At 45.0% G+C, this 213,595-nt stretch overlaps 2 protein-coding genes across 2 annotated transcripts; one reads left to right on the forward strand and one right to left on the reverse strand.

The window, feature by feature from the left end:
• Positions 1 to 10,907: 10,907 nt before the first annotated feature.
• On the forward strand, positions 10,908 to 142,103 carry LOC148522996 (cadherin-related family member 3-like). Its single transcript, XM_088473436.1, has 20 exons — positions 10,908 to 10,937; positions 19,052 to 19,250; positions 44,254 to 44,450; positions 55,956 to 56,121; positions 57,797 to 57,885; positions 67,216 to 67,316; positions 74,728 to 74,832; positions 76,258 to 76,448; positions 80,453 to 80,630; positions 81,516 to 81,678; positions 95,412 to 95,502; positions 113,116 to 113,214; positions 115,792 to 116,021; positions 121,286 to 121,457; positions 129,589 to 129,833; positions 131,418 to 131,611; positions 131,726 to 131,745; positions 131,841 to 131,872; positions 133,720 to 133,768; positions 140,359 to 142,103. The coding sequence occupies exons 1-20, from the start codon at positions 10,908 to 10,910 to the stop codon at positions 140,505 to 140,507; spliced, it is 2,700 nt and encodes an 899-aa protein (XP_088329562.1). The 3' UTR covers positions 140,508 to 142,103.
• A 17,565-nt stretch (positions 142,104 to 159,668) lies between these two features.
• On the reverse strand, positions 159,669 to 210,136 carry LOC148522997 (uncharacterized). Its single transcript, XM_088473453.1, has 4 exons — positions 209,999 to 210,136; positions 205,332 to 205,462; positions 167,102 to 167,258; positions 159,669 to 159,929 (listed from the first exon to the last, which is right to left on the reverse strand). The coding sequence occupies exons 1-4, from the start codon at positions 210,134 to 210,136 to the stop codon at positions 159,771 to 159,773; spliced, it is 585 nt and encodes a 194-aa protein (XP_088329579.1). The 3' UTR covers positions 159,669 to 159,770.
• Positions 210,137 to 213,595: the final 3,459 nt, after the last annotated feature.

Raw genomic sequence — 213,595 nt, forward strand, 5'->3', positions numbered from 1 at the left:
CTGACAGCACGCTGCACTATACTCTGATGGTGGCTATGTATAGGGGCACTGACAGCACGCTGCGCTATACTCTGCTGATGGCTATGTATAGGGGCACTGACAGCACGCTGCGGTATACTCTGCTGATGGTGGCTATGTATAGGGGCACTGACAGCATGCTGCTCTATACTATGCTGATGGTGGCTATGTATAGGGGCACTGACAGCACGCTGCGCTGTACTCTACTGATGGTGGCTATGTATAGGGGCACTGACAGCACGCTGTGCTGTACTCTGCTGATGGTGGCTATGTATAGGGGCACTGACAGCACGCTGCGCTATACTCTGCTGAAGGTGGCTATGTATAGGGGCACTGACAGCACGCTGCGCTATACTCTGCTGATGGTGGCTATGTATAGGGGCACTGACAGCACGCTGCGCTATACTCTGATGATGGCTATGTATAGGGGCACTGACAGCATGCTGCGCTATACTCTGATGATGATGGCTATGTATAGGGGCACTGACAGCATGCTGTACTATACTCTGCTGATGGTGGCTATGTATAGGGGCACTGACAGCACGCTGCGCTATACTCTGCTGATGGTGGCTATGTATAGGGGCACTGAGAGCACACTGCGCTATACTCTGCTGATGGTGGCTATGTATAGAGGCACTGACAGCACGCTGCGCTATACTATACTGATGGCTATGTATAGGGGCACTGACAGCACGCTGCGCTATACTCTGCTGATGGTGGCTATGTATAGGGGCACTGACAGCACGCTGCACTATACTCTGCTGATGGTGGCTATGTATAGGGGCACTGACAGGACGCTGCTCTATACTCTGCTGATGGTGGCTATGTATAGGGGCACTAACAGCACGCTGCGCTATAATCTGCTGATGGTGACTATGTATAGGGGCACTGACAGCACGCTGGGCTATACTCTGCTGATGGTGACTATGTATAGGGGCACTGACAGCATGCTGCACTATACTCTGCTGATGGTGACTATGTATAGGGGCACTGACAGCATGCTGCGCTATACTCTGATGATGGTGGCTATGTATAGGGGCACTGAGAGCATGCTGCGCTATACTCTGCTGATGGTGGCTATGTATAGGGGCACTGACAGCACGCTGCACTATACTCTGCTGATGGTGACTATGTATAGGGGCACTGACAGCACGCTGCGCTATACTCTGCTGATGGTGACTATGTATAGGGGCACTAACAGCACACTGCACTATACTCTGCTGATGGTGACTATGTATAGGGGCACTGACAGCACACTGCACTATACTCTGCTGATGGTGGCTATGTATAGGGGTACTGACAGCACGCTGCGCTATACTCTGCTGATGGTGACTATGTATAGGGGCACTAACAGCACACTGCGCTATACTCTGATGATGGTGGCTATGTATAGGGGCACTGACAGCATGCTGCGCTATACTCTGCTGATGGTGGCTATGTATGGGGGCACTGACAGTACGCTGCACTATAATCTGCTGATGGTGGGTATGTATAGGGGCACTAACAGCACACTGCGCTATACTCTGCTGATGGTGGCTATGTATAGGGGCACTGACAGCATGCTGCACTATACTCTGCTGATGGTGGCTATGTATAGGGGCACTGTGACAGCATGCTGCACTATACTCTGCTGATGGTGGCTATGTATAGGGGCACTGACAGCACGCTGCACTATACTCTGCTGATGGTGGCTATGTATAGGGGCACTGACAGCATGCTGCACTATACTCTGCTGATGGTGGCTATGTATAGGGGCACTGACAGCACGCTGAGCTATGCTCTGCTGATGGCTATGTATAGGGGCACTGACAGCACGCTGCACTATACTCTGCTGATGGTGGCTATGTATAGGGGCACTGACAGCATGCTGCTCTATACTATGCTGATGGTGGCTATGTATAGGGGCACTGACAGCACGCTGCGCTGTACTCTACTGATGGTGGCTATGTATAGGGGCACTGACAGCACGCTGCGCTATTCTCTGCTGATGGCTATGTATAGGGGCACTGACAGCATGCTGCGCTATACTCTGCTGATGGTGGCTATGTATGGGGGCACTGACAGTACGCTGCACTATACTCTGCTGATGGTGGGTATGTATAGGGGCACTAACAGCACACTGCGCTATACTCTGCTGATGGTGGCTATGTATAGGGGCACTGACAGCATACTGCACTATACTCTGCTGATGGTGGCTATGTATAGGGGCACTGTGACAGCATGCTGCACTATACTCTGCTGATGGTGGCTATGTATAGGGGCACTGACAGCACGCTGCACTATACTCTGCTGATGGTGGCTATGTATAGGGGCACTGACAGCATGCTGCACTATACTCTGCTGATGGTGGCTATGTATAGGGGCACTGACAGCACGTTGAGCTATGCTCTGCTGATGGCTATGTATAGGGGAACTGACAGCACGCTGCACTATACTCTGCTGATGGTGGCTATGTATAGGGGCACTGACAGCATGCTGCACTATACTCTGCTGATGGTGGCTATGTATAGGGGCACTGACAGCACGCTGCGCTATTCTCTGCTGATGGCTATGTATAGGGGCACTGACAGCACGCTGCACTATACTCTGATGGTGGCTATGTATAGGGGCACTGACAGCACGCTGCGCTATACTCTGCTGATGGCTATGTATAGGGGCACTGACAGCACGCTGCGCTATACTCTGCTGATGGTGGCTATGTATAGGGGCACTGACAGCATGCTGCTCTATACTATGCTGATGGTGGCTATGTATAGGGGCACTGACAGCACGCTGCGCTGTACTCTACTGATGGTGGCTATGTATAGGGGCACTGACAGCACGCTGCGCTGTACTCTGCTGATGGTGGCTATGTATAGGGGCACTGACAGCACGCTGCGCTATACTCTGCTGATGGTGGCTATGTATAGGGGCACTGACAGCACGCTGCGCTATAATCTGATGATGGCTATGTATAGGGGCACTGACAGCATGCTGCGCTATACTCTGATGATGATGGCTATGTATAGGGGCACTGACAGCATGCTGTACTATACTCTGCTGATGGTGGCTATGTATAGGGTCACTGACAGCACACTGCGCTATACTCTGCTGATGGTGGCTATGTATAGAGGCACTGACAGCACGCTGCGCTATACTATACTGATGGCTATGTATAGGGGCACTGACAGCACGCTGCGCTATACTCTGCTGATGGTGGCTATGTATAGGGGCACTGACAGCACACTGCGCTATACTCTGCTGATGGTGGCTATGTATAGGGGCACTGAGAGCACGCTGCGCTATACTCTGCTGATGGCTATGTATAGGGGCACTGACAGCACGCTGCGCTATACTCTGCTGATGGTGGCTATGTATAGGGGCACTGACAGCACGCTGCACTATACTCTGCTGATGGTGGCTATGTATAGGGGCACTGACAGCACTCTGCGCTATACTCTGCTGATGGTGGCTATGTATAGGGGTACTGACAGCACACTGCGCTATACTCTGATGATGGTGGCTATGTATAGGGGTACTGACAGCACGCTGCGCTATACTCTGATGATGGTGGCTATGTATAGGGGCACTGAGAGCATGCTGCACTATACTCTGATGATGGTGGCTATGTATAGGGGCACTGACAGCACGCTGCACTATACTCTGCTGATGGTGACCATGTATAGGGGCACTGACAGCATGCTGGGCTATACTCTGCTGATGGTGACTATGTATAGGGGCACTGACAGCACGCTGCGCTATACTCTGATGATGGTGGCTATGTATAGGGGCACTGAGAGCATGCTGCGCTATACTCTGCTGATGGTGGCTATGTATAGGGGCACTGACAGCACGCTGCACTATGCTCTGCTGATGGTGACTATGTATAGGGGCACTGACAGCACGCTGCGCTATACTCTGCTGATGGTGACTATGTATAGGGGCACTAACAGCACACTGCACTATACTCTGCTGATGGTGACTATGTATAGGGGCACTGACAGCACACTGCACTATACTCTGCTGATGGTGGCTATGTATAGGGGTACTGACAGCACGCTGCGCTATACTCTGATGATGGTGGCTATGTATAGGGGCACTGACAGCATGCTGCGCTATACTCTGCTGATGGTGGCTATGTATGGGGGCACTGACAGTACGCTGCACTATACTCTGCTGATGGTGGGTATGTATAGGGGCACTAACAGCACACTGCGCTATACTCTGCTGATGGTGGCTATGTATAGGGGCACTGACAGCATGCTGCACTATACTCTGCTGATGGTGGCTATGTATAGGGGCACTGTGACAGCATGCTGCACTATACTCTGCTGATGGTGGCTATGTATAGGGGCACTGACAGCACGCTGCACTATACTCTGCTGATGGTGGCTATGTATAGGGGCACTGACAGCATGCTGCACTATACTCTGCTGATGGTGGCTATGTATAGGGGCACTGACAGCCCGCTGCGCTATGCTCTGCTGATGGCTATGTATAGGGGCACTGACAGCACGCTGCACTATACTCTGCTGATGGTGGCTATGTATAGGGGCACTGACAGCATGCTGCACTATACTCTGCTGATGGTGGCTATGTATAGGGACACTGACAGCACGCTGCGCTATTCTCTGCTGATGGCTATGTATAGGGGCACTGACAGCACGCTGCACTATACTCTGATGGTGGCTATGTATAGGGGCACTGACAGCACGCTGCGCTATACTCTGCTGATGGCTATGTATAGGGGCACTGACAGCACGCTGCACTATACTCTGCTGATGGTGACTATGTATAGGGGCACTGACAGCATGCTGGGCTATACTCTGCTGATGGTGACTATGTATAGGGGCACTGACAGCACGCTGCGCTATACTCTGATGATGGTGGCTATGTATAGGGGCACTGAGAGCATGCTGCGCTATACTCTGCTGATGGTGGCTATGTATAGGGGCACTGACAGCACGCTGCACTATACTCTGCTGATGGTGACTATGTATAGGGGCACTGACAGCACGCTGCGCTATACTCTGCTGATTGTGACTATGTATAGGGGCACTAACAGCACACTGCACTATACTCTGCTGATGGTGACTATGTATAGGGGCACTGACAGCACACTGCACTATACTCTGCTGATGGTGGCTATGTATAGGGGTACTGACAGCACGCTGCGCTATACTCTGATGATGGTGGCTATGTATAGGGGCACTGACAGCATGCTGCGCTATACTCTGCTGATGGTGGCTATGTATGGGGGCACTGACAGTACGCTGCACTATACTCTGCTGATGGTGGGTATGTATAGGGGCACTAACAGCACACTGCGCTATACTCTGCTGATGGTGGCTATGTATAGGGGCACTGACAGCATGCTGCACTATACTCTGCTGATGTTGGCTATGTATAGGGGCACTGTGACAGCATGCTGCACTATACTCTGCTGATGGTGGCTATGTATAGGGGCACTGACAGCACGCTGCACTATACTCTGCTGATGGTGGCTATGTATAGGGGCACTGACAGCATGCTGCACTATACTCTGCTGATGGTGGCTATGTATAGGGGCACTGACAGCCCGCTGCGCTATGCTCTGCTGATGGCTATGTATAGGGGCACTGACAGCACGCTGCACTATACTCTGCTGATGGTGGCTATGTATAGGGGCACTGACAGCATGCTGCACTATACTCTGCTGATGGTGGCTATGTATAGGGGCACTGACAGCACGCTGCGCTATTCTCTGCTGATGGCTATGTATAGGGGCACTGACAGCACGCTGCACTATACTCTGATGGTGGCTATGTATAGGGGCACTGACAGCACGCTGCGCTATACTCTGCTGATGGCTATGTATAGGGGCACTGACAGCACGCTGCGGTATACTCTGCTGATGGTGGCTATGTATAGGGGCACTGACAGCATGCTGCTCTATACTATGCTGATGGTGGCTATGTATAGGGGCACTGACAGCACGCTGCGCTGTACTCTACTGATGGTGGCTATGTATAGGGGCACTGACAGCACGCTGCGCTGTACTCTGCTGATGGTGGCTATGTATAGGGGCACTGACAGCACGCTGCGCTATACTCTGCTGATGGTGGCTATATATAGGGGCACTGACAGCACGCTGCGCTATACTCTGCTGATGGTGGCTATGTATAGGGGCACTGACAGCATGCTGCGCTATAATCTGATGATGGCTATGTATAGGGGCACTGACAGCATGCTGCGCTATACTCTGATGATGATGGCTATGTATAGGGGCACTGACAGCATGCTGTACTATACTCTGCTGATGGTGGCTATGTATAGGGGCACTGACAGCACGCTGCGCAATACGTTGCTGATGGTGGCTATGTATAGGGTCACTGACAGCACACTGCGCTATACTCTGCTGATGGTGGCTATGTATAGAGGCACTGACAGCACGCTGCGCTATACTATACTGATGGCTATGTATAGGGGCACTGACAGCACGCTGCGCTATACTCTGCTGATGGTGGCTATGTATAGGGGCACTGACAGCACACTGCGCTATACTCTGCTGATGGTGGCTATGTATAGGGGCACTGAGAGCACGCTGCGCTATTCTCTGCTGATGGCTATGTATAGGGGCACTGACAGCACGCTGCGCTATACTCTGCTGATGGTGGCTATGTATAGGGGCACTGACAGCACGCTGCACTATACTCTGCTGATGGTGGCTATGTATAGGGGCACTGACAGCACGCTGCGCTATACTCTGCTGATGGTGGCTATGTATAGGGGCACTGACAGCATGCTGCACTATACTCTGCTGATGGTGGCTATGTATAGGGGCACTGACAGCACTCTGCGCTATACTCTGCTGATGGTGGCTATGTATAGGGGTACTGACAGCACACTGCGCTATACTCTGATGATGGTGGCTATGTATAGGGGTACTGACAGCACGCTGCGCTATACTCTGATGATGGTGGCTATGTATAGGGGCACTGAGAGCATGCTGCACTATACTCTGATGATGGTGGCTATGTATAGGGGCACTGACAGCACGCTGCGCTATACTCTGCTGATGGTGGCTATGTATAGGGGCACTGACAGCACGCTGCTCTATACTATGCTGATGGTGGCTATGTATAGGGGCTCTGATAGCACGCTGCACTATACTCTGCTGATGGTGGTTATGTATAGGGGCACTGACAGCACGCTGCGCTATACTCTGATGATGATGGCTATGTATAGGGACACTGACAGCACGCTGCGCTATACTCTGCTGATGGTGGCTATGTATAGGGGCACTGACAGCACACTGCGCTATACTCTGCTGATGGTGGCTATGTATAGGGGCACTGACAGCAAGCTGCGCTATACTCTGCTGATGGCTATGTATAGGGGCACTGACAGCACGCTGCGCTATACTCTGCTGATGGTGGCTATGTATAGGGGCACTGACAGCACGCTGCGCTATACTCTGCTGATGGTGGCTATGTATAAGGGCACTGTGACAGCACGCTGCACTATACTCTGCTGATGGTGGCTATGTATAGGGGCACTGACAGCACGCTGCACTATACTCTGCTGATGGTGGCTATGTATAGGGGCACTGACAGCATGCTGCACTATACTCTGCTGATGGTGGCTATGTATAGGGGCACTGACAGCACGCTGCGCTATACTCTGCTGATGGCTATGTATAGGGGCACTGACAGCACGCTGCGGTATACTCTGCTGATGGTGGCTATGTATAGGGGCACTGACAGCATGCTGCTCTATACTATGCTGATGGTGGCTATGTATAGGGGCACTGACAGCACGCTGCGCTGTACTCTACTGATGGTGGCTATGTATAGAGGCACTGACAGCACGCTGCGCTATACTCTGCTGATGGCTATGTATAGGGGCACTGACCGCACGCTGCACTATACTCTGCTGATGGTGGCTATGTATAGGGGCACTGACAGCACACTGCGCTATACTCTGCTGATGGTGGCTATGTATAGGGGCACTGACAGCATGCTGCGCTATACTCTGCTGATGGCTATGTATAGGGGCACTGACAGCACGCTGCGCTATACTCTGCTGATGGTGGCTATGTATAGGGGCACTGACAGCATGCTGCACTATACTCTGCTGATGGTGGCTATGTATAGGGGCACTGACAGCAAGCTGAGCTATACTCTGCTGATGGTGGCTATGTATAGGGGTACTGACAGCACGCTGCGCTATACTCTGATGATGGTGGCTATGTATAGGGGTACTGACAGCACGCTGCGCTATACTCTGATGATGGTGGCTATGTATAGGGGCACTGACAGCATGCTGCACTATACTCTGATGATGGTGGCTATGTATAGGGGCACTGACAGCACGCTGCGCTATACTCTGCTGATGGTGGCTATGTATAGGGGCACTGACAGCATGCTGCTCTATACTATGCTGATGGTGGCTATGTATAGGGGCACTGATAGCACGCTGCACTATACTCTGCTGATGGTGGCTATGTATAGGGGCACTGACAGCACGCTGCGCTATACTCTGATGATGATGGCTATGTATAGGTGCACTGACAGCACGCTGCGCTATACTCTGCTGATGGTGGCTATGTATAGGGGCACTGACAGCATGCTGCTCTATACTATGCTGATGGTGGCTATGTATAGGGGCACTGATAGCACGCTGCACTATACTCTGCTGATGGTGGCTATGTATAGGGGCACTGACAGCACGCTGCGCTTTACTCTGATGATGATGGCTATGTATAGGGACACTGACAGCACGCTGCGCTATACTCTGCTGATGGTGGCTATGTATAGGGGCACTGACAGCACGCTGCGCTATACTCTGCTGATGGCTATGTATAGGGGCACTGACAGCACGCTGCGCTATACTCTGCTGATGGTGGCTATGTATAGGGGCACTGACAGCACGCTGCACTATACTCTGCTGATGGTGGCTATGTATAGGGGCTCTGACAGCACGCTGCGCTATACTTTGCTGATGGTGGCTATGTATAGGGGCACTGACAGCATGCTGCGCTATACTCTGATGATGGTGGCTATGTATAGGGGCACTGACAGCAAGCTGCGCTATACTCTGCTAATTAAGTGGCTTAGTATAGGGGCACTGACAGCACGCTGCACTATACTCTGCTGATGGTGGCTATGTATAGGGGCACTGACAGCAAGCTGCGCTATACTCTGCTAATTAAGTGGCTATGTAAGGGGGCACTGACCGCACGCTGATGTACGCTGCGCTAAGCTATGCTGATTAAAGTGGTTGTGTCCAAAGACTCCAGACTTACAAATGGCTGTGTGTACAAAAAAAATGTTTAACTAAAAAGTAAAAACATTTTAAACAAAACCTTCAAGAAAGTTAAAAGTTTAAAAAAAAAAAACTTTTTTTTTTGGTGCTGTACCCCATGTGTATACCTTACATGCACTGTGACTCCTTGGGCCATACCCCCCTGTGTATACAAGCACTGTGACTGCTTGGGCATAAGCCCACTGTGTATACAAGCACCGTAACCATCTTGCGCTACCTTTCTGCCACTGCTGTGCGGTAATGTGTCATAGATGTGCTTTAAAAAACTGCCGTGTCTGTGCCGCTGCTCTGTCGCTTAATAACCAGCCAGCTCACTGCAACCTTTCGCCAATAATGGTGAAAACAATATTATAAGCTGTGAGGTGGTCTAAAACAACTGGAAATGACTGGAAATTAATGTTATTAAGGTTAATAATACTCTAGAAACAAAAAAAGCCCAATTTATGTGATTTTAGCTTTTTTTGTAATTTTTTGTAAAATATCCAAATCCAAATCCAAAGCCAGTCACCGCAGTTTGGCAAATCCAAATCCAAAGCTGGACGACTAATTAGAACCAAATCCAAATGGTCCAGCGCACACCCCTAATTGCAGGGTGTCCATCTGGATCGTCTAAAGGTCACCCTGCTAGCCAGAAGCTAGGGTCGTTGGGAGTTGATGGTGCCACCCACAGAGCCTTGCTCTCTGTGCGGCGGCACCGGTTGCACACTCCTAGTTTCAGCTCTGCATAAAGATATACAGGTTGTGGATGGTATCGCCAAAATGTTGTGCACCCCCGCCATGACTACCGCGAATTACCATAATCTATCTGTACATTGTACATCTGCCCCACCTGCAGTGCAACATGGTTTTGCCCAGGTACACAGTTACAGTACTTGTTTTTTTTGCTTTTCTCCTAACTCAGACCCATAATATCTCATATGCTATGAAAATATTTTTAGAGGTTAAAGCTAAAAAGGCTAATATAAACAGTGTTAAACAAAATATTTTATAATATAGCAGTGGCACACACAGGGGAGGTTTCTGAGTACCCAGAACCCTCCTGATGGACAGATTTTTTGTCTGTGATGGAGACTTTTCTCTGTTTCTATGATGGATAGCTCTGCAATGGTTAGTACAGTGGTGGAACTCCCGTAGACAATGGAGTCCATTGCCATCGGGCGCCAGCCCTGAAGGGGGCACCTGGCTCCATTGTCACACGGCCGTTCCATGTCCACCTGTTGCAGTGCTGAGGTGCCGCATGGAGGAGGAGCGCCGATGCTGATGGACACTCCACCTTCATGACCTGCTGCTGCCGGAGTGCTCTATGGTCGCGGACGTCACGTAGCATGTGACCGCCGTGACCAACCTGAGCACCATACGTGCACGCAGGGGGGGTACCTGAGTAAACAGAACCCCCCCCGGCCCGCCAATCAGTAACAAACATGGCGCTGGCGTGTGTTTGTTTTAGCAGCTAACGAGAGCCAGACAGACTCTCAGCTGCTGTATCCACTGAGGGAGCAGGGCGGAGCTCACTCATGAGCTCCACCTTCCGGCTCCAGCAAGGGTGATGGGAGAGACATCATGACATTTCTCCCATAGTGCCGAGCGGGAGGACAGTGGAGCGGATGGTGGCAGGTGCAGTAAAGGGGATTCAGGTAAGTAATGTGTGTGTTATATCTGTAAGGGGCACTGCATAGGGGGATCCACTACTGGGGGCACTACATAACGGGGCACTGTATAAGGGGCACTACTGGGGGCACTGCATAGGAAGGGCCCCTACTGAGGGCACTGTATAAAGGGCACTGCATAGGGGGACAACTACTGGGGGCACTGTATAAGGGGAACTACTGGAGGCAATGCATAGGGGGACCATTACTGGGGGGGCACTACATAGGCATGCACTGTATAAGGGGCACTGCATAAGGGGCACTATTGAGGGCACGCTATAAACGGCACTGCATAGGGGGACCACTACTGGGGGCACTGTATATGGGGCACTACTGGGGGAACTGCATGAGGGGCACTACTGGGGGCACTGTATATGAGGCACTGCATAGGGGGCCCACTACTGGGGGCTCTGTATAAGAGGCACTACTGGGGACACTGGATAGGGGGAACACTACTGGGGGCACTGCATAGGAGGACCACTACTGGGGGCACTGTATATGGGGCACTGCTGGTGGCACTGTATAAGAGTAACTGCATAGGGGGGCGGTGGCAGCTGGGGCTGGCATAGGTGCTGGGGGGTGGTAAATTTTAATTGGGGGGGGCACCAACATTTATCTTGCCTCCGGGCACCTGGGATGAAGTTATGCCACTGGGTGAGGATCTAATGTTTTCACACCATTGCACATTGTTTCCCTCCAAAATTATACTGATGTATTGGTGGGCGCAGGCAGGCAGGTATGCAGGTAAGCTCATTTGATTTGATTGGGAAAATGTCTGCTGGCATTCCCTGTAAATAATTTATTATTGTCAATTAATATAAGTAGGATTAGAAACTGTCCTTATCACAGGTATATAGGTGAGTATTACAGTGATTTTGAGATTATTTTTAATGTCAACTGAGCACATGATTTTAAATCACTTAGGGCCTGATTCACTACCGATCGCAACTGCGATTACGCATGCAATCAGGTGACTTTTGCGTTCTGTGCATGCATATGAATCTACGCAGACCAATTGCAGAGTGATTGACATAAAGTACCGCTTGGGGTGGTGATGGGGGTGGGTTGGCAGGTGCTCCAGCGCATTTGAACGCCGTTACAGGGGCGTGCATAAATTAGCCACTGAGATGCAGTGGCGTAACTTCATCCCAGGTGCCCGGAGGTAAGATAAATGTTGGTGCCCCCCCACCCCCCAAATTAAAATATACCCCCCCCCCAGCACCTATGCCAGCCCCAGCTGCCGCCGCCCCCCTATGCAGTTCCTTTTATACAATGCCCCCAGTAGTGGTCTCCCTATGCAGTGCCCTCAGTCGAGGTCCCCCTATGCAGTGCCTGCCTATGTAGTGCCCCCCAGTAGTGGTCCCCCTATGCAGTGCCTTCAGTAGTGGTCCCCCTATGCAGTGCCCCCAGTAGTAAGGCCCCTGTATTGCCCCCAATAGTAAGGCCCCTGTAGTGCCCCCAATAGTAAGGCCCCTGTAGTGCCCCATATGATGTCCCCAGTAGTAATGCTGCTGTAGTGCCCCCATATGATGCTCCCATTAGAAAGGCCCCTGTAATGCCCCCTATAGTGCCCCCAGTAGTAAGGCCCCTGTAATACCCCATGTAGTGCCCCCCAGTAGTAAGCCCCCTGTAATGCCCCCAGTAGTAAGCCCCCTGTAATGGCCCCTGTAATGCCCCCTGTAGTGCCCCCAGTAGTATGCCCCCTGTAATAAGCCCCCTGTAGTGCCCCTAGTAGTAAGCCCCCAGTAGTTAGCTCCCTGTAATAAGCCCCCTGTAGGGCCCCCAGTAGTAAGCCCCCAGTAGTTAGCCCCCTGTAATTAGCCCCTTGTAGGACCCCCAGTAGTAAGCTCCCAGTAGTAAGCCCCCAGTAGTTTACCCCCTGTAATAATCCCCCTGTAGGGCCCCTAGTAGTAAGCCCCCTGTAACGCCCCCTGTAATAAGCCGCCTGTAGTGCCCCCAGTAGTAATCCCCCTGTAATGCCCCCTGTAATAAGTCCCCAGTAGTAATCCCCCTGTAATGCCCCCTGTAATAAGTCCTCAGTAGTAATCCCCCTGTAATGCCCCCTGTAATAAGTGCCCAGTAGTAAGCCCCCTGTAATGCCCCCAGTAGAAAGCCCCCTGTAATAAGTCCCCTGTAGGGCCCCCAGTAGTAAGCCCCCAGTAGATAGCCCCCTGTAATAAGTCCCCAGTAGTAATCCCCCTGTAATGCCCCCTGTAATAAGTCCCCAGTAGTAATCCCCCTGTAATGCCCCCTGTAATAAGTCCCCAGTAGTAAGCCCCCTGTAATGCCCCAGTAGAAAGCCCCCTGTAATAAGTCCCCTCTAGGGCCCCCAGTAGTAAGCCCCCAGTAGTTAGCCCCCTGTAATAAGCCCCCTGTAGGGCCCCCAGTAGTAAGCCCCCAGTAGTTAGCCCCCTGTAATAAGCCCCCTGTAGGGCCCCCAGTAGTAAGCCCCCAGTAACGCCCCCTGTAATAAGCCACCTGTAGTGCCCCCAGTAATAATCCCCCTGTAATGCCCCCTGTAATAAGTCCCCAGTAGTAATCCCCCTGTAATGCCCCCTGTAATAAGTCCCCAGTAGTAATCCCCCTGTAATGCCCCCTGTAATAAGTCCCCAGTAGAAAGCCCCCTGTAGTGCCCCCAGTAGTGCCCCCCCCGCGCACGCACACACACATACAAAAAAAATAAAAATACTTACCTTAAACCCCGCTCCAGTCCTGCTGTTGTACGTCCCCGGCGCCCGCTCCTCGCAACTATGGGAGTGACGTCATGACATCACTCCCATAGTGCACTGCGGGACCCGGAAGCTGGAGCTCAGGAGCGAGCTCCATCCTCCGGCTACCGCCGGGGGGAGAGAAGGAGCCGGGCGCCTGCTGGTAACACACTTAGTGGGCCCCCGGCAAATGGAGGGTGCAGGGGGTATGACCGCGCCCCCTGTAGTTACGCCACTGGAGGTGGAGGGCCGATCAGCGGCGCTCCTTCTCCGTGCAGCTCCGAGTGACAATGGAACCAGGTGCACCCTTCAGGGCTGGCGCCCGGCGGCAAATGACTCCATTGTCTCTGGGAGTTCTGCCACTGCGGAGATGCCACCTGCAGCTTGGGCTTTTACTACGTGTGATAAGGTCAGACCTTGTGCAAATGTGCGTGAGGCTGCGATTGTACTCGATGTTACTGATGGTTTCAGTCTTGCTACTATTACAGATGTGCAGTGGCATAACTAGGGTATATGGAGCCCAGGGCAAATATAAAAATGGAGCCCCCCCATGTGCCCCCGCCCCAAAAAATGGGCGTGACCACTTAAAAATGGGACTTGTCAACATGACACACACCCCTATCTCGTCACTCTGAACATTCCTTTCAATATGCACCTTGATGCAGTGCCCCTTATACAGTCCCCCCTATGCAGTGCCCCCAGTAGTGCCCCTTATACAGTGCTTCCAGTAGTGGTCTCCCTTATGCAGGCCCCCAGTAGTGATCCCCCTTATGCAGTGCCCCATTTAGTGGTCCCCCTATGCAGTGCCCCTTATACAGTGCCCCCAGTATTGGTCCCCCTTATACAGTGCCCCCAGTAGTGATCCCCCCTATCCAGTGCCCCTTATACAGTACCCCCTGTAGTGGTCCTCCCAATTCAGTGCCCCCAGTAGTCCCCCCCCATGCAATGCCCCCAGTAGTGGCCCCCCGATGCAAGGCCCCAGTAGTAGCCCCCTCCCCAGTGCCCCCAGTAGTGGTCCCCCCTGATGCAGTGCCCCCAGTAGCAGTACCCCCAGGAGTAGTCCCCAGTAGTGGTCCCCCCCATTGCAGTGCCCCCAGTAGTAGTCCCCCCCCAGTAATAGTCCCCAGTAGAGGGTCCTGTCCCTCCGATGCAGTGCCCCCAATAGACAAACACGAGTAAAAGAAAAAAAAATACCACTTACCTGAATCCCCGCTCTGGCTCCGGCTCTTGTTCCCACCGCCGTCCGCACCACCGCAGTCCTCCCGGGCTGGCGTTCTCTGCATTATGGGAGACACGTCATGTCGTCTCTCCCATTACCCACTGCAGGAGTCAGAAGACGGAGCTCATGAGTGAGCTCCAGCCCGGCTCTTGTAGTGGGCGCAGCAGCAGCAGCCAATGAGAGTCTGTCTGACTCTCATTGGCTGCTGATTAACACACACATCGCCGCCTGAGCCCACCTCCCACCCTCTGCCTGGTGCTAATGGTTAAGCATTCAGGGGGAGGGAAGGGGCTCGGCTGTGCAGCACAGGATCGGCGCTGGGCACAGGGAAGCCTAGCGCCTGTCCTGAGTAAATGTGTAGTGCTGACCGCACTCACTGCGGTCGGCAGTACACTGGCTAACTAGGATGGGCCGGTACAATGGCCAGCGGCGCCCCCCCCACACACACCGCCAGTCCCACGGCGCCCAGGGCACTAGCCCTGCCCTAGTTACGCCACTGCAGATGTGTGTACGGTAAAGGGGGTGTTCTTGTGTTAGGCTGCGACAGCTTTGCGATTGCAATCATTAGTATATTTCTTTGCAGTGAGACTGCGTGCGTAATCGCATATGCACTCGCAAAAGCGATCCTTGCTGAATCAAGCCCTTATTCATTTATTATAGTATTCACACTTATTTCCTTTATTCACTTTTTTTGGGTCAAGGTTGTTGTTTTTGTTTCTATTTCGCTTTGATTACTTATATTATCTATTGTATTTGTCAGTAACAGAGGGCCTGATTCAGAGCCGGACGCTCTGAAAGAGCGCTCGCTCTGAATCAGGGCCGTCCCTCTGAATTTTAGAGCTGTCTCCTGGCCGCTCGCATAGCTGTGGGTGACCCACAGCTATAGCGAGCGGCCAAAAAGATGGTCACGATGGTCAAGACCATCGCGACCATCGGGTTTGCGATGAGAGCCTTGTGGTAGGGTCTCGTCTGCCGCAAACCCTGGAGTGCTTTTGGCTCTATCAGAGCCAAAAGAACTCCCACTGACACCACTTGTGATGTCAGTGGGGCCGGCCCCAGACGGTAGGCGTTCCCGTGGGAATGCCTCCATCTGGCCAGCCATGCCCCTGGCACGCCCACCAAAGGAGGCGTGCTGTCACTCACCATTGACAGCATGCCCCCTTTGTAGTGAGACCCATAGCGACGGCTTGCCCGTCGCTATCTGGGTCTTGCGCATGCGCACGACGGAGCCGGGTTCGTCGTGCGTATACGCACTGGCCCAACATCGACCTGCTTGCGAGCGCTCAGCGCTCGGGAGCGGATCTGAATCAGGCCCAGAGTACATAATAAAATATGTATGTTTTAAGATGCATACACACACACCACGATTTAGTAAATGAACGATTTTCATTCATTTTTTCAAGGGAAAAATGAACGAAAATTGTTTACTAAAATCATTCATTTACTAAATGTAATGAACGATTTTTTTGAACTACAAACTATTTTTGCATATTCCCTTACTGAAAATCATTGAGTTGGTCAGTCTGACTGAACTACAAACTGCAAACTACAAACGTGAACGCGCATGAACGATAATCGTTCATTGTTTTAACTCAGAAAGTGAACGATTTTTCAACGATTGAACGATAAACGATATCGTTATCGATAATCGTTCAAAAAATCGTTGTGTGTGTGTATGCACCTTCAGTGATACTTAATTTCCAAGATTTGTCCATGAGTGCCCTATAGGGAATTTTCCTTATGGTTAGGATTTTTATTCCATTCCAGTTATATATTGCCTGTATACTAATCGAGGAGCACCTCCTGACTACTGTGTTTTATTATACCAGGGTTCTATATATCTCATATTATTGACTACATTTACAGTAGGTCAGGATTCAGGAATATATGGCCAATATACTCGGTGTGGTTATAATTCCTCTTTTTGAATGATCACTTTTAGATGAAATTCCTCTTTGTAACAAGTTCTCATATCACTTGAATCCTATTCATCTTCCTTTACAAATGTATTTAATTGTATGTTGTTATACTTGTTGTATGTTGTTATACTTGTTGTATGTTGTTATATTCTGTAAATGTATTTGCTATAAACATTAAATAAACCTAAAGCTTAAAAGCAAACAAAACAACAAACAAAGATGTACAAACAGCCGGGTAATTAATCCACGGCTCTGCAAGAGACACTTGTACCAACAAATGTAGTTGCGCTTGGCTGGCTTCTCATTGTGTCGCTGCAGATTTATATTATTCACTTGTAGCCAACAGTAGGTTACAAACTATCAGTAACAAGACAGGACAGTAAAATAAGGTGCCCGCTTGCTATTTTGCTTGCTACTTGCCCATAAATTGCAGTATGTATGGATTCAGATCTGCACGCAAATGGCATTGCAGCTGCGATATCTCACGTATCGCAATTTGCAAAAATTTGGTAATGACTCCCCGTCCAGTGTTTAGCGACGCCCACTGACAGCTTCTCACATCCGACGTTCACACATTAAACCAGAAACATCAGATATAGATCAGACGGCCATCAGCCTCCTTTGTAATCCTCAGCTGTCGCAGACACAGCGGTCTACAGACACGCAGAGAGCTCTCCTGCTGTGAGCCCAGGCACAGTGGCTAATTTATGCATGCCCTGAAAACAGTGTTTAAATGTTACCGACACGACTGCGTTTTTCTAACCACCCCCCGTTACCTCCCCCAAACGCTGACTACCTGTCACTCACTTTGCAAGTGAATCGCAAGTGTGCGAGCGTAATCGCAAAACAAGCGCTGCGCGTGCACACTGCAGCTTACACTCATGCGCAATAGCTAACAATCGTTAAAACTGCGTAAATATCGGCATTGCATGCATATCTGAATCAGGCCCTTAGTCTGTAATCATCGTTTGACTGCGTTTAATCTGGCATTCTCCTTTTATGCTGGTATTTTGGCTGCTGGAACATTATCTGGATCTATTCAACGCAGGTGACATTACAAAGGATAGGGTGTCATTATAACAGCCAGGGTGTCATTATAAGGGCCAGGGTATTTTTTCTTTTTGAACCACTGTGCACAAGTGCAGTCTCAGGTCCTCATTCAGAAGCGCTCGCAAGAAGCGAGCGCTCGTTCTGAATGAGGGCGGCCGCTTCTATTTTTAAGTGCGGCCTCCTGGTCGCTAGCTAAGCTGTGGGTTACCACCCACAGCTTAGCGACCAACCGACGAGGGTGATTGTCGCGATGGTCAAGACCATTGCGACCACCGGGGCTTGCGACGAGACCCTCTGTTTGTAAAACCACCCCCCCACCCCGCCTACAAAATGGGCCGAGCTGTCGATCAACATCGACAGCCGTCCCTTTTGTAGTGAGCTCCGGAGCAAGAGAGTTTTTCTCTCACTCCAGGGCTTGCGCTCGCGCAGTGCGGCCGCTGCGCATGCGCAGGGCCTAACCATCGACCCAGTTGCGAGCACTCAGTGCTTGCGACCGGGTCTGAATGAGACCCTCAGTTTCTCAGGAGGAGTCATTCAAACATGTGAAATACTCCTCCAATGTGGCCGGGATGTAACTCGCAGGGATAGCCGTATTCGTTATTGATGTCCCTGTGAGTTACATTTATTCCATTCATGTAAATAATAGTTATTTCCGCTGCGATGTACATAAAAAAAAATGGCCACTTCAGCAATTATTAATACATATGCCCCTTAACCCTCATTGTTTCCTAATCAATGGGTAAATTGTAAGCTGCATTTTTGCTTTGTTGACTCTAGAAGGCAGCCTGACACAAATGTGTTATTTTTTTTAAACCACTTAACTTTTATACATCATATCAACAATATATATATATATATATATATATATATATACATACATACATACGTACACACACTATAAATGTATCAGTACACTAAATAAAAGTAAATATGCAAAAGAAAAATGGGCAGGGCATTATCACCTAACTATGGCCTCCAGGTATTCCTCCATACACATGTTAATAGAAATAATGACACTAGATTTATATCATCTATGCAATTGCCAAGAAACTCACTAGAGCTTCACAGTTTACTGTAAAATCTGTGGAATGAGTTTTGTGGTAGCACAAGTGTAAATCAGTCACAAAACTAGAACATACAGGTGCCTTCACAAAGACTCGTGGGTTGAAAACGTTCCGCAGCAGCTGATTAAGTCAGATTTTTAAGAGACCGCACTATCAGCCTTTGTATAGAAACCAGCGGGCGGCGTGCACGCCGAGGGGAGCCAATAGAGCCGGATCGTCAGACCTAGCAGACGAACTGCAGCGTTCAGCTTTAATATCATCTCAGGGACATGATGTTCTAGCTGCAGCACTTATCTGGTGTGTAATCAGAGGAAAGTCTGTATTTGAAGGGGTCCGCACAGGTCCGGTGAGCTCCTTGTTTTTTCATATGATATGCTGGCTGTTTTAGTGAATGGTGAAGAATCAATATTTTTAGCCATATATATTTTTTAGTAAAGAAATTGTGTTTTTTAAATTACATTCCCACATCTGTGAATGTTATTGGACACTGGGGAGAAATATTGTTTTTCTTGGAATAGATTTTTTTTTTGTGGTATACAAAGTATATAGTTTAGTCCTTTACTGGAGTCGGTTATACATAAATTTGGACTCTGATTGCTGTTGCAACGTGTGTTGCAAAACTTCCTTTTTTTAATTTTAAGGAACACTCTCCTACGTTGATAATAAGTTTCAAGTCTGCAAATACATTGTAACATCAGTCTGACATAAGTTGCAGCGCTGCTAAAATCACATCTATATCTGACTGAGAACATACAGCTATCTACAGTATGTATCATTAAAACGACATATTCACGTTATACCTTCATGCAGTGGTTCCCAAACTCTTTTGAATCACGGCACCCTAGAATATCAGCTTTGTTTTCACGGCATTCCTAAGTTTAAGTTTGTTATTGAAAAATTCAAAATAAAATGTAATAAAAGTAGTAAAGTGAAGTAAATTGTGCTGACCTGTCATCCTTAGGGTCAGTTATGTGGTGGTGGACAGGTTTTCACTTCTGTTTGTCCACACATTACATTGACCATAAATAATTTGATTTGGTGCTGGACCACCAACCTGGAACCATAACTGACCATCAAAGGAACCATAACTGATATAATGAGCCATTCGCAGTTTCACTGTACCGGCCGTGTGTACTTACACGTGCATGTCTTAATCTTTGAGACAAGCATATGCAAGTGTCCCGAGGCACCTCAGGGTGACACGGCGCACAGGTTGGGGACCACTGCCTTAATGCATACTTGCTGAGACACAGCCGGGCACTTCGGGGGGAGTGGTCGGGTTCCTACATCATTAGGCCCCCGTTAAGCAAACTGCCGTGAATCGAGGGACCACGAGGAGGGGGCGGGGCTAAATGACACATTTAGACATAATTTAGGCTTGCCCCTCCCATACGGAGCCGTGATTCCCAGGAATTATCTCCCCATCCTGCCCACTTTACTAGAAAGTGGGTGGAATGCGTGCGATCCGTATACTCATCTGGAGGTGTGGGGGGATACCTGAAAATTTGGGAGCCTCCCGCAACTTCTGGGAGTGTATGCCTTAATGGAAGCTATGTGAGAAGTTTCTACATCACAAAAATGAATGTGCCACCTGCCCAGAGAGGAAGCAGCCATTTTGTGACCAGAAACATTATTCAACCTTTCAATCACTAGGAGCTAGCTGCGACATGCACTGAATATTGGTTCGCCCCATGAGTTGGTTGCTTCCCTTTTGTGTATAGGTGACAGCTCCACTGAAAGTACAGGAAGTTGTGAAAATTTCACTTTGAGATGGCTGCAGAATGAACATGCGGGAGGAAGAACCAATCAGAGGTCACAATAACCTTGGCTGCAGCTTCTTATTGGTCCTCCTACCACCCCTCTGAAAATCATCACACAGCCCTAGTTCTAATAGGGGGTGTAGTAGGCATGGCCGGCAGTTCAAATCCTGACAGCGGCAGCCCGGCAAGGGTGAAGATCCCGATCGTTCCTAAGGTAAGTATCGCTAACCTAATTCTACCCCCTATCCCTAACCCTCCCTTAGGGGTGCCTAATCCTAACCTCCTCCCCAAGTGCCAAACCCTAATCCCCCCTCTAAGTGCCTAAACCTAACCCCCCCTTCCCCGCTGCCTGTACCTAAGTCCCCCAGGGGGGTGCCTAACCCTAACCTCCCCCCGGGGGTGAATAACCCCCCCCTTCCCCTAGCTTAAATCTAACCCTCTCAGGGGGGCACCTAGCCCTAAGTCCCCCTGGGAGCCATAATCCTCCCCCCACGGCTGTCCTCGCCCGGCGCCCGGCTTACCTTCGTTCGGTATGCCGGGCATCGGTCTTCCGGCATATGGTTAATGACAGGTGTCGAGTTTAATGACGCCTGTCATTAGTACCACGCCGGGATTAGAGAGTCTGGAAGCTGGCGGTCGGCATTTAGACCATCGGCTTCCAGACTACATCTCCTAATAGGGATAGCCATTGGTGGGTCAACCATTGATGGTCACTATCAATGGTTCCATTAGTGGCTAACCTCGATGGCATGAAACCATTGACAGGGGAACCATCCAATACTCACTGGGGCAATCAGAGGTGCTTTGTGGGTCACATCAAGGGCGGAGCTAGGCTCCGTGTCCTGGCGCCAAGTAGAAAAAAAAACTTTGGGGGACTCTGTATCATCAATTGGATTGATGGTTGATAGGCTTCCCTAGGCTGTGAGACAAAACATAGAGCCCGGAACAGCTTCACGGAGTAGCCCCCTTGGGCTACGAGGAGCGGGCAGAGCAATAATAATCTGGTAGCTAATCAAATTTCGTCTTTCTCAGTGTTGTGCATGAAATTTGTTGGTGGCGAGAATAGATGTAAAAGGAACCCTGAGTGCCTGTGATTTGTGTGATTGCACTTCTGAAGACAGAGCAGTTGATGACGGATTAGTATGGGAGTATAATGTGTCAGTAAGGAATTCTGAGGGAAGATATCAAGTTCCATCCTATAGGTTATGAATTCTGTATTAGGCTATTAAATGTGTGTGCTATAAAAATATGTTATGTGTTTTTGCTGCAGAATGGGCCTTATCCTTGTGAAAAGCTTGGTCCTGACATTTGTACTGTTCATAAAACACTTGTGTAAAACATTTATAGCAACCAGTTTCTACTATTTCCCTTAATCTTAAGTAAGCTATGAGTAAAGGAGGGCCGAGTGGCTAAGGACAGCAACATAGAGGTTGTTAACATTTCATATCGGAGTTTTTACCTGCGTTAAAGTCTGGTGCGCGTGCCCGCTTATCCCCCGTATTCAATATAAAATTAACGAAAACGGGAAACTCCGAAGTTGGATTTGCGTAAAGTTATGAATTTTTCCTTAAAATAATTGTAAGACCCCCCCTAAAGTTGTACAAAAATGGGGGAACACCATGGGTACCCCCGTTTTAGCCTTTAATTGAAAGTCGGGGATTTAAATAGCCGCAGCAGGTGTTTTTTTCCCGACATTGAAGAAGTGTTGCAGAAGAGCACTTAGGTTATTTTTTTCGTTTTTTTAAGTGGTCCCATCAAATTTGGGGTACATGAAAATGGGTACTAGCATATTTTTAAGTCCCTAAAGTAAGTTTTAAAAAATTCTGCATTTGTGCACCTGCCGCTATAATTCTATTCTAGAAAACACCTGCCACATACTTGCAGAATAGCCCTGAACCTATTTCCCTATTGTTAAATAATTTTCTACCATTTTTTTTTTTTCACCCCAATTTTAAATTATTTTTTTGGGGTGTCCCTATTTTTTTTTTTACTTTTTTTGACACAGTTCTTTTTTAAATGTAATTCTCAGGGGTGCAGGCTATTTTTTTTTAAGCCTGCACCCCTAAACCCCAATTCTGCACTTTTTTTCGACACCTATTCAATGGTGAAAAGTTATCACCGTTTTTTATCAAAGACTTGTCAAAACTGCGATAAGTCTTTGAAATTGAATAGGGTGTAAAAGTAAAACCTGCGATAATGACGTCATAATTGCGATATTAACGCAAAAACGATGTTATCGCACCCATATTGAATACCCCTGATAGAGTTATACCCCTTTTCCACTGCTGCAATAACCTGGGCTATTGCCAGGTCTACTCAGGTTGTGGCTCAGTGGAAAAGGGTCCCAAAAATATAACACGGGTCCAGTGACCAAGGAATCTAACCGAGGTAGCGACCAGGTTTGGACACAAGAGGGACCCGGGTTAAGGGACAGTGTAAACGGGTAACCTGGGTTGGACGACCGGGGTCTCATTTACAGAATGGGGAGATCCGGATTTCCTGATGTTATCTCCTTGTGTCGGCAGAAGAGTTCCACATGCAGTGTGAACAGCGCCAACCCAGTAATAGTCCAGGTCAGCGCCGCGGTTATGAAATTGGCCTGCCTTGGGTCTGACCCGGTTTGGAAGCATGTTCCAAATTCTAGGTCGGACCCGGGTTTTTGGTGTAAAAGTGGTATAAGTGAGGCTGGAGAGGCGTTTGGCCCTGGAGTAGTTTCCATGTTACTCATACTTGCCTACTTTTAAAAAAACATGTCAGGGAGATTGTGAAAGCAGCACCTATGAGCGCGGGGTAAAGTGGGCGTAAAGTACAGCTATATCTGAGAGGCGTGTACAGCTATATCTGAGAGGCGTGCACAGCTATATCTGAGAGGCGTGTACCGCTATATCTGAGAGGCGTGTACCGCTATATCTGAGAGGCGTGTACTGCTATATCTGAGAGGCATGTACTGCTATATATGGGAGGCGTGTACTGCTATATCTGAGAGGCATGTACCGCTATATCTGAGAGGCGTGTACAGCTACATCTGAGAGGCGTATGCAGCTATATCTGAGAGGCGTGTACCGCTATATCTGAGAGGCGTGTACCGCTATATCTGAGAGGTGTGTACAGCTATATCTGAGAGGCGTGTACCGCTATATCTGAGAGGCATGTACAACTATATCTGAGAGGCATGTACCGCTATATCTGAGAGGCGTGTACAGCTATATCTGAGAGGCGTGTACCGCTATATCTGAGAGGCGTGTACCGCTATATCTGAGAGGCGTGTACCGCTATATCTGAGTGGTGTGTACAGCTATATCTGAGAGGCGTGTACCGCTAGATCTGAGAGGCATGTACCGCTATATCTGAGAGGCGTGTACAACTATATCTGAGAGGCATGTACCGCTATATCTGAGAGGCGTGTACAGCTACATCTGAGAGGCGTGTACCGCTATATCTGAGAGGCGTGTACTGCTATATCTGGGAGGCGTGTACAGCTATATCTGAGAGGCGTGTACAGATATATCTGAGAGGCGTGTACAGATATATCTGTGAGGCGTGTACCGCTATATCTGAGAGGCGTGCACAGCTATATCTGAGAGGCGTGTACAGCTATATCTGAGAGGCGTATGCAACTATATCTGAGAGGCGTGTACAACTATATCTGAGAGGCGTGTACCGCTATATCTGAGAGGCGTGTACAGCTATATCTGAGAGGTGTGTATCGCTATATCTGAGAGGCGTGTACCGATACATCTGAGAGGCGTGTACCGATACATCTGAGAGGCGTGTACCCCTACATCTGAGAGGCATGTACCGCTATATCTGAGAGGCGTGTACCGCTATATCTGAGAGGCGTGTACCGCTATATCTGAGAGGCGTGTACCGCTATATCTGAGAGGCGTGTACTGCTATATTGGGGAGGCGTGTACAGCTATATCTGAGAGGCGTGTACAGATATATCTGAGAGGCGTGCACCGCAATATCTGAGAGGCGTGCACAGCTATATCTGAGAGACGTGTACAGCTATATCTGAGAGGCGTATGCAACTATATCTGAGAGGCGTGTACCGCTATATCTGAGAGGCGTGTACCGCTATATCTGAGAGGCGTGTACCGCTATATCTGAGAGGCGTGTACGGCTATATCTGGGAGGCGTGTACGGCTATATCTGAGAGGCGTGTACAGATATATCTGAGAGGCGTGTACCGCTATATCTGAGAGGCGTGTACCGCTATATCTGAGAGGCGTGTACTGCTATATCTGGGAGGCGTGTACAGCTATATCTGAGAGGCGTGTACAGATATATCTGAGAGGCGTGTACCGCTATATCTGAGAGGCGTGCACAGCTATATCTGAGAGGTGTGTACAGCTATATCTGAGAGGCGTATGCAACTATATCTGAGAGGCGTGTACCGCTATATCTGAGAGGCGTGTACCACTATATCTGAGAGGCATGTACTGCTATATCTGGGAGGCGTGTACAGCTATATCTGAGAGGCGTGTACAGATATATCTGAGAGGCGTGTACCGCTATATCTGAGAGGCGTGCACAGCTATATCTGAGAGGCGTGTACAGCTATATCTGAGAGGCGTGTACCGCTATATCTGAGAGGCGTGTATCGCTATATCTGAGGCGTGTACCGCTACATCTGAGAGGCGTGTACCGCTACATCTGAGAGGCGTGTACCGCTATATCTGAGAGGCGTGTACCGCTATATCTGAGAGGCGTGTACTGCTACATCTGAGAGGCGTGTACTGCTACATCTGAGAGGCGTGTACAGCTACATCTGAGAGGCGTGTACCGCTATATTTCAGAGGCGTGTACCGCTATATCTGAGAGGCGTGTACAGCTATATCTGAGAGGCGTGTACAGCTACATCTGAGAGGCGTGTACTGCTACATCTGAGAGGCGTGTACCGCTACATCTGAGAGGCGTGTACCGCTACATCTGAGAGGCGTGTACCGCTATATCTGAGAGGCGTGTACCGCTATATCTGAGAGGCGTGTACTGCTACATCTGAGAGGCGTGTACTGCTACATCTGAGAGGCGTGTACAGCTATATCTGAGAGGCGTGTACAGCTATATCTGAGAGGCGTGTACCGCTATATTTCAGAGGCGTGTACCGCTATATCTGAGAGGCGTGTACAGCTATATCTGAGAGGCGTGTACAGCTACATCTGAGAGGCTTGTACCGCTACATCTGAGAGGCGTGTACCGCTACATCTGAGAGGCGTGTGCCGCTATATCTGAGAGGCGTGTGCCGCTATATCTGAGAGGCGTGTACAGCTATATCTGAGAGGCGTGTACAGCTATATCTGAGAGGCGTGTACCGCTATATCTGAGAGGCGTGTACAGCTATATCTGAGTGGTGTGTACAGCTATATCTGAGAGGCGTGTACCGCTAGATCTATCTGAGAGGCGTATGCAACTATATCTGAGAGGCGTGTACCGCTATATCTGAGTGGCGTGTACCGCTATATCTGGGAGGCGTGTACAGCTATATCTGAGAGGCGTGTACAGATATATATGAGAGGCGTGTACCGATATATCTGAGAGGCGTGTACCGCTATATCTGAGAGGCGTGTACCGCTATATCTGGGAGGCGTGTACAGCTATATCTGAGAGGCGTGTACAGATATATCTGAGAGGCGTGTACCGCTATATCTGAGAGGCGTGCACAGCTATATCTGAGAGGCGTGTACAGCTATATCTGAGAGGCGTATGCAACTATATCTGAGAGGCGTGTACCGCTATATCTGAGAGGCGTGTACCACTATATCTGAGAGGCGTGTACTGCTATATCTGGGAGGCGTGTACAGCTATATCTGAGAGGCGTGTACAGATATATCTGAGAGGCGTGTACCGCTATATCTGAGAGGCGTGCACAGCTATATCTGAGAGGCGTGTACAGCTATATCTGAGAGGCGTGTACCGCTATATCTGAGAGGTGTGTATCGCTATATCTGTGAGGCGTGTACCGATACATCTGAGAGGCGTGTACCGCTACATCTGAGAGGCGTGTACCGCTACATCTGAGAGGCGTGTACCGCTACATCTGAGAGGCATGTACCGCTATATCTGAGAGGCATGTACCGCTATATCTGAGAGGCGTGTACTGCTACATCTGAGAGGCGTGTACTGCTACATCTGAGAGGTTTGTATAGCTATATCTGAAAGGCGTGTACAGCTATATCTGAAAGGCGTGTACCGCTATATTTCAGAGGCATGTACCGCTATATCTGAGAGGCGTGTACAGCTATATCTGAGAAGCGTGTACAGCTATATCTGAGAGGCGTGTACTGCTATATCTGAGAGGCATGTACCGCTACATCTGAGAGGTGTGTACCGCTATATCTGAGAGGCGTGTACAGCTATATCTGAGAGGCGTGTACCACTATATCTAAGAGGCATGTACCGCTATATTTCAGAGGCGTGTACCGCTATATCTGAGAGGCGTGTACCGCTATATCTGAGAGGCGTGTACCACTATATCTGAGAGTCATGTACCGCTATATCTGAGAGGCGTGTGCCGCTATATCTGAGAGGCGTGTACAGCTATATCTGAGAGGCGTGTACAGCTATATCTGAGAGGCGTGTGCCGCTATATCTGAGAGGCGTGTACAGCTATATCTGAGAGGCGTGTACAGCTATATCTGAGAGGCGTGTCATAACACTGACTTACATCCAACTGTAAACGAGCCCCAAAGCAGTTAGTAAGATATACTTGTTAATGAAAACACACTGATACTTTTCAGGTCCTGCCCATGCATTGTGTATTACAAGGTGTTCCATATAAGCAGCCAATACAACCCTTATATGAAAATACATGTAGCCATAGCGATAATTGTGCATTATAGCCAATGCAGGTAAATTACACTGATCATCCCATTTGAATGTATATAGCCCTGATTTCTTTTTTTCCGAAGTATATAACAGCTACATAATTGGGTAGGGTGCAATCAGGGAGATTGCTAGATTCTTCAGGGAGTCCCCCTGACAATGAGGGTGAGTAGACAAGTGTGATTTTTCTTAAGCGTTTACATATGAAACCCTCTCATCCACAATACAGAGAATTCTATTGGTCTGGGATGTATGTGATTACTCATTTGACAATGGTCCATTGTTCTAGGGCCCAGTCAGCATGTTATTGGTCTTGGACTCTAATGCTGGGTACACACTGACAGATATATTGGCCGATCAATTGATAGGTCAATATATTGGGTGCCCGTCAGCCAGTGTGTACCAGCGATATGTCTGTAAACTACGTAGTTCACAGACATATCGCATCGGCTCTACTGCACAGCCGATGGACAGATATATCTGCAGATATATCTGTCCATCAGCCAGTGTGTATGGGGGCGGTCTGCCAGCCACCGGTGCACATGCAGCATAGGCCGCGGGGACGGGGAGGACACGCCCCCAACCTACCCCCGGTCAGCGGACCGCGGCGAAAGAGACAGATGATGGTCGTTCAGTGTGTATGATCAACCATCATCTGCAGATCACTCGATCTGCAGATATATCATCCCAGTGTGTACCCACCTTAAGGGGCCCATTTATCAATAATCACATACTGCAGTCTGATCTGGACCCAATATTAGTGCCCATGATCGCATTGCAGTATGCGATGATAGCACCGGGATGTATTAAATAACAGAAGCCTCCATGGTACATTTTACTTAATATTTAAGGGTATCCCCCAAAAAACAGGAGAATTTACTGATGAAGACACCAATTATGATGTCGCCTTGTGGCACAACAAGTGACAGCATGCACGTAGCAAAGAATGAATGCATGAAATAAATATATAAATAACATAGCCACAATAAACATACAGATATTATTATCCCTGTTATTTAAGAAAATATAATAAATAATACATCTTTACTTTGTGAATTTCCCATTGTCCTTTTAATAGAATAATTGGTTTGTGTCAGCAAGGTGATCCTCCTCTGGTGAATGTCCAGTTTTGGAAAAGAGAGCCGGGGCCTCGGAACTGGGCAATGTCTTGTCACATTTCTTGAAAAACTGAACTGATTGTTAGCATGCTGCTACTTCATCTACTGCTTCATTTGTTTCACTTGATCTGATCTCCCTTCTATTACTGTGATGGCCTCTTTCATAGGGGTAGGTGTATTAAGCCTTGGAAAGAGAGAGAGTGGAGAAGGATAAAGGCCCTCATTCAGACCCACTCGCAAGCGGGCGCACGTACGTTAGGCGTACGTACAAAATTATTTAAATTCAATGGCTCGCTCGTATTTTCGTTCGCATCTAAAATTCCTCCCTAAACTCAGGCGACCCCTCCTCTAACTAACGAGCGTGCGAAATAGCGAGCGTACATCCCCGAAATGGCTTGAAGGGAACGCACGCACAAGTGAAACCGGAAGTGGCCTTGTCAGATGTCGATTACCTGCTCCTTTATTCTGCCTACCTCCCTCAATCGTATCATGCCAATCAATGTATCAATTAGCTTAATTGTTTTTTTTTTTCAACACAATGCAAGAAACTTTACTCTTGTCCGTGTTTGTGTTTACCCGCAGAATACGTACGGATGGAACATTCGCTTTTATTGTTCAAAAAACATGTGAACCACAATTAAACAATTGTTCTATTGCTGTGGATCCCCGCATATTTTCCGGGGTTCATTTCTTTATTTAAATTTGCAAACGCATGTCACTGCATCAAGCCTATCATAACTCTCCAGAGATTTCTGGCCCTGTTGAACACATGACTCATACACTAACCAATAAAATTGCTCCTGTTAATTTCCAAAATACATTAGCCAATCAGAAATTTTTTGCACACTTTAGCAAAAATGTTTTGTATGAAAAACTCCATTGCCATCATGAGAGCCTCCGCATTCACCAGGCGCGAGCTGCTGGTGCTTACGGAGGTGATGGATCGCCGTATCACCAGCCAGCCTCCACCCATCACCAACCGGCAGAAGCGCTCCACGTATGCGGAGGCACGGTCCCGCCTGCGGTCCTTGGGTTCACGCCGCAACATCGGGCAGCTGGAGCGCAGGTGGTCAGACCTGCAACGGCGAACGCCCCGCTTGCTGGCATGCTTTCGCATGCAGATCCTTGAAAGTAAGGGTTATGTATTGTGGTTTTCATGTTTGTGTTTGTGGGGCAAACTGCGTGTGCATGTTTTCCTGTCTGTCCTATTAATTATTTGTCCTCATATCTGCGTGTGCATGTTTTCCTGTCTGTCCTATTAATTATTTGTCCTCATATCTGCGTGTGCATGTTTTCCTGTCTGTCCTATTAATTATTTGTCCTCATATCTGCGTGTGCATGTTTTCCTGTCTGTCCTATTAATTATTTGTCCTCATATCTGCGTGTGCATGTTTTCCTGTCTGTCCTATTAATTATTTGTCCTCATATCTGCGTGTGCATGTTTTCCTGTCTGTCCTATTAATTATTTGTCCTCATATCTGCGTGTGCATGTTTTCCTGTCTGTCCTATTAATTATTTGTCCTCATATCTGCGTGTGCATGTTTTCCTGTCTGTCCTATTAATTATTTGTCCTCATATCTGCGTGTGCATGTTTTCCTGTCTGTCCTATTAATTATTTGTCCTCATATCAGCGTGTGCTTGTTTTCCCTCTATTTCTGTTTTTTTCATTCTACTCCTATTTGCATGGTTTTTTTTGGTGGTTTTTTTTTTTTTATTTGGGCCCCGGATTTGCCCAGAAACTAACCTCAATTTGTTTGACATATTTTAGGAGGACAGCCAAGACTACGCCGTCACCGTCCGGCCAGACGGCGTTCCCGGCCACTATCCCCAACCCCCAGCCAACACTCCACCCCAAATATTTCCCCTATACCCCACTCCTCCCCAGCCTTCCAAGACCCTCTCCCGGAACTGTCGGGCCTCCTTCCCCTCCGTCCCACTTCCCCCTCTCCTCCACCCACCCCTCTTCCAATTACCCCCTCCCCGGAGTCCATCATTACCCCTCCCCGTTCTTTGGGGAATGAAGGCTCCTCCGAGGAGGAACATGGAGGGACTTCCGGAGCTCCCGTTTTGGCTCCCAGTATGTTTTTCTTTCTCATTTTTTTTAACCACAAACTGTTTGTATGTAATCATGTGTCGTGCCTTTATTCGTGCTTGTTTGGTTTACTTTTGGTGATTTAGCAGTTTGCCTTTACCTCTTCCTGCTGATTTCAACATACACATATCACACCTGTGTGAATTTGTACATAGGCCTTGTATTTTTGGCAGCACCCCCTTTTGGTTTTTTTTTTTTTTTTTTCGGTTTAGGAGTGATTTCGTTGTGTTTTTGTTTTTTTAATGTGGATTCCCTATTGTTTTATTAATCCACACACTTTTCTCACCCACAGAGGAACAGAGGCGTCGACAAGAGGTGGACGATTGTGTTGGCCAGATGCGCCAACATGTCATTGGCATTCTTGTGGGCCTTGACCGGCTGTCTGGCATCCTTCGCCAGTAGTTTTTTTTGTTTATTTTCGTTTTGTAAATAAATTTTGTAGTTCTAATATACGTTCTGGCTCATTCTTTTTTTCAAAAACAAAAATAGTTTTCCCTGACATAAGTAGACTGTTCCTGCAAGGATTTCCCTTTTTTAAAAGTTAGATTGTATTTTGTATTTGTATGTTAAACAGCCACAAGAAACACATAACAGTAACAATGTCATTTCCCTTTTTGGGTGTAGTGTCAATTAGATATTTCGACATTTTACAGGTTCCTAGTTGGTGTGCAAGCTGCTTAGGCCAATCTTCAAAATCCAAAGGTTTGGACAGGCTTCCTTTTGGTGTGGGTTGGGAACCTGCAAACATATTTCAGTTTACATCAACTGGTGTCAGTACTGGATTACCCCTTAGTCAAATGTAAGGTGTGTTAACCTGGTTACACTTGCTGTTAACGTCCAAAAAAAGGAAGACCATTTCACTCTCCAAACATTTATTCACAACATAAATGAGAAATCAAAGTGGTCAGTCCCCCCCAAAAAAACAGTGATAATCTCAAATACAACACATACAAATAAAATATTTAATTAAAAAAAACAATCAAGAACTGGTTGACGAAGGACCATGCCAACATGATTCCACAAACATGGCGTTGCGATATGGGTTCCAGAATATATGGCCAAAATCACCAGATCCAGGTTTGGTAAGGGTAGCAGGAAGTAGTGAGCGTTGGAGTGGCAAAGATTATGTGAACAAACAGAAGATGGTGAAAAAAAAAAAAATAAATTAGATGTTCGCAAACAAACACAAACACATTAGGTATAAACACTGTAGTTTGGGTCAAACTTACCTAAAAAATCTGGCCACCACATCATCGCGTATGGCCCCCCCACATACTGACCTCCGACCAACCTCGGGGGGGCCATCCTCAGGTAAGGCATCCTCTGGCTGCATTGGGACACCACTCCTTATGGCGATGTTGTGAAATATCCCACACAGGACCACAATTTTCGACACCATATCCGGCAAATACATGAGCTCGCCACCAGAGCGGTGGAGGCATCTGAATCGGCCTTTTAAAAGGCCGATACAGCGCTCCACCACTTGCCTGGTGGCTGTAAGTGCGGAATTATACTCACTTTGTGGGCCTGGTGTGGGAGCCAAATAAGGAGTGAGCAGCCAGGACATGCAAGGGTATCCACTGTCTCCTGTGAAAAATAAGAGACAACATCAGGAACACTGTGTATCAAGCTTAACATTGTTATGTACTAAAGGTCTCCACTTACCCAGAAGCCATGCATCACCAGCTTGTAGGTTGGTTAATTTCTGCCATATCCCTGATTGCCGGATGACGAAGGAGTCATGTGCACTTCCTGGTAACTTAGCATTCAGGGACAGGATCTGGAGGGAGGCATCACATACCACCATTACATTCAGGGAGTGATAGTGTTTCCTGTTTCTAAATATTGCCTCCAGCCGTGCTGGAGGCTGAAGTGGTATGTGAGTACCATCCACAACCCCTATGATGTGTGGGAAGCCAGCTATTTGGTAAAAATTGGCCTTGGCCACACTAAGGGCACCCATATCCAAAGGCATTTGAATAAAATGATGGAGGTGCTTGAAAAGTGCCTCCATCACTGCCCTCAGGATCCGGGAAAAGGAGGATTGGGAGATGCCCACCACTATTCCCACCGTTGTTTGAAACGATCCTGAGGCACAGAAATGTAACACCGCCATAAATTGCGTCAGTGGTGGTATTGCTGTTGGACTGTCAATTTGCCGCTCAAGATCACTTTCTATTAATGAGAGAGTGTCTATGATGATTTTGGGAGGTAGACGGTAGCGTCTTAAAACCTCATCATCGGGCATTCCAAAAAGGGTGACACGTGTTCGAAATATCTGGGGCCTTGCATGCCTACGATGCCTACGCCTGGGATGAGATTGAGGTTGGTCGGCTTCCGGGAGCATGGCCAGAACAATCCGCCCCAGATCAACCTGAAATTCAAAGATTTCAAAGTAAGGCTTTTGACCCACCCCAAAACTATATTAAAACAACTTAGCTTGATGATACCATCCATTGCTGCTTACATGCCGGGGTATTGTCATGATACGTCCAAACTGAAAATAAACAACAAAATTACTTGACACATTTCACTCTGTGCATTTTTGTTTATACATTTTGTGCTAGACCAAAGTTCAAATATGCCAAACACCCATTTAGCAAAACCTCAAAGCGACATTTAACACAGTACATCAAAACGGGTCGAAATGTTGGCTCAAAAAGCGAAAGCTAAACCACCAAAAAGTTAGAATGATTATTAAGCTGTTTAAAATGCGCTAATTAGTTCGCTAATACAAGTCACAAGAGTAACTACTAAAAATGCGCTAATTAGTTCGCTAATACAAGTCACAAGAGTAACTACTAAAAATGCGCTAATTAGTTCGCTAATACAAGTCACAAGAGTAACTACTAAAAATGCGCTAATTAGTTCGCTAATACAAGTCACAAGAGTAACTACTAAAAATGCGCTAATTAGTTCGCTAATACAAGATAAAAAATGGACTTACCAAGAGCAAATATCTAAGATGCAAAATCAAAAGGTCTTTGGGGTCGAAAATAAACAAAATCTAAAATAGAAGAAATTAGGGATCCAAAAATTACAAAATATACGAAACACAATGAAACAACAATTGAACAAAAGTTAGACTTCACAAAACTTACCAAATCAACAAACGAGGTCCCAAAAATATAAACCAACAAAGATAACGGAAAAAAAAACGCAAATCTAACCAACAAACGAATCTCCAACCTCCAACTCCTTTCTACGCAATCAATAAACTCCAGCCAAGATAACCTCCAACAATCCAAAAACGCCACCTCGACTTGAGACACACCAAGCCATAAATAGTGTTTCGTTTCCCGCACAAATTAAGGAGGGATCATAGGGCCGCACAATCAATGATGCGGCCGCAAAATAAGGACGCATGTATAAATACGTCACGAAAACACATTCAAATTCTGGTGTATTTCTTGTTTGGACCTCAGACATGGCGACAGACCAGGGAAAAAATGCACAAGAGTCAGGCGGTAAGTCTTTCATGCATTTTCTATCAACGATTAATTTGAAACATAAGATTAGGCAAGTTGTGATTTTGTGAATTCTGTAAATTTACACAAATAGGTGAGGAGGATGACATGGAAGAGGCTGCTGGGCCCAGTATTCTGGCCAAAGCAGCCAAAAAAAAAAGGCAGCCACATTTCACAAGAAAGGAGATGGAGGTTTTGATCCAGAAGTGTGTGGACATCCTGCCACAGGCAGACAGGAATATGAGTCTAAGCCAGAAGTGGAGAATGTGGGAAGAGGTAGCCGTTGCTGTCAATAGAGTGGGTGATTATGTCCGTCTAGCCCGGGATGTCAAACGGCGGTAAGTAAACCCTTGCCCCCCCTAAAAACAAACCCCATTTTAAACCAAAGGATAATGGCTTCCATTTTTCCCCACAGATGGGGCGACTTCAAATATCGCCTAAAGCAAAAACTCGCGGACAGGGCTAGGCATGCAAGGGGGACAGGTGGGGGTCCCACCCCTGTGTCATTGGAGTTGACGGATTTAGAAGAGCTGGCACAGGGGTGTGTGCAGCCTGTGGAGGTGTTTGGCGTGTCCAACATGGATACGGACATGCCAGACTTTGCGGCTCCTCATGTTGGCCCAGGTAAGTATTGTGATGTCACCAACTCTGAAATGCTATTGTGCCAATATGTAGATTCTAATGTGACTCTTTTCTCATTTTTCAAACAGAGACACAGGCGGATGAGTCTGCTCCAGAGGGAAGCCTTGGCCGCAGAATTTCTGCTGGCTCTGCAGGGGAGGAACCAGTACATCCGGCTGAGGACCCTGCAGAAGCCAGTCCAGGGCGTGCCCCCTCGCAGGCAGTGGGCCTCCTCACAGAACTCAATTTCAAATCGGATTTCCATACAGAGATTCTGCAGAGGATGGACGCCAGTCTGATACGGGTGGCTGAGGCCCTGGAGCAAAATGCTGCGGCCAACGTGACCATTGGTCAGGCCCTGGCGGAAAATACCAGGGCCAACATCCGCATCGCCGATGCCCTGGAGCAGCTCGTTCGCCAGCACATGGTGGAGCCGACCTCCCTTCCTGCCGGAACATCAGGATCCTCCACCTCTGGCACAACATCAGCCAATCCTCCAAATGTGCCTAGCCCTGTGCCTAGTCCAGAGGCCACAACATCTGCCTCTGGACAGGCCAGCCCGATGGCATCCCGGACCCGGTCTGGCGCCCACCCTCCCCCATCCAAACGGGCGAAAAAACGGTGACAGCAATGGCGACTTTTCCCACACTCCTTCTGTGCTTGGCTCATATTCCTTTCTGGTCAAAACTTCCCTCTCCTTTCTTGTGAAATGTTTTTAAGTTATTTTTGTACGTTTATGTTATCAGTTATTGATTATTTATTTTTGATAAAAAGTATCTTTGGCAGAAAAAAAAAAAAAAATATTATGCCAATTGGTTTGTGTTTAAACAATAAATTTATGATAAAAATCTGACATTGTATTGTGACATTATTGTACAAATGGGTTACATTTAATCCTGGCCCTAAAGGCAAAAAAGGACACAAAAAACCATTTCATTTGTATAAAAAAAAGGCCTCTTGAAGGAACGTTTAAAAAATGACATAACGATGCAAATTCCACATTAAAAAAAAAAAGGGGAGCTAATTAAAACATGATGACATTATTGTCACAATAGGCCATAAACAACAAATTGAGGCCAAAAAAAAACCCAAAAAATGTACGCCAATTGATTGTGTAATCCTGACATTAGCAGGTATGATTTCCACCTGCGTACGGTTTTGTGCTATCCCAATAAACTGCTTTCCAAACACATACCAAGCCGGTTTTCAATACAACACTAATTGCTTTTGTGACCACCCGTGATTAATCGCTGCAACATCATGGAGTCCCGGGACGGAGGAGAAGGCCATCGCCAATGTGGTCGAGTAATCCAGACCCTAAACTGTGCGAGCATTTTGAAGGGAAAGAGGATGTTCCAGTGACGTATGTGACGGTCCGAACACATTTGACGTTCGCATCTGCTAATGTATGTACGCCCCAAAAACGCATCGCCACGCCTGCGTTTTTCCATCTCCACCCCCGTCAACACCCAAAAACGCCCTGTTCTGTCAATCACATTTGACATGTCACTTCCTGTACGCTATTTTAGGAACGAGAGAAAAAAAGCTGGCAATCTGCCGTACGCACATGCGCAGTGTAACACCGACGCATGCGCGGTTAGTCAACATCGGAACGCAACGAGCGTACTGCTGTTTGCGAGTGGCTCTGAATGAGGGCCAAAGTTCCAACCAATCAGCTCCCAACTGTCATTAAACGCAGTATCTAAAATGACACTTCGGAGCTGATTGATTGGCACTTTATCTACATGCACTTTACCCTTTCTCCAAGGCTTAGTACATGAGTGTAAAACTTTCTGGACTTCAGCTTGTACAGATTTCTTCATGTCTTTCATCCCTTTAGGAAGGTATTGGAAATTCCTATGTGTTATAACGGTTAGGTGATCATCTTCTCAATCTGTCTGACAGCTCCTCTACTGGCTTTGTCCTCAGTAGGTGCTTTCTTTTTGGATAAGTACTGTGGCCCTGTTCAGAGCCGGACGCTCTGACAAAGCGCTCGTTCTGAATCAGGGCCGTCCCTCCTACCTTTTGGAGCTGCCTCCAGGCCGCTCGCATAGCTGTGGGTGACCACCCACAGCTACAGCGAGCGGCCAAAATGATGGTCGCGATGGTCAAGACAATCGTGACCTTCGGGCTTGCAACGAGCCCCTTTGCGGTAGGGTCTCGCTGACGCAAGCCCTGGAGTGCTTTTGGCTCTATCAGAGCCAAAAGCACTCCCACTGACATCACTAGTGATGTCAGTGGGGCCGGCCCCAGACGGTAAGCGTTCCCATGGGAACGCCTCCGTCTGGGCAGCCACGCCCCAGGTACGCCCACCAAAGGGGGCGTGCTGTTAATCACCATCAACAGCACGCCCCCTTTGGTGCGAGACCCATAACGACGGCTTGGCCGTCGTTATTCGGGTCTCGCACATGTGCACGACAGAGCCGGCTCCCTCGTGCGCATGCACTTTGGCAACATCGACCCGCTTGCGAGCGCTCAGCGCTCGCGAGCGGGTCTGAATTAGGCCCTGAACGAGTTAGGCATTCTGTAGGAAAGTTGCTTGGTTCGAGTGGGATATTTCATGAAAGGTTCTGTAGATTACGGCACATCTTGAGGCCAAGAGGGTAGATAGGGGCTTTTAGATCATAATCAATATGCTTGGTGGTTCATAACTTTATAAAGAATCAATCCTTCTGTAGTTTCAAATGCTGCCACAAGAGGGTGGAAAATCTATTTCCAATAATGTGTTGATAGTTGTTATTTGTTGAATATCCAGAAGATGGCAGCAGAGCAATGAATATAAGTCCAATATGAAGTATCTTCAGTAACTGCATGCTTGGAATGAAAGTAACAAAAGATGTGTAAGGCAAGATACTATGATAAGATAGAGGTCTGTGTAGCTTTTAAACGGCTGTTAGTTTTTGACTCAAGAAATCCCTCATGGTTGCTAATGGTTACTACTTGACTGACTTGACTATGACTCAGGAAACCACTGCAGGTGGGTTTCCTCAAAGATATGACAAAACCACCCGACAGAGGTGGTGGAACATGGGATAGACTTGAATCAGGTTAAGTGAGTCCTGTCGCTCACTGAAGGTGATGTTGTCATTATTTTATTTTATTTTTTAAATTTTTTTATTTATTAACAGTCATTAAATAAATAATGACAGTTTTTAGGGCCTGATTCAGCAAGGATCGCAGTTGCATAGACGCACGCAATCGGTCGATTAATTTGCATTGTGCATGCGTATGCATCGCAGTGCGCGTGCGTGAACTAGCAATTGCGATGGGAACTGCGTTTGCAGAGGCTGCGCAGACCCCGAGCGCAGTGATTGACAGGAAGTGCCGTTTGTGGGTGGTGACGGGGGGGTTAGTCGGGCGAACGCAGGCGTGCCAGTGCATTGGGATGGCGTTGCAGGGGCGTGCATAAATTATCCATTGCAATTCCATACACAGCATGAGGCCTCATAGCGTGACCTGAAGTTAGCATTCCTGAGTGAGGTCTGACCTGCCTTAACTGTGCATATGGGTCCGATGTTACCGATTATTTTGCTATGTTGCCCAAGTATACGGAAGTATGTAAGGGGAAGTGATCGCAATGCGATTGCAAACATTTGCATTTCACCACTAATAATAGCAACTGCGTTGTGTGCGTTCTAGCAGAATAGCGATCCTTGCCGAATCAAGCCCATAGTCTGCGGCGCTTTACTGAGAATATTTGGCCATTCACATCAGTCTTTGCCCCAGTGTAGCTTACAATTTATATTTCCTACCACATTTACACACACATACACTAGGGTTAATTTTTGTCAGAAGCCAATTAACCTATCAGTATATTTCTGAATTGTGGGAGAGAACCGGAGCACCCGAAGGAAATGCATGTAAGCAGGAGGAGAACATAGAAGCTCCACTCAGTTAGGGCCTTGGTGGGAATCGAACACCTCAGTGCTGTGAGGTAGTCATGCTAATCATTACACCATCCATGCTGCCCTTCCGGTCTGTGCTGTCCAACAAGCGGGAATCTCAGCTCAATAATCAGGTTGGTGCATTGCTGAGTTCAGGGGTGGACCTGATGGCTGGACCATCTTGGCCTGAAAGCTTAGTTGATAAACTGAACACAGAAACTTAGTGCTCACTGATGAGGTGTTACTTTGATTCTGGAGCCATTGAGGCCTAGGCAAACCTACACAGCCTGGTTGTGATGCTGTTTCTCTTCTACCTGAACTTAAAATACATTTTTGTATCCATGATGTTAGGAGGAGGCAAAAATCAACAGCTGGGCACTTTTTTTTTGAAGAGGGAGTCAACAATGGTGAGAGATTTTAAGATAGAGGAGGAGATTTATCAAACCTTCTAAAGAGGACAAGTGGATGTGTTTCCAATATCAACCAATCAGATTCTAGCTATCATTTTATAGAATATACCAGATAAATAATAGCTAGAATCCGAATGGTTGCTTCCTTGTCCTCCTTAAAAAGTTTGATAAATCTGCCCCGGAAACCCGAAGCTTAGCGAGAATGTGTCTACTCAATAGAGCTCCTTATTCACATCCCCTGTGATAGTATTTTTAACTATAATTTTTTTTTTAAAGTATGATTGACTAGGATCAGATCACCTATTGCATTCATAGTCATACCAAACCTGGGGGTCTATTTACTAAGCTTTGGATAGAGATAAAGTGAACAGAGATAAAGTCCCATCCAATCAGCTCCTAACTGCCATGTCACAGGCTGTGTTCGAAAACTGACAGTTAGGAGCTGGTTGGTTGGTACTTTATCTCCGTCCACTTTATCTCCATTCAAGGCTTAGTAAATCGACCCCCTGGTTACCAACAGATATACAGGAGATGAAGACTAGAACAACTTGTAGCCAATCAGAGATGTAGAATTTGCAGGGACACTGTGGTATGTAACACACACCTATATTGTAACAAACCTGGGCTTCTGTAAATACTTTATACTACAGAGGGAGACGTTTGTTGTGTCAGGGATGAGTTACTTTGAAAGCTGCTGTGATCAGGAAACACATTGGCAAATAAGTATATTTAGCAATATTTTCCAAAGTGTTTTGCTGTTCATTGTTATGTGTGAATCCAAAACAAACTGCATAGTGTATAGAGTTTCACTGGAAAAGGAGTGTCTCACTTTATATACCAAACCATTGGTATAATTACTGCATGTAACTGAGAATTGTAGACCCAAGGTCTGCTCTACAATACGTGAAGAATGCACCTACTACTGGCATCATTACTTTTCAGCATTTTTCAAGGTTAGTTCATATAATTTATAGGGAAAATCTTTCTAACCTCTGTCCTGGAGTTTTTTTGGCAATGTATCACTCTTGCCGAACAGGGGCAGGGGTTAATATGAGAGCAATTATTGGCGATTTGTTGGGGACATGAATTATCATGACATATATAGAATAATTCTGCACTTGTCACATTTAATGCACCCACTAATGATGCTGCTAATTACTTTGATGTCAATCTCTGACTGTTTGAGAAGATTAATACCTGCCAAAATATGTGGGTTGGAACCCATGCTTGTTTATTTCTGGAATGTTAGCTCATGTGACCAGGGTTCTATACCCAGTTTTTATCAGTTAGTATATGTATGTAAGTCTTTCATATTGGCCTCCCCCACAAAGCAGTGTGCCACACACTGGTATTATACGGTATCATAGACTGCCCAGGGGCAGAATGTTTTTCTAAACTCAAAGGTTTTGGGTTATTTTCTTAATAATTAACTGATTGCGAATGTTGCACGAAATCTATGTGTTAGCACTCGTTAACCCATGGTTTTACTGCATGGGATTAATTGAATATCTACGGGCGTGAAACCCCCCACGCGGCAATCCGTGCTGAATTGAATTATTTAACAGTCTGTGCTTGAAAAATGACAATTAGGAGCTGATTGGTTGGTACTTTTTCTCCCTCCACTTTATCTCTCTCCAAGGCTTGATACATCTCACCCTGTGTGTGAATGCGGGTTAAGGGCCACATACATCAGGCAGACATTTCCTCGATTCCCCAAACCGACTAGGTGCACCGATGGGAAATGGTGATCGGCGCCCATCAATGTTAGGGAAATTTCCTCATGTTAAAAATCCCAGATTTGACAATCCTGATCATATTTTGGTCGAGATTGGCGAATCAGGGAAATTCACATGTTGGATTTCCCCGGTCCCGATGCCCCGAGATCGGAGAATTGCGGCAATTCATCACTTATGTATGGGGGGCATTAGTGTAGATTTTGTGCTGCCTGCAGTGACCAGACTGGAAATAGTGAAGGTACTTACTGTACCTGACAGTCACTACACGTATAAGTCATTAGATCGCAGTTATTTATATAGCATCCATATATTATGCAGCACTTTAAAGAGAATATTTCAGTCATTGACATCAGTCCCTGCCGCAGTGGAGATTACAATCTATATTTTCTACCACATGTATACAGTATACACTATGATTTTTTATTTTTTTTTGTATCAGAAAGCAATTACCCTTCCAGTATATTTTTGGATTGATGCATGAAATCAATGCTAACACTAGGGGTAGCATACAAACTCCACACAGATTGGTTGTTGGTTGCAATGAAACCCATTACCTCAGAACATAATTACAGTAACTCTAAACTAAGTAAAATCCTTTTCACCCGCTTAGAAAACATTGGCATGGCAGCAAAGTGATATTCAGCTCCCCAAAGATACGGGCTGGCATTGGAAAGAGTCATCTTACTGTTTCGCAATCCAGTCCTGGAAGCCTTTGCAAGTGCATGACCTGTTAAAAAAAAATGTATAGAAGAATATATATTTTTGTATACACTTACTGTATCTTAGAAAAAAAACATTAGGAGGACAGCAGTGGTACTTGCATGGTGTGTTTGGCTACAGTCAAAATTAAATAGGCTTTTGCCAGAGAGACACAGTGATAGTGGTCACCCTGCCTGGGGTCTTTAATTAGAAAAAAGGAAAAATCCTACTGAAGCTGTGGTGAAACCAGGACCGACAATACACATTTGTTAGGGGCCCCCCATCCCCGCTTCCCTGCAGCCAGCCCCCTGTGAGTCCTTCCGGTGGCTAGCCCCCTGCGAGTGCCCCTCCGGTGGCCAGCCCCCTGTGAGTGTCTCTCCGGTGGCCAGCCCACTGCGAGTGCCCCTCCGGTGGCCAGCCCCCTGTGAGTGTCTCTCCGGTGGCCAGCCCCCTGCGAGTGTCCCTCCGGTGGCCAGCCCCCTGCGAGTGTCCCTCCGGTGGCCATCCCCCTGTGAGTGTCTCACCGGTGGCCAGCCCCCTGTGAGTGTCTCTCCGGTGGCCAGCTCCCTGTGAGTGTCTCTCCGGTGGCCAGCCCCCTGTGAGTGTCCCTCCGGTGGCCAGCCCCCTGTGAGTGTCTCTCCGGTGGCCAGTCCCCTGTGAGTGTCTCTCCGGTGGCCAGCCCCCTGTGAGTGTCCCTCCGGTGCCCAGCCCCCTGTGAGTGTCCCTCCGGTGCCCAGCCCCCAGTGAGTGTCCCTCCCGTGGCCAGCTCCGTCAGTGTCCCTTCGGTAACCAACCAGCTCCCCACAGTGCAGCACCAACACTTACCATGCCGCGGCTCCTCTGTCTGCTAGCAGTGCCATTACGATGTCACGACGTCACGCGCTGCACCACGATAAACAAAAATAAAAACTTTATTACACTGGCCACCGCCGGGGCAATAAAGCTACATTACTTCACAGACTGCCCATACGGACCCGGCCGCTACCTGCCTGCTGTGCCCCCCTGATCATGCAGCAGTACAGGCAGCGATCAAGAGAAGTATTATGTGTGGGCCCTTCCTGGGCCCCCTACAACCTCGGGGCCCGTCACAGCTGTGCCCCTTGTCCCCCCCCTGTCGCCGGGCCTGGGTGAAACCACCCACTATTGCCAGAAAAAAATAGTTTTTCTCCCTTATAAAAGAGATTAATTAACCTATATATAAAATGTGTACATAAGGGACAAAAAATATTTTTTTCTCTTTTGACCCAGGACAAAATCATTCCTTCCCTCCCTTTATTTTTATTTTTTTCCATCCATATTTTTATATTTAATTTCTGATATTTAAATGTAATATAAAATAGCTGTGACAGATGAAGTCATTCACCAAACTTACAATGCATATTGATGCAATACAAAGAGCATCCTGAAGCTGTAACTAACTGCAAGTTTTTGTCATCTATTATTTATTATTGGTGTCCTCAAAAGGTTCTCTTAAAGGGCTTTCCCACATTCTGGTGACTTTGTTTTGTCTATTATCAATGTAACTTTCATTCATATTTGTGTATTTATTTTCTGATATTTGAATGCTTATTTGTAAATGCAAATAAAAATGTAACTATAAAAAAAAAAAATGTGTACAAAAGTATTCTATGAATGACTCCCAGACTAGCAAAGCATGCAAACTACATTGTTGATAAAAAAAAAAACAACAAAAAATAAAAACATAATTTGCTAAATAGGTGCATATAAATTTTTTTTTTAGATTATACAGATGAAGAGCAGCGCTAACTTCCAATTTAAATGAAAGATGAGCGAATTAAAGAATAATATTATCTACAGTATTACAGAATAAATAATAAACTAGTAATATTAATTTCATATGTGTTTTAATTTGTGTTAATATCTATTTAATGTATTAATCACAATATGATAAATGTACTGTTACGCAAAATTGATAATTTTTGTGATAGATAATTTTTTATTTATTTATTCATAATCTACTAATTGCAATTTGGCACTGTTTTTTTATCTCTCTCTAACCTTCCCTGTGAGCTTGGTTTAGTATTACACGCTATAGCTTTTGTGAGACGTAAAGATGCACCTTGGAGCAAAAGTGAAGCACTTCTCATGTACAGCTTGTGCATGTATTTTAGTGTATTTAGGGCCTGATTCAGACCCGCTCGCAAGCGAGTCGATAGTCGGGCTCTGGGGCTCGCTACAAATGGGGCGGCTGTCGATGTTGATCGACCATCCCGACCATCACCTGGCCGCTCGCAAAAGCTGTGGATAGTCACCCACGGCTTAGCGAGCGGCCAGGAGGCCGGCTTTTTAAAAAAAAAAGCGGCCGCCCTCATTCAGAGCGAGCGCTCGCTTTTTGCAAGCGGCTCTGAATGAGGTCCTTAGTGTTACGTGTATCCTGCATATATGGTTCCTGTCATTCATTCGCTGCCACCATCGGTAAGTGTGTACGCACTTGACGATGCCAGCACCCCTGCCGAGACCCAACATCGTGCTGGGTACACATTGCTAAGTGTGTACCCAGCTTAAGGTATATTAAACTTCTCCAATGTTTGCCTGTGAACTACGAATTTACTGTAATATCTCATAAGTTAAATAGTTCAGTTATTCATCTGCGGAAAGTAAGCTAGAAGAATAAGGCACCTTTATTTTGCCAGGAATCAATCACCAATATTATGTCCCATATATAAAAGTTACGCTTGCCTCTCTAATTTGTTTATTTTTCTCCTCACTAGTGGTCTTCGCTGCACCAAGATTGTTTCTGCCCAACAACGTGACTCTCCCTGAAAATGCCCCTCAGAGCACATTGGTAGCCCGGATGTCTGCCACAACTGGTCCGTTTGATGACATTGCCGGAGCACCTTATATAGTGAATTCGAATCCTGTGGTGCATCCGTTCATCATTATTCCAAAAGCTGAAAAAAATTGGGAGGTATGGAGAATATAAAAATACAAACCAAGATTTCTAATTTAAATAACCCAAAACTATAAACATTTTCCCGAAAGCACACGACCGCATTTCACCAGCATGACAATAACCTGGGTAGCATCACACCATGTTTGCTTATTTTGTTGGAAGTTGCAGGAGACAACTCCATATTTCAGGGGGTTCTCCTGGTTCCCAGATGAGTAGGTAGCCCTCCCCTATCCGGCCACTTCTCTGGTGAACGTGTGATGACACAGTGCAGTGCAATATTATGCTGCAAATTGCATTGGCATTCATAGCACCGATCTTCCACCCTTTCTACCTGGACCTCCCTCTTCCCTAATCTCCCGGAAGGCACACTGTAAAAGTAGGTAAGTATGGAACTGCTCCTCCTCCGATGCCTACAATATAGGTCACAGATCCTCTACTTCTTACACTAGGTCCATGTGGTCGTGGAGGCTGAGCTAGCCAGTAGAGGCTGATTCTTACTCTAACAGGGAAATTACAATTGTGGACCCTCAGTCATAGTGAAAACTAGCACCCAGGCTAGTCAGTGCAGGGTGCCACTATAACATGGAAAATGGGGCAAAAAAAAATCTGCAAACCCTGTGGGTATCTTCTAGACCCTCCTCTCATTGTTAAGAGGACACATTGTTTCCCTGATGCCTATGATTTTAATGTTTTCTTGCTATAATGCTCTTGAAAAGGGATGTATTTCACTAAGGCCCTCATTCAGAGCTGATCGCAATTAGCGCTCGCTAGTTCAGAAAAAGGGGGTGGCTATTCAAATGAACCATTCGCTCCTTGCGGTCTGTTGCCACCTCCATGTCTGAACGAGCGAACAAAACATGCGGACGTTTATTTGATAAAAACACCCCCTGGCCGCTCGCATCATACGTCATGTCCGCTATTTATTAGATTAATCGAGTACATCGAACAGCGTATGAACTGCTCGCTATTCTTGTGGTTGGTTTTTCCTACCACTATATTGCGAGCAGTTCTGACTATAAAACAACCAAGTCACGTGGTCAATGACGCTGCTGTATTAATTATGCACACCCATAAAACGCCCGCTTTGACCTTTAAGCACGCCTGCGTTCTGATCTACACTCCCCGTTTTCAAGCACCTTCCCCTGTTACCACCCACATACGCCTCATTCTGTCACTCAAAATAGCAGGCACTCGCTATATAGCGAACAAACGATTTTCGGCCGCACTGACTGGTTCGCGCATGCGTATTAAAAACCATACGCATGCGCAGATGTGCAAACATCGTTCCGAACGAGCGAGCGGCCGCTTACGAGCGGCTCTGAATCAGGCCCTAAGTTAGTTATGATGTCATTTATTAGTTCTAATCTGTTGTATATTCAGTTCCTCAGCATTTAGGAGCAACTAAAGGCTGGTGGCTTAGAAAATCATCCTTAAATTAAACTGGGGGAGGAAACTCTGCATGAGAGGATATTGGGCCTGATTCAGACCCACTCGCAAGTGGCTGTCCGCTCGCAAGTGGGTCGATGTTGTGCACTGCGCATGCGCACAACACGGCGGGAGCTCCGTCGTGCGCATGCGCCAGACGCGACGAGCGAAGGACTTTCCTTCGCTCGTTGTGTCTGATCAAAGGGGGCGTGCTGTCGATGTTGATTGACAGCACGCCCCCTTTGGTGGGCGTGCCAGGGGCGTGCCTCCCTGACGGGGGCGTTCCCAAGGGAACGCCTACCGTCAGAAGCCGGTCCACTGACATCACTAGTGATGTCAGTGGGAGTGATTTTGGCTCTGATAGAGCCAAAATCACTCCGGGCCTTGCGGTTGAAAAACTCAACCGCAGGCTCCGGCTCGCAGTGGCGATGGTTGCGATGGTCAAGACCATTGCGGCCATCAAACTGCACGCTCGTATAGGCTGTGGGTGGTGACCCACAGCTATACGAGCATCCAGGAGGACGCTCCATAATTATGGAGGGCGGCCCTCATTCAGAGCGTGCGCTCTGCTCAGAGCGTACGGCTCTGAATGAGGGCCATTGTCTCCTTTGTGTACTCATACTCAACAAGACTAAAGTGCCAGGCCATACTCTTACCCCACCAGGAGTCCATAATGTAGAAACCTAGGAAAAGTTTAAAAGTTCCAACACAGTGCAGAATACATTCGGTGTGAAAGTTTAGTAGACAGGGCCTGCGAGTAGCCAGAGACATATAGTAAAATGTTGAACCTAGTTGCACTTTACCCCTTTCTTTAGTATGTGAGAGAGACCAATGTGAGATTAAATGTCCAATTAGGGCTTGTGGCAAAGATTGTGTCCCCCATCTATGTGTTGTAAAAATTAATCAGACATTAGATCCAGGAGTTTCTGCAAGTTGGAGAAAAAGTGATTAGACAATTGTGTTTTATCCACAATGACCACAACTTGAGAAATAATTTTTGCACACCACTGCCCAGGCCCTATTTAAAAATACTGTAAAATGTCATTACATTTTTTTTATTTCCATGTTGCCTAGTCCCAGCCTCATGCTCCTTTTCCCAGCCATCAACACCATTGTGCTCACTCTGCTGCCTTGGCTTTATTTAAAAAGTACATAAAAAAGTACAATAAACAAGTACAGAAGCACATTCCGCCAACATTAGTGACGACCGTTGCTGAACAATATACGTACAATCTCAGGCGTTTCCTTGCATACCCACAGATTCATTTATAATGTGTCCCACAGTAATCGGTGCCTTTTAGCATGGGTCTTGTAGCCAATATGAAGAGTTAGGGGGCTATTTATTTTGCCCTCCCTTTCCCTCAATTGCAACAACTCTGTACTGACGTGGCTATGGCCGTGTTACCATTATGGGGGAGATGTATCTAAACTTCGGGGGGGGGGTATATCAAAACTTGGAGAGAGATAAATTGGAGAGAGATAAAGTACCCACCAATCAGCTCCTGTCAGTTTACAGGCTGCGTTTGTAAAATGACAGTTATGAACTGATTGGTTGGTGCTTTATCGCTCATCCAAGGTTTGATTCATCTCCCCCCTAGAGAGATAAAGTGAAGTTGCCCATAGCATCTAATTAGCTTCTGTTAATCTACAGACTGTGGGGCTGATTCATTACCATACGCAACTGCGATTACGCACGCCATTGGCCGATGGTTGCGGTCTGCGCATGCATATGCATCGCAATGCACGTGCGCAAACTAGCTATTGCGGGCAGGACTCTGATCACAGAGGCTACGCAGACCCATCGCAGAGTGATTGACAGGAAGTGGCATTTGTGGTTGGTGACGGGGGGTGGTCTGGCAAACGCAGGCGTGCCACTTCGTTTTAACGCCATTGCAGGGGCGTGCATAAATTATCCACTGCAATGGCCTACGCAGACTGAGGCCTGATAGCGTGCGGTGAAGTTAGCAATTCCTGAGTAAGGTCAGGGCTGGTGCAAGTGTGCGTGAGGCTGCGATGGTACTCCATTGTACCGATGGTTTCGCAGGCTTGATAAACATTACGGATGTGTGTAAGGTAAAGTGGGCGTCCTTATGTAGTGCTGCGAGGGCATATCGTTCGCAATGGATTAGCATACTGTCGAAGTTGAACTGCGTGCGCAATCGCTATTGCATACGCAGTTGCGTACGGTAGTGAATCAGCCTCTGCGCCAGATAAATGATAGCTAGAAGCTGATTGGTTGCTAAGGGCAAATTTCCATTTTACAGGTTCACCCGGCTGGTTTGTAATAGGCCTGGTGCCACGCTACCCGTTTTTTTTTTTTTGGTTTATTGTAAAATAATTGATTTTATTGAAACATTTTTCATACAATATATAAAAAAAACTTGTGCATCCAACAGTTGAAATCCAGGGCATGTGTAGTGCAAATCATGTTATGCTAAGGGATTCAGCATATTCCTCTACATCAGCTGCAGGGCCTGATTAACAGTTCCAGACACCCTAGGTAGATACATCTGTAGCCCCCTCTGTAATGCTGCTGAACACAGGGCCTAATGCAGACCCGCTCGCAAGCGCATAGCACTCAACAAACATAACACAAAAAGCACTCGCTCCGTGGCTCACTACAAAAGGGGCGGCTGTCGATGTTGATCGACAGCTCGCCCCGTTTTGTAGGCGTGGTGGGGGTTGGCTTCACAAACGTAGGCGTTCCCATGCGAACGCCTGCCGCTTGTGGGTGGCCCCACTGACATCACCAGTGATGTCAATGGGAGAGCTTCCGGCCACAAAACCCTACCACAAGGGTCTCGTCGCAAGCCCGATGGTCGCGATGGTCTTGACCATCGCGACCATCATCCTGGCCGCTCGCAATAGCTGTGGGTGGTAACCCACAGCTATGTGAGCGGCCAAGAGTCCGCAACTAAAAAAAACAGCGCCCGTCCTGATTAAGAGAGAGTGCTCGCTTTTTGCGAGCGCCTCTGAATCAGGCCCACAGAGCACAGTGCGTTACACTGCTCGGGAAATCGCCATTCTGCACATTTGAGAGACACATTTGATATTGACATCTTATGATGTGTATAGAGTGTAAAGCAGACATTGGCTTCTGGGGAATGCGAGGAAGACTCGAAAGACAATCGCTCTTTAGGCTTCCCAGATGGCTCTCAAGCACAATGTACATAAAGTAAAGGTTTAGCAGTAAGTTACATGGGGTAGGATGTACTTGAACTAAAATGCCGTCAATAGGTTTCCCAGGTCATAAACTCAGAAGTCCTCACATCGCGAGGCAAAGCTCTTATCGGAAGAGCTGTCCCGAGTGGAATTATTTGTGATGAGCATTCATGTATATGACGTTAATAAACGCCACGGTGCATGCGATAAGGAGCGGGATTTATTGCATAGAATGTTCGAGACATGATACAGTACACCCCGTCCATGGTCACATACATACATCTGGTAGTCACTTTAAAGCTGGGTGCACAATCTGCCGACGGATTCGCCAATGGGCAGATCCACTGACACAGTGGCCGATCAGGTAAGCTATACAGACTTACCGATCTGCCGCTCGATGTGTGTTATCTGACATCACAATTGGGCGGACATTTGAATTTGCCTGCCACAGTTGAGCTGTAAGTCACTGGCGGTTCATGACCACTGTACCCACAGCCAAATGTGCCAATATATCTCCAGATATAACGTCCATCTGCTGTGCTGTAGAGCAGATGTAATATTTCTGTGAATGATGTCGTTCACAGACTTATCGAGGGTACAAACCCGCCGACACAGTCACGTTATATCGGCCAGTGTGTACCCCGCATAAGAACTTATTGTCATGTCTGAGAGTTGGTTTGGCCTGGAACAGACATGGGAGGCTGAAGAGGAGACTTGGGAGGTGGGAATAAACCTGGATGGCTGGAGCCAGGACCTCCTCATGTATTGCTGTGTGGAGGTAGAGGAGCTGCAGAGGATGATGGGCCCGAAGGCGAGGACAGAAATAGAATATCTTTAGTAAACAGCAGGTTGGAATGAGAACTGGAGATGATAATGCTGAATGAATAAGCAGAATCGGATTGGGACTGATTATGCTGGACAAAGAGCTGGATTAGTTTGAGACCGATGTTGAAGATTTGAAGAACTTGTTGAATTTGAATCCGATGATGAAGAATTGATGAACTTGATCGGTGTGAGACCGATGTTAAAGAAGAATTGAAGAACTTATTTGATATGAGTCTGATATTGATGAACTTAATCGGTTGGGACCGATGTTGATGAATTAAAAAACTTAGGCCCTCATTCAGAGCCACTCGCTAGCGGCAGTACGCTCGTTCCGAGCGATGTTCGCACATCTGCGCATGCGTACGGATCATTATACGCATGCGCGAACCAGTCAGTGCGGCCGAAATTCATGTGCTCGCAATATAGTGAATGCCTGCTATTTTGAGTGACAGAATGAGGCGTATGTGGGTGGTAACAGGGGAAGGTGCTTGAAAATGGGGAGTGGAGATCCGAACGCAGGCGTGCTTAAAGGTCAAAACGGGCGTTTTATGGGTGTGCATAATTAATACAGCAGCGTCATTGACCACGTCACTGGGTTATTTTATAGCCAGAACTGCTCGCAAGATTGTGGTAGCAAAAACCAACCACAAGAATAGCGAGCAGTTCATACGCTGGTCGATGTACTCGATTAATCTAATAAATAGCGGACATGACGTATGGTGCGTGCGGCCAGGGGGCGTTTTTAACAAATAAACGAACGTATGTTTTGCTCGCTCATTCAGACTTAGAGGTGTGAACAGACTGCAATTTGCGAACTGATCATTTGAATAGCCACCCCTTGTTTTTGAACGAACGACCGCAAATAGCGAACGGCTCTGAATCAGGCCCTTAATTGATAAGAGTCCGATATTGATGAATTGATGAACTTGATCGGTTGGGACCCATGTTGATGAATTGAGGAACTTAATTGATATGAGTGCAATGTTGGAAGCATCGGATGATGGTTGGGGGGTTTCGGCTGGAACCGATAGTGGCTGTAAGAACAAATCTCAGTGGCAAAAACCAGACTGGTGTGCAAGATGGTATAGGAGACTTGTTTACCAGATATAGGAACTGGATATCACGAACTGGGACCGTTCAGATACAGAGTACCTGGGAGCTCAGCACTGAGCTGTAACTTCAGCAAGAAGCGCCGTTGTACTGACAGCAGAGGCCAGTCCGGAAATGGAATTTATAGGGGAAGAGCCCCAGGGATTGGATGCTGCGATCAGCTGGTCTGGGAGCAGCACTCTGAGTGGAGGAAGAGCATCAGGTGACAGAGTCCAACATGGCTGCACCTATACTGTTGTTTAGGAGGAAACGCTGGTGTGCAGCCTGTGTGCCATCATGCTGGGAAGACATGTTGTGAGCAAGAGGCTATGGAGAGCCATCTCCATGCTCAGTAACAGGACTCTGAGCAGACGGGACAGGAGCATGACAGACAGACCTCAGCACCAGCCCGGAGCAATGTGCAGCGTGAGCGGACCTCTGTGCTAACCTGGACAGGCACTGGAGTAGTAAGAAAGTGGTTTTAATAGTCTGGAGTGTGACACTTATCACCTTGGAATGGTTTATTAACTAACAAGCGCCTTTAATTAAGCTGTATGGTCACAGCCAATATGGTATGGAATGGAGTACTTCTCTATTTTATACCCCAGCTGCCAACTTCGTAGCAACTCTCCCCTCCCCCCTTCAAGTCTTGGTGCCCTAAACTGCAACCTAATTAGCCTAATTGTTAATCAGGCACTGATCAGTCGTCCTGTGTGTTTCTGGTCAACAAGAATTTAATGCTATATATTTTGTATTTTAAGAGACAAATTAACGTGAGAAGTTATATTTGTAACATTTAGAAATTGACAGAACGTACCCCAGTATGATGAATTTACAACCTATCCATTACATTTTAATTGATCATCTTGGGAAATGGACTCAAAGTTAAGTTAGTTGAATCCACATATGAAAATAATCTCATACTGGAAAAACAAACCCTGTAGTGATGAAAAAGATAATTTGGAATTACATAAACTCTTTTTAAAGTCACTAATTTATAACGGGTCAACATATATTATGTTTAATGTGCAATTTGAAACATTTTGGAAGGGATACATAGCTTCTCCCTCTCTTTCTTTCTGACAATAGATAAAGATTTTTATTATTAATACGCAGAAAAGAAGGGAATATTATATTTATTAAATAAATTTAATAACAAATTCAATAATTATATTATGCTTCCTAAAACTTGATTTTATCACAGTACATCGAAAATGAATCAATTACAAGACCACTTTGTAACTATAGATTACTGGACCAGTTTGTAAATGTAGATTACAGGACCATCTTGTAACTGTAGATTACAGGACCAATTTGTAACTGTAGATTACTGGACCAGATTGTAAATGTAGATTACAGGATCATTTTGTAACTGTAGATTACAGGACCAATTTGTAACTGTAGATTACAGGACCATTTTAAAACTGTAGATTACTGGACCGGTTTGTAACTGTAGATTACTGGACCAATTTGTAACTGTAGATTACTGGACCAGTTTGTAAATGTAGATTACAGGATCATTTTGTAACTGTAGATTACAGGACCAATTTGTAACTGTAGATTACAGGACCATTTTAAAACTGTAGATTACAGGACCAATTTGTAACTGTAGATTACTGGACCAGTTTGTAACTGTAGATTACAGGACCATTTTAAAACTGTAGATTACTGGACCGGTTTGTAACTGTAGATTACAGTTTGTAATGGTAAGGTTTATTATTATAATTATTATTACAGGTTGAGTCTCCCATATCCAAATATTCCGAAATACGGAATATTCCGAATTACGGAATATTTTTGGTATGACTGAGAATGTGAGCCCTTTGCTTTCTGATGGTTCAATGTACACAAACTTGTTTTAAAGCACAATTTCATTAAAATACAGTATACAATAACCTTCAGGCTGTCTGTATAAGGTGTATATGAAACATAAATGAATTTCATGTATGTACATAAACTTTTTTTGATGCTCAAAATTATAAAAAATATTGTATAAAATGAGCTGCAGGCTGTGTGTATAAGGTGTATATAGAACATAAATGCATTCTGTGTTTAGTTTTGGGTCCTATACCCAAGATATTTCATTATAGTATGCAAATATTCCAAAATACGGAATAATCCGATATCCAAAATACCCCTGGTCCCGAGCATTTTGGATATGGGAGACTCAACCTGTATTAATAATAATAATAATAATAATAATAATATCTCACAATCTCTCTGGAGTATAATTTTGGTAAGCATAAACAAGGTAATTTGCATATTTTAAAGATCTTGTAGTGTGTCAAGGACCCTAGTAGGCATCCCAGAGTTTGGCCCTGACTAGGTCAGAGCCTATGACTGTATCACGCTGACTAGTATTACAGTAGCATCAGGACAGCAATTATGCTTATCCCCAAGCCCTGATGTAAATGAGGGGAGAGTCGAATATAATACAATGAATATTCTACCACTCAGCCTGGTATAACATACATGTTTCCACTGCCAAAACCTGTGGTAAATAAAGGGACCATGGGTCCTCAAACACTCTATAACAATTGTGCAGGCTTGACAACACAAACTACCACACAGATATATGGTCTCCACCTAATAATAGTTATAGCATAACCATAGCGACCTAATAGCTTCCTCAAAGGCTGGGTTCTGGAGCATACATGAAAATAGACTAATAAAAGAACAATTTATTTACAAAAGAAATCACAATGCTTCATTACAGAAATGGTATAAGTAAAAAGGGTTACAGATTACATAGACAAACCTGTTGCATTTTCAAAATAAATGGGAAGTTTACACAGAAATACATGCAGCTAATTCTGGCCAGGGGGAATGGCAGGAAATGCAGGTCCAGGTTTCAACTTAGAATTGATCCCCCAAGTGTGACACAGAGAAACATGCTCTTATACCTCTTATCAGCTTTTCCCATGCTCATGGTGAGGTCATGACTGACTTGCTGGCTTGCTAATTAACCCAGGATCCATACCAGGACATAACTTTTACACTAAGTACAAATAACTGTACATAATTTCCCCTGTGTAATAGCAATATGGATGTTTACATTAATCTCTATTATATAAGCTATTAAAATAAATTCATCATGATTGCTCCAGGATGTGTAATTGGCTAGATTTCTAATTTCTCCCAAACCATAAGTCTTAGTGGCTTTAAAATCAGACCAGTCCAGTGTACATACTTCAGGTATTTTTCTGTGATTTTGGGAACTCCTAGCTGTTATAGAAATATCAATTTTACCTCAGAAACAGATGAAATATGGTGAGGTCCTTAATCCCTGTTTATATTTATTCACACCTTGTGACCATATTGCTGTTTGGATACCCCCTTCTGTGTGGGGAGCCAGGTAAGCATGCTCCAATCATCTATATGCAGACATAGATGTAAGGGCTTTTGTCTACACATCCTGTCCAGGTAATTGCTTCATCATGCTTACAGGATACTATATATACATAGAAATTACACAACACCAGGTCATCTCAGACTTCCTGAGTATAATTAATACACCTATTGATCTGTGTGGGCTGAATTTTAATAGTACATCAAAAGAACATAACAAAATGCATTTAGATTACCTGCCATCAATTAACTCACATTTACAAAAAAACAGTTCCTACAGTATATTCAGGTATTATTTGAGCAATAGTTGAATAATTATTAAAAGAAGATATATTCCTCTCATTTTGTTAGACATTGATGACATATATGGTGGCTTTTAATTCTCACTAACATAAAGAAATTACTGTAGTATACTTTGTCCATTTTCACATATTTAGAAACTAGCATTTTAGACCCATCATTTTCCGGGTCGCTAACTATTGCGCAGAGACTTTTTTTCTATTAGCTTGGAGTACTCTCTGCAGAGATTTCTTTCCCCTACTCTCTTCCTCTGTTCATCCCATCTCCTATCTCCCTCATGTTCTTCCTCCTTTTCTCCCATGTCACCCTGTTATTTATTGCCGATTCACGTGACCTCCGGTGGGGAAGGGGTGGTATCGGGAGGTGCAATTTGTGGGACCTCCGTGGGAACTAGGACTTGCATGGCATCTACATTATGCTTAGTTTGACACTATTTTACCCACTACTTTCTGATGTGAAACTGCGCTTGTTGAAAGTACCATATAGAGAAACATGTAATGGGAGCCAATGTTAAAAGTTTCAAGGAAGTTGTACTGTGATAAAATGATACAGGGCACAATGTTAGTGACACCTATTAGCTCATCTGCTAAGTTGGTCCATTAAAGTCAGGTGAACAAAATGTGTAATCGGGAAGTTTTACTTCAAACAGCTTTAGGAAAGTGAAATGTGGGTAGAGGAGGTGAACTCACTCCACACCAGTTTGTCTCTGGACATAGATTGGTGACTACAGGGCAAGGATAGATGAATGTTGGACAGATCAAGCAAATCCTATGTTTGCAAATTTCCAACAAGGCAAGACACTAATCTATTATAAAGTGGCATATATTTTCCGTGTACACATTTTTTTCATGTATGACACTAAGCTCGGGGATTTGTTTTACTGATCCAGCACCAAGTTACACTTTGGGGTATGAATTGCTTAAGAAGTAACCTGGTCATTTTTATATCAGATAAACTGAAAAGTGTCTCTGGTATAAATTCTGGAGCCAAGTGGACAAGGTATGGCTTCAGTAGGTCCATCAGAGCTTTACGTAAGAGAGACAGATATCTGAGAAAGAGTTACTGAGTTGTTTGGGTATCACAGCTCAGGGCCTGATTTAGAGATGTACGTTCAACCGATGATGAACGTACATCTCCGATATTTTCCGGGTCTGCACCTATGTCAGTCGCAGTGCTGGGATTGCAAAAGTAGCAAGGAGGTGTCTGACACATCCTTCTGCATTTGCATCAGAGATGGACAGATTTGCACAGCCGCTAGCTCTGCAAATCTGTATATCTCTAAATCAGGCCCTCAGTTGCTTGAAGGAGTTTTAGTATATTAATCTAAATCAATGAATTTTTACTTATCTTTGACTCAATTCTTCTTTCTAGCTAATAACAACTAACACGCCAAAACTGAACTTTGAAGCGGTTCCTCTATATACCCTCCAAATTCTCATTAAAGACAGCAAAGGGACAACTGCGACCTCATCTATTGTTATCGAGATTTCAAAGGTCAACAAAGCCCCAGTCTTCACTGGAACCCTGGCTGAAAGAGGTACTACACAGCTTACCACACCAGGGGGCTGATGCACTAACCTTTGGAGAGTGATAAAGTTTCAACCAATCAGCTCCTAACTGTCATTTTTCAAACACAGTCTGTAATGTGACAGTTAGGAGCTGATTGGTTGGGAATACAGCCCATTCAAATGTTAAAAAGAAAAGGATCAAACAAATATTTTTGAAAATGTTGCTTACCGTAATTCTTACTAAACTCCACACATTTTAAATTTTTTTTATTTTATTGTCTTAAGTTTCCACCAATCGGCGTCATAAATATCTCTTAACTGTCTGCATTACAGCAAGTCAGTCCTGATTGGTGGGCCCCAGAGAGGTGTGGCTTCTCTGTGGAAATGGGTGGTGCATTGTTGACAAGTGGGAGTGGATTAGGGCATGTCTTGTAAAAGATAGGGATGTGGTTTGCCAGGGCCGAAACTAGGATTTTTGTTACCCGGGGCAAGGCCATAAATTGGCGCCCCCCATAAAAATACAACATAGAGGAAGAAAAGGGTGTGTGGTTTTGTGACACAATAATGCCCCTTATTACACATTATGCCACACAGTAATGTCCCTTATACATTAAGCCACTGTAATTCCCCTTACACATTATGCCACAGTAAATCTCCTTACACATTATGCCACAGTAAGGCTCCTTACACATTATGCCACAGTAAAGCTCCTTACACATTATGCCACAGTAAGGCCTCTTTTACATTAAGCCACAGCAAGGCCCCATCGAACCTTTTCTTACCTGCCAGTGTTGTGCGGTCCGTGAGCTCAGGGTGGCGCGGGACGGGGCTGACACACACTGTGGAACTGACAGTACTGCTGTCATTGTAATGTGGCTCCGCTCGCGAACCAATTGGAGCTCACGGACCGGCAGCCTCTGCTGATTGTCTGCCGCTCCGCGAGTACTGATTGGCTTGCAACCGGCACCACACTGACAGTGTCTCTGTGCCTCTGAAGGCCCGGATGCAGTTCCAAACCCACAAGGGCAGCAACTTAGCCTACCGGCAGCCTCTACCCAGCACTCCCTCAAGTCCGGCACACGGGTCACGTGTCCCCTTAGCCCCAAACCTCCTAGTTGCGGCCCTGGGTTTGCATATAACTGAGGCTGGACTTATTTTGTACCAATTTTACCTGCTTAAAAGTTGGGAGGAGTAGTCATGTGTAGCTCTAACTGGGAAACAAAACTTTGTTGTCTTCAGTGCATGCATCAACGCTATACTTTCAGGGGGGGCACTGACATTTGCACACTGGCACCCTGGTGTCTTACAAAGACCCTATCTAAGATGTTCATCTCATAAAAAGATGAAAAGGAAAAACAAAAATATAGGTTAAAGGCAAAAAGTTTTCTACAAAATGTAATGGGCGCCCGCGGAACTTGAGCCCAGCGGCACAAACAATTCAATAGCAAGAGACAGTTTCCATAGTTATAAAATAGATGAAACAAGGTCTGTTTATTTGTTTTGTGTGTTAAACAGTGAATAATATATAAAAAAGTAAAATAGTAAAATAGACTTTTTCTGTCCTTCATTAAAGGCCGCTTCATAATGTGCATTATTGCTGGTAATACTCTGGTAGCTGATGTTTTCTAGTGACGTCTGAAGTAAATTCTAAAATTAAATAATTGCTAGGAGCACATCTATCTTACTTTTCTTTCTTCCCACCAGATGCAGAGGTTTATATTGCTGAAAACACCATCGTTTCCACAGTCATTTACAAAGTGGCAGCTAAGGACCCGGATAATGACGTATTGCAGGTAATACTCTCACAAGTTCTAAAGCATTTTTGTAATGTCTGGAACATGACACTGTTGAGACTGGGAATATTTAATAAATAATAAATTGACATATATATATATATATATATACATAATACTGTCAATTGAATAAGAAAGGATGTAGTCAGGATGCCGGCGGTCGAAATGCCGACCGCCAGAATCCCGACACTGAAAGCCGGCATGGGTCTAAAGATAGGCATCTAAATACTGATGCCTATCATTAGCCCCACGCCAAAATACTGATACCTGGCATACCGAATGTAGGTTAGCCGGGCGTCGCGACCTGTTAGCCGCAGGGGGGGTTAGGTTTAGGCACCCCCGAGGGGACTTAGGGTTAGGCACCCCCCGGAAGGGTTAGGTTTAGGTTAGTTAGGCACCACCGGGGGGTAGGCTAGGGTTAGGCACCCCCCAAAAGGGCAAGGTTTAGGGTGCAGGGAGGGGGTGTTATGGTTAGGCACCATGGGGGGGACTTAGGGTTAGGCACCCCCAAGGGAGGGTTAGGGTTAGGGGGGAGATGGGAGGGTTAAATGTACTTACCAGCTGGCGTCGGAATTATGATGTGTCGGGCTTCCAGGGTTGGGATTTCAACCGACGGCTTCTATGCCATTGGCATTTCATACCCAACACGAATAAGGCATATAGTAATGGGATGGTTAAAAGCATATACTGTAGCGAGAGACCAACAGTCAATTTAAGATAATGAGGTGCAGTACTAATAACAAAAAAATTATAATAAAATGGAAGAATCATTCCACTGTATAGGTCGGATACATTGATTTGTTTAAAAAACTTTTTAAACAGTGTAAATAGAAATATGCAGTCACTGAAATAGATGTAAATAGTGGGTAACTGAGGTTGTCTGAAACTGTGTATTGTAATTCAATGTCCTCCTAAAAACAGGGGAATAACAAGATAATTGTTGGCCCCATAGCAAAAGTTTGTAAGGTTCCTTACTGTACCAACCAATGGTAAATAATGTATATAATACATGGAACTTTCACAGTTGTGGGCCCATAGCAGCTGCAGAAAACGCACCTATGGTAGTTATGCACTTGTTCTGGCAAGTTCCGAAAAGGGAAGCAGTTAGAAATTCTTACCAGAGGGGTATAGATGGAAATGCTGAAATAATGTTGGGTTTATTAAGTATTATTGGTTTAAAGGTGTTTTTTTCTCTATATATATTAGGTACAGCCATGGGGACCAGATTTGAACAGACTTTGTCTAGTGTATTCCAGTCTCAATCTAATATCTATCTTATCAATATTATTATCATTGATTTATAAGGCACCATAAGGGGTGTGGTAGAGACCTGGGGGGGGGGTTGCAGTGCTAGAAATATGTTACTGCAGGGATGGCAGAAATTTATTGTCACAGAGGTCAGCGGTGTTGGGGATGGGAGGAAAATGTGTTGCTTCAGAAGTCATGCAGGAGAGGGGGTGAATGTGTTACTATAGAGATGAAGTGGGGAGGGGAGAATGTGTTACTATAGAGATGAGGTGGGGGAAGGGGAGAATGTGTTACTGTTGAGATGAGGTGAGGATTGGGAGAATGTGTTACTATAGAGATGAGGTGGGAGACAGTGAGAATGTGTTACTATAGAGATGAGTTGGGAGACAGTGAGAATGTGTTACTATAGAGATGAGGTGGGGAGGGGAGAATGTGTTACTATAGTGATGAGGTGGGGGAGAATGTGTTACTATAGAGATGAGGTGGGGAGGGTAGAATGTGTTACTATAGAGATGAGGTGGGGAGGGTAGAATGTGTTACTATAGAGATGAGGTAGGGAGGGGAAGAATTTGTTACTATAGAGATGAGGTGGGACACGAGGAGAATGTGTTACTATAGAGATGAGGTGGGGAGGGGAGAATGTGTTACTATAGAGATGAGGTAGGGAGGGGAAGAATTTGTTACTATAGAGATGAGGTGGGGAGGGGAGAATGTGTTACTATAGAGATGAGGTGGGGTGGGGAGAATGTGTTACTATAGCGATGAGGTGGGGAGGGAAGAATGTGTTACTATAGAGATGAGGTGGGGAGGGTAGAATGTGTTGCTATAGAGATGAGGTAGGGAGGGGAAGAATTTGTTACTATAGAGATGAGGTGGGACACGAGGAGAATGTGTTACTATAGAGATGAGGTGGGGAGGGGAGAATGTGTTACTATAGAGATGAGGTAGGGAGGGGAAGAATTTGTTACTATAGAGATGAGGTGGGGAGGGGAGAATGTGTTACTATAGAGATGAGGTGGGGGTGGGGAGAATGTGTTACTATAGAGATGAGGTAGGGAGGGGAAGAATTTGTTACTGCAGAGATGAGGTGGGAGACAGTGAGAATGTGTTACTATAGAGGTGAAGTGGGGGAGTTGGAGAATGTGTTACTATAGAGATGACGTGGGGAGGGGAGAATGTGTTACTATAGAGATGAGGTGGGGAGGGGAGAATGTGTTACTATAGAGATGAGGTGGGGAGGGGAGAATGTGTTACTATAGAGATGGGGAGGGGAGAATGTGTTACTATAGAGATGAGGTGGGGTGGGGAGAATGTGTTACTATAGAGGTGAAGTGGGGGAGTTGGAGAATGTGTTACTATAGAGATGAGTGGGGGAGGGGAGAATGTGTTACTATAGAGATGAGGTGGGGGATGAGGAGAATGTGTTACTATAGAGATGAGGTGGGAGACAGGGAGAATGTGTTACTATAGAGATGAGGTAGGGAGGGGAGAATGTGTTACTATAGAGATGAGGTAGGGAGGGGAGAATGTGTTACTATAGAGATGAGGTAGGGAGGGGAGAATGTGTTACTATAGAGATGAGGTGGGGGTGGGGAGAATGTGTTACTATAGAGATGAGGTAGGGAGGGGAAGAATTTGTTACTGCAGAGATGAGGTGGGAGACAGTGAGAATGTGTTACTATAGAGGTGAAGTGGGGGAGTTGGAGAATGTGTTACTATAGAGATGAGGTGGGGAGGGGAGAATGTGTTACTATAGAGATGAGGTGGGGAGGGGAGAATGTGTTACTATAGAGATGAGGTGGGGAGGGGAGAATGTGTTACTATAGAGATGAGGTGGGGTGGGGAGAATGTGTTACTATAGAGGTGAAGTGGGGGAGTTGGAGAATGTGTTACTATAGAGATGAGGTGGGGGAGGGGAGAATGTGTTACTATAGAGATGAGGTGGGGGATGAGGAGAATGTGTTACTATAGAGATGAGGTGGGAGACAGGGAGAATGTGTTACTATAGAGATGAGGTAGGGAGGGGAGAATGTGTTACTATAGAGATGAGGTAGGGAGGGGAGAATGTGTTACTATAGAGATGAGGTAGGGAGGAGAGAATGTGGTACTATAGAGATGAGGTGGGGGATGAGGAGAATGTGTTACTGCAGAGATGAGGTGGGAGACAGGGAGAATGTGTTACTATAGAGATGAGGTGGGGGAGGGGAGAATGTGTTACTATAGAGATGAGGTGGGGGATGGGGAGAATGTGTTACTGTTGAGATGAGGTGAGGATTGGGAGAATGTGTTACTATAGAGATGAGGTGGGGGATGAGGAGAATGTGTTATTATAGCGATGAGGTGGGGGAGGGGAGAATGTGTTACTATAGAGATGAGGTGGGGGATGAGGAGAATGTGTTACTATAGCGATGAGGTGGGGAGGGGAGAATGTGTTACTATAGCGATGAGGTGGGGAGGGGAGAATGTGTTACTATAGTGATGAGGTGGGGGAGGGGAGAATGTGTTACTATAGAGATGAGGTGGGACACGAGGAGAATGTGTTACTATAGAGATGAGGTGGGGGTGGGGAGAATGTGTTACTATAGAGATGAGGTGGGGGTGGGGAGAATGTGTTACTATAGAGATGAGGTAGGGAGGGGAAGAATTTGTTACTGCAGAGATGAGGTGGGAGACAGTGAGAATGTGTTACTATAGAGGTGAATTGGGGGAGGGGGAGAATGTTGTACTATAGAGATGAGGATAGTCACATATGTTACAGGGAAGGGCATGGCTCGCTACCTATGTGACATGACAACATCCAATACAAGAGGTTGGCTATGTCAGCTCTGGAGGTGCATGGCCAGAAAGTCTATTTGGGTATTTTAACAATGCTGAGTGGCAAGGCTCAAATTACATTGCTACAAAGCTATTGTACTTTACATGTTTAAGCAAGTAACATTTTAATGTAGCCCCTTCAAATGAGCACTGTCTCCTGTGGACCAAAAAAGTTTGTACACCCCTGTTCTATAGTTACATCATTTTAGATTTATTACTAAGCTAATGCCAGGTTTGAATAAGTTTTAGTGGTTTTAGACTGTTATGCTGGTTACACACTAAATGATGTGTACCCAGCCCAATATTGTGAGCGGCGGGTCCCGGCGGGGGTTGCCAATGCCAGCAGCGACGTAATAACAGCAGGGGGGCCATGTTGCATTTGGCAGCATGGCCCCCGCTGACGATCTCACCTGTTGGATCTGCATGCAGGTGCGACGGGCGTTGCCGCTGACGACACATGGGATCGCGCATCGTCAGCGGCATAGCCGGTACACACTGGCCGATGTGGACGATATGTCCATCGGATGACATCGTCTAGTGTGTACCCAGCTTTAGGTTAAGATTGAGACTGTAGTAACTGCTTAATTTAGAATTTAGATAAGATATTCTTGAAGTAGCAGATTCATTCTGTTATCTTCCTATGAGACTTGCCCTTGATAAGTAAGCTTGTATAGGGCCCTTACTACCCAGATGCCTTTGCTAATGGTGTCCCCTTCCCCACCTGTGCTGCTAGACCACCTCTCTTGGCAAACTAATCCGCTCTTTTGGATTTCAGTACCATCTGTATGCGGATGATACTCAAATCTACCTATCCTCTCCAGATTTATCACCATCTGTATTGGTCCGTGTCACTGAATGTATTTCTGCCATTTCATCTTGGATGTCATCTCGCTACCTGAAACTTAATATTTCTAAAACAGAATTAATTATATTTCCACCGGCCAATAACAGTTACCAATCTGATCTCTTTATCACTGTTGATAACTCAACAATCCACCCCACCCCACAAGCTCGCTGCCTTGGTGTCATCCTTGATTCTGAATTGTCCTTTGTTCCCCACATTCAATCTGTCTCAAAATCATGTTACATACATCTAAAAAACATATACAAAATTCGACCATATCTCACAGAAGACACTACAAAAACTCTAATCCATGCACTCATTATTTCCCGCATTGACTATTGCAATAGTCTCCTTACTGGTCTTCCCAAAAACAGGCTATCACCATTACAATCCATTATGAATGCAGCTGCGAGGCTTATCTTCCTTGCTAAACGTTCATCGTCTGCTGCCCCGCTCTGTCAGTCCCTCCATTGGTTGCCGGTTTTCTATCGTATTCAATACAAAATACTGTTACTTACACATAAGGCCATTAACCGAATTACACCAACATAGATCTCTTCACTCATCTCAAAATATCTCCCAACCCGACCTCTCCGCTCAGCACAAGATCTGCGTCTCTCATCCCCGCGCATTACTTGCTCCCATTTACGGTTACAGGACTTTCTTCGGGCTGCACCCACTCTATGGAATGCCTTACCACACACAATAAGACTTACCTCTACTCTTCAATCCTTCAAGCGTTCCCTGAAAACTCACCTCTTCAGAAAAGCTTATCAGATTCCAGAACCGACCACATAACCTTCATAGCTTCCATGTCTTATCACATCCCCTCTCACAGTCCACACATAACCTCACATATTGTCTTTCTTTCACATACTCCTGACATTTTGCCGACATTCCTGTGTGACTGGATCATGCAGCCCACCAAGAAACTCTGCATTCTGGCCAGACCAAATTGCAATATAGATCACCTATCCTTATGTATCAATGCCTATTTCCCTATAGATTGTAAGCTTGCAAGCAGGGCCCTCTTACCTCTATGTCTGTCTGTTATTACCCTGTTTTCTTCTATCAATGTTTCCAATTGTAAAGCGCAACGGAATATCCTGCGCTATATAAGAAACTGTTAATAAATAAATAAATAGACCCATAACAAATGTTCTTTGTTCGCCTTTATTAAAATAGCTCTGCCTCATGTGAGACTGCAGTGTATGCATCGGCTATTATCTTATCAAAATGTTTCATTTTTTTGAGTAATGTATTGTAAGCACAGTTCATTTTAGCAACTGGCATAATCCTAAATTCCTAAATCAACCTATTAAATTACTGGCCAGTTCATCCCGCCTTTGTTTATCCTTGTGTAGTGCACAGAGCATATTAGTTAGTTACTAAGAAACTGTTTTGTACTTAGTACGTCGCAGCCTGGTAATCGCATAAATCAATAACTGACCATTATGTCATATGTTTTTTTCTATTATTATTATGGCAAAACCACTGAGTACATACACTTGCCTGTTGTGTACGACTTGCAGCTCATAATTGTAAGATTATAATAGCAAACCATTATTTATTATTATCAATGAAAGATATTTAATAAAGATATGTTATCAGTTGTGCAATTTGCAGGAATGAATTTCCTATATAACAAATGTTTATAGAAACAATAAAATTCAGAAAATTAAGCTAAATGTGCCCCCCCCAAAGCCAGATGTTGCCCAATAAGAATTAAAAAAAAAAACCATGTGGTCCAAAAGTGAAACGGCTGCTAAAACTCTAGTTTCCGCATATTTTAGTTACCGGGCCATTCATTATTAGAGGTCCGAGAGGACCCCCTGATATTCTCAAAGTTTTCGGAGTTTGCGGCAGAGAACAAGCGCCATCTTCAGACGACGCTTGCTCTCATAGCCCCACTCCTTCCTATGGGGAGGAGTTCCGGGGATGCGAAGAGGGATCCGAGTGGATCCCTCCACCGCCTTCTCATGGACTCCCCAGCGGCTGTGCACATGCGTGACCTTGGATCACGCATGCATAGCCGGGCCAGAGAAGGTAATTAATGCAGCTACATCTGTAGCCGCAATACTAACTGAGGGGACAATGGCTTTTCGGAGTAGCTGTCCCCACACCGGAGCAATGATGAATTACTCCAGTGTAATCTATCCACCGCTGCGAGTTTTATACTTAAGTATCCTTTGCAGCGAGATCAATACTAAATCATCGGAGGCCATACGGCCTTCGATGATGAATAGGCCCCGGAGTCTTTAGTTTTTATTATTTACATCCCTGGTGGGCAGGAATCATAACCTTTCTTACAACGAGCCACCCACTTTGGTGGTCTATAACATGATATCAGTTTATTGCTTTTACCACTTAGGGCCGTACTCAATTAGTTTCGCACCCGCGATACTTTTTCGCCTGCTGGACTTTTCGCCTACATTGCGTATTTTAGCCACGGAAACTTATCACGCGCATACCCGCGATTCGCCCTATTCAATTCCAAAAGATGCGAGATGGCAACCCGGTGAATGCAAACCAGGCGAAAAGTGCTGATAGAATTGGAGAAATCATTCTGACACCCCCTAAAAGATGCACTAACATTGGGGATCAATGTACATGCCCCCGAATAGCCCTAATAAAGCTATTTGGGGTACTTAAGGTGTGTCAATTTCTTCTAATTAGCGTCTTTGCACTAGTGGTGAAGAATGGCATCAAGCTATTTTTTTTGGTGAAAATAATTAGTTCTGTCAAATTTGGGGTACTTGAAAATGGGTGCAAGCATGGCTTAAAGTCACTAAAGTAAAATTTAAAAACACATAAAAAACGCACCTGAAGCAAGCACCTGCAATCCAAAAAACACCTCACCCATACTTGCAGACCCCCCAAAAGTCTATTTCGATAGTTTTAAAGTTTGTACCCCAACTTTGCACTTTTTCGGTCCTTTTTCAAAGTTCTTTTTTGGGTGTTCCTAATTTTTTAGTTTTTTTATGCAGTTATCCTTTGGGGGGCTGTCCCAAAGGTGCTGAGTGGTTTCCCCACCTTTCCACCCCAAAATTGCGATTTTGCACTTTTTTTCTCCACCTATGCAGAGGCGAATCTTTTTCGCCTATGACATTGCATTTTCGTGTACACGAAAAGTGTTTGCAACTGGATACAGATAAGTTTCCGCCTGGCAAAAAGTCGCAATCGGTGATACTTTTTCGCGGATTCCGACTTTTCGTGGCTAATTGAATATGGGCCTTAGCTGGCTAATATTTTTTCCAAAAAACGCTCTGAATTGATTTTTCTTTTTGTGATTCAATTAGGTCAAGAATGTCTATTTATAACTGATCCAACATAATTTTATTTAAAAAAAATATATATATTTTTTTTAAACACATAGCATCAATATTGATATTTACATATCGGTCATTAATATATCGGACCATCGATTATGTTTCCATCACAACATCGCAACTTTGCAGTTCCTCGGCAACTACTCTGAGCAACCGCCAGATATACACTGGGGGGCTGAGGGCTGCTTCATTTGCATTTCCCCAATGTCTGCACCTCTCTTCAGCTGCCGGGTGGGGGGTCCTGCTGTGCTGCCCGATAGGATGCAGAGGGGCCGGGCATTCCCTCTGCCATTGGTGGCTGCTGGCCGATTATCTCCCTGCAGCCGCCCAGCATGCGTTTCTGACTGGTCACGTATTTGTGACCATGTCAGATAATGCATGGCCTGGTGTGGTCGCAAATGATGTGACCATGCCAGGCAAGTGGTTAAGCATTATCGCCATACTTACCCATTCTCCCGGAAATTCTGTGAGACTCCAGAGTGGACGGTCTCACACATTTCACCCACTTTATAGTGAAGTGGCCCGGATGGAGAGAATAATGATGAAAATAATGTGATTCTGTGATAATCACATCATTCTGACGCATCTCCTTCATTATAGAGCCGCTATTCCCAGCATAATGACAACGCAAATAGTCCAGCCCCACCCCCATCAGCTGCCATCAGTATCTCCTCTCTGGGCTTCTCCAGGAGAGGAGATTTAAAAGTCAGCAAGTATGATTATCGCAAGTATTTCAAGTGTTATGTATATTATATATGAGTCAATGTTAGAGAAGAGAAGAGAAGAGATGGGGCTGTGAGATCCCTACTATATATGAGTCAATGTTAGAGAAGAGAAGAGATGGGGCTGTGAGATCCCTACTAGAATGCTTTCAAACATCATCGATATTATATCTATCTTCTGTTTCACACCAATAGATTTAGCAAAAGAGAGTTAGCACTGTACTTGCTTTATTTCTACCACAAGACTAAAGAAACAGCAACAACAATGAATACAAATCCTCTCATATCAATGTTTATCAATAAAATTTGTTTTTTGGACTTCCCTATTACAATTACCTGCGAATTGAATACTAATGTTTTGATCTGTTTACAGTACTCTGTCAGAACTACACCAGGAAACACAGGATTTCAGATCGACAGCGCGGGAACAATCACCACTGCGCAGACATTTGATTATGAAAGCAATACGAAAAGGTAACTGATCGTCCTTTGTCAGGCACCACACTGCAAAGGGTACACACCCATATACCGTCATAGAGCTGCTTTTTTTTAATGAATGCAGCATCAACATACCTCATAATACCTGCTCCTATTCCTTCCGCCTATGCCAGCCCTCACCACGCGCATTCGTTCACACATGTGGGGTCAGACTCGGCAGTGTGAATTTCCACCTACTAATTAACGGCAGAATCATCAGTGTAAGGGCTCATGGGGACAGGTACTTTTCGAATCAGCTTTGGTATTTGATGCAGCAACTTGCGGCAAGTCGGTTACCTAAGTAACGGAGTGTTTAGGGGCATACTGTGGAATTTGCCCCTAAGTACTTATAGTTATCAACAATATAAAGGTTATTTAGAGCCTGCCTCAGTCCTCTTTAAAGTCAAAGAACTCCTCAGCAACTTATTTCCTTAATTTTTTTTAATAATGAGTATAATACCCTATATATAATGCAATCATAATTATACTTTATTACTTGTAGTAGGTGTTACATGCAGCCTCAGACAGATAGCTATAGTATTATCTTAACAGTGGTGCATGCAGGGAGGGTTTCTGAGTACCCATATGGGCCGATGCCCGTAATTGGAGTCCCGCCTACTCACAGCATTGATTAGCATGTCTTTAGGTAGGGGGCGAGGCCAATTTAATGCGATTATATGAGAATCACGTCACTTTGGCCCCATCACCTCTTCATAGGCCCATGAACTGCAGTTTTATGTCGTGAGGGGGCGAAGTAGGGTTGCCAATTTCTGGATGCTGCCCAGTCTTAAATTAGTGGCGTATGGGAATTCCACAATGGGACCAGTCGACCACACTATTAGACTGGCCAGTCTTCTTTTCTACTCCTGTCCGGCCCATGGATGCAATACAGAGAAGGAGAAGGCGGGCTGCTGGGTGGGCTAGAGTAGAAGAGAGGGCCAGCCGGTGAGGCACTGATAGTGACATTATGGCGCTGCACCCCAATTGGCCCCACCATGGGATTCCCACTCCCTACAGAATATGAGAACAGCATTGCCTGAAAAGAAGCTGCAGGAGCTATGTGACTGCACACATTAGATACCTGAGGTTCAGCCGAGCCAATAAAAACATTACACAGAACTTGGGGCAGTGTGTTTGGGAGGAGGATGGAGGCAATGTATCTGGGAGGAGGATGGAGGCAGTGTGTCTGAGAGAAGGATGGAGGCAATGTGTGTGGGAGGAGGATAGAGGCAGTGTATCTGGGAGGAGGATGCGGGCAGTGTATCTTGGAGTAAGATGGGACCAGTGTTTCTGGGAGGAGGATGGGGCAGTGAATCTGATTGAAGGATGCGGGCGGTGTGTTTGAGAGAATGGGGGCAGTGTGTGGGAGGAGGATGGGGGCAATGTGTCTGTGGGGAGGATTGAGGCAGTTTGTCTGGAAGGAGGATGGGGCAGTGTGTCTGGGAGGATGGGGCAGTGTGTCTGGTGGAAGATGGGGCAGTGTGTTTGGGAGGAGCTTGGAGGCAGTGTGTCTGGGAGGAGCTTGGAGGCAGTGTGTCTGGGAGGAGCTTGGAGGCAGTGTGTCTGGGAGGATGGGGGCAGTGTGTCTGGGAGGAGGACGGGCAGTGTGTTTGGGAGGAGGATGGGGTAGTGTATCTGTAGTCTCCGTGTGGCTTGGTGGGGGCCCCCACAACTTAGTTGCCCCAGGGCCCCCACAAGCCTTAATCCGGCCATATAGAGATATATATATATATATATATATATATATATATATATTAGGGGTGAGCGGGTTCGGATTTCTGAAATCCGAACCCCCCCAAGCCCCCCCGATCCGAGTCCGATCCGAATCAGGCTCGACTTTTCCCGCCTGACTCGGATCTGAAATCGAGGCAAAACGTCATCATCCCGCCTTCCGAGTCTCGCGGGTTTTGGATCCTATATAAGGTACCCGCGTCGGCGCCATTTTCTCACTCGGCTGTGGACAGTGAAGAGGGAGGGTGGGAGTTAGGGCTGTGTAGTGTAGTGTAGTGTAGTGTAGTGCTGCTGTTGTCCACTACTTCAAAGTCCATAGGGGCTGGCTGTGTTGTGCTGTGCTGCTGTTGTTAATAGGGGCTGTGTCCACTACTTCAAAGTCCATAGGGGCTGGCTGGACTGTGTTGTGCAGTCAGTTCTCCATAGGGGCTGTGTCCACTCCAAAGTCCTGTGCAGTGTCCCAGTCCTAAAGGAGTGCTGTAGTGTTGTCCAGGGGGTGCTCTGTCCATCAGGGGTGCTCCCCCCAAGTGCTAAAAAAATAATATATTTTCTGTGTTTGTGAATTGTGTGCGCAGTAGCCGCACGTGCATCAACAAAGTAGTGCCAAGCGTGCGCCTGTGTCATAAGTAAAGGGCCGGCTGGCTTGACCGTTAAAGGGTGCTGTAACCCCCGAAAGTACACTCCAGTCCAAACCAAAAAAAAATTATTTTCTGTGTTTGTGAATTGTGTGCGCAGTAGCCGCACGTGCATCAACAAAGTAGTGCCAAGCGTGCGCCTGTGTCATAAGTAAAGGGCCAGCTGGCTTGACCGTTAAGGGTGCTGTAACCCCCGAAAGTACACTCCAGTCCAAACCAAAAAAAAAATTATTTTCTGTGTTTGTGAATTGTGTGCGCAGTAGCCGCACGTGCATCAACAAAGTAGTGCCAAGCGTGCGCCTGTGTCATAAGTAAAGGGCCGGCTGGCTTGACTGTTAAGGGTGCTGTAACCCCCGAAAGTACACTCCAGTCCAAACCAAAAAAAAAAATATTTTCTGTGTTTGTGAATTGTGTGCGCAGTAGCCGCACGTGCATCAACAAAGTAGTGCCAAGCGTGCGCCTGTGTCATAAGTAAAGGGCCGGCTGGCTTGACCGTTAAGGGTGCTGTAACCCCCGAAAGTACACTCCAGTCCAAACCAAAAAAAAAATTATTTTCTGTGTTTGTGAATTGTGTGCGCAGTAGCCGCACGTGCATCAACAAAGTAGTGCCAAGCGTGCGCCTGTGTCATAAGTAAAGGGCCGGCTGGCTTGACCGTTAAGGGTGCTGTAACCCCCGAAAGTACACTCCAGTCCAAACCAAAAAAAAAATTATTTTCTGTGTTTGTGAATTGTGTGCGCAGTAGCCGCACGTGCATCAACAAAGTAGTGCCAAGCGTGCGCCTGTGTCATAAGTAAAGGGCCGGCTGGCTTGACCGTTAAGGGTGCTGTAACCCCCGAAAGTACACTCCAGTCCAAACCTAAAAAAAAATTATTTTCTGTGTTTGTGAATTGTGTGCGCAGTAGCCGCACGTGCATCAACAAAGTAGTGGCAAGCGTGCGCCTGTGTCATAAGTAAAGGGCCAGCTGGCTTGACCGTTAAAGGGTGCTGTAACCCCCGAAAGTACACTCCAGTCCAAACCAAAAAAAAATTATTTTCTGTGTTTGTGAATTGTGTGCGCAGTAGCCGCACGTGCATCAACAAAGTAGTGCCAAGCGTGCGCCTGTGTCATAAGTAAAGGGCCGGCTGGCTTGACCGTTAAGGGTGCTGTAACCCCCGAAAGTACACTCCAGTCCAAACCTAAAAAAAAATTATTTTCTGTGTTTGTGAATTGTGTGCGCAGTAGCCGCACGTGCATCAACAAAGTAGTGCCAAGCGTGCGCCTGTGTCATAAGTAAAGGGCCGGCTGGCTTGACCGTTAAAGGGTGCTGTAACCCCCGAAAGTACACTCCAGTCCAAACCAAAAAAAAATTATTTTCTGTGTTTGTGAATTGTGTGCGCAGTAGCCGCACGTGCATCAACAAAGTAGTGCCAAGCGTGCGCCTGTGTCATAAGTAAAGGGCCGGCTGGCTTGACCGTTAAGGGTGCTGTAACCCCCGAAAGTACACTCCAGTCCAAACCTAAAAAAAAATTATTTTCTGTGTTTGTGAATTGTGTGCGCAGTAGCCGCACGTGCATCAACAAAGTAGTGCCAAGCGTGCGCCTGTGTCATAAGTAAAGGGCCGGCTGGCTTGACCGTTAAGGGTGCTGTAACCCCCGAAAGTACACTCCAGTCCAAACCAAAAAAAAAATTATTTTCTGTGTTTGTGAATTGTGTGCACTGTGGCTGCACGTGCATCAACAAAGGAGCAGCGCCAAGCGTGCGCCTGTGTCCCATAAGTAAAGAGCCGGCTGGCTCATTTCTTAAAGGGTGGTGTAACCCACAAAGTGCACTACTCTCCAGCAAAAATAAAATAATATTTTCTGTGTTTGTGTGCGCTTTAGCCGCACGTATATATATCAATATAACATAAATGGAGGACCAAACTTTCTCCGATAAAAATAAAATAGGGAAAGATCAAGAACCTCTTCCTCCTAGTGCTGTTGCTGCTGCTGGGAGTTGTTCATCATCCCAGAGAGGAAGTAGGAACATCACTACTTTTACTAAGCAATTGACCCTCCAACAGTCCCTAGCGATGAGGATGAAGTACGACAGCAGTCATCCTGAAGCAAAACGTATAACTGAGGCCTTGACTGCTATGTTGGTGTTAGACGTGCGTCCGGTATCCGACATTAGTGCAGTGGGATTTAGACAATTGATGGAGGTAGTGTGTCCTCGGTTCCAAATCCCGTCTAGATTCCACCTGCATCCTCAAAGCAGCAGCGACAAGCGTGCGTCTGTCTGTTAAAGGGTGGTGACACCCTCAAAGTGTTCTACACAAACAATTAAAATATTGTTCTTTTTTTTTCGGTCTTTGTGAAATGTGTGGGCTGTAGCCTCACCTGCATCCTTAAAGCAGCAGCGACAAGCGTGCGTCTGTCTGTTAAAGGGTGGTGTAACTCTCAAAGTGTTCCAAAAAATAAAAAACTATTTTTTTAATGTGTTTGTGACTTGTGTGCGATGTAGCCACACTTGCATCCTCAAAGCAGCAGCGACAAGCGTGCGTCTGTCTGTTAAAGGGTGGTGACACCCTCAAAGTGTGCTACACAAACAATTAAAATATTGTTCTTTTTTTTTTGGTCTTTGTGAAATGTGTGGGCTGTAGCCACACCTGCATCCTTAAAGCAGCAGCGACAAGCGTGCGTCTGTCTGTTAAAGGGTGGTGACACCCTCAAAGTGTGCTACACAAACAATTAAAATATTGTTATTTTTTCTGTCTTTGTGAATTGTGTGGGCTGTAGCCGCACCTGCATCCTTAAAGCAGCAGCGACAAGCGTGCGTCTGTCTGTTAAAGGGTGGTGACACCCTCAAAGTGTGCTACACAAACAATTAAAATATTGTTCTTTTTTCTGTCTTTGTGAATTGTGTGGGCTGTAGCCGCACCTGTATCCTTAAAGCAGCAGCGACAAGCGTGCGTCTGTCTGTTAAAGGGTGGTGACACCCTCAAAGTGTGCTACACAAACAATTAAAATATTGTTCTTTTTTTTTTGGTCTTTGTGAAATGTGTGGGCTGTAGCCGCACCTGCATCCTTAAAGCAGCAGCGACAAGCGTGCATCTGTCTGTTAAAGGGTGGTGACACCCTCAAAGTGTTCTACACAAACAATTAAAATATTGTTCTTTTTTTTTCGGTCTTTGTGAAATGTGTGGGCTGTAGCCGCACCTGCATCCTTAAAGCAGCAGCGACAAGCGTGCGTCTGTCTGTTAAAGGGTGGTGTAACTCTCAAAGTGTTCCAAAAAATAAAAAACTATTTTTTTAATGTGTTTGTGACTTGTGTGCGATGTAGCCACACTTGCATCCTCAAAGCAGCAGCGACAAGCGTGCGTCTGTCTGTTAAAGGGTGGTGACACCCTCAAAGTGTGCTACAGAAACAATTAAAATATTGTTCTTTTTTTTTCTGTCTATGTGAATTGTGTGGGCTGTAGCCGCACCTGCATCCTTAAAGCAGCAGCGACAAGCGTGCGTCTGTCTGTTAAAGGGTGATGACACCTCAAAGTGTTCTACACAAACAATTAAAATATTGTTCTTTTTTTTTTCGGTCTTTGTGAAATGTGTGGGCTGTAGCTGCACCTGCATCCTTAAAGCAGCAGCGACAAGCGTGCGTCTGTCTGTTAAAGGGTGGTGACACCTCAAAGTGTTCTACACAAACAATTAAAATATTCTTCTTCTTTTTTTCTGTCTTTGTGAATTGTGTGGGCTGTAGCCGCACTTGCATCCTCAAAGCAGCAGCGACAAGCGTGCGTCTGTCTGTTAAAGGGTGGTGTAACCCTCAAAGTGTGCTCCACAAACAATAAAAATATTCTTTTTTTTTTTCTGTCTTTGCGAATTGTGTGGGCTGTAGCCGCACTTGAATCCTCAAAGCAGCAGCGACAAGCGTGCGTCTGTCTGTTAAAGGATTACATCGGTGACAGCATCCAAGTAGGCATGTCAGACAGTCCGTACCTGTACTGGCAGGAAAAAGAAGCAATTTGGAGGTCCCTGTACAAACTGGCTCTATTTTACCTGAGTTGCCCCCCCTCCAGTGTGTACTCCGAAAGAGTGTTTAGTGCAGCCGGGAACCTTGTCAGCGAAAGGCGTAGGAGGTTGCTTCCACAAAATGTGGAGAAGATGATGTTCATAAAATGAATTATCAACTCTTCCAGGGAGACCAGCCTCCAGAACGTACAGAGGGACCTGTGGTTCCAGCAGGGACGAATTAATACTCTGTGAGGATGAGGATGTACACACTGAAGAGGGTGAGGAATCGGTGGATGAGGAGGATGAGGATGACATCTTGCCTCCGTAGAGCCAGTTTGTGCAGGGACACATTAATTGCCAGCTTGTTTTGTGGGGGCCCAAACGAACCAATCATTTCAGCCACAGTTGTGTGGCAGACCCTGGCGCTGAAATGATTGATTTGTTAAAGTGTGCATGTCCTGTTTATACAACATAAGGGTGGGTGGGAGGGCCCAAGGACAATTCCATCTTGCACTTCTTTTTTTTCTTTGCATTATGTACAGTTTGGGGCCTAGTTTTTCTAACTGCCATCCTGTCTGCCACTGCAGTGTCACTCCTAGATGGGTCACGTGTTTGTGCCGCCCACTCGTGTCGCTTAGCATAGTCATCCAGCTACCTCGGTGCAACCTTTTGGACATGAAAACACTATTGTGAGGTGTGAGGTGTTCAGAATAGACTGGAAATGAGTGGAAATTAAGGTTATTGAGGTTAATAATAGCATAGGAGCAGAGAAACCAACAAATTCTGTGATTTTAGCTGTTTTTATGCTTTTTTGAAAAAAAATACAGATCCAAAACACAAAACCCAGAACCCAAAACACGGAAGGGTGGTTTTGGCAAAACCAATCCAGATCCAAAACACGAAGAAAGATCCAGATCCAAAACCAAAACACAAAACACGAAAAGTGGCCGGTGCACACCCCTAATATATATGTGTGAACACAGCAACTGCTTCCTACAAATCCTGCATTTGCCCCTGCTCAATGCTTAGTATTGATGACTTAACACTTTTTTATTCTATCTCCATGCAGCTATACTATAGCAGTGAATATAAGTGATGGTGCTCTTTCAAAATCTGCAAATATAAAGGTCTACATCACCAATGTGAACGACAATGACCCCACGATGACATGCATGTAAGTCTATATCCTAGTGTAAAAATAGCCCACTCAATAACAATGAATACAAGTTGCAAAAAAATATATTAAGAATGTTCCCCCCAAAAATAAAAACCCCAAATTAATATTCCAGATAGTTCTACTCTTGAGGTTAAATTTAATTGTAAAGCGTAATCGAATATGCTGGCACTATATAGGTAATAATTTATAGATAAATTCAATGAGTTAGTTATAGCATACATTTAAACAAAGTTTTACTAAGTATAAATTAAAATAAATAGCACTACTTAAATCCTCTTATACAATCAATGCAGCATAATATTTCAAAAAAGAAAATGTGAAGTATCAATATTAAATAGTGAAAAAAAAGTGAAAACGACACATAAATTTAAAAACTACAATTAGTTATCGGTAATGCTGCTGATAACAGTTAAATAGAAGCCACTTTTTGAATTGTTTAATTCAATCGTATCAAACAGTAGAAGACCCACCAGTGAGACTGATGTAATTAGGCTACATTTCTATGGGATGTAGTCATTATGTCGACAGTCAAAAGGTCGACACCCTAATGTGGAATGTCATAAAGTTGGCATGGTTAAAATGTCAACACCTGCAAAATATCGACACATTTAAAATGTCGACATTAAGTTTTAGGGGTTACACTTAGGCTTAGAATTACCTGTAATTTTGTCTGTTGATCTTTAGTACCTGCTGACAAAACATACAGATAGAAAGGTGAGTTTTTATATTTTATATGGCAGATCCCCAGTTTTTTCTCTATTCAGTAAGAGAGAATACCAGTGAAAATAAGCCATATATTGTGGGTTTCAAATTTTTTTAAAAAAAATTGCTCTTGTAATAGAAAGTACCGCTCAACCTTATTCTGTTGTGCAAATAACATCAGTATATCAATGTACAGATGTGTCCACATTCATCTATCCTCCGTGCACTACAAGTCGCGTAATACATAACGCATGTGCACCATGTGACTCGGTAGCACCAAGCGTCTTTTCGTGCGACTTTTTACCTTTAAATGCGTGTTATTCGCACAGTAAATAGGTCGCTCAAGCAGCTTCTGCTGATTAAAATGATATGTGGCATGCCTATACTCTGTGTGCAACTATGGGTGTATCTGCATGTGAAATACTACGTTACAGTGTCAGCGGCTGTGACACTATAGCGTAGCGCTTCATATGCAAATACACCCACAGTCGCACACAGAATATAGGTATGCCGCATGTCATTTTAATCAGCAGAAGCTGCTCATGCATCCTAAAATGGCACAAAAATAAATTTGGCACTACCGAGTCACGCCACGGCATGGTGTGACTAGAAGGGATGTTTAACGAGCAAGTAGGCTAGATGTATGACACATCTGTACGCCTATAGGCCTGTGAAATAATGGCAAGTATACAGCAATATGAAATTATTCCCTTAAAATAGCTTTTCCAGTATCGGTAAAAGTGGGAATGCGACAAAGACAGAAACATCAGGGAACTCAGTGAGAATTGAACTGGAAGAGGAGCTTCCAGTTGGAACAACAGTGAACACATGCACAGGTGCTGACGCAGACCAGATGAATGATCTCACTTTTCTGTTGGACCCTGGAAATACCTACTTTACAATTCACAAAGGTGATATATTCTCCTTATAATCTACAATGCACCTCATTTATGAAGCGTAATGGATGTGCAGTAGAAGATACCTTTGTCCTAGATGGTCCATGCATTATGCATTAACACTCTCCACACTCGGAGAGGAGGTGGACACACTTTGCAAAAGTGTATACGTCGCATCAAAAGTCCACTTACGAACTTCCCCTTTCAGTAAATAGAACCAAGGAGCCTAAAGAGGACTTTAGAGGACTTGTGTGCAAGAGTAGTTCTTGCCCTCCCCTTATATATGACAAGAGAAGAATGGTGTTGGAGTATACATTTTTTGGCAAGGTGTAAGTGGGGCTTATGGCCTTCACGGGTTCCTGACTGCTGTACTGTCTGATGGAGGAGGACACTAGTTTTCACAGCAGCCCCATGTAGGAAGGAACTCCTGTGCAGTGAGCCAGTTCATGATGTAATTTGTTGTGTACAGTCATCTCACATCATGGTCCCAGTAGTGTGAGCTGAATTGTGCATATCCCTTTAGTAACAGTCCAGAAACTATGACCTGGGAGTCCCTCTGTGCATGTGTGGCCATCAGCCAGTGCATGTGCAAGCCGTTGGGGACCCTGGGAGGGATCCTATTAACGATATGAAGCCCATAGGCTTCTGTTAGGCAATGCCATCTAAGATGGTGTTACTTATCAGGACCAAGTTCCAGAAAGTTTCTCTAAAAGTTGCAGAATGGATCCAAAAATATTTAGGGGTAAATTTATTAAGGTAAGAGTATTTAGAAGTTAGATACATTGTCAATAGATGGCAGTATTGCCTAACTTAACAATAAATGAATTTTAGTAATACTATCTATAGATATAAATCTATATGACATCTCTCAAAGATTTATAAGATATGTCTAGGCTTAGAGACAATATATCCTTGGTATAAGGCAGTCTCTGACAACTAAAGCTGGCCACACATCTAAAGATTATCTGTCCAACCAGCCAACTAGTTGATTGGTTGGAATGAAAATATGGTAAAGTATGAAAGCAAATGACAATCAGCAATTTGCTCCCAAACGCCGGGAAAAGGATTGTTGTTTGAACAAATTGTTTAGATCAAAACCTGTCTGACGACCATTTTCATCTGTTTTCTGGCATTTAGGAGCAAATTGCTGATCATCAGTTACTCCCATACGTTACCAGATTTTCATTCCAACCAATCAACTAGTTGGCTGGTTGGACAGATAATCTTTAGATGTGTACCCAGCTTTACACCACTGTTCTCAATAGAACCATATAATCTCTTATCTTTCCTGTCATATAAATCAAAATTGAATACAAAGGATGAATACACTCTACTATAGCCTTAATTGGCTAACATAAGCTATTCTATATGAATACATTTCTAAGAGCTAGAATAGATAGATAAGGAATGAGGCCCTTCTCAGGCACAATGTGTCACACAGAATATCATTTCTTCTTAGCATTTGAACACAAAATGGGGTAATTCTTTAACATGATTTTTCACTTTAACAGGTGCTATGGGCAACATCTCCACTTCTAAAAACTCTCACTTCTGTAAATTTACCCCTTAGATTAGGAAAATGTATCTCATCTCAGAACTGCAGAGATGGAAATACCTGCACCATCTCTCTACACTCCCTTATCTCATTTAAATAATCTTGACCCACCAAAATGAAATCTCGGTTTCTGCACTACTCCCCAGAGCTAGGTGCACCAGTGCCTTTGCTATGTACATTGCAGGAATGTCCACGGCCTGCCGAATGCCTCCTATTAGCTGCTGATAACTTTTGCTCCTTCTCAAAGACGGCCAACTTGCACCACTGAGCGATGCATTTTGACAGATAACTAGGTGCACTTAAGCAAATCAAGGATCATGCCACCACCAAAGACAATTTTATGCTGCACTTGGACCATGGGTGTATCTATAACGGTTGCAGGGTGTGAGGTCTGCACTAATATCCTACATACTTACCTCTCCGTCCTGTAATCACCAGGACAATGGTGCCCATGAAGTTTGAAGTATATGCAGTAGAGAAATGACTGAGGAAATGGTGCCAACGCCATTTTATCAGAGATCTGTACATGTGCAATAGTCTGACACAGAGCCAGAAACTATTCAGCACATGTGCCAGGTGAGCGAGGGTGGTTCTGTACAGAGACTGCAAACGGTTCCCCTCCTCTCTTAATCCGTCCCTGACCTGGACCAATTTACACTTCATAAATGAGACCTATTGTATCTACAAATGTGATTCTCTTGTGATATGAAAGATAGCATAAATAGGAACATTTGGGTGCAAATATATCAGACACTTGCTTTCATTGTAGTTGTTGTAAGCAGATCATTGTTGATCGGTTGCTCTGGTCTGCTCCAGTGCATATTTTATACTTAAATGCTGTGTTGGCAAATATGCTCTAATAATTCATCTAAGGCAGAGGTTCCCAAACGCGGTCCTCAAGGCTCTCCAACTGTCCAGGTTTTAGAGATATCCATGGTTGAGCACAGATGACTTAATTAGTACCACAGTCAATTTGATTTAACCACATGTGCTCAACCATGGATATCTCTAAAACCTGAACTGTTGGGGAGCCTTGAGGACCGCATTTGGGAACCTCTGATCTAAGGCCATAAAAATAGATCCAATCTGGCAATCACCCCTCACCCATGCGTGACCCGATGTTTGCACATGGCAGCGATTCAAAATGTTACTTTACAAGGCTTGGATGCAATATTTATTAAATAAGCCCCCTGGAATGTGAGGTAAAATTGAAATACAGGGGTAAATATACTAAAGTGCGGGTTTATAGCAATGGAGATGTTGCCCTTAGCAACCAATCAGATTCTATGGGGTAAATTTACTAAGATGGGAGTTCTATTTAAGAAGTGATGTTGCCCATAGCAACCAATCAGATTCCAGGTATTATCTTCTAGAAGGTGCTAGATAAATGAGAAGTAGATTCTGTTGCCCACACAGATGCCATGTGTGGGCAACACATGGCATCTGTTCTCATGTGTTAGGACTGCCTGGGGGCTGCGCAGCATCTCGGAGATGCTGGGCACGCCCCCATAGTGACGAAAACGGGGGAAGCCGCGAGGCTCCGCCCTGTTTTCAGTAGACTCCACCCCTTTTGCGGAAGCCACACCTCTTTTTGGCCTCCTTGGGAGGATGAAAAGTTGGGAGGTATGGCAGCATCATTTCTTAAATAGAGCTCACATCTTAGTAAATTTACCCCTACTTATCATTTATTTAGTACCTTCTAGAAGATAATAGCTACAATATGATTGGTTGCTATGAGCAACGTCTCCACTTTTATAAACTCGCACTTTAGTTAATGTACCCCAGTCAGAAAACAAGACACCATAAAGATACTAAAACACACATGCTAACTCTTCTGTCAATATGCATGTTATTTTAGAAAATGTTATGATAAAAATTATTTACTTTAACCTTGTTCTCTAGTGTGACTATATTAAACTAATGTGATGGTGACTGCAAATCTTAAGGGTCCTATCCATTACGCGTTCAGTCCTTCAGGACGCCAGGTGCGATGCCCGCACTGAACGGCGTTCACTGAACGTCTTTCAGTGCAGATTCCCGACCTCCTATTTCGGAACATGGGGAACCTGACGATCTTCGTCAGGTTGACCAGCATGTTCCGTAGATAGTCGGGGTCGGCAAGGTCCCAGCGTGCACGTGCATCGCTGGTCCTTGCCGGCTATCCATTACACGACTTTGCGAACAATGTGACCAAAACCTCCTGGTTTTGGTCGGATCGTTCAGAAAGTCGTGTAATGGATAGGCCCCATTAGTCAAACCTAGTTAAAAAAAAAACCTAACTGTAGTTTAGCTGCAGCAAGTAAATCCACCTTATTTGTGGCGTAATATAATTTTTCTGGCCAGGAGATGGTTGTAGAGGAAGATCAAAGCCCCGAGCTTTGCTGGTTGTTCGTCTTTAGGTAAAAATACACTGATCATTTTATTGTGTGATAAAAAAAGAAAATAAATGATTTTTATCCAACAGAGACGGGAACAGTAATCATAATTTCCAGAATGGACAGCGAGGCGGTCGGATTTGTCAGCGTTCAGTCCTATACTGTGAAAGTATGTGACCGGGACAATAAGTGCGCCTCCATCTTAGTGACGGCAAATATTCTTCCAATTAATGATAACCCCCCATTCTGTGCTCCGTACTTGTACAGGTAAGTGTCTTAACCTGTGCTGTAATGTAAAATTGCTATTCCGTTACCAAGGAAGCTTGAGCTGCCAAAATAAAAACACATATATGTTTTTTTTAAATTTCAGGTGCGTTTTGTGAAAGTTACTCAGAGCAGTTTGCATATTCCTGACTATTCTGGCTTTTGTACAGTACATTGCAGTCAATAAAAACTACCTGCCCACATTTTAAAAGCGCTGAATGATGGAATGCATAGAAGTTGATATGGGCTATTTACTAACCATAAAATCTGACAGCGTACAGAATTTTTTTTTTTTTGGAGACGCGATTCTGCATCTCTCGTGTTTGCATGCGCTTGGTTCTGGAGCACGCGCTGTGCCGAAATATGCAAGATACGCTCTGCAAATGGATGCATCATGAAGCTCTGCATCTGCCCCAGTATATCTATTGAGCTTTTGTTTGTTTTTCATAAATAACACTTGCTATTTATATTTATACATCTCCAGGGACGGACTCACTAGGGGCTCAAGGTCAGCCCTGGCATTAGTCGCATGTGCTAGCGCAAAGAGGCCATGGCGTCAAAGCAGGGGGCGTGGCCTCGTCGCATGGCCCTGTCTCTCAGTATACCGACTGAGCAGTGCGCTGGTAGGTGGAGCTGCTTGGCCAATTTTCAATCCGGACAGGCCCATTGCACCATCATCCTTCTGGTATTTACCACAAGTGCCAGATGGCCAGTCCGGCCCAGTACATCTCCTATTTGTAATACATTTATCACTTATTGCTTTAAGTTTAAGATCACAGTTTATCAATGTTCTTCGTAAGCTGTGAAAGAGGGGAACGCATGGTTTCCCTTCTGCTTGGTGTCTCGTTATCACTATCACTGTTCAGAATCTTTTTTTTTTTCTTTCAGGTTTACAAAACCAGAGCCCATTATAGAAAACACAATTGTCGCAACCTTGAATTGTCATGACCCTGATGTCCCACCCAATGCCCTGGAATATCGCCCAAACAGCGGACCACTTGGGATAGACAGACTCTTCAAGCAGTTGGTGGACAACCCTCGTGTTATACAGGTGAGGAGACTGTGGCCCTGATTCAGAGCCGGACTCTCTGACAGAGCGCTCGCTCTGAATCAGGGCCGTCCTTCCTGATTTTAGAGCGGCCTCCTGGCCGCTCGCATAGCTGTGGGTGACCACCCACAGCTATAGCGAGCGGCCAAAAAGATGGTCGCGATGGTCTTGACCATCGGGCTTGCGACGAGATCCTTGTGGTAGGATCTCGTCTGCCGCAAGCCCTGGAGTGCTTTTGGCTCTATCAGAGCTGAGAGCACTCCCACTGACATCACTTGTGGCCAGCCACGCCCCCGGCACACCCACCAAAGGGGGCATGCTGTCACTCACCACCGATAGCACGCCCCCTTTGTAGCGAGACCCATAGCGACGGCTTGCCCGTCGCTATCCGGGTCATGCGCACGACAGAGCCGGGTCCGTCATGCGCATGCCCACTGGCCCAACATCGACTCGTTTGCGAGCGCTCAGCGCTCGCGAGTGGGTCTGAGTCAGGCCCTGTGCTAGCTCAAATCATATATCGCAATCCACAGCTTGATTTGGGATAAGTTTAGTATTCAAGTTATTGCAGCAATGCTATCGGCCACTCTGTGTACTGTAGGACCTATATCGATGGTTTGGGAGTTTTTGCAGCAATGCTATCGGCCACTCTGTGTACTGTAGGACCTATATCGATGGTTTGGGAGTTATTGCAGCAATGCTATCGGCCACTCTGTGTACTGTAGGACCTATATCGATGGTTTGGGAGTTATTGCAGCAATGCTATCGGCCACTCTGTGTACTGTAGGACCTATATCGATGGTTTGAGTGTTATTGCAGCAATGCTATCGGCCACTCTGTGTACTGTAGGACCTATATCGATGGTTTGGGAGTTTTTGCAGCAATGCTATCGGCCACTCTGTGTACTGTAGGACCTATATCAATGGTTTGGGTCCGGTGAGCGGGTTCGGTTTTACTCGGTTCTTATCGCCACTTTACCGCAATTTCGGCTCGATTTCATTCGCTATCCAAAACACGTGTTCGGCGATAGCCAATAAAAAGATTCCAGTAAAACCGAACCCGCTCACCCCTAGTTTGGGAGTTTTTGCAGCAATGCTATCGGCCTCTCTGTGTACTGTAGGACCTATATCGATGGTTTGGGAGTTTTTGCAGCAATACTATCGTCCACTCTGTGTACTGTAGGACCTATATCGATGGTTTGGGAGTTATTGGCAAATTAACCTGTTCCTTGACAGTTGCGGATTACCAACAGGGCAGCCAAGTGGCAGTCGCCCAGGGGTACCCACACACAGTGTGGCCCTGACATATAGCCATACTTGCCTACTCTCCCGGAACGGTCCGGAGCCGCCTGAAAATCGTCTGTACCACCCACCTGTTTCTGCTCCCCCATTCACTGCCGGAGTCCGATCCTTTCTTGTATAAGTGGCCGGTCTGAGGGGAGCCGATGAAGCGATTCACACTGAATCGCGTCATTGTGGACCTGCCCCCAGCTGCACAATGCCGTTAATCTCTGCATTGTGTAGTGAGGGCGGGGCTGTGATGACGCGATCTCGTAGTCACACTCTCGCCCTTCCCTCAAAGCCGCGTCATGCCCCCCCCCAATGTGCCAACCTTGTTGCCTCCTCCCGCAGGAGGCAGCCAGATTGCCAGCAAGTCTGCATATAGCTACATCACTAAGGTAAAAGGCACTGTGGCATATGTGAGCTGGGTGGGAGGGGGGGGGGGTTCTGTGTGGTGTGCACATAACATCGCCAGTATATCTTATTGACAATTTAACTGTTAAGGGCTCCCACATGCTATTTGCTATCAGGACACCCATGCGTTTTCCTCTACCAAGTAATATATATTGTTGGAATCAATGCAGTGTGGGACTTTCTCAGCTGTGACATAAGAACAGTGGTTCTCCCATCCTGTTGGGTGCTCTGTGGTCTCCAAGACTTGATCTAGAGCAGGATACCGACTTCGGCAGACAGCTTTGGAGCCCACACACAGTACAATCTTTATCCAGTTTGATTGAAAATGGCAAAATTAACCAACAAAATGAACCTGTGTTTGGCCAGTTAAAGGTACAGTAGGATCCTAGAGCTGGTCAATAGCTGGAGAGCAGGTGTCAAGAAGCAGGCAGGTATCACAGCCAAAATGAGTTGTCACACAGATATTAGGAGACAATATGATGATACTAAGCTTACATGCGGACAGATACTAAACATCAAGTTTAGAGAGAGAGAGATAAAAAGGTCCCATATGGGGACCATAATGTCAGTGTATGTCTCAATTTTAACTACTGGAGGTATGTAAAAAGTAAAAACCACCTTCAATACCCCTTTCACAAATACCCGTGTCTTGCCCGGGTCGACTCTAGACTATGTGAGAAAGGGGCCGACCTAGGACGGTGTCACCTGTAGTGTGAATGGCATAACCCGGGTCATGCCTCAAAGGTCCTGATTGGTCGGCACAGTGGTGATTACATCATCTCCAAGCGTCACTGGAAGACCCGAATCCGGTGTGAATGGTGATGACCCAGGAATAATCCAGGCCGCCACCCATGTGTGAACGAGGGTAAATACAGAAAACCACCGGCTTCAACCTGGGCTGAGTGTCCAGAGTCGTGTGTGTGTCTTCTCCCTAACTGGCAGGTAAATATATTTATTTCTTTTATTAGGAAGAATTCGTAAGATTGTCATCTCCTGGAATAGGTTGCTGGTATATGGCAGCTGACAAACCAAATATAAACTCCGTCACAGTTCAGATAATTTGCTGCAAGCAACTCCTCGCTGTTTCTTGCATCAGTAATTCACAAAAGTGTCAGTTTCACATAGAAAAACAAAACAAGTCACAATTTCAGTATTGTCTCTTGCACCCAACCTGTTCTTAGACAGGCTCTCTCTCAGAATGGCATATCGGTCTGATCCCAAGGTTTGGCAGCACTGAATGCCAGAAGCAACACCCTGTCATCATGGCTGCACAGCTGCAAGCTTTTAGCTAACGCTCCAGGCCAAAGCCAGAACTGAACTGGGACACCACTGAATAACGGGCCTATGCTCTAATGCTTTTTGCGTGTTGTACTATTATGTTACCAACATTCACAGGCTGCAGCAGAAATGCAGGAGAGCAATGAGGCAGAGTGTAATACAGCTTGTGGGTCATGGGAAATATGCATTTACATTTTTTAATTATTATCTTACCATTAGTATTACTATTTACATAGGTGCCAACATTTCAAAATAGTTTCCAGAGACATGCTGCTACTGAGCCGGTGCGTCTAATACATTCCGCATAATACAGTCTTAGCGGACCTTTCATTCCCATCGCGTCATGATTACTAAGTTTGATTCTAACATAAATTATTTGCATTTTAAATATTCCTGCTCAATAAATATTAACTTATAAAGCTAAGAAACAGGAAACCTTCCAGGGAGAAATATTATATTATCCAATTTTTATAAAGCACTGACATACTATGCAGTGCTGAGCATTAAGGGAATTATAATCCAAACGGGATGCAGTTAAGATACTGGCTGTTGGGATGCTGTCGTTCGAAATCCCGGGCGCCGGAATCCCAACCCGCGTCCAGAATACTGACGCCGGAATCCCTACATCACTTGAGATGCCGATGCCAGAATCTCGAGAGCCGGCATCCCGAACGTAAGTGTGGCGGGTTAGGTTTAGGCCGTGGGGGTGGGGGAGATTTAGGGTTAGGCTGCTGACAGGGGGGGTTAGAGATAGATACCACTGGGGGGGTGTTACGGTTAGGCACTAAGGGAGGGGGGTTATGTTTAGTGTTGTGTTGTGAAGCACACAGATGCGGCTTCATCCTTTGAAGCTCCGTGTCTGTGTGTTCATTGGCTGAGTGAGGTCAGGCCCCGCCTCTCAGCCAATGAACGGCTCCCTCCATTGAAGTTAATGGTGGGAGCCGCAGGATAAAATTTAGTAACCCTGCGGCTCCCACCATTGAGTACAATTGAGGAGCCGTTCATTGGCTGAGAGGCGGGGCGTGACCTCTCTCAGCCAATGAACGCACAGACACGGACATCTGTGCGCTTCATACGGGAAGGAGTAATCCGTCTGATTAGACCGATTACTCCTTAGTGCGAGGGTCCGGTTTTATCGTTTTATTATTTTAACCCACAACTTATTGGATCCACTTCAGTCAGGCTTTCGTTCCCAACACTCCACTGAGACAGCACTGACTAAGTTAGTAAATGATCTGGTCACTGCCAAGGCTAAAGGCCATTACTCACTTCTAATTCTTCTAGATATCTCTGCTGCCTTTGACACTGTTGACCACTCTCTTCTCATACAAACACTACAATCCATAGGTCTTCAAGACACAGCCCTTTCTTGGTTCTCATCCTACCTATCTAATCGGTTTTTCACTGTTCGCTTTTCTGATTCTACCTCCACTTCGCTACCTTTATCAGTTGGAGTACCACAAGGTTCAGTATTAGGTCCTCTGCTTTTCTCAATATATACCACTTCTCTTGGCAAACTGATAAGGTCTTTTGGTTTTCAGTATCATCTATACGCAGACCATACTCAAATTTACCTATCCTCCCCAGATTTGTCACCATCTGTGCTGGTCCGTGTCACTGAATGTCTCTCCGCCATTTCATCTTGGATGTCATCTCGCTACCTCAAACTTAATATATCCAAAACAGAATTAATTATATTTCCACCGGCCAATAGCAGTTACCAACCTGATATCTCTATTACTGTTGACAACTCGACAATCAACCCCACCCCACAAGCTCGCTGCCTAGGTGTCATCCTTGACTCTGAACTGTCTTTTGTTCCCCACATTCAATCTGTCTCTAAATCCTGTTACATACATCTAAAAAAACATAGCCAAAATTCGACCATATCTTACGCAAGACACTGCAAAAACTCTAATACACGCACTCATAATTTCACACATTGACTATTGCATTTTCTCACCAAACGTTCAGTGTCTGCTGATCCACTCTGTCAGTCTCTCCATTGGCTGCCGGTCTTCTACCGTATTCAATTTAAAATACTTACACTCACACATAAAGCTATTAACCAAACCACACCAACATACATCTCTTCACTTATCTCAAAATATCTTCCAACCCGACATCTCCGCTCTGCGCAAAATCTGCATCTCTCATCCTCGCGCATTACTTGTTCCCACGCATGGTTACAGGACTTTTTTCGGGTGCACCCACCCTGTGGAATGCCTTACCACGCACAATAAGACTTTCCACTAGTTTCCAAACATTCAAGCGTTCTCTGAAAACTCAACTCTACAGACAAGCTTATCAGATTCCAGGACCGCCCAACTAACCTTTTTATAGCTCCCTATCTAACTCTCTTCTTATAGTAAACACCTATCACATCTTCTCTTTCTTCAATTTAACATCCTCTTAACCCTAGGCCAACTTTCCAGTGTGATTGGATTATACAGCCCACCAAGAACATCTGCAATTGGGCTGGACCAATTTGCAATGTGTAGCACCTCTCCTTGTGTATCAACACCTATTTCCCTATAGATTGTAAGCTTGCGAGCAGGGCCCTCTTACCCTTATGTATGTTATGTATGTATGTATGTATGTATGTATGTCTTTTACAACCCAGTATAATGTTAATGTTGATTCAAATTGTAAAGCGCAACGGAATTTGCTGCGCTATATAAGAAACTGTTAATAAATAATAAAATAAATAAACCCATGGATGCCTACTGGAGAAGGGGACCACTGGAGGTAAGATAGGTGGGTATTGTGTGAGTGTGTGTATGTATGTATGTATGTATTAAAGTTATACTTTGTAAGGTGTGTGTGTGTTTCTTGGGACATTTCTTTACAGGTGAACTACAAGTCCCAGTGGGCCCTTAATGCCCCGCATGCTGGTACTTGTGGTACTCCAAGTACCAGCATGCAGGGGAGGCTTGCTGGGACCTGCAGTTCTACTGGAAATACAATGTTTATATCTATTTTTACACCACACCTACACAATCAATCCCGCCAACCACCACCCAGGGTGGCGGGGATAGCCCCAGGCTATCAGCCCAGGCTAGGGGTGCCCTGGAGAGGGAGACCCCTTTTTTTGAAGGGGTCTCCAACTCCCCAGGGATCCCTGGCCTGGGTTTGACTAACGGTCAGGGCTGATGCTGCGGCTGGGGGGGCCCGGTGATAGGGCTCCCCTGGCTGTGGCATCAGCCCCCTGTTAGAAAGGGTCCAGGGCTGGTTCTGGATCTTACAGGGAGACCCTACGCAATTTTTTCCCTGTAAATCCAGAACCAGCTCTGCTTCCCATAGGCCAGTGCTGGTTGTACTGCGTACAGGGAGACACTACGTAAATTTTTTCCCTGTACTTAGTCAACCTGAACAGTGTCGGCAAAGTCCAGGGCTCATTGTGTTTTGGGGGGGGTGACCTCGCGTTTTTTTTTTAAATTTCACTTTTTAATTGCTTTTTACAGTGAGATACATGCAGGTATCTCACTGATGTCTACATGTATCTGTGTGAATCCGACCTGCTCATGCTCAAATCGAAAGCATGAAGCAGGTCTATTGTATTGGTGATTTGAAGCAAGATTTGAAGTCCGATTTTGAGGACAATTTCAAGTCGAATGATAGTAAATAAGGGTTTTGTGTGTTGGGTTTTGTATGTAAAAGTACCAATGTTTGTCCGATGGTCGACTTGAGGGCGATTTGAGTCCAAAGTCGATTTGAAGTCCGATTTTACATGTGATTTGGCCTTTAGTAAATACGCAAAACCAAAATCAAATCCAAATCGAATGAAAATCGCACCTCAAATCACTCAAAATGCCAAATCGACCTTTAGTAAATTTACCCCCAGGAATCTTTCCTATTTTTCAGCAGCTACCAATCTAATGGAGAGGAAAGATGAGCTAATTGTCTTGAGACTTTAGTCTGTTGACATGTTGTACATGTCGACCTTATGGCTTCTGCATAATGACTGTTCAGATTGTGATTGTCAGCAAAACCTACCGCTGGCACCAACAATCAGAGTTAAAAACCCTGGGTCCAGCAAATGAGCTGAGCTGGTTCCTGTCAGAGCCGTAAGCAGACTTTTTGGTACCCTGGGCCATAAAGAGCATTGGTGCCTCCCCCCCCCCCATTTTTCAAATAGGTACATAAGATGCATGCCCGGAAAACAGGCGTGGGCTCATGGGGAAGGGCCTTGCCAAATTTCATTTGTCACAATGATGAAGGGGTACTGGTCCCTTTGTACCACTGTTATCCAGGTGTCACTGACAAATACAGTGTGAATCCAATGGCTGCAGTGATGATACTGTACACAATAATTATACAGTGTAACTCACCAGCTCTAGATGTAGGAGAACACTGGTGAAGCTGCATCTGCAGCAAGATTTGTCCATCAGAACAGCTGTGACAGGCTCAAACAGCGCCCTCTGCTATGCGGTGCCCTGTGCCGTGGCACATGTCGCATCACCCTAGTTACGGCCCTGGTTCCTGTAGATCTTTAAAACAACCCCGTCTTTGGTGTGATGACTTCTCGGCACTCCCATGTCATTTCCCACTGCCCATTATGTGTAACGCTTTTATGCGTGTGAGAAGATGATTATGTAGGAGGTAGGGCACAGGGCTGATCTAAACTGCAGCCGTCCGCATGCCAGAGATATTTCAAACCTAGGCTGGAAATAAAGAACAGTTGGCAACTATGTATTAGGATGATTTGCCAACATTTATATTCATGTTCATGTTCCTGATGTTGTTTAGCTCAAAATCAACATTTTAATTTATTTGCTTCTCTGCAGAATTAAAGGTTTATCAGAGTTCAGCAAAATTGTTTCAACAAAGCAAAGGAAGAAAATAAAACTACCATCAGTTATGGCTGCTTGCCGAGTTTTGTAGCAATTAATAGGGAAGGTGTGGGGGTGTGTATGGGACGGGAAGGGGGTATATTTTCTAATTCAATATTTGTCAGTTGCAAGCTGAAATTTCCAGCGCACAGTGACAGGTCATCAACGTTTGTTTAAGCTCTTTTTTTTTTATTTTAAGAAACTTTAGGAATGTTAATAACATTCATTTACTATTTATATTGTCATTTACAGACCGCAAATTTAAATAGGGTGTACAGATAACTGACATTAGATGCTGACATCTTGCCCATAAATCAACAGGGTAAGGATATTAGAAGGATGAGTTTTCAGTGTTGTTGAATGCCAAGAATTTAATTTTAATACCTCTAACATTATCATACCTCCCATCTGTTCCGATTTATGTAGGTGGGACAGTCCCAATCTGAGGGCTCTGGGCCTGATTCAGACCCGGACGCTAAGCCGCGAACGCACGCTATGGCCGATAGTCGCCCGTCTGCACATGCGTATGCATCAATATGCGCATGCTCGAGTCACTCACTGCGCTCGGGAATTGTGCGCTCGTTGTAAACAGACTCAGCGCTACTTTGAGTGACAGCGCCATTTGTGGGTGGTAACAGGGGAAGGTGCTTGTGAACGGGGGAGTGGTGCTGCGAACGCAGGCGTGTCTGGGCATCAAAACGGGTGTGCAGAATTAGCATGGAGACGTCATTGTACACGTCACTTGGTTGCATTGATCGCAGTGCTTGCGGTGGGGTAGGGTCTACCTCAAGCGCTGTGTGCAGCTCCGATGGTTCTCGATGGATCTGATTAATCATACACTTCCTGGAGATGACGTGTGCTAAAGAAAAGTGGGCGTCTTTATACCGGCATGCGCTCACTCTGCCGTCGCTCTCTAAGACATAGAGGGCGTCCTTACCCCAGACAGTGCGATCGCGGAATTTGCATACCTGGCCCCTTTTGGATGCGAGCGATCGTGGCTTAGCATCCAGGTCTGAATCGCCCCCTCTGTCCCTCCATACAACTTTGCTTTGGTATGGCCTTAAGGTACCAGTCATGATGGGTGTGGCATTATGGGGAGGTGAATTGGGGTACAGTATATTATATTGACGATCACCATGTTGACATTCATAATATTGACAACATAATATCGGCTTGGTCGACATGTTCATCATGCCGACACACACGGTTGACATGCAGCATGTCGACAATGTGGAAATGTCGACAAGCAATTTTAATCCTAACCTTAACTCGTCTATTGTCGACACGCACACATTTTCCATATTGTAGATGTCAACATGTAAGATGTCTACATTTTTAACCATGTCTACATCATAACATCCATCATTCTGGTGTTGGCCGTTTGAACATCGACATAGTGACTGCATACTACGCAGTGGCGTATCTATAATGGGTGCAGGGTGTGCGTTGGGTCCACATCACACACCCTGCACCCATTTCTTCAATACTTACCTCTTCGGAGTCCTGCGTTGGCATTAGCAGCGCTGTACAAATCACTGGCAAAACGGCGCACTGGCCATTTTCCTGGTGTTTTGCACTTGCGCAGTAGGGAAATCGCTGGGAAAATGGCGGCTGCGCCATTTCCCCAGTGACCTGAGCATGCGCAGTAGACTCTGGCAAAGCGCTAGAGTCTACTAGTGCCCAGATTCTACTGCTGCGCTCGGTTCACTGCCGGCAGCAGGGTAGAGAGGAGGGGCTCCGGACAGAGACCGCACACGGGCCCCTCCACTCTTACTACACCCCCGATACCAGGAATTGAGTGTAGGGTGGGCCAGCATGTCAGAAGTATTAGCCACGCCCCCTGATGCATTGCCACACCCTCTTCTCTTGTCCCATTTCACCCACAAGAAAATTTGGAATGTATGTTTTAGTATCCTTGCCATTACCAAATTGTGAGCTAAAGTCCTCTGTTATCAGTCTCTTCAGTCACTGAAAGGTTCCCTGCAGACAGGGAGCTCATCCAGACATCCACATGTTCAGGAAATAAACTACCGCTATGGTACCATCAGCTAGAGTTCCGGTATACACGCAGCAATAAAAATCTGCAGACAGTATGGAAATGATCTCTATAACATAATTCGTATATCATGTGGACTGCAATGAAACTGGGAGATTATTGGCAGGCTCCTAACTAACATTGCATTCCGTATAAAACAGTATATAATATATTTCCTGAGAAAAAACTCCTCTCGCAAAAGAATGCAGGAATCCTTTCAGAGCTTAAAATGGTTGATAACAGAGGATAATAGCTTGGAAAGATTTCAAGATACTGTAGAATCCTACATATCCACCCTCCATGACGCATATCACCAGGAATGTGTGCACTTAGGATACAACTTTTTTCGTAAAATAATAGCTCAAGTACCCCCCTCCACCTCCACCCCCACACTATTATATAACTGGAAAATGACATGTATAGACATGGATAGTGGCAGCACATATATTAGTGGGGTTCAGGCACCTACAAATCTGGCTCCTATGTGTGTAAATTGTATTCTGTTTTCTATTTGGAATGTGATGCAAATCCTTTCTGAAAAGGTTCTTGTCTAGACAAGTCTGTAAGCGGTGCCATGTGCTTGGGCAATTAGATCATTGTTTATCAAACTGGCAGAGCATTGTACCATGTGTGGGTTTCAAAACAATCAATATAGAAAAGAATTACAGGTTAAACAATGCCGTCATCATGTACCCGTCAATGCTGTTATTCAAAAAGGTTCCTGTAAATATTACAGCTATTAAGTGGTCTTGCTGAATAACTTCATTAAAGCCCTTGTAGGCACCAACTCTGTACTGAAGGAATAATTAAATGTTTACATGAAATATCTCAAGTTTGTCTAAATCCTTTTATGATCCTAATATAAGTTTTGCAGTTTTATGTTTTCCCAATGGATGATATTTTTGTATACAGTATTTTTATATAAATGTAGATTATTATAGAGTATTTAGTAAAAATATAATTATATCAGATTTAACCAATTCATCATGCCTCCTTTACTTATTTATCACTTTCAAAAAGATGCTCTTTTTGTGTAGACAGCTTTCCAGAAGTATGAAATACTTTTCTTGTTTCTCCGAAGCTCCCTGCCTACATGTTTCTCCGGGGCTCACTGACCCCATCCTCTGCCCAGTATGCCTGTTCCCACCTGTATCCTCTGCCCAGTGTGCCTGCTCCCACCTGCATCCTCTACCCAGTGTTACTGCTCCCACCCGTATCCTTTGCCCAGTGTGCCTGCACCCGCCCGCATCCTCTGCACAGTGTGCCCGCTCCCTTCCCGCATCCTCTGCCCAGTGTACCTGCTCCCTCCCCGCATCTTCTGCCCAGCGTGCCTGCTCCCACCCGCATCCTCTGCCCAGTGTGCCTGCTCCCTCCCCGCATCCTCTGCCCAGTGTGTCTGCTTCCACCCGCATCCTCTGCCCAGTGTGCCTGCTTCCACCTGCATCCTCTGCCCAGTGTACCTGCTTCCACCTGCATCCTCTGCCCAATGTGCCTGCTCCTTCCCTGCATCCTTTGCCCAGTGTGCCTGTGCCCGCCCGCAAGTCTGCCCAGTGTGCCTTCTCCCTCCCCACATCCTCTGCCCAGTGTGCCTGCTCCCGCCCGCATCCTCTACCCAGTGTGCCTTCTCCCACCCGCATCCTCTGCCCAGTGTGCCTGCTCCCTCCCCACATCCTCTGCCCAGTGTGCCTGCTCCCTCCCCACATCCTCTGCCCAGTGTACCTGCTTCCACCTGTATCCTCTGCCCAATGTGCCTGATCCCTCCCCGCATCCTCTGCCCAGTGTGCCTGCTTCCACCCACATCCTCTGCCCAGTGTGCCTGCTTCCACCTGCATCCTCTGCCCAGTGTACCTGCTTCCACCTGCATCCTCTGCCCAATGTGCCTGCTCCTTCCCTGCATCCTTTGCCCAGTGTGCCTGAGCCTGCCCGCATCCTCTGCCCAGTGTGCCTTCTCCCTTCCCGCATCCTCTGCACAGTGTGCCTGCTCCCTCCCCGCATCCTCTGCCCAGTGTACCTGCTCCCTCCCCGCATCCTCTGCCCAGTGTGCCTGCTCCCACCCGTATCCTTTGCCCAGTGTGCCTGCTCCCTCCCCACATCCTCTGCCCAGTGTACCTGCTCCCTCCCCGCATCCTCTGCCCAGTGTGCCTGCTCCCTCCCCACATCCTCTGCCCAGTGTGCCTGCTCCCTCCCCACATCCTCTGCCCAGTGTACCTGCTTCCACCTGTATCCTCTGCCCAATGTGCCTGATCCCTCCCCGCATCCTCTGCCCAGTGTGCCTGCTTCCACCCACATCCTCTGCCCAGTGTGCCTGCTTCCACCTGCATCCTCTGCCCAGTGTACCTGCTTCCACCTGCATCCTCTGCCCAATGTGCCTGCTCCTTCCCTGCATCCTTTGCCCAGTGTGCCTGAGCCTGCCCGCATCCTCTGCCCAGTGTGCCTTCTCCCTTCCCGCATCCTCTGCACAGTGTGCCTGCTCCCTCCCCGCATCCTCTGCCCAGTGTACCTGCTCCCTCCCCGCATCCTCTGCCCAGTGTGCCTGCTCCCACCCGCATCCTCTGCCCAGTGTGCCTGATCCCTCCCCGCATCCTCTGCCCAGTGTACCTGCTCCCTCCCCGCATCCTCTGCCCAGTGTACCTGCTCCCACCCGCATCCTCTGCCCAGTGTGCCTGATCCCTCCCCACATCCTCTGCCCAGTGTTACTGCTCCCACCCGTATCCTTTGCCCAGTGTGCCTGCTCCCTCCCCACATCCTCTGCCCAGTGTACCTGCTCCCTCCCCGCATCCTCTGCCCAGTGTGCCTGCTCCCACCCGCATCCTCTGCCCAGTGTGCCTGATCCCTCCCCGCATCCTCTGCCCAGTGTGCCTGCTTCCACCCACATCCTCTGCCCAGTGTGCCTGCTTCCACCCGCATCCTCTGCCCAGTGTACCTGCTTCCACCTGCATCCTCTGCCCAATGTGCCTGCTCCTTCCCTGCATCCTTTGCCCAGTGTGCCTGAGCCTGCCCGCATCCTCTGCCCAGTGTGCCTTCTCCCTCCCCGCATCCTCTGCACAGTGTGCCTGCTCCCTCCCCGCATCCTCTGCCCTGTATGCCTGCTTCCACCCGCATCCTCTGCCCAATGTGCCTGCTCCTTCCCTGCATCCTCTGCCCAGTGTGCTTGCTCCTGCCTGCAGCCTGTGCCCAGTGTGCCTGCTCCCACCCGCATCCTCTGCCCAGTGTGCTTACTCAAACAATAAATGTATTTGCAATTCTTGCATTGCAACATGGTGTGTCCGGGTGCAAAGTTACCTTCTTGTTTTTGCTTTGCCCCTGAATTAGCCCATAAATGTATGTGCTTTCATATAGAGGTGCAATATTACATGAAGTACAAAATTACATAAATAATTACCTTAATTTACAGCAGATTTAATTGGCGCTGTAGCTTCCAATTTGCATAATTTGTCAGATTTTCAAAATATGTGGGGTGCTAATATAGATGATTGCAGGCAGCCAAATAAGTACAAAATAAGAATAAATTGACATAACACCACTTAAAAAAATAAGCCATTTATTTTATGATTTTAGTTACATGATTTACTGGAATAATAAATAGATTTTAATGTGCATATACTTATATCAAAGCCCCATGTACAGTACCTGTGCCTCCTTACTCATTCTGCCAAACGAGCCCCTGCACAAGTGCATATAGAAATATAGAAGGCATCACCCACTTTAGGACAATTCGAACCTTCAGTATAGACATCTGTTGCATTGAAAACATGGGCAGAAGTCTAGATACTGAGTCATATTTGTTCCTCTGTAAATGATGGTAAGACTCAGTCATAAGCCATGTATTAAGTACATTGTTCTCCAAGACACAGGGGGAATGGTATTAATATTTCTTTATTTGTTTGCCTGTGTTACTAGGTTAGTGGTAAGTTGGTGTACGACACAGATCCAGTCACAACGTATGAGATGATGGTATCAGTCTCAGACTCGCCGATAACACCGCACACAGGTACAGTAGAATCTTATCTAACACTAAACATTGTCCTTTCTTATTCATAATATTGTACAGTGCGCATTGGGTCCTTCAATCATCAATCACCCAAAATAAATTAGAAATAAAACTGTTTTTACGTGGTATTTTACAGATATTTTTTCAATCACAGATTTCTTGGCCAGTTAAGCAGACAATAGGATCGCTTTGTCTTGTACACAGTGAGATCACATTTGGGGGACACTAAATGATAATCATCCCGTAATGACTACATTATGTGGAGAATTCATTTAAGTGCGGGATTTGCAGCGTGGGGAAAAACTCCAGGTTTCATGCCAGGAGCGATTCAATTATTCAGCATTTTCCCACACAGTAAACCCCGGGTTACTGTGTGCTGTTCCATGCAAAGTGCTGGATCCTATGGGTTTCCCTAAAGGTTAAGTTCATAATATGAATTTTAATGTGGATTAAAAGATCTACAGTAATTACATAGACAGTAAAAAGTTCAACACCAACTTGTAGACAGGCAATAGGTCGCAGGAATAAAAGGTTGACATGGTGAAAAGGTGGACGCACAAAAGGTCAACATGGATGAATATTGACAGGTACAAAAGGTCAACATGTTCAAGAGGTCGACATTGGAATGGTCAATACAAAAAATGGTCAACCCTTTTTTTTTCTAACTCTAATCTTCATCCTAACACTAACCCTCCCCTTGGTGCATAACCCTGACCCTCCCTCCTTGTGTCTAACCCTAACCCTCCGGTAAGTGCCTAACCGTCCATAACTAGTGCCTAACCCTAACCATCAGGGTAAGTGCCTAAGCCTAACCATTCCTCCTAGTGCCTAACCCTCCAGTAAGTGCCTAACCCTAACCGTCCATCCTAGTGCCTAACTCTAACTGTCCGGGTACGTGCCCAAGCCTAACCATTCCTCCTTGTGTCTAACCCTAACCCTCTGGTAAGTGCCTAACGCTATCCGTCCATCCTAGTGCCTAACTCTAACCGTCAGGGTAAGTGCCTAAGCCTAACCATTCCTTCTACAGCCTAACCCTAACCATCAGGGCAAGTGCCTAAGCCTAACCATTCCTTCTACAGCCTAACCCTAACCATCCGGGATTTTTCCACCACCTGTGGCTTAGTACACTGCCCGGTTCAATTAGCTGCAGGGTAAATCCTGTGCCTAATCGAATTCCCCTCTATGTGTGTTCTATTAAAGTGAACCCTCAAATTGGAACACAAATTCAAACAAACTCACTGGGCCAAATGTAATAGATCCTGATTTGGCAAATGTACCGATTTGTAGGCAATTTAGGATTAAAAGCAGCAATTTCTTGGAAAGCAAAACCAGCCTGGTTTTCCCATTTAAAACATTGTCGCTTTAAATGCTGCGGCAAAATCGACCCAAAAAACTGTACTGTTGTCAAATCGGCACCTATTACATTTGCACCACTTCCTCCAACAGAAAAGTCTCCACCCATAAATAGGACATAAATATAGATGACATTTTCAGATTCACTTTACAACATAGAACAGCACAAAAAGCAAATAAAGGAAAAAAAATAGCTGGTGTCGCTTTAAGGATAGAAGCAGCCAGTTTACCACTTGGAAAAGGACAATGAACATAATTACTTTTCCCCAATACTTTATTGTAATTGTTTCTTTTGCTAGCAAAGCGAACTACTAACAGGAACCAGTAGACCCCAGTGTTATTCTCCAGGTTCTGAAAATTGAATAACAGAAAAAAATAATAACATGCTTGGCAACCCCTACTCATATTAATGAATTGCAAATGTGCAGAGAAATAACTTTCCCTCTGAAGACTAATGCCGGTAGGTTTAGATGAATATTTTAGTGAAATAAAGAGAAAATAAATCCTACTGTATTTGAATATGTTACATATTCCCTTTAAATTGCCAACTTGATCACTCCATGTTACCATCACCTTCTGTTACTTTATATTATAATATATAATAGACACTATCTGTTAAATGATATAGTACTCCATTGTTATTGCTGCTTTATATTATTATAACCTCTGTGATAGGATCACTGGTAAAGTGGTCTGTGACAGGTACATTTGTCCCAGATTCCTGTCTTATGTGTTTTAAACCCCCAGGAGAAAGTCTGCAGTGTAGCAGGCTTGAGTCTCGGCTTTTTGAAAAGCCGGTTTGGGACCTGGGGGTTGTGGGTGAGAGGAGAGGGAGGGCTCCACCCACGGCCACTCCAGGTTTTGGTTCTCGCAGCCTGGTAACAGGCTTGTTAGTTTTCCACCTGAGAGTGGCCAATATAAGCCTAGTGTGTTTAGGGCTGAGTGTCTCACCTGGGAGAGCAGGCAGGGAGTTTGCTCAGAGACACTTGAAAAACCTATTTGTGAGTACTGTGCTGTGCTTTGTTGCTGGCGAGGGCATTAGGCCCTGCCAGGTTCTGGTAGTGAGGGAACTACCTGTGAAGTTAGTGCCCCGACAGGGCTAGGATTTATATTTATGTTTTCTTTATATTTCTGTCATTGTACAATAAAGACTGGCGCCGACCAGCTTGTACTTGCATCCAGACTGGTGTGCTGCTTCCCTGCTGCTGTGTGTGTGTGTAAGGAAGGAGTCCTCTACCCAGGAGAGGGACCCCCTAACCTAACTGTGTCACAAGATGGTGGAGAAGTTGCAGTGAGAGGAAAACTTTCCGTTTAAAAATTAAAGGGACAGACACCCAATTTGTGAGTGTGGAAATAACACTGTGTCCTTGGAGTCCCATAGAGGAGGCGTCAGCCAATGCTCAGAGAGGCAAGGTTCAGCTTCCAACCTACACCCCAGGACAAAATGGAGGACATTATTAAGGCCTTGCTTCAAGCTACAGCAGCTCAGCAGGAGACTAACAGACTTCAACAGGTCGCCATTGAGGAAACCCGCCAGGCCTTAGCGGAAAACAGCCAGGCCATAAGAGAAGTGGTACAGCACCTGGTCGCCCGGCCCAGAGATGTTAATGCTGGTCCTCCCACCGCCACTCACTCCGTACGAGTTAATGCTGGTCCTCCCACCGCCACTCACTCCGTACGAGCCAGTTACTTCCTCCAAAAGATGACTTCGGGCGATGATGTGGAGGCCTATCTCGCCGCATTTCAAAGAATGGCCGAGAGGGAGAGTTGGCCCAAGGAGCAGTGGGCAAGTCTGGTGGCACCTTTTTGTCTGGGGAGCCACAAAAAGCATATTTCGACTTATGCCTGGCTGATGCCAAGGACTATAAAAAACTAAAACAGGAGATCCTAACTCGCTTGGGAGTCACCACCTTTGTTCGTGCCCAACTAGTCCACCGCTGGGAGTTCCATAAGGACAAGCCTCCACGTTCACAGATGCATGACCTCGTCCATCTGTCCTCAAAATGGCTACAGCCCGAGACGCTGACGGGACCACAGATCGTGGAAAGGGTCGTGATGGACCGTTACCTGCGATCATTACCTGTGACTCTGCGCAAGTGGGTGAGCCATGCAGACCCTAAGTCCGCGGACCAGTTGGTCGAGCTGGTGGAGAGGTACATGGCGGCTGAGGAGCTGATGAGTATGCCCCACCGAGCCCCGTTGGCGCACCGGCGAACTCCCACAGACACTGGTAAGACTGTTCCAGGGGAGAAGGGTACTGGGCGGTGGAATGTACCTAAGACTGAGGGTGTAGAACCTGGAGACAGGCCTGCCAGGCCGGGAAGGTTCTTGCCCCGTAAACGACTAGACATTAATATGACTCAGTGTTTCCGATGTGGTGGCTTCGGCCATATTGCCGCTAATTGTGCACTTACAACTGAACCTATGCAATGTGATACTGCTCATGTCTACCGCAGGGGGTCTTTCTTTGCACAGATAGCCTGTATGGCTGACCGTCAGGCTGTGACTGGTAAGCACATGTGTGTACTCACTGTAGATGGCAACCGAGTAGAGGCACTGTTAGACTCTGGTAGCTTGGTGACACTTATAAAAGCTGAGCTGGTGAACCCCTTGCGGCGTGAGGGGAAAACTGTTGGTGTGACCTGCATACATGGGGATACTCGATATTATGTTACTGCCGAGGTGAACATCGAGACACCATGTGGTTCTGCTATAGTTTCTGTAGGTTTGGTACATGGTCCGATGTACGATGCAATATTGGGGAGAGACGTTGCTCACTTCTGGAAGTTGTGGGAAAGCCGTTTTGTTCCAGAGGTGAACAACCCCGATCCATTTGAGAAGGTTGTCGATGTAGTGGAGGAGGGAGTTTCTTCTGAGTCAGAGTTATTCCCTTTTTCTACTATGATTGGTGAACTAGAGAATGCGGAGCCTGACTGTGGCCCGCCAACTGATGTGCCTCCCATTGAGGTGGGAAGTGTTGTTGGGCCAGGTGATCGTCTGCCTGATTTAGAGGTCAGGTCTTTGCCGTGGAGCAGTTGAATGACCCTACTTTGGTAAAAGCCAGGGAGAATGTAAAAGTAGTTGATGGTAAACCCGTAGACCCTGATAGTTCTTTGTCCTATCCCCACATGGCAATGTGGCAGGATTTGTTATATCAGGTGACTAAGAAGGGGGAAGATGTTGTGGAACAACTAATAATTCCCAAAGCCTACAGAAGAACAGTGTTGGATCTGGCCCATGGTCATATAACGGCAGGCCATCTAGGGGTAGAGAAAACCACTGAGCGAATAATGCAGAGGTTTTTCTGGCCCGGGCTTCATAAAGAGGTATCTGACTTTTGCGCATCCTGCCCTGAGTGTCAGTATCATGCTCCCAGGCCACATTTTAGGGGTCCACTAGTTCCATTGCCTATCATAGAGGTGCCGTTTGAAAGAATAGCGATGGATTTGGTTGGACCCTTAATGAAGTCTGCCAGGGGACACCAGTATATTCTGGTCATAATGGATTACGCTACCAGGTACCCGGAAGCGATCCCGTTGCGCAATACGTCAACCAAGACCATTGCCAGAGAGCTAGTTCATGTCTTTAGCAGGCTGGGTATACCTAAGGAGATACCAACTGACCAGGGTACACCGTTTATGTCCAAAGTCATGAAAGAGTTATGCCGCCTGTTCAAAATCGAACAGTTAAGAACTTCGGTTTATCACCCCCAAACCGATGGACTGGTCGAGAGGTTTAACAAGACGTTAAAACACATGCTTAGGAAAGTGGTCGACAAGGATGGTAGGGATTGGGACTACTTATTGCCGTATTTATTGTTGGCCATAAGAGAAGTTCCCCAGTCCTCCACCGGGTTTTCACCCTTTGACTTGTTGTATGGGAGACACCCAAGGGGGTTACTAGACATTGCCAAAGAGACATGGGAGGGGCAGTCTAGTCCTTACAAAACGGTGATTGAGTATATTTCTCAAATGCAGGAGAGAATTGCTGCGGTAGTGCCGATAGTGAGAGAGCACCTGGAACAGGCTCAACAGGCACAGCAGAGGGTATACAACCGCAATGCTCGGTTACGCAGCTTTGCTCCTTTGGACAGAGTGTTAGTATTGGTTCCCACTGTGGAAAATAAACTTTTGGCTAAATGGCAAGAGCCCTTTGAAATCTTAGAAAGAGTGGGGCAGGTCAATTACAAAGTTTACCAGCTGGGGAAAAGAAAGCCGGAACAGATATACCATATAAATCTGTTAAAGCCCTGGAAAGATAGAACGGTACTGTCGGCCGTCCGAGACCCTCCAGTAAGTCCAGGGCCCTTAATTCCCGAAGTGACAGTGGCAAAAACCCTGTCGGCAATTCAACAACAAGAGGTCAAGGAGTTTCTGATTAGAAATAGGGTGCTGTTCTCTGACGTACCTGGGAAAACCTTGGTCATTAAACATGACATCATCACTGACCCAGGGGTTAAAGTTAATCTAAAGCCCTATAGGTTACCAGAAGCACAAAGAGAGTCGATGTCGAAAGAAATTAAAAATATGCTAGAGTTAGGGGTTATTGAAGAATCACATAGTGAATGGTCAAGTCCCATTGTGTTGATTCCAAAGCCCGACGGGAGTGTGCGTTTCTGCAATGACTTCCGAAAGTTGAACAGTGTTTCAAAATTCGATGCCTACCCGATGCCAAGAGTGGATAAACTGATTGAGAGACTAGGGACGGCAAGGTATTTAACCACTCTTGACCTAACCAAAGGGTATTGGCAAGTACCGTTAACCGAGAGCGCCAAACAAAAGACAGCTTTTTCAGCACTAGAGGGCTTGTTTCAGTACAAGATGTTGCCCTTCGGGCTACATGGGGCACCTGCTACCTTCCAAAGAATGATGGACAGGATTCTAAGGCCCCATAGACGGTATGTGGCTGCTTATCTGGATGACGTGGTCGTTCATAGTCCTGATTGGCAGTCTCACTTACCCAGGGTACAAGCAGTGTTGGACTCCATCTATAAGGCAGGTTTGACAGCCAACCCAAAAAAGTGTTGTCTAGGCATGTAGGAAGTAAAATATCTGGGATACACCATTGGCAGAGGCCTGATAAAGCCTCAGCTCAATAAAGTTGATGCCATACAAAACTGGCCACGGCCTCTGAATAAGAAGCAGGTGAGAGCCTTCTTGGGAATTACGGGGTACTACAGGAGGTTTATACCCAACTTTGCCACCATGGCAGTCCCACTGACTGACCTGACCAAAGGCAAACAAAAAGTCATGGTAGAATGGAGTCCTGAGGCAGAGAAAGCTTTTCAGGAGTTGAAAGTAGCGTTGTGTTCCCAACCTGTCCTGATGACTCCTAATTTTGAAAGGGAATTCATAGTACAAACCGATGCATCAGAAGTAGGTATAGGAGCGGTCCTGTCCCAGAACAAGGAGGGTGAGGAACACCCTATTTTCTATCTTAGCAGAAAGTTGAATGTACATGAGAGAAACTATGCCACAGTGGAGAAGGAGGCGTTGGCCATAAAGTGGGCGTTAGAGGCTCTCAGGTACTACTTGGTCGGAAGAAAGTTCAAATTGATCACTGACCATGCCCCTCTGAAGTGGATGTCTGAAAATAAGGACAGTAATGCAAGAATTACAAGATGGTTCTTGGCGTTACAAACGTTTACATTTTCAGTGGAACACAGGCCAGGAAGCCAGCTGGCCAATGCTGACGCGTTGTCACGCGTTCATTGTTTGGGGGCTTCAGTTGTTCCGCCCCACAGGTCGAAACAAAGGGGGGGATATGTGATAGGATCACTGGTAAAGTGGTCTGTGGCAGGTACATTTGTCCCAGATTCCTGTCTTATGTGTTTTAAACCCCCAGGAGAAAGTCTGCAGTGTAGCAGGCTTGAGTCTCGGCTTTTTGAAAAGCCGGTTTGGGACCTGGGGGTTGTAGGTGAGAGGAGAGGGAGGGCTCCACCCACGGCCACTCCAGGTTTTGGTTCTCGCAGCCTGGTAACAGGCTTGTTAGTTTTCCACCTGAGAGTGGCCAATATAAGCCTAGTGTGTTTAGGGCTGAGTGTCTCACCTGGGAGAGCAGGCAGGGAGTTTGCTCAGAGACACTTGAAAAACCTATTTGTGAGTACTGTGCTGTGCTTTGTTGCTGGCGAGGGCATTAGGCCCTGCCAGGTTCTGGTAGTGAGGGAACTACCTGTGAAGTTAGTGCCCCGACAGGGCTAGGATTTATATTTATGTTTTCTTTATATTACTGTCATTGTACAATAAAGACTGGTGCCGACCAGCTTGTACTTGCATCCAGACTGGTGTGCTGCTTCCCTGCTGCTGTGTGTGTGTGTAAGGAAGGAGTCCTCTACCCAGGAGAGGGACCCCCTAACCTAACTGTGTCACACCTCTTATAATATTAATGTATGCAAAATCATCAGTACAAAAATGTATAACTCTCTTGTCCATCTGAGCAATGCTGCTAATGCCATTATATGTACTAAGGCCCTGATTTAGTTTGGATGCGGATGCACGCAGCCGGTCGATGTTTGTGTTCGGCACATGCATCGCAGTGCGCAAGCCGGCCACTGCGAACGGCTATGCGAACGCAGTGGACAAGCATCGGCACAAAGAAATGATTGACAGGAAGCACCGTTTGTTGGTGGAGAGGGGCGGTGGTCATAGGAACGTGCCTGTGCATTTGAACGCTATTACAGGGGTGTGCATAAGTAAACCCCAGCGACGGCATACGCAGCCAGAGCTCTGCATGGCGACAGGAAGCTTCGCAGGCTGTGAGGCATGTCAAGCTGACCCACAACTCTGCGTATGGGTACGATGTTACTCGATGTTACTGATGTTTTCGCTGACTTGCGGATGTATGTAATAGGAAGTTGGCCGCTTTATGAGCTGGGGGAGTCTTGGTATAGTGCTGCGTTCATGCTGTAATCACAGTGCGATCGCATTCATTTGCATATTTTTGCTACGTATGGGTGCGTGTGATTGCAGATTTGCGATCCGTGCTGATACAGGCCCTAATGCCATCATACTTCAGGTTATTATTTAGTTGTGTTTGTGTGGGGTGGTAAACGCTTAGCAGCCAAAACTACACTTCTGTGGCCTGGACCAGCTCCAGCTGCCCCCACCCACAGCGCACTTTACATCATGATGTCACCAAAGAGGTGGCTGGGAGGTTCCTGGTGCCTCTCTAGGCAGCGGTGCACCTCTCCAGGCAGGGCAGCAGCCATGCCGTTCCCTCAGCCTTGTGCCCTGGGCAGTGACACCGGTTGCTTCCTGTATTGATGTCTCTGAAACGGTATGCAATCGGGAAGCCAACTGCCTAAATACCGGCAGCTGGCTTCCCGACTGTCATATCCCGGCAAGGGTGAAATGCCGGGTGTCTAGATGTAGACGCCCGGCATTTCCCTGACGCGGGGAGACCGGCGCCCGGCATCCCGATCGCAGTGATGCCGGGCGCCGTGGGCGGACAGCCGCGGGGGGGGGATGGTTAGGTTTAGGGCTCCTGGGGGGGACTTGGGATTAGGCACCCCCCCGGGAGGGTTAGGATAGGGGGAGGGAGGGTTAGGGTTAGGCACCCCGGGGGGGGACTTAGGGTTAGGCACCCCCCCCCGGGGGACTTAGATTTAGGCAGCGGGGAAGGGGGTGGTTAGGGTTAAGCACTTGGGGGGGAGGTTAGGGTTAGGCACCCCTAAGGAGGGTTAGGGTTAGGGGGGTTAGGTTAGGTTAGACAATACTTACCTATCCACGATCGGGATTTCCAGCGCTGTCGGGCTTCCGCTGCCGGGATCTCTGCTGATGTCGGGCTGCCGCTGCCGGGAATCGAACCGCTGGCCATGCGGCCGCCGGTATTTCATACCAATTCCCTCTGAAACATAATTGTGTCTTATTACTGTGTATGCTGGTAATAATAATGCAGGTATCAGCTTGCAAGGGTATTCAACGTGTGGACCACCAGCTGTTGCGGAGCTAAACATCTTAGCATGCCCTGCCCCAGTTTTAGCATGCCCTAATAGCAAAACTCGTGCAGGGCATGCTGGGATGTGTAGTTCCACAGCAGCCAGAGAGCCACATGTTGAATACACATGGGGGAGTATAAATATTTTGAACAAATTGTAAGTAAAGATTTTTTACCTGGCGTCCATCCTCTTGTCTCCTTATCACACGCTGTCATTGAGTTTACAAACCTGTCCACTGTTGAGAGCTTTCCGACTTTAGTCTTTAAGGGTTGGGTACGGGATGCCGGAGCTTGGAATCCCGACTCCGGCATCCCGATGGTTAGGATACCGACACCTATCGGGTAAGTATAGTAACCCTACCCCTAACCCTCCCTCCCCCACTCAGAGACTTGTGCATAAGTTAAAATGCTTTTGTTGATCCAACTTTGTAATCAGGGAAGTAGAGCAAGTCTGACAGTGCATATATATATATATATATGTGCCCCCTGGGCCCCCACAAGTTTGTTGCCCAGGGGCCCCCACAGACCTTAATCCGGCCCTGCACGAAGGTATGAGTTCCGTATACAGCGTGCAAATAAACCCTTTGGTGCTAGAGGCTGGGGACTCAACTGTAGTGAGGAGTCTAATATTAAGTCATGATATCACCGTAAAGTGCCGAATTTGCAAATATTGAAAAAAGGCTTTATGGGTGAATGGAAAATTCGCCGTGGATATCCGAAAATGTAGGGAAGGATGAGTTTTGTGTGATATCTTTCAACAATATGATTCCACTGTTTTGCCAGCAGGCAAAACGCACCTGGGTTACAACTCGGTCGGAATTGTTGGACAGAGGGACCAAGGAACTAGGGTGTGGAGATGTTTTGTGCCGGCGATTAGCAAAGTCCCAGATATCCAGGGTATGGGAGATATTAGGGTGATGTAGAGCTACTTAGGGATGGGTCAGTCTGGGGAGCTACAACAAGGAGGAAATGGAATGCAATTTCAGGGTATTTGATTCGATAGCTACCCACTCCCTCTTGGATTTGGGTCTGCTCCACAGCACACAATGCTCAAGTCTGGCAGCCATACCTGTATAATAAGATTTAAAATTTGGAACCCCTAGGCCACCTCTAGACGTGGGTCTCTATAGCACGGCCTGTCTCACCCTAGGGCATTTTGTTTTTACCAAATAAATAGCGATGAAATATATTGTAGATGTTTAAAAACATAAGGAGATACTGTGACTGGCAGGGTTTGAAATACTGTAGATATAAAAATCTGATGCCCCCTCTTCTCTTAAAGCCCTCCTGACTGTATTATTCACCCAAATCCATAAGGTTTTCTTTTTTCTTCTCTGAAGTAGTTCAAATGGGAAAAAATAACTAAATCCGGATAGAACATGGAGGTTTTGCCCCTAGTGAAGTCGCAATGCAAACTAATGTATGTAATGAACCTTGACAGGTCAATACAGGATCAGCCTCAAGAGAGTGGTTTTACCAATTTTCCAATTAGATTGCTATCCTGGCACCTAGTACCCTGGAGTGCCAGGCTGAGGTCCAGTGATGGGGCTGGTTTGTCACAGAGGGAAGGCCTACAAGTTTTTTTGCAGGCCCGATTTCCAACTTGACTGAGGCTGGATTCACATTAGGTTTCACATTAGGACTGTGGAATCCGCGCTGCAGGAATGGGCGGGTGGCTGGGGAGTGAGGAGACACATTGTGCAGCACTGACAGGGAAGTGAGCAGTGCCCTCCAGTGGCCGGTGCCCTTAGGCAGCTGTCTAAAGGTGCCCACACACATAGCGACATTTTACACGATCTGGCCAATTTCGACGAATCGTGACGACGAATTGGGTAAAAAAAGTACAAATCATGAGTTTATACTCACGAGCACGATGCCGATGCGCGTCCCCGCTCGTCGTACATCGCATCTTCTGATCTGCCGTGCTGTAGGGCAGATTAGCCAACCATGAACACGATGGAAGCCGATCATGAGGGTTTTTTCCCTCATGATGAATCGTACGATTCATCACACAATGCGGAATTTGACTGATAGAAGCCTGGACACGCCCCATCGCCATCTTGTGCAGCATCGTGTATGGAGCAAGACAGTCGCACATTGAGGAGCCTGCACACTGGATTCTTGTTTTGGACAATTTTTGGTGAGTACTGGTACAGTTTAAATACAACCACACTGACCACCAATATGTGCTCCCCACTGCCTACCAATGTGTGCCCCCGGGTAATAAATGCATGACCCAGCCACCGCCCGCCGTATTGAGGCGGGTGGTGGCTGGGTCATGCATTAAGCTCCCCCACTGCCCACCAATCTGTGCCCCCAGGTAATAAATGCATGACCCAGCCACCACCCGCCGTATTGAGGCGGGCGGTGGCTGGGTCATGCATTTAAGCTCCCACTGCCCACCAATGTGTGCCCCCAGGTAATAAATGCATGACCCAGCCACCACCCGCCGTATTGAGGCGGGCGGTGGTTGGGTCATGCATTTAAGCTCCCACTGCCCACCAATGTGTGCCCCCAGGTAATAAATGCATGACCCAGCCACCGCCCGCCATATTGAGGCGGGTGGTGGCTGGGTCATGCATTAAGCTCCCCCACTGCCCACCAATGTGTGTCCCCAGGTAATAAATGCATGACCCAAAACCACCGCCCACTGTATTGAGGCGGGCGGTGGCTGGGTCATGCATTTAAGCTCCCACTGCCCACCAATGTGTGCCCCCAGGTAATAAATGCATGACCCAGCCACCGCCCGCCGTATTGAGGCGGGCGGTGGCTGGGTCATGCATTAAGCTCCCCCACTGCCCACCAATCTGTGCCCCCAGGTAATAAATGCATGACCCAGCCACCACCCGCCGTATTGAGGCGGGCGGTGGCTGGGTCATGCATTTAAGCTCCCACTGCCCACCAATCTGTGCCCCCAGGTAATAAATGCATGACCCAGCCACTGCCCGCCGTATTGAGGCGGGCGGTGGCTGGGTCATGCATTTAAGCTCCCACTGCCCACCAATCTGTGCCCCCAGGTAATAAATGCATGACCCAAAACCACCGCCCACTGTATTGAGGCGGGCGGTGGCTGGGTCATGCATTTAAGCTCCCACTGCCCACCAATGTGTGCCCCCAGGTAATAAATGCATGACCCAGCCACCGCCCGCCGTATTGAGGCGGGCGGTGGCTGGGTCATGCATTAAGCTCCCCCACTGCCCACCAATCTGTGCCCCCAGGTAATAAATGCATGACCCAGCCACCACCCGCCGTATTGAGGCGGGCGGTGGCTGGGTCATGCATTTAAGCTCCCACTGCCCACCAATGTGTGCCCCCAGGTAATAAATGCATGACCCAGCCACCGCCCGCCGTATTGAGGCGGGCGGTGGCTGGGTCATGCATTTAAGCTCCCACTGCCCACCAATGTGTGCCCCCAGGTAATAAATGCATGACCCAAAACCACCGCCCACTGTATTGAGGCGGGCGGTGGCTGGGTCATGCATTTAAGCTCCCACTGCCCACCAATGTGTGCCCCCAGGTAATAAATGCATGACCCAGCCACCGCCCGCCGTATTGAGGCGGGCGGTGGCTGGGTCATGCATTAAGCTCCCCCACTGCCCACCAATCTGTGCCCCCAGGTAATAAATGCATGACCCAGCCACCGCCCGCCATATTGAGGCTGGCGGTGGCTGGGTCATGCATTAAGCTCCCCCACTGCCCACCAATGTGTGTAATATAACAAAAAAATAAATAAATAAACACGTATTTTACAAAATAATCACCATACATTACATTTAAAAACACACATTATTTAAAGCTGTGGGTCTTCTACTTTTCGGTCTCCAGCTGTTGTGGAACTACAGATCCCAGGATGACCTGTCACCCACCTTTGAAACTGTTTTTAGGGCATCCTGGGATCTGAAGTTCTACCACAACGACAGGCCCAAAGGTGGAAAACCCATACTGTCAAATAAAGAAAAACATTATATTACCAAGCAATGAACACATGACATTCCTGTAAAAGAAAACACAATTAGAATACCATAACAAACCTTTAAAAACCTGTAAAAAAGAAAATATTAAAACATTAAAAATGTGAACTATAACAACATTACATTTAACAAAACTATGGGCCTGATTCAGACCCACTCGCGAGCGGCTGTCCGCTCGCAAGTGGGTCGATGTTATGCACTGAGCATGCGCACGACGGAGGGAGCTCCGTCGTGCGCATGCGCCAGACGCGACGAGCGAAGGAAAGTCCTTCGCTCGTTGTGTCCGATCAAAGGGGGCGTGCTGTCAATGTTGATTGACAGCACGCCCCCTTTGGTGGGCGTGCCGGGGGCGTGCCTCCCTGACGGGGGCGTTCCCACGGGAACGCCTCCCGTCAGAAGCCGGCCCACTGACATCACTAGTGATGTCAGTGGGAGTGATTTTGGCTCTGATAGAGCCAAAATCACTCCGGAGCTTGCGGTTGAAAACCTCAACCGCAGGCTCCGGCTCGCAATTTCGATGGTCGCGATGGTCTCGACCATCGCGGCCATCACAAAGCACGCTCGTATAGCCTGTGGGTGGTGACCCACAGCTATACGAGCGTCCAGGAGGACGCTCCATGAAAATGGAGCCCGGCCCTCATTCAGAGCGTGCGCTCTGCTCAGAGCGTACGGCTCTGAATGAGGGCCTATATACACAAATATTTAAATGTCCTTTTTTTTCTTATTCATAGATAATGTCCATGGATTCTGAACGTGAATTCATTACAGGATTCATTGAAATCCTGACTTGAAAGAGTGTCTGTGGAAGATCAGTTCTCGGAAGTACCACAATAGGTCGCACAAGTTGGCCGCACTAGAGGGACTTTTGGTGTATACGAAAAAATACATATCTGATGCAGACCTGAAAACTGTACGGCAAAAGATTCAAAATCTCAGGACAGTGTACATCAAAGAAAAAAAGAAGGTGGATGACTCCAAAAAATCAGGAGCTGGCACAGATGAAATATATAGTCCTGCACTGTGGTACTACCATATGATGTCCTTCATCAGTGAACAAGAGCCTCAAAGGGAATCTATCGTCTTGATGGCTGAGCGTGAGGGAGAAGAGGAGGTTGCAGAAGTCTTGGTAAGTAGTGACACATTTTAAACCAAAATCCTTAATGTTTTTGTTGTTAAATCTAAAATGTCCAATTTAGTCAGTAGTTCACAGACAGTCCTCCTGCCATGGTACAGCACCTGGTCCATTGAAATAGGTCATGTAGTCCTCCCTCACTTCTTTGGCACGTGCAGTGGATGTTGTTGTAGTTGGTGGTGCAGACACAGATGTCAAATGTTCAATGTCCTCCAGGAGTCCTACATCTTCTGGTCTAGCTGGGACTGGTCCTCGTTGAGTAGAATTTCTTCTCAGAAAGTTGTGCAGCACACAGCACGCCATCACGACCCAGTCTATCTTCTCCACATGTAGATTGATGGTGGTGTGGAAAATGCAGAAGCGTTTGCGCATTATTCCAAACGCATTTTCCACAATGCGCCGTGCCCTGGATAGACGGAAGTTGTAGATCCTTTTCTCTCTGGTCAGGCCCCTGCGTGCAAATGGCTTCATCACATGTTCATGTAATGCAAAAGCCTCGTCTGCAACAAAAACGTAATTTAGGCCGTGCTTTGTCTGGACCAGTGAGGGCAAGGTGAGGCTTTTGCTGGCGAGTCTCTGGTAGAAAGCCGTCTTTTTGAAGGACCCACCATCCGAAGCACGGCCATTCTTGCCGACATCCACAAACAGAAATTCGTAGTTGGCATTCACCACTGCCATGAGAATGATGCTGAAGAATCCTTTGTAGTTATAGTAATATGATCCGGTGTTGGCAGGTGGGTTGATGCGCATGTGTTTCCCATCGATGGCACCTCGGCAGTTAGGGAAATTCCAACGTTGTTCAAAATCTTCCGCGATGCTGGTCCACTCCTCCACGGTGTTAGGAAACTGTAAAGATAGTAAATAAGGGATTAAAACATGACTATAATATTTTTTTATATCTTTTTTTCCTATATAGACTCCCACCCAACACCATGATTTATCATCCACACCAGACCTTAGTCTGCTCGGTGGTGACAGTGAGCCGGAGAATACCACACAAGTGGAAACTCCACTTCCACCTGGACCCTCATCTTCTCAACAACCCCAAAAAAAGAAAAAAAAACAAGGGAGAAAGGAGAATCTTACTGAACGTGAGGACAATTTTTTCCAAAACGCAGAACGGCTGCTGCAGAAACCCCCAGATACAATAGATGATTTCACAGCTCATGTGAAAAGCACATTGAGAAATATGGATACAGAAATCCAAATAAATTTTCTAAGGTTAACCCACGACCTGTTGAGTCGCTGTATGAGCAAAAATCTCACAAATTCTACATACATTGCAGATCCAATGCTATTTTCCCCTGCCCCAAATAGGTATGTCCGTCCCCCCCCTGCCCAGTTAGATATAACTCCCCCACCAAGCACCCCAAGCACCAGCACCACCTTGTATAATGCTCTGCTGGATGCAGCGGATGAGTAGCCCCAATATACAGAGATGTAAATTTTTTCTTGCTTTTAATGTCACCAAATTTTATGATTTCTAATAGGTGCTTGCTGCATGGGATAGGGTGGTGATGACGCCATTTGGACAAGGTCACTACACACATGGCACAAGTACACATTCCTGGAAGCCGGGGCCACAATGTGTACTTGTGCCATATGTGTATTGGCCTGTTCAAACTGGCATCTGACCCACCCTATCACATACAGCCGGCTACCTATTGGGATTCATAAAATTTGGTGATAATGTTCTTTTGTGAACTTGTTACAAAAAAAGGATATTGCACACAGTTTAGTGCACACTTTCAGTTGCCTGCAGGTCAGTGCACATTGTAGTAAATGAAGGATATTTTTTGCTTTATGTTGAGTAAAAAAAAAAAAAAAAAAAAATCTCTTTAAACAAGAAACCAATGTGTGGTGTTTTTTTTTAACTTACCTTGCAATACTGGTACTGTAGCACTTTTACGATGGCTTTGCAGGTCTCCAGAATGATGACGCCCAAGGACTGAGGTGAGATGAATGTCCCAAACTTCAGGTCTTCAAATGACCTTCCTGTAGCCAGGTACCTTAGGGTAGCCACCAGTCTGTCTTCAGCAGGGATTGCCCTCTGCCACCTTGTGTCCTGTCTCTGGATGTGGGGGGTCACCAGATGCAGCAATTCTTGGAAGGTGGCGTGATCCATGCACAGGTAGTTCCGATAGTCGTCCGGGTTGTTCTCCTTGATCTCCATCAGCAGGGACATGTGAGATTGGGTATCCCTTTGTAGAAGCCACTCCTGGGTCCAGCATGCTCTCATCCTTCTTCGCTGGGCCCTCTTCCTAATTTCCCGGACCCCAGCTTCAGCGACCAACACTCTATACTGATAGGGACGCATCAGTACAGAATTCAGGAACAGGATAGAATGCAGGTAGGCAGCACACACATGCAGGTAGAATAAACTTTGTAAAAGGCAAGCCAAATACAAAGAGCACAGTAGCAATGTACAGGATTCAGCCGGAATACACCTAGCCTCATCTAGTAGCAGAGCAGAATGTACAGAGTTTAAAGGGTGCCTGCTTTTTATACTCCCTAGATAGCCCCTCCCATTGTTATGGCTATTTAAATTTCCCACCAATAGTCAAGAGCCTGTTTTTTTTTTAAACTCACGATTTGTTATAGCCAATCTCACGATGCGTACGATCCGATAGATCGTGAGATCGTAAAACAGATTGGGTGTCTTTTTTCCAAAATCGTGATGACGACGGCAAGGGAGCTCCCGTGAAAGTTCATGAGGAAATTGGCCAAAAAATCGTATCGTGAGCACATCGGTATGTGTGTGGGCACCTTAACACTGCCTAATGGTAGCGCCAGCCCTGGCTGCAGGTCTCCATGTTATAGTGTCGCCATCCCAGTCTAGCATAGCTTGATGCTGGATGCTGCTTTTGCAAGGAAACCCCACAGTATTAGTCCTCCTGCTTTAGTGATAACAAGCTCAGAGGGAGAGTGCGAGCATTTTATTTTTTTACATTTTATTTAATAATTCTATTTTTAAATAACATTATTAATAATGTTGATAATATACGACAGTATATGCGCACATCAAGATACGCCCAGAGTGTATCTTCACGCAATTTTACACAAACGTTCCACCAGCAATAGCTAACTCCTCTAAGTGAGGCTCACAGTACAGTGATTTCATAGAGGAGACGTTTCTGATACATCTAAAGTTTATCTCTAACATTAGCATAACAGACAATGTGTTTCCTTCTTGAAACGTTTACTAACTCTGCTTTCCTACAGTAACTGCAACTATAATCGTCTCTGTGACTCCAGTGAACAACTTTGCTCCAGACTTTAATCCGACTACGTACACTTTCTCTGTGCGGGAAACATCTAAAGGTAGCGTATACCTGACACCTTCCTCACTACAGTACCTCTAGTCTGAGGGGTATATTTACTACAGTGCAGGTTTATAGAAGTAGAGATGTTGCCCATAGCAACCAATTAGATTCTAGTTATTCTCTTCTATAAGGTGCTAGATACATTTTAAGTAGAATCTGATTGGTTGTTATAGGCAACATCTTCACTTATAAAAACCCTCACTTTAGTAAATATAACCCTAGGACTACCTATCTAAAGGTGCCTACACACGGTACGATATTTCAAGCTATTTTGCCGTTTTCGATCGATTGGGATGACAAATCATTTAAAAACTGCCAATTGTAGGCACGATTACGATGCCGATGCGCATTTCTGCTGGTCGTTGGTCGTGGTCTGTGATCTTTTGAACACGTAGAAAGATCATGACCTGTCTTTTACGATTTGTCACACATCGTTCCGTGAGTGCGCACGAGGAAAGATTTCATGGACGACGAACGATTTGTCGTCACTTTTCCTGGCCACTCCCCTCCACCATTTTGCGCCAGCCAATGGAGGGACAGAAGATGCATCGTGAGGTTGTTTGCTGCTAAATGATATATCGTTAACGATTTGCAGTTGTTAACGACCCATCTATATATCATTTGATCGCTTGTACAATCGTTCCATGTGTATGCACAATATCGTTTGTCCGGGAGTGTTCATTAGTTCAAGAGAAATCGTTAACTGGATCGTATCGTTACCCATTTGCTCAGTGCGCATGCGTATAATTCGCAGTGCGCGTGCGCAAGCCAGTCTTTGCAATCTGATTTTGGTTGTTCGTAAGCCACTATCAGGTCGCTGCTTTGAGTGACAGATAGTGCCATTTGTGGGTGGTAACTGGGGAAGGTGCTTGTAAACGGGGGAGTGGTGTTGCAGACGCAGGCGTGTCAGGCCGCCAAAACGCCGTTTAAATGCTTGCATAATTAGCAAAGTAGCGTCATTGTCACGTCACCTGCATGTATTTCAGGCTGCACTGATCGCTGTGCTTGCAGCAGGTTAAGGCAACCTCAAGGGCTGCGAGCAGCTCCGATGGCTCTCAATGGCCCCGATTAATCCTACATTTTCCGGAGAACACGTGTGTTGCGAGTGGCAAGGGGGTGTCTATATACACTTGCGAGTGCACTTTGCCATAGCTCGCTAAAACATAGTGGGCATCCTTACGTGACGCACTGCGAGCACTTCATTTAAATTTCCGGACCCTTTTTGACAGCGAGCGGCTGCAACTTGCGAGCGGGTCTGAATGAGCCCCTTAGACCAGTAACATGAAATTTTCATGCAGCATAAACCGTAGGTTAACCAAGGGCTGGCTGGCTGCATAGAGACGTTGGTGGAATGACCACAATCCAGTTATGGATGGATCTTCTAACTATCAAACACAGGTGCATTATAGGGGAAGATGTATCAAACCTTTGAGAGAGATAAAGTGAAGTTACCCATAGCAACCAAACAGCATCTGTCATTTCCATAGCACAGCCTATAAAATTACATTAGCTGATTGGTTGTAATGGGTAACTAACTTCCCAACTCTATCTATTTTGAAGCTTGATACACCTTCTCTAAAGAGTGGAGAAGTAGACAAGTAGAGAAGTTGCCCATATCAATCAGCTTGTACCTATCATTGTATAGAATGTACAGTACTGGATAGATAAATGCTAGCTAGAAGCTGATTGGCTGCTATGGGTAATTCACCACATGTCCTCTTCCTCCACTTTTTATGAAGTCTGATACATTTTTGTAACAAAACAGCATCATCACTGTGCGGCTCCACCTATTCCTGTTTCATAAATGACCCTAAGAAGCTGTTAGACAAAAAGGAGCACATTTTAACGTAGGGGTTCTTAAACCTGTGCTACACAACACATACCCTGGGTCCCGACAGCATTTAGGTATGGGAAAACTTTGTGTTCTGCCCACTGGTAAAGGTATGCACTCGGGAAACCGGCGGACGTAAGCCCGACAGCCGGCTTCCCGACTGCTTTATCCCGGCGAGGGTTAAATGACAGGCATCTAATTCTAGACGCCTATCATTTTACCGACGCCGGGAGACCGGCGCCAGGCATCCCGATCGAAGTGATCCGCAGGGGGGGGAGGGTTAGGTTTAGGGCTCCCGGGGGGGACTTAGGGTTAGGCATCCCCCGGGAGGTTAGGGTTAGACTAGGGGGAGGGAGGGTTCGGGTTAAGCACCCCTGGGGGGGGATTTAGGGTTAGGCACACCCCCAGGGGACTTAGGTTTAGGCGGCGGGGAAGGGGGGGTTAGGTTTAGGCACTTAGAGGGGGGATTAGGGTTAGGCACTGGGGGGAAGTTTAGGGTTAGGCACCCCTAAGGAGGGTTAGGGGGGTTAGGTTAGTTGGTTAGTTTACCTGGGCACGATCGGGATTTTCAGCCACGTCGGCCTGCCGCTGTCGGGATTTGAACCGCCGGACTTCGTATGTATTACCTGGTAAACTAGTAAATAATTATTTTAATACTATTTTATACAATTTGCTTTAAAATATAAATACGTGTAGCCATCAGCAAAGTTATACCTTAACACAATGTTATTTTGATATTTAAAGATAATACCATAGTTGGACAAGTGAATGCTACAGATAAAGATCGCCCAAGCTGCATAACATATCAAATACGGGATGGCAACACTGGTGTTATTGATATATTTTGGATAAACCCAAAGACTGGAACCATACAGTTAGTGACCCAGCCAGATTTTGAGGATAAGGTATCGCACCGATTGACTATTGAGGCTACAGACTGTGACCCCATCAACCCACGTACAGCTCTTGCAACAGTGAGTAAAGTAATTGATGTGTTATTATGTGAATTCTATAAACTTGTGTAGTTACATGACTGATCTATATCAGTGGTTTCCATCCCAAACTCAGGGCCTGATTCACCAGTCTGCTGGTGTTTCTGGGCGGGGAGGGGGCAGTGACGGCCTTCGTTTCCCAAAACACAGTCATGTCGCCACCGTTGAGAGGCCAGGATCTCCGACGGCTTGCACAGATTTCCTGGCCCCTTTTTACCACCTGCGATTACCGACTTGCATGACCCCAAGGTCACTCAGCCGGTTATAGGGATTGCAGATGATCTGATGCTGCATCCTTGGATGCAGCTCGGATCAGTAATGCATGCAGGAGGTGTGATGCCTCCTACTGCAATAGCATATTACAGCCATCGCAGCTGCAAACATGTTAGCATCTGCAATACATATCTGTCCTCTGCTGAATCACCCCCTTTAGTCCTCAAAGCATCCTAACAGTACAGGCTTTAAGGATATCCATGATTGAGCATAAAAAGTGGAAAACATTCCAAATTATTGCATGAGGCAATATTAAAATGTAGATGAGATTTGGTTTACTGATTGTTATGTTTTTGATGTAGAGCATCTTACACTGTAGTGTATGAGATAAGTGGGTAAGGCTTGCTAATTGAGTACATATGACAAACAGACTTGAGAGAGTAGAAGTGCTTCAAACATGCTTTTGAGATTTAAAGAATACATCTCATCATCAAAATGTGTATACCTGAAAGTCCAGATGTGCATCGTTTGGGGTGGGATCCATAGGGAAGTCCATAAATCTGTTTTGGGAAGCAATTTACCATCATATATCCGATACATTCTATTGCAAATCACCTACTGTTCAGTTATAAGGACAATGTCAAGACGATCATTTATGAGTGGAAAAACTGTAACCACATAAACACTGTCACCATACCTCCCAATGGAGAATGGGATTGTTTTACCGGCAGTTTAGCCGCTGGTTCAAACCCCGACAGGGAGAGCCCGGCAGGACAGAATGCCGAAAACGCAGGTAAATCAATCTAAGTCTACCCTTTCCCCCCCCCCCCTAACCCGCCTTTAGGGGTGCCTAACCCTAACCTCCACCCGTTAGTGCCTAAACCTAACCCCCCACCTCCCTAAATCTAACCCCCCCAGGGGGAGCCTAACCCTAACCTCCCCCCACTAATGCCTAACCCTAAAACCCCCTTCCCCTAGCCTAACCTTCCCGGGGGGTGCCTAACCCTAAGTCTCCCCGGGGTGACCTAAACCTAACCCTCCCCCCCCCGCGGCTGAGTAGAATGGGCGCTCGTACTTTCCGGCGTCAGTATTATGACAGGCGTTGGTATCTTGACCCCTGTCATAACTCCTTAGCCGACATTCCCCCCAATGGTCAGAATTTTTTGCGGGACAGTACTGATTCGTGGGCGTTTCTAGACGAATCGGGGCAAAGTTTGGTTAACTTGGGGAAGGGCCTATTCCAGTGTTGGCTAACCTTGACACTCCAGCTGTTGTGGAACTATATATCCCAGCATGCCCTGCCACAGTTTTAGCATGCCCTAATAGCAAAACTGTAGCAGTGCATGCTAGGTTATGTAGTTCCATAACAGCTGGAGTGTCAAGGTTAGCCAACACTGGTCTATGGTGTCCCGATTTGGTATTTTTAATTGTGGGAGGTTTGACTTTTGTGACATCCTGTGTTTTCTTTTGCTCTAGTAGCAGCATATTAATTTGTGGGCCTTAGCAAAAATCTGGAATCTCTGTGGGTGCGCGGATTTTGCTGTTGCCAATTGACCCTTAAGGATGAGACTTTAGGGGTATATTTACTAAAGTGAGAGTTTTTAGAAGTGGAGATGTTGCCAATAGCAACCAATCAGATTCTACTTAACATTTATCTAGCACCATCTAGAAGATAATAGCTAGAATCTGATTGGTTGCTATGGGCAAAATCTCCAGTTATAAAAACTCTCACTTTAGTAAATATACCCCCTAGGTCTCCGCAAAAAAAAAAAAAAGTTTAGCCCTGCCAGTTTAAATGATATTTTGCCTACTTTAAATTCAACAGCCATTCTACAAACAGCAAAATATTAAACTCTACCATAAGTATTATTATTTTTTGTAGCTCTTGTGAAGTACTTCATTTTGCAGCATTCATTTATTTTTATTATCCCACAAATGACACTGATCAGATGGATGGCCTGGGAACAATTTATCTGTAAACCATTGTTCTATAACACAATGATGACCATATCCGTATTACACATCGCTCTCTCCATTAATATGGTATTTTCCATTCATTGCTATGACTATGGCTCCTGGTAATAATTGCTGCTTGAATTTCGATTTATAGATAGCTGAGGAATTCTAGTATGTAGGCTGAAACAAGCTTAGCAGTATCATGGACAGGAGAGAGCATTTTGAATGTTGCTGAGCTGTAAACATGTGTTTGCATGTCAGTCACTCAGGATATCCCTTGGCAGAACAATTGTAAAAGGAAGGTTAAATATTGATTTACTGAATATCAGTCAAAAATCTACAGCCTTGAAAATATTGATTTCAGAAACTCCTCACCTTTAAATTTATTTTTAAAATGCTATTTTGTGGTCCTCACCATAACTACGTAGATTGAGTGACTGGGATGCATAAAAAGTTAGAAAACGCTAGGGGACCAGAAGTACCAGAAAACCCTAGTGTTGTGTTGTAGCCAATGTATTAGGTATGAGTTTCATGACATAAAATGGCTTTAGCAATGGTTAACACTATTATATACAATCCCCTCCCCTACGATCTCCCCCTCCCTTTCAGAAACCAAAATCAAGCTTCTCACATTCACCTACAAAGCCCTCACCCAATTCTCCCATTTACATCTCTGGCCTCATATCCCTTCACACACTGGCTCCACAAACGCAACTGATTACTTCCTCCCACTCCCGTCTCCAAGATTTTGCCTGTGCTGCTCCCTTCCTCTGGAGCTCTCTCCCTATCTCTATCAGAATCTCCACCTCTCTACTAATCATGAGCTCTCAAGACCCACTTCTTCATTAAAACCTCCCAGCTCTCATCCTAACCCTGCTCCATGCTCCTTCCTCACTGACTACCCCATCTGTAAAGTAATGTGAAATATAACTACTTAGAATAATACCGTAACAAGTAATGAATACAAAGTATAAAGGTCACCACCAAAGTAGCTACTGAGAGCAATGAATGGCAATATTTGTATAGAGTCCTCTCACCCTGCCCTGTGGCAGAGCTCTGGCATGTTCTGTGGTGCATTGAATAATTCTTACAGACAGAACTGGTATTATATGAAATATGACATCCAGCTGTTTTGCTGCCTGTTGTGCATTGTCCCATTCCCACCCATTCCCCTCATTCCAGCTTCCCGCTGCATCTGCTATTCAGGTGGAAATAATTGATTGTATGATATTTGGAAGTCACAGTTGGGGATGGGGTCAGATTTTTCACTTAAGATATGTAAAAATGTAACGCTAAAACCCAGCCTTTATCTAATGCCAAGAGCATAGCAAAATTTGGGTGAGGGTCCTGCGAATTTGCTCCAAACTTCTGGACAGGGGGGAATAGGAGAGTTGGAGGGGTTGGGGCTCCACTGAGCAATACTGGGGCCATAATGATGCATTCCATGCATTTCTGATAGCACTGGTTTTATAGTATGAGGTGTACTCAGTGAGCAAAATCCCTGTATAAAGAGAGATGGGAGACCATCCAAATTCAGCTCTGAGTTTTAGCGTATATCTCCATGCCTGTTACTATAGTATGTAGATGTCATATTTTATTGAAGTGCTGTTCTGCTTCACTCTTCAAATACATCATTGGTAGTAATTATTGAATGTACACATATATCTCTTTTTAATTATTGCTTCCATAGTACAGTAGGTAAAGGTTTAGCTGTATTTTTTATTGGCACCTACTGTCCAATTAATTAGATGAATTCAATAATGCATAAAGTGGATTTCTGTTACAAGAACATAACTCCACAGTATACAGCTTCATAGCACATGTATCTGAATGAAGGGTCGATTGACAAAAGGTCGATGATGTAAATGTCAAAAGGCAATAGGTCGACAGGGGCAAAAGGTTGACAGATACAAAAAGTTGACTGACAAAAGGTCGACAGGTACAAAAGGTTGACAGGTTCAAATGGTCGACACAAAGAAAGGCAGACACATGATTTTTTCTTTTTAAATTTTTAAGGTTAGGGTTAGGCACAAGGGGAGACGGTTATGGTTAGGCACTAGGGGAAGGGTTAGGGTTAGGCACTAGGGGGAGGGTTAGGGTTAGACAATACTGGAAGGGTTAGGGTTAGGCACTAGGGGGACGGTTAGGGTTAGGCACTAGGGGGAGGGTTAAGGTTAGGCACCAGAGGGAGGTTTAGGCACTAGGGGAAGGTTTAGGATTAGGCACTAGGGGGAGAGTTAGGGTTAGGCACTAGGGGGACGGTTAGGGTTAGGCACTAGGGGGAGAGTTAGGGTTAGGCAAAGGGGGAGGGTTAGGCACTAGTGGGAGGTTTAGGCACTAGGGGGAAGGTTAGGCACTAAGGGGGGGGGTTAGGGTTAGGCACCAGAGGGAGGGTTAAGGTTAGGCACTAGGGGGAAGGTTAGGCACTAGGGGGAGGGTTAGGGTTAGGCACCAGAGAGCTAGGGTTAGGCACTAGGGGGAGGGTTAGGCACCAGTGGGACGGTTAGGGTTTGGTACTAGGGGGACGGTTAGGGTTAGGCACTAGGGGGATGGTTAGGGTTAGGCACTAGGGGGAGGGTTAGGGTTAGGCACTAGGGGGAGGGTTAGGGTTAGGCACCAGAGGGAGGGTTAGGGTTAGGCACTAGGGGGAGGGTTAGGGTTAGGCACTAGGGAGAGGGTTAGGGTTAGGCACTAGGGGGAGGGTTAGGGTTAGGCACCAGAGGGAGGGTTAGGGTTAGGCACTAGGGGGAGGGTTAGGGTTAGGCACTAGGGAGAGGGTTAGGGTTAGGATTATGCTTAAAATACTAAAAAAAAATCACGTGACAACCATTTTTGTGTCAACCATATCTGTGATGGCCATTTGTTCATGTCGACCATTTGTCCCTGTCGACCTTTTGTCTTTCGATCTCTTATACCACCCCCACAGCACAGTCTTACAGTGGCACAAAGTAAGTCAGGGTGGCACAGCTGTAGAGGACAAGCTTTGCAGCCCAGCTCAGACCTGCTATTGTTGCGGAACTGAGGTATTCTTATTTTATGCCCTGTTACCGATACACTGTTTCTATGGTTTTTGCAAGGTCACAGTTGACATAATAGAAGAGAACGATGAGGCCCCAGTGTGCAGACCATCCAGATACACTGCTGTCATCTACGACAATATCACCTCTGGGGTAAACATGAACAACTTCAGACTCAACTGCAAAGACAGAGACTCGGATGATACCTCCATGCGCTTTCTAATAGGATCAGGTATATAAAAGTGATGCACAACCTCCCACTGTACAATACCTTCACATGTCAATTCATTTGACACCTCGGAGAGCACATCAATGGTTAATCTTCATCTCTATTAACAATGTGTCTTTCTTCTGCCCCTTTATTTGATTTGTGCGACTCTACAAGATTAACCTGCTTTCTCCATTTAACCTTTTCATTTAATAAATTGCTTGTTTCATGCTAATTAACGTATAAACTAACTCAGCAAAGTAAGTGGACAATAGTCTGCTCTGTGTCATATTTATTGGGTTTGCACAGACTACTTTACCTTTTGGACCTGCCCCTTAATGGGTACTATTCATATTTCACATGGCATATTGTTTAAGTAATGGATATTTAATACACTGTTCTATCGGCCTCCTATCATGGGATGGGCACAGCTTGTGTACTTAGAATGTGCAAGTAGAACTTCACTGTAAGAAGCAATTGCTCCAAAACGAGTGAGTTAATCATTGGTCAATATGTATAGATAATGCCCTGATCTACCCATCGTCTTAACCAATTAACTGGCTAATATTTTTTTTATTCTAAAACTGTTCATAAATTATAATTTTTTAATCATTTAATTAGATCAAGTACATACTAAATTTTCCAAAACAATTTCTATATATATATATATATATATATATATATAAACAAAACTGGACCGGCACTTCAAAAATAAATTGTACAGCTGCTTGGTTGCCTTCAGAAAGAAGTAATTGCATGGACAAAAAACTGCGGCACTCCAAGTCTGATATGCATAGAAAAGTCTTGTATTAAATCATCCAACAAAGATTAGCCATTAGCCAACGTTTCAAAGCCCTCCGGCTTTTTTATCAAGGCATACATCAAGAAAACATTAACAAACACACACACGCGCTCTTACCTTAAGTAAGTGCTGTACCACGATGTTCTGCTGCATACCGGGGAGACGGGGCGTCACGAGCTCCTGGACGTCCCATGTAGATGACGTCACGGCAATGACGGGTTGTCATGGCAACCCGATAGTTGCCGGAAAAGCTGTCTCCCCGGTCTGCAAAAGCAGAACGGAGACAAATGTTAACAACAATCAGTTTAAATGAATAAATAAACCATGCTTTCTGTGCTATATTTCCAGAGCACAGACAGCACTAGCATTAGCAATAACAACGCATGGAAGTAAATTACGATATAGTTCTCTTGAATCAAAATCATCGAGTTAATATCGAATATATATAAAATACTAATCGCACTCATCAAAAGATATATAACAATGATAAAAAGAGGCCTACATCTAATGAAAAATCGAAAGGTAAGCTGAATGCACTATGACCTTGTAGATACACGAGGAGGACAGTGAACATAAAATTAAACATGAAAAATGAACATAATAATGATGAACTTTACGATTCACAGATAAAGCTGTGTGTAAACAAGCGGTCATGGACTTATGGTCTCAACATGTTCCAATTGATCTTTTCATTAAGTCCTGCTGGGGCAATAGTGCCCAGTTGGTGGATCCATTTAGTCTCTAAACGAAGCAGTTTGCCTGCTCTATCGCCGCCACGAAGTGATATAGGAACTTGATCAATGATCATGTGACGTAGGGAAGCAACTGAATAGTTTTGTTGTAGAAAATGTCTCGCTACCGGCTGGTCAGACGATTTTTTAATCAATGCTGCTTTAATCGAAGATCGGTGAACTGCCATTCTTTCTCTCACAGTACGTGTAGTTAGTCCCACGTAATATAGATGACATGGACATATAATTATGTAAACTACAAAAGATGATAGACAATTCAACACAAAGTTGATCTTGTAACACTTGTCATTCCGGGGGTGTTTGAAAGAATCGCCAATGATCATATGAGAACATGTGGTACAATGAAGGCATTTATAGCACCCAGGGGGCCTTTGTAGAAAACATGGCTTAGATGGTTGTTTTTGAGTCAGATTAGTGATATCAGTACGGACTACCATGTCGCGTATACTACGGCCTCTGGTATAACAAGGCATGGGTACTTTATCCTTGAAGCACGGGAGATCTTTGTCAGTCTTAACGATTGGCCACAGAGCCTTAGTGGCTCGCTGGACCACTGGACTTGTGGTCTGAAACTCCATCTTCCATGGGATCATGTTCTTTTTATCTTTAACCACTGGACATAGTAGTTGATCGCGTGGAATTTGTAAGACCTCATTTTTAGCTCTGTATAAGGACTGTAAGTTATAGCCCCTTGCTACAAATTTGTCGATGATGTGATCGATTTCGCATGCAGATTGACTCGGATCACTGGAGATACGGGCTACCCGCATCATCTGAGATTTAGGCAATCCACCTATAAGGGGTTTGGGATGGTGGCTACTGGAAAGAAGCAAAGTATTTTTATCTGTGGGTTTGTAAAAAACCCCTGTAACTATATTACCATTGACAATCGACACTTGTACATCGAGATAGTTCAACGTGGATCGGTCATATTGAAACGTGAACTTGATCGGTGAGTCTGTTGCATTCACCTGTGTCATTAATTGCAATAGAGCCTCCTCACCCCCTGTCCATAGGACAAACAGATCGTCGATGTATCGTGAATAAAGCAGAATATGATTAGATATAGATGTGTTGGAAAAAAACAACTTTTGTTCCTCCTGGAACATATATATATTTGCATAAGTCGGTGTGACGTTGCTCCCCATGGCGCAACCAGACAGTTGCTGGTAAAAAGCGCCATTGTACATGAAATAGTTCCTCGTTAAGGTCAGTTCGAGGAGTTTCATAAATAATTCAATATCAAAATCAAATGGCTGTTGTTGTAGCAAAAAGTTTTGCATAGCTGCCAGACCTCCTACATGTGGAATAGATGTGTAAAGGCTACTAATGTCCATCGTACACATGATCGTATTACTGGGTACACAGTCTATGGTTTTAAGTAGTATAAGGAAACTTGTGGTGTCTTTAATGTAAGACGGGTCTCACTGCACCATCGGTTGAAGAATAGTGTCTAAAAATTTAGAAATAGGTTGGTATATGGACCCTCTAGCCGATATGATTGGTCGACCAGGCGGACATGTAAGGTCTTTATGGATTTTGGGCACAGTGTAAATGATGGAAACAACTGGAAAATCCTCACTAAGAGCCTTTAGTAATTTTTCAGAAATAAGGCCTTCAATTCTAGCCATGGACAAAATTGAATCGAGCTCCTTCTTAAAGGGTTGAGTAGGATCATGTCTCAGACATTTATACGTGTCCCCATCAGACAGTTGTCTCTCCAGTTCATGGCGATACTGATCTAAATCTTGTATAACAATCGCTCCGCCTTTGTCGGCGGGGTGAATAATGATGTCACGGTATGAGCCCAAATCCTTGAGGGCGGATCTTTCTGCCTTAGACAAATTGGGTACCTGTCGGATAGGGGTCTGTATATATCTATGGACTGAATCATCGACAAGTCGCAAAAAGGTCCTTAATGAAGCATTCGATGATTGAGGATCGAATGTGGACTTGCTTCTTTTACTCAAAAAAGACTGATATGGTTCTATATCCGATGGTGTTAATTGCGACTGAAAATGTTCTTGAAGTCGCAGTTTCCTAGAAAAACGGTGCAGATCTATATTCCATGTGAAGTCGTTAAATACATTGGTGGGCACAAAAGTTAACCCCTTATTGAGCACCCGAGTCTCAATGGGTGACAGGGATCGTGATGAGAGATTATAGATTAGGTTTTCTTGCGGGAGTTTGGACCTCTTCGTCCTTGCATTTTGTTGGCCCCGGCGGGTGGGCGTCCTCTTGCCACGGGGTCTGTCACGACGTTGGTTGGCTCCCCTAAAGGGATTGCTTGAGGTTCCAAAGCCTCATCTGATCCCCTCGTTGTGAATTCACTATCGCTGGTGGAGGTATATACCTCCCTTGTTTTATTCTCATGTCTTTGTCGCCATCCCTGCCGGGGTCTATATGTCCCTGCTTGTGCCGATCTCGATTCAGTCCCTGTTAACCACCTATATACTTTGTTGTCCTCATAGTCATTTATGACTGTAGTGCGTTTATTCTTTTTGAACTTTGTAAGTAGCCTTTACACATCTATTCCACATGTAGGAGGTCTGGCAGCTATGCAAAACTTTTTGCTACAACAACAGCCATTTGATTTTGATATTGAACTATTTATGAAACTCCTCGAACTGACCTTAATGAGGAACTATTTCATGTACAATGGCGCTTTTTACCAGCAACTGTCTGGTTGCGCCATGGGGAGCAACGTCACACCGACTTATGCAAATATATATATGTTCCAGGAGGAACAAAAGTTGTTTTTTTCCAACACATCTATATCTAATCATATTCTGCTTTATTCACGATACATCGACGATCTGTTTGTCCTATGGACAGGGGGTGAGGAGGCTCTATTGCAATTAATGACACAGGTGAATGCAACAGACTCACCGATCAAGTTCACGTTTCAATATGACCGATCCACGTTGAACTATCTCGATGTACAAGTGTCGATTGTCAATGGTAATATAGTTACGGGGGTTTTTTACAAACCCACAGATAAAAATACTTTGCTTCTTGCCAGTAGCCACCATCCCAAACCCCTTATAGGTGGATTGCCTAAATCTCAGATGATGCGGGTAGCCCGTATCTCCAGTGATCCGAGTCAATCTGCATGCGAAATCGATCACATCATCGACAAATTTGTAGCAAGGGGCTATAACTTACAGTCCTTATACAGAGCTAAAAATGAGGTCTTACAAATTCCACGCGATCAACTACTATGTCCAGTGGTTAAAGATAAAAAGAACATGATCCCATGAAAGATGGAGTTTCAGACCACAAGTCCAGTGGTCCAGCGAGCCACTAAGGCTCTGTGGCCAATCGTTAAGACTGACAAAGATCTCCCGTGCTTCAAGGATAACGTACCCATGCCTTGTTATACCAGAGGCCGTAGTATACGCGACATGGTAGTCTGTACTGATATCACTAATCTGACTCAAAGACAACCATCTAAGCCATGTTTTCTACAAAGGCCCCCTGGGTGCTGTAAATGCCTTCATTGTACCACATGTTCTCATATGATCATTGGCGATTCTTTCAAACACCCCCAGAATGACAAGTGTTACAAGATCAACTTTGTGATGAATTGTCTATCATCTTTTGTAGTTTACATAATTGTATGTCCATGTCATCTATATTACGTGGGACTAACTACACGTACTGTGTGAGAGAGAATGGCAGTTCACCGATCTTCGATTAAAGCAGCATTGATTAAAAAATCTTCTGACCAGCCGGTAGCGAGACATTTTCTACAACAAAACCAATCAGTTGCTTCCCTACGTCACATGATCATTGATCAAGTTCCTATATCACTTCGTGGCGGCGATAGAGCAGGCAAACTGCTTCGTTTAGAGACTAAATGGATCCACCAACTGGGCACTATTGCCCCAGCAGGACATAATGAAAAGATCAATTGGAACATGTTGAGACCATAAGTCCATGACCGCTTGTTTACACACAGCTTTATCTGTGAATCGTCAAGTTCATCATTATTATGTTCATTTTTCATGTTTAATATTATGTTCACTGTCCTCCTCGTGTATCTGCAAGGTCATAGTACATTCAGCTAACCTTTCGATTTTTCATTAGATGTAGGCCTCTTTTTATCATTGTTATATATCTTTTGATGAGTGCGATTAGTATTTTCTATATATTCGATATTAACTCGATGATTTTGATTCAAGAGAACTATATCGTAATTTACTTCCATGCGTTGTTATTGCTAATGCTGGTGCTGTCTGTGCTCTGGAAATATAGCACAGAAAGCATGGTTTATTTATTCATTTAAACTGATTGTTGTTAACATTTATCTCCGTTCTGCTTTTGCAGACTGGGGAGACAGCTTTTCCGGCAACTATCGGGTTGCCATGACAACCCGTCATTGCCGTGACGTCATCTACATGGGACGTCCAGGAGCTCGTGACGCCCCCTCTCCCCGGTCTGCAGCAGAACATCGTGGCACAGCACTTACTTAAGGTAAGAGCGCGTGTGTGTGTTTGTTAATGTTTTCTTGATGTATGCCTTGATAAAAAAAGCCTGAGGGCTTTGAAACGTTGGCTAATGGTTAATCTTTGTTGGATGATTTAATACAAGACTTTTCTATGCATATCAGACTTGGAGTGCCGCAGTTTTTTGTCCATGTGTGTATATATATATATATATATATTTTTTTTTTTTCTAAACACATAACATTAATATTGATTGTTAACATGTCGGTCATCGATATATTTGCATTTCGAGGGCCAGGTGGTGGGTCCCGCTGTGCTTCCCCATCAGCAGTGATCAGCAGCCTGCAGACACTGGGGGAGGGTGCAGGGATGCAGAGGGGCTGGGAGATCCTTCTGCCATAGGTGGCTGCTGGAAGATAATCTTCCAGCAGCTATAGGTGGCTGCTGGAAAATAATCTTCCAGCAGCCACCCAGTGTGCGTTTCTGACTAGTCGCATTGTTTGCGATCATGTCAGGTAACGCACAGCCTGGCAAGTGGTTAACATATATTGTAACCTGTCACAATCGTGGGATTCAAAGACTGTGTTCCTGGACTGGGCCTTGGACCTGTATCACTTGGCGCAGACGCTCGCAGGAGGAGACGGTTTAATAAAGTTCCTCCGCATGCGAGGAAGCAGTGAACTAATAGGGAATTTGAGTACTGTTAGAAGTGGTGTAGTAGCTTGGAAGCCACTTGGAAAGACTGGATAGCCTTGTGTGGACGTTAGGAGCTGAGAAGCTACGTGGAGCGGCTGGATAGCCATGAGTAGACGTTGGTAGCTGGGTGACTATGTGGAGCGGCTGGATAGCCGTGGGTAGATGTTGGTAGCTGGGTGGCTACGCGGAGCGGCTGGATAGCCGTGGGTAGACGTTGGTAGCTGGGTGGCTATGTGGAGCGGCTGGATAGCCGTGGGTAGATGTTGGTAGCTGGGTGGCTATGTGGAGTGGCTGGATAGCCATTGGTAGACGTTGGTAGCTGGGTGGCTACGTGGAGCGGCTGGATAGCTGTGGGTAGACGTTGGTAGCTGGGTGGCTACGTGGAGCGGCTGGATAGCCATGGGTAGACGTCGGTAGCTGGGTGGCTATGTGGAGCGGCTGGATAGCCGTGGGTAGATGTTGATAGCTGGGTGGCTACGTGGAGCGGCTGGATAGCCGTGGATAGACGTTGGTAGCTGGGTGGCTACGTGAAGCGGCTGGATAGCCGTGGATAGACGTTGGTAGCTGGGTGGCTACGTGGAGCGGCTGGATAGCCGTGGGTAGACGTTGGTAGCTGGGTGGCTACGTGGAGAGGCTGGATAGCCGTGGGTAGACGTTGGTAGCTGGGTGGCTACGTGGAGCGGCTGGATAGCCGTGGGTAGACGTTGGTAGCTGGGTGGCTACGTGGAGCGACTGGATAGCCGTGGGGAGACGTCGGTAGCTGGGAAGCTACGCGGAGCGGCTGGATAGCCGTTGGGAGACTTCGGTAGCTGGGAAGCTACGTGGAGCGACTGGAGCACAGTGGGAAAGCTCACTAGGAAACTAGTTGCACTGGCAACTTGTGTCAGCATTGGGGAACCTTATGTAGTGGATGCTGGGAGCTGACAGGCTGAGAGAGAAGGAGAAGACTCCTCATTGGTGGTAGTGTGTCACATGGGCAATCCAAGATGGCCACGCCCATGGACTGGAGGACAGCGCTTCTCAGAAGAAGTCAGCAGAGACCAGCGACCAGCAGGAGCCAGCGTGGGAGCAGCAGAGCAGCGGGACCCTCCAGAGGACAGCGGAGACCGGCCAGAGAGAGAGGGAAGCAGCGCACAGCTCGGGAGCCGGAAGACAGCGCGGGTCAGCACCCGCAAAGGTAGGCGACGGGGTCTGATTCTGGGGTCTCCAGGGAGGCGTGTGACACAACCTCCACAACAAAAGATGGTCTGATAAAGGAATAACAGAAAATGAATAGTGCTTTTACTCTGAGATTTAGGAGAGTAATTGCCTTTTAATATACATATCAATATAATTTTAAGTATATAGTCTTAATAGTTGTCAGCCTTGTATTACCCAATAACGGCTACAGATCCATTATCCTGGAAACTAAACCCATGGTCTCAGGACTGATGGACATCTTTATTTTTTGTCTTCAGGAAACATTAATAACCACTTTGCTTTTGACCCCACTCACGGCTCCCACAATCCTAAACTCATCGTGAAAACCCCTTTTGATTTTGACAATGGGGCAGATAAGCAACAGTTGTACAACCTGGTGGTCCATATAATCGATGATAATGCTAAGAATGCCACGGTCAAAAATCCGCAGACAGGGACAGCGATGATAACGATAAGGGTGATACGGACCAATACACCACCCCCACCCACTACTGACTACTATGTAAGTGCTGCAGCAGACCGTATATTACTCAGGTATCCCAAACAGTTTCATGTACATTGGTCAAACCTTCTACAGAGGACAAGTGGAGGTGTGGCCCATAGCAACCAATGAGATGATAGCTACTATTTTATAGAGAACACTAGATAAATAACTATAATCTGATTGGTTGCTAAGGTCATGATCTCCATTTATCCTCTTTAGAAGGTTTAATGATTCTCCTCCAAGTTTTGCCTGGATTAAAGGAATTGATTGGAAGGATCTCAACTTGGTAACTGGTACTTCATTTGTTCTTGCCAATTAATTATCTGGTTTCCTTCTTACCTCCACTTGTCAAATATGTCCCTCACCCTTCCTCCCATTACCACATTTAACTCTCAGCATCACTCCCATTCTTGCATATGTCCCCCCCCCAATTGTCTTATTGACAATTGCAACATATACCCTCCCACTATTTTATTGCCATATATGCTCCCCCATTTTCCTTATGTGTGACTTATGTCCCAACCAGCCCCCCCCTTCCATGATTAATAGCTGCTGTGGTGTCCAGACACTTAGGGCTATGAGATGCTACAACACACTGGGGGCGGGATACATGATATGGCATTCGGGTTGCGATGCATCCCACCACTCTTCGCATGCATGCCGTCATTAATCAAGGAAAATGCAAAGGACCGCTCTCTCTGTAAGAAGGGTCCTTTGCGAATGAGGGCCTTCGGGTCTATAACCCAGAAGTACCTCTGGTGTCCCTCCCTGCGCCGCCAGTGGGGCGGCCATGAATAGAAACCCATAGGCTTCTACTGGGCAACAACATCTGAAGATGGCATTGCCCACCGCATCAAAGCCCCAGAATACATCGCATTCAGGGGTTTGACGCATATGAGAAATGCGGTCAGACCCCTGAAAACAGCATTTTCGGGGGTTTGACCGCATTTCTGACGTTAGTGCATCCTGCCCGGGGTGGGGGGAAGATGCACTAAGCTTTGGAGAGTGATAAAGTGGAGAGTGATAAAGTACTAACCAATCAGCTCCTAACTGTAATTTTTCAAACACAGACTGTAAAAGGACAGTTAGCAGCTGATTGGTTGGTACTTTATAACGCTCCACTTTATCACTCTCCAAGGCTTAGTGCATCTTAGCTGTCAATGTGTCTGATGGACGAGAACACCCTCCCATGGCAGCCTGGTTCCCTCTATTGCCCTGAGCCTCAGGCCGTAGCTTCCTCTGTCCATATTATAATCAGCCATGGGTCCTGAGTATGAAAGAGGAAGATCTGATGATTGGCCTGAGTTCCTGCAATGTTGCTGTAATGTCCCTTACTTCAATAAACCAGTCAGTAATGTATTTGAAAACCTACATCACCGGAATCCATATACACATCAAGAACCTATACTACCAATTATCCTGAGACTGTAAGTGTACAGGCCTAACTGAACACCAGAGACTCGGCTGTCCTCACCCCCTGAGCTAGTACCAGGGCTGCACCTTTCATCTACTATGAAATCAGAATGTTAGTTCATGGGGGCATATATATATGTTTCAAATCTCTGTATCTTTAGTAACTTTATTAAATCTCATTTTCAACAGAAGAGAAGAGGACTAACAATAGTAGACAAAGAAGTCAACACATATGACTCTTCTGCCTGGTATGTTCCCTTCCTCCTCACCCTACTGGGTTTGTTCCTTACCGCTCTGATTGGCTGGTCATGCCACCTGATATGGAAATACACCAATATAAAAAAACTGTGCCAGGGAGCTAGAAACAGGATGGCCAAAAAGAGGTGAGACCCAAGTATGAGTGTCTAATAAGTGTGTATGTGTGTGTGTTATATATGTGTATATAATATATATAAAGAAATTGAGTGACAAGTACTTTTCCTCCTCTGTATTGATAGAGTGAAGACTTACAAGGCAGGTAAGAAAGAGCACGCTCCTCTTTCTGAATCAGACATGTAGTCACTGCCGTCTATAGTCCTCTAATAATTATTTTTCTTCTGTTACACCGATAAGGAACTAAGAAGGAGAAGGTGGAAGTGATAACGGTGAGTCACCCTTAGATGTTTGTAATGTTACTTATTGTAGAAAACTATTTTAGTTATTATTACAGTGCTCCTCTCAATGTGAAATACGGCTTAGAAACGGGTTGGGTATGGGATCCCAGGGGTCAGAGTCCAGACGCAGGCATCCCAACAGGGTTAGGATACCGACACCTGTCGACAAGTATCCTAACCCTACCACTACCCCTAAACCTAACCCTCTGTCCCCGAAGCCTAAACATAACCCTACCCCACCTGCAGCCTAAACCTAACCTCCCCCACCTGCAGCAGTAACCTAACCCTCCCCCTCTAGAGCCTAACCCTCCCCCTTACTCCACTACTTACCATCAAGATACTGGTGCCGGGATTCTGATTGGTGTCGGGATTCTGGCGCCAGCTTTCTGGGTTCCGGGATTTAAACTATATCCCTTAGAAACAGTGTTACAACATTTTTTTCTACCTTCAAATATCAAATAATAGGCAACGAAACTTCACAGAGCCACTTGGAGCTATACAGAATTCTCTGAAGTTAAACCACTTCTAGTGCACCATGTACAGTATAGGCAGCCTGTAATAACCCTAGGTCCCATCACTCATATATGACCAGATAATCAATAAGCAAATAACAAAAAGGTAGGGGCATAGCAATGGCGCCCACACTCAAATCTACAGTAAGTGTATATAGATCAAATAATCACATAAAATACATGTATCAAATGGTATGCCATATAGTAACTAGATTATCCTGAGTAGGGAATTATTTTTAAACAGAGTAAATCTAAAGAAATGAACAGTTCTTAATGTGTACAGATAAAATTACCCATATACAAAGGGAAATGAAATAAACAATCACAATAATAGTTACCCTAAAGGCATCTGGATAAATAACATAAAAGTGGTAGGAAGAAAAAAACATACCAAATAGGTGTGCACTGGGACCCCCTGACCATCTGACCTTGGGAATTTCCCGAAATCAAATCAAGAGGTTGGGTAAAAATGCATATGATTCGTCCTCCGGTAGTGCTATGTACCACCATCACCTCCAACGCCTTTCGTCCTAATAGTGTATCTTTTTCAAGGCATGGTGGTCAGCGGTAAAGAGGAGCTTATATACCAATGGTGGGAGTGGGTTCCTGTTTCATCTGCTCAGACAAAAAGTGAATTGAGTGTACTAAATTGCTTATAATTTACACATCATTGGCGGCTTGGTAGGTAGGGGTTAATATATAAAAGCCATTGCTTGTTGAACCTAAACGTAACAAAGTTATCAGGTAGTTATGTTGACAGGGTTAAATGGTTGACGCAATTAAAAGGTCAACATTTAACATGTCGACACAAGGATTTTTTTATATTTTAACCAAACTCTAAACCTAACCCCTAACTGTAAGCCTAACCCTAAAAATCATGAAAAAATCATGTCGACCATTTAACCCTGTCGACCTAAATACATGTCTACGGAATGATGGTGAACCTAATAACTTTTTCACTGTCAACTTTCAGAATGTGTGGACCTTCTGAATGTTGAACTTTTTTATTATTGTAAACCTTTTAACCGGAAACAATAGAAATACTGTAGCTACTAAACAATCTCCATTGGTGCTTCCACATGTCCTGGATCCCCTGCTAAGATTTTGCGCCGAGTCGGTCGATAGCTATTTAGTTATAACACTGTTTGAAGCTTTGACTTTGCACATGGGATGCCTGCTTGCTACTGTACTTACGTCATGGGGTGGTAACATTGCTGAGCAGGCTACTGTGGCTTCTCTTCTCTCAAGGAAGGCTTGGTATAGGTGAGCAACACAGTCAAGCATTTTGTACAGGTGTATCATATATTATTTAATTTATTTTTCTAGGAAACAACAACATATGGAACAGTTTTTGACGGCGAGGCTGTGGATCCAGGTAAATCTTTTATTGGCTTTTTTTTTTTTACTTGAGAGATGACATCATGGTTTTGGAATGACATGTTCAACAAATGCGTGATGTCCTGGTGGTTACACAGTTTTGGTCATATACTGTAGAGTCTGATGCTGAGGGTTATATTTACTAAAGTGCAGGTTTTTAGAAGTGGAGATGTTGCCAATAGCAACCAATCAGATTCTACTTATCATTTATATAGCACCTTCTAGAAGATAATAGCTAGAATCTGATTGGTTGCTATGGGCAACATCTCCACTTCTAAAAACCCAGCACTTTAGTAAATATACCCCTGAGTGAAATGCAAAATGTTGCACCCAGAAGAAGAGTATTATGGGCCTGATTCATTACCGATCGCAACTGCGATTACGCATGCAATCGTGCGTTCTGCGCATGCGTATGGATCGCAGTGTGCATGCGTGAAGACTTCACTGCGATGGGACTGCAATCGCAGTGACTACGCGAACCCATCATAGAGTGATTGACAGGAATTGAGCATTTGTGGGTGGTGACGGGGGGTCGGCGAAATGCAGGTTTGTCAGCGCGTTTGAACACCGTTACAGGGGCGTGCATAAATTAGCCACTATGATGCCATATGCAGCTTGGGCTTTTTCTGCACGCGATGAGGTTACCAATTCCTGAGTAAGGTCAGAGCTTGTGCAAGTATGGATGAGGCTGCGATGGTACTCGATGTTGCCGATGATTTCACAGATTTGCAAAGTATTATGGATGTGTGTAAGGTAAAGTGGGCATCCTAATGTTAGGCTGCGACAACATAGCGACTGGAATCATTCGCATATTTTTGCAGTGAGACTGCGTGCGTAATCGCGATCCGTAATGAATCAGTCCCTATATGCTGAGTTCCAGCTGTAATTAAATGGTTGCAAATTTATGACAGTATGAAATCACAGCGGGCCCCATTCAATTGTTGCGAGGGCAGCGATAATTACTAAGCGTCCAGTTTTGCAATTCAATTGTTCTGGCCGCTCATTAATTAATGCCCTCTTCATGCCCTATTAGACATGGTTTAGCTGTGTAAAACAGCTAAACCCGTCTAAAGTCCAGGTTGACCACGGGTTTTTCGCACAATAGTGCTCACACCCTCCTGAGGGTGCGAGCAGAAATGTAGGTGTCAGCAGCTATCCCGATCGGACGGAGCAACGATTTAATTGCTCCGTCGGCCGCCGGCTAAACAATTGAAACACCCTGCCCCCCCGCAGACCCTTACTGTGAATGCGCCCACACTGCACTCGTTTTCCTTACGTCTAACAAACACTTTCCCCTTCAGCATCATTTGTAATGGTAAAACCTCCCCCATGCAGCAAAAACAAGGCTATGCAAGAAAAGCAAAAAAATAATAATTTTTTAAAAATACACATACAAATGCTCACAAAATGCAAATAGCAAGTTTTAAGAAAGTACGTATGTGCAGATGCTAATTCCTCAGGCCGATCCTGAAATGGGCTTTTCTGGGCAGCAAAGCTGCCGGTGATCTGTCTCGTGGAAGTGTACTATTCTGAGTCACACGTACATCAAAGGGAAGCTTGTTTATGAAAGATCGATAGCTCCCAGAATAAAGCTTTGCACGTGCCAACAACAGTGGGCGGTGTAGCTTCCCACTTAAAGCCATATGGATCCTAGTATTAGCCCTATGGATACTAACATTAGCATAAAGTAGTAAATCAGGCAAACACAGCCACTCTGCGTCCGTCTCAGAATCAAGACCATACTGTGCTGTAAAGATGAAGGGAGCACCAAAGGGATGAGGATGAAGATCACCAATATCCGATATATGCACCAGCCGCCAATCACACCACACTGTGCCGTAAAGATGAAGGGAGCACCAATATCCGATACATGCACAAGCTGCTAATCACCCCAAACTGTGCTGTAAAGATAAAGGGAGCACCAGCTGCCAATCACCCCACACTGTGCCGTAAAGATGAAGGGACCACCAATATCCAATATATGCACCAGCTTCTAATCACCCCACACTGTGCCGTAAAGATGAAGGGAGCACCAATATCTGATACATGTACCAGCTGCCAATCACCCCACACTGTGCCGTAAAGATGAAGGGAGCACCAATATCCGTTATATACACACCAGCCACCAATCACCCCACACTGTGCCGTAAAGATGAAGAGAGCACCAATATCCGATATATGTACCAGCCGCCAATCACCCCACACTGTGCCGTAGAGATGAAGTGAGCACCAATATCTGATACATGTGCCGTAAAGATGAAGGGACCACCAATATCCGATATATGTACCAGCTGCCAATCACCCCACACTGTGCCGTAAAGATGAAGGGACCACCAATATCCAATATATGCACCAGCTTCTAATCACCCCACACTGTGCCGTAAAGATGAAGGGAGCACCTATATCCTATATATACACCAGCTGCTAACCACCCCACACTGTGCCGTAAGGGAGCACCAATATCTGATACATGTACCAGCTGCCAATCACCCCACACTGTTCCATAAAGATGAAGGGAGCACCAATATCTGATACATGTACCAGCTGCTAATCACCCCACACTGTGCTGTAAAGATGAAGGGAGCACCAATATCCGATATATGTACAAGCCGCCAATCACCGCACACTGTGCCATAATGATGAAGGGAGCACCAATATCTGATACATGTACCAGCCGCCAATCACCCCACACTGTGCCGTAAAGATGAAGGGAGCACCAATATGCGATATATGTACCAGCCGCCAATCACCCCACACTGTGCCGTAGAGATGAAGTGAGCACTAATATCCGATATATGCACCAGCCGCCAATCACCCCACACTGTGCCGTAAAGATGAAGGGAGCACCAATATGCGATATATGTACCAGCCGCCAATCACCCCACACTGTGCCGTAGAGATGAAGGGAGCACCAATATCCGATATAAACACTAGCTGCTAATCACCCCACACTGTGCCGTAAAGATGAAGGGAGCACCAATATCCTATATATACACCAGCAGCTAATCACCCCACACTGTGCTGTAAAGATGAAGGGAGCATCAATATCTGATACATGTACCAGCTACTAATCACCCCACACTGTGCCGTAAAGATGAAGGGAGCATCAATATCCTATATACAGTATGCACCAGCTGCCAATCACCCCACACTGTGCTGTGAAGATGAAGGGAGCACCAATATCCGATATATACACCAGCCGCTAATTACCACACACTGGACCTCATTCAGAGTCGGTCGTACGCCACCGATGTGCGCTAAACTGCGCATGCGTAAAATTCGCAATGCGCGTGCGCAAACTAGCTATTATGATCAGAAATTGCTCTCTCCTTCAACTTGGCCAGGTCGTTAGTTTGAGTGACAGGATGAGGCGTTTGTGGGTGGTAACAGGGGGAGGTGCTTGTGAACGGGGGAGTGGAGATCCGAACGCAGGCGTGCCTGACTATGCAAACGGCGTTTTATGGGAGTGCATAATTAACTAAGTAGTGTCATGGCACATGTGACATGGGAGGTTTTTAAACTGACTTGATCGTTTGGCTTAAGAGAGGTTGTGGTCAACCTTAAGGTTAATGACCAGCTCTGATGGTTCCCGATGGTCTCGATTAATCCTTATATGCCCGGAGATGACGTGTAATGGGAACGAGAAGGGGGCGTATTTTTAGTCTTACGGCCGCATCCTCCCCTCGCTCGTCCAGCTAATGATAACATCTTAACGACGCAACTTGTGAGCGCTTCATTTGCATATCCGGCCCCTTTTACCTTAGGGCCGTGCAGCCGCAACGACCGACTCTGAATAAGGTCCACTGTGCCATAGAGATGAAGGGAGCACCAATATCTGATACATGTACCAGCCGCCAATCGCCCCACACTGTGCCGTAAAGATGAAGGGAGCACCAATATGCGATATATGTACCAGCCGCCAATCACCCCACACTGTGCCGTAGAGATGAAGGGAGCACCAATATCCGATATATGCACCAGTCGCCAATCACCCCACACTGTACTGTAAAGATGAAGGGAGCTCCAATATCTGATATATGTACCTGCCGCCAATCACCTCACACTGTGCCATAAAGATGAAGTGAGCACCAATATCTGATACATGTACCAGCTACTAATCACCCCACACTGTGCCGTAGAGATGAAGTGAGCACTAATATCCGATATATGTACCAGCTGCTAATCACCCCACACTGTGCCGTAAAGATGAAGGGAGCATCAATATCTTATATACAGTATGCACCAGCCACCAATCACCCCACACTGTGCTGTAAAGATGAAGGGAGCACCAATATCCGATATATACACCAGCCGCTAATTACCACACACTGTGCCGTAGAGATGAAGGGAGCACTAATATCTGATACATGTACCATCCGCCAATCACCCCACACTGTGCTGTAAAGATGAAGGGAGCACCAATATCCGATATATGCACTAGCTGCTAACCACCCCACACTGTGCTGTAAAGATGAAGGGAGCACCAATATCCGATATATGTACCAGCTGCTAATCACCCCATACTGTGCCGTAAAGATGAAGTGAGCATCAATATCTTATATACAGTATGCACCAGCCACCAATCACCCCACACTGTGCTGTAAAGATGAAGGGAGCACCAATATCTGATACATGTACCAGCTGCTAATTACCACACACTGTGCCGTAGAGATGAAGGGAGCACCAATATCTGATACATGTACCATCCGCCAATCACCCCACACTGTGCTATAAAGATGAAGGGAGCACCAATATCCAATATTTACACCAGCTACTAATCACCACACACTGTGCCGTAAAGATGAAGGGAGCACCAATATCCGATATATACAGCAGCCGCTAATTACCACACACTGGACCTCATTCAGAGTCGGTCGTACGCCACCGATGTTCGCTAAACTGCGTATGCGTAAAATTCGCAATGCGCGTGCGCAAACTAGCTATTATGATCAGAAATTGCTCTCTCCTTCAACTTGGCCAGGTCGTTAGTTTGAGTGACAGGATGTGGCGTTTGTGGGTGGTAACAGGGGGAGGTGCCTGTGAACGGGGGAGTGGAGATCCGAACGCAGGCGTGCCTGACTATGCAAACGGCATTTTATGGGAGTGCATAATTAACTAAGTAGTGTCATGGCACATGTGACATGGGAGGTTTTTAAACTGACTTGATCGTTTGGCTTAAGAGAGGGTATGGACAACCTTAAGGTCTACGACAAGCTCTGATGGTTCCCGATGGTCTCGATTAATCCTTATATGCCCGGAGATGACGTGTAATGGGAACGAGAAGGGGGCGTATTTTTAGTCTTACGGCCGCATCCTCCCCTCGCTCGTCCAGCTAACGATCCCATCTTAACGACGCAACTTGTAAGCGCTTCATTTGCATATCCGGCCCCTTTTACCTTAGGGCCGTGCGGCCGCAACGACCGACTCTGAATGAAGTCCACTGTGCCATAGAGATGAAGGGAGCACCAATATCCGATATATGCACCAGCCGCCAATCACCCCACACTATGCCATAAAGATGAAGGGAGCAATAATATCTGATACATGTACCAGCCGCCAATCACCCCATACTGTGCCGTAAAGATGAAGGGAGCACCAATATCCGATATATGCGCCAGCTACTAATCACCCCACATTGTGCCATAGAGCTAAAGGGAGCACTAATATCCGATATATACACCAACCGCCAATCACCCCACACTGTGCTGTAAAGATGATGGGAGCACCAATATCCGATATATGTACCAGCTGCTAATCACCCCGCACTGTGCTGTATAGATGAAGGGAGCACCAATATCCGATATATGCGCCAGCTACTAATCACCCCACATTGTGCCATAGAGCTAAAGGGAGCACTAATATCCGATATATACACCAACCGCCAATCACCCCACACTGTGCTGTAAAGATGATGGGAGCACCAATATCCGATATATGTACTAGCTGCTAATCACCCCGCACTGTGCTGTATAGATGAAGTGAGCACCAATATTTGATGACCTGCAGATGTTCCAAGTGTAATTCCGTGTTTTCTACGGTCAGCCTGCAAACACATTGCCTATGACAGAACCCACACACCCTGCCCTGATCCATCCATTCATTCAGAAGCCTCCAGAAATAGTTGTAAGCGGCAGGGAATTGTAAATCAGAATGGGCACAGTTCCTTACATACAGTACGCCCTTCTCAGCATGTGCAGATTGGATTTAGGCAATTTGCACTCCAACAACACTTGCTATACTCACGCTACATCAGCCCCATAGCGTACTTAAATAATATGTAATATAATTATTCACCACTACTGCATTAATGTTATGATATGATATACAAGCTATTGGATGTACAACTTTACATGTTGATGTGTTCAGAATCTTCAAACATAGTAGAATAAACAGAGTATTGTCTCTTAAATTCCCTGTAGAACCTAGGATCTGTGCGTCTCCCTTGTATTATTCTATACAGTCCTACTTACTATTCTGTAGAGACTTCAGCACTAGTTCCAAATACCCCTTGGCCTATTATCTATAATCCTGTCTACAGCCTCCACCCAGTTCTATAACCGTCCATTACATTCTCCCCTCTTGTGTTAGTCACAGGGAACACATACGAGTACAACACAAAGTCCGGCGCTAGAAGATGGAAGCCCACCCAAGGCATGGGAGAGAATGTGCAACTTTCAGATATTTCCACCGTGTCTGAAATCCTGAGGCCCAGAATCCCATCTGCTCCGGCTAACTGAGGGGAAGTGGATCTGGGGAAGTGGACATCTGTTTTCAGATCTGAGAAACTTAAGGGATATTCTAAATTGGTTATTTTATGATTTATTGTCTGATTTTTACTGCAAAATGAACACAGATAAATGGATATTCATCAATGTATATTAAAATGTAACATTCTTTTCCCCATCTACAATTCACGGCCACCTCTATATTGTAGGGTAAAAAATGTAAAAAGTAACAAGAACCACCAACTAAAATAATTTAGGAAAAGCAGCATTAAAGTAAAGGTACACCTATATGCTAGATACATTCCCTCATATAGTGTATATAGTGCTTACTGGCAGCTTCTGCCATCTTCCAGGAGCCAGGTGTATGCATCCCTCTATCTAAACCATTGCTATACCACCAGGCTCGTTGTGCTGAAGTCAGCAGTGTAAAATGATTAGTATTACTATTAAACCCTATTTGTGCTGCTCCATTCACACCTGGTGACGTTGGATTTATGACACAGTAGTGTCTGCTGGTCGGAGACCAAGGGCTGTACCAGGTCACCAGGCAGTGACCACATAGGTCTGTGTTTAAGTCACTGACCAAAATGCAGTGAACCCCTTGCTTCTTAAGAATTCTCCCAACCAGGGCCATCCCGTACCAGGGCTTAAAAGTGCCCTGTCCTGGCCCCGCCCCCTTAGCACCCGACATCATGACGTTGCGCTGACTTGGACGGTCCTGAGAGCGTTCCAGATCAGCTGCACACACGGCAGGGTGCCTGTCTGGAGCGTCTAAAGAACGCTGCAGCAGTGAGCCTGGTGTCGCCCACAGAGGCCTGCACTCTGGCGGCACTGGTTGCACACGCCTAGTTACAGACCCTGGTCCCAACCACAACTGAATATGTGTAATCTTATATGACTAGTGCATCCTCCGAGGTACCTGTTGTACAAATGTCTCATAATTACATGCTTTACAACTCGCTCCAGTGTGCTCTACTCATTTTAAGAGCCCCCCATGTTACGTTACAGTATGCAACACACATATGGAAACACAAAGCTTTCTGGTCTGGTCAGCCGTACACTAGTTATCTGTCAGAAATGTAAACAATTGCTACTTACTATCATTTTTCAAACACAGCCAGTGACATGGCAGTAAGGAGCTGATTGGCTGGTACTTTATCTCAGTTTACTTTATCTCCATCGAAGGCTTAGTAAATAGACCCCATAATTTACTTTAGAACGCAGACAGTTCTTCCCATTTTCTGAGTGACTTGCATGTATTCTTTTTATTGTTTTTTTAATATCGTGTTAGGTTTGTTACAGAGAACAGATCATTGCGAACGCCCTACACTAGAGACATGGATGTACTAATCTAAATAATTCACAAATCTCTAGTAGAAACCAATAATATATTCCTCTCCTTGCAGAACTTTCCCTTTGATATATAACTACAACCACAACCACTATCTATCTTTAAGAATTCGATGCAATCAAAGGGAAAATAGAGGGGCATATATAGTCCAGAATTTATTCATTAACCGTGTGAATTCAATAAAAAAAAAACAAGTGGAAACACTGCAAAATTAATTGGCTTTATTTAATATTAATTTAAAAATTAAAACATCTCTGAAACCAGAAATAATAAATTATTATGGGATCCTTTGAAAATTACATTGTTGTTATATTTAAAAAATTTATTTTTAACATACTGTATGTACAATACATGTTAACATACAACAGGTATAAACACACATAAATAATATTTGTATAGACCTACCTCTTTACTTCAGTGGATACATGGAAAGTGCTGCCTGACGCAGGATTCTGGAGAGGTAATTTTTTAAGAACATGGGTGCAGGGAGTGTGGTGTAGGCCCCCCTGGTCCCATTGGCCTGTGTGCACCTAACACCTTGCACCCATTATAGATATGGCACTGGGTATTACGCACTCCAGATCAGGCATACATGCTTTTTCATTGCTCTAGAGTTTTACTGTGACCATATTATGGCTATATCAGTTTGATGATAGGTACACTGTAAGACAGGTTTTCCCAAACTCGGTCCTCAAAGCACCCCAGCTTGTGCACAGATGATATAATCAAACTGCCTGCGATACTAATTAAGGGCCTGATTCAGCATGGATCGCAATTGCAAAGCTGCACGCAGGCTATAGATATATGGTGTATGCACGCAGGCTATAGATATATGGTGTATGCACGCAGGCTATAGATATATGATGTATGCACGCAGGCTATAGATATATGTACTAAAAAAAGGGCGGTTTGAGATTGCTGCGCTATAACTCTATAAGTCTCTGTGATGCTGCCTGGGGATGGTATAACAGGGGTTCACCTTCCATGTGTGTTGTAGTTGAAAAGTTGTAGTGTCCCTGGCGCTTCAATTGAGAACTTATAATAGGAATAAATTACATGAATCGTATTGTAAGTAGAATTTCTGTATTTATTTATAAGAAGGAGTTAAAAGATGCGTATCATGTATTTAAAACTATATATATATATATATATATATATATATATATATATATCACAGGTTATTACTAGTAGACAACATTAACACACTACATATATTGCATACTACATAAAACAGTTGTGATTTGATGCAGTCCCACTGTGGGGAGCTAAAATTATGAGGGAGATACGCCTATGGCGGTTTACTCTGTCCTCCTAAGTTTTATAGATATATGCTATATGCAGGCAGGCTATACATATGATGTATGCACGCAGGCTATAGATATATGATGTATGCACGCAGGCTAGAGATATGATGTATGCACGCAGGCTATAGATATGATGTATGCACACAGGCTATAGATATGATGTATGCACGCAGGCTATAAATATATGATGTATGCACGCAAACTGTAGATATATGATGTATGCACGCAGGCTATAGATATATGATATATGCACGCAGGCAGCTTTGCAATGTGATCCTTGCAATCATGCAAATGCAGCAGGAGATGTATGACACTCCCTGCTGCATTTGTGATCCCAGCACTGCGACAGAGGTTGCAGTGCTGGGATCACCATCGTGACCATCGGTGGTTGACGGACGCGATGGTGGACGGCGTTGGGCGGCCGGACAGCTGAGTAAGCCTCAGCTTACTCAGCCTTGCCGGCTTCTATAGATAGATAGATAGATAGTTATGAGATAGGTCGATAGATATGAGATAGATATGAAATAGATAGATATGAGATAGATAGATATGAGATAGATAGATAGAGATAGAAAGATAGATAGATAGATAGATAGATAGATAGATAGATATGAGATAGATAGATAGATAGAGATAGATAGAAAGATAGATAGATATGAGATAGATAGAGATAGAAAGATAGATAGATAGAGATAGATATGAGATAGATAGATAGATAGATAGATAGATAGATAGATAGATAGATAGATAGATATGAGACAGACAGACAGATAGATAGATATGAGACAGACAGACAGATAGATAGATATTAGATAGATATGAGATAGATAGATAGATAGATAGATAGATAGATAGATAGATATGAGATAGATAGACAGATATGAGATAGATAGACAGATATGAGATAGATAGATGTGAGATAGATAGATATGAGATATATATGAGATAGATAGATAGATATGAGATAGATAGATAGATTGATTGATAGATAGATAGATAGATAGATAGATAGATAGATAGATAGACAGATATGCACTCGGTGGTGGACGGTGCTGGGTGACCGGCCAGCTGAGTAAGCCCCTGCTTACTCAGCCTGGCCAGCTTGCGAGCCCAGCAGACTGCATCCGTCCACGCAGTCCCTGGGCTGGCCACTCCCAGAAAATGGGGCAGACACACCCCGTTTCCGGGAACGCCGACTGACCTTGCACCATCCCTTAATTGTCTTTGCCTGTCAATCAGACAGAGGCATTCAAGGGCTTGCGTGTATCTTAGCAGGACCCATTCTGCACACTCGCGTGTACTGCTGAATCAGGCACATAGGGCATACACTCTGTGCAATCTTACAAACCATGGAACGATATATTGTGCATCGTTTGGTGGTTAGATCGTTAACTATATAAGGCGTCCATACATTTATTCTGAAACCTTAACAGCTACGAGAAGCTGCTGAGAAGCAGCAACATCAATGAGTGGTTACAGGCTATAGATAGACAGAAGCGACATTTGATGGTCTGACACAGAGCCCTCCACTAGTATATGGTTATGGTGGCTTCTCGGGTGACGGGAAGAGGTGCCACGTATTGGGCGCCGTGACAGTACAAAATATTGTGGGCAATGGAGGAGGTGCCCCTTCAGTGCTGGCGCCTCCATTGTCTCCCATAGTTCTGCCCCTGGCCAGAATAATAATAAGATGCAAAAGTTATTTTTGTTTGCTTTCCTGTTATTATTGGACATTCAAACTTATTAGCTTCATTCTAGTACTCAGGGACCATGATTGTCTTTGCTGCCTGCCAAGTGCAATTGTGAATAAGGTAGGAAGTGAGAGCTCAGACTGTTCTCTTTCCACACTGGACTGATGCATGTAAGGCTGAGATATCAGACGCATAAGCAGCATCAACATTTTTTGCCCAAGGTGAATCTGTTGGCTGTTCATACATTAAAGATCGTTCATACATTAAAGATTGTCAGTCAGCATCTGATCTTTACCTCCAGTGCCATCATTACTATGCATTCATCTGGTGGCAGTGTCCTGGAAGAGCTGTGAGAGATATACAATACCTACAGTAGGTAACTGTTCCATTGAAAACAATCTCGGACATTAAGGGCCTGATTAGAAAGTGGGCGCTAATGCCATGCCTGGCTCCGACTTACTTTGGATTCGCAGCTGCGATAATCGATAATATGCAAATACTAGTTTCAGCTTTCCCCTTTGTGTATTTGCAAGTGCCGACATTGCAAGCCCTGAGAAGCCCACTTTCCATGCTCGCCTGCCCAGCAAACGTGGCGAGCTGTCACTCAACATCGACAGCTCGCCCCGTCTGCTACGAGACCCCTAATGACGGATCACCCGTCGTTAGCCGGGTTTCGTGCATGCGCACGACGGAGCCGGTTCCGTCATGCGCATGCGCACTAGAGCAACATCGACCCGGTTGCGAGCTCGTAGAGCTAGCGACCGGGTCTGAATAAGCTCCAAAGTACCAACCAATCAGCTCCTAACTGTCATTTTTCAAACACAACCTGTAAAATGACAGGAGTTGATTGGTTGGTACTTTATCTCCATTCACTTTATCTCTATCCAAGGCTTAGTACATAGACACCTTAGTTAGGACTGTAGGATATGATTAGGGTCCTTAAAAGTGTAACCTCATGGGACAACCACTGGCTGTTTATATCCTGGCTTCTGGATTAATTCCTCAGGAAAGAAAACTTTTCCATCACTTGCTTCTTACAAACTAAAATAATCTCATATATAATACAGTGTCTGCAGATATATAGCAATGCCAATTATATTGGCGATACAACAGATTTACGCTATTCCAGCAGTTGCACCAAGCTACATTAATTTTAAACTATTGAAGCCTCATTGAAATTGCTTCATAATGTAAAGTAATTGTTTGTCTTCACACGCTTCTGCTGTTCATTGCAAAAAGCATCAAACCGCCTCTAAATATAGATATAAAATATTACTGCCTCTATTATAATGTACAAAGTTCTGCAGTGTTTCCATCCTTATACAGTAGCAGAAGCTATAAAACATTCCTGATTTTATCGCCGAGGACCAAATGAGATCTTTTCACTGCTCTTTTGGACTCTTCTGAGCAACTTCATAAACGTTTTATTCATTTTCTTGAATTTTGTCCGGCAGTCTGCTATAGACAGGTATTTCTTGATTGCATCATTAATATACAACCCTAACATAGTTCCATTCTCATGGTGTTTCCTTTGCTATTGATTTTGATAGCATAGTTTATTAGCCATTGGGAGAGAATGCATCGAGACTTTAGCTGTGTTTTGCAGAGTTGATGGAAGGTGTGGGCAAAAGTGCTAAATACTGACGCTGCATACACACACAACGATTTAGTAAATGAACGATTTTGGTAAACGATTTTCGTTCATTTTTTTCAAGGGAAAAATTACCGAATATTGGCCCTCATTCAGAGCCGTACGCTCTGAGCAGAGCGCACGCTCTGAATGAGGGCCGGGCTCCATTTTCATGGAGCGTCCTCCTGGACGCTCGTATAGCTGTGGGTCACCACCCACAGGCTATACGAGCGTGCATTGTGATGGTCGCGATGGTCGAGACCATCGCGACCATCGAATTTGCGAGCCGGAGCCTGCAGTTGAGGTTTTCAACCGCAAGCTCCGGAGTGATTTTGGCTCTATCAGAGCCAAAATCACTCCCACTGACATCACTAGTGATGTCAGTGGGCCGGCTTCTGATGGGAGGCGTTCCCGTGGGAACGCCCCCGTCAGGGAGGCACGCCCCCGGCACGCCCACCAAAGGGGGCGTGCTGTCAATCAACATTGACAGCACGCCCCCTTTGATCGGACACAACGAGCGAAGGACTTTCCTTCGCTCGTCGCGTCTGGCGCATGCGCACGACGGAGCTCCCTCCGTCGTGCGCATGCTCAGTCCATAACATCGACCCACTTGCGAGCGGACAGCCGCTCGCGAGTGGGTCTGAATCAGGCCCATTGTTTACTAAAATCATTCATTTACTAAATGTAATGAACAATTTTTTTGAACTACAAACTATTTTTGCATATTCCCTTACTGAAAATCGTTGAGTTGGTCAGTCTGACTGAACTACAAACTACAAACGTGAACGCGCATGAACAATAATCGTTCATCGTTTTAACACAAAAAGTGAACGATTTTTTCAACGATTGAACGATAAACGATATCGTTATCGATAATCGTTCAAAAAATCGTGTGTGTATGCACCTTTAGGGGTATATTTAAGTGAGAGTTTTTAGAAATGGAGATGTTGCCTATTTCGAGACCCCTTCTGTCCCTCCAGTCCTCACTCTTAAGGTTTTGTTACCAACGATTTTATGAACGATTTTATGAACGATTTTCTGTCAGATTATCTGTCAGATATTTTAAAGTGTAATGAACGATTTTTTTGAACTACAAACGATTTTTGCATATTCCCTAAATGAAAATCGTTTAGTTGACAAGTCTGACTGAACTACAAACTACAAACATGAACGCGCATGAACAATTATCGTTCATCGTTTGACTCAGAAAGAGAACGATTTTTTCAAACGATTATCGTTAAACGATATCATTTAACGATAATCGTTCAAAAAATCGTTGTGTGTGCTTAATGGAGCGTACACACGGTCAGATTTGTCAGACTTGTCAGATTTGTCAGATGAACGACTGAACGATTGAACGATTTGAACAATTTGAACGATTTTACCAAAGTTTTGAACGATTTGAACGATTGAACGATTTTTGACTGCATTAAAATGAATGGAATCGTCCAAGTCTGACTGCAAACCCATCAGATGTCAGATATCGTTATCTGACAAACGGGAACGCGCATCGTTGATCGTCCGTCGTTCAGGCATGTCAGATATGAACGATTTTCCTTCAGATATGAACGACTGAACGATTTTTAAATCGTTATCGTTCATATCTGAAGGAAAAATCTGATCGTGTGTATGCACCATAACTCATACTTGCCAACTCTCCCTGATTGTCAGGGAGACTCCCTGAAATAGTAACAATCTCCCTTTCTGAAGAGTCTTGGACAGTGATTCCCAACCTCGGTCCTCAAGGTAGACTAGCAGTCCTGGTTTTAGTGATATTCATGATTGTGCAGTTGGTTAAATAAAAATAACTGAGGTACTAATTAAGTCACTTGTGCTCAAGTATGGCTATCCCTAAAACCTGGACTGTTAGTGTGCCTTGAGGACCGTGGTTGGGAACCCCTGGTCTAGGCGGTAAATTTACTAAGAATCGAGATTGGTTGAGTTTAGTTTTTATTTTAATCTCGATTTGCATCGCCGAATCTCGTGTGATTTTCCCGTTTTTCATATCTCAAATTTACTAAGAAGTGAGTTTAGCTGAAAGTGAGATGGCCAATGGTGAAGCAGATCGAGATATCTCCCCCGAGTTGCAAGTTAAGATGAGATTATTCACCCGAAATTGCAGTGTTTTCTCTCTGTAAATTTGTCCCAAGCTAGCAGCCTGCACATATCAGTGAGATATGTGAAGGCTGCTTGTGTGTAAAACCTGTAAAAGAAGAGTTACATTTTGTAAAAAAAATTATGTAGGGTCCCCCCCCAAAAGCATAACCAGCCCCGGACTTGTCAGCCTGTCCTGGTTCCAAAAATTACGGGGAACAAAACACTGTAATTTAGGAACCAGCACCAGGCTGCAGGGCCAGTGTTGGTTTAAATATAGGGGAGGAAAATTGCGTAGGGGTCCCCCTATATTTAAAACCAGCACCAGATCAAAAACGACCAGGGTGCAATGCCACAGCCAGGAGACCCTATTACCGGGTCTCAAGGGCCAAAGCATTCTCACCCCAAGCCAGTCAGGCCAAGCTGGGGATCTCAGGGGAGGTGAGGACCCCCTTAAAAAAGGGGTCTCCCCTCTCCTGAAACCCCAGGCTTGGTCTGAAGCCCGTGCCTCTTCCCCGCACCCCTGGGCTGTAGGTACGGGGGTAATAAAGTGTAAAATAGAAGTAGACTATTGTATTTTACAGTGGAACTACAGGTGGCAGCATGCCTGCCCTTTGGCACTTGTGGAACCACAAGTGCCAGCAGGCGGCTGGCACCCGTCCCTCCACTGTAAAATAAATAGTTAAATAAAGACACAACACACACACCTTATATAGTACAAGTTCATTACACACATAACCTCAATCACACATACTTACCGGTACCAACCAGTCTGTCCTCTTCTCCAATGTAGATATCCGTATGGAATGACCTACAAAAAAGATTGTATACTCACCTCCATCCTGGCGCTGCTCTCTGTAGCATCCAGCGTCTTGTTAAAACAACAAACTGATTTACCCGAACCAAGCCGAACATGTGTAACTATATGCTGTTACATATGCTGTACTTACACCTCGCAAAATGACAGATGACCGAAATCTGTAATTTCTCACGGGCCGCTAGCCAATCAGTGGCCGCTTTACATGTAGCGGCCGCTCATTGGCTGGTTCCACATGGGTCCCAGCCAATGAGCGGCTGCTACATTTGTAAAAACAAATTAACCCTAATTTAATTATTTACAGGCAGAAATATACACAAATCACAATGATTTTTGTATGTCTGTGCCAAACTCGCAGCTCAGGAGGTTGAGAGTTTGAAAAGTGCATTTGGCAGAGAGTTTGCTGTCATCTCGCCCGAGCTTGTCATCCCGATTCTTGGTAAATTTGAGAGATGCATCTTTCAGGTGGAAAGTACTTCCGAGTTGTCCGGATGGTGAGTTGATTTGAGTTTGCTATCTCACCCGACTTTCCCTTTAGTAAATTTGCGAGATGAAAATCATGCCTAAACTCTCCAGAGATTGTCATCTCAACCAATCTCAATTCTTAGTAAATTTACCCCTAGTATTCTCCCTGATTGCATTTTACCCCAATTATGAAGCTGATATATATATATATATATATATATATATATATATATATAAAAAAACATTATATTACATTCAAATGGGATCATTAGTATCATTTCCCTGCATTGGTTATACGGCACAAAGGGCCTTATTCAGCAAGGAATGCAAAGGAGAGACCGCACGCTGCGAGAATATGCTAATCAATGCATACGCACAGAGACAGCAGCACAAGATGCAGACACCCAGCCCTATATTAAGCCGCCCATCTCCCTTTACTCAAAGCCTGAGTACGCAAGATAGCGTAAACACAGTGGCATCACAAGGGGGGTGCTGGCCGCACCTAGGTGTCACCCACCGATGGGTGACACCAAAGTGCAGACTCCCCCTCAGTGACAGGAGCCGGGTGCTGCACTGTATAATTAAGTGCAGTACTCGGCTCCTAACACTGTGAGGGAGCCGGCACTGCAAACAAGGCAGTCACTCCGCACTTCCGGCACCCCCCTTCCCCACTGTCTGCACTTAATTATACAGTAACCATGGAGGTTCAGGCTGCCCCACCCCTTTCCCACATTGCCCTTGCCCGCGAGGCCATGTCCCGGTGTCATCGGCGCACGGCACTAACGCTCGCACAGCATCCCTCCCCACACCAGGTGACACCACGGGGAGGGACGCCACTGCTTAAACATCAGTAACATCGAGAACCATCAACCACATTTGCATAATAGTGGTTTATCAGACTTCGCGCAGGATCTTGGCAACTTCCCATGTGCACGGAGTCTCATCACTGCGTCCGTCGCCGCACTGGCTTAATAATGGACGCCCCTAAAATGGCGTCCCAACGCACAGGCACACCTGTGTTCGCCCGACCACCCCCAGTCACCACCCACAAACGGTACTTCCTGTCAATCGATATCAGAAGGGGTCTGCGTGCACGCTGCGTGTAGTCTGTGTACCCGCACTGGCTAGTTCGATGCATACGCGTACACAGTAAAAAAAACATCGGCCAAGTGCTTACGTTCTCTCCTTTGTGTTGCTTGCTGAATCAGGCCCAATGATCCCTATGGCTACATGCATTTTCTGTAAAGTATCAGTGTGTTTTCATCAACAAATAGATCTTACTAACTGCTTTGGGGCTCATTTACATTTGGATGTAAGTCAGTTTTATGACACGCCTCTCAGATGTAGCAGTTCATGCCCAGTTTACCACCGCTCTCATAGGTGTTGCTTTCACAATCTCCCTGAAATGCTTTTTCAAAAGTAGGCAAGTATGGATTTACTTACCTTATTCTATGTCTACTTGCTGCCCGCCACGGTTCCTCTGCTCGGTCTTCCAGTGGTGACGCGCGTGAACAAAAAAAACTTTATTGCACTGCCCACTGACGGTGCAGGGCATGCCTGGTAACTTCCAGGCTGGGGGGCAAACACCAGCAAGGTGCCCCGGCTCTTCTAAGAAAGAAAACTGTGACAGAAAACAATATAGATACAGCAGTATATATGTAAATTATATATATATATATATATATATATATAGTGTGTGTGTATATGTGTACATATATAAATATATGGAAAGAAGGTTAAGAAGACAAGCGCCTGATAGTGTAATATTGTTAGATAAATTGGCAACCAGTGCTCAAAATGAATGTGCGTACCAAAAAGAAATTTTTTAGGCTTATCTGGAATCCAAAAATAAATGGTCCAGGTTGGATGGAGTAAATGGGATGTCGTTGGCTGGATCACCTTACGAAGAGCTCATGCAAGCCCATGGGGGAGAAAAAAAATATATAGTGTAGTAGTTTCTTAAATGAGTGATGTGATTATATATCTAGAGGCTGCATACCAGATAATGCTATATTTATAGCCTGTAGTAAGTCTTTTATCCACGTATATCCTAGTACCCAGTTCCAATCCCTCTCAGGAACGTAAGTGATCAATATACACGAGCTAGATACAAATGATCCCTAGTCAGTACATTTTGACATAGGTTTTATTGGGTACAACAGTAAAGGAAAACATTACACAGAACATACAAGTGATAGTAAAAAGAATGGGATTGTGCTTATCTTTTAAAATGGTACCCAGTCCTCTTAGGCAAATGTCCAAAGGATAGAGAGCCTGGGTCAGCTGGCCTCAATGCGTTTCGTCCTCTGGGGACTTCTTCAGGAGTGGTAATGGGTCTGTGTAGTGCCTTCTATTTGTTCCCTGAATGGGGGGAGGTTTACTTCTAAAATTTGCGCCAAAAAACGGCAAAAACGGCATCTGCGCATGCACAGTGCATGGAGGCCATTTGGTATGACGTCACCTATGATGTTTGCGCTCTCCTGCGAGAGTATGGGGGAATTCGATTGCAGAAATGCCTCCGCATGTCGGTGGCTAGGGATGTCAGTCTGGCTGTGTTTCTGTGGGGCTAGATGTCATAAGCAAGGCCGCGGTGTCCGTTTGTATGTTGCGGCGCCCATTTTGTTGGTGGGATGAAAGCCTATACCAGCTAGGTGGTGGCCATTTTGTTGGTTTGAAAAAACACACTGGCCATTTTTAGATGCAAACATGGCCATCTTGTGGATTATCCGCAAAGTGACAAGTAAGTCAGTGGTTTGTGCACCTGACTTAATCAATAATGACAATAAATATGTTCTTACAATAAATTATCTGGAGGCAAATTACATAAGATATAATACGGGTATATGGGTATAAAAAAAGGGGGGGGAGAAGTGGTAGACCTATAACTCTAAACATTATGCAAAATTGACTTAATATAGTCAACTGATTAATACAGATATGCACATGTTGGACATTACATTGCCAATGTAATGTGGATGTAATGATAGCAGGGGTAGAATGAAAGAATAAATAGGAACCTAAAATAATCTACATAATATATATAAATATATATTTATAAGTATATACATTATATTTTAATATATGAATAATAATCTACATCCCATACTGTGCTCCCCTTCCCCTATCCACATCCCACACGCTGTGCTCTGCTTCTCCCATCCACATCCCAGACACAATGTTCCCCATCTACATCGTGGTTACTGCTTCCCTTCTTCAATTCAACATGCCTCACTGTGCTCGCCAATCCTTCCCCCTTGATCCCTTGTGCTCCACTGCCCTGCCCCTCCTCCTAATCCCACAGCTCATAGTAACCCCACCATCACCATCAGCCGCACCCCCCTCACTCACTTTGGGGTGCACCCACTTACCTTACATAGAACGTCGCCGGCTGGAAAAAGAAAGTTGCCCGGGGGAGCTGCTCGCTGCTGCTGGCTGCTGCTGGGCTGTACTGGTTAAGATGCTGGCTGAGCACTGAGGTGGGGGCGGAACTGCATGATGACTCCTCAGATCTCTCAGCCAGTGATACAAAGGGTCAGTTCAGACTCCTCGGACCAGAGAGAGATCCAAGGAGTCATCAGATAGCTCTGCTCCCGCCTCAGTGCTCAAACTGCTCAGCAGCTCCAGGTCCTGGTGAGTCGGTGACACCATGACTGTCAGTGGCAGCGAGTGACTGAAGAGAGATAGATGTAGGGCTGGCCGGTTCCAGGGGTCGCCTATGCCTGGGGCTGGCCCTGCATGTCTTTGCAGGGTGTGACTGCAGGAAACTAGCGGCCCCCCCAGGGCTTTAATCTTGCCGACCTGGGGGGCAGATGGTACTTGTCCCAGCCGGCCCATGGGTGCCGGGTACAATACAGTGATCAGCAGGAGTCCTGTACATGCCTGCACCCTGCTGATCACTGCAGCAGCGGCACAGTCAGTGGTTACACTTCAGGGCCCCCTAGGACCCCAGTTGTGCCCCTAGTCCTAGCAGCTTCATAGCTGGGTCCAGGAAGTCTGTATCGGAAGATGTAGACCCTGACCTCAGCATTCCCAGAAAACAGGGGCAACTTGCCCCCGTTTCCCAGAGTCGAAACCTGCACTGCCCTCAAATGGCCTGTCGATCAGGCTGCGGCTCAGGGGGCACAGCAGGCAACGATGCAGGACTCGTTCTACACATTCGCAGAACGCGTCCTGCATGCGCAAGCCATTGGGTTTGCGTACATCTCTGAATGAGGCCATCGGTGTGCTTGCCTCCTCTTATGCTCTAATTCTTGTTCTTTGTATAACTTTTTGTTTTGTCAAAGTACCATTTAACTTCTGCTCCATGTATAAAATGTTTCAGGGTATAATTTCAGCCTAGCAATAGGAAATTGCTTTGCAAATCATCTGCCTTTGTTTATATTATATAAAATAAATGTAATAACTTTCCAGATACATTTGTCAGTAGCAAGGAATTTGCAAAAACAACATTCAAAAGACCCTAAACTATAGAGAGATTAGATTCCTCTTATCTCAGCTGCTCAGGGCACAGTCTGATTTGCGTTAAATATTTGGTGACATTTTGTTCTGTTGAAGTGGAAATTCTGAGTTATCGTTCTATCCGCACATATTTATCAATCATTTATGTTGTACAGTTCTAAGTTGCTAATAATTATTATTTGTTTGCTTATATAACTAGCTCATGTCTAAAGGCCCCTACACACTAGACGATATTTTGAATGTTTTAGCCGTTTCTGACACATTGCAATGACAAATTGTTCAAATCGTCAAGTGTGTACGCACTATTCACTATTCTTATTTAGCTATGGACGGAATTGCAAAGCTGCTCGCAAGCAGCTTAGCTATTCCGTCTGTGCTGATATGATAATGCAGCAGGGGTCATCATGCCCCCTGCTGTATTATGTATCAGAGCTGCGTTGTCCAACGCAGCATCGGATACTCTGCGGAACATCGGCCGGCTAAGGTGACCCATGGGGTCATGCAGCCGGCCACCACAGATGAGAAGAAGAAGCCAGGAAATCTCCATCAGCCGACGGAGAACCTGGCTTCTTCCCTCCCCCCCCCCTCCCAACAGCGGCGACGCGCCTCCATTTCGGGAAACGGAGACCATCGCCGGCCCCTTCCCACCCATGCACGGCAGCAGACTGTCAATCACTGCCAGTCTGCTGCCAGTCTATGTGCGTGATCGCAGACCCGCTCTGCACATGCACAGAATGGGTCATGTGCCTGCGCAGATTACCGATCATCGGGAATCTGCATTCAGTGCACTACTGAATAAGGCCCTATGCGCGTTTCCGTGGGGTCGTTCATAGCATATTCAGATCTTTTGTACATGCAGGAAGATCTGTCACTCTCCCCTCAGATCGCGCAGTGTGCACTCTCTACCAAACGACCAGGCGATGTAGTTACATTATATAGTTAACGATCTAACGATTTGTTAGATTGCACAGTGGACTTGATTCAGACCCGGTCGCTAAGTTGCGTTCGCTCTGAGTGATTTTCGCCCATCTGTGTATGCGTATAATTCGCAGTGCGCATGCGCAAGCCAGTCTTTGCGATCTGTTTTTGGTTGCTCGTAAGCCACTATCAGGTTCGCTAGTTTGACTGACAGATAGTGCCGTTTGTGGGTGGTAACAGGGGAAAGTGCTTGTAAACGGGGGTGTGGTATTGCGAACGCAGGCGTGTCAGGACAACAAAACCCTGTTTAAAGGGCGTGCATAATTAGCAAAGTAGCGTCATTGTTCACTTCACCTGCATGTATTTCAGTCAGCACTTATCGCAGTGTTGCAGCGGGGTAAGGCTACCTCAAGGGCTGCGAGCAGCTCCGATGCCTCTCGATGTTACCGATTAATCAAACAATTCCAGGAGATGACGTGGGTTGCGAGGGGAAAGGGGGCGTCTTACTACACTTGCGAGCACTCAGTGCCGTAGCTCGCTAAGACATAGAGGGCATTCTTACGCCACACATTGCGAGCATTTAATTGAAATATCCAACCCCTTTTTGCCAGCGAGTGGCTGCATCTTGCGAGCAGTTTCCCAGGTGTTCAAGGGAAATCGTTCACAACATCGCATCGTTTGTAAGTAGTCTAGTGTGTACCCAGCTTAAGAAGGTGGAGATTACTCATCAGATATTAAAGAAAACTGTCTGAATTATTTTTTTTTGTTCATCTGTTGCACTGGCTCCCTATCAATTTAACATTGCAATAGGGGCCTTTGTAATAATAATGGAACGGCAGGGTGGGGGTGTGAGGCATTGAGGACAATATATACATCTGGGGGCATGGATTATGGATACAGGTATGTTCAGCCAGCTGTGTCAGATCTATGAAGTTATAGCTGGATTTAAGCGTATTGGTGCAACATGTGTTTTCATGCACTGCACATGCTCCAAACCAAAATTATACCTGCATTTAGAGTTACACTAATATGATCCTAACAACTGGAGAGTGCAGTATGGGTGTGCACATTTAAGGTAAGTGTGCCCCTTAAAAATGTGTCCTACAAAAGCTGGCCATACACCAGACCAACTTTCGTCCAGCCATCCAACTAGTTGATTGGTTGGAATGAAAATCCGGTAATGTATAGGAGCAAATGACAATAAGTAATTTGCTCCCAAACACCAGAAAACAGGGAAAAGGTCATTCAGGGAAGTTGGTTATCTGTTTGATTTAAACAACTTGTCTGAACAACAACTTTTATCTGTTTTCCGATGTTTGGGAACAAATGGCTGATTGTCATTTGCTCCCATACATTACCAGATTTTTATTCCAACCAACCAACTAGTTGGATGGTTGGAGGAAAGTTGGTCTGGTGTATGGCCAGCTTTAAGGGGCACATCCACTAGGCGATATTAATGAGCGATTTAACGATATCGTTATCGTTCAGTCGCTCATTAAATGTGCATGAATCGGGCACTATAATGTCAGAAACCACCAGCGATGCGCGCTCCCGTTGGTCGTTTCCAACATCAATCATCGCCTGAACATGCCGGTTAATCTGCTGATAACGACAGATTGGCCATGTTCAGGGATAAGGGAGGGTGCCTGCACTGAACGATATATTGTTCAGTGTGGGCACTGCACAGTTTAAGGAACGACTGAACGATAACGATATAGTTATCATTCAGTCCTTCACTAGTTGGCAAGTGGATGTGCGCCTTTAGAGTTGCAAGTATCTGTAAATATGACATTTTATGATGGGCATCCATAAGCATGGTGCAAATTATTTAAAAAAAAAAAAAAAAAGTAAATTTTATTTTAAAATCAAACCCAAAAACATAAATGAATGTTCTTTCCAAAACCACACCAGTTTCTAACAGCACAGGTTTGCAGAGAAGAAATGTTCAGCGCCAGGTTGGTAGCCTTAGATGGGGGGGTACCTTGGCTGTCTGGAGACATCGGGGCCAACCTCAACGTAAAGGGGGTGGAGCCGGCTGTGACGTGATGTGTGTATGAGGGGAGGGGGGGGGAATGTTGTAGGGGGTGGCTAATGTTGCTGTGCCTAGGGGCGGCCTGACCCATACATCCGCCGCTCTATATTCCTATCAATACCAAGTAGAGTCAGCAGACAAGAAGCTTGTGGTCCATCTTATATTCTTCATTTATTTATACTGTTTAATTTAACCCTAAATAAAACATTTTATGTAATAAAAATAGTACTTTTTAGTCCTTTGCCCTCTGTTGTTAGATAATATAATCTTGTTCTAATAATATCCATGTTAAAAAAAAATAAATGCCACCTTTAGGAACAGTATTAATCCCCTTTGTACCAATTCATGTCTCATCTAATCCATACTCAGCAGTTATTATGTAACCCGTACGAGAACTCAATGGAATTTCGTCGCTGGAGACCACAAAGCCGTTTATTATACCATCAAAGGGCTTTTGGGTATAAACTGAGCAGCTTGGGTTAGATTTGCTAAAGCTTCTAAAAATAAAAAATGATGGAAACCAATCAGATTGTAGCAATCATTCTCTATTGCAACCTAGAAAATGATAGACAGAATCGCTATGGGGCAACACCGCCACTTTGTACTTCCAAACTCACTATTTATACATATTTTATTTATAGGAGTTTATACAGATATCATTAATAATGTGCAATAATTCTGCATAATTTAAAGTCCGATTTTTGTCAATCCTGTATAGAGGCACATGCAGGATATTCACACCGAGGCATTGTAGCTCAGCCTTTATGTAATTGTCTATATATCACATTTGGCGACACTTTAACCTTCCCCCTGGATGATCTTAATTATAGGGTCACGGAGGCGGGTGCAGGGGGCGCAGTCACATGATATGTCATTTTAGCCTCACCCTCTGCCATGCAGTGCTCCATTACCCGGCATCGCAGAGCAGGGAGCAGTCACACAATGAAGCGATTTATTGCAAATTGCATCATCAAGCGCCGCCCACGCGGGTGTCCTGCTGTGCCAGAAGTAGGAAACACCTCTCCGCAAAGCTCCGAAATGTCCCGGGCATTCCGGGAAAGCAGGGTGGTATGAATACTGAACCTACAGGGCCTAACACCTAATACAGTCACAATTCCGGACGCTTACAGTGATGGGAAATCCCATGCGGACATCTGTCTGAGTCGGCTGTATCTAGGAGATGGCACCGCCCCCAAGCCCTCCACTTGCAACAGCATCTCTGTCATCAGCTTATGTATCAGCCACATTCTTGGTGCAGGAGATCCGGCTGAAATCCTATGGGTCTGTGCGTATGCTCATCTCATAATGTCCCTAAGTTCTGTCACCACGACTTGTCCACAGGACGCTTCTTCTATGTGAGAAAGCCTCATTGTTGCCCAATAGAAACCCAGTAATGCCCAAATGTGAAAAGTGGCTGGCAGGGTTGGACTGGCCCACAGGGGTACAGCGGAAATCCCCGGTGGGCCCCATTGCCTGAGGGCCCCACCACTTGCTCTAATTTCAGATTCCAGACTGTGCACTTGAATTACACATTATTACTCTATTAGAGGGTCAGTTACATGGTCTCTAATGTCTGGCCTCATCCTCTGTGGTAACTGACGACACCCCAAAGCATGGGCCCTTACCACTGCATTCCCCCGGTGGGACCTTCATGCTCCAGTCCGACACTGGTGGCTGGTATGCAACAACCCAGGATCGCTCATGATAGCTCTAAGTTGCAAACGTAGAGACATGTGCAGTTTCCTACAAATCATTGCAAGATCTATCAGCATTCAGAATTGTATGAAACTTGGAATCAGGCAGTGTATAACGCAAAAATGAAATACACATAGATGTCCTGCTGATGGGGGAGCTAGTGGAAGAGCTTGTCCAGTGCTTGAAATGTGAGTATTACTGTTTATCCTAATATTTCAAATATTATTTTTACTATGGATGGCCATCTACTATCAATAGTTAAGAACCATCGATGGTTAACTACCAATGGCTGGTGGTTTCACCATAGATGGCAGATATGTAATGGTTCTCCACCATCGATGACAGACTGCCAACCAATGTTTTTTCTTGTTCTCGACAGCACAGAGTTTTGCCCCACCCCCTGGTGGTCCCTCTAATCCCTGCTCCGATGCTGATTGGTCCGGGCCCACCACGCCCTCCCAGCAGCAGTGGCCATCGAGGGGTGCATACCATCAATGGTTCACCATAGATAGTTATGTGTCATCGACGGTAATCACCAATGGAACTGTCGAGGGTAACCATCAATGGGAAGTCCACTGATGGCCATCCCTAATTTCTACTCTACAGGGAGGATTCTGTGTACCCAGTAAACCTTCATCCTCTCTTCAACTCCTTCAGTTTCAGGCACAAGAAAGTGAGTAAGCTAATAAATATCAACGTAGGAGTTTTATGTATGTAAGTTAAGTTGCTGTTAGTACAATTACAATTGTCAATAATGATCCTATACACAAAAAATCTGAAAGAAGGATAACTGATAACACAAATGATGAAATTATCTCCATCAGTCATCATCCGTCTCGAAATCGTTCAGAAATGAGGACTCAACGGCTACAGCAAAGTTTGCCACAAATGCCATGAACTCCTTGAAATCGACTTGACCTTGGCTCCTTCTCTCCATGTTCTGCAGGATTTCTTTGTAGTGGCTGTTGCCGACTAAACACTTGAGGGAATAAAGAATACAACATAAAATATTATCCTCAATCCAGGGGAGAATAAGCTCAATACAAGAGGAAAACTGCACAGCTAGGAATTGTGAGTAATTGTATGCAAATTACTACTGCTTCTAGTTGGAAAAAATAACACACACTGGGGGTAGTTTAATTCACACACCTGTAGAAATAGGGAGAATATTTTGTTTATTTCTCTTTTTAATATATATATCTTTTATAGAATTTATTCTATTGCAAACCACCATTTATTAATTTATTTATGCCAAAAGACACAGGAAAAGCTTGAAAACATTGCATCAAAAACAAACATGCATTATGGGTAAAATCATTTACATATATTCAAATTGGGCTGTCTATACTGCATTATGCTTTTTAACAACTGATAGTTTAACTCTGCCATATAATTCACTGGTAAAACAGCCCTCATGAGTCCATTGCAATCTCCCACACAATAATAAAACCAGTCCATAAGGATCATGTCCTAATCCTGTCATAGGAATATCCACAGCCTATAATGTTCATGGTCAATTCCCCATACTGAGGAAAACAATGACTTATTTGTACTTACACTGGGGGTAGTTCAACTTACATGCCTGTAGAAATAGGGAGACAATATATATATATATATATATATATATATTTATACACTTTTTTTTTCTTTTAATATATATATATATTTATATTATTTTCAGTTATAACACTTAATACATGCAAGCACTGTTTATTAATCTCTATATGTCAACAACACAGGAAAAGAGGGCATCAATAACAAACAAGATGCATTGTGGGCAAGATAATTTGCATATATGCAAACTACCTTGCAAATAGACCATTGTGGTTGATGTGGTGCTTGCACTCTTTTCCTGCATGGTTGACATATGGGAATCAGTGAGTGGTGATTGGTATGTGGTCAGTATTGTGGGAGAAGAGATATATTAGGGAAAAAAAAAATAGTCTCTCTAATTTTAAATGTTTCTGATATAAAGGGACATATGAGAAGCCTGATACACATTAGCCATCAATGGAGGACACTGATAAAAGCAGAGGAGACAAGAGACCAGTGATCATTTGCTAATAATGTCGGGCGTTGCTGGAGTGCCATCCAGGCCAATAGGAAGATATGCCCCTGTTTCCAATTAACGTTTATTGATTGCTAAAATCTTCATATGAAAAAAAACATTTCACAGTTTCAAAAACAAAAATTGTAGCATTTAAAGCATATTATAAAAATATATAATATTTTAAATGACTATATAAAAAAATGTAAGAGTAAAAATAATAAAAATAATCATAAAAACGAAAATAACTAAAATAATCTCTCACATGAATCTGCATCGCTTTTCACGGCTATGTCATCTTCATGAAATGCAGTGCTCTAACTGTATCTCTGACATGTATGGAAGTCTGCAATTCCAGACTGCCTGATTTTGGTGGGACAGTCCCAATTTTTAGGCACTGTTCCGCCATACCAACCACTGGCCACTGTGTCCAACGGGAGGGTAAAGTCTGCCTCTCACCTGCTGCTCTGCTGCTGAGCAGAGCAGCAGTGAATGGATGCACCTCCATATATTAGGAAGAGGGAAGCAGCTCGAGAAGTGTTAAGGTGCGTATCCACTACACGACCTTACTGAGCGATTGCACGATTACGACATCGTAATCGTGCAATTGCTCAGTAATCGTCCGCAAATCGGCATTTAAATATCAATAACGACCAGCGTTGCGCGTGCCTGCTGGTCATTTTTGACATCTATCATCGCCCGTACATGCTGGTCAACCTGACGATCACGTCAGGTTCAGCATGTACGGGGATTATGGATGTGCCTACACTGAACGACTGAACGTTCAGTGTAGGCACATCACAGACTGTGAAACAACAGCATGATTACAATGTCGTAATCGCGCTCTCGTTTCTCCGTCTATTAGTGGATACGCACCTTTAGGCATGCCCTCAGTGTGACAAAAATGTGGGTATGATACAGGCCACGCCCTTGTACTGTGAGGCCACGACCCATACCACAAGGCCACGTCCCTTTCCCTCCTCCCCAATGTTGGGAGGTATGGCTATTCTGTTGCGAGACTACAACATAAGAGGATTTCACAGGCCCCAAAATGATATATTAGTACTTGTGTGATTCTCCGTACAATTAGACATGTTTGGGAGCTGTTTACCAATATGGTGTATTCGGGCGCTACTTAGGGATGTTTTTCTAAAAGCAGCTGCTATAAAGTGGGAGAAGTCACCTCCACATACAAGTAGGTGTCATATGAAAAAGCAAGCAGTGCTATAATAATATATAAGATGCACAACAATATATATCTCACAATGAAATAATATTTATTACAAAAAAGTGTATGAGTTTCAAAATCAATTAATTGACTATATAATGCAAGAACCAATGATATATACACTCGTTCCTAATTTGGTTGCTGGACTTGAATGAAACTACTCACTAGGACAGAAAGGCATGTGTGCACGCAGGAGCATAGTCCATATCTTGGGTCTCCCAAATACACACCGCTGGAGGAACAGTGCCGTATTCAATAGTGGTTGTTATCCCAATATAAAAGGGGGGTTGTAGATTCCTCACCAGTAAGCGATGTCTTGTTGGTAGAGTCCTTTATCATTTGCAGATGAAGATATGTCCAAGGATATTGGAGTAGTGGCTGTTGGAGTTTAAAGTCCAGTCCTGGTTCAAGCGTATTGATAGGTCCTTGATAGGTTTAAAATCCACAACTAATGCGTTTCGCTGCTGTTCTAATGCAGCTTTATCAAAGGTTTGATAACCAGCAACCAAATTAGGAACGAGTGTATATATCATTGGTTCTTGCATTATGTAGTCAATTAATTGATTTTTAAACTCTTATATACTTTTTTGTAATAAATATTATTTCATTGTGAGATATATTGTTGTGCATCTTATATATTATTATGGCGTTGCTTGCTTTTTCATATGACACATGTTTGAGAGCTGAATTAATCTAATGTTCAAAATATTAACAGACATCTGTAAATTGGCTTTCCTGTCCAGTGTTATGTATTATTACCACCAGCACCCATGACTGTTTCTATGACTGTTCAACCTCTGTGGTTTCTGCTTCTGTTTGCTGGTGGTCTGAGTCTACTACAGTTAGTGAGCATAGGTTGGTTACCTGTAGTCCTACTCTCAGCCTAAGGCTTTCTATGGAAACCAGTTGCAATAACCAGCATCAAAACAATTCATTTGATCACATCTAGAGTTTGCATTTGACTCTGATGAAATATGCACCATAATAATACTAAACCCCTCTCATTTTGTTTTTGCACTGTCTAGACTACTACTCAGTTTTGTTAATTTTGTTTAATCTCAGTTGCAGTATCTGTTGCTATGTAACTATAGTAGAAATATCATCAGGATCATAAAATCTGTCACTAATTAATTTTTACTTCAACGGCAGAGCTACTAGTCATTTGTTTTATACAAGAATAAATTCATTTTCTCTCTCTGCAGATTAATATCTCAACCTCTATATGTCTGATATGAATAACACACAAGAATACATATTACTATTCCACATTATGTATAATTAAGTGGATAGCCACATAAAGGTGAACTGATTCTTAATTAGTCTGGTCTCCTAAAATCTGGACACTTATTTTTTTATGAAAGTATTGAGCACTAATTATTTATTACATATTTTATTGTCTTCATAGAGTGCAATGGAGGGAATTATTACATACTGTATATTTAGTAGTAAATAAATACATACTGTAATATGCAATGTTAATTATATGTTAATGATTTGCTTTAGAGATGTGAGACACATAAAAAAAAGATATTGGGGGAGATGTACTAAGCTCTGTGATAAGTGATAAATTGGAGAATGATAAACCTACCAGCCACTGTCATTTTATAGGCTGTGTGCAGCCCCCAGGACCCAGAGGCCCATATGCACTGCACACACTGCATCCATTATAGATACGCCCCTGGATGTACCCATATGTATATCCCATTGGGCTTATCTCGATAGCTGTATAATTTGAACATCCAGCAGCTGAGATATCTGGGACATTGAAGACATTAAAGTATTTTTTGCTTGAATTGAGCTTATATCAAATATTGTGCATGTGAGCACTGGGCATTTTATACTCTGCTTGCCTGACCAACATTGTCTGAACGCTAATTGCTAAATGGCACACTCATTGGAGTACCATGCAATTAACCATCTGTTTGCCATATCATTCTACCTGTGGGATTATATCATCAGATGCATTAAACGTCTTTATGGTGGATGATGTGCAATGAATTTTGTTCTGCATGGTTAAGAACACCGATTCCCACAGCTTCTACGCATAAATTAAGTTTGGTTATATTTTTGAACTTTGAATTTTTCCTACAGTGTCATCTGGTTGTGACTCTGTAGTTATTAATGTTCTTATTTCCTTATAGGAATTGTATATACATTTTATTTTAGAATTGTACTCACTGACCGAGTGTTTATTATGTAACATATATGTGATTAATAAATTTAATTAGTTTGACCGACAGCGCTTCCTATATATCCCTATTATTTCACTAGATATTGTGGAGTTCAGTGTTCCCTCACCTAGGAGCTGGTATGCAGTCGGGAAGCCGCGGACTTAATCCCGCCTGTCATTTTACCAATGCTGGGAGACTGGCGCCCGGCCTCCCGATCGAAGTTGTGCCGGGGCACCGTGCGTGGACAGCCGCGGGGGGGGTTAGGTTTAGGGCCCAAGGGGGGATTTAGGATTAGGTACCCCCCCCTGGGAAGTTAGGGTTAGGCTAGGGGGTGGGAGGGTTAGGGTCAGGCACCCCCGGGGGGGACTTAGGGTTAGGCACCCCCCCGGGGAACTTAGGTTTAGGTGGCAGGGAAGGGGGGATTAGGTTTAGGCACTTAGAGGGGGGATTTCGGTTAGGTACTGGGGGGGAGGTTAGGGTTAGGCACCCCTAAGGAGGGTTAGGGTTAGGGGGGGAGGTTAGTTTAGTGAATACTTCCATGGGGACGATCGGGATTTTCACCCATGTCGGTCAGCCGCTGTCAGGATTCCAAGCGTCCGGCGGTAAATCATAACGATTCGAAGACGCTACAGTCTGTCATACAGGGTCATATCTATAATGGATGCAGGGTGTGCAGTGCCCACACCGCACACCCTGCACCCATATTTTGTAATGCTTACCTTTCCGAAGTCCTACTTCGGGTGTCACAGCCCTGCACAAAACACCTGGAAAATGGCAGCGCAGTGGGGAAACAAGTGCCCAGAGTCTACTGCTGCGGCCAGTCTGCTGCTGGCCGCCAGGGAGAGAGGAGGGGGCCCCGGACGGAGAATGCACACGGGCCCCCTCCTCCTCTCTTAATACGCCCCTGGGTAGATCTACAGCACACTAGGTGTCAGTCTGTATACGAATCGATCTCCGTTATGGTGATCAGAATAGTATATACAGGACTGACATTCATTCTGCTGGGGGATGGACCTGGTTGTCTACTTAAAGCTTCACCATACTGAAGCTGTGATCAGAGCACAAGATCCACTTGCTCCGCCCATGCTACACCCCTGCTTAGTGAGAGGTGTTTGGGAGGAGACAAATGCCATCACAGAGTTATGATGAAAATATAACCATCTTCTCCATTCAGTTGTTATTTGGATTGAGGAACTTCAGTCAGGACAGGCCAAGGATATCAGGGAATGTGGAGATTGAATTATAACAAAGCATTTGTTGGTGTGTTGCCAGGGCTGCTGCCAGCAATGATCGAGTCTCTGCAGTGACCAGACCAGAAGCAATGAGTGAGGCATCAATGGTCTATAGCAGAGCAGAAACCTTTTTGGGGATTGTGTGGCTCCAATACTGCAGAACAAAAGGTTTGTAGCCCGTAGAACCAGAGTCAATCATGGCAGGAATCCATAGAGTAGGACATAGTCTGATTGGCCCACAGGGGTACAGGCATAATTCCTGGTGGGCCCCACTGCTGAGGGCTCCACCCCCTTCTCTGATGTCAGGTTACATACTGTGCACTCAAATTATACGGGAAGTAGTTTAAATCCCGGCTGACGAGATGCCGATGCTCAGAATGCCGGTGCCGGAATCCCAACACTCGTAAGAATCCCAGGGCTGGCATCCTGACCGCCGGCATCCCGACAGTAAGTAGTGAGGTTGGGTGGGTGGGGGGGTTAGGGTTAGGCACTAGGGGTAGGGTCATGGATAGGCTGCGGGGGGGGAGCGTTAGGGTTAGGTGCTAAGGGGGGGGATTAGGGTTAGACCCTAGACAGGAGGGTTAGGTTTAGGCACTAGAGGGGAAGGTTAGGTTTAGGGTGCGGGGAGGGAGGATTAAGGGTAGGGTTAGGATACTTACCGTCAGGTGTCGGTATCCTAACCCTGTCGGGATGCCTGGCGTCGGAGTGCTGACTGCCGGGATCCCGAGCGCCGGCATCCCGTGCCCAGCCAATTATACATTGTTACTTTACAATGAAGTGCCTAAGTCATGGGGTAGCAGGATGTAAAGGTAATGGCAGTTGGCGTCACCTAACTGTGACATCTTGGAAGTGCCCAGACCTGTATCAGTGTAATCTGACATCTCATGAGTCATTTTGAACACCTTGAATGCCTCTAGATCTATTAGTCCATCCATCCAAGCTAACTGATCCTTTATAGCATTATCAAACCTTTTCCAAAACTGACAATACCTATCTGCAGAATGGGTAATATGTATCCCATGACGGAACTTGTGGTGTATTCCAGCACTATCTGTGACCTTGAGGTAGGAGGGCTTCCTTGCTTTGGCATATTTTATCCTTCGGTAATTGGGAAAACAAATTCAGATTATGTTACATCTTTTAAGGAAGGGTACGTCCCAAACTAGAGCTTCTCCTTTTAGCACTGTGAAAATCATGCCTACCTTGAGAAGTGTAATTGCAGATAATATTACCCCCAGACTTCTGCAGCATAGAGTAAAATTATTTTTATCTGCATATGTGCCAAATACCCTCTCTGTGTACCCTAGATAAAATAATTCCATTAATACCAGGGAGACCATTCTAATGGTCAGTATGGGCCTATACTACTTTTTTACTTCAGATTGATTAGACCTTTAATCTAGTTTAAGCTAATATTTTTTATCTGGTTATTGCACATTAATAAATAAATACATAAAGTTATTATGATCTTACGGGGTGTAGTGTTGGCATCTCTTTCCTTAAAAGCTGTCTGAGTTCCTTTGTTTCCAGGGAGAAAGGGTCACCACCTTTACTAGCATATTTATAGAATACTTTAATCAGGGCAACGATTGCTTTCTCCAACCGAGTCTGGGCCCCAAACTTGGGAACTCTGCAAGGGAAAAATGAGAAGACCAGTAAAGTGCATTTATTAAAACTACAATAGTAAAAGGTAAAGAAGACAGATGGTAACTTTATGTTACTTCCAATCAGAGATTATAGAAATTATTGAAACTCTTCTGCAAAATATTTGCCTCGTTCCACAGCTGGCTGAAAACTTTCCTAAGTTTTACCAAAAGAATTTGGCCTGAAGCAATTCCAGCCCTACCCCAACCACACACCGGAACGGAATGAATTGTCAGTCTTCCCGGATCTAGTCATAGATTACATTTCATGAAATGTGAATATAGAAATTCATTGTGGAATGACATTCATAGAACAACAAATGGAAATTATAACCTGAAACTTGCACAGCTGTGAAATTGCTGCAAATTTTGATTTACACAAAAATTTACCAAAATTTTAATTGTTGGGTCATCATGACTCAAGCATAGAAATTGATGTATGTGTGGGCACCATTTCTATATTCAATACAGACTGGGGAAGGAGATGAGAGACTCTTATTATTTGCGGCGAGTACCCAAACATAAAGATTCCTTATTGCCGCAAATCATGGCAATATGGAATCTTTATTCGAAAACCTGGTTTTGGCAGATTGGAGAAAACAAGGCACAAGACTGCCCCTGCTCAACATTCACCAACTGTTTCCCCAAATCCACCAGCTCCTTCCAGATTTGCACACTTTGTGTTCACTGCAGATGCTGCTGTCATGTCCCATTAAACCATGCACCCAGGGGAGCCAACAGGCCTGGGACAGCAGGAGAAGCATAACCGTGCCCTCAAGATATGTTTTTGCAGAGGGTCAAGGTATTCACAATGGTTATATGGTCATGCCCCAGATGCAACTAAATTCCCTAGTAACGGAGCACATTAGGTCTCTTGGTGGCCTTGCATGCACCTCCCCATAAATAGAGGCACGTTTGCTACAACATTGGTGTACAAAATGTTAAGCCATAAGTGTTTTCATATGCCTGTATAGAACGGCCCGGTGTGGATAAAACTATTCTCCTAAGAGAAAAGCTGACACCTGATGCACCTTCTCCCTGTAGTGATGCTATAAAAAAAAACCCTCTTATCTGTTAAGAACAATTCATTGTACCTTGTAAGTACTGATCATTACCATCCATATTAACCTCACGACCAGTAATTACAGTAGTTATATGGCACCAGACCCTTTCTGAACTTATCCCTTGCATTTCCTCCTATAATACAAATAGAACAGTGTTGAATAAGAAACAATAGGAATTTGCAGAGTGTTGCATATATTTTTTATATAAATACAAAATGGGCCTCACATACCGAGCACCAGCCAATGCTTCTGTATTTTAAAGCTACAGGCAACTTTAAATCAAGTGCATTAATATTTTGATTTGTAAGGTGTCACAGTGCTCCTCAGTGCCAGACAGTGAGGGAAACAGGACATGTCTAAAACAGGGACATGCAGCACAAGGTAGACCAAATTAACGGAGACAAGAAAACAAATGGTAGGGAGGGCCCTGCACATGAGGGCTTACAATCTAATGGGAAAGGCACAGCTGAGACAAGGTGCAAATGTGGTTCAGAGTGGGCATTGGGTATACATATATAAGCAGGGTGTCACTGATAGAGAGACAGAGGTCCATATGTGATATGTTGCAAATATGATGATTCCGGCGTGATTTTGGCGACATAAATTCAAATCTAGTGTCGATCTCGCAGAAATCATGTTGGGAACAGGAAATCGCAACCTATTACATTTACATATGGGCCAGAGTGTGTTATGGGAGAGAGTTTGGTTATAGATAGGTACGTCGGTGCATAGATGTGGCTGTCACGACTATTATCTGGGAAACTTTAAACAAGGCCTATGGGTTACGCAGAGATATGATTCCTGAAGGTCTTATCTCAAAGATATATATCATGGTTGACTATATCCTTACTGTACTGAACATACATGAGAACATCCCTGACCTGTCTCTCCAAGCGTAAGTGGAACAAAGTAATAATATCCATTCATCTGCACTATCCCAATCTTCTGCAACATCCAGGGGACTCCTTAATTGCAGCGGCAGGTTTGGGTTGCTGCCAGGCTACCCAATCAGCAGTGAACAGCTGCATGGGAGACACTGTGGGAGGGTACAAGGATGCAGAGGGGCTGGGAGGTCCTCTGAGATTGACGGCTGCTGGAAGATTATCTTCCAGCAGCCACTTACTGGGCATTTCTGGCTGGTTGCATCAGATGCGACCATGTCAGAGAAAGCCCAGCCTGGCATGGTCGCATCTGATGAAAGTGGTTAATAGTGCAAAATTTGACAGAACAGTCATTCTTGCAACTTGAAAAAGTGCCACCACCATGTTTCATGGTCAAGATAAGATTCTTATGTTGGGATGCAGTATTTTGTTTTTCTCCAAACATAACATTTCTCATTTAAGACAAAAAGTTCTACTTTAGACTCCACAGAACTTCCTTCCAGTAGTCTTCTGGATCCAACGACCGCACGATATGTCTTTCACCACATCGTGCATCGGCCGGGTACACACATCATCTAGTGCAGTGGTTGCCCACTTTAATTGGGGTGTGAGCTACTTGAGAAAAATGATATAGCTGAAGAGTTACTAACATTTTTGAAAAAAAAAAATCTGGCCAATAACCGAAAAGATAATTTATTAAAAATGCAAAAAAAGTTTCATAGAAACCAACAATGCATTTAAATAATACAGTGATAACGTTGCACATTTCACTTTTAATTACCCGACTCCAAGGAGGTAAGTGCAGTAGAGGAGCAAAAGGCAGGGCTGGACGGGTGTCACTCTCCCCAAATGCAGTCAACTTCTGAGATGTCCAGACGGTGTCTATCACGTATTGTGCCACCCTATGGCAATCACTTGATGCGCTTCCCCGTGGCTCCACCCAGGGCTTTGTCAGAGGTCACTTTCTCCTAGTTAGCGTGCCAGTACGTTAGAACGCCATTGCATGGGTGTGCATAAATTATCCACTGCGATGCCCTATGCAGCCCGAGGACTCATAGCATACGCTGAAGTTAGCAATTTCTGAGTAAGGACAGGGCTTGTGCAAGTGTGCGTGAGGCTGAGTTGGTACTCGATTGTACTGATGTTTACGCAGTCTTGCTAAATATTACGGATGTGTGTAAGGTAAAGTGGGCGTCCTTATGTAGTGCTTCGGCAGCATAGCGATCGCAATGAATTAGCATACTATCGCAGTTGAACTACTTGCGCAATAGCGATCTAAGCTGGATCGGGCCCATGGTAACTGCATCCCACTGTAAACACGTCTCAAATGAAAAAGTTTAAAGCACATTATTTTGTGGGATACAATTACCAGTTACCCCTTTATGTTTCACGTGAGAAATACGGGTCCCACTAATGAGGTTTTTGTTCTGTCCCCACTCATAAGCTGGCCAAGCCGTTGTAATGCCGTTAATAAATCAGTCTATGGGCTCACAGAACTATACCTTGCTGCACTTGCTGCTTAATAGCACTAAGATGCTCAGGCCAATCATTCATGGTTGCAACATATTTTTAATGACAAGTCAATTATCCACTGAGCAGACACGTTATTGAAACGAGTCCAAAGACTGGGGGTTCATCTTGTGATTAATAGGGAGCAACGGTCTATGAAATGCAATTAGAGGAGCATTTCTGAGTTACTGCTGATAAAATGTCATTGTACCCCTCCAACGTCCAGAGATGCCTAGAAAATACTATTCCATAAACAGAATTATTTTTATAGTCGGTCTTCTGTTTAATTAGATGCAAATATTAAGCAATTAAATAAATTATATATATATATATATATATATACAAAATAACAGCGGCACTCACAGGACTTTGATAAAGAAGACTCACGACACAGCAGGTCAAAGTTCAACGTTTCAGTCTGGCGACTTTTATCAAGAACTGAGAACAAACGATACAGTGCATACCTTTATACCAAGTGACATCCCATAGTGATCCTGTGTAGCGCTGACCACGCCGATGATGACGTCATCAGGGCGGGACAAAGCGCTGACACACTGACGTAGCCGCACTGAGCGTGGTTGCCATGGTGAGTAACCAGGGCAACCCACTGAAACAATACAAACATAGATATACAGCCACGGCATGCTGCACTCCCCACCGCTTAAACGCTGGTTGGAGAGAGAGCGCATGTGGCTCATGCTGACATGTTGCAGCGATGTTACACAGCCCAATAAAAACAGGCAGTAAAACAGTGCAATGGGCGGCATACATGTGAGAAACCAACAATAAACAATAAACAGAGTGACAAAGTGATACATGTGTATAACTAGACCAAGAATACCCCACAGCATAGCAAGGTACAATAAATACATGGACTGAATACATATGACATTGTGTGACAAGATATATAGTAATCATACATATGGGCGCGATCATGGACAACATCTCAAGGTACTAAACCTTCGGCCCTCAAGCAAGATGTATACATATATGTAGACAGTGAGCTCCTAAAGTGCGACAGATATATTAACCACTGCATGGCCATGACAATTCTAGATGTCCACGACACAAAGTAAAAAAGGGGGTACTAGCTATATTCATGAATAATGAATCATGTAAGCAAGTAGAGACAATGAACCAATCAGATGAATTGAATAAATTGATGAAACACTGTATAACTATTACTGGTCATGGCAAACCAAAATGCATGGTGAAGAGTGGTTCTAGCTATAGCGAACAAGTTGTGACACATGACAATGAGATACGGAGTAACAGTAATCACAGCAGAATAGCCAATTAGACCTTTAACGGATCTATAACTAGGTTGTAATCAGAGGTGAAATTGATCAAAAATCCCTCCATGATGCTCAAATAGACATGTCCAACAAACTGTTGAGATCCATCAACCGTGTAGATACATAGAAACTGTGGACAAGAAAAGCCGGCAAACACGAAGGAACAAGATTCAGTTAGGATAATTCCATGATACAGCACCAGGTCTTCCTAGGTGGTCTCCCACTCAAGTACTGGGCTGGCCTACACTGCTTAGCTTCAAAGATCAGACGGTATAAGGCGTATCCAGTGTAGTATGGCAGTAGCAAAGGAGAAAACGTATCCAAGTATGATAGGCCTGCGTATGCCGACAACCGAGACAACAATGTAACAATACACAGCAGATGGATCCAAAACAAATGTGGATCACAACATAGTAATGAGGACAACAATACCAGGATGATACAGCAATGCATACTGTTCAAGAACCCTAGTGAAAAAAAAGGTGTGGGTAAACAGTACCCTGTAAGTATATTGCTGCGCTGTGTGGCAACAGCACGCGATCTAACATGTCCCTTAAAGGAAGCAAGAAAAAGAAAGTTGTTCATTGAGACCAAGTGGTGATATAGTATTCATTTTATGTATCCAGAAAGTTTCAAGTTGTAACAATTTCTTCTCCCTATCGCCACCCCGCTTGTTGATGGGGACATGATCAATTAATTTATACACTAAGGTGGATAGTGAATGTCGAAGATTCTTGAAATGGCGTGCTACGGGTTGGTCAATTTCTTTTCCCTCCAATGCTTGACGAATTGCAGTGCGGTGTTGAGCCATGCGAATCCTGGCAGTACAAGTGGTTTTCCCAATGTACATTAGTCCACAGGGACATCGGATCATGTATACCACGTATTTAGATGTACATGTTAATATATGCTTAATTGGGAAACGTTTCCCCGAATGTGGATGTACAATGTCAGGGCCAGTTTCCATAAAACTGCATGTCGTACAACCAGTACAGCGGTAACAACCCGGTCTCCTGGATAAAAAGTGCTGTTCAGTGTTGATGGAACCAAAATTGATGTCATTGTGTACCAGCCAATCCTTTAGATTTTTACCACGTTTGTAGCCCAGCATGATCTTTGAGTTTTTTAATGACTTAATGGAATTGTCTGTGTTGATTATGGGCCAGAGGCGTTTGGCTGTAGAATTGATAAATTTGCTGGCTGCATTGTGTTGGTTAACAAATAACATTGTGTCCCTTTTATTGCTTCTTGACTTGTCGGTTTCACTTGTAACTCCATGTGCTGTTATTGCTCTGGCTTTAGCCATAGCCAGATCCTTGTGTCTGTATCCACGTTGTGCAAATTTAGATATCATGCAATCGATTTCTTGTTCGGCTTGTGAGGGATCACTGGTGATCCTAAGTGCACGTAAAAATTGGGAGTATGGTAGACTCTTTTTGAGTGACGTTGGATGATGGCTCTGTGCATGCAGTAAAGTGTTGCTGTCAGTAGGTTTATGATAAATGGAAATGTCAAAATCCGTTCCAGTCCACCGAATGTTTAGATCCAAGAAATGCATGTTACTGTGACTTTGCTCATAAGTGAAGGTGATGTATTGATGCATAGTATTAATCTTGGACATGACATTGCTGAACTCCACTTCGGTGCCCGACCACAATACCAATATATCGTCGATATATCGAACAAAAAAAATTAAAGACTTATTGAAATCCAGGTTGTTCAAAAACAGTTCTTTTTCTACAAAAAACATGTATATGTTGGCAAAGGAAGGGGCTACATGAGACCCCATGGCACAGCCTTTTTTCTGAAGAAAAAACTTATTATCAAAAAGAAAATAATTATTATTCAAAGTCTGTTTCAAAAGACACAAGAAAAAATCAATGTTGGGGCCCTGGTACTCTGGGTGTGACCTCAAAAAAGTTCCCATATACTCGCAACCTTCCAGCTGTGGTATGCTGGTGTAGAGTGAATTAACATCAATGGTACACAAAAGTAAATCATGTGGAAGGTTATTCAAGCTGTGTAATTTGTCCAAAAGGGTGTTTGAATCTTTCAAAAATGTTGGTTCAAGTGAGATGAGGGGTTGTAAGTAATGATCTAAATATTTGGATGTATTACTATAAAGACTGTCTCTGGCTGAGATTATGGGACGACCTGGAGGTGTGGAAATTGATTTATGGATCTTGGGCAGTGTATACAGTAATGGGACCAACGGTTTGTCTATGGTCAGATAATCTTTGATGTCTTTGGTTATATAATTCTGTTCGTAAGCCTGTATTAACACATCATCCAGTTGTTTTTTGAAGGAAACAGTGGGGTCATGACTGAGCAGACAATATGTGTTGACATCATTAAGCTGTCGATAAATTTCATCACAATACTGGGTTCTATCCTGGATAACGATGGCACCCCCTTTATCCGCTGATCGAATCACTATAGAGTTATCTTTGCTCAGAGAGATCAACGCATGATATTCTTCCTTAGATAGATTGTGTCGCATCGGGGTCATGCCCTTAAACTGTGTGCATACCTCCTGGTCCAACATTCTAACAAAACTCTTGATAGAAGCATTGTTTGAAGAGGGATCAAAAGAAGAGGTTTTTTTGAAATGTGAAATGGGTGTCGTTGTGGGAATGGCCTCTGAATTGCTAAAGAACTCCTTGAGTTTAAGACTCCTGTGTAATCTCCATAAATCCTTCTTCCAATGGAAGCTGTTAAATGTGCATGTGGGAATAAATGTTAGACCCTATTGCAATAATGAGGATTCTGCCATGGTAAGTATTCTGGAGGATAGATTCAAAATTACGTTTTCTTTTTGTACACCCTTCTGCCTCGACCCCTGTCTGCCACGTCTAGAGCGGGATCGTTTCCTTTTTGTGCTCGTGTGGCTACCCCTAAAGGGGGACGTTGTGTGATTGGAAATGGAATGGAGGGGAGATCTTGGTCACTTTGTGACGAATTAGCCCCACTGGATCCTTCTGTGTCAAAAGGTCGTCGAGGGTTCCTAAAGCGGTTTCTTTGGAATTTGGGATTGAGAGTTCTCCCTGTTGCCCAAGAATAAACACGTTGTTCCTGATAGTCAGTGTTGACTTTGGCTAGTTTATCCTTTTTATATTTAATTAGGTCCCTTTTATATTCATCTATTTGGGTACTCAGCTTCTCGAGCCAATTGTTAGAGCTATCATTGACAAGGTAGGACTTATGTGTGGTATCAAAGGATTTGATCTTATCGCGGATAATGCTAAGTTCTCTGCTAGATTCCTCTATAACTAAAAGAATGAGGTCAAGTGAGCACTTGTTTAAAACTGCCACCCATCTCCTACAAAAGTCGACATTATTCCGACCAATGGTCGGAACATTCTTAATCCTAAAACCTCTAGGAATTTTTCTTTCCTTGTGGTAATCCGATAATGTGACCCCGTGCAAGTGATAATCGATTTCTTTTTTCTTTAATTTGAGAATCTGAATATACAATTCCTCGGCTGATGTTGTCCCTGCAGTGTCTAAAAGTGTTTCTTTGAAGTATAAGTTTTCGGCTTCTGATTCGCTGAAGCTAAGAATGTCACCCAGCGGTAGCTGTATATTGAGAAACCCACTCCCATCTGTTGGTATACTAGTAGCACCCAAGTTGCTTTGAGACATCACTTTCTTAGTGACAAATGTCACGGAAAATACAGGACATATAAATGTAATAAAGATGAATCGCGTGTATCGTGATATATGGGATAGTATATAAATATGACACAATGTACGGGGTCCCAAAACAATACTCAAAAGCAATGGTCTATACCCTGTGTCTACATGTAAAAATATATGTATTTGCGCATTTCAAAAGAACACAAAGGCTAAATAATTCCTATAGCTGTGAGGACATAATTGAAAAAATGATCCACAAGTATGAAACATGAAAAAAGAGAAAAAGAATATTCCCTATTTATAGAATAGAGAAGAAAAGTAAACAAAAAAGGATGTTCTGATATAGCAGATACAGTCATGTAATTCAAGGGGTGCCTTGCAAACGACCGGAATAGGAAAACATCCCAGAAGTAAAATGTAGTACAAAACTGGCCGGCACTCCACAAAAACTTCAATAATTGCCCGGGTGCCATCCAATGGAAAAAATACCAAACATGTATACAAAATAACAGCGGCACTCACAGGACTTTGATAAAGAAGACTCACGACACAGCAGGTCAAAGTTCAACGTTTCAGTCTGGCGACTTTTATCAAGAACTGAGAACAAACGATACAGTGCATACCTTTATACCAAGTGCAATTAGAGGAGCATTTCTGAGTTACTGCTGATAAAATGTCATTGTACCCCTCCAACGTCCAGAGATGCCTAGAAAATACTATTCCATAAACAGAATTATTTTTATAGTCGGTCTTCTGTTTAATTAGATGCAAATATTAAGCAATTAAATAAATTATATATATATATATATATATATACAGTTCCGTAGTTGCAGGCACTCCTGTTCACATGTTACTGGCCAAGGTGCTCACTGATGAGAATGAATAGAGAAGCAGGGCAGTGTCACTCTCCGGACTTGACAGAAGACCATTACAAAGGCGTCAATTCTTCTGTCCAGTCCGGAGAGTGACACTGCCCTGCTTCTCATATATATATATATATATATATATATATATATATATATATATAATATTCATTATTGGGTTTTAGACACAATAATTATAATTATTTACCGCTGCTATTCTCGGCAATTAGAAATGATGTATCTATCCTGATAACGATGTGGGAGTAAACATCGAAATGTTGGTTATTACAGGGTACCGCCGTTCTGGAGTGTATGTTGGCGCCCCGTTAAAATGCTTCTATGGAGGGCACCTGGTTCATACATTTATCTTAAGGGACTGCCACCTGCAGTGTTCTATATATATATCACACAGGGGACCTTTGTGATATTTCCTATCCTTACTGCTATTTGCCCAGTGCATTCCTATAGCTGTGATTCCCACCTGTGCTTGCTGGAACTTGAGTTAACTACCACTGCCACCCCACATTGGGTATCTGAGTTTGTACTACATATCCCTCTGCCTTGGACTACAATTGTGGCTTCTTATTGCATGTGTTGTTACTCTGCTAATTCTGCATACATTCTGCTTTGGATTATGACCTCATACTGGACTGCTATATTACATAGCATATCTTGTACCTTGGAGCATTATTGTCATTACTGTGCTACACCTTACCGGTATGCTGCTGCTTGAATAAATCTGAGTTTATCTTCTATCCTGTGGACATTCATTACCTGCAGCAGGAGTTATACAGTTTTTCTGCATTAAAGTCCTGGCTCAGAGCTGTGTAATAACTAATCAGTTGCTTCTCACCTGTGTAAATGCATTGTGCTGCACTCCAGACCTCACATGTCACTGTTCTGGTTAAGCTCACATCCACAGTCTGCTTCCTATGCTGAGAACCCTACCACACCTAACTCCCGTATCCTGCAGTTAACCATTGCCCTGCCATCCTGCACCCAGGCCCGCTGAGAGCCACGGCGGGCCCGGGTAATAGGGGGCGTGGCCTAATCTCAGGAGGCGTGGCCACGCCCCCTTCCCGAGAAAAAAAAAAAGATTTGCAGCGGCGCTGGGGAGGGGGCGCTCTGGGCCCCCTCAGCCCTGCTCAAAGCCAGGGGGGGCGCGATCAGTGTGATCACTTCCCCCCACAGGCATAGGAGACTGCTGTACGAGCAGTCTCCACTGCAGCTCAGCACACACTGGGCCTGATTCAGAGCCACTTGTAAGCGGCCGCTTGTTCGCTCCGAGCGATGTTCGCACATCTGTGCATGCATATGGGTTTTAGTACGCATGCGCGAACCAGTCATTGCGGTCGAAAATCGTGTGTTCGCAAAATAGGGAATGCCTGCTAATTTGAGTGACAGAATGAGGCGTTTGTGGGTGGTAACAGGGGAAGGTGCTTGAAAACGGGGAGTGGAGATCAGAACGCAGGCGTGCCAAACGGTCAAAACGGGCGTTTTAAGGGTGTGCATAATTAACATAGCAGCGTCATCGACCACGTCACTTGGTTGTTTCTTAGCCTGAACTGCTCGCATGATTGCGGTAGGAAAATCCAACCACAAGCACTGCGAGCAGTTCATACGCCTTTCGATGTACTCGATTAATCAAATAAATAGTGGAGATGACGTATGATGCGAGCGGCCAGGGGGTGTTTTTTCCAAAATAGTGAGTGTATGTTTAGTTCGCCCGTTCAGACATAGAGGCGTCAACAGACCGCAAAGAGCGAGCGCTTAATTTAAATAGCCAGCCCCTTTTTCTGAACGAGCGGCCGCAAATAGCGTCCGGCTCTGAATCAGGCCCACTGTGTGCTGGGCTGCTGTGAGAGAGGGGGAGTGGCGCCGGGCCCCTCAGGAAGCCCGGGGCCCGGTAATCTGTACCCGCCCCCCCCCCTCTCGGTGCCCCTGCCTGCACATGCCTGTAGTAACTACTCCATATATAATCCTGCGGTCTTACACAACCGTGCGAGAACCATAACAGGGATGCTTTTATTTTGACGTTTCCAGGTGATTTCCAGCTAAATTTGTTCAATAAATATGCCCCTTAGTATGTAGAATAAAAAAAACTTCAGCTTCATGGAAGCTAGTGTCATACTCAAGTAAGCAATATCGAGTCGTGAAGTTTCTTCCTTATCAAAACATATTATTCTGTTCTGCCGCTTCAGCGCAGCTTCCACTGTTACTCAACAGAGAAGTAAAGCAGGATCGTTGCACACAGAAAATATTACAATATCTAATAACCTTCACCACAATAATGTTTTATACAATTTATTTAACTGGAAACTTCACTGGGTGGACTTTTTGCTTTGTAATAATATTACACTTATGCGGTTGTATTATCCCTATAATAAAACACTTCTATAGCTAAACAAACTTCTTATACTTACAACCAATTTAAAGCGTTACTCAATAACAGATCACAGTGTCAACAACATTTTACATAGAACAAGGCAGTTAATATATTCACTTTAACCTTGGGGCCCCATAAAGTGAGAGAAATCAGTTCAGTATGATAGAGCTCGGTGGTGCACTCGCCAGAACGTATTTCCTCCTTCTAGACTCTTTATCAGAGTTATGGAGCCTGCAATTTATATATGTTATACAGCACATACTGTGTTTGCTAAACTGTGCTGAATTAAGGACTAAAGTGTCTTAAGCTGGCCACACACATGGTAATCTATTTGTATTTTTTACCCGATTTGGCCGATTTCGATGAATCGTGATGACAAATCGTGTAAAATATGGGCAAATCGTGAAGTTCTACTCCTGATCCCGATGCCGATGTGCGTCCCCGCTCGTCGTACCTCGCATCTTCAGATCTGTCATGCTGTAGGCCAGATTTGCCAATCAGGGACATGATTTGATCCAAATTGTGTGTTTTTTTTACTCACAATGTATCTCACGATTCATCGTACATTGCAAAAGTTCATGGACAGGACCCTGGACAAGCCCAATCGCCATCTTGTGCAGCATCGTGGATAGTGGAAGACGGAAAGCACGATAGAGCCTGCAGGATTACCGCATGTTTGGTGAGTATTGGTACTGTATTTAATGCAACCCCACTGACCACCAATGTGTGCCAGCCACTTCTAAATGCATGACCCAGCCACTGCCCGCCTGGCTGGGCCATGCATTAACCTCCCACTGCCCACCAATGTGTGCCACCCACCTACCCACCAATGTCACGTGACACCTATAAAATAACCTTGCATTAAAAAATCACTCATACATTTTTAAAATTGATCAAAAAAAATTTAGTTTAACAACAAATATTTGAAAATTACAACAACAACGATACATATATAAAGTTTGTTTTTGTTGCTGTGATAAATTAGTTTATGATGTTTGAATATACCACCATAAACAAATGTATGTCAACAACATAAACAAATACATTGCAACAACAAAAATAAAACATATTACAATACATATAAAAACACAGAACATTCCTGTAAAAAAACAGATACAAATACACATAAAAACACATAACATTCCTGTAAAAAAAACTGATTAAAATACATATAAAAACACATAACATTCCTGTAAAATATAATATAAAAAAAACCCCAAAAAGTAAAATATACAAACATTTTGAAAAAGGTAAAAATATACATAAAAAATGTACAAAACAATTCACATTTGTAGATTATTAAAATGTCCTTATTTTTTCCTCCTAGCAATGTCCGTGGATAGTGAACGGGAATTTGTTACCGGTTTCCTAGAGATCCTCCAGGAAAAGGAGTGTCTTTGGAGGATATCCTGTTGACAGTACCACCACAAGTCGGCAAAACTGGCAGCTTTGAATGTCCTTTTGGAATATACAAAAAGGTTTCATTGCAGAAGCTGACCTTAAAGCAATACGGCACAAAATACAGACTCTGCGTACCGTGTATATCAAAGAAAAATGAAAAGTGGATGAGTCCAAAAGTTCAGGGGCTGGCAGTGACGACATGTACCACCCAACACTCTGGTACTATGACCTTATAAGTTTCATAAGCGAACAAGAGCCACAACGCCAGTCACTGGTCCTGATGGCTGAGCGAGAGGGAGAACAGGAGGTGGCAAAAGTGATTGCACCGTCTGAGGATTTGTTGGTAAGTAGAGACACAGGCCCTGATTCAGAGCCGGATGCTCTGACAGAGCGCTCGCTCTGAATCAGGGCCGTCCTTCTCTTTTTTTAGAGCGGCCTCCTGGCCACTCGAATAGCTGTGGGTGACCACCCACAGCTATAGCGAGCGGCCAAAGAGATGGTCGCGATGGTCAAGACCATCATGACCATCGGGCTTGCGACGAGCCCCTTGTTGTAGGGTCTCATTGCCGCAAGCCCTGGAGTGCTTTTGGCTCTATCAGAGCCAAAAGCACTCCCACTGACGCCTCCGTCTGGCCAGCCACACCCCCGGCACGCCCACCAAAGGGGGCGTGCTGTCACTCACCATCGACAGCATGCCCCCTTTGTAGCGAGACCCATAGCAACGGCTTGCCCATAGCTATCTGGGTCTCGCGCATGCGCACGATGGAGCCGGGTCCATCGTGCGCATGCGCACTGGGCCAACATCGACCCGCTTGCGAGCGCTCAGCGCTCGCAAGCAGATCTGAATTAGGCCCACAGTTCATAATTTTATTTTTGTTACTCAATCACAGTTGTCCAATATAGTCATTAATCTCACAGATAGCCCTCCTGCCATGGCACTGCACCTGGTCCATTGAAATAGGCCATATACTCCTCCCTTCACTTCTTTGGCACGTGCTGTTGATGTTGTTCCATTTGTTGGTGCAGACACTGTTGCAAACTGGGCAATCTCCTCCAGAGGTCCTACATCTTCTGGTCTAGCTGGGAGTGGTCCTCGTTGTGTAGTTTTCCTTCGCAGAAAGTTATGTAGCACACAGCATGCCAACACGACCCAATCTATCTTCTTCACACGTAGGTTTATGGTGGTGTGGAAAATGCGGAACCAGTTGCTGAGTATTCCAAATGCATTTTCCCCAATGCCCCGTGCCCGGGATAGACGATAGTTGTAGATCCTCTTCTCTCTGGTCAGGCCCCTCTGTGCAAATGGCTTCATCACATGTTCATTTAATGCAAAAGCCTCATCTGCAACGAAAACGTAATTTCGGCCGTGCTTGTCTCGTCCAGTGATGGCAAGTGGAGGGTTTTCTTGGTGAGTTTCTGGCAGAAAGCAGTCTGTTTGAAGGACCCACTATCTGAAGCACGGCCATTCTTGCCGACATCCACAAACAAAAATTCATAGGTGGCATTCACCACTGCCATGAGAAAGATGCTGAAGAAGCCTTTGTAGTTGTAGTAATATGATCCGGTGTTGGCAGGTGGGTTGATGCGGATGTGTTTTTCATCGATGGCTCCTCCGCAGTTAGAGAAATTCCAACGTTGTTCAAATTCTTCAGCGATGCTCTTCCACTCTTCCACAGTGTTAGGAAACTAGAAAAATAGAAAAATACGTTTATAGAAAAACATGACTTTAATATTGACTTTTTTTTTTCCTATATAGACTCCCACCCAAGATCCTGATTTATCCACCATGCCGGACCTAACATTGATCGGGGACAACGAGGTGGAAAACTTCACCACAATGACCACACCCATTGAACCAGGACCATCATCCTCCTCGGTACCACCCCAAAAAAAAAAAAGTTGGAGTTGTTTCTACAAAGAGCAGAAAGCATCCTTCAAAAAGCCGCTGATGCTATTGACGACTTTACTGCTCATATTAATAGTCAGATGAGAAAAATGAATGCAGTAACTTCCAAAAATTTCTATAGGCTTGTCTATGAGTTTCTCATTCGATCTCTCAACAGTAATTTGCACAACTCCACCTATATTACTGACCCTATGCTTTATTCCCCTGCTCTGAATGCCTATGTCAGCCCCCCCAGCCCAGTTGGAGATTACTCCCCCACCCAGCACCCCAAGCACAAGCAGGACCATTTACAATGCTCTGCTGGAGGTAGAGGAGGATTTGCCGCGTTACTCTTAATGTTTTTTTTTCTTCTTCTGTACTATCACCAAATTTCATCACTCCCAATAGGTGCAGGCTGTATGCTATACGGTGGTGATGACACCAATTGGACAAGGTCACTACACACATGGCACAAGTACAGATTGCTGGAAGCTGGGGCCACAATCTGTACTTGTGCCATGTGTGTATTGGCCTGTTCAATCTGGTGTCTGGCCCGCCGTATAGCATACAACAGGCTACCTATTGGGATTGATAAAATTTGGTGATAATGCTGTTTTGCACTGTTTATACACGTTCATGTAATATATTTAAAATTACATAGTGTTGATTTCTTGCCACACTAATGTTCGTGACGGCTATGCATATCAGTCTTGTTGATGCAGCCTTATTGGCTGTCACAGTTATATAAAGAATTAAATTGAACAAAAAAAATAAAAACTTTTTTTCTTTCGCAAGAAACAAATGTGTAGTGTGTTTTTTTTGTGTTTTTTTTTACTTTACTTACCTTGCAATACTGGTACTACAGCACTTTAACAATAGCCTTGCAGGTCTCTGGAATGATGATGCCCAAGGACTGAGGTGAGATGAGGGTCCCAAACTTCAGGTCTTCAAATGACCTTCCTGTAGCCAGGTACCTCAGGGTAGCCACCAGCCTCTCTTCAGCAGGGATTGCCATCCGCCACCTTGTATCTTGCGTCCGGATGTGGGGGGTCACCATAGTCAGCAACTCCTGGAAAGTGGAGTCATCCATGCGCAGGTAGTTGCGGTAGTTGTCTGGGTTATTGTCCTTGATCTCCATCAGCAGGAACATGTGAGAGCGGGTATCCCTTTGCTGCAGCCACTCTTTGGTCCAGCATGTTCTTCTCCTTCGTTGGGCCCTTTCCTGGATCAACTGGACCCCAGCTTGGGCTACCAGCACTTTATACTTATAGGGATGCCTCAGCACAGAATTCAGGAACAGGATAGAATGCAGTAGCACACAATTGCAGGTAGAAGACACTTTGTAAAAGGTAAAAGCCCAATACAAAGCAGAGCACAGTAGCAATGCACAGGTTACAGCTGATATATACCTAGCCTCAATAGTAGCAGAGCAGAATGTGCACAGGGTTAAAATGGTGGCTGCTTTTTATACACCCTGGCTAGCCCTCCCTTTGTTATTACTATTATTATTTAAATTTCCCACCAATCATGAAGAGCCTCTTCTCTTGTTTTGGGAAAGTCCAGATGAAACTCACGATTCATACGATCCGATGGATCATGAGATTGGAAGTCAAATTTGCAGGTTTTTGGACCAAATCGTGCTCACGACTGCCGGGGAGCTCCCGTGGAGAGTTCACGGCAAACCGCACACGATGTCAGTTCATGAGCACATCGCTATGTCTGTGGCCAGCATTAGTTTTGCATAGAAATAGTTGCAACACACTGATGTGATCTCAGTTGTTACTTTGTAAACATCCCAGCATTAGCAACAAAGTGTCATCAGTTCAGTATGATGGAGCTCGGTGGTGCGCTCACCAGAACGTATTTCCTCCTTCTAGACTCTTTATCAGAGTTATGGAGCCTGCAATTTATATATGTTATACTGCACATACTGTGTTTGCTAAACTGTGCTGAATTAAGGACTAAAGTGTCTTAGTTTTGCATAGAAATAGTTGCAACAGACTGATGTGATCTCAGTTGTTACTTTGTAAACATCCCAGCATTAGCAACAAAGTTTCATTAGTACTGTGCTCCAGAAAGTCTCTGAGAATATTATTACTGGAAAGTTTGCTGGCTCAAAAGATGTTAATAAGATTCTGGTGCTGTTGCTTGGTCAGGGCTGAACACTATACCCTCTCTGTGCTGACTGACTGGGTACTTCCATTACACTGCCCAGTCCTGGCTCCTCCTATAAGGCGGAGCTATTAGCTCTGTGCGATCAGCTGACTTACTCTCTATAGTCTTTTCTGGTGCTCTCAGAGGAACTGTTACATTATGGCAGTAACTCCTCACTCTGTGGTATTAACAACACTGTAATGGGAGGCGGCAAATAGTTGAGGCTATGCTTTGTTCAGCTAAAGGGTTATACTGTCTCTGGCGTTTTCCCTCTCTAATATGGACTTGGGCTGTGTGTGGATAGTAATGAAGGGCTACCGACCTGTACCGTACACTAACGCTGGCTCCGACTAATAACTGAGCGCTGACAAGATGTCCTCTTTATCTGTAGCCATTGCTCTCCCCCAACTGATTGGATACCTTCTTCTGCAGCCCACCGAGTGCCTGTCACAGGAGAAGCCCTCCGGTCATTGGGAATCCGGTGAAACACACAACGTGCAGCTCTGCTCCCACTGGCAGTCACCTCACCACAGCGCAGACACCAGCTGCCATTTTTCTCTAGTTCAAATCCTTGAGCCTGCTACAGTACTCATTCGTCCCCTAACGCCCACCACCGCTGAGGGGGCAGTGCAAAAAGTCCCTGAACCTTAATGAAACCAGTTAAATCATGCCCTTGTCGAAGCTGGATAATTGGCTAAGACAAGATCAGTTTAAAATTGGATCGCAGCTACGACATCTTGTGACTGGCCGCAAGACGCCATCTTGGAAATGAGATCGCAAGATGCCATTTTGCGAATGGCCGCCTAAGCGCCATTTTAGATAAACTCACACTTTAGTACATGTGGCGATATTACTATTAGCATCATGCGATTGCATCTTTCACCATTTCTTATACACATATTAATACGCACAATTGCACTGTTAACTAGTCGCATATTAGCGAATGCATAAGACCCTGTATGAAAACGCTGAATATTAGCTTCATGCACACGCATCTGCCCCAAGTTAACTAGCGTCTTTACATCAAACCCCACATACTTATATATTACATATTCACATACAAGGTTCCATAAGCTTTAAGGTATAAGATTCAAGTATGCACATTTACTATAATTGCTATGAAATAAAGATTATTTCGTAACTAAGATTTTATACGTGATAAGTAAGCCATGTTTGGTATTGTACTGATGCGTACTCTCTCAACAGTATTCCGGTAATATCGATGGAGAGATCGCAACATGCATTCTCAACTTATGGACCGCAGAGACTTCAAGCAACAAAATGTACATTATATGAACAACTGTTAGGATTTGTATGAGGTGGGAAACCAGAGACCTCCAGTTGTTAGAGACTGGACTGTGTCTATTTGAACCAACCTGTTACATGCCTTGTAACATATGCCCTCTCCTTTAGGACCAATGGTATTAGCAACAAACTTCTCTATTGTGTTGTTTATTCCTGGGGGGTATAAATATGTGTGCTCTGACCCTGGGTTCCTAGTCTTCGTGCTGAATGCTGATTGATGGGGGTTTCTTGCTGATGCCTACATCTGGACCAGAGAGCGCTGCGTATGTATAACTGTACGTGGGTCTGTATAATTTCTTTGCACTAAGATTATATGAGGATCATAGCGTGTAACTGCTGTACTTTTACTTGAATAATACTTTGTGCTTTGGAACCACAGGTTCTAGGTCTGGAGTCTTTATTTACTGTATGACTGCGTACTCAAAATAGCGTCATCCTTAGAGGTTTATAGGAAGGATATTAGAAGGTATAGGCAGGGGTATTTATAAGGTTCAAAGGCAGTATCATTATCCTATATTAGACAATGGCAGGAGTCACATTAATACTTTACATTTTCATAGGGGCACATCAGCGTGGGTAGGAACACAGGGTGTTGGTGGGGTGCCACACTATTGCTGTAATTCATTCTGCAGCGGGAGGCAGAAGGTAGCAGCAGGGAAAAGGCAGCGGGAGAGGGAGGCAGAAGGTAGCGGCAGGGAGAAGGCAGCGGGAAAGGGAGGCAGAAGGTAGCTGGAGAGAGAAGGCAGCAGAGGAGAGGGAGGCAGAAGGTAGATGGAGAGAGAAGGCAGCGGGAGAGGGAGGCAGAAGGTAGCTGGAGATAGAAGGCAGCTGAGGAGAGGGAGGCAGAAGGCAGCAGGAGAGAGAGGACAGGGAGAGAGAAGGGAGAGGGAGAGCAAGTCAAGGGTGAAGGCAGACGAAGGACTAACACTCATGGCTGTCAACCATGGCAACAAATGTACCCAGCTATCCACGTGGCACATAACACATCCTCAATTATTAAAGTGCACATCAAAATGGGTCCATCTGGAAATGTGCAGTAATGGACAGTCACAAAGTCTAACCTAATACCACTCTAAAGCCATCTGCGATCATTTTACATGTTTCATATTTTCTCCTAAAATACTGCTTAGTGTAGTTTTATATGTGATGTTTAATCACACTAGTAAGGGCACGCGTGTGGGACCCGAGTAACTTGAGCAGGCGCATCTCCAAGTTTTCAGGTGGGCACATGCCATCAACCGTCAGGATACTAGTACCTAGGCACATGCTCTAAGAGGAACCTTACTAGAGGATTGGTATATGAGAGATTGTCCGCTATACTCTCTCCTGCATGTATACTGATGCACTGAGGGGCCTATTCATCATAACTAAAATGGTCCTCTTGTTTCCACATTTTTAAGATAATGGACCATTCATCATCAGGGGACTGATAGGACCACCTGATATTAAGCAAACTCCAAAAACAAAGTTTTCGGATTTTGCCTGCTAGAACAACCGTCTATCTTCAGATGGCTCTTGTTCTCGGAGCCTCCTCCTTCCTATGGGAAGGAGTTCCGGAGATGCAAAGAGGGATAAGAGTGGATCCCTCCGCTGCCTCCTCACCACCTCCACAGTGGCTTTGCGCATGCTTGACCTCAGGGCGCAGAAGCCGGCAATGGGGACCGGTAAGTAGCGCAGCTACTTCTGTAACAGTGATACTAATCGCGGGGTCAGCTGCTTTTCGGAGCAGCTGTCTTCACATTGGAGCAGTTATGAATTGCTCTGGTGTTAAGTATCCCCCGCGGTGAGGTGAATACTTCATCATCGAGGGACATACAACCCCCAATGATGAATAGACCCCTGAGTGAGTTCATTGCAGACTGTCACCAGACTCTGTGGTTTCTTGAGAAGTCTTTCAAACTCGCACACAATTTTAAGAACACAAAAAAATGAATCCCTGAAAACCCATCATGTGAACTTCTTATTCTTACTACTTTCAGAGATGTCAATCTAGACATTTTAAGCCATATCCCTGATACATCCATGCTGTAATATGGTTTGATTCTCCCAAATCATGGCTTAAAATTGCTAGGGCAAAAACCAGACTGCTAAGTGTTGCGTCCAAGTTTACCAACCCAAGAAACTATTTGAACTCTTGACCATTACATATGGGAGTTTATACACAACTGTGGCATCCCAGGGGCCATGGAAACAGTTTCTCTTTCTCAATCAAGAAATAAATAAACCTGCTTAGCGTTATGAAGAAAGTAACTGCCCTGCCAAGAGAAACTGTTTCCATGGACAGGGCCGGTTCTATAATTATGCATGGTACACGGCCGAGTAGGGCACCACATAGTGAAGGGCGCCACGGCCGCAACCATGCTGATTTATTACTTAATCAAATACTGCCAATGGTATTAGCAACAAACTTCTCTATTGTGTTGTTTATTCCTGGGGGGTATAAATATGTGTGCTCTGACCCTGGGTTCCTAGTCTTCGTGCTGAATGCTGATTGACGGGGGTTTCTTGCTGATGCCTACATCTGGACCAGAGAGCGCTGCGTATGTATAACTGTACGTGGGTCTGTATAATTTCTTTGCGCTAAGATTATATGAGGATCATAGCGTGTAACTGCTGTACTTTTACTTGAATAATACTTTGTATTTTGGAACCACAGGTTCTGGAGTCTTTATTTACTGTATGACTGCGTACGCAAAATAGAGTCATCCTTAGAGGTTTATAGGAAGGATATTAGAAGGTATAGGCAGGGGTATTTATAAGGTTCAAAGGCAGTATCGTTAGTTGGGGGCTCCTAGTGAAGTCACTTACCCATTCACACGGCACTTACAGTTATCGATTTCTCACCAAAGGGTGGAGTGGTCACATGCAGGGTTTACCTGCAACCGCTCGGTGCTGAGAGATCGCTACCCATTTTCGTGTGAGCCAGGGACACTGACTAGAATCCAGGGACAAGAGAGGAAATAGTTTGTTTTCCTTTGTTGATAGAACCTAACATATAAAGGGGTGCCACAGTATTGAACACGCGGCTGAATCGCAGTTTTGCGCACAGTAAAGATGCACTTTTGTGTACACAGCTAAAGGTTGTCATACGGTTGTGTGGTAGTCACATTATTGTGTATGCGACTGGTCGCACAATAGCGTATACGTACTTCCGGTTGTGCTGCCATGTGTTTAAACAAAGCTGTTGAGGTTTACATTCTTTTCAATTGTTGTCAATATCTGGGTTAACGTGTATTTTGCTCTGAGCAGGAAAAAAGTGTGTAACAGTGAGTATTTGTTGGTAGGGGTAACTTGTTCCCTAAAGTTAGAGGTACCGTATGACCTTTAAGGGCTAAGTGCTAGCCGCTCGGTAAGCAGCTTACTGTTCTATACACAGTAGCAGGTGTACATGTTGTCTTTGTTGTAGAGAGGTGCATGGAAGTAGCCGACTTAAACTTCCATAGGTGTGGAAGTTGCCTTCTTAAATCTTATCCGGGTGTGTGGAGTAGCCTTCTTCAAATCTTCACAGGTGTGTGGGCACTGCCGTTTAAATCGTCCACAGGTAAGTGAAAGTATCTTGACCGTCTTTCACCAGTTTAAATCTTTATTGAAAAACGTAGGAGTTGTCTCAGAATGGGAGCCATACAAACAATAGAGAAGTTAGACAATGATGTGCTGCTAATGGAAGCGCCGTTTGGATCAGCCCGTCGTATTATGCATACTAAGTACGGTACTTATGCAATAAGGTATTGTGATGTATGATTTAAAATGATGATGAAGAGTGTTAGACCGTTTCCCAGAATTGGTAGTTTTGATAAAGATGTATTAGATAATGTCCGGGATCACATCAGTCTGATGCGCTCCTGAGAGAAAAAGGTCAAATATTATGAATGTTTAAAGTTGTGGCAGCATGAAAGGGATGCGTGGCTTAAAAATGCGCAAGCGACGCAAACTAGCGTTGCGAGCACATTGCCAGAGAGTACATCCATGACGCTGAAATGCAATGCGGGCGAGCCGCAAAATGGCGCACCTCGTGCAGAAAGGTAGCGTTGCGGAAGGTATTTCAAGCAGTTCACGCGCACCACCCCCACCTTATGTGGATGGAGGTGCAAGTACAGTTATCAAAAATACCCATAAAAATGTAACAAGCAATTTGTACCCTCTCTTAAGCAACTATAAAGAAAATGTTCATGATGTGGATGATGAGCCTATTATAATGTCTGCCATTTCCCATGCTGTACAAATGATAGATGCTATGCCACGACAATCACGAGTGGTGCCGCCATCTCCATCGGCAACAGCAAGGGAAGTGCTAACACCCACTGCACCCGTAGAGGAAGCTGTTAATACCATACGTAGCAGCAACAAATTAAACCACCAGCCAGGTAATAAGATCAAAGGTTGCAGCGCTATCGGTCTGCATCCCATTCGGACAATAACTGTTCCAAATGGAAATGCAGATGCGAACGGTGTAGTGCCTACGAGGGAAGTGGTAATGCATTGTCCTTGGACAAGAGCAGAACTAAATTCCATCATAAATGATTTCCCCGATCCCAAAGAGGAACTAGCCAAATGTCAAAGATTTTTGAGGAATTTGGGAAGTTCTCATGAGCCAACTAATAAAGATTGGCGTGTGGTGTTAAGGGCCTGTCTACCACGCAATACCGACGTGACAAAATTTATCACGGATTGTGTATTGGATGATGATGTTCCCTTAACGGACCAAGTAAACCAAGGTAACATTTCCCGCATTGTAACTCAATTGGGTATATATTTTCCGGTAGTAGTTAACTGGAACAAAATTTTCACCATAAAGCAAAAGGAGAATGAATCTGCAGAAGAGTATTGCGACCGGGCTCTGCAGGCTATTACCCAGTACACTGGGATAGAAGATATTAAAGATAGCACTCACCACAGGGGAAAGATAGTCACGGTACTCATGGACGGTCTTAAGGAAAACTTAAAGACTCGGGTTCAGACCTCACAACCTGGCTGGAGGGGAGTCACAATAATAGATACACTCTTAGAATCTGCCATAGAACATGATAAGAACATCTCAAAGAAGAGAGAGACCCAGAGCGAAAAACTAATGGCTGTCAGTATTCAAGCTCTGGAAGGAATGATGGTAACATCACAGCCAACAGACACACTTGCATCTACACACACACCTACACCTGAACAGTATATACCCTCACTAATCCCACGCAACAGCAAACACAGCCCTATTCTACTAACCCTACACAACTACAGGTCCCACACTACTCACAAACTTCATATCCCCCACAATACCCTTATCCTCCATATCCCTACCCATATCCACCACCTTTTTCCCCTGCTCAAACCTCACAACAACCCGTGTCTTCATCTGATCCACGAATATGTTTTAATTGTAACCAGCCAGGACATTTAAGTAGAACCTGCAGAGTAAAAAGGGTAGGACCCCCAAACCAGAGAGTACCTGGATATCCCCATAAGGGATATGCACAGAGACCAGTAAATATCCAGCAAGCACCTGCTCCAATTGTGGCCGTTAATGCTTTATTGGAGAATGGTAGCCAAAGCTAGGGGTCAGGTCATACCTGTAGTCTACAGATAGTCAGGTTAACAGGAAGTACTAGGGAAGAACCGGTCATGATGGGTGATGTAGCTGGTACTGAATATCCTTTTCTTGTAGACACAGGGGCGACCAGGTCAGTGATAAAATCTCCCGTTAATTTACAGGTGACCAACGAGACAGTACCAACAATGGGTGTAACAAGTAAAGTGCAACATTATCCTTTAACAAAGTCCACAGAGGTTACTATTGAGCCGTTGCATACTAGGCATTCTTTCCTTCTGGCTGCTGCGGCTCCTACTAACCTGCTGGGTAGAGATTTGTTATGTAAGATGGGATGTGTCATATATTGCATCCCTGATGGTGTATTTCTAGATATCCCAGAGAGAGTTGCGCATGAGGTGCGGGACATGTTGGACACTCCCCAAAGGATAATGTATCACTCTACCACTTTAAATGAAAATCCATCTCAGGTAGATCAAATGTTGTCCCAAATTCCAGATTCCCTTTGGACTAAGGATGAACAGGACACTGGATTAATGGCAAACGTAAGCCCCGTAATGGTAAATTTAAAAGGCGGTAGGCAAGCTCCAAAAATTCCCCAGTACCCACTAAAACAGGAGGTAGAATTAGGGGTTTTTCCAATAATTGAGCGATTACTGCAACAGGGAATTTTAGTTCGTACAGCTAGTGTAGCCAACAGTCCCATCTTCCGGTGAAGAAGAGTGGTGGGAGGGGTTATAGGCTGGTACAGGACCTTAGAGGTGTTAATAAGGTAGTAGAGAGCCAATTCCCCGTAGTGCCAAATCCAGCTGTCATTCTTATGCAGATCCCTCCAAACGCAACCCATTTCACTATCATTGACCTCTGTTCTGCTTTCTTCTCTGTGCCTCCCCACCCTGACTGTCAGTATCTATTTGCATTTACATACAGAGGTGTGCAATATACATGGACACGGTTGCCCCAAGGTTTCATAGACAGCCCCAGTATCTTTTCCCAGACATTGCACAACTGTTTACAATCTTTTCAACCTGCAAATGGATCTGTTCTAATTCAATATGTGGACGATTTATTGCTGTGTTCTGATTCGTTTATGTCATGTTTGAATGATACTAAACTTTTATTGCTTCATCTCTCGCATACAGGACACAAGGTGCCTAAGGACAAACTACAGCCGCGCCAATCCAGAGTAAAATATTTGGGACACTGCCTAACCCAGGGGTTAAGACATCTCACAAATGATAGAATCCAGGCCATACAGAACATGACACTGCCACAGAATCAACAGCAAATTCGTACCTTCTTGGGAATGTGTGGATACTGTAGAATGTGGATCCCAGGTTTTTCTGTTTTGGCCTTGCCTTTACAGGACTTAATCTCTTCCTCAAAGCCCGATTGTGTCATACACACAGAGGAATCAGAGCAAGCTTTCCTTAATCTTAAGGACAGTCTGACCAAAGCACCTGCATTGGGAATACCTGATTATGAAAAACCTTTTGATTTGTATTGTACGGAAGCCGATGGTTGTGCTGCAGGTGTCCTTACATAAAAACATGGTGATACCAGTAGGCCCGTAGCATACTACAGTGCCCAATTGGACACTGTGGCGAGATCACTCCCCACCTGTTTGAGAAGTGTAGCAGCTACCGCTTTACTGGTGAGTAAAAGTGAGGACGTAGTATTGGGTCATGATATGATTGTATACACTCCCCATGCTGTATCTGCTCTGCTGAACTCAGCTCAAACCAGACACGTCTCTTCGGCTAGGTTTACCAAATGGGAACTAGCTCTAATCGCACCTGCAAACATCACTGTTAAACATTGCAGCACACTGAATCCAGCAACGTATTTACCATTTGTACAACATGATGTACAAAGGGTGGAAGGAGATGAGTTGCTGGTGGAGGGTGAATTCAGCGGACATAATGATACACACGATTGTATGGAATATCTGAATCAGACCTTTACTGCTAGACCTGACATACACGACACACCTTTAGAGAATGTAGATGTGACTTTTTACACGGATGGGAGTTGTCATAGACAAACAGACACAGGTGAATTATGTACAGGTTATGCTGTTGTAAATGACACAGACATCATAGAAGCCAAACCTCTTGGTCCTCCTCACTCAGCCCAGGTGGCAGAGTTAGTAGCACTAACTAGAGCATGTGAACTGGCAGCAGGCAAATCTGCTAACATTTACATTGACTCAAGGTACGCGTTCGGGGTGGTGCACGATTTCGGGGCTCTATGGCGTCTGAGAAATTTTATGACAGCAGCAGGCACACCAGTTGCACATTCCCAGCACATAAAACATCTTTTAGAAGCAATCCAACTACCCAAAGCGGATAGGTGATGTTTTTCAAAATATGTGTAAGCTGATGGGTATTAATAGCCGGCTTCACACCCCCTACCGACCGCAAGCCAGTGCCAAGGTAGAGAGGATGAACGGGACTATTAAAAATAAGTTAAGTAAAATCATGATATTTTTAAAAAAATAAAAAAAAAAAATAATTTTTTTTTTTTTTTTTTAATTTTAGTTATGCAGTTATGATATTCGTAGAGTCCAAGGTATGGTGGTACTGAATTGTTCTGGATCAAATATTATTCCTATGTAGAAGTAGTTGTCACTCATATTGGTTGATAGATATTGGTCTCTTTTAGAGTATTATCTTGAGCTCCTTGATGTGAAAAGTATTAGCTTGCAGTGATAATTGCTACATAACCAGATCTTCATGAGAGGTCTCCCAACTCATTACTGGTCTGGCCCAACCCTACTTAGTTATTATATTCCATACTTTCAACTTTTGTTTACATTGTTCAATATACTCCCTACAGTGTACTTCTACTCTGTTTACAAAAACTACCAGGTGCACCTATGCGAGAAATAAATATACTGATAAACAGTGAGTTAATCACCTGATAAACTAACTACCTACTATTCCTTATGTACACATACATAGGCACTTAGGCTGATATGATCCTTACCCTATATGATTTCCACTCTATATGCGTTTGTGCTATACGCTGTGTATACTGAGAATGGGATTTAAATGGAGACACCATAACAATCAGGACCACAAGCGGTTAACAAACTCATTTATTGCTGATGCCTGCAAACTGGCTCCCAATTAACAATTAAGGAGGGACAGAGCAAGCCCTTTAAATAAAGGACATCCTGCAAACTTCACATCCACACAGCCCTGACGAAGCCCGCACAATCTCTAGAGGGTGAAACGCATTGGCCACGCCCCCTTTACTCGCCGAGTCGCCGGACGGACCCCAGGAACAACTACACCAGCGGTGAGGGAATTGTGCACACCCTCCGCCGGAGCGACTGAAGAAGCAGCTGCCCCTTTCCAACTAGGCGGCAGCCGTTGTCTCACACAGGGAACCGGCGCCCTGCATCTAGAAGGAGGCTTTTCTCACATCTTTACAACTCTTGCAACCAGCCACCAGGCTGCCACTCAGGATGAGGTAGGGGGTGCATGCACTCACCAAACATTCATTTATCTACCAGACCCTACCCAACGTCCTCTATACCATCGTTATTAACCTGCAGATTGCTGAACTGTATTTCCGATGATTCTGTGACATCCCAACAATGGACAGTGAATCTACACCTGTGTCACACAAATTTCATCAACATATTTCATCAGCATTGGTACTAATATAGCTAGGACTGTTCCAACAGTCCCACTTTACCTGTATTACATTTTCCATTGGACGATATACTGTTTTTCTTTCACCATACCGTCAGACAATTGCGAATGCAAATTTTTATTGTGTATTTTAAATTGTGCAACATATTTTCCCATGTACACATTGTGCATTTTTAATTGTATATTTTGAATTGTGTAACACATTCTCATCTATACCTATTTCAGACCTTGTCATTTTATTATCATTTCACTACTACATTAAACTCTATCCCACTATGCTGACTCATTAGTCCAATATCTTTAGATCTAGTTACAATACTCAATAACAAGCTCTTACATTGCGCTACTTACTAGACTTACCTTTGTACTATCAGATCCCTTTCTTGGTGATATTGGGGAAACCACCAGTGTCTAGAGCTGCAATAGTAACTCACCTCCACACTCCTAGTTTTCAAGGAGCGCACTTACACCACTTCATTCATATAAGTAAAATCATGGCAGAGACTGGACTGGGTTGGCCAGAAGCATTACCGTTGGTCCTACATAGTATAAGGACCACTCCCAGACCCCCTCTAATCTGTCTCCCTTTGAAATACTGTTCGGTAGACAACCTCATTTGATTATAAGTCCACAGGAAGACTTGAAAGGTAACAACAAGGTAACTGTAAAGTATCTTATATCAATGAGTAAGCAGTTAAAACAACAGCAGCAGAAACTGAAATTGTTGTCCAATGATATGCCTGAAACTAACTGTCATGATGTTGAACCAGGAGAATATGTTATGATCAGAAATTTCTTGCGTTCAGGTTGTTTGACTGATCGGTGGGAAGGTCCGTACCAGGTGCTGCTGACAAGTACAACATCTTTGAAGGTGGCTGAGAGAGATACCTGGGTTCATTCCACTCACTGCAAAAAGGTCAACCAACCGGTGGAGAAACAAGTCGGAGACAAGGCTGATAGCGTGAACCTGTCGCTCATGAGCTTGTTCCAGGAGGATTGAAAGGTCATAGTGAGATACCTGAACTAAAAGAAATCTGCAGGTCTTGTTGTGACAATGGACGGGCCTGCTGTGTTCATTTTCATATTCTCTTTTAGAGTGTTCACCATCCTGGTCGGTTTGGGAATGTCCGGTTTCTGTGAAGGGGGACCGATTGTGGAGAAGGGAATTGATGGCAGTGCTGATAGAGTGGAGTCAGAGGGAGTGCAATGCCAATCAGGGGAATGTCTGACCAATCTTAGTACTGTTATTGTTAAGAGAGCTGTTATTCCGGATACTCGGGGACGGTGTGGAGGTTTATCGTCTGAAGATTCCTGTATTTGTGAGCTTTGTGGGTCCCTAGTTGATGAGAATTGTATCGAACGGTGCCAGTCTAAATATAACCCGTACTGGGGTGGGTATCCTTTAGAGGATTATTATAGCATGGTAGGCAAAGTGTTAAATCAAACTGATTGCTGGGTGTGTTCACATGTGCCACAAGGACAGCATAATGTAGGGTTGGTGCCATTTCCACTGAATATCATGGAAATTTTAGAATTACAGAAAGGGAAAACATTGGATGGAAAATTCCTCTCATCCAAACCACCTCATTTCAAACTCTATCAATTCCAAGTAAATAGATCACTTTTGTGTTTAAACATAACCAACCCCAATAAATCCGGGAGTTGGGAAGTGACAGGGATTATCAGACGATGATCTCACAAAGAGCTGATAATGAGTCTATAAACTATGATCTGTTATGCTCAATTAAATCTAGTGGGAGACATTTTAGGTACCGGTATGCACTGAGTTCCACCAAGGAAATTATTGGTAAGGTGCCAGATGGTTATTGTGCTAAAATAATACAGCCAGAAACTTGCATGTACCAGATGGAAGACCCAGAAATAGGATTGTTTGCAAGGGAAATGTGCTTAATGATAATGATGCATATCATTCCTTATGTTCTCCGTGATAATGTATATTTTATATGTGGAAGAAAAGCGTATAAGTGGCTCTCCCCGAGTTCCGAAGGTTTGTGTTACCTGGGAAGAGTAGTGCCAGAAGTTATGACCCTCACACATGTTGAAATGCTTGGTATACATAAAAACACACCGTCACCATATCTTCACACACAATATGAACACAGAGGCAAACAAAATATGATACCTGGTGACGTGCACAAAGCCACTCAGTTAATTAGTGAGACAACTGGCTTTCAAGTTTTAGTCGCATTGGATCCCACCAGAATCGCTCGGGGTACATTAAATTTTAGATATATTCAGGAACTTGCTAAATTGATAGATAATATCACCGAGATGTACGATGACACATTCCGGTATACAGGGAGAGAATTGCAAGCGTACAAGAAAGAACTGGTGCAACACAGGCTAGTGTTAAATTATTTAACTGCTGTTACTGGAGGGTATTGCGTAATGTTGGCCACCCAATTCGGAGTAAAATGTTGCACCTATGTCACCAATGATACCAGCGACCCCAAGGAGGTGATAGACCGAAAGATGGATGAAATTCTGCAGCTAAAATGGGAATTTTGTAAGAACCATAATGCTTCAGTGGCTGAAGTAGGGGAGAAGATAGAAGGATGGGTTTCATAGCTGAACCCAGTGAAATGGTTCTCAGGTCAAGGGGAATGGGTCCAGGAAGTGATCACCAGCATAGGCAAATTCTTAATCCTTATACTGATTGTCATCATAATAATTGGTATATGTGTCCGGTGTGTTCCTATTGTGTTGAAGTGTGGAAAATGTAAAAATAGAGTAAAACGAAAGAACAAAATTATGATGGTGGTCAGTATGAATACCGAGGTAAATACAGAACTGCATTACAACCCTGAACTAGGAAATACCATCATGTAATGTATTATATTTAGACATGCATAGAATGTATTATTGAAATGTTATTTTAAAACACCTCAGAAAATGTAAGGTCTCAAATTTCCCCTTTAAGACTGCCTTTATAGGACTGGTGTATCCCCACACCTTTCACATGATCTCCCAAGATCCACGGTGTGCGTATAATAGTAGTTTATGTCCCCACTCAGAGAAACATTATTGATGGATTAAGAACCACCTTGTGCCATCCAATAATAACACTAAATAGAATATAAATGTAAGTCTAAATAATATTTTAAAATCAGATTGTGATAGCATGTTGTTTGCTATCAAAGGGTGGACTGTCAAAGCTGGATAATTGGCTAAGACAAGATCAGTTTAAAATTGGATCACAGCGACGCCATCTTGCGACTGGCCGCAAGGCGCCATCTTGGAAATGAGATCGCAAGACGCCATTTTGCGAATGGCCGCCTAAGCGCCATTTTATATAAACTTACACTTTAGTACATGTGGCGATATTACTATTAGCATCATGCGATTGCATCTTTCACCATTTCTCATACACACATTAATATGCACAATTGTGCTGTTAACTAGTCGCATATTAGCGAATGCATAAGATCCTGTATGAAAACGCTGAATATTAGCTTCATGCACACGCATCTGCCCCAAGTTAAGTAGCATCTTTACATCAAACCCCACATACTCACACATTACATATTCACATACAAGGTTCCATAACCTTTAAGGTATAAGATTCAAGTATGCACATTTACTATAATTGCTATGAAATAAAGATTATTTCGTAACTAAGGTTTTATACGTGATAAGTAAGCCATGTTTGGTATTGTACTGATGTGTACACTTTCAACAGTATTCCGGTAATATCGATGGAGAGATCGCAACATGCATTCTCAACTTATGGACCGCAGAGACTTCAAGCAACAAAATGTACATTATATGAACAACTGTTAGGATTTGTATGAGGCGGGAAACCTGAGACCTCCAGTTGTTAGAGACTGGACTGTGTCTATTTGAACCAACCTGTTACATGCCTTGTAACATATGCCCTCTCCTTTAGGACCAATGGTATTAGCAACAAACTTCTCTATTGTGTTGTTTATTCCTGGGGGGTATAAATATGTGTGCTCTGACCCTGGGTTCCTAGTCTTCGTGCTGAATGCTGATTGGCGGGGGTTTCTTGCTGATGCCTACATCTGGACCAGAGAGCGCTGCGTATGTATAACTGTACGTGGGTCTGTATAATTTCTTTGCACTAAGATTATATGAGGATCATAGCGTGTAACTGCTGTACTTTTACTTGAATAATACTTTGTGCTTTGGAACCACAGGTTCTAGGTCTGGAGTCTTTATTTACTGTATGACTGCGTACTCAAAATAGCGTCATCCTTAGAGGTTTATAGGAAGGATATTAGAAGGTATAGGCAGGGGTATTTATAAGGTTCAAAGGCAGTATCGTTACCCTATATTAGACAATGGCAGGAGTCACATTAATACTTTACATTTTCATAGGGGCACATCAGCGTGGGTAGGAACACAGGGTGTTGGTGGGGTGCCACACTATTGCTGTAATTCATTCTGCAGCGGGAGGCAGAAGGTAGCAGCAGGGAAAAGGCAGCGGGAGAGGGAGGCAGAAGGTAGCGGCAGGGAGAAGGCAGCGGGAAAGGGAGGCAGAAGGTAGCTGGAGAGAGAAGGCAGCAGAGGAGAGGGAGGCAGAAGGTAGCTGGAGAGAGAAGGCAGCGGGAGAGGGAGGCAGAAGGTAGCTGGAGATAGAAGGCAGCTGAGGAGAGGGAGGCAGAAGGCAGCAGGAGAGAGAGGACAGGGAGAGAGAAGGGAGAGGGAGAGCAAGTCAAGGGTGAAGGCAGACGAAGGACTAACACTCATGGCTGTCAACCATGGCAACAAATGTACCCAGCTATCCACGTGGCACATAACACATCCTCAATTATTAAAGTGCACATCAAAATGGGTCCATCTGGAAATGTGCAGTAATGGACAGTCACAAAGTCTAACCTAATACCACTCTAAAGCCATCTGCGATCATTTTACATGTTTCATATTTTCTCCTAAAATACTGCATAGTGTAGTTTTATATGTGATGTTTAATCACACTAGTAAGGGCACGCGTGTGGGACCCGAGTAACTTGAGTAGGCGCATCTCCAAGTTTTCAGGTGGGCACATGCCATCAACCGTCAGGATACTAGTACCTAGGCACATGCTCTAAGAGGAACCTTACTAGAGGATTGGTATATGAGAGATTGTCCGCTATACTCTCTCCTGCATGTATACTGATGCACTGAGGGGCCTATTCATCATAACTAAAATGGTCCTCTTGTTTCCACATTTTTAAGATAATGGACCATTCATCATCAGGGGACTGATAGGACCACCTGATATTAAGCAAACTCCAAAAACAAAGTTTTCGGAGTTTGCCTGCTAGAACAACCGTCTATCTTCAGATGGCTCTTGTTCTCGGAGCCTCCTCCTTCCTATGGGAAGGAGTTCCGGAGATGCGAAGAGGGATAAGAGTGGATCCCTCCGCTGCCTCCTCACTACCTCCACAGTGGCTTTGCGCATGCTTGACCTCAGGGCGCAGAAGCCGGCAATGGGGACCGGTAAGTAGCGCAGCTACTTCTGTAACAGTGATACTAATCGCGGGGACAGCTGCTTTTCGGAGCAGCTGTCTTCACATTGGAGCAGTTATGAATTGTTCTGGTGTTAAGTATCCCCCGCGGTGAGGTGGATACTTCATCATCGAGGGACATACAACCCCCGATGATGAATAGACCCCTGAGTGAGTTCATTGCAGACCGTCACCAGACTCTGTGGTTTCTTGAGAAGTCTTTCAAACTCGCACACAATTTTAAGAACACATAAAAAAATGAATCCCTGAAAACCCATCATGTGAACTTCTTATTCTTACTACTTTCAGAGATGTCAATCTAGACATTTTAAGCCATATCCCTGATACATCCATGCTGTAATATGGTTTGATTCTCCCAAAATCATGGCTTAAAATTGCTAGGGCAAAAACCAGACTGCTAAGTGTTGCGTCCAAGTTTACCAACCCAAGAAACTATTTGAACTCTTGACCATTACATATGGGAGTTTATACGCAACTGTGGCATCCCAGGGGCCATGGAAACAGTTTCTCTTTCTCAATCAAGAAATAAATAAACCTGCTTAGCGTTATGAAGAAAGTAACTGCCCTGCCAAGAGAAACTGTTTCCATGGACAGGGCCGGTTCTATAATTATGCATGGTACGCGGCCGAGTAGGGCACCACATAGTGAAGGGCGCCACGGCCGCAACCTTGCTGATTTATTACTTAATCAAATACAGCCAACAGCTGAGGCAGACCGCGGGCAGACTGTCACTGTGACACTGTGATACCACCAGCTCCCAACTGTCATTTTTCAAACATAGCCTATGAGATGGCAGTTGGGAGCTGATTGGCTGGCACCTTATCACTTTCTTATCACTTTTCACTCTGTCACCTAACACTGTTTAGTAAATAGACCCCTTGGGGTCAGTACAACAAGTACAGCGTCCAGTTTTACAGAGATGGGATAAAAGACCAGGCTTGATGGAAATCCCCTTTTTCTTTATACTCATCACTTTTTCTAAAGATGACATGTGGAGGTGTTACCCATAGTATCCATCAGTATCCATAGTATTTCCAGGCCCGCTGAGAGCCGCAGCGGGCCCGGGTAATAGGAGGCGTGGCCTAATCGCGGGAGGCGTCACCACGCCTCCTTCCCGAAAAAAAAAAAAAGATTTGCAGCGCCGCGAAGCGTCGCTGCACGCTGGGGAGGGGGGCACTCTGGGCCCCCTCAGCCCTGCTCAAAGCCAGGGGGGGCACGATCAGTGTGATCGCTCCCCCCCACAGGCATAGGAGACTGCTGTGTGCTGCTGCTCAGCAGCCACGAGCAGTCTCCACTGCAGCTCAGCACACGCTGTGTGCTGGGCTGCTGTGAGGGAGGGGGAGCGGCGCCGGACCTGGGCCCCCGCCGGGCCCCTCAGGAAGCCCGGGCCCCGGTAATCTGTACCTGCTCCCCCCCCCCTCTCGGCGCCCCTGAGTATTTCCAACCAGATAATAGCTATCATGTATCTAGTGCATGCTATAAAATGATAGCTAGGATCTGATTGACTGCTATAGGATACGTCTCCATTTGTCATCTTTAAAAGCACCTACACACTGTCAGATATTTTGCATGATTTGCCGATTTCGACGCACAGGAACGTCAAATCGTGCAAATTGTGAGTGACCACTCAGGATCACGATGCCGATGCGCATACCCGCGGGTCATACATCGCATCTTCAGATCTTCCCTCCTGCTGGTACAATCTCGTTAATTATGCACTGGAAATAGTTTAGGACGCACGATAGGTCGTTAGTAGCTTGTTTGTCAAAATGAACACTTTATGAACGATATCGTCAGTCCAGGACTGCCAGGGAGCTGCCGGATGAGATCAAGGGAAATTGTTAACGACATTGCATCGTTTGTGAGTCGTTCAGTGTGTGGGCACCTTCAGTGTAAAACGGCAATACTAAATTAATGGTGAGACAGTGATGGGGGCAGGGCCGGATTAAGGCTTGTGGGAGCCCCGGGGCAACTAAGTTGTGGGGGTCCCTCCAATAAAATTGACACCTAGCCACTATGACCCCCTTGCCTTCCCACACAGTGCCCACACCTCTATGCCACACCGTGCCCGTCCCCCCAATATGTCCCACAGTGCACCCCCTCCCCCCAGTGCCCCTGATTACTCACCTCCCGTGTGGACAGCTAATTTCGAAAGGTTTTGGCTGTGCTCTGTTTTCTTCTGCATGCAGAGCGGCTCCAAGTCCCCTCATCAGCAATCAGCAATATGGATGATTTGTCACATGATGCTGATGAGGGGACTCTGGAGCCGTTCTGTTCTGTATGCAGAAGAATGCAGAGCCGCGGCAGCCCCCCTAATGGAACAGGTGCCCTTGGGTACCTCTTCTCGGGAAGGGTCACAGTGACCCTGTGTGGGGTCCCCTCTGTGTGTGAGGGCCTCGGGGCGATTGCCCCTGTTGCTCTCACCTTAATCCGGCCCTGGATGGGAGTGCCTGTTGGTTAAATGTATCAATGTTACATGTGTCCTTAATATATACTGCTGTGCATGTACAAAACACACTGTACTCAATAATAGAAGTGCATATTTGCATTGTGCCTCTTTGTTTCCAGTTTCTATTTCTAAGGCCTCTGAATCATTTATGGCCTGACTGAGAAGGAAAAGGTGTCTTACAGATTTACAGGAGGTATTATTTAGCTGTACAACATGGGTGTGACTGGAAAATAGACATGATGACATTTCTTCATTACATGACAACCATGCTGACCTGCCAAGTTCTTTATCCCTGATGGATATCAAAATACATTGCTATGTGAGCCCGAAAGCAACATTATCTATACAGTATACAGACAATAGAAATTCAGTGGCTTATAGTATCATTTACTCTGTAATATTTACAATCAGCTGGGCAGAGGTTCTAAAACTGCCATTACAGTCCAGGTTTTAAGGATATCCATGGCTGAGTACAGGTGACTTTAGTTAGTACCTCAATAAATGTGATTTAGCCATCCCTTCACTGCTGCGGGTTTTCCCACCCCTGTGTTTGTGCCATTTGTCATTGTTTGCGTTCATCGAATTTTAACATCAATATTACTGAATTTTTTTATGTAGTACCCACACAAATTATACTTTTTTTAATTTATTTATTTTCTGTCTTTCAGAAGACTTTGTTCTTTTAAGAAAATACCGTACCATTAGTCTTTTGCTCATTCTAACACATCAAACAAAAACTAGCATAAATTAACCAGTTTTTTTAAATTAATTAATTTATTTCAATTTCAAGAAAATGGGCAAATATGGTGCCCTGAATTTATGGATGCCAGGTTGGAGGAAACTCTCCTCCCTTCCCTGTACTCCACAAATATTCTGTAGTGCAGGGATTACTGCCTGGTGATCAGAATGATCGGCGGGCAATAGCTTTTGTGGGGGCACCTACTTTGAAAGAGGGGACCCCCATCTTCCTAGCAGAAATTTGGGATAGATTTGAAGTCCTTCTCCAAACATTTTAATGGTTTCTTTTTTTCAAACTTTTGTTTTTTCTTCCTTGGTTTGTGAGAGAACCCTGTGAATTTTTGTTTTATTATTTCAACGGGAACACACTTATAGCGGATGACAAGTGGTACTCTTCATCTTCCGTTTTATTGTACATGCGGCTGATGAGACCCTCTAGAGGTCTGCAGCGATGGGGTTAATCATTGATTCCTTATTCTCTCTACATGATGGTTTGGGACACTGGGCCTGATTCAGACCCGCTCGCTAGATGCGTTCGCACGCAGCCGTCAGCTGCCAAAGTATGCAAATCCCGCGATCGCCTGGTAAGGCATTAGCACGCCCACTATGTCTTGGCGTGCGGTCGAGGTGTGTATTTAGACGCCCCCCAACCAGCCTGTCTTAAAACGCCCACTTTCCCTTAGTAATACACGTCATCTCCAGGAAGTGTATGCAACCATCGGTAACACCGAGTACCTTCGGACCCGTATGCAGCACTTGTGGCTGACTCTACCCTACCACAAGCACTGCGAGTGCCTCAGTGTGTAATAATGTGATGTGCACTATGACGCTCCGTCTTAATTATGAATGCCTCTGAAACGGCGTTAAGACACTCAGACACACCTGCGTTCGCACCACCACCCCCCCGTTTCCATCGACCAACCCCTGCTACCACCCACAAACGGCTTGTCCTATCACTCAATCTAGCGAGGTTTCTATGTACAAGGGGCTATCACTTCGCGATCGCATGGACTGGTTCGCGCACGCACACTGCATCTTATACGCATGCGCAAATAGCAAACATCGGCGGGCTACGTGCGAACGCAGCCTAGCGAACGGGTCTGAATCAGGCCCACAGTTTTCTGTGTTTTACAGAATTTGTTTTGTTTAAGGTATTTATTTAGGTCTCCTATGGATCTATTTTCCCTGGAAAGACTTCATTCTTCCACCCAAATTTTTTAAGTCAAACACTTTGCCATGTTTTCCACAATGCCATCATGAATCGCATCATAACGGTCGTATACCTGCTGTGTGATGCTGCCATTCGCAGCATTATTTCATCGGGGGGGAAACCCATGGCAACACCAGCCACATTGCCACAATGCACTTGCCACTTGGGTCATTCCTCCGGACACTCCACCAAAATGGAGACCCCTAAAATCGGTATGTGTGGTTTTACCTTAGTTTGGATGATTTCATTATAATTTATGTAATAAGATATCTATTCACTTTTGTTCCCCCTAGTCTCCCACAAATTAGCAGGTGTTGTTTTTTGTTGAACTTTTGAGTACATATAAGGGTGTAAGTTTTGATTGATGCACCTAACACAGGTTGAAGTACGCTGAAATGTTATGCTGTACAATAAATTCTGCATAATATTTATTGAAGACCGGTTGAGCCTCCAAATGTGTTTTTGATTTATTCTTTATGTGCCAGAATGATCTCCCCCTTTTTTAGCCCTCTAGGCAGCAATACCTGCAAAGCCAAAATCCTACTTGGTGCCATCACAATAATGGTCTCTATATATGATCAGCACGTTATTTACCTTTTATATTTCATTAGATTGTTAATGTACATATCCTGTAGTTCAGTGCTGATGTCTGTGACAAATTCAATAAACTCCATAAAGTCAACTTCTCCATCACCATCCAAATCTAGCATTGCCATGGCGTCATCCTGTAATGGAAACGTCCAATGGTTACATAGAAATGGCATCTCATTAACATCTTGTATCATGCTGTACATCCCAGTGACTACATACTGTATAGGATAATGCACTTATCAAATGTAAGTTATAAAGATATGTCACCAAAAAGTTCAGTGAATTTTAAGATACTCCATAGAGATGTTGGGGCTACTTTATTTATTATGTTTACTTTGTATGGTGCCAACAAATATCCATAGGGGGATATGTACTAAGCTTTTGAGAGAGATAAAGTACCAACCAATTAGCTCCTAACTGACACTTTACAGGCTGTGTTTCAAAAATGCCAGTTAGGAGCTGATTGGTTGGTACTTTATCTCTGTCCACTTTATCTCTCTAAGGCTTAGTACATCTCGACCATAGTGTTTTACAGGGAAGAATACAATGATATGAACAAACAAACAATACAATACACAAAGGTTTATCACACAATATACATTGTAAAACAAAATAGTGAGATAATGATACAACTAGTGACAAGCTTACCCCCTTTAGGGCAGTAGGGGGTTTGATACATGCCCCTATCCATATGCTTGGTTTCAATGCTGTCATCATTATCCACACTCTTGCCATATCCTTAGAGCAAGAGATGCATCACAATTCTGCTTAGCCTCTCTGCCCCCCCCCCCCCACCCAGTGGCTAGCACATGCACAGGCTAATAGCCGCACAGGCGCTGTAGGAGTCCTCACAATGCAAAGGACAGCTATTATCAGCAGAGCTGTCTATTGTGCTTTATATTCACGACTATTCCTACATAAAGCGTTAATGCGTTGTATAATACATCCCGCCCTACAAGTGACAAATCATGTACACATTCTTAGCATAAGATCTAAAATGTATAATACATACAAGGGAGTGAATGGAATAGACAGAGCTCTTGGTATTTACCTGCCATTATTGTCCTACATTTCTCATTTACTTTCAATTTGAGAGAGGGGTGAGGAGGATCCTGCCGGTTAGAGTCTTTTGTGACTTGTAGTTTTCCAAGTAAACTGTATCACTACCATCATTATTCTCACCAGAACCATGGGCTCATATCAAAGAAATCAAGCAAATATTCAGGACAGTGATAATCAGAGGTTCCACAGATTTTCTTGGCATGGGATGTAGTTAAAAATAATCCCGAAAGTAGGGATGCCAGCGCTTAGAATGCCGGCACCAGACTCCCAACACCAGTCAGAATGCCGGTGCCAGTATCCTGACAGTAGGGGGAGGGTAAGGGTTACGCACTAGAAGGTGAGGTTAGGTTTAGGCACTATGGGGGGAGGGTTAGGTTTAGGCAGTGGGCAGGAAGGGTTAGGGAGAGGCAGGGGCGTATTTATAATGGGTGCAGGGTGTGCGGGGCATATGGGCTCCTGGACCAGGGGGGACCTGCACCGCACACCCTGCACCCATATTATACTTACCTCTCCGGAGTCCCACATCGGCGCAGGTGTCTGCGCTGTAAAAAAAAAGGCTGGAAAATGGGCGCCGCAGCCATTTTCCCGTCGTTTGCACATGCCCAGTACAGGGAAAATGGGCGCCGGTGACCTGCGCATGTGCTATAGACTCTGGGCACACTCTAGTGCCCAGAGTCTATTAGTGCAGCTCAGTGCGCTGCCGTACGGAGAGGAGGGGGGCCCGTGATGGAGATTGCACATGGGTCCCCTCCTCTCTAGAAACGCCCCTGGGGAGAGGGATAGGGTTAGGATACTGACCGACAGGTGTCTGTATCCTCCTAACAATGTCGGGATGCTGGCATCGGTATTCTGACCGCCGGGATTCCCGAGCACCAGCATCCTGTACCCATCCCCTTGACACAACTTAATCTAGAATATTTTGCCATCCAGATTCTTATAGGTTATTCTATTTTACTTTACATTGTTAACTTTTTTTATTTTTTTATCAATAGTTTCAAGATTGCCTTTCTGGAATACTTTAGTTTGTTCCAAATATTACCTATCAGGCCTATTCCGCAGAGCTTATCAAACAAATAAGCCTGGAATTGCTCCAAAACGTAATTAATTTGACTTCTTACTTAATCGATTAGCAAATTCTCCTATGATGCCAGTCATCACCAGCTCCCCCACTGTTGAGTTCAGGCTACAAGTCTAGAGTTGGGGAACCAGTGTTGAGTCAGTGATATGACTCTCAAATCATTGTTCCAGAGTATGTTGTGCTTTGGTTACAATTGATTCTGAGTCTGGCCTATAGGAATCCATCATATTCCTATTTCATACTAATAAAATAATTCCTCCAGAAAAGCACAAAAATGTTCTCTGGGTTATCATACTACAGTTTATCACATACTGGGCGGGCTGTACTAAGGGCAGAAATGCGTAAAATCCCCTGAAAATGCCATTATCTGGGGATTCACTGCATTTCTCATATGTACTAAGCACCGGAAGTCCCGGTGGGTAACGCCATCATTAGATGGCATTACCCAATAGAAGCCTATGGGCTCCTTTTTGGGACGCCCTCTGAGAGGGATCCAACATGATCCCTCCCAGCTCCCTCTGCGGCTAATGCGTCCTTCTGCACATGCGCAGTAGGACGCCAGAGGGACTTCTGGGTCATAAACCGGGAAGTTCCTCTATCGCAAAGGACAGATCTTACCAGGACAGCTGTCCTTTGCGATTTTCTAGGTACATACTGGCAATATCATCACCTGTATGTACCCGATAATGGGCAGTATGTACGGCGTCGCTGATGCGATGCTTAGTACATCCCATCCACTTACTTTAGCTAATTATATCCCCATTATTTAAAACAAAACCAGAAAATCCACATAACATAAGCAGGAAATATAAGTTTGGAGAATCTCTGCTTTCTAACACTATATGGCCTGGTAACATGACTTCAGTAAGACTTATATGTGTTAACATTGGTGGCAAATTAAATCTATGTTTGTGATTGTCCTTTTTTCACTGATATTTGATCAAATGCTGCAAGGTCATGACATCACCTGGGTGCTTTTAAAGTAGAAACCCTAACTGCATCTTATTTTGGTGATAGACCAGTGGGGACGACCACAGTGAGGTGCACCGAACAGGGCATCCTACAGTAAGTTACAAGCTGATCACATGACACACACAGTCCTAGTCTACCTCTTCTCCCAGGAACTTCCCACTGCTGCTGAGTCCTCTGACCACCTATGATAAATATTGTGTTGTGGTTATGGGTTTTCTTCCACTTTTAAGGCTCATACACACTAGACGATGAGCTGTATGAACAATATTGGTGAAAGATTTCCCTTGAAGTTTCTGTAGTGCAGGACAAACAATACTTGAAAGATATCTTTCAGTGAAGTCATCCTGCCACATCTCTGTACAGGCAATTCTTGACGATATCGTCAGATTGGCCTGCATGTACGGAGGACTAAAGACATCGTTAACAACCCGTGGGAGTGCGCATCGTTGGTCGTTCACTGCATACACACTGAACAATATGAATGATATATCGTTGAACGATATCGTATCATCCATATCGTTCATAAAACTCGTCTATGCGGCTTAAGGCAGCTGCTGAATACATAATTCAGTCCTGTGGGTAGTCTCCACCTGAGCATGATATTTCAATTCAATTCAATTTCAACTTTATTGGCCAAGCATACATACATACATAAATATACCAGGAATTAGTTCCGGATTAACACTCTCCCATAGAACTCACAACAACAATGCCAATCAGTCATACCACAATGCCAGCCCCTACCTCTCTACACCCTCATCTATTTAACACAAAAACTGTTCAGATGTCTAGAAGTTCTCACCCACTGCGACCTATACCGCCTACCAGAAGGCAACATTTGAAACAGATGACAGCCTGGATGTGCATGATCTGCCACAATGTTACCAGCTCGCCTACTAATCCTGGCTAAACATAGCTCCTGAAGAGGGGGGAGATCAATAACAATAATTTTTTCTGCAGCCCCAACCACTCTCTGTAGTCTGTTCTTCTCCAGTTCTGTAATAGAACCGAACCAAACAATAATTGATGTGTAAAGAACAGACTGGATTATTGTTGAATAAAAAAAGGACAAACCATTCTTGTGGCAGATTAAACTTCCGAAATTGACGCAAGAAATACAATCTCTGCTGAGCCTTCTTCACAATGGCGTCCACATTAGTTCCCCATTTTAGGTCCCGTGAAATCACTGAACCCATTCATCATTTAGATTAATAAAGGCCACATGGATTATACTGAAGCAAGAACAAGTTCAAAAGTTTGTGTCAAAATGCAGTTTCCATGTCTTTCAGAGACCGATCTAATAGCAACACCTGAAAGTCCCTGTAGTACAGCTGAAGAGAGGAAGCCCTTTGTGTCAGCAAGTAAGCAAATGCTAAATGGTGCTCAATAAGTGGCCAGGATATCTGGTAGATAAATGGAATCAATAAACAACGACATTAATACACATTTCCGCAGTGTAGCTCAGCCAATCCCTTGATGCTCATCCTCACAGTCTATTTTATGAACAAGATGAAGTTATCAGGGTACATGAAGAGAACAGCTTGGCACAATGACTTACCCGATAGCAGCAAGGTAATTCGCTGGTGAGTAATGTAGACAGTTCTGATCTGTTCAATTTTAAATTGTCTCCCTCCTCAGCTGAGTATTTGTGGAACACGTTCAGGAGGCTATAGACTGCAGATTCCACAGCGGCCATGATTCAAAGCTGGTTTATCTCACTGCTAAAGTAATTTCCAGCCTTTCACAGTAACTGTCTCTTCTAGCCCTATGTGTTGTCTCTTTATTTACATGACAAAAGTGGAAGCTCCATTGTTAAATATCTTCATTATTAATGTACTGTTGACACTCCCAATGTTCATTGTAAATCGTATGCCGCAGACTGTCCTGCACCACACCTAACTGCATGGCTCATATTACAATGGTCCATGAAATAATGACAGCGACGTCAATATGACCCATCTGGGAGAACTTGTCTACTGCGTAAGACTTTCTGACCAACTATTTCAGCGATGTAGAAGCCTTGTTTTATATAAGTGAATTAATTGAATCCATGTTAATTTTGCTAAATTCAGGAGCTCGCCAATAACTGACAAGTTATTAAATACCAAAATTAGGACAAAGTCCCACCAATGATCCACAGAAACTATGCCCAGATTGGCACAATGACAGACACATTCCAGTAATGCTAAGCCCATTACTTGACAGGTCATGTCCCTTTTAGGAAGTCAAGACAGTCCCCAACTGAAATCAGGACTATTAGGAGTTGTGATTCAGAGATGAAATAGGTCAGGTTGATATTTCTTTGATACTTGTATAGTTTATTGGTCAACAAACTCTCTGACATAACTGTCTGTAATTTAAGTATCTTGTACAGGCACATTGGACCCTGATGAGTCCAGTCAGTGGATGTGCTGGTGAGATGGGGGGGGGGGGCGCACGGAGTCTAAACATGTGTCCTCTCCTCTCATCACCGCCCCTGATCAGTACCTGCTATGGTTTCTCACCACAGCAGTCCCCATAGGTCCATAGGTTTCTATGGGGCTGTGAATTGGCCGAATGCATCAAGCTCTGGAAAAAGTAATTAAAATTTGCGGTGTAGGTCTTTAATTGACTGGGATAATTTACAAACAACAATCTTATGCAAGTTCTGTTTGAGGAATTCTTAATGTTCTCTAATAAAATGTAAGCCAAACCCTGTCATTCAGGGATACTTACTAATACTTTTTCAAATAATTTGATATAATATAGTTCTGATGAAGGGCCTGATTCAGCAAGGATCGCTGATGAGATCGCATACGCAGGTGGTCGTTTGTTGCGTACTGCGTATGCATCGCAGTGTGCGTGTGCGAAAGCCTCACTGCGATCGCAATTACTACACAGACCCATCGCAGAGTGATTGACAGAAAGTACCCTTTGGGGTGGGGACGGGGGGTGGTCAGAGACGCAGGCGTGCCAGTGCGTTTGAGCGCCGTTACTGGGTTGTGCGTAAATTAGCCACTATGATAGCATACGCAGCCTGAGTGCTGACTGTGGGGCTGATTCAGAGCCACTCGTAAGCGGCCGCTCGTTCGCTCCGAGCGATGTTCGCACATCAGCGCATGCATATGGGTTTTAGTATGCATTCGCGAACCAGTCATTGTGGTCGAAAATCGTGTGCTCGCAAAATAGCGAATGCCTGCTAATTTGAGTGACAGAATGAGGCGTTTGTGGGTGGTAACAGGGGAAGGTGCTTGAAAACAGGGAGTGGAGATCCGAACGCAGGTGTGCCAAATGGTCAAAACGGGCGTTTTAAGGGTGTGCATAATTAACAAAGCAGCGTCATTGACCACGTCACTTGGTTGTCTTTTAGCCTGAAGTTCTCGCATGATTGCGGTAGGAAAATCCAAACACAAGCACTGCGAGCAGTTCATACGCCTTTCGATGTACTCGATTAATCAAATAAATAGCGGAGATGACGTATGATGCGAGCGGCCAGGGGGCGTTTTTTCCAAAATAGTGAGCGCATGTTTCGTTCTCTCGCTCAGACATAGAGGCGTCAACAGACCGCAAAGAGCGAGCGCTCAATTTAAATAGCCAGCCCCTTTTTCTGAACGAGCGGCCGCAAATAGCGTCCGGCTCTGAATCAGGCCCTGTGTACAGGAAAGTTAGCAATTTAGAAGTGAGGTCTGACCTGCTGTATATGTGCGAGCGGCTCCGATGTACTTCGATGTTACCGATATTTTGATTGGATTGCAAGGTTTTACGGATGTGCGAGAGGGGAAATGGGTGTCTGCATATTGTCCGTGCGAGTGCTTTGCGATTGCGCATATTATCATACCTTCGCAGCAGAACTGCAGTCGCGATCGCATTAGCGATCCTTGCTGAATCGGGCCTTAAGTCCGTTAAGGGATCCTCTGAATGCGCATAGTCTGAGAGCTAGTACGTGTATACAGTTAGAAACAAAATAACCTTGTAACGTGAGGCAGCAAGCTAATTGCTATTGGGAATAGATTCTAAACAGGCTTATGGCATAAATGAGTCTATCAAATTGCACTGCATCCCCTTAGTGTCCCCTTGTACGCTCCTCACATAATTACCTGTAAAATAAGGTGACATATGATGATAACACAAATCGATCCTGAATTGTGAGGGTCACTAAATTATAAATATAATAAATGTACAGTAACAGAGAACTTCTGCAATATAGTACAGATGTAATGTCTTGTCTAACACATTAATCTTATTTATTTATCTCTATCAGGCACAACTAGAGTGTAAGTGTCTTAATCCCTCTTAGCCCACTTGTCCACATACACCTATCCTCAATTCGTAACAAATAGCCCCATTCGGCGTGCCAGCGCCACAGACTTTGAGACTAAGGACCTCATTCAGAGTCGGTCGTAGCGGCCGCACGGTCGTACGGCCAACGACCGCAAATTCCGATCGTATGGCAGGTCGATCGTAAACAAAGTGACGCCCATTCATTAGCACTGCACCTCCTCTAGCTACTGACTGATCTGATCGAACGAACGAAACAATCGTAGTCAGGCGCTGTCAGTCGTATGCTAATTATGTTCTGATGTTTGCGGCCGTATGTGTTGTTTTGATGGTCACGTCATGTTTTCATGGACTATCGATGAGCTTGTTATTAGCTTGTTGTCAATTATCTAATTAAGAGTGTTTAACTCTTGCTGTTCTTTAAAACGAGTTTTTTATCATGTGTCAATAAACTTTATTGTTCATTTCGTGGGTGTTTTCTCCGTTCTCTTTTTTTTCACACAATTTAAAAAACAAAGTAAGATTTATTATCTGTGAATGTACTGTTGATAAGTGTGTTAACTTTAAAAATGCATGTGCATTTTGCGTTAGGACCATTTGCACTCTTATGTTTGTAATTGCACACTGCGTGTTGTAGCCAGTCAAATGTGACCTTATTTTTCGGGCCAAATGATTAAAGGATTGGCCAATAGTGTTTTTTTTGGAAACTGAGTAAATATTTTAGCCAATCATCTTTTTTTAGCCCATGTATATTTCATGTTTTCTGAAAAATCGGCCATTGCCATCATGAGAGCCGCGGCCTTTTCCAGGAGAGAATTGCTGATCCTGATGAATATAATGGACAGGTGGATTACGTCCGCAGAGCCGCCCATTTCCAACCGCATAAAGCGGGCGACCT

Source organism: Taudactylus pleione, unplaced genomic scaffold, assembly GCF_031769625.1.
Source record: "Taudactylus pleione unplaced genomic scaffold, aTauple2 ptg000135l, whole genome shotgun sequence".
Classification (NCBI taxonomy): Eukaryota; Metazoa; Chordata; class Amphibia; order Anura; family Myobatrachidae; genus Taudactylus; species Taudactylus pleione.

Coding starts and splice junctions, on each gene's coding strand:
- LOC148522996 (XM_088473436.1), top strand. CDS start 10,908: ATGGTGGCAGGTGCAGTAAAGGGGATTCAG. Junction 116,022..121,285: donor CACGTACAGCTCTTGCAACA/GTGAGTAAAGTA, acceptor GGTTTTTGCAAG/GTCACAGTTGACATAATAGA. Junction 133,769..140,358: donor CGGCGAGGCTGTGGATCCAG/GTAAATCTTTTA, acceptor CTCTTGTGTTAG/TCACAGGGAACACATACGAG.
- LOC148522997 (XM_088473453.1), bottom strand. CDS start 210,136: ATGGCCGCTGTGGAATCTGCAGTCTATAGCCTCCTGAACGTGTTCCAC. Junction 205,463..209,998: donor AATTACCTTGCTGCTATCGG/GTAAGTCATTGT, acceptor TTTCCATTACAG/GATGACGCCATGGCAATGCT. Junction 167,259..205,331: donor AATCTAATGAAATATAAAAG/GTAAATAACGTG, acceptor TTTCCCTTGCAG/AGTTCCCAAGTTTGGGGCCC.